Raw genomic sequence first — 288358 nt, forward strand, 5'->3', positions numbered from 1 at the left:
CTTACTTGTCTGAGAGCACCTGAAAGGAGGCAGTCTTAAAAAAAGAAAAAAAATCATAGCATTAACTTGTCTAATATGAAAATGTCCCTAGCTCCTTTTAAGCAGAGAAATGCTAGAGTTTGATTAATGCTAAAGTAGTCTGGGTTTTTTTTAAAAGAAATCTGAGCATTAGCTAGCTAGAGTATAAAATATTCTAAATGAAAGCTAAAATTTGAATTATGTAAGTCAAAGTGTTTTGGGGTCATAACTATTCTGAATGGAGGTACTTACCTGTATGTATTTCTCCATTTCAAGACTTCAGCCCACCCTGGAAAATTTTCCTTAATTCTTTGTATTTATTTCTCAGTGAACAGTGTTCCTAAAATGCTAGGTAAAAAAATTGAAATATAACAACCAAAATGTTATAATTTCTGGCAGGCTGGAACTTTTGGCAGTAATGATTGATGTAATTTACTGACACCACTGGAGTTGTAATGCATTTCAACATCCTTCCTCTGTGTATTATTGTCCATATTTTCAAAGATGTACCTCACATGTACTTAATTACTAAAAGCTAGAAAAGGTTTTCTCCTAGAAGAACAAGTTTTCCTCAGGGAAACGTTAACTGAAACCTACCTTTGTCATCAGAGACACTTAACCATCAGAAGTCCTCGCTGTATCTTTTAACAGAAAAATTTCATTTTACAAATCATTTGTTAAAAATAAAGTGATGAAGATTTTCTTACTGTTTAGTTATGGAAAGCCATCATCTTTATTTCCTCTTCCTCTAAATGTGACAAAGAAATGATACCGCCTGTCTGTGTAACATTAGGACCATTTAGATAAGCCAGGAGAGTTATTTTGTAAACTCCCGTGGCTACGCTAGTATAGTCTCCTCTGTAGACACCAGCGTAACTGCCATATCCCAACAACGTACAGATGTAAAATTTGAAGTGTTGGTCAGCTACAGCAGTGTAAATCCCACATTACACTGACATAGCTTGCTTATGTTGAAGATAATTATAGGTGTAATAAAACTAGATCAGAAACTGTTTATACAACTAAAGGTCAGTAACTTTCACATCACAAACAATTTCATATAATGCTACACTGCAGATCCCTTTATATTAACCATGTACACCAGGGCACACTTACCTCACTACAGCTTAAATGCAGGCATTAGGAAGTAAACATTTGTTTTGATGGTGTATCAGTACTGTCGTACAGAGCAATAAATGAAAAATATATTACTAAATAAAATGGCAGAAAATTTTTTCAGAGACAAGATGTAACAAATAGGACAGGAATTTGCCTGGGACACCTTGTTAATAGTCTCATCTAATCACCATATCCAGATGCTGGTTCAAAAAAGTTCAAAGGAGTGCAAGAAATTAAACACCGCTACTGTGCCTAGATCACCTGTTCCTTGGATTTTTCAGTTCCACTTAAAAATACATCTAGTTGTATTTTTATTTACAGACTAAGAGGATTGGATTTTAAAATTACAAGACATAATTTGCCTTTTTTTTTTTCTCTCCTTTTTTTAAATCTGTGACAGTTTTCTAGTAGACCTGCTAAAAATAAATTTAAAAAATACTATTAGGGATTCTGCAGGACTTCTGAGGAACAAAGAAACAGGAGAACGTGAGAACAGAGCTCATAGGCACATGTGCATTTTTATCACCTGTGTACAGATGTGAGAAAGCAGAAGCTCAGAAAAGATGATCACAATCTGAAGACAAAATTCAGACTGGAGTAAGAAGGATACCACTGAATCATTCAAGTGCAATGATAGGTCAAAACAAGAAGGCACCTGACAACCAGGAGACAACTCACATTCAGGAGAAATGCCCGTGCCCTGTATGAAATATATGAAAAACAGCAATAGTGAGTGCTGTGTACACGATTAAAAGATTTAGTAAATGTAGAAAGTAATGCAGAGTTTTGAAAAGAAAGATTCAAAAGGTACTCTGCTGCCAAGATGCTTACCCTGGAACATTAGATGCACCATTATTTCAAATTAAGTCAGACTGTATACTCCTTTCTAACCGTAACTACTGAAGGGGTGGAACAACAGCTTATTTTGTTTGTAAGACAGCAGAATTACAAGAAATTGATTCCCCAAAAAATTATACAACGGTAAAGCATGGTCTTGGGCAGGGGGGTGTGTGTGTGTGTTACATCCTTGGCTTGAATTTTCTTTTTTCTCTTTTAAGGTCTTAAGAATAATTTCAGCTTTAGAGCTTAACACTGAAACTTAACTTTTGCTGCTGAAAGATACATGTTTAATCCTTAGACAGACAGCTTTATTTTCACATACTGAGGCCGACATCATGGGTAGTCAAAGAATATGTTTAATAAAAAATAATTAAACTTCCATTTGCTCTATAGAACATCATAGAAAGTAATTCAATAAATTACAAATGACTTTTTAAGACGCTTGTTCAACTACAGAAAGCAAATTCAGACTACACAGAACACAACTGGCAAATATTGCAAATGTCCAAAAAAAACCTGGACTAAGACTTGGATCATGAAGCCTGAAACAAGGGATAGAAATACAAGGCAATAACAGCTAAGGTTCTTTTAGTAACTACCAACACACACTATCATCACCTTGGATATCCTTTTAATTTTAACTTCAGTATTAGTGTAATTCTACTGAGGTTTCCTTATAACCCTTAACTTTATACAACCGTATTTGCATATAGTTTAGCGGATAGTGGGACATTTTTTCCCCTTCTGGTTCAAACTGATTAAAAATAAACCCAATATACTATGTTCAAGTCTACACCAGCCTTCATTACTTGAAACTGTAATTGCCTTATTACATAGAAAGAATCACTAGAATGGTAACCAAACTCACTTGACCATAATTAGGAAAATACTTTATTTCATAAATCTGATATAAATTAGGTTTTAGCCACAAGATTTAGGATATTTTTGTGGGGGAAGGGTAGGAAGTGATGGTATTGTTGACATACTCCATCAGCAAACTAAGTTAATAACTGTTTGTAAAACTTTGGCTAGTTCATAGATGCATCCTAGTTAAATAAAAGTGCTATATATTACAAAGGGCAAAATATTAAATATGAAATACTTTTTTTTTTTTTCCCCACGATGAAGAATTGCTACCCCCTTCTCTTGGCAGTTTTTAATTTTCACTATTGCTAAGACACTGCATGAAGGGCCAAAAATCAGAATACTATTTGGGAAAATACATAACCAGCACAATCCAAATGGTACTTGTATAATTGTGTAATTACATTAATACTGCTTCTAATCATGGGGCTAGTTATTTTGCACATAGAAACTTATATTTCATTGGTAAAGTTCTTGATAAAAAACAACACAGTTGTTTTACTGTACAAGCAAGCAACAGAACTATATCAAAATATACAGTTTTTGTTTTTTATTTTTAAATTTATCCCTTTGTAAAGCTTTTTCAATGACTTCTACTAGTACCTGTATCTATTTTCTCTTAACACTTGCCTATTCTTGGACTGCAAACAATGTAACCAAGGTCAACTGAAGTCTCAGTCAGTTCAGAACTTCTGTAAATGTGAATCTGGGCCTCGACTGTGTCAGAGTAATAGCAGCTTAAGAAGAAGGAGGAATCATATCACACATCAAATATTAGACAGATTTTATATAGTAAAGGGTTCTAAGGATTTGGACTTAAACAGATGCCTTATGCCCTGTTATTGTGGTTTCTAGGAATAATTTGTCTTCCTTGCTATTCAAAGTGCTTTTTCTTTAGTGGGTAACTCAGCATAATATATGAAGTGATATCCCAATAATGATTTTGGGTCATATTTAATATTCAGTCAGATTTAAATCTGCAGAGAAGTTTAAACTCAAAAGGAGTTCAGAACTATCTATACTTTATTTACCATTATTAACTGGTAACTCCAGGAGGTTTTATGACATAAAACACAAATAGAAATCTACACAAACAAAGCAAACAAACAATTTTTACATGAAGTATGCAGTGTTGAAAGGTCTTTTCGGTGGCACTTTATGACAGTTTGCCTCTTCTGAGTCTTGGGGAAACTACTCCTCATTTTGGGACTTTTAATTCTGCAGAGGGAGCCCAAAACTTTGCAAGGTGTAAACTAAATAGATCTACATGGTGCCAAGTAGCATGAGATAAGACAGTTTTTGGTTTAATTTCCCCTTACTGCTGTCAAAGAACAGCAATTGTAATAAGGGGGGAAAAAAACCCCAACAGTCATATCTCAAAATAACTCAGATTTTAACATGATATACAGGATGTCTTTAGAAAACAAAACAAAACCTGAAAACAAGTAATAGAAACCAATGTAAACTTCCTAAACTAACTCAGCTGAGGTAACAGGTAGCCAGTTTAATTGGCTGATTGGGAAAAATTTATCTTCTTTTAAACACACTTGTACCTGAATTGGAAACAGCAGTGCATCACAACACTAGAGCATTTTCATGTAATTAAAGCAATGGATGGTGATGTAGATTCTACAGCTTTCATGACATTCATTAGCTGCCCAAATTATTGCTGAGTTTTGATCTGTAAATTATAAGTGTCAAGGAGGCTGTAAAACTATATTCAAATTAAATCAATAATATGCATAAAGTATTCTGTGTTCACTGCAAATATATTAAATATACAGCTCTTACTTGAGCATTATTTTCATAAAATTAACCCCCCAACAAAATTATAATGCCTTTTGTTGTAATTTTACACCATTGTGTATTTGATAGTACATACAAGTTCAGAAACTTATGAACTTCAAGAAATATTACATGCAAAACGTCTCTGAAAGCAGTTTGCACTTCTAAACAAATACTGAAATGTTCGGTCAGTAAATCATTGATGCACTCAACACTGGGTTATTTACAATGAAATAATTAAAGAATAAATTCAAAATCAGTTTATAATTTAAGTGCAGAGTCTGGGGTCAGTCTTCATCACTAGAATCTGAATCCTCAGATGAAGACGATGTACTATCAGATCCAGATGAAGCATCTGCTTTCTCTGAACCCTCATCTGTGCTGTTTTCATTGTGAGAGCTTGGCTCTGTTCCCCCTTTGTCTTCCTGATCTCTAACCCTAGAATTTTCCTCCTTTTCTTCTGTGGGCTTGGCTGAGCCTGTGTCATTGCTTTCACTGTTCTGTACATCAAAAATATTAGACTGAGACAAAGCTGGGATATGAAGATTAAGGCCTGGAGTGAGAAGCATCCCTGGGTAAAGTATGTTGGACAGAAGTAATGGGTTAAGAGAGAGAGGATTGGCAGCTGCAGCAGCAGAAGATGTTGAAGGAGAACTTGAAACAGAGTTTTCACCACCAGTATCTGTATTTTGGTCTTCTGTCCTTTCTTTCTTTATATCTGCCTCCTTTGAATCGCTTCCCTTTTTTTCCTCTGAAATAGATTCTGTAGACTTTGTTAGAAGTCCTCCCATGCCCAGCAAGTTTGGTAATCCAGCCATCCCTGACAGCAGCATGGGGAACATGGCGGCCATGTTCTTCGCTTCTCCTCCAGTAGTTAAGCCAGCTGGCATTCCCATTAATCCTGCTGTTACTTGCAGTGACTGCAGGTTTTGCAGGTTTTGTTGTAAGGCCTGAAGACTAGGCAGATCCACTCCTGGAAGCAATCCATTAGCTAGCAGGGGGTTAACCGATACGCTTGCAGCGGTGGCAGCTGCTGCAGCTGCTGTTGCCTTAGCAATCTCACTTTTGGGGCGCCTTCCTCTCCGGCTTACTTCTTCCCGCACAACAGGTCCAGTGAGAATACGGTCAAACATACCTTCTGGAAGAAATCCCTGCAAGGGACACATTGGGCATTTTTAGTATTTTGAGAGCTTAAAGATAGAAAAGTAAAAGCAAACAAAAGACCCAAGCACACAGTAACACTGACAAAGATCATTCTGGTATGTTAGCACAGCAGCGTGATCTCCAGACAGCTCACTGGAATTTGTGGTGACTTCGTGCTATCACATCTCAAACGTCTAAAGGCCCATTTCCACAGTCAGGTCTACACAGATATCTTCTCAGACCCTCTGCTAACTCATCCTTAGAGGTTTGTTTGCAGATCGAGCCAAATATAGCTAATGACAGGAGCAATCTCAATTTAAGATCTAAAACAGCATTGCTTTGCAATATTACCACATTGCAATCATTTGACAGTTTAATTAAAAAAATTACTCAATGTAAATATAAATGTGTAATTGCACACAGACCAACAATCTCCAAGCCCTTTTTTATTATTGCTAGTGTCTGTTTAATGTGCTCATATTTCACCTCATCCATAAACTTAAGAATAAACAGTAAAGACTCAAGTTCAATTAAAGTGAAATTCAGAGCGCTTCTTTTTAGGGCTTGCACAGTATTACTTCACCTCTGTAAGCCCTCCTACCTAATGATGAAGAAAGAATTGCAATGGATACTAATATTATTCACTTTGAAATGCATTGTTTTGAAAATTCCTCTTAAAAATGGCAACCGTAAAATCAACTATTACTCACCTCCATACTACAATAGCCATTTTTTCCCCAGCAAATATCTCTGATTTAAACTAGCCTAACACAACTAGAGGAATTCAGAACTCATGCTCTGTTCTTCTGTCCTGTGGATCACTACTAAGTTCTAGAAGTAATTCTGCTATTATTTATACCTTTATTCACCGCAGCGTAACCCTGTTCCTAGTTAACTGTTTTTCTACCAGAATGTCCCACAAGGGTACTGCAAAGACTGGCATTTAGAACTTCACAGAAAAATTACAAGTTCTGTTCACAGTGAACTAGAAAAAAAACCGAACTTGGTCATTTCTTTGCCAGAGGCTGAAGGTGTAGCATAAATATAATATAATTCTGAGAAGTAGGTGAGGAAATAGACTTCACAAGAATATTGACAAAACCGTCTTCACTTCTGTTGGACACATGGAATGGAACAGTAAGTGGGTTACTCAGAAACCATCCTTCAATATACAACACAACTTTCTGAAGTTCAAAATATGTCCTTATCTTCAAGGCAAACAGGAAATGAACTCAGAAACATACGCCATACTTGAACCAATGACACTTAAAAGGAAAGACAGACCAGCTATGTAATAATTCCCGTAATGCAAAGGCGTACCTGCTGTTTTGCTGGAACTGTGGACAAAGTCTATCAAAAAACTTTCTTCTTTTAAATTTAACCAAGTACAAACCTCAAACAAAACAAAACCTCAAACTCGCTGAATGCATCTTGCTACTAGTAAGAAGCTGGCTCAGGACTACCAGGGAATGTAGTACTCTTATCACTAACTGCGTGGGTAATCCATACATGGGCAACACTGTAGTTGTAGTGCAGACCTACTCCTAAAAGTATATATTAATATATTAACCTGGTTCCCTCCACTGGAATCTCAAAACTGGTTTTTAGCTAAAAATAAAACCTCTAAGAAATAGAAAACAGAAATTCTAAGTAGTGGAAAACAGCTCTATTAATACTTGATTTACATTTTGATTAAGGAAAATAATTTCTTGAAGGTGCACACTGAAAGTAAATTAATTAAAAAGTAAAATAAGTACTTAAAATTATATTTATCTTCCTAACTGCAACTTTAAGAATAACAAAGTATTCTGTGGGCTAATACCTTTCCTAAAAACCTTCAAGGCTACATTTATGAGATGGAAAAGTCACGGTATTATAGCACCTTTAATCAAATCTCTGATTTGGGGTTGCCAGCCACTGTCCCTCCCTTCCTCCTATTCACAGCTGTGCCAGCAAACCAGTTTAGGGAACTGAGCTGGCAGAAAAAAAAGCTAACATTGACTCACATTCCGCATTTAATATAATACCAGAAATGAAAAGCATGCCTTTTGGCATGCCTTTTTTTTCCTGTTTGCCTTGTTTGTTTTTAAGATACGTTTCATGTCACGGTTATCTTATTCTGCAAATACTCACAGATTGTTTTACAACTTCTCCCCATTCAGGAGCCACTCCATACTCTGGATTTTCTTTCAAGAACCTGCACAAATCCTTCAGAGGGGGAGCAAACGCACCCCCCACCTGAGAAGCAGAAGATAGAAGTCAGGAAATACTTCTCATTCAATAAGAAAAGGCAACATTCATACCTGACACTGTTTCATTTTTGCCTTTTATATAAAACAACACAAAAAGTTTCACTTTAAATTATCAATGAGTATGATATAGCTTTTGACTGATTCTTGGTGGTGTATGTGAGATACTCCTGATTTGTTCTAAATCTACTAAGCTCAATCTCGTCTATTAAACTCATATTTTGCAACTTCAGTATTTGACATTCCTACTAATGTCGTATATCAGAGTTTATTTAGAAATGCAATGAATGGAAGACCAACCACACGAATAGAGAACAGCAGTGGTCCAAGTATTACCAGGAAGGCTGTAACTACAATCTTGTTAAACTTTTCCTTTATCCACTGAATCAGTCCTATCACCTCAGTCAACCTCTAAAAATGCTTCCATTAAGAGGTTCTGCTTCTCTTGTGAAATTATTTCTTGGGGTTTTTTCATGCAAAAAAGGCCAAGTTAAGATTGCTAGACAGCATGTCTTAATAAAATCATATAAGCAGGAAAGTAAGCTTTCAAATTAATCAGAAGTATTATTCAGATCCAGAAAGATAACATGGTACAAAGAAGAAAGGAAAAAGAATTCCAGTTTCTGCTCAACTTTCTCTATAAACTACAAACTTAAAACTCACATTTTCTAGGCTACTTTTGGTCCCCTCACCCCCTGCTACTAAATGTGTAACTGAACTAAAAAAGAAAATGAGACAAAAGGAGTTTGGTGATGCAGAGAAGTTGGGGACAGGTTATAAATGGGAAAACTAAGGTTAACAAAGTAACAGAACAGAGTCTCAACTATGGTGTGGAAATTTATTAGAGAAAAAAAAGCCATCATAAAAACACAGGCTTCTACAGCAAGCACAGATCAAACCTCTCACTCCTTGATCATCAACTTTTAAGATTCCTCAGGGCATGGCTTACTGTAGAGCAGCCAAGGGTCTGTTTTTCAAGAGACTATCAACCACACAGGTTTCTCTTTAGAACTCCTGTCTCAATGCACTGAAGAGATTAAAGACTCTCAAATTCTGCCTCACTCTCCTCTACAGATGCAAAAAGCTTCTGACCTTAATACAGCAGCATAAAAAAAAAAAAATTCCTGCTTTTCTTGCTACTGCTCTCTAACAAAAAGAAAAGCTAGCAGTATCACAAGAGAAAACTCTCCATACATTGACGCAATACCTCAAAGACTCCCACTGGACTGCTGCTCTGGTACTACATTGACATTTAAAGACACCATCCCACACATCTGTCCAAATTTGTTCAATAAGCAACAGTAATGTTCTGCATGGTTTTCTCAAATATTGCCTTTTAGCCTTCCCAAAACCTGTTCAAGTGCATTATGCCTTTCCCAAACTTTGATCACCTGTCCAAAAACTAGAAATCAACACCTGGTCTCCCATCTTCCACTGTTAGGGTTTTATACAAGAATCTCCCTTCTACTTTTGTTCCCCTGTTACACTACTGTTTAACCTAGCAATGAGATTTGCAACGGATATATACCAGTGAACCATAAAGGTCAAATGCCAGAGATAACCGAAAAAAGAAAAAAATCAAAATAATCAAATACACAGGATTTAAGCAATTCCAATGGACAAGTTTCTAAGCAGGATGCACTACCAATATAATTTTAATCGTGTCAAAAGTAATAATGAAAAGATGTACACAGAGTTTAGAACTTGTGAGAATGCTGCTACCTTGATCAGAACAACATCTATTTCAGTGGCTATGCCTCTGTATTAGTCAATGGCACAAACACTGCGATACAGAGTGTTCAATTCTAGCTGAACATAAACCACAGGGTAAGTTTCTAGCCATATCTTACATATCTTCATAGTTACTACAAAACGCTTACTAGAAGACTGTCATTAACTTTCTTGGTCTGTGCCAAAGCCTTAAAACAAAAACTTTTCATTTGTACACCGTACTTTAGCAAGTGTAATATTACAATTCTTCATTTCAGGTGACTTTTCATTTGGGGAACATCAGAATAGGAACAGTAATATGAATACCTTTCTTGCGTTTCTTCTATTTATGAGCTGAACACGTTCTTCACCAGTCAAACTATTAACGTCCAGTTTATTAGGATTTCGACAACGATGCCTTTTTTGCTTGGGCCTCCCATCGTGCAGCTGCATCCGCTGTTATAAAGGAATTAAAAAGCCAATTATCTTTCTGATATACCTGTCTTAAAAATGGTAAGATACCTGTGCATTCTCTTGAGTCAGGCATTCATTTGAAGTCATCTTCGATTTCAGAAATATTTTAGTAACAACACTAATTTACTGATCACAATCATATAATAAGCAGCCCAGCAGACAGCACTAAATCCTCTCTCTGATGCCTCTACCCATTGCTTTATTTTAATAATTCTTCAGTTTTCAATTGTGCTTTAACTGTCAGGAATGTTGCTATTATTTAGCATTATAAGATCTTTATGAAGAAATAAGGTTGTTATTCCAGACATCATAAATATGATTTTCTTACATTCTGTTCAACATTAACAAATCTCAAATTCGGAGGTAAAATGAGAACATCATACCCACACAAACATCACTACCATAGCACTGTAATGTAGTTATGAGATACATCCCACAATAGTCTTTAATCCTCTTGTGTATCACTAAATATGCTGTTACACATTTTCAGCTCCTATCATCCGTATGATGGTAATATGAGTTTTCTTATCTTAGATAATTTTTTTAATCCTAGGTGAAACTAGACAAAGATCAAATGTCTTTGTTTAGTATTGCTTTTCTTGGCAATTGCATTTGTGAGGGAAAAGGAAGGCTTGCGGAGCTCAGATTACGTAAAAAGAAACAGACGTTTTCCTTTTCCTGAACAAAATAGAAGAACAAGGAAAAAATAATTCCATGTAACGTAGAATACAGATTCAAATACATTTTATGAGGAATGTTTTGCTATTTAGCTAAAACAGAGCTGAAAGGAATACTCACAGGAATACAAGCTCCTGAATCTTCAACATATCCAGGATGTTCTTTAAGCCACCTTTCTAAATCTTTCCTTTTGGGGGCATCATCACCTGCAAGCCTTGTTCCATCTTTTAGGTTAATAACAGGAACTGGACTCTCTGCATCAAGCATGCCTTGGGACTGCGTGTAAGTGAGTGCTGGGTTTATTCCTGCAGCAACTTGACAGGAGTTAATACCTGGATTAACCTAGAGAAATTCAAAACATTTGACTAAGTTCTCCATAGAAAACAAACCATCACAATTATTTCATGTATGATACAATGAAGGCCATAGTCCTGCAGATCATTGTGCACACACTCAAGGACTCAGTGAGATTACTCATGCCATAAATATAGCTCCATTTAAGTCATGGTACAATCGGGTCCTGTAACAGATGTTACAGGAAAGGATGTCAGAAAGTGTTGCTAGGTCAAATATAAAGGTTTTAATAACACATTGTTAATTACAGTTCATCAAAACTAGAATTAAACTTACTTTTTAAAAATAGTTAGCAATATTGAATATATCCAATATTTACTAAAACTCTACCAGTTCTCATTTGTGTAGTCAAACTGTCAGTGAACAATTTCAGGAAAAAAAACAACCCAACAGTTTTGAGTAATAAAGTTTCTGTTGTATGTTGACAGCTGGTTATGCTCAGTTAAGGGATTAACAGTAATCTGGACCTTATTTTTAGATATAAAATCGAGGTTACTTACATGATTAGGCTGTTTATTTCTATTCATAAAGAGGACATCAACTCCCTCCACATTCTTCCTTCTTCCTCTTCTCTTTTTGACTACAGGCTGACTGTCAACTACAACTCCATTGGCACTGGCTGTTAAGTGACTGGAAGTACCTAATTAATGATGCAATAAAATTAGTATCAGATGCTTGAGCTGTTTATAAGAAGCGACATGTCTGAATAAAAAAAGGAAATAAAATTACCTGAAATTGTGCCAGTGCATATAATTTCTACATGTAATATCTAACAAAAATTGCCTACTTAATATCAGGCTCTGAAAAGCCACTCTACTATGAAAGTTTCCTATTACTGCCCCCCACCCCCTCCAAATAAATCTATAGAGGGAGAAGAGCTGTTAAAAACTGCTGCCATCACACACACTCAGAGGCAGACATCCCTAAATAAATGTTTATAACAAGACCTTAATGGTATGTTGCAAAAGAACAAGAAACTACAAAATGCAAGTGAAGGGTGGTATTTTTTTAAAGGAAATGTTCTCATCTGCGTACGTATGCGATCTCAATGAGTTACAGTCATTTAATCAGAAGCTGGCCTAAATCAAGCACCCAATTCTAATAATTTCAAATATTTTAATCCAAATTTTAACTGCTTACTTTAGGCTCATTTTTATTTGTCAGTGTACACCTACTGTTAATTTTTTATGAAAATAAACTGCAAGTTTTTGGCTGTAAGCCAAAAAAAATTGGTTCTCGACTATTGCCCCCCACTGTTTCTTTACATGAGACACAGGAAAGAATATCAAGAGTGCAAATTAATGCAGGCATAAATCTGGAACTCTTCATCTTTACTTACAAACTAGCCACAGTAAGTTCCGATTTAAACTGACTACTGTCAGCGTAGAGCGATGCACTTCATAATTATTACAATCTTCTTGTAGGGGTGTGTATAATGTATAATGGCATCCTACTAATAAATGGATGTTACAGTAAATGACCCTGTGAGAGAGTATTCATGTGGTTCAACCTCATGCCTCAACTTAGGTGCCCAGTTTCCCTAGCACACTGGAGAGAATTCCTCCAGACTGCAGGTTAGAACAAATAACATTGCAAACATCTCTCTCCACTGCCTATACATGGAGATCAACAGAAGAACCCAGAAGATAAGATTCGTTACTAACTCTTATGCCCTCTAACATTTTAGGTACCTGATTCGGGAAGTGATTTTGGGAAGTTGACAAGGCTGATTTCTGAAGCATTCTGGAGTTCACGTAGCCGAGCCAGGTATTGCTGCTGTCCCAATGCACCTTCCTCGCTTTCAAATGGCCTTTTCTGAGACAGTCCCTGCTTCTGAAAAGTCAATTTCAAACCACCTTCCTGTTAAATAAATCCCAGGGTTAGAAGAGTCTCTTCTGAAGCAGAAATGACTACTTCATAATCAGGATTCTCACAGACAAACAGTTACTCCAGAAGAGTTGAGGAAGAATGACCTTAAAAGAAGTCTTGCTTCTCTTCCATGTAAAAAAATCTAAACAGAAATTTCATGGAATTGCTTCTATGAATATAGATTTTAAATTATCTACTATCTTAACTGAAAAATCCAGACACTGAACAGTTGTCTAGCTCCCTAATCTAGTCCTAAAGAAATGCCAAGGCCAATTACAAGAGGAAATTTTCATACATTTTCATGTGCTACCAACAGGTCTCAAACTACAGATAAGAAAAATGTTTGAAGCTTCTAGCCTGCATTTAAACTGGGAAATTTACCTGTAACCCTCCAAAAGGCCATGGAATAATAAAGCGCTTGCTGGATAGGATATGCTGAAATGTTCAAAAAAAGCCAAACAGAAACACCTTCTTTTACTAACCAGATTTCTTAGAAACAGCATCAAACAGGCTGTCTGAGGAAGCACCAGAATGGCAAAATGTCAATTCAGAGAGAGAAATAACAGTGATTCCTTCCAGTGGCTTATGTAAATTAAAAAAAGAAAAAAACCAAACAAACAAAACAACAAAAAACCAAACAATCCTGCCACCCCCCCAAAAAACAAACCCCAAAACCAAACACTCAATGCCCAGAAGCAGCAGACCCAAATACCCACAAACAAGTGTGTGAAGGAAGTGAGAGTGAGAGCAGGCAGCCACTTGCAGGTAAAGCATGCCGCACACCGCAATCGCAATCAGGTCCTAGGGCAATAAAAATAAACATACGTCATTGATTTTCACTGTAAACTCCTTTTCTCGTACATGCTTCTTCACCTTTGACATCTGTGGTGATTGATCATACTCTTCTTTAACACCTGCAAGAGGGGGTGTTGGTGCACTGGGTTCACTGTAATCTGCAGCTGCACCTGGGCTATCCAGAAGTTTGGTTGTGTAGAAAGATGCCACCATATTGCTGTCATAGCTCCTTCTTGCTGAAGGCCATTTACCTTTCAACACTGTCTGACAAATGCTATCAAGTCGATTAATCATAACTCGATCCTAAAAACCAGAGAAAATATTTTTATAAGAGTAATGCTTACCAACACTGTACACATTACATTTATATATTATCTTCTAATTCTAAAAAGAAGAGAAATGACAAAATTGTTAATCACGGGAGTTGGACCAAAAAGATTTCTAAGTTCCTGGATTTGTACAGATTCCCTGTAAAACTTTGTGAAAGCTACCTCTGTACTTAATTTCACCACCTGTAAACAAATATGCAATCTCATCTATACAGGGGCTGGGGCCTGCAAATGCTTGAAACACATTATCTCATTGATTTTTAAAGGAAAGATATAGTAACTACTAAAGTAGGAATTGTGGGTCTGTCTTTGACTCATTGGTAGCAGGGTCTGAACCTGTGGGCAGCACCATAACGTATCTGGCAAACAGCATTTATAAAACTAAACCTACAGACTTTTATTCATGTCTCATTTTACCTTTTAAAATCATATTATTTTTCATTCACATTCTCAGACACCAAACACAGATTTGACTTCACACACCTGCAAAATACATAGATCTCAAGTCCCAATAAACTCAGCTAAGTAAACTCCAGAAACTACCAAACTTCCTGATACTTTCAGTTATTTGTGAATAAAAAATGTGAACACTAAAATTTCCTGTTCTGTAAGCAAACATTTTTCGCCAAGTTCAAGACCCTCTCCTGTATTTAAAGTCTGATTTTGTACACTCTGAATGTCACTTTTCACAATCTGCCAAGCACCTGTGACATGAAAGTTATGCTCCCCTTCTCAAAATGAACATTCAAAAATTATGAAAAGTAGTATTTAGATTGAAATGCATCTTCCAGGAGCAAACATAACAATAACTAAAAGCTCCTGAAAGTTCAGATCCTACATCTATTTTCCCTGTTTCATCACCCTTTTTGTCTCCTGTGGTGCCCTCCTTTTCCGACTTTCCTCAACTGCCTGACCTTGAAACTCTTCCTTCATTACAAGCTTGTGATCTGGCTCTGAATTTCCAAGCTGATTTGCAACTCATGCGTGTTCCACAGAAGGAGATTTTGAAGTTATGTTTTTTATTAAAATGCCACTGTATTTTTTTTTATATAGCATATGCCTAGCCACACACTAAACATGCTAAAATTTCTTTAGAGCTATTGAAAAACATAAGCATCAAAAAATGTCACAAAAGTTAACGTCACATGGGCTTTCCTACACTTAGGAGAAAAAAAAGGTGACACACTAAAACCTGTAAGTGTAATACTGACAAGCATACAAAAGTAAGTAGATTTTTCAGACTCAGAATATGTCCAAGTCAGTCTCATTTTCCTAATATATCAGGAAAGTAACCTATCCAAAAATATATCACAGTTGAAGTTTACATAGTGAACAGGCATTCCAGCAATTCACAATTTTTGCTTCATCATCTTAGTAAGCTAGTAATTGAAAGTGTAAGAAACTGCTCTGCGGTCTGCCAAGCTATGTCAGCCATAGAAATTCATATATGACTAAAGAGCTTAAAAATATTCAGTATTTATTTCAAACAAGATGACTTTCCAGCCACTTAGTGTTATTATCTTTTCAAAGTATACTTTAGAATTTCACCAATTCCCATACGGAATCATATAGTCAAATTTTAACGTAAAAATTGTATTACACCAGTGCTTCAGCCAGTCTATACTTTAACATGACTTAGGATTTTGCAATGTCGCTGAAGAAGTCCTACTACTATGAAGGAAGTTTTTCTAATATTTAGCTTAACTGATTTCTTGCTCTGTTTCATTTTTTACATTCTTTTGGACTACTCTAAACAATTCCTCTCACTGACTTAAGATCATCCAAATACCTGATAAACTATCTCATTTCATCTTAAATATGCTTTCTTTAAAGTTTTGTTTCCTATGTGAACACTGTCTTTTACAGATATAACTATACAACTGATGTATAAAATGCTTCATCATAATTTTACTATCATCTACCATAAACAAAATTCTGGGTTTTTTTTCCGAAGACCTCCCCACAACTCAGTGGTATGGTTATAACGTATTTAATTGAATATTAGTGTCACAGCCCACTTTCCCCTACAACTTTGGTTTTCAAAGTAGTATTATAAACTTGCCTTTGGCCAGTAGGAAGCAGCCAACATGTATCCACCTTGTAGGAGATAACTGGAATTTGGTGTCCCGTTGTTCATCTGGAAACTGTCTTGCGTCTCATCTTGTGTTGTACTCAGAGAGGCTACGCTCTCTTCATCATATGCTTTTATATGCGGGGTTCCTTCTGCTAAATAAAACCACTATTATCATTTGATGTTGTAAAGAAGTTAAACACTCATTGTAAGAGGTTCAGGTGAACAACACACACAGAACAATGTTCAGAGAAAGTCCAAACACAAAGTTAAACTGAAGAATTAATCTGTTAGGTTTTTCAGGATGAGTGTTGATCTTCTAGGCATGTAAATTCCACACATATTCCTGTTAATATTTCAAGAGCTTAACATGTCAAACATTTAGCTATTTGAAAACAGACATGCTTCAGAATAATCTGATAGACAGTCCTTGCTTATGTTAACATATTTCCTTTGTAAACCAACATGCACTGAAATATAGAATTAAATTGAAATGAAAGGTGTCTATCATCAGAACATGGCAAATCTAATGGGATATTATTTAAAAAAAACACTCCGTTTCATTTACTGGATGGAATGCTGGATGTTCCACATCTTAAACATGTGTCTGCATCATTTAATTTTTAGAATTTTAATCATAGAGGGTTTTTTCCTAGTATCTTTCCAGTGTGTCCTCTGACTTTATCTCCTCAGTATTATTTTACTTTTACTTGCCTCCATCCAGACAACAAACTAAGTTTCACTGTGACATGGGGGGGGAAGGTGCTGCCTGAAAAGGTAAATACTACATCAGCACAACAAGTTAAGAGCATTGAGGGACAATTCTACAGAACTCAAATTTGTCCTTAACAATAGCTATGTATCGAGTCATCTGATACAAGGTAGCCCTCCCTTAAAAAATGTTTCAAATGTGAAAAGTATGCCAAAGGTCCATGATCACTGTACAACACATGAAATAAAACCTGGGCTTAAAATTAAAATGCAGATGAAGTTAATAGAATTTTTGAGTATTTACCCATCTCCAACACCAACTTACAACAGATTAGCCACAAAAAGAAAGGTTGACTGGTATACAAGATTTTGCAATCTAAGGATGGCACAATTACTTGCCTATGGAGACTGAGCTGGCAGAAAGCAAGCGTAGTATTTGGACTTGTAGTACATGTTACAGTATCTGCCATCTAGATCTAAATACTTACGTCATATAAGCATTCCTTTTCTGTCACTGTTTTAATGTTTGCATACAATTGTTTACTCTGAAAATGTCCTTCCACTGCTACAGGCAGCAGCCTCTTAATCATTTCCTTTAAGTGGCATTTTACTCGATCACTAATAATTTTCCCAGTAAATTAACCCTATGGTTTCCGTTTGTCATTTCCACCGACAAGAGGATCCATCTGATTAACACAATACCTTTTTCCCTGAGGTACTGGGAAAAAAAACCAAACAAACCAACAACTCATTTACTTATGCTATAATTCCACTGCCTAACTTCACCCTCCTCCTTTTTCTATTACCATTTGTTATCACGCAGTAGAGAAATCTTTTCACATTCTGAGTTTCAGTGGGGCAAGAGTAGAGGACACTTCATAGTATCAAAATAAGGAATGTATTAAATAACGATTGGTTGGTTTATTAAAAATTTTAAATCACTTCACTGATCAGAGGTTTTTGCTTCTACTTTGAAGCTTTCAAAAGTGTCTCTGTGTTATTTGGTCCCATGCTCTATAATCATCTCAGTCCTTTCGAAGCACGTACATATTTTTAAGCGTTTGAAAATTTTCACTGCAAGTACACTGCTTGGCCACCTCCAATTTACAAGAAAAAGCAGCTTGCATTACTCTACAGCTTGGACAGAAGGAAGCTTGCAGATTTCACGAAAGCACAATGAGGAAGCTACAAAGACAGGTGAGCAAGAGTGGAAAAACAAACAGGGAAACCAAAAGAATCTCTGTATTTAGGAAGAAAAAGAAACAGTTGTAGGGAATACACACACACACACAATATATCTCCAGAAAACTTCAGCCATTCAACTCTCCTCCCACATGTGAACCACATGCATGGTAAGCTTGCTTAAGGAATCAGTCAACAAATCCTAACTACCTCACCCAAGGCACTGATATGAAGCGAAAATGCTGTACTCCTGAAATTCTTACAACTCATTTGAAGAATCAAGCAAATATGTTTATTTGAGTTTACTTTTGTGGAATTTAACATCCTTTTTTAGACACTCTTCCATTAAGAATAAACTTGTTCAGTTTAAGAGTTATACTGCAGAAATAAGACTACACACATACCACGTTTTTGTGCCTCCTCTTCATCACTATCACTCTCTTCAGACGATGATGATGATGACGATGACGATGATGAGGATGATGAGGAGGAGGATGAAGATGCTGAAGAACAAGATGAAGATGATGAAGAGCTAGAGCCTGATCGAGAGTGTGAACAAGATGAGGAAGACGAAGAGGATGAAGAAGATGACCTGGAAGAACAGGATGATCTATCTGAGTCAGAGTCAGAGTCAGAGCTAGAGTCAGATCCCCTTTTGCTGACTCTCTGTTTTTTGGAAGCTGGGTTTGGAGTTAGAGGCTCTGTCCTTGCTGCCACCATGCGCCTGTCTGTTTCAGTCTTCACGCTAGGTTTGTGGTCTGTATTTTGCATCGGTGTGCCATTTTTTGGACTCAAAGGTTCAGATTTCATTATTGTCTGGGTCTCCTCTGTAGACATAGATTCCTCTTCAGAAGACTGAGGGTCCTCTTTCAGATTTTCATTTTTAGCTTTTGTGTCCTCAAAAGCATTCACTTTAGCATCTGACAATCTTGACTGAGGTGTAAGAGGAGAAGCAGATAATGCCATCTGGTACTGATGCAACAGTGGAGTAGAAGTCCTTGAGAGTGCCACTTTATTTTGATTATAGTTCCTCTGGGCGGACATAAATGAGAGTTCAGGATCACGAAGAATATGATAATCTGTCCTGCTAACTCCATGTTTAGCAGCTCCAATAAGTAAATCCCTGTCATGAGTCCCACACTCCCACCAGACAGGTAAGTCTGGGTTTGGCTGGCATAGTTTTAGTCGTTCAAACAACTGTGGGTGTCTAAGAGCCTGTTCTCTCACTTTCCTTAGGAGTTCAATGCGATACAAAGTCCGAGAAGCACGCTCCTCTGTAATTGGTTGGATAAAAACGTTTGGGTCTACGAGTTCTGTATTAAAAAAAAACAAAGATGAGAATCTGGCAAAAAAACCCTGCAAATCAATACTAGAAGTAGATGGCTTTAATCAGTTTATATATGTCTCCCCATTATAAGCTTTCAAGTTTACACTTAACATGTTTCCTTATTTCCTCCTCCCCCATTTTTATTTTGGAACACATGAAAGAAAAACCTTTTCAAGATAAGCGCTGGCAACAGAAATTAAAGATAAAACTAAAAGTAAAAATACACCCACCTTCTTTTGAGGGGAGACGACAGACTCTCCGGCACATTGACATAAACGCATACAAGTACTTCTCTAAGCTCTCATCAGTTTTCTTATGTAGTCTAGCCATCGCTCTAAATTTGGTCCAATCAAATCGTCCCCTTTCAGGATCAAACACCACTCCAAATGTGGACACAACTCTGTAAAAGTCAGCTTCTTCTCTTCTCGTCCATCTTTATCAGCAACAAAAAAAAAAAAAAATAAAAAAAAAAATCGGAAATTCTGTCATTTTCTTCACTATTGCACACAGCTAGCAACTATTATTTCTTCAGTATTTTCTATATAAGGATGTATTAAAAATGTGTACTTGGATGCTGCACATACCTTTGCTGTCTTTCAATCTTAGCAGCCATCTTTGGATTTAGAGCAGCTTCTTCATATGGAGGCTGCATCATACTAGTTTGTATTGGGAATGCTGGCTGGATCTGCTGGGCCTGCCTATTTTTACTTGTTCGTTGATAAGCTGTTATTAGGCGGCGAAGACGTGTTGTTAAGGCAGACTGAGTGGGCCAATAGATTTTGTCTCCTTCCATCATTTGTCCATCTATATTAAAACAAAGTCACAGGAAAAATAAAGAAGTTAATCATCGCTGGTGCCTATGGTTCTACACTAGGCAATCTAAATACATTTTAGCTAAGAGTCATGAGAATTAAACAACTCAAAATAGACTGAATTGTTTCAGATTTGAAGTTTTATGTATTTACCTCCGTCTGCTATTACTAGATCACCTGGGGATGAAACATCATCCTGTAGAGAAACAAAAGTGAAGCAAAATTAAAAATGCAGCCCTCTACAGAGATTTAGGTTAAACTTACATCGTGCAGACAATTTATGAATATGACAAAGAAGAAGAGTAACATATATTTTGGGCAAATGGCTAACAAGGCATACAACACAATTATACAACAACTCCCTCCCATTCCCCCCCGCCCACACAACTGCAGAAACACATGGAATAAGTTCTACCAATTTAGAGCAATACAGAAAAATGTAAAGATTTTCTCAACAAAAAGGTGGAAGTACTACATTTGAAGTGTGTTAAAAGAGCTATTAATAGGTGCCTACTATACCTCTATGTCATCTTTAAACATTGCTGGTGCTGGTTTATATTCTGGATCTTCTACATCCCTGTTGAAATTTCAACACATAAGAACCCATCTTAGTAATATTTTAGAAGTCCTTATACTCTTTTCAATTAAGCAAAACTCATTTAAATTTAGTTAGATATACTCTATTTAATTTTCTATTTGAAACAAGGAAAATATTTCATGGCTTGAATCCTGCCCCCTCCAATTCACTAATCTAATTCAAAGATGTTCTTTATGACAACAGCTGCTAACCTCACTGATGAAGCAATGAATAAAAGCAGTTCTCCCTTTCAGAGGTTATCAGTGATACTCAAATTGATCTACCGGGGTCACTGGTTAGCTACACAAGACTAATACACCAAGCTGACTGACCTGAAATCAAGTTAAATAGGTCTGTGGTACTCCGCCTCTGAAGGCTTTTGCATGTCAGTGTCTAAGTAATATTTCTGATACAGCAACACAAGGTAGAGTCCTTGTTAACAACAAGTTGCTGCATTTTTCCTTTAACTGTGAAATCCCAAACTCCAATGGTTCTGTTACACTGTTCCTAACTCTCTTCCACTCTGTGGGAGTAAAATCAAAGTAGTATTCTTCACAACACTGACATCAAACTAGTATAAAATCAGTTAAGAAGAGAATAAAGTACAACATATAAATTCAGTCTTGTTTACTTTAAGACCCTGAAACATTCACCCCCACTTTTCAGTGCTCATACCCATCAATATAATCATTTGCTCTCTGTTCAGCCGCAACTGCTTTTTCATCCGGCTTGCCAACCCTTTCCAAGAAGCACAGCGCTGGGTCTGCTCTGATAGTATTGTATTTCTCATAACCTACAAGGCAAAAAAAAAAAGCAGCACAAATTCAAATTTCAGAGCAAGCTATAAAAAAATTAGCGTAGGGTGTTTATGTTGAGGGGTGAGGAAGTACATACATAGTCATCCACATTACTCACCATGTTTAAAAACTCCAATTAGAAGGGATTTATCTGCATCTGCATCCCACCACTCGGCAGGAACTTCAGAGTGATCTGGCTCAGGGACCCAAACATCAATTTCACTAAGGAGAATCACCAACAGCACACCAACATCAGTAGTATTCAGAGGAAGAAATACATTTTTATTTTCTCTTTGTACGTTTGTACTTTATGTGGGATTTTTAAACTTCTCTCTTCAAGCACACATATACAACATTCCATGTGCAGCAAACTAATTCAAAGATTACTTTGAAGGTTGTAGAGTCCCAGGATTGAAATGTTTAATTTTTTAATGTACTTTGTTATTTAATAGCAAGTAACGGTTAAGAAGTGGATGGTTACGCTACTAAGTTACATAAGCCACACAATACAATATTAATTTATCATTAAGAATAATTTTGATAACATAAAGAAACTAAGGCATATGATTTTTCACCTCTGCATTCAATAAGACCCTAAAAACAGCAATACAAAACACCCAGAAAGCTTGGTATTTTGTATTTGACAGAAAACAGTAACAGGGAAAGAAGATGAAAGCAGAACCAGCATATAATATTCTTCGTCTCTCCTTTGCCAACTCCTAGCAGTTTGTGCTTGCAAAACTTAGCAAACCAAGGATTATCCGCTTTTATGTTTAATAGCACAAGATGGACTGTTCTTCCACAAATGTTTATAACAGCTTTCAAAATCAAATTAAAAGTTTCTATCCACCACAAGCTCCTGTAACAGTGAGTTCAAGAATTTCCAAACAGCAATATTTCCATTAAAAAAAAAAAAAAAAGGAATATACAGCACAGAACCAAAAAGTGTGCATAAAGAAGCATGAAAAATCCACCAGTTAGAATGTCAAATATATAGTTCTATCTTTCACTCACTTTTTCAGTCTATTTGACTTAAATAATTTTGCTTTATATAGGTAGACTTAGGAATCAGGACTTCCTCATGTCAAGTCAATACGAAGTATTTAGTAAACAAAGAGTAAACAAAAACATTTTTCTCACAGCCTAAGGATATAAGTATTTCATTTTAATATTTCTTATTTAGGTCTAGGAAGATTTCTGAATTTTCATTTGATAGTTTACACTTAAAATAAACAAGCAAAAAACCTCTCTATAGTTCACCTGGCATCAATTCCATCAAACACCTTTTGCAATTCATTACCAATGACTTCTTGTTTTAAGTAATACAGCATTCTTACTCGAAGCAAGACCCTAAACAAAGAAAAAAAGAAATACAAATATTAGCACTCTAAAAGCTTTCAATAGTTGTGGGTGGTTTTTTGTTTTGTTTTGTCCTTTGTAGTGTCACAACGCTTTCAAGTAATTTTCCTAAAACATAATTCCCTCAGTTATAAGAGGAGATAACCTCCAATTCAGGTCACCTAACACTGTTTATTGCGATCACTGTTACAAATTGTTTCATTGGGCCAGCAGAACACTCCTCACTTGCTTCATAAAATACTGCCAAGAACAAATTGCTCTTTCCCTTTTCCTACTTAGAACATTCCCTTAGAAAGAATCAAGCGGGCTGACAATGAGCATCTTTCACATCACCTTTTCATTTCTTCTCACTTTGAATTTGGTGCATGACCCCAATGGCTTCTCCATGCTTTATCTCAATTCTTGACTACAGCTGTATGAAGTTTTCAAGCAGAGTATGACAAGTTTTGCCACAGAAAAATTATTTATCTAAAACAAGCTCTTTCATGGCTATGAATGAGCTTTCCACAAGCTAGTAGCCGAGATTCTCAGAAGCCCAGAAAACATGCCAGGTAAACAGCACATAAGATTGAGGGGCAACAACTTCAGTGCTTTCAGTTTCTTTGCTAAACACTCCCAAACTCTTTAGTCCTTTGGCTGCTACAAGGCTCCCCAAACACACTATCAAGATCTCTCTCTTTCTCTGTACAGATACAAACATACAGTTTCTTTAAAAATGATAACAGAATTATTTTAAATGTGAAATCCTTGGTTCACCTCCTAATACACTGCAACCTATTTATTCTAATTAAGCTAACACCATTAAAACTTGTTTCTTCATAGTGCCGCAAGTATTTTAAAAAGTCTCCTAAGACAATGAGGAATTAGAAGAAAAAAGAATCTCTACATAAACATTGAAAGACATTTACACTTTAGCTACTGCTTACTTGTTGCAATGGTGTTTTATGTGCTTTTTGTATCCTTCATCTTGCAACAGATGTTCTGGATTGTATTTCCGAAGCCATTCTGCTTTGTGTATATCGAAAGTGCTAGCCTGGGTCTTCACTTTTTTTCCTTTTCTTCCTCTAGGCACAGGAGCTGATAAGCCTGTATAATTTAAAATATAACACAGTAACAGGTAGGTATAGATCCCCATGACACTTACAGTTCCTATATCCTGTACCAGTATTGTGACCTGCAGTGCAGAAAAAAACAATAGCATCGCAGCCTCTGGATATGAGTTTTTTTTTCATTTGTCTCAGAGCATCTCTGGAGTACATTTCACCAGCTAAGGACAAAGTAAGAGAGGGAAAGAAAAGAGTGTGTTGTCACCTACTGTGAAACAGAATAGGTTTTTCTGAACTGAAATGAAAAGAAAGCTTACACAGGGTATACCAATCCATTTGGGTAAGCATTCAAATACAAAGCAAAGCAGAAATGACACTTCTTTTCCCATCAACTGAATGGCCTATCTGGAATAAATTCCCTTTACTTCAAGTAGGACACACTCAGAGAGAATTTTTAGCTGTTTTTTATCCCAGTACCATAGGCACACGTATATGAAGGTATTCAACTGCAGAAACACCTAAGTCCTTACCAAGGTGATTCTGTAACTCTCTTGTTTGCCCATCCTCTGTCGGGGTAATGAGATCCCATATAAAACTTTTTATTTTCTCATCCCCTCTGTAGTGAACAAGACAATAGGCTAATAGAGCTCGGCAAATTATCTCCACATCCTGTTCGTTCAGCTGTCTCTTGAAGCGACCATGTGACAAAATTTCTCTCCATCGACCCCACCTAGTCCGAAGTAAAACACAAATCAGCACTTAGAAGTGAAACACTTGGGTTGCCTGCAGATTTCTGTTACAAAAGGGAATTTCTCTAAAATATTTAGCTTTCCACTTTATTTCCTTCAAGCTGAAGTTACTGAGCGGAAATATGAAAGTAACATTTGCAACAAAACCCCATCTGTTTAAAACAGTTTTAAACAAAACTTGCCTGTTTACAAAAAAAATACGGATAATTGTTTTAGGCTTCTAAGACACAAAACTGATAGGAACTCATACTGACAAGCACAGTCATTAATCTTATACGGTGGGTGAGAGAAGACCTAAGATTTTATTTGCAAATCAACGTATGATTTAAGTATGCTTAAAATAACTAGTTAGATTTTCAGTTCCTATTTGCACTTCATGGAAGCACAAGATGTTCTGCAATTAGGAACATCAAGTCACCTACCAAGCCTTTATTTCAGATATTTACTTATTTACAGACTTTTGAGCCTGCCTGCAGCGCTTACTGCACTGATTTTCAGAGAAGACTACTGTAGTGCCCATGTCAAATGTCATAATCTCCTTTGAAGAAAGGTTCTCACCTCTCTTCTTTAATGCTTCTTCAATCGCAAATTGTCAGAAACATTTATACAGGGTGCATGATAAAGTTCACATAAATTCTTATTGTAAATAAATTCTATATGTACACGTCACGTTATTGCCAATACAGCTTAAAGTTATTCCATATATAAAACTTAGTACATGGAAAAATATTTTTTTTTAGAACTTTCTAGAATGAAGAAGGATGTATACAATACCCATAGACCAGCAAGTTTTTTTCCACCCGAAAGCACTCTGTTCTTCCGTATCCATTGGAACGGTCACAAGGCCTGCGGAGTTTTGGTTTATCATCACCCTCGCTCTCCACTTCAGACAACTCGGCCAGCTCATCTTTTGTAGCACTAAAGGGCCGTGTTTGTTTTCTAATTCTTGGGGTATCAATAACCAGGCTGTTCTGCAAAATTTCAAACAAACCTTATCAGAGAAACAGTTGATAAGTTTTTACAAGCAGATGGCTTCAATTCAGAAACAACAATTTCTATCTAATGTCATTAATAGGTGTTTTGTAAAGACATCACAGAAACACCCATAAAGCAAGTAGAACATTTTGCGGTATTTAAGGCAACAAAAAACGGGTTTCATACCATGATGCCAGTACATTAGTTATAAACAATACTGAATACCTCATCTGAGCTGAATACTTATACAGACTACGCTGCAGTCTCTGTGAGTAAAAAGGGGCATGGAAACCCTTTTAGAGCTTACTAAATGGGAATGTCTTCAAGTATAGGACACAACTTCCAATATTACAAAACTGATATAATTCTTGGTCCGCTATTTTGCGGATTCCAGCCCAGGATTTACAGACAGAGAAACAGGGCAATCAGAACAATTACACATTTTCAACCATTACCAGGTCTTTGACAAAAATAAAAGACTCCCAAACTCTTTTGGGACAGCAGGGAGCTAGGAAATACTAAAGCTATCAGCAGGCTCATTACCCATGCACAAACTAACCAGCACAAAAAGTCTGATTTGTTGAAATATTAATCAAAAAGCACCAGAAATCCTACATGTGCTATTTCAGAATTCAACAGCAAGCACATACATGAAAAAAAGGTGCATTATAAAAGAGAAATACTTACTCTACCACTGATAGCATCTATATCTATTTCTGCTTTTTTGGCCCATTTCTGCCAGAAGTTGGGATCATCTAGTGAAATATCAGTCCTGTTTCCAGATGCAACAAAACTAGCCTGTAATAAATAAAACTCAATCTCACCAACATGATACATCAAAAGTTTGTAGAGTTTGAATGCCTCAGTGCTGTGAAAACTGCATAACATTATTTCATCAAAAAATCTCCCAAGCAGCTGTTAAGACTTTAGAAGTTACTTACAGTGTAAAGCAACTCAAAAGTTCTCCTCCCCCTTAATTTTTTAAAATCAGATCCATATATCAGAAAAATCTAATGAACTTCTATGCACCACCAGGAGAGAAGAATATTAAGAAGCAAGATTCTTCTTCTTCTAAGTGTGAATCTAAATTACTTCAGTGGAAGAAAATAGAATCTTTTGAAGAGGCTTATCAGCATTTGGGGATTTCATCTCATGCAGAAGTACTCGCTTGAGGGAAATTTCAAAGGAGTGTTTAAACTACCAACAATCAAAGCTTAAGAGCATGGAACAAGCTTAATTTCAGAAGGCATTCAAGAAACCCTGATACACTGCTTTTGGGAAAAGAGTAAATACATATAAAAATTTCTAACTCTTCTGATAAAAAGACCGTGGTGATGATGTTCCCTAATTAGTTTCCTATCTCTTCTTTAGAGGTCTATTTCTTATTTAACCCACAATCAGCAAGCTATAAAGAGAGCCTAAGTAAATGTATATTTATTATTTATAAATATACATTTATATTCTTAAAAGTTTTCCTTTTGCTTTGCTTTTTTTTTTTTTTTTTTTTTTTTTAGAATTGTCACAACTGCATTTGTACCCATGTTCCAAGCTCAGTTATACTGCTTGATCTGTTTTTTAAAAAGATTATTTATGCATTTTTTAATTTACCTGGATTTGTATTTGTTCAGATTCATATTTGCACATGTTTTGGAAATGAAGGAGTCCAAATTTACTTTTTGTTCTGTTCATCCAATTTTCCAGCATAGGTTTTTGGATGCTATGATATTACTGTTTTTCTTTTACCCACCAAAAATTAGAAAGTGTTGGTCCAAATTTATTCTAGACTATTACTGCTAAGACCTTACATTCTCAGCTCCCCCCACCCCATATACATATATATACTCTCCACCCCATGCTACTTTAGGAGCTTTCTTATTTTGGTTTTCAAACTCTGACCAAAAAAGCTAAAGGTTCAAACTATATCATATGCGTAGGCATTTTTAGAATAAGCCTGACAATTTTTAATCTTATTAATTGTTGTCTTACATACATTTTACCCCTGCTCTTAATATATCTGAATATAAACAGATCTATAAACAACACTGTTTCAATATTCTTGGTTAATGCAGTCCATTATATCTCACACAAATCCTAGCCTTTCCAAAAACAGCACGCACCTATTACTCATCTTTGCTCAGGCATGCTCTTTGCACCTGGCATTTACTCAATCTCTATGTGCAAATCTGATTTTGCTATGTGCATGTGTTAATATAAACATAGATATAAGAACCCCAAAATGTACCTAACACACACATTAAATAAAAGTAAGCATAACTTTAAAAAAAAAAAAAGCCTAAGCTTTACAACATTCAATTACATTTGCAGCTCTATACTGTCACAGAACAACTTGCTGCTTCTGCACCTTGGCAAACGTGGAGCCCCTTCCTTCTGATTCAATTGTGATAGTTTTAGTACGACGCTGCAAAATCTGGTCAATGTCTTCTTCACAGAATTTAGAGCCTTCATCTTCTTCATCCATAATGGCACCATATGCACCTCTTCGAAGCAAATCTTCTATTTCTTTTTTGGAGAGTTGTTGGATCTGAGCAAATAACATAGGTTTTAGTCGGTAAAGAAAAAAGTCCCCCAAAGTCTTTTCTATTTCTCTTTCCCCTTCCAATGTTTCTGCAACCCAGCTGTGCCTTATAAGATTAAAATCTAGATTATTAAAAGCTAAGAGAAAAGTCTAGTTGACAGTTGAAATAGTTTGTTACGTGGTTACAGCACACATTTTTACAAGTATGTGTCTTTTTTGTTTTGGCTATTCTCAACATCGTGATGAACATTAAGTTTAAAAACATTACCTGTTAATACTAGATATAAGTCTCATCTTGAAGTAACACGTTACATTAATACGAGAAGATACAAGGAAACAAAAGGAAACTTTTCTCCTTGTTTTAACTTCGACATTATCTACCTTAGACCTTAAGAGGCAAGAAATAGTGAAAGATTTTTCAGAGTAACTGACTACATTCAAGAGTACGTCAACTATATTGTTAGTCCACATCACAAAACTTAACACAGAGGCAAACAACAGAAAAATGGTAGCTTCTGTAATTTTAAATAGTTCCCATGTGATTACAAAAGCAAAATGAAAGTTATTCAAGAACTAAGTCTACATACACCACCGACACTGTTTTCTCTTCCACTCATACTCTGTAAGACAGCCTTATCCAGTCCCAGTTTCAGACTTGCTCTGTCAAACATCTCTCTCTCATAGGAGTTGCGCGTTATCAGTCTGTAGACCTTCACCGCTTTGTTCTGACCAATCCTGTGACAACGGGCTTGAGCCTTTTGAAGGAAGGGAGAATGGCAATAAGCATTGAGACTTATCTAGGAACAAGATACGATTCTTTCGGAAATTGTTTCTGCTGTAGCGCATTCTGAAAAACAATAGTATTAACTCCAAAGGAAGTCAATCCACATTCAAGTAAATAGAAGCTATCAGACATTTTCCACACTGTGAACAGTTTCCCAAAAGCAGTATAGTAAGTACAATGCAGACGAATTATCTGTGGTGAATGCTACTGAATGGTATTTCTCTTGCAGTAACACTAGATAAAAGGGCATGGTAGCTCCTAAGTTATCTGATCTCCAGATACAAATAGTAAAGGAGTTGCGACTTAAGAATGGATTCAATTTCAGCATCCAATTCCTAGACTTGGTTAATTCGCTGTTTCTTAATACATATTAATCCTTTTCTATATATTATGTTTTAGCTAAACAGTTCTATTTCCATAAACTGTGTTAGTCAGTGTATGCAAAATCTAACCCCCAGTTTCATAATGTCATCAAAATCTTAAGGTTTTTATCAACTCTCTTAGTTTACCTGTGTTTTAAAGAGTAATCAAATTGAAAGAAAAAGTTAGAACCCAGCCAAACCCAGATGACCTCTCCTATCTAAGTAGAAAGTATTCATCAAAAAACATTAAACATATGCCTTAAAAAAAATCTCAACATTTTTAAATGATGCATGTTCAAAACAGAGACAATATTCAAAGCAACCAAATTTGTATCAACCAGGTTTGACTTCCTATGCCTCACTATTATGCTCTAAGGAGTTTACCTGCAGATCATTTTGAGGATTCCAGTCAGAATCAAAAATTATACACGTATCTGCTGCAGTCAAATTAATGCCCAAACCACCAGCTCTGGTGCACAGAAGGAAGACAAAGCGATCGGAGTCTGGTTTGCTGAACCGGTCAATTGCAGCTTGTCTGAGATTCCCTCGCACTCGCCCATCAATTCGTTCATATAAGTATCTAGAAATTGCCACAGATACACACACACGAATCATTACAAGATTTTTTTCATAATTTAAAGGGAGATTAGAACAGATCTCCTGCTTGCCTATTTATTGTTTACAGTGAATAAGTGATATAAATTAACTTTGATTATCAGTGGGTAACACAACAAGGAATCACAACAGAACTCGTGTATCTATAGTACTAATACACATCAGCAAGTCCAAACACCAAGAGTTTTAAGACAAGTTCTTTTGAACTTTGTCCATTAAAGCAAGCACCTGGTTATACATACCAGGAAACATGTATTACCATGGCACTTAGTGGCATTAAAACACACCATAACCTGAAGTCCCATGTGGACACTTAGAAGTTTTTCACATGCTATTAAGCTTGGATCCCTGCCTAGGGTCACAGCAGCAGGACGGTGTACTTTTGTACTATATATCAAATTGTCTGAACATGTTAGGGGTAACCAAGTAATAAGCAGAAAGCAGTACTTGGTGAGCTGTCACTGGACAAACTGCATATTGATTCTGTCAAGATTAAGAGAAAAATGACATGACAGCACCTCTAACAGTCTTTATTCAAAGCATCAAAGAAGCCAGGGCTTCCTAAACTAAAACCAGCAAATTTAAAAGCCTGAAGTAAAACTGACATTTCTGTTACGTTTGATAATTATAAAGACTCCTATGAAACTTCTGAAATCAAGTGAAATGCTTAAAAAGGGAGCAAATACTTCTGTACATTGTAAATGGGAGTAAGATGCTGAATGTGTATCTACTAGTCAAAAAGCTTCACAACCATTTTTCTTCTAATCAGCTATAGAATGGCACAGCAGATAATCCACAGGACCACAGGCATTTTGGCAGGCAGCCATCTCCTACAGTCATGAATTCTGTTAAGTATTAAGTCTAAATCATGTGTGCACTCTAACATTTCTAATCAAACAGTAGCATAGAGCAAGTTTCGGCTTCTATGAATTTCAGAAGATTTTACCTGTAGATATGATGCACTAGTCTAGATGTTACATTGTTAACAGAAAAAGGAATATTTTCCATACTGGACTGTAAGTAGTACTATGAAGTTAAAATTAGTCTACTAAAATAAAACATACAAACTGTTGAGCTCTCTGTTCAGATAGATAGCTTTATGAAACAAAAAACACAGAAGCATAGAAGTTATATAAAATTATCACAAAAAGAGGTATTAATATAATGTATTATTCAATATACATTCCAGTATCCACTGCAGAAAGGCTTGACGTTTTTACTTTTTTTTTTTATGTTAACTCTGTATTACTATGTAGTTCACTGACAGATATACTCTTCAAAGCAGTATGTACATTCCAACAAATGGACTATTAAAACAACCAGAACTATACTTTTTATACTTTCAGCAACTACTGATTGTAACCAAGTTTAAGGTTAGATTTTAAGTGCTAAGGCTTTATGCATAGTATTTAGTCACGTGCTTAAATAAGCTCTTAGTTTCTGTGAAGTCAACAGTATAATCAAAGGGTGCTATTATACATGACAACAAAAGCCGATCTAAGGAGCTGCTTTATGGCTGGCAGTTCAGTTCTGCTGCAGAATTCAAAGCAGTAATAATTTAGGAAAGCTAGAAAGCACATTTTTATTTTTACATTAAATTTATTCTACATTAATAAAAAACCTCCAGTTGTTTGCCATTTTGTACTTATATTCTGTTGAGAGTAAGGAGCTGCATTACCCCTGTCTGGTCCAAGTTCAACATGATGTAAATAAAACACACGTTCTATACTTCTAGGGTTTGGATGAGCAACATTGAGCTTCAACTTACTTGGTTTCTGACAGGCAATGTATAAACTGTACATACATACAAGAATGTTTTGCAGAAAAAGCAACAAACTGAAGGGCACATCGTTTACTCAACAGCCCCTCTCTAGTTGTTCTCATTTGTTGGTGAATAAATGATAAGCCATCACAGAATACAGCAAGTTACACAGTGATTAGAAAAAAAAATGGTATGCTGTAATCATTAATCCTCCACTAAGATTCAAATATATACCCACTGAGATCAATATACTACAGGAAACAGAGTATGCAGTATCTTACCTTTTATGTATAAGGTAATCCTCCAAAATATCAAGGCAGCGCACCATTTGAGAGAAGATAAGGACCTTGTGTCCTCCTGCTTTCATTTTTGGAAGAAGTTTATCAATAAGAACCAATTTACCAGCAGACTGGATCATTGCTTGCAGATGGAAGTCAGGAGCACTTGGGCTATATGTTTCTTTAAACTCCCCAAGAATTTTCTCTTCAGCACCTATCAAAGAATATATTTCTACAGGTGTATCTACACAAATATATCTGTATACATACAAGACTAATTTACCAAAAATCAGCGCTTGCACTCTAAATAGCCCCTATTAGCCACTGCTGGAAACAGAACAAAGTTCCAGATGGATCTGAAGTCTAGCAAGAACATCTATTTCTATGCTCTTTGAAAACAAGTCTTAAGTTTTTAAGCAGAATACCACAGAAAACACACCTAGAATGAGGTGAACTCCCCCAAACTGCAAAAACAAAAATACAACTTGTTCAAAAGTATTGTGTAAAAAAACAACTAAAACCCACAAATTCTTTTATCTCTGTGATATTTTAAATGGGACATGAGTCTTAAAAAACAATATTTTGAAGACCTTTTCTCAAGTCCCACTATGACTGAAATCGTAGCAAAAACTTTAAGAGCTTAAAGTGTATTTTCTTGCAAGCAGGAAAAACATCCAAGTTAGTTACAAGTGAGAAAAGCAATGAAGACTGACACAGACCATATCACCTGCAAGAAGGATTAATTTTAAAAGTTAGCTCTAGAAGTTCTTTTTCATACTGCTTTTAAAGAGATGTAACATTTCCATGAGATAATCCTGCGAAACAACAAGTTTACATTTCAGGCCTCAAATATGGGACTGCCTCACAACTTTGCCTTACACCTATCAAAAAAATGCTTCCACCTAATCCAATGCTTGCCAAGTCTGATGAAGACATTAAAGAATTACAACAAAAGTTCTTACATATTTTATTTAAAAGTACAAAAGTGGTTAAAAAAAAAGAATCAGTCTTTATCATGTATTTACCTTTGATGAGATAAGGGTGATTACAACACTTTCTCAGTTCCATCATAGTGTTAACCAGATTGGGTACATTTGCTTGCCCTGCTCCTTTGGATAAGAAAGCAAAATTTTTCTCCAAAATCGCTCGATAATATTTCTTCTGAATATTAGTCAGTTCTACTTCAATTATGGTTTCCTCCTTAGGAGCCAGCTTTTTTTCTACATCTTCCTTTAGCCGTCTGAGCATCATGGGTTTCAGGATAGCTTGTAGTTTCTGAACCTAAATGAAACAACAGTTTGTTGGAACACGAAAACATAATAGTGTAGTTTAATTAAACATTTTTGAACTCCATATCACTAATGTTTTTTCCTAGACTTATATAAAATATTTCCCAGATGGGATATAGCCTTATTTTTAATCCCAAATTACTAAAGAGGTTTTTATATACTCCAAACCCCCCAAAAAATATCTATTTAGCATTTGTCAGCAAAGACTCTGCCTACAAAGCCAGAAAACTTCAACTTTTATTATTCTCACTATTTACTTGCCAAATCTACAAAATCAACCCAAAAAAGTAAAACTAATTCTTTAACATAAATTATCATACTTAACTGATTTCTACTGCCTGCACAATTCAGAGAACTTGCATGACAAAAGAACTCACAGGTGATATGCGGGGACTGAAGGGGAGGGTGGGGAGCAATAACAGTTGCTATATAAACCAAGAGTTTTTCCTTCAAGGAAGTCACTGAAATACTGAAGCTCAAAACAAACTTATTCAACATGCAGTACCTGTTCCTCTGTTTTAAGGTCTCCAAATTCTTGCATGAATGTAGATTCGGCAGGAAAACGCAATGGTTCAAGAAAATGAAGAAGGCTAAATAATTCTTCTACTGTGTTCTGCAGTGGGGTACCCGTTAACAGCACTTTATGCTCCTATAAAAGGAAACAAAACTCACGTGACCTTATGTACACACATTTGCAAAAATCTGTGTTGAGTCTGACTGTCATAACCTGAAAATACCAATTCTGCCTGTCACTAAGTACACAGGTAATAAACAGATTTATAAAAACAGTAATAAGTATTTTTCTACTAGTTTTCCTTTAAATTCTATCTTCCTGCATCTGTAATGAAGAAATGACTGAACACTTCAACTTTTGCCTGTAATATTCACACATGTATAATCCTCTCTCTCTCTAGTGTGCAAAATACACACTAAGCATGTATCAGAAAGCAAGTAAGATGACTTCTGAGAACATGTAGCAACAAGTGTATCAAAGTAATAATGAAGTAAAAAAAAAACAATGCAAAAATAGTCATGGTGCCTCTTCTAGTAATGAACCAAAAGCCTCAAGATTCACGGTAATATCTGCTTTTTAAAATCTTGCACTATATCAAATAAAACCTTAAATATGGGACTAGACAATAATTCTGTTTCAAATTCTACTACTTCCTTAGTAATGTTATTACTGGCTTCCTTTTATTGTTAAATAACTTGTTTAAAATACTTGCTAGGTTTTTAAATGCTTAGTGCACAAAAAGTATTTCATTATTAAAAAGCGCATTTTGAATGAAATCTTAATCATAATCAAACTATAGAATAGTATCATCAGAAATAGATTCTGCTTACAGTTCGAACTTGCCACATTTTATTTCATCAAAAACATATCAGCATCAGCTATCAAAAATACACACATTTGAAGAGAGTATCAGGAACTGGTATCTCCTGAGAAAGACTGCTTTAGAGGTTTTTTTGGCAGGTAAAACAAATCTGTGATTTATTATCGTACTGTACTTAACTAGAATCAAACCCAAAAAGTGAAATATAGTTACTCACAAGGTTCATTAATTTCAGTCCTTCCAAGAGTTTGCAATTTTTGTTCTTCAGTCTGTGAGCTTCATCAATAATAACGCACCGCCATTCAATTGCATTTAGCTCTGGACACCCACCAAGAATCATTTCAAAAGTTGTGATAATGGCTTGGAATCTGTAGGTACCTCGAACAATACGTCCCTAGATATTCATCAACACACAAAATTTGTTACATTAACTTGAATCTACTCAATTTAAAGATTTTGTTGCTGAAATTTTATCAAGAAGCAGACATCAGATTTTACATTATAAATTGTTTTGTCATCCCATACACATTTATTACATCTCTATAACTCTGTAATTAATACTAATGAGTAGTTATCCACAGCCACAAATCCAATATTGTCTAAGCAACAATAAAATTTTAACTACTTTAAATTACAGATATAACCATCTAAGAAAACTCTTTCAAAAGGTGCATGTAAATAATATCACATTTTTTCCCTGGGAAAATCTGAAAGACTGACAGGAAAAACCCTACAGTCAATCAATCAAAATATATGACCGTAATACATTTAGCAGTCACACAGTAAGTAATAAAAATATCACCTCAGAACTAACACTTTTTATCCAGCTTACTCTACTCCATTGGTCTGACAAAGAGAATATGTAAGGCCTTCAGTAAGGCAGCACACAATAACTCACTAGAGAAACAAGATGTAATTTTAATACTTAGCACTTCTTAAAAAAAACAAAACAAAACCAAACCAACTTTTCAGCCTTATCAATTTTGTAGAAGTGCCACGATAGTTCAAAAAAAATTGTTTATTTATGCAGAATATATAGAAAAGGCAAAAAAAGCCCTTATAAAATACTCAGATTTCAAGGTTTTTTCATGTCATTTAATGTGAAGTATTTCAGACAGAAAAGCAAACTGTACAAAGACAAAGCTAGCTTACACTAGGAAAAGGAAATCGACAGCAACTTTTAGCAACACAGAGCTTAATCGGCTGTATTTTTGTTCTCACTGCTCTTCAAATTCAGGACCCAACTGCAACCATCTGTGTACACTTTAATCTCCATACGAGTATCAGTGTCACTGCTATTCAATTGCAAAATGACTCAGCGTACTGGAACAACATACATCTTGCTGCAACCACTTTCACAAAATTTACTCAGTAAGTGTATGTTAAAGATTCTGGTATGTAAAAAGCTTAAAAAACACATCGTGGGATATAAAACAACTTTCACTAAGACATATGTACAGATAATGTAAAGTATACTTTTCATTACTACTACCTGGAACAAGTTTGGGGTAAGTTATTGCATACAAGTGACATTACAATACCTGGGAGTCCCTGAAGTACATTTCATACTGCTGAATCATCTGCCTGCTGATCATACTGCCATGATACACGACAACATTAAGGTCAGTCCACGTGCGAAATTCTCTTTCCCAATTTGTTATAGTGGAAAGCGGAGCTATGATGAGAAAAGGCCCTCTTATACCAGCCAGGAGGATTTCATAGAGGAATGTAATTGACTGAATGGTTTTGCCAAGACCCATTTCATCCGCTAAAATGCAATTTCGCCTGGAAGTAAAATATATTTATTTGTTATTAGCATCAAAGAAAGTACAGACACTAAAGCTGTTACAAATGGGCAATTTATCAAAACAAAGCTCAAATACACCAGTTTAAAACAATAGTAAAAATTGAGGCACAATAAAAGATGCCTGCAAACAATCCCTGGTTATGGTGAAAGAATGAACTCCATACACAAAACCATAAGCTTTCAATCATGTTTAGCACTGGCAAAACCCAAGAATGGAATCTTCCATGAGGTTCTTCTAGAAAAATATTCCAAAAGTATTCTCTTGGGACTACATCTGCCCTAATTAAAGGAATTTAAATTAATCAGATTTCCTACATGTACACTCACCTTGACAAAACTGCTAGAAATTAATGAAGATTCCCTAAAAGTCACAGATGGAAAGTATCCCAGCTACACTCACTTAAAAGGAGCGCATTATAGCATCACTGACAAATTTCCCCTTGTTTCCAAAACCGAGACAGATGCATATAACCGAATTACTACATGAAGTACCACTAGGTGCTCACCCTTAGCCATACATTCCAGCCCTTCACTCTGTTTGCACAGATGCTCACACAGCTATGTAGCGCTTGACTGCGAATTAAAACAAAATTTTCTCTTGCAGATCATGAAACTGTATGGTAAAATGGTATGCTCGTTGACATAATCTCTATAAAGGACAGGTAACTGATATTTTGGAAATAAAGCAGGCAGGAAGATTTATGAATAGAAATCCAACTTAGATACAGAGAAAATACATCATTCTGGAAAAAATCCTGAACGTTATTATATTCCCATTAATACATCGTAGCCTTAATGAACAGAAGTTAACTTTAGCTTACAACATAGAAAACACAATTATTTACTAGCCTTATTTCTGAAGAGAGGTAACTTTATTTGAAATACATACTAATTCCAGAAATCATTTTGAAAGGTGCAAGTGTTTCCCAGTTGTTCCAAAAATTCTGAAAGCTTATACTTTGACACAAGTTGCTTTTTGTTTTAATTTCCTCATATCCATTGAAAATTTATTTTCAGTTAGGTTAGTTTTATTCTTTTAAGATTTGTTTTTTGTTATTCTTGTTGATAAAAAAAATATACTTGTATACCGAAAGGAAATTTGTTTTTTTCCAGTTACACCCTTTTAGCTATAAGCAGAGCAGTTAAAATAGATCTAGTTAAAACAGTATTCATCCCCAGTAACAGTGATTCACTCCATATGGTTTAAAATTTACATTAAAAAACATTCTATGCATATACCTATTGTACCAGTTGAATAGGAGCCAGTTAAGTCCTTCCAGTTGATATTCCCTGAGCTGATTGCCATTTTTATATTCCCTGGACTGTTCTATCTTCTTCCAGGAGTTTGGAGGTGGTCGGTCCTTTAAGGGAAAGATTAATACACGTGGAAGTTATTACATGCTTTATTTTTCCAAAACATTTTAACCCACTAGTTCCTGAGTGTAACAATTTACATTCAGAATGCAATTGTTCAACCCTAAAACTGGGAAGGTGTCATTGTTAACATTACTTACTAATTACTAGCCTGCAGAAACCTGAAGTTTCTATTTATTTGTCTTCTATTTGTCTGTCTATATAAATAAATACTTTTAAAATTAATTTAAGACTATATTATAATAATATCAAGCAACTAGTTTCTAAAACTAAGCATACAAATAGCTTGGCACTGGTAATTTGAAATACTAGTTCATTTATAGAAGAAACTTCAAGAATATATGAAGTTTCACTTTGGAAGCTCTAAGAACAGCTCTCTCACAACCAGAGCCAACCGAGTACTTGGGACTCCCAAAATCCCCAAAGTCTAAGTAACTCTGCATGCTGATGCTACCCTCCTGAAGCAGTTTGGGCCATCTATGCTGAGCTACTGTGATCTTGCCCCTTCCTTTCAGCATTTGCCCTGGTTACTGCTGATCACTGGATCTCACAGTTAGCCATTTCACAAAGCCAACACCAGGAATACAAAAAAGCAGACTTGTGAGTGGTTTAATTCCCTGAATTGATTTCACCAAGGGATCAGATGAAAGACAGTATCAGCATTGCAGGATCATGATACAAAGGACATGACAAAACAGACTGTAACAGTATCAAGGTACATCATCTTAATGTCCCTAGCAAGCTAAAGGAAACCTGAGATGCTACATATAAATATATATATACACACAAACATACACACACACACTAGCTCCCAAGCCTGGAGACTCAACAGGCTGGCATTAGCTTAGCAGACAACTTAGTAGAGAAATCATTAAGTTTTTGACTGATACTAGGTAGGATTCCAGCAGAAAACACTCTTTGGATACCGTCTGCATCCCAACGCGAACAAACTGACACAATCAAGCAAAATATTTTTAGTAACAGCTTTTCTGATCAGCTGTACTTCCCCCCCTGTATTTATAAATGCTCGCATTCACTATAGACTCATGTGGCTTTACCTGGCAGCTCTCAATTTTAGATTTTAGTTTTGTATCTCTTTATTGCCAACGGCAGCATCACCTGATGCCAGGGCTCAGCGCAGCAGCAGCCGTCCCTCCCCAGCAGCTGTGCCTTCCTCCCCTCACCCCCAAGCAACCATCTGTCCACTCCCTCACACCAGGAGCAGCCACGCTCCTGCTCGCAGGGCTGCGCTCAGCAAATACTGTCTTGTACTTGCTGGAGCCTGGAACAAAAAATACTTGTTGCCGATGCTAAGATGACTGTCAGTTGTGCAGTTGCGCTTTAATCATCTTTTTCTCTCAAAGCCAAATACAGTAAACAGAGAGGTATAAAAGCCCTCTTCCCACATGCCAAAACGGCAGGATTTTAAATAAATACTAGAAAAATGAACTAAATATAATATGAAGACGTTAATCGTGACTACTGTCATCATCTGTAGATGGAAAAACCATTAAAATAAAATCCCAAGCCTACAAATTAAAACACTGTGCATATTCAGTTATGTAAAATAAATAAGCTAGAACAAGTGTTGTGCTACACCATGCAGGACACATGTCTTACTCTGACAATGATATACAGGACTTCAAAATAGTTCTGTTTATTTTCTCCTGCTATGTGAGACCCAAGATTGATAATTTAAAGATAAAACACATTTCCTTACTACACGTATTTTTCTTCCTTTCAACTAGCCCTTTATGACAAGAAGAAAAATAAAAGCAGGAAGTAATTATGGAATCTGTTTGACAGATCTCATTTGCCAATTTCCTTCAGTGTTGAAGCACAAGACTTCACTCTGTTCTCTATAAAAGGATGTTTATTATTCTGTTTTCTCCTCATCTTAATGGTGTTTAGATTCTGTGATAGCCAGTTTCAATGTGTTGCTCATCACTCAGAAGTTCAGAAAGTTATAGCACTTTGTATTTTTACCTAAACAAAAATTTCAATTTTTTTTAGCAGAGTAATAAATTAGATGAGAATATTTACCTATGCCTACCTGAAAAATATTACTATTCCTAGGTAACAAGGCACACAGATCCTTTACACACAGTGTCAATAAGCCTTATGTTTTAACACAAAAGTTTAAAGTTGGGAAAATCAAATCCAATTTGCCAAGACAGACAAGTAAATTAGGTATAATTTTACCAATCTCCTTGAGTCAGGCCTGGAAGCTTGCAATTGTTCAAATTCTTCTATTTTTGCTTGATCTACATCTTCTTTCAGCTCCCACGTACTGTCTTCATATGGCAACGAACACCATTTTACTAAATAGTAAATAACAGGCTGCAGAAGAAAATTCTGAATGTTATCAGCTTTTAATTTAGTATACAGACTGTTAATATGCCTTACTATTTGAGTAGCTAGCTTACATGAGCTGGAAACAAAAGCACATTTCTGTTACTCTTTGAAATGTTCGGTGTAGAATCTTGTTGTCTACCTACTTATCCTTGGTTTCTCACACTCTGTCGCTTGTAGACCCCTGGAGTACTTTTCAGTCCCACTTACCCACAAGTAAATCTTAGTCTTAGGAAAGATAAATTACTACATTTGCCCTGTTTGTGGAAACGGGGTGGGGGAGGCGGAATTAACTAGAGAGGTTAACTACAGAGATACTACCCAGAACATTTCCTCTACCCTCCAAATCAGGCTACCTAAGCCTAAAACAAAGAGCTTGAGAAAGTTCCTAAAACAGAGGCCTTCTCAACAAAACAGAAAGCTTTACAGGTCTGCTGGGCAACATATATAAAAATTTAGGAAAAGTCTCAAAAGATGGAACTAGAGCAGATTGTTTTATTTAGATTCAGTAAATAAATATTTAAAAACCAAATAAAAAGTCATCTTTCAAGAAGCTGGATGAAAGTCTTATGACAGCAACACATTTTTTCTAGAAGTGTAATAATGACAAATCTGCTGCATACAATGAAAAGTAATGTTAATCCTCAACCCTGCTTTAGGAACATTACTGCAGAAATCACTGGGTAAAAGTCTGCTCATTTTGCCATCTAGGAGAATAGAATAAGTGTCATAGCTATTCCAATAGCCTTAATCAACAACTTCATCAGTCTTGCCTCAGACTCTTCCTGAATTTTGGCAATTTACTTGCTTGATTTGCTTTTCTTTTTTTTTTTATGTTCTAATCTCATGTTTTGGTTCTATAGTAGCTTTCCAGAAAACATACTTTAAGTTAAAAAAAAGTTTTGATAAATGCAGAGGGAAAGGTCCACTGGTGACTATCAACACACCTCTCGATCACTGGTTGCCTAAAGCCTAGGGACAGAGGTAGAGGGAAAGAGGCAACCACCACTGCCCTGCCTTCTTGTGCTTTTTTCAGCAGCGACCCCTTATCACTATCAGTAGAGACAGGACAGTACATGGGATCAGCTTTTTGTCGAACTCACAAGGCAATTATCAAACCTCACATTTATCTCAGTAACTACCTAAGCTTTGTCTACTATGACCTATTAATACTAATAAAATATAAGCCATTGAACTCTGATTTCTATTGCAAAATACATGGCTAGCGTACAAAATGACAAGATTGTCACATCTCGTTAAAAATATTATTACAGCTTAAAATCATTAGGGTGTTACTCTGAAATCGACTAAAACTACGATTATCAAACACTACTTGGAGGTGTATCTTCTTGACGTGCTTTAAGATATATTTACCTCACCAGTGTCCTTATCCTCACAAAGAGATACTTCTAATACCCGGTCTACTTCAACATAGTCAGGATTAAAAGGTTCTTCTTCCATCTGCAATGCAAGATTAATAAAATCAGTAGAGAGACAAAGGCAGCTGGTATATGCTAAGACTTGGTCTCATTGTACACAAAAGGAATTTGGCAGTTGGAAACTATTGAGGCTTTTGCACACACCTTAAAATCGCCGCTCCCCCCCCCCCCCTTTTTTTTTTTTTTTTGCAACTGGCACTGAAGAGGGATCTGACATTAGAACAGAAAATGCAGTCATTTAGGGATGAAGTGCTGTCTTGGCAAAGTCATTGAATAGAGAAACTAGCCATACTAACATAATCTTTCCCTCCTTACCACTTTTAAGTAGTTACCCAAACAATTCCAATTTTAAATCATGCAAGTCAGGTCAGTTCAGTGACTCCAGAATACTTGCTCTTAAAATTACGTTAAACAAACAACTCCTGCTGCAACCAAAAACCCAACCCTGATGGCTAATTTTCACTTCTCAACATACAGCTGTTCTACTTAAAAGCACACTATTAATCACAATTTTACAAGGGGAAAAAAAAAAAGCTTGTTTAATTGCATATTTCATACTCACATCTGCAAAAAAGTGAGCTCTTTGTGCTTGCCTTAGTTTGAATCGTTTTATTTTCTGCTGGATTCTTTTATCCTTTAAAAGCTGTTGTTCTGTGGCCCACTCACAGTGGAGATAAGAACTAAAATTACAGAGGTTAACATTAACTTATCAGTGAAAGCAAAAGCTTACTATCTATTTTTAATATACAGTTAAAGTATTTTATACAGCAGAATTTCACTCAAAAAAGAACATTTTATCATTTAAGACAGAATTCACTGTAAAGAGCAAACATTTATTCCTCCAAATAATCCTCTTGCAACATCTAGTTAAGGCAGTGTTTTTAGGCTAGGATCCATAGAACTCTATGCATTCACAAATTTCCTTCATGTGTCCCAAGAGGAGAAACAAGCATATTTGACGTGAGCTTAAATAAATCAAGTTTAAAATCTGGCACCTCTATCAGAAAGTACCCAGAGATACATAGTACTTAATATATTGGATCTAACTTTTTCACGTACTTCATGTGAACATGTCTTCACAGGTACTGATGAACTATATAGCTGAGCCCATTAAAAGATCAGTGAGGAGCATCAGAGCCCATGACAAAAAGGAGCACACCATCAGATTGGGTTGGGAGAGAAGCACGAAGTAATAGAGTCAAAGCAGGGAGCAAGCAGGAGCACCAGTACCTAACACCATCTAACTGCACCCCAAGCAAGCCTTTCTGAAGTTAGACTGGTTTCACAGAAGTACATATATTTCTTCCTCACACTCTCTTTTTTAATATATTTTCATCACTTCTTAAGCTTTCTAAAGATATGCTAGAAATAACGAAGAGCTATTGCTGGGTATTACTCATTCTTGGATGAAAAGGCAGACTTTACCTTTTAAGAAAACAAGAGCTAAATGGTCTCCAGAAACATGTGAATTCAGAGTCTCAAAAAAATGACATTTATTAGCAAGAATCTAGTGAAATTACTCACATATATAAAATTAAAAATGTGCTTGCATTTTCCACATCAAGAACTGAGTAGTGACAGGAAGATAGGTATGAAATTTAAAACAGGAAAATATGGAAAAAGTTCTTTTTCTTGTTCATTCTTATTTCCTGCTTCTCATGTAAAATCATTTTTATTGCTAGAAGTTTTTTGCTTTTTAAAACAATAAGACTGACTCTTACATCAACCTCTCTTAAAAGTATGACACTGTAAATCTAATCTAGGTTCACAAAATAGCTCTGATTTAAATTCATGGAATTAAAATTAGCCTCAGGCATGTAGCCCCCGCTGAATTTAATAAATATCTCTTCTCTAGAAATTCTGTTCTTTTGGCACTAATGGCTGTCAGCTTATTGGTCACTGCTGGTTTCACAATACTGATAATTTTAAAATTATTACTAACAATATAATGCAGATTCTTTTCAAATTTAATCTTAAAATTGCCAAGAAAAATCTCAAAAGATGACAAAATCTGGTTATAAGTAATCCTCAAACTATACAAAACTTTAGTACATGAATATGGTACTTATTTCAGTCAACACCTCCAATTAAACAACTTTTTAATACTTACTAGTTCTTGTATTTTACAAAAAACTCTTCTGTTTCTACTGTCATCCCAGCAGATATCTAGGAAAGGAAATTCAGGGGAAATGTAAAATGATAGATACAAAACCCTTTTTCAAATAAGCAACTTTATCCCATGGCAATCACTTACTTCTTTCTTTATTACCCTGGAGGATAAGATTTTGTCTACAATTGCTGCATCTTCTTCACTTGGATTTTCCTATAAATGCAGGAAAACAATGATATAAATTGCAGTAAATGCCCTCTCTTCAAACTCATCGGACTTAAAACAGGAAAACAATGACATTACAAATCGCAGTAAATGCCCTCTCTTCAAACTGATCAGGCTTAAAACCTTCAAACACAAGTGGCTGGTTAAAAGATTAACAATAAAGGCAAATTTGACCTCTACCAGTAGCATTCTCTTTAACAGTCTGGGAGGAAAATTTAAAATCCGGGTCTATATCCAGAGAGAAGTACATGCAGAAGTACAGTAAGTCTGGCACTTCCAAAGAGCATCAGATGCAATGCTCACCTGCCAAACACACTTACAGGGCAAGCAATGGTGATTCTGATGCTTTCCAGACACAGACTCACTGTGAATGCCCTGTTGAATTGATCTGATGCAGCGGACATATGCAGAATTTCGTTATACAGATACGGAGAAATAAAAACTCTGGCAGACAGGTTTAAAAAAAATTAATAAAACAAAACCAGCATGTGTCAAACTCAATTTAATAGATTTACTCTGAACACAGATAACAAACATGCTGTGGAATCAGGCAGACAAGGTCACGCCTGGGAATTCCAGCAGGGCTTAGGTATGACACAGATATGGGATTACTTAGCTCTGCCAAGACTGAAGCTGTGGTTCCAGAGATAAAGAGCCAATCTTTAAAGGTTGCTTCCAATAAAAAGTCACTTTCCCTCTTGTCTGATTTGTTTCCAATCATACTATCTTCTTCCTTCCCTTACAACTTTGGCACTCCTTCAAACATTTTACAAATACTTTTTTTCCTGTTTCTTTCCTGCCACTTTATTTACCTAGAATGGCTCAACAGTAAGTGTTAGTACCAGAGCTGGCACAAGTTAAACAATGAATTGTAAACCTGGGGGAGGGGGGGGGCGAGGAGCATCCTTTTTGAAAACAAAAAAAAACCAAAAAAAAACCTTGGTAAGCAGAGATCCCCACAGATTCAATTTTATATTTCTGAAAGTCATGATGATATTAGCATACAGTTTTTTCATATGCCTATGCAGCATAACACATTGAGATATACCTATCCTTAGTCTTATCCTTAACTTCAGTTAAGTCAACAAATGTTTATAACAGAAAATAAAAAATAGTAATAAGCCCTTTCTTCCAGTTTTCAAGATCTTAGCAAGACGTCACATTAAATAAACCATGGCTTAGTAATAATAATGTATTCCTTCCAAGTTATGAGCTTTATTCACTGAACCACCTGAGACAAATGGGAAGCTCCCACTACAGACCAAGCCAGTTTTTACTTACCACAAATAATTGTAAAGGCTGTTCAGCAGGTAGAGGGGCAGAATTCTTTTTGATTTTCACAGAAACTTTAGCTGCTTCTTCTTCTGATTGTTTTCCTTCTCCTTCTTCAGCATATTTTTTCCTTTTAACTTGACGATTTGATCTTCTCTTCTGCATGCAGGAGAAAAATAATAGAGGTTTTACCAAAAACTTCCTCTAACATGAATTGCAAGTTTTAGGACACTCTAAGCAATGCTTTAGCTGTATCTAAAACCAAAGGCCAACCTTTGATAGAAAACATGAAGCATGTGAATCACAGAGGGACAGAAGTAGCCATATACTATTTTAGATCAATTATATTATGTGTTTTTTCTGTTTCATATAAACATTTGATACTTTTAAAGTTCAAAAGCAATATTTTCAGGGTATGGGAACAAAGCTGATATATAACAGATCTGCCATAAGCATCAGTATTTCAACAGCAATTTCATAATGCAGTGTAACAGCAGCGTGTTACTGTCCAGTTCAAGAATCTGAGTGAAAGACAGAAAATATGCTTAAGTGTCTCTACTAAATAATAGGGCTATACAAAAAATTACAAAGATTTCCATTACAAAATATTGGTCAGATTGCTGATGAAGTCCGATTTGACGGCTGAGAAAGTTTATGCTTTGTTTATGTATTGGTTTTCTCCTCCACGTTAATCAAGCTTGTTTAACAGCAGCATTTGGCTTTCTTCGTGGTTTCTCTCTCTAATTTTTCACTCTTGTTCCTGTAAGAATCTGAGGACAACAAGTTCCAGAGGGAACTTGTTGAAATCCAGAGATTCCAGGAGAAATAATGTTCAGTCTAAGAAAATAATTCCTTCTCACTCACTGTTTAAGTTTCAAATGCTTACATTATTAGGATATTGCATATCCTTTCCACCCCTCAGTACCAATATATGAGACACTGCATATTTAGCCATAAGATTAATTTGTAAATCCAGTGGATAAATAACGATAGCAGAATCAAACTAGTCGGCTAACATTTGAAAACACTGCAATCTGCTTTAGAGAACTGATCATCATAAAAATAAAAATCAGGAAAGTAAAACAGTCTCTATAAAATAAATTAATTATATTGAGCTACACAGCAAAGCTTATTTTTGTTTTCAATACAAAATTTATCAGTTGCAAGACACTGTAGTAACCAGTTGGGAGAAGAACAAGTTGAGAATAGAGTAAAAACCAAAATCCTGTGGTCATACTGGCTTCTGCAGAGCAGATATTAAGTAACAGTAAGATTGCAGCACAGGAACTTTCTTCCTGACTGTTAAATTCAGCCCTTGGTCTAGCTGGTATCTGGTAAAAGACCTAGGTATCCTTTAACTATTACATTGTAAGTATTTTAGTAAGGTAGAGTAGTAACACTACATATACAGTAGAAATCAAAGAATGGGCATCGCCATTCTGCTGGAGAAGCTGGGACAGTGCATATATGAAGCTACTCTATCAGCCTTCCACAATAATGCAGACAGGCTATTCTTCAATAAAAATCGAGTGTGTGTGGGGTGGGGTGTTAGCACAAAAAGAAACTTCAGATTTAAGCAGACATATTAATGTGACACAAAATGTCACATTATAGTTAAATCAGCAATAATTTGCTGACAGAAGTAGAATTTTTTTTAAAAAGATGCCAGCTAATAGAAGCAATGCAAAATGACATGAACTAGGAAAAGAAGGATTAAGAACCAGGTTCACATTTTACTCATTAAGTATTTGTTGAGTTTTTCAAAACCCAACGAGGCATTAACTGGCATTTACAATCCTTCTCACTATGTCTTTTCTTAAAGTATGCAGTGATTAACAAAACATCAACAGACATATGTTCTCCAACATATTAATATATAACCTGAGCTGTTTGAAAAAAAAAAACTTTGTGTTTCCCTGAGCTGAGAAGCATGGTCATAAATAAATGCTCTAAGGCACAAAATAAAGTAGTAGCACACATTTTTTTCCAAGAAATAAATCATTGTATTTAAGGAAGACACTTACTGTGAAACTAAGCATACAAAATGAATTAGGGAAAGAAAACAAAACAAAACACCAAGATTGCCCCCCAGAGCTTAGAAATAGACAGCTATTTGGAATAGGAAGAGAGAATCATGAAAATGTTTGAAAACTAAAGGGAGAATGAATTAATGAAGTAAAGCAACTTAAGTCTTTCCTGTTATGCTTCTCCCAAACCTCTTCGAAGATAGACAGGGCAGTGCTGTGACATTCTGCAGTACCTTCTATACCAAGACAAATTCCCTGAGAAATAAATAATTTCACGTTCCCTTCCAGTTAACCTTTACCTAAGACAAGCTATCACTTAAGCTAATAAAAAGCCATTCTGGGAAATGGCTTCTGATCCTTTTTCCCCCTCAGCTTTATTATCTGTGAAATACCAAAGGTCAACTCAGTACCTCATAATTGTTTTCTGACATTGTCATCAAATAACGCAACTAATTTTTACTCAACACCATCTTATTTTGAATATTGATTTAATCTCTCTGGACGAAATTGCCACAGGATAAAAACCTGCCCATTACCAGCATATAACCTCACTTTTAATGGAGTTTGCCCTAAAGCAAGGAAGTTAGAATTCTGTTACTAACATACGCATAAATAGGACATAATCTCTTACAAACAGTTCATACTTCTTTGTGCATAAGTTTTGTAAATAATCAGCTATACTACTATTATACCAGGGCAATCTATGAAAAAAATGCAGAAAGAAAGTTACAAGGGAGATATTCCTCAAGGGAACGACTCCTCCACTTTACTTCTTCATCTGGCACTTCCTTCTGAAGTATTCCCCAAGCAGCTAGAGCCTATCAGCATATTGATCATTGCTCCCTTCAGATCCAACGCTGCAAGAAACCAATTCTTTCAGTTTCTACAGAAGCAGAGCTCAGAAAAAAACAGTAAAGTTTGAAACAAGCCTTTTATATGTTCTCAAAGAGCCAGTTTCGCTGACAAATGTCCCTTCTATTAGGCAATCTCTGCATCTTCCCCACAAAGGCAGCCCAAGTAAGGCTCAGGTCTAACTGCCAGCTCAACAGATGAGTACCTACAGTCTCAAATCTATGGACTTCTGCACTGGAATGAAACTGATACAAGCAGGGCACTGATGTCCTGTTACGGAAAGGGGACTCTAACCTGTAGGATTTTCTGATTTTCAACTGGGAAAAGTAGCTGATAATGTTAGGTTCTACCTCTGAGAGAGAGACAGCAGTGAGAGAGTAACTGTCACTCTGTCAAAAGGAGTATAACTTTTTGGAGAGAGAGGAAAAAAGACCTGTAGAAATAACACATACAAATTTAAAAGGGAAAAATTCTGACTACTTACCTGTGAGTCTTCATCTTTCAATGGCCGCTGTGGAGTCTGCTTAGCATCAGATAATTCATCTGAAGATTCATTTTTTCTTTTCTGCTTCTTACCCAGTGTGATGATTAGCTTTCTGTTAGGAAAAAAACCCAACATCTAAGTGAATGCCATATACTAATCTACTTAACTTCAAGATTAAAAATGACACCACATCAATTAGCAATTCCTGTATTGTTCTTAATATAAAACTCAGGAAGCACCTGTCTGGAAAATTAAAAATATGCCTCAAAACAAAAAGCTACAATTTTACAGTAGACAGTATTTGCTACTACTGTTACTGAGTTTCTACTGTTACTGAGTTTCTCTACAGTCAAGCAGTTACCTTACTAGCACAAACTCCTCTATCATACATATTTTAAATCTACAAATGAGTAGGAGAGATGCAAAATCCAGCATTTAAACTAATTGACAACGGTAAACTATACAAAGTTAGCACCGATACCATCTGCAGATGATGACAGTAGATGATTTATCATAAACAATTTATCATTTCAAAATATAGCTTCTCTTATTTTCATTAAAAAAAAATTAGCTTTTGACAACAATCTAAAATCATTCAAAGCTGTCTGATATCCAAAACTTGTATGTTTAAATAAGTCATTCAATGGTAAAAATGAGGGAATTGCATTAATCCTTTTTGCCCTTTTGGGGAAGAAAAAAAAAAAAGAAAAAGAAAAAAAAAAGAAGCTGTATTTAAAACCCAGTAGTTTTATCTGTAAGAAATCTTAAAATCTCTCAGAACACGTTAAGAACCAACACTGTGCTGAATAAATTAGTTAAATTCTAATGAAAAAGCACCAATTATTTCTTTGTTCAGATTTAAAGGTTATGGTGTAAATCATGATACCAATTCATCTGATTAGTTTTTAATAAAGGGTGTCAAAATATTTATTTTTTCATATTTGAAATGTGCCAAATACTCCTCTTTAAATACGTTTTCAGTGGCATAATTGCAGAATGATGACAAGCTATCCAATAAAATCGCAGATAAAGAGCTGTCCTAAAATATATGTTTTATACAGTATCTAATCATCAGATCTGTGTAACAGAAAATGTGGTAACTTTTCCAGCATACAAGCCTCTTCTGCCATTTATGGAACAAATGAAACACAAGACTTTATAGTCTTTATACAGACAATACAAGTTATTTTACACCAAAGTAGCATCAAATATATTGGCCACCTGAAAAAACACTGATTAGAAAGTAAACGTTAACACACTTGCATCTCATTTGCTTCTCTTTGCAAGTGTCCAAATAAGAGAACTATCACATATTTACTACGTCCAAACTAACAGCCCACATAGAAAATGAAAAACCTACATTACCAAAACACTATGGATAGTTTAAGCAACAGGGCTTACAAAAGATTATAACCATATTTTAAGAAGAAATTAACATTTTCATTGGTTTTCAATAGTTAACCACTAGGTATGTTCAGTGGAAAGGTTAAAAAAAAATAAAGACATTTTCAAGTCCCATATTTTCTACTTCTAGTATGAAGCAAATGGCGCTGGCGAATGCATGTTGAAATTAAGCTGCGGTAAGCATCATCACAGATCTGCTTCTTCACAGAGCTGCTTGTTCAAAAGTAATTTCCGGTCCTCAAGTCCTTGCTTTTCATCAGGTGTCCTCTGTTTAATTATTACTTAGAAAACATGTTTCATAATTGCAGGAAATAATTTCAACAATGAACACACTGGTTTTCCTACTGTCTTCAAGAGTAGTTTCATAGCTTCATATCCCCCCCCTTTTCAATCTCTGATTAGGATATTTTTTTCTTTTCTTTGGTGTTTTTTGGTTTTTGTTGCTTTTTTAGACTGTTGGATTCTCAGGTACTTTGTCTATTTGTCCAATATGACTCTTTCTAGTGATGGACCTGGATAAACCACTTTTTCCATTTTTATCTCACTTATTTGCATAGAATTTAAGTGTGGCATTAGGATTCATCAGCTAATATCTCAAATTAGCCAATATATTCCAAAGTGATGCAGACAAGGCATACTGTGATTGAACTTCTGAGCTTGTTGTTAAATGGAATTGTGGATGCTAAAATTTAACATGGATTTGAAGGGAAACCTGACAAATTTATAAGTGAGAATTTCTTGGAAGACCAGTAAATTCCTGAAATGGTACCTATCCCACGAAGTTCCTGGTTTGCATCTTTGGAGTTTGGGAAAATATTAAGGAGTATCATGCATGTTTTCCTTGCTCTTAAATTCTTTCTATTGCATCTGCTTCTGGCCATTGCTGGAGAGAAAATAATAGGCTAGAAGAAACACTGGTTTCAACTGGGTATGTACTCTTCTAAACTTTGCCCATATGTTAAGTACAACAAGCTATGCTAATCTGTACCTGTCCTTTGTTGATCTTTTCACTGAAATAACTGGACATAGAACATATTCAATCCAGTAAACTCACATGATATAACTTGTAAATTATTATTTTTGACCAATAAATAAGATCCCAAGTCTTCCCTTTGTTTTGGAGCAAAGGCATTAAAGGCCTGATGCATGTATGGCATGTAGAGATGATTGTGAATGGGATACACATTTTGATTTTTAAACGAACAACAAGACTATTAACAACTAAGAAAAAGGATAGCTAAATGTTCTTTCATCAAATAAGTGTTGAGATATGTCAAGCTGGAAGAGGTCTCTGGGGGACATCTGGTCCCTACTCAAAGCCAGCTTCAGAGTTCTTTTATGTTGCTCAGTCCAGTCAAGTTCTGCTTATCTCCAAGGCTGACACTTCCCTGGGCAACCTATTCCAAATTTTGATCCTCTTTTGTGATATGGTAAATTAAAACGCTTCATAAATGCACGTTGCTATGTTAAGCATTTGTATCTGTGGAACCATAGTTCATCCTCATTTCATGCACTACTGCCCAATATTTTAGGCTCAGGTGCCTTTTGGATTCAAGAAGCACAATATTAAGAAAGGCCATGACTATTTTACTACAGGTTGTAGTGGTATCCATTGAATTGCAAAGGATTTTAAGAACCTTCTGTTTTAGAATATGGGTTTATTTTGTGATTAGACTGCTCTAGCTACATCTTTCCTTGCACTCTTTTTCCTCTCCTTCTCTGTAGTTGTAGTCCCACCTTGTGTTCACCTCTTGTGCCGCCCCTGCAGTCTTACACATAATATTCCGTTTCTCTGTCAGCTTGTGTGTCTTATCTTGATCTTGTGTTTCCCACCCCCACTACTTCTCTTCACAAGCATCTCCTTGAAATTTTCTTAACATCTTCTCTACATGTTGCAGATCAGAATGTTTCCTCCTCTATAACGATATGGTGCCAATGAGAGGAATAAATGCATGGTTTCACATCTTTCTGATCCAGTGCCCAGAACCACAATGCTCCTTGCTATCAAAAATTGCTGAACGACAGTATGGTGCTAAAGTCACGCATTTCTATTAGTAAAAATGCAATCTGCTCATATTTTGGCCAAAAACTTCTAAAAAATCTGCTATGTGAAAACAATGATTTTCAGAAGCTTGTAAACTGGATGAATTCTGTGAAAATTTTTCATTGAGAGAGCAAGTTCTCTTGCCAATTTATAAATTCCTGCATGAAAGCATAAAGATCCTTGGCTAAAATCCCTTTTTCCACCCTGAAACAAAAACTGTTCTGAACAGAAACTATCTATTCTGTTTCTATGAAAAGGCAACAGCAAACTGTAGACACAGAATAAATAACATCACTAGACTCCACTCTGATTTCACTTTCTCTTGCCTTTTTAAATTTAAAACGTACCTTATTACATAACATCTAGCAATACTTTAACAATTAGACGGTGTAGATTTCTTCAACATGTATTTCCTTCTTCTGTAACTACAAACTAAAGACGTTGAGAAACTTCAAAGTTTAAAAAGAAGCCATCTCGTGAGCCATTATTACTTGTGATCCTTAGCACAAGACTCCTAATGTGGTTTAGATCCACAAAACTAAAAGACTCAAGGTATCAGCAAGACCACCAGGACCCACTATTTGAGGAGCATCGCAACTTCTTCCTTATAAATTAAGAACCAGTAAGAAGCTGCTCCATTCCCCTTCTGTCTGATAGCAGAAAATGTGACAGAAGAGTTGTCAGCACTTTCAACAGCTTTAAAATTATGAAGAACAGTTTTCAAAGCCTTCCAAATAGTGAACACGAGGAAGCATTAAAAGAGGAAAGAAAAGAAAAACATCAAATATGTTTTAGGCACGTAAGAAATAAGAAGTATTGCTGGCCTTCAATGCATGCCTTTAATACATCATTTTACTCCGATTTTCCCAAAACACAGAAACACCAAGGAACTCATTATTAGTGTCCAAAGCCACCTCCCAAACATTTTAATTTGTAGTCAAAGCACTTCGTTGTATTACTAGCAATAAAACTCTGGCGTTACCAACAGTATTAGTATTTCTTTATCACTTAGCTAAAAATCTTATCTATTAGGCAAAATACAAAGCAGATACTTCCGTGACAAGATAGCGTATCCTTGTGGAATGAAAGTTAAATTGGTGGCATAAAAACAGTTGCTCTTATTCTTTTAGCATATGTTTAGTAAATAATACTAACACACTAATATTAGCCACTGTCTCCTTCTCCAGTTATATTTCAATTTAATAACTTTTGGATTGTGCACAGATTTTTAAAACACTCCTATAGTCTTATTGGAACCAACAGCCATTTCAGGCTCATACAACATTGGAATAATAATAATGCAAGAGAACAAACAAGTGTTTTGTTATTTATTCAATAAGACCACATTATTTTGCATTCATATATCTTGCAGTAGAAATTTAGGATTATGTCACTTAGACCCAATTTATGCATCAAAACTAGTATCTGGGAGCAGAAAAAACTTCACCAAGGAGTCACAGCTCAGTGCATGCAAAGACATCCCAGAAGGATGATCAAATTTGGAAAGTGTGTGTCATTTCTCATCATGACAGAAGATCTAACAGATCTAGCAGAACAAAAAGATTCAGTGAGATCTCTTCCCTTTGAGCATAGATCTATTAGCCAACATTTGCAACATTTACACGAAACACAAAAGAACTCACAATGTCTGCCTTCTAGGAAATTCACTTCAAGTTCTACGCGTTTAAATTTAAATGATACGGGATCAGTTCTACGCGTTTAAATTTAAATGATATGGGATCAGCGTAAGAGGCAAATCACTTCCTTTCCACCCCCCTCCCCATGTCCCCTGTTGCTGACTGGGTTTACAGAGGTTTCAAACCATCTTAACAGTACCATATCAACAAGCGATCATGTAAAAATTTTCTGTCAGGGTCTTGGATCCTAAAAATGCTCTGTCTTGTAAACAGTACATGTGCGACCTACTTCAAGGAAACAAGGACATTTACTCATTTGAGTACTGAACAGGATCACACAGGACTTGCTGGATTCATTACTACATAATTTAAGGGTTAATAAAAAAAAAAATCCACCATTTTTCTTTTAGCACATGAAACAATACAGCCATTTCTGATAGCAGGACACAGTTTTGAACTTAAAGACTACCACCCTGAATTGAACTTCTGCAAATCAAATTCTTAGGATTTGGGGGATTTATTTATTTATTTGAACTATGCAGTGATAAAAAAAATTCCTAAATTTAGTCTACTGATATTGTCCTTTACATCACCAATGCAGAGCTGCTGCTTTTCATCAGGGCCATGATATTTAATTTTGTGTTTGAGTAGGTGGGAATACATTGAGAGCTATAAAACCTAAATGCCAATCTACTTTTTTGAACAACAGAATGTTCACAAATTCATAATTCTTCTACCCTTCATATCATGTGGTAAGAAGTAGATTTTTTAGTTTAAATATGCATTACCTTAAATGGAAGAACTAGAATTATAATCAGTTAGGAAAAGCTTATAAATGGAAAGAAGTTCTATGCAAAAATATTAAGGGTTTAAATAGATTCCTAAACATCAATGCACCTTGGTAAATAGCCAGGATATGAAAAGTGGTTCTGCAGTCCTCAGAAAAATTGTTAAGTAAGTTAATTTTAAAGAATTAACTTTATCACAGTAATCAACACATAAAGCAAACTGGTTACTTAATTTGATAACACTAAATACATTACAGATGCATTCTTCTACTTCTAATAATTTCTGTCATTTCTTGGTAATGAAAGAATTTAGTCATTTATCTTCACCAATGCTTATGGCACAGAAACTTTACTGAATCCAGTTCTAAACCGTTTGACTGAAATTAACAGGCATTATTTCTATGTCTTCAACAGGTCAGAGGATTAACTACCTTAATCTCCACCTTTAGAAAGAAACCACAGCCTGCCTAGAAAGTAACTGCTAGTAATGAATAACTGGCAATGATAAATTGAAAAGAATCACGCTATAATTCTTTTCTGTTCATGTAGATCTCACAGGAATCACTGAGAAAAATGTAAACACTTAACATGAAGCCCCCAAAGACATACCAATTATGCTTAATTAGCGGGGGGGGGGGGGGGGGGGGAGGGGAGAGACTGTTTAAAAATCATCCTGCCCCCTAAATTAAGACACAGTAGTTAAAACTTATCTTGATCCCAGATGAGGGCTACTCTATTTCAGTAAAAGCTGTATCGTGCTACATTCAAAAGCATACTTTTTTTTTTTTTAGTGATGGCTACCTGGCAATTTTATCAAAGTCTGTTCAGCAACTCCTGTTCCAGCTCTGCCAGATCAGCGAGACAGAGTATCTCATTTTCACAGTTGGACATCTGCGTACCTCCGCAAATCCTCCTCAAGAGCAAGACAGGACGTGCTACGTGGGACACGCTACGCAGACAGGACCCTCGTAAGATCCCAGCAAAGCTTATCATCACAATTTAAATAACAGTTTGCTGTTTGAGTGCTGGACTAGACAAGGCACAGTCGTGCTCATATTGCATAGGCTATGTTTGATGCTAGCAGAAATGTGAAAGATCAGAGTAAAACCATTCTCCAAACACTTCTCAAAAAAACCCAATCAAACCCCGATATATTTGTAAGTAGTTTAGTAGTTTCTGCTCCTTCAGCTCTATACTAGCCTGCAAATCAAACAGGAGTCACCTGAAACACGAGTCTGACTTCCGATCTTCTCAAACACACATAACTCCACACCACCTCCTCTCTCAGAATCCAGACTCTCAGAAGAATCCAAACTGAATCAGCATGTTTAACAGTTACTGCAAGTCAAATATGTTTGCTATCGAAAACACTGAATGAAAAGAGAGATATTCATCCGGGATGGACACATAGAGGAACTCTTTCTATAAAGGAAAGCCAGATGCACTCCAACAAATTCTCCACTACTGTTAAAACCTATACTTAGCTTATCCTTTTTTTTACTGTAGACTTTAATTGGTTTTAAGGTTTCACTCATTATTTTATTACTTGTAGAAGAACTACAGTTGATAAATAAACAGTTTCCAACTGTTATAAACTGTTATATTTTTAATCATGAGGGGACTTTTTACTATCTTCAGGTTTTCGTTCCTCCTTAAATGGCAAGCAATGTCATGTACGCAACTTTACTATTTTTAATCGGTTTTTCTCCTTATTGAGTAAAAAAGAAAAAATAGTAATTTTTCTCTTACAATTTTAAACAGATCTCAAGAATCCTTATTTCCAAGAGAAAGCCAAAAGTTTTCAGAGAATTGAGGTCCTCCCTTCCTCTTCTTGCCCAATAATGCGCTTGTCTTATAAAGGCGTTATTTTAACATGTTAAAATTTTCTCCCAAGATTCAGTCAGAGTTTGTTTTATTTTAAGATAAACGAGAAAACCAGCGTAGCAACCCACACATTTAAAACCCTGATCCTATTTTGACGTAACAATAATTTCCAACACGTGCTTAAGATTCATTAAGAAATATTTTCCTAAGAATGTAAAATAGGAAGAAACTTTATAAGAGTTGTTTTGCCTTCTAAAACCCTTACTAGCTATGGGATTTAATTTTGTTCTCTAAATGAAACAAATTTTATTAATCACACAATTTTTTTTAACTACCTTTGAAAACACAAGTATAGCCATTCTATAGTAAATATTCTTCTTATATAAAACCAATAGTTACATTTGCATAGAAAAAAGTCTGGTAAGATTATTCTTTAAAAAAAAAACCAAAAAACCAAGGCCTTCTTGCAATTACTGCTGTTCAAAACCACTGTAGTATATTCTTTGCTAAACAGTTAACATTTTATGTATTTATATAAATAATAAGAAGTAATGCTAACACAACACATGAAGCTGTTTGGATACAAAAATGAAGTATGTGGATGCCTCAAAGCATTTGATTTACTGCTCTCCATCAAATTACATAGAAATTCTGTAAAATCTGTAATATGTGGCTCTATAAGATGCTCTTCGCTGCTTTTTAACAGGATCTGACTGCTAAATCTTTAGGTATGTGTCCCACATAGTTAAAGCAATACCTGGCAGCACAATTAAATTAATACAGTGCTACTGGGGCATTAGCTGATTAGAGTGGTAAACAATGGGGAGGCAAACCTTCACAGCTCAATGTAAAAATTATGAAAAGTTAACCATACTTAATTAAATTTGAGTCACTCTACCAGTTTCAGTGTACTTTGGATCAAGCACAGATACCATGGTTAAAAACAGTTTGAGAAACGTCTGTTTCTCAGTTGATGCTGTCTCATGAAATCTTGAAAACTGATCCTAACTGATGTGCCCAGCTAAGCATTTCACGAAGACTGAAAACTGAATGCAGAAGCATAAACCAAAGGTACCAGTTTATTTCACTTTTCTGATTAAAAACAATAAAAATCTGGGAACTACATATTATAACATACAGATGATATTTTGGCAGGTTTTGTTAATTATCCAAAAGAATGAATAAAAAGCATACTAAGGTCAATTCGCATAAAGCTTCAGAAAACTGACACTGACCTAGCTAAACAACACTGTATAAGTTTTCCGATTAGACAGACAGGCAAAGCGTCTGTTACAGAACATAAGCGAATTCAGAAACACGAAAGTGAAATCGACTCTGGAAGTACACATCCAAAATCCCACTTTTAACAAGATGGAGAAGAAAAGAAAAGGAAGCACTATACAGGGTGCTAAGGAGTATTATGAGCAGCATTCATACGCCAACCCATAACCAGAAAAGAAAGAAATTAGCCCATGAAGGTTCAGGTTAAGAATCAAGTTGAGTTTAGAGCCGTAACCTTTATACTATAGGATAACTTCTCAAGGAAGTTGTTTACTTTGAACACGTAAGAAAAGCACCGATATCTAAAAAAAGAAAATTAAAGTGCAGAGAAATGGGCTTATTAAAAGAACATTCATTTTTGCTTCATGTACATGAAAATATACATATGTATACGAGACATTTAACTTTGGAGAGATATGCCAGCTAATATTTTTGTTACCGCAAAAAGAGCACGGATTTAAAAAATAAAAATCAGACTGTAGCTAAGATTTCCATTTCAAGTCCCGACTGACATACTTAACATTGGAAATTACACAGTTTCCTTTAAAAGTATTCAGGAGAACTAGATTAGCACTAGAGTCAGAAGACATGCCACCTACTGAATCCCTTGGAGCCTTCTAACATGTAACATCTTTTGAAAGCTCCTTACCCCAAGGCATCCACCCAGCTTGACCCAGCTGAGTCCGCAGAATTTTTAAGAGGGCAGATTGAATTGATATGACTGAAGACTACAAAGTGCTTAGAATACAAATTTTCCAATATGCACTTTACTTTTGATACATGTGATATCTACAAGAATATTCACTTGCTAACAAGCTCATTAAGCTTCCAGTTTCTTCCTATGCAGTTTATCAAGCACTCTGTATTGAAGATACATGCCAAATTGATAAAGACAGCATTTATAATATCAGATAAACTTAATTTGGAGTCAGAACTGATTACAACACTAGATGAAAGATACCTTGGTCTTGTCTATGCTTCAGAGAAAGTACAAAATAGTTTAGGATATGAATTTATAATAATTCCTTTCAAAAGGACAGTCCTACCATGGTTTTATCTAAAGAGAAAACACAGCATTCTTGTTCCTGAATGAGAGAGTCCACACATGGACTTAATCAGGAAGAATTTTGTGTAGGCAGTGGAGGAGAACGTTTTATTATCAGTAAGCAATTTTCATTTTAATCAAGGATTTACAGTCCAAAGAGAAGTAAGACGACATTTTAATCTACTTACCCAATTTTTGTTTTCTCTTTAATTTTGGATGAGGAACCAGTTTTCGGTTTTTTGCTCTCCTTGTCCTTTGGTTTGGATTTAACTTTTCTACCCTTCTTTTCCTCTTTTCCTTCAGCTGAAACACTGGGGAAGTTTTCAGGACTCATTACTCGTGGAATGTTTCTCTCCCCTCTCTCTTTTGCTTTTGCAATTGCTTCAGATATTATACGATTTGCCTTCTCTTGTTTACTTTCCGAGTCTGCTTTTTTCTTCTGCTTCTTTTCAGACATTGCCCTCACCTGGGTATTCTGCAACTTAGTATATGATCCTGAACCATCAGTCTTCTTGGAGGAAGGAGGCTGTAGCACAAGACAAAAAATAAATAATATCACCTTATTTTAAGAACATAAATATTTCTTGAAAGAAAAAGTGCAAATGTTTTTGATCTGGATATGCATTTTAAAAAAACTAAACTGGCAGGGACTCACGCAGACACAAAAAAGAAGGAATTCTGTTTATACCACAGAATGGCGTGGGTTTTAGAATAACTACATCAACTGTGGGTTTCAAACAACCAATCCACATACTGAAAAATCAGTAAAAAAATATCTTTCTAAAAATCCTCTCAGCCTTATTTCCACCTCTGTAGTTAGACACACCGATCCTGAATCTTTCAAGCATTCCCATACATTCGGCGCACAGCTGCAACATCTCCAATAAACATTCTTCTCATAAAATCTGAAAGAGCAAAGAACTGCCGAAGGTAACAGCATCAGTATTTCGCCTTTGGTAAGATACCAGGACCACAGATACCTTAAAGCAGACAAAAGATCTACAAGACTAACTCAGTGCTAAACAGAACAGATGCTCGAACAAAATCAAGATTAAAAAGCAGAGAAAAGATAAAACGAAAACTAAAATTACACAGCTCTATATTCATAAGAAGATCAGAAAGCAGTACTACTTCTATTTAGATCAACATAAGGTCAGTGCCCGAGATAGAAAATGTAACTTGTTTTTATTGTCAGGTTTTTAATCACCATTTCGCAGACGCAGAATTGTTGACACTAAGAATGCAATATTCAGCTTATCAGCCTCTCTTTAAACAGGCTAGAAGACATGGTTTTGCTTTCCTCCCCTCCCCCCTTCCCCTTTGAGGAATGGAAAGAATTTCCTATTCAAACAGACAAAAACCCCAGCAGATAACAGTTATGTTACATTCTCACCCGTAAATGCGCCTCTGCCTACAGCATGAAGAAAAGCCACCAGGAATTTCCGAACACATTTTCTGGGCAAATCCAGTGCACCTCACTGGATACATTTTCTATACGTGCCTCGTCAAAGGCTTAACGGCAGCGCTGCAGCTCCGGGAAGGAGGCAGGGTTCGGGATCACTCTCCAAAATGCCACCTTAAGGCCTACAGGCTATAACAAATAACCAGGACTCGAGAAAACAGCAACAAGCTCAAGATGGCGATGCAGCACGGCTCCCGCAGCAGCAGCCAGTAATAAGGAAGGTTATTCAATCCCATTAGCCTTTTAGCCCAAAGAACCCCTCCTCCTCCCACTCATTCAGGCTTTCACTTACCCTTCCTCTTGGCCTCTTCACTGAAGACATTTTTGGCGTCAGACAAAGGCTTGCCCTCTGCTTTTTTCAGCACCCCAGGCAGTGCTCAAGAGAAAAGCATTGAAAGAAGATTGCTAAATGGCCTATTTAGCGAGCTGCAGCCACGATATGCACAACCCTCCACAAACACACACTGGGATTTATCAACATATTCCTCCCTTGGCAAGTACACATCCACGGCTCCTCCAGCTCAGGTACGGCAAGGGCTGCCCGCCTCCCCTCCAGAGCGGGGTTTCAACAACAGCTGTAAGCAGATAGCCAGATTCCAACAAAGCACAGAAAGAAATGAATGCACAAAGCATCAAAATGCATCAGCATGAATATTAGAGATGTCGTTAAAAATACTGACTCCTTCTGCGGAAGTAGGCCAGCAGATGGTGCTACCCGTTATTATTCCATTAGACTCTGCAGTTTAACCCCCAACGGACTGCTCTTCCCTACATGTGGTACGGGCATTAACCCTTACTCTTCCCCCTCCTGCAGTACTGCCGCCCACGGTTCTTCTCCTGGATGGAAAATCGTGGGAACTACGCGTTTTTCCGGCGTAGACTTCCATTCGGGGCACCGCTGCGGTTCCAGTTCTCGAATCGAAACGGGGATGGCACGGGGGGGACGCAGACTAAAATTGGAGTCTGGGGCCTCAAACATATTTTCCTCTCAATATACTTTAAATTATTTTTTTTTTTTTTTTACATTGAATTCATTACTATAAGCTAGCAACAGTGATTGTATAACCATTTGCTTACAGGCTTCCCTGCTTCCCACAGAAAATGGAAGAACTCCTTAACTTGATTTTATCCCTCTTCTCCCTGCCCAGACCTACGGGACGCTTTGCGGTGCAGATCTCCTCAATTACATGGGACACGGCTACATGGTAAACTCCTTTTCATTCCAAGGTTGTTTTAAAGCGCTATTTTAAAAGATCAGACAAGTTTTTAAATACGTATTGTCAACACATCAAATAAAACCGAAAAGAAGATATCATCGGGTGTTTTTGAAAGGTTATTAAAAAAACGAGAAGCTTTTGACAGCATAGGTCCATCGTAGCAATACCCTTTATTCTCAGAAGCCCATTAAAGAAGAATGAAGAAAGATCAGGATTTGACTTCTGTTTTGCTAAATATATGTTTATACTTTTATTTTGTGATACATGTGGTTTTCCATAGAAAATTTAAAATACTCCAAGGACTCCAAGACCATTAAGATTAGGCCTTCCACTTAATCAGAATTTCGCTTCTGTTTTTAAGATTCATTTCAAAATGAAGCTCATTGTCCATTGAAAATACTAGTGGTACCAATACATTAAACAGATTCTTTTCTTAACAATACCACTTAAATTCAAAGATATTTCTGTAAATATGCAGCTTAATCACAAGGACAACTATTAAATTTTAATTTTACTTTTTGCAAACTCTAGCCAAGATGCTTCTATGTTATAGTTACAGTATCTACAACAAATTGCAGTGATTTATCTTTTAGGGTTATTATTTCATAACTTAGTAAAAATGCTAAATAATGTACTATTTTGCATTTTGAGATAAGCTGAACAAACAAAAAAAATATTACTAATGTACTCTTGGTATAACTTCAGCTCTAAACCAAATGCTACTAAAGCCAGTATGGTTAGAAGATTTTTAAAAGAAATTGGTACATTTTTGAACATTCCTGGGCCAGAAAAAAACAAAACAAAACAAAAAATGCCTGATAATTAAGTGGGCAATATAGGAACGGTGGCTTTTTCATAATTCTTTTGCAATAATCTTCCTAGATATTGTATTACTTTTAAAAGAAAGTTTCTTATGCTACATTTCCTCAGAGCTCAAAGCTGCTTCCCAAGTTATTCCTCAATAACTTTTACTACTTTCTTACTGTAGAATTGTGAATATGCTGGATGAGGCTACCGTATGTTTTAATTCCTCAGGCTGACCCTCTGCTTCTTGCTCTATACTATTGCTTCTGTTTATAAGTAGTCTTGCACTGCACCAACAGTAAGCTATTTGTTAGAAAACCGAGAACGTATTTTTTTAATTTTACTATGACATTTTTAACCATATGGAAATGACATTCATGAAGAGGCAGGAAGGCACCAGCCAGCCATTCTAAGCTAAATAAAGCTGTAACGAAACCTTCATCAAGGAATCCACCATTGTCACCAAAACTGGAAAGCAACACAAGTGTTTTGAGATTAGAAGAAGAACCAGAACGGTGCTTGCACTACGGAGTGCAATATCTGCGTGCACTTAGCAACTAAAGCAACAAAAATCATGTAATTCAGCAGAGGTCTTTTATTCCGACAAATCATTTCATGCTTCCAAAAAATGTGTGGCTATAAACAGTTAAAGTTATAAATCATCATGCACACCGAAAACAATTTCAAAAGCTACATAGCATCTACAACAAAATGGACAAAGCGTTTTGCCAAGCCAAAAATACCCCTCCCCCTTACTGAGGGGGAACACAGAACAAACATCCTGAAGGAACATATCCTTTTGCCAATGGCTTACAAACCTATTCCGTCTATCAGCATTAAGAAAGAAATTCTTAACTGACAAACATACAGGAGAAGGTGGAAAGGAAGACCCTGAGGCAGCCACGTATTTAAAAACTGAAGATTTTATTTGGAAAAATATATTTTTACTTTTCATGGTTGCGAAGATAATCATCCAAATATAACTGAACGTAAACCCATGCAATGTTGTCTTGAGCCTGCACAGAGAGAGCTCCAGGGTATCTGCTGCTGCTAATAGCTTTGCCAAGCAGCAGCCGAGTGCAATGAACAAGCCTCCTGTCAGCTCCCCGCTGCTCCCTGCAATCCTGTGGGCAGCAGGGGAACTGGCAGGAATCATGTCAACTCCGTGCTACTGCTGCTGCCTGCAAGAGCCATAAACAGCAGCAGGTATAGCCCATACTGCTGTTCACATGGAAGAGCTAGCCCTAAAAAATACTAAGGGTGGAACAAATAAGACAACAGCTGTAGACTTCCTCACATATGCCCTGATTCACAACAGCCAGGGGAGCATCTTCTCTTCGGCAATATTCAAAAGAATTTGACATGCTGTCTTGCAGTAGTAGAAGGTACACTACACATGTCTGAATGATATCTTAATTAAAACTGATGTAAAAGCAATCAAGTTACCAGACAGTATCGAGAGACAGAATCATGACAGCAGCCTTCCCAATAGCTAGCAGTACTCTGCCGAGTAGGCTTTTCATAGAAAGGCATTTCTCCAACATTTTGTTGTGGGTTGCGTAGGACATGCATTTGAAGATCTTCACTGGCATAACAGTACTTCCCACAACAAGGACAAATCACTGTCCTCAATGCTTACAGACATTGGATTTTTCCCCCTGAAGGCCTAAACTCATTTTCATTTGCTCCACAACAACCGATAGCTTCTTCACATCCTCTGCATATCACTACAAAGGAAGCTGCAAGAAGAAATTAAGTTTAACATAGAAAAAAACTTCTATCTCCTAGAAAACCCTCCCAAATCCTGCCTTATCTGTTCCATAATTAAAACATTGCTTCTACTGTAAGAACACCTTTCTTATAGTAGGTGTGGCCATTCGTGGTAGGGGAATATTACTTTTGATTCTGTGTGTGCACAGAATCTTTAAGACTAAATATTTCTCCTGAGTGGCATCCATTCTTGATATGCTCTACGGACTGGTAATGCCTTTCCCTGGAATTTTAATGAATCACACATTCCTGATTTAATTATATAAAGCACTTTTTTAAATAATGATTTTCACGTATGGATCTACTTACCCAAACACTAGCTACCACTAAATTATGACCCCAGCTAGACTAACAGTAGAAAGCTAAGGTTCACATTTGCAATGCCTTGAATGCTGCTTCTGCTTCCACTGGCAGTAGTACACACCTGCAGGAAGATGCACATACTAAGTACCATCTGCCTCAAGAGCATAATGAGTTCTTGCTAGTCTACCAGGTCCTTAGGAAAATCGAGATGACCTTGACATCAACTGCACTGAAAGCAGCTAAAATTAGCCACCTGGAAACCTGATCTTCATGCATTACCACATCATCTTTGTCCATGTTTATTACTAAACAAGGAATCCCTTTGTGCATGTAAAGTCACCAAAATAGTATCAATATCACAACCGTAATACAAATAAATGAATCCCATAACTCATGATAATCAATAGTTTGGGGGTTTTTGTCCAAATTAGCTTCTCATTTTTTCACATTATAATCACGTCAAAATTTGAAAACTGCAGTTGCTTTTAAGCTGGTACAGTGAAAAATCTTAAAAGAATATCCATTCATCATTTTAATTATAAAATCATATTTAGGAATGCAACTTTGAAAAAAATGCATCAACTCAACTCAGTGACTTCTGAATTCCATTCTAGTACTCTGAACTTTTTTCCTCTAGAATAGTCTTAATAAGTAACTCTTCTAGTGATTTTTAATGGTGGTTTTATAATCAAAAAGGGTATGTATTAAAAAAAAAGAAAGATATGAACTCACACCCTTGACAGAGCCAATCTGTAGAAGATTCCTTACAATATGAATGTGTCACCCCCCCTGCATGCAGAAAAGAGTCTCTTTTCCTGAATGCCAATCCCAGCAAAAGAAGTGGTTTTCTTTAAATCATACAGTGCAATAAGATTTCCATGGTTAATCGAGCTACTTCTGCACAACTGATGGGAAGATCACCTAAACATGCAACAGGGTTTCTTTTCGCCAGAAAAATGCCCTTTTTCCCCCTTCAGAGTTCCTTCTGAATTGCTTTTTATTTTCTTGTTCAACAGTTGCCCCACACCATCTGTTAGGATTGCTTTACAAAGCCAAGAGCACTGGCAAATGAAGATCCATGGGGTTCTATCATTTTTCCATTCTCTTGGGTACGTATATGGAACTATTAAGAGAGCCAATGAAGCATTCCAAATTGTGGTTCTTTCAATACGCTGATAATATTGCCCTTTTTTCTTGCTTATTATCATCGCTAATGAATGTCTCAGTGTTTAAGGGATACAGAATCTCAAGACATACATCTGTGAACCCTAATCCAAATTAAAATAGACCTGTTACAGACAGATTAAAAAAAGGAAAAAGATACAGGGGAAAAAAATCCCTACCTTTTCCATCTTCCGTATTTGTTACCCGTAATGTTGATAATGGAATAGCTAACAACTACAGCAACGTGGCCGGGCAACAGTTTTTATCTGTATAATAGTCACTTCAGAATGTAAATTTGGTTACTGTGATTTGTACCTCACAAGGCATTTAACACCAAGCTTACGACCAAATTTTAAATTTATGTGGAAATGAAAACATTAATGTAAAGGTCAGTAACCTTAAACTACTCATGTTTCCAAGATTAAAAAAGCTCCTGCTTTGCATGTCACACACTCTCTACGTAGGGTGTTGTTTCTCATCTAAATGCTACAGAACCTAGTAATACATATCACTAATCGCGTCTCACCACTTTTACAGCTAAGATACCATAGCTGTGATTAGTAGCAGCTTCTTAACCAGTAAGCCTCTGATTTACCCTATGATTCATTGGGAGAAAAATCAAGCCACTGTCCAATGTAACCAGATGCTGCTAACCTGGGCATGATGCAAAAGCAGCATCGGATATTAGAGGAAGAGTCTACAACATGCATAAGCTTCCATTTGGAAGGTTTTCTTTGAAGACAGTTTTTAGGGCCTCAGTGCCAAATATAGTTAAATTGTTTTTCTGAATATTTAGTAGTGGTATAAAAACTGTGTGCAACTTTCACTGTAATTCTTCAAGTAGGTACTGTGTAATGGAGCATATTAAATTGCCAGGAAATGAAAGAAATCGAGAACTTCATCCTGCTTGCTCTGCCAGCCTACAGCATTGGATGTGTGTCAGTTTTCAGTGGCTTGGTGTTCAGTGCCCATCATGTACCCGCTTCTCTTTGGTTCTAGTCTGTAATGGCGAACGCAGCTATTTGAAAAATGGCATACAATACCAATAAAATGTACTGCCTCAGCGAAATTTCTCAGGTGCTGTTTTTCACATGGAGAACTAGTAACACTGAGTACTTGTATTAATCTGAGCCTGATGCAGTGCATATCTTTTGTTCCACCCATGGGGTGTGGTCCCCACTAGAAGTACCACTACACTTAACATGAGAAAACTGTGGGCTCTGATATATGGAAAAAAAATGTAATGATCATATTCAAGTCAACTGGCACTGTGGATGCACAATAGATTTGAATTACTAGGCTCAGGGGACATGCCATATCTCTACAGATTTTCTGAACCCTTTAATACCTATCCTAAGGGTCAAAATGTTTCAGGAAAAAAGCTCTACTACTGTTTCTTTCTTGCAGTCTTGACCGATCTTACCTGACAATTTTCACAATTATTTGACTCCTTAAAAAAAAGAGTTGACTTAACTCAATAATCTATAAAAGGAAAGTCAGGTTTCAGTTCACTGTTTGAAACAAGTCCTGTGCAAGCATCTGGAAATAAATCTGTAAGATACTTTGCCAAATACTTATGGGCAAAAAAATAACACAGATCTTTTTAAGAAGACTAGTCATTAGAGTTCAAAACCCCCAGATAAAGCCCTACAAATATACTGATACACTGAAATCTCACATCATCAAAGATATTCTTAGAAGGTACAGGTACGAGTTGGCTTTTCCGGAACACACCCCTGTTTTTACAATAGGAAAACTTTTATTTAACAGCTAAAGCCAGATAGCTGCTATAACCATGGGGAGTGGAATGCTGCAAAGCAGCAAAAGAGAACAGCTCTCCCCAATGTTTTTTTAATGACCTTTTATACTCCAGAAAAATACAACATTAACTGAAACTGTACTAATTTCTAGCCTTTCATCACTGAACAAATGTTGCTTAAAGTAATCTCTCACACCAGTAAGTGGTGATTCAAGAACCTGCTGAGTAACAATATTGGAGAAAAATCAGAATAAGCTGTTAACTTTGTTCTTTTGTGTAGGTAACCTCGCATTCCCTCACAAGATTAAATTCAGTTTATTTTTGCATTATATTTTAAATCCAAAGTAAGAGGACTCCCTGAACAGATACTAAATGTAAATATAAAGTGCAGTGAGGGATGCTAAAAATAATTTTTACTGTACTTAAAGATCTAAGCTTTTCTTTAGACCAAACTACTGAGACAGGTCTTTTTTTTTGAATGCCTCTCTGATTTCAAAAAGGAAGAAAAAACTCATGTTTCTCCCTTCAAAAAAAAAAAAAAACCAATAAGAAGATACTCTATTTCCTAACTTCAAGATTGATAAAGAGAAAACAAAATCACCTCACAAAATGGAAGCAAACAACAGGAAATCCCTAAATGACTTTTGGCTGGACCAAGTTTGGGTTCTGTTCTCCTCCCCAAGGAGAGGGGAGTCCTTGTTTCAGACATTTTCCTGGGGTTATTTAAGGCTTTGGAAAAAAAAAAAAGAGAAATAGTACACAAATATTTACTATAAAACTGAAAAAACAAACACCACCAAAAAAAATTTCATACACACCTAAAAAATTAATTATTCCGTAACAGAATAATTCAGTATTCCGTCTTTCCAGTTTGCAAACATTAGATATCTTGAAAATATAACACATAGCAACAAAATGTACCAAGTATAAGCTTACTGTAGGCAAGATTTTCTAGTCCTCCTGCTACTATATGCTTAATTTTTAAAAAGCAGATGTAGCAGTGATATGAATAAAGAGGACAGACAAATGCCAATACCCGTACTGTGAACCACGTCATTGCTCTTCAGCTCTCTACAGAGCTCTGAATGGTAAAGTAGCAAAAAGAGTTCCGCAGACACCAGTGGACTTTTTCCTAATGTTCCTCAAGCTAAACCATCCCCACGCCAACTAAAAACCCATGCCAGCCTAGCAAACGCCACACATTTTGAAATTTAAAATAGCAGTGCAAAGTAGCAGCCCATTTCCCTCCCGAATTGGATGCTTCGTCACTGGATATAAGACATCTTCATGCGGTTATTACATTCAAGATTAACTTACCCAAGGATAACATGACATGGAGCTAAGTTTGTTGACTACGACTTCATCAAACCTCACTGGCTGTCCCAAGGAAACACATTATTAATACGTTCACCTGACTGGCCTCTTTCCCAAGTTGCTTGATATAAGACAAAACAGTAAGATACACTAAATGCTCCCCCAGCCCCCTAAGTGACAGAACAGTTGTCCCTCATAGAGCAAGGAACACTTCTGTCCCTTATTGTGAAGCCAGGCTTTAGTCAAAGAATGTATGATCATCAAAGACTTACAAGAAAGATTTAGCTTCAAAATATTCAGCTAGGTTGTTTTTCAGCTCTCAGGTTACCGTTATATATGCACATTAAACTACAGGGGACAGCTGTTTAATTTTTATGCAGCTTGCTTTTAAAAAAAACCCAAGGCTATACAACCATGCCATACAAGTCTGTGTGTTTATGCTTCCAAGCTCCTAGTAATTTCTAACCCATTGATCAAATTTAGTCAAATTAGGAGAACAGAAATCTCAGATGTCCCTACCACTTAACACGAAGCAGACGGACAGGTAGAGAAGAGAGATCTTCCTGAGTGAAATGAAACATGAGCTCAATCCTTCTTGGACCTCTGAGAATCCACATAAGATATTACCATTATGGTAACCACAAGCTGCTAAATCCAACCTTTTGACACTGCATAATCTACTCATTCTTTCTTTTCTCCCTACTTCCATATAGAGTCTCATCTGACAAAAGAAAACCTGAACAAAAGTTCTGCTAAAGCAATGCTAAACGGGCCTTCCTGTTACCTACCTCCTCCCCCCCTTCCCTCAAGGCATTCAAATGCATCAAAACCAAAGAACTGTGGAAATGCTATAGGGACCCCTATTTCTTCAAAAGATATTTTGACCACTTAGTCAAAATATCTTTTGAAGAAATATTAGTCATTAGACCACTTAGTCAAAATATCAGTCTTTTACACCTCCTGTTTTGTTATTCTTGTTTTAAATTCATGCTTAGTAGTGTCTACCATTGCCTTCTAACTTCCATATTTTTCCTTCATACCTGTGCATCTGAGCCTCTTAAATGTGCACCTACTGACAGGACTTCCATGGCAAATTACTACTTTATACAGGTTAAGAAATGGCTGAATAAATACTTTTAAAAAGGCAAATGCTGTGGAGTGCACTTGTCCATTTATGACAATATTTAAACTGTTGTTCCTCTATTGAAGTATTGTCTACACATATTCCCTAGCGTTAAATTATGATTGAAAAAGGAACTTTTCAATGTATAAATTAAAATGTATTAAGTTTGAAGTTTTGAGGAAATTGTGTATTCCCAGAAATGCAGGGTTTATCGCTCTTCCTCCTTCCAAAAAGTTTAATATAGGAAATTTAAAATTTAGCATAATATATCCTGAGAAGATTCCACTTACTGTACTTCCATTCTGATTACTTAAGCCTGTTTCAATTCTCTATGCATAATAAAAACAAAGAGAAGACTGCTCTAATAGTTTATATTTCTAACCATCGATTTCAGAAACTACTGCTTACTTTCTACACTTTTTTTTTCTTTTGATATTCTAAAGCTCCTCTCCTGGAAGAAAGACAAATTTGCAACTTTGGTTGTCTGAAGTCAGTAAGACAATTCACAGGCTCAGGTTTAAATGCAGAAACAAGTCTTTCAATATGACTGTCGAAGTAAAGCTTCTGAAACTTAATCTTTTTTACTGACACAAAGGAAATTAGTCTCTAATGGGAAAGATTCTTTCAGAAACTGCCCGTCTGCAAAGGCACAAGACCTATAATAACACAGCAGCTCACTTTAAGGCCTTATGAGTCACAAAAGGAAGTTAAGCATTAGCACTTTTCCAAAACTGCAAGCACGATCAAGAAGCAAAACACGCGGCCAAATAAAATCCAAGCCTGTATTTGCTTGGAAATACAGAACATTGGAATTCTGTAATCAGAATGCTACAAATAATAAATTCAAACCTGTAACAAGAAAAGATGAAAAAATACCTGAAATTAAATATACTCCATCCACAAAATAAGGCAAAAGAAAGAAGTGTTGCACACAGAATATATTGACCTTTTCAAGTTTCCCTTTTCACCACGACTTTTATTGCTGTTTTCTTAAAATATATGGGTTTTTAATAACAGCTCAAATAAACTCACACTAATCCACCGGAACTCTGTTGCTAACTTCAGCTTAGTACACAAATATTATTGAGTGAAACCACGAAGCAGATGCAGACTAGGAATTCAATAATCTAACTTTAAGGCAAACCAGCAACAAAAGCAACATACCATACCTGTATATACAACAGAATGCCAATAGTGACCCGAAGCATCGGAGTGCTATTGTCATCCAGACAGCAAAGTAATAACATCTATGTCAATGACCTGATACCAAAATAAATACAAACTGCAATGCACACCATGAAACAAATACTGTGAAAACTAAAGACATAATCGTGTTCGAACATTACAGCTATATGCAGTTGAAAACATACCATATCTATCATTTGCATGTATAAAATTACCTCACATTAAAAGTTGGAAAGGGGGAAGGGGGTAGAAAGAGGTGCACAAGCTCAATCTAAATAAATTAAAATCTATGTTTTTTCTACATTACTAGAAAGTATTTCACACTGAAGAAAGCCTAAAAACTGGCAGAACCAAGCGTGCAGCTTTTTCACCTGCCACTGTAGACTCAAGTTTGAGCTCACTGGGAAATACCAAGATACAGGACAATCTTTTCAACATGGTAGACACAGACAGAAGATTCTAAATAAAGGTTTTATTTTAGAAGCTGCATAAAGCTTTAAATTGTAAATAGCAGCTGAAATTTTGACTTTATTTTTAATGAAAAAAGAACATTTGAGTAACCTATACATGCCATACAAACTAGAGGGCATGAAGTGAAGTGTGTTGAGATAGCTTTTATCCAACCTCTTCACTGCACAACCAGCAATTTAAATAACATAAGCACTATTCAGATTTACAGTCTTCAGTAAACTTCCATATTATTTTAAAAGTATTCAGGTTGTAGCTACTGTTTTCTTTTCAAGTAGTTGTAATCAAGTAATTTTGTTTACCTTTAGACAGAAATTATCATTTACACAAGATGACAAAATCTCTAGAAATTGAGATTTTAATGTAAAACAACAAAGAATTGGCTGCAAAAAGTATGCAGAACAGAAAACAAAATTACAAAAAACTCCAAATTAAACTGAAAAAAGAGCTTTCCTCTTTGCGTTTTCTCATGTTGCTACCTGCTCACTCATGTTCTAAATGGCCACCACTTTTGTGTACCATCAAGAGAGTAATTTTCTCATGTGTTTCATTACCAGCTACAGAGGAACACCAGGAGACAAAAACCCACCTAAACTACCTCCAAAAAGAACAACACACAAGGAGCTTTTTATTCACCTTAATCCAAACACCGAAGATCAGCTTCAGGATGCCTATCCCATGCACCCTAAGAAACCAGCACAGCGTACATCTCTTACTTAGCAAGAAAAAGCAATGGGACCTTAATGGCAGCTGTTTCTTGTCAAAACAATTTCAGTTAAAGTGTTCTTTCTACACCTCTCATGGGAGTGGCCTTGTAAGAAAATATTTTTATAATTGAAAACAAAAACCCTTTCATCCTCATGAAGTTGCTACTGCCACTATTTCCTTACACTCTCCCCCTCGAGAACCTCTCCACTTGTTTTTTTGTCCCAGAGTCAGAAATCATTACAGTTGTGAAGGGCTGTAAACTGCAGAACCGTCCGTGGTCTACTTTCTGTACTCTTCTGCTACTTAAAGGAGTCACTTAACCTACTGAAGTGATGAAAGCGAAGGGCAAGCAGGCAAGAACTATGCAGAACTAGCATGAACCTGCCCATCTTTTGTCTCAACGCCTCCCTTATGCAATTACCTACAAAAAGGAAAGCTGGGCTAGGTCAGAGAAACAACCACAGATTAAACAAAACACAGAGATTCTCTTCCAGAACATATTTTAACAGCATGATCTCCCAAATGCTACTCCAATTTTGTAGTACATTGAGTGCAATGGTAAAACAAAATTCACTTAGAAGTGAAGCGAAGCAGCTTACTCAAAGTATGACAGCTCCTGGAACAATGTGCTGCAACTGGTCATTGTCTTGGTCAGCACCAGGAAATGATTCTATCATAATATTGGCAACCTCCTTTTAATTTTTTTTTTTTTTTAGTTTTTAAAAAACCTATGCATTTTCACTACTTGCTCATGGCAGAACAATGAAGTACTGTGAACGATGACAGACGTGAAAAAAAGATGATTTGAATCCATATTAATAGGGCAATACTGATCATGAACCACCTTTAAATCAAAACAGATTGCATATTCAGAAAGGCTAGCATGTAAGATCTCTATTTTTTCACTAGAAGCAGTTAAGTTTAAAAGTTTACTCAATCTCTGAATATGGCTTTTTTGTAGTATTCCTTGATACCCAACAGAGTAGCCAAAATGTTTTCAATGCTTGCAATTTTAATGAGACAAAAAAAATCAGTTCTTAACATACATTAAAATATACTGACAGACATTGGGAAAAGTAATTTATTTTTAACATCAACAGCTAGGGAGTCACTAATATCATTAATATCAGTACCGACTGTACAGCATATTTCCATTTAAATTAAAGGGGGGGCGTACCTCTTCCACTTCAATTCAACCCAACTTAAATATTTTTAAGTCAGCTTCAGTGAACTACTTTAACAGATTTATATGCCAGAATCTCCAATATAAAAGACTACTTTAGCATATATGCAAGCTTAATGAAACCACACCTGTTTAATCTAGTTTTCTCAATTAAATATTTCTGAATAAAATCCTCCCCCCTAATTGAGGAGGAAAACTAGATGCCTACAGAAAAGGAATTTATCAAAAAGAGGCAGTAGTTTGAAAATAGAGGTCACAGGTCAGAGGATACTACTGGGGACCAACAGGATTCAGTTTCAGGCAAAGGAAAAAACCAAAAGCAAGAAAACCCAAACCGTTTTTCCCCAAAAGTCTCTTAAAAATTTCTAGAGAAAGAACATACCATCCAGGAGCTTCACAGGGATAACCATTAGAAAAACAAAACAAAACAGCAGGAAGCATGAACTTTTGGTAGGGATCAAACTGAAAAAGTTGCAAGACAGGTCTCTAGAAACATAAACATAGCAATAATTTTTTATCTCAACTGAGTCTGACTATTAGCAGAAAAGGCAGGACTAGACCCAGTGTGAAGCTCAAGACAAGAGAAATCCTTATCAATTTCAATGGAGTTAAAGTCAACAGAAACTGCTATCAACATACAGCAGAACCACAGCCTGGTTAGAGACGGCAGTGGGCTGCCAAGGACATCCTCAAGCACAGCCAGGAGCAGGAGCACCTTCATACCTCTGTCCCCAAAAAGCAAGGTTGGGTCACCATTTCTGAAAATCTCCTGAAATCAGTCAAAGCCTGTACACATTTGCAATTAACTATATTAAGCCAAAAAGCACACTGGGCTGGCACCATAAAATATGCCTCCTGTGTACTATGTGGAGTTGATCAGATTTCATAATACCACATGATTGCAGGTCAAAGAATCCTCCATAGGATGATATAAATAGGAGCTACAACACAGACATATAAAAATAAATTTGCCTAATCTTTTTTAAAAAATTGTTCTTGCTAAACTCAAAGATAGTAAGACACATGTCTGATTTTGTCACTCATGTGTTCCTTAATTTACCTGCCTTCCCTGTGACAACTTGTGTTCTGTAACAGCTGGTTCCTGCTTTAAGACCTGCAGGAACCAAAGTTCCTGCTACGACAAAACGTACACATTGAGCTGAGCCATACCTGGGCCTCATGAGCAGCAGCTGAAAACCAACCCAAATGTACTGCATCTTCTAGTACTATTTCTTATCCTTCTGAAGTATAAAACCAGGTACTGTCAGCCATAGCATGTTGCAAGTCGCAAAAAGCACAATAGCTATGTTTTTCTAGTAAGTTTGCTTAAAGTACTATTAAAGAACTCTCCTCCTATATGTGTGGTACTCACTAAAAAAGATGGTACAGTGAAACAATTGTTTTTAAGATTACTGTTAAGATTATTTTAAAAACCTGTGCGTCAGAAGTCTCTTTGTGAAACAATGTTTCAAACCATAAGAAAAGAAACAAAATGCTCAGAACCAAAATATTTGCGGTATCTTCTTTAACACTAAGGCCAACTTCTCTTTTCTTTCTAACATATAAACTAAAACTAAATTGTGAAATCATGAGTATGTCTTAAAAGAGGCCTTCCTATCAATCTATGAAACTCGTTCTGGTTTGCAATTCAATATGCTATTGAATAGGCATTATGTGCATATAGATGATATGCTACTAACATTGAAATTATTTTCAAATACAGACTAATTTCTGAAAAGGCAGTATGTAAAAGATGAGAACATTTTCCTAAGATATAAATTAAAATGCTAGCCTTCACAGTAAGACATCAAGGGAGCAAAAAACCCAAGTAAGTGCAAACACAAGCCAAACAACCCACACAAAAGAAAACCTGCCACATTTATGAAAGAAAAATCAATCTTTACTACAAATTACACAGCTTTCAGAAACATAAGACTTGTCAACTGCTTCTAGCCTAAAGCTACATTCCTAGATTCATTTATCAAACTTATTCAAATCAATGTAAGAATTCTCAGTCTCATCATTTTAGAAATCTACTCACTTGTATTTATTAGCCTTAAGAGTTCCCAAATTCAAATCCACGTAGCCAGGAACTTGTGCAAATTTTTTAACCTGATAATTAACAAAGAAAACAACACCTCTCCACATGTAGGAGGCTGTTAGGTAGACAAAGTGCTGGAAATTATTTTGATCTCTCTATATATTTAGAAGTAACATAACAGCTAAAAGAAATTGTAAAACCTGAGTGCATAAAGCACACAGACATCTGGACAAAAGCCACATGAATTCCAAATGTACTTCAGATTCTTTGGCTTCAAACCATACTACTGGTTAACTTCTTTACAAGTTCTGCTTCTTCTTCAGTAATAACACTTCACTAACACTGCGTAAAGCATTCATTTTCTACAAAATGTCTCAAGATGAAGTGCTGTTCTGGAAGTTTTAGAGGCAACATTTGAAGCCACTCAAAATCTCAGACTTTAGAGAACAGCGTTAGACAAAACAGATTAGTGGTTACCGGTACCAATGGATAGTCCCACAACAAGCCCACTTGCATGCTCTTTGCATGTACAATTATTTTGCCTCTACTGCAGAAAATGATGCTTCCCACTCCTTCCTCTCTCCCCACCACTGCTTCTATGGTACACAATGCTGTACAACTAAGAGGAGAACTACATCAGGAACTGGTATTCCTGAAAAACACGCCCAACAAAAAAAGTAAAAAGTTGCTCTGCACCTGAATGAGTTTCCCAGTTCAGTTCATAGCACAAATGGTTGCATTAACACAATACAAAGCGGAAGAACAGGAGCTTTTTTCCATAAACTTTTTTCCTCTTAAACTAATTCTACTTTAGGCATATACTGAACTACAGCTTTAACAGTCTATAGTATGGGTCACTGTCTTTAGAAGACAATTTAAGATGGGTTTTGTTTTCTGTTCTCTCTGTAATTAGGTACCACTTCTTCCAGACACTAAGCTTGCACAATTGTATCTGTACTTGCACATTACTGAACTGCTTTATAGTTCTTCAGTGGTAACAATGTAGCTGCTTGCAAATAATTATTTAGATTATTCAATCACACTTATTCTGCAATATCATTAAAAAAACAATACCTATTTTACTTATTTTTGTCAACTAGTCTCACCTTGATATCTATAGGATTGCTCCTGTAAGTTGGCCTACCCAGAAGCTGCCTTCCTATGCTTGCCATCTGTTAACTAATTTTTACAAAAATGCTTCTCTTTTGGCACATTTTAAAGACAATTATTGCAGTCATTTAATGAGTGTGCAATTATCTCAGGAAAAAATGATATTCTTAAATTATAAAAATCATTACAACAGCAAGTACTTCATTTTAAAGAGGAAACATACACAAAGAATTGGACAGCCTAATGATTTCACAAGTGACGAAGGCTGAGAGACTTAGGAAAAACAGTAGTGATAGCAAACAAGATTCAAAAAAAGAATGATGAAACAATTAAACTCTACCCAACAGAGATGGCAATTACTAACAAACGTATAAAGCCTTTTTAAAACAGTAAAGCAGCTACTCTGGCACATTTTCCCTGTTCTTAAAAGTCCAGAAATTTGTCTTTCCCTTACTATACAGCTGCATTTTGAAAGGAAAAACAAGGTGAATGAAAAATGGAGAAATTAAAAATTAGAATACTCATCAGTAAATGTGTTACAAACTGCTCTCACAAACATGTGCTTCCTTTCCCCAACCTATGCAATTTGTCATTTTAAAAAGAATTAAAATGTATAAAATGCTTATATAAAACTTGGATAAAATATATACAAAAAGAAATGCTTCATACACATTCAACTAGAAAGCTATCAAAATATTGCTGTCTTCAGTGATGAATACATCATTGGCAAAAAGCCATAGATTAGTAATGAAAACCTATTATATACAGCTATAGTTTAAAAAGACAGTTCCTTGCAGGAGCTGCACTACTCGAGCTCAGAGACACTGCCCTACTCCTCTCATTAACTCTGTGCATTTGACACAGCTTCGCCACTTTCACTCCCCCCCTATTTGTGCAGGCCTGTCTGAAAATAACAGAAAAAGAAAAAAAGCCAGAAAGTACGGTACAAAGAAGGTCAGTGGAGGGATTACTTTCATTACTTGTACACATATGATAAACCTACTAGGTGCTGGGAGATGACAACTGAATTCTGCTGCCTCGCTGTGGTACAGACAATTTATTAATTTCCTACAAGGAAGGTGAAACTTGTTCTTTTAGCACAAAGAACTAAATCCAGAGCATACAACTCCTAGAAATGTTTAAAAGGAAAAGTTCAGACAAAGATTTACATTTCTTGTTATGATGATGCCACCCATAAAATTAACCATAATTAAAGGAACAAGAACAACATAAATACAGTAGATATGCTTAATGGGAGCTATACCAGCACTGTTAAGTATTTTAGGAAAAAGAACAAGGGGTTAGGGCTCTTTCGGTTTGGGGGTTGTTTTTTTGGCAGGTGTGGGGTGTGGTTTTTTTTACACTTCAAGATTACAACATATCATTTTTAATGCCCCCCACAAACACAAATGCTTAGTGGAACAGATGTCTAGTTTTCAGTTTTCAGATGATGCAAAGTAGGGCAAATTTTGAGATGTGTCTTTATTAGGCTCAGTTCCCCTGAAAACTGTCATCCACTGCTTCACAAGCAATATATATAACAGCATCATAATTTTACAATCTTGTATTGTAACAACACTTAGGAGCCGTAACCTATAAACTTAGTATGCAAAATAGCCAGTCTCTTCTACAAAGAATGTATATATAGTGTGATCACTTCATTATTTTAAAATATTTCACATTACAGGCTCACTTAAAATTAAACCATACAGAATGTACGAAATACATTCTGACAAATACTATATTCTTGACTTGCATACATCTATATTCTTGACTTGCATACATCTTCCATAACTGCATCTATCAAGTAACTGACTTCTTGTACCTACCATAACTAGCTGAGAAATCACTGCTTACTATGTATTTCTCTCATAAAAACTTTACAGTGCAAGATTTCATATACAAGTAGAAGAGCAACCAATGGCAGAGTAAGAGGTTTACGAGTGGAATTGTCCAAGGGATACTTGTCTACAACCACTTTAGAGTTGATATCAAAGGGAGGCATCTGCGAACACAGTCAGAGGTGAAACGCCTGTGACTATTCAGGACATGCATCTCAGCAGCACCTAAGCCTGGACTTTGATCAGGTCAAACTTAGTTCCACCTCTGATGATACACTCATATATATGAGGTTATGCCATTCTGATATATACAGATGTCCCAGGGTATGACACCAACCAAGCAACCATCTACAACCTTCAGACTTTCTTTGCTAAACTTTCAACAAGGGCAAGATAAATTCTCTCCAAAAATAGTGTCATCTGTTGCTGTAAAACAAGTGGTAGGAAAGCTCATGCTTGCAAGCACAAAAGCACTTGCATGTTCCAAGTCAGTAAAAAAAAGGCAGTCAGATGTGAGATACTGGAATTCATGAATACACTGAATTATCAGGTTAGGTGCCAAACTTTTAGTCACAAAAGGGGAAAAAAGATTCACCTGAGTTAAGAACTAAGACTACCACCTTGTCCTACATCACTTAAGATTATTAATGGAATATTATTTTCCAGTTTGGTCTCAATTATTCTGCTTTCATATATGTAGCCAGAAGAGATTAAAATGCTTATTACAAAATAACATACACAGTGACATGGTTGTAAACGTCTCTTAGGACAGTTAATACTTCAGATTATCTTTCCAACTTCCTTTTTCTTCTAAACATGCAGAACTGAATGTTGAAGCCTGTATTTTTGTCATCTTTTTTCAACTTTATGAAAAGCAAATAGATTATTTAGCTTTAGCAAACTCAAAACAGTTTTAAGTGGAGTTAAAAAGATCAGAAGTGTTAATATTACTCAAAGCTGAAGCTACACAAATCTTCAGTGCATTTCTCTACTTTCTGTTCTCAAACTAACTCTGATGAAAAATGCATGATGTAAAATTGAGAGGCACAATTTATTTACAATTATAATCTAATTACAGCAGGCATAGAAAGTATAATAGCAGCATTAGACATTCTAGATTGTTTTTATTTCTGCAGTATTATTACACTGAACAGATTGTATTAATTTTTAAATTAATTTCTATCAGAAGAATAGCTGTACAAAAATGTAATGAGTATGCTTGCTGTCAAATAATGAAACAACAAATATTTAATGTTCTTTCTTAATTTTGAATAACCTCAGCATAACTGTAGTTAAAGATCGTTGGTTGTCTAATGTTGAGTCCATTCCGATAGCTACAGTTCATTAACTATTTCATAAAATAAAGTTTTCCTTTCTGAAAAAATCTCAATGTTTATCAAACTAAAACTGATGAAAATAATTAAATCCACTAGTAATTGTTTCCTCAACATGTACAAAAGCCAGTATGAGACATTGCCTTGTTAAACAATAAAGGTTTCACCTTAACTATTACATACAAAAGTTATCAAAATCCCTTCCCACCTAGCTCCTAGCCTAAAAACAACCAGTTTCAGTAAGACAAATATTCCCCTTCCCCCCGTCCCTTACCCCACCTTTTTTCTCTCTGGTTAAACTACACACATTTGTAAAATGCTCAAACAGAACAAACTCATCTTGAACTTTAAATTCTACAAAGTGATCAGAGAATAAAAGTGAGAATTAGATCTAAAACCCCTCTTAGGACTGTAATCAGACAAAAGACATCTGAAACACTTCTTAACTTCAGTAATTGCCATACTTTTCTATTACTATTCATATCACATACACTGCTGATTTAAAGAGGTTTCTACATTGTTTGCTTCTGTCACTCCACCATCAACATATTCCTCACAAAAGCCTCACAAAAGTTTGACAGCTACCGCTTCACAACCGGTTTCTGAAGGAAACATTAAACATCTGTCCGATTAGATAAACTCAAGGTCAGACAATTTATTGCATACCCCCAAATAATAAAAACCAAACCAAGTAGTTTTATAACTATCTGTTTTCTGTCCATTTCATTTCAAAGTTCCAGGGGAAAAATGTAGAAAAAGTTTCAATACTGTAAAGTTGCTTTTTTTTCACACCACAATAAAAACCAAAAGCAAACCCCCAAAAACTTAAAACACTCTCCACAGGCCTTAGAACTTTCCCTCTATTCCTAGTTACAAAACAAAGCGCTAAAACTGACGTCAGCAAGATCGAAGTAAGTCTTGAAAGGTTCTGATGTATACAACAGAAAAGTCACAGCACCAGAAAGTTTTATCAGACCTACTTTTCGCCGCCTGGCTTGTATCCCACATGCTGCTCACAACCGATGCTAACCCATGGATTTCTCGCCACCCCCACTTTTCCTGGAATCTGCTTCCTCTTCACCCTTCACCCCAAGAATGCTCATGGGAGATCAGGAGCCTCAACGCCACCGTTCGCAACTCTGGGTTCTGCTACTCCCCTTCCTGGCAGGGAACTCGGGCGCTGCTCCCTCTGCAGTACTGTACACACAGTAATAAACAGGATCACGTCTCACTGGTAGCTACTACACCACGTATCTTTAGTTTACCGAGATAACTGACAAGAGTAGCTAATTGGGCCATGCCCTCTTCTTCCCCCTCCCTGACCTAAAAAATACGAAAAGTTTATCGAAACCAACAGAATGCATCTACTGCATCATTCAGTTAATCAAGCTAATCTCAAACACACAGCCGTAGACACGTTCTATTAACATCACACCACAATTTTACAGAAAAAGTTTCACTAGTAGGAATTGAAAATTACATGCTCCATAAACATAAGCAGAAGTTGTAATAGAGAAGTAATCTACTGAACCAAGACCAAAGATTAAATGTGTTAAACCCTTATCTCTACACTAATGACATAAAAAAAGGGGGAAAAAAAAAAGTGTTACATTGCTTCCTTCGCAGGCCTGTGTCCTGCAAACTAAGTAGAAGCAAGAGCCAGTAATTAAGTTCCTTTCCTTCCCAATAATTTTTTTTTTCCCCCAATAAGACACCACTCTATATTCTCAGGTAGACAGAATATTGGTAGCAAGAATATAGAGAAGTAATACAGTTATTACAACCTTTTTAAAGCTGTCTGCATGTATATATTTGATGTTAGAGTTGCCTCTATTTTGAAATGCACAGATTGAAGATTAGAAAACATTTATATTCCCTCTGCTTTCCCAAATACAAGCTCAATTCCTACCAGAATTTAAAACAGGAGTTTAAAATAAAAAGTCATACTTTCACTGCTCACATGTACGTTGATTTCAACAGACAGTCTCACAATTTTGGAAACCCTAGATAACCAGCAATGGCAGCTGAATACGTGCATTTATCACACAGAAGCTACAGCTCCTTCTGCCAAACCATCTAATTGAAGAAGTTTCAGTCATTCCTGTCAAATCAAATTTGGGCTGCTAGCTACCAAGCAGTGCCACACTGTGATAATACTAAGGTATTAACTTCCAGGTAATGCAGTCACTGATACCACTCTTCAAGCATTAACAAGGAAAGCCGCTAAACCAGTCTCCAAAACCATAGCAATAGCTTCAAAGATTGACAAATTTTAAAAGCTGAAAGAATAATTATTTGTGCCTTTGGTAATTAAGTCTCTCCTATATTCAAGATGTGTTTTCTTTTGATTTAGGAATTGTTTGAGCTGAAAAATCTGCAAGAATCTCACACATGCTGAGGTTTCTAGTAACTGTAATAAAAACATGATTTTGCTGGTTACAGTGTTGTGAAAAAATAACTTTACTAGCCCTATTTTGTTTGTTTTTTAAAAGCTTAGCTACTCTCCTAAAAGACTAAAGCAATCCAGAAGCACCACTCTATATTTCAATTTATTGACACTTACACACTTCCTATAAAGGAGAAGAGGATACAGATGAAGAGAAAGGTCAGCGTTAAAAAAAAAAAAGTGGACTTAATATCTCAAAACTATTTGAAAATTCACTACTTTACATACGTTATGCAAAAGCACTCATAAGAAACAGGCTGCAGGATTGAAGGATTGTCTTTCTGAACTCTTCAGTGCTCACACAATTTTAATTTCTCTCAGATAACCTAAAAAGCACTGCCTGCAAAGTTCATTTCTCTTGTATACCATTAAAGTACAATATCATTTTTATGCTATCTTGTCCTCCATGTGGAAGGCTTTAACACTTGCAGTAGATGCGCACGTTACACCAAAACAACTGCCGAGGTTTTTTTGGTTTATCCAAAAGTAACAAAATCAAACAGTGGCATAGGCTTTCGTAAGTTTTCTATGTGATCAGTAGATCACATCAAGAACAACAACAAAGTTTGTATTTTTAGCCAATGAGCACGAGCACAAAGATACCAAGCAAAGAACCGAGTAACAACAAACCCAGTACAATTCTTGCAGGAAATCAGCCACACAAGCCTTATTAAAGCTCTTAAAAATATGTTGCTATAAGTACTTTAAAAGACAATAAGCCATTATATTTGCACCAAAACACCAAAATCATAGAACAACCAATTTTCTCCGCTATACTTGGGAAATATAAGCAGCAGAAGGACCGGCACCGTTTTCTCTGATTAAATATTTCAGGTCATAAAAATCTCGTTCTCTACAATGGTAAGAAAACAACAAGAGAAAGAAAGGTCTGCACCAACAGGTTTTTTTTTTTTCTCTAAACTAGCAGTTACATAGACTTCTTCAGGGTCAAATAACAACAGCTCAGAGACCTCAGTTACTGTGCTTTGGCACAAGCACCAGTCACTATTGTTCATTTCACCAGATCAACCAAATCAAACAGCTCAAACCCCCGCCCCTCAAATCCCTACATACCTGTCCTTGTAAGGTTACACGACTTCTGTCTTGCAGATGCTGATTAGAAACTGAAGAATGCCAAGGATGGATCTGACTTTGAGACTGTGCCCGAACAAGATCAGATGACTGTGTTACTTGCTGTGGGGTTATATGGTGTTCTAGGTCATGCTCTAAAACATGGCTTGTGCTATCCTGAACAAATGCAGAATCATCAAATTGTGGCAGAAGGTCTTCCTGAAGGAGGTCATCTGGGTCAAGTCCTGTAAATGGTTCATTATGAGTCTCGACCTGATGAAGTAAGTTATCATCTAAAGATGCAAAACCGTTGCTTTCAATAGGGTCAGTGAAATGGCTTATCTGAGACGCAGAACCAGCAGAAGCTGGAAAACTAATATTCACAGGAGAGAGTTTTGAACTACTAAAGTTGCCCTGAGGATGCGCAGAATGCAACATTTGAAAACTATTTGAATTCAAAGGTGTATTAGGATTCAACATGTGCTCAGTTGTTTCTTGCTTGGTCCCTGTTTGAGATGTAAAGGCATCGCTTCCAGTGAAGTCAGAGATAGAGTGTGTCTGCTGGCTAGTAGAAAGAGCTGTTGTAGGCTGAAGAAGGCTGGTAGGAGAAATGTGGTTATTAGAGTAAGAATAAGGAGATGAAAATTGTTGGCTATTATTGACAGAACATGGAGTAATAGTTGGGGACTGTCCATCAAAATTTCCTTCTTGATTCCCACAAAAATGTATTGAAGCACTTGCAGTTTGAGAAAACGGTTGAACAGACAGAGGCTGCTGTGAAGTTGATGGATTAGAAACTGGAGGTGGGTGGTTAACACTGACTCTGTGAGAAGTAGAAACGTTAACTTCCATGAAGTCTTTTGGCTGACTCAGAGCATCTTGCCCCGCGTTGTTTCTGCTTTGTTGCGACCGTAGCGAGGCACACTGATGCTGCGGTTCATTAGCCTGAAATAAGGCAAAGTCATGGTGTGCTACAAAGCTTTTGTTTTGCTGCATAGACTGAGAATGTCCTTGGTGAAAGGGTGACCCATTTTGATTCGAAACAGTTGTGGCAGTTTGATGACCCCACATAGGACTACCATCAGCCACATCTGGAAACATCCCATTAGACTGGTTTTGCGGATGAATTGGTGAACAGTTGAATTGAGAGTGTGGTGATAAGACGTTGTCGGCTGAGCTATTAAAAGACTGATTTACTGAGTGAAGTTTCAGTGAATCATACTGATTCAGCTGATCAAACTCACTCATCTTTTGTTGATTTTGAGCATCTTGCACATGGTTCAATGAGTCTATGTGCAAAGGTTCAAATTCTGCACCCAAATTCAATTCATCAACAAGTGAAACAGGTCCAGGTTGAACAAAGGCATCATCTGACAAACCTTCTAAGGTCTCACTAAAAAGATTGGCATCATCAAAAAAATCCATCATAGGATCAGTCATCTTGATAGGTCTGTACTGCTTTTTCTCTCAACTCCAATTGGAGTCAATTTTGGCTCTCTGCAGTGAACAGAAACAAATGACATCCAGCGGTCACCACCTTATCCAAGGCATGCCAACATCCATTAGTGCTTCTGATGAAACATTCGTCTTAAGGTGTTAAAGCATCCTATGGGAGGGAGAGGGGAAAAAAAAAAAAAAAAGAGAAAGAAAAATTACTTTCCTGACTCTTCTCATGGCTCCTTCCCTTCCCCAACACTTTTACAGATTTTTGATATTTTGTTCATAAATTTACAGTTTAGTTAAACCACAAATCAATTATTTTTGCTTATACTCGATGCCCTGTGCAGCATTTATTGGTTTTGTGCTGTACATAATTAAAGTAATATTTGATGTTTTCAATGTAATGGTTTTTCCGTTCAGTTTGCTCTATTACCTAAGCAGACTTTTAGATTCTCCTTTGCCATTTTCATTAAAACTACCAAATTGTAAGAGGATTGTGTTTTTTAGTAGTCCAGAATTAAAATTTGTTTGCAGAAAGAAATCATATAATACATAAAATGTACACAATAATTCTGTATGTTTGAACAAGAAACTTGAGAGTTTATAAACTACATCTAAAACCAAAGCTACCTTGACTTCAGTAGGAAAAGCTGAGATACTATGTTTCTTCTATTTAAGTTGCATTAAGTAAGATTCTGAAAAAACTATATTTTATCTCACTTCAAGACATAATAGAACTCTTATTTAAAGGAAAGACAAGAGGATTAATATAGTGCCACAGTCAAAGATAAACACAGGAAAAGAACTACCTTTGGTTCAACAGAGTTTACACACTTACCTAGTTTTGAAACACAAGTTGTTTTTTATTTATTCATAGTATCACTGAGTGATCACCAATGAATTAGTTTGCAATCAGGGATTTCAGGCAAGAGGAGCTGAGAAGGATGGTTAGTTTAACTTTAGCCTAAAAACTTGCACATTTGCAGTGTAATCAAACAGAATGGGAAATGAATGAAAATGTGTCTCTGTGATAATTTACCTCCCCAGATAACTAGTAGACCTCTAGAACAGAGGAGCAATCACTTTAAATGACCATCTTCATGGAATAATCATTCCTTTATCCTGTCAATACAGGTATCTAATTACCATAAAGAAAAAAAGGAAAGAAAACAGTCACAGCTTCTAATTCCTGACCCTACTACTAAAGCTCACCTTCATGCTCTCCTCCTCCATTTCAATTGCAATTCTTCATTAATGAATTCTCCTAAGAATAAAATGAGTATAGGATCCTTCCAGAAATGGACCCTCTGGAAATCCAAAATATTCTCTGATGGACAAGGTTCATATTGAACCTATTAAGTACAAAGTAGTATTTCACAAGCTGATGAAAACCTGTTCTGCTTATACTCCACTGAAAGTGTTGTGACCATAGCCAGTATAAAGCCTAATCTAAATTAAACAACCTTGTTGAGGGTTTGGGTATATAAAACTTCTGGTCTACACAGAAAAAGGGCAGAGGGATTCTGTATCACACTGAAAGACACCAATTGGTGACATCTATCAAGTATGGATTGGTATGAGTGTTAATTACTATCAGTAGAGAGAACAAGGGTGCCATAAAAAGGCACAGAAGGTTAGGAAGGTGACAGCTTAGCATAGCAAAGTAGCTGTGGATTCCAGATGATACACGTACAACTTACTGCTTAAAGTCAGGACTTTGTGAAGTCCCAAGTTAAAGGAAGCAGTAATATAAATTAGAGCCCATTATCTTCTAACACTGATTAAGTTGTCTGCTTATGATTAGAAGCAACAGAATGATGACTTTCCCAGTACCAAACACCTTCCAACAGATGATAAATCAACGTCAGCATCCAGGTAGGTGATGTGGCATGGTTTGAGGTTTTTGTAGCATTTTTATTATAATCATCTCTCATCTTAGGACATTTCAACTTAAAAGATAAGTCAGAGGAGAGCTATTTTAGCTAAGAGAAGACAAGCAAGTCAGATTAAGTACAAGGAAAGAATATTGTAGACACAGAACAAATTATCTAATTAAAGAACCCCCCCATCCGGGAAAAGATAGACGGAAATTGTGGTAGCCACATGTAAAATGTCATGTTCCAGGCTATTAAGGACTCTACTGTTAAAAACTCAAATTTGAAGCCTGCATCAATAAAAGTTTACATATTGAGACTGAGTATAAGTAGCTCAGCAAAGTGCATACAGCTCCTTGGTTATGCCCAGAGATAAACTATATTTCACTGTGATTTGTAAGGAAGGCTATTAAATTTGTGCTAACTTGGAAAAATACAAAAAAGAGAGATTTCTTCTATCTTTAGCTACACAGACACAATAGGATGTACAATTATTTTTTTTTCTTTTTTACATAGTGTAAGTGACATATGGACCAGCTACTCTATAGTAATTAACCACTATACGCGCTCCTGAGTTTAACCGCATAGTAGCCAAGAACCATTGAACAGGACTGAAACAACCCTATATTGAGAAAACACATACCAGACAATCTCTTCATGTTTCACTGACTATTGTGTACCTTTATAGAAAGAAATGGGAAAAAAGCAAGCATAACAGCTGGCATCACTGCACTTGTGACACTGTAACTGAGCTTGCCTCACAGAAGTTTGCTTCTTTGCTCAAAACCCAAGAAACACATCTTAGTTTTTCCTACTTTCTTTCAGCATAAGGAAAGAAAGGGAGGAAATAAGAGACAAATAATACAAACTCTCTTTTTAAAATGCAAAGGCTTTGTAAAACAAATAAACCTTAGTAGGTATGAAAAGGAAACATAACCTGAAGATGTCAGCTTCACTTCAAGGATCCAAGCAAGATGGATAGCACAGATGAACTTCCAAACTGAGAAATCTGAAGGCTAGAGACATGAGAAACCTCTCCAGGCTAATTAGACCAGCGTAAATTTATTATGAAGAAAGCTTCTCTGTAAAGAGGCGATCACGAAGTGAAAAGAGAAAAAAAAAAAAAAAAAACAACCAACCCAAACCTCTTTTGGAAAGGATACCGCTGTAGATAGCCTGAACACAATTCCATTGCAAAGACACCTTATTTTTTGACCTTAGAAGTACTTTTACCTCTAGCCTTTTTCTTCAGTGTCTACAGAATCCACCACGTATTTTCAGCCCAAAGCAAAGCATAACTTGGAAATTCAAGGATATTGATTTGGAGAAACTAGCCTTTCACACAAAATCATCTTCCAAATTTATTGAGCAATTGTCCTTTTTGTTTCTCTCTGCTATACTTGAATATGAAAACATCAGATGCTCAGCTTCCAAATTGTGAAGGCATATGAAGGCAAATTGTGATGCATTTCTGAACCTAATTAGCACACAAGTACTATTGTTCTGTCCCTTCCTTAAAAAAAGCCCCAAACCTCCTCACATCCAACTTAATGAAACAAAAAAGTTCTGACATGAAAACTCTTTACATGCTTTCTGTAAGTGATTCTCTTCTCCATGTCCTTACTCCCTCTTATATAGGAAATGAAGGCAGCTACAATTATGTTTTAACACACTTCTATCCAGCCTTCTCCTTCCCCAAACAGACCTGTGGTACCAATTTGAACTTTGGTCACGCTTTTACCTTCAGCTGGCAGAAAAGCATTCAAGGAAATAAACATTTTGAAGACTTTCATCTATTGGACTTGACAACTACAAGTTTAACAATGCAACAGCAGCCAGTGTTTTATAGTACCAGTTCCAAAATACTTCTAATGGAAGATAAGCTCCTATTGGAACTGCAATTTAGTCAGAATGGGGAAAGTAGTTTTGAATCCCTACTCAATAAAGCAAACTACAGCAAAAGAAGCAGAATGTGTTAAAAGGAAAAAAAAAAAAAAAAAAAAAGGAGAGGAAAAAGAGCTCTTCCTTCTTCCTTAAAGAGGAAAATCTTTGTTTTGTCAAAACCAAGTATTTTACCACAAGCAATCACTGTTATGGTAAATAATTCTATTTTACAGCAATCTAAAGTTTGATTTCTCTTAGCAAATACATTTGACATCCTTGTGCCATCTTACATCGAGAATGTGTGATGCAGTTACACTTCTTGTAAAAACTAAATTAATACCAATACTTTGTATGTGTAAATTCTCTACCTGTCTTGTATACTGATTTAATATTAATCTTTGCCCAGCTTAAAGTTAGCAAGATCCTTCTACAACATCAATGTCTAAGAACTGCTTGGACCAATTCTAGACAATATAACAAGCACCACAATAGAGGTACAACCTGACAAAGCAATTGGAAGACTACGGTTGTTGTACTTGAATTTAAGAAGTCACTGCCCTCTATCAGCTGGAATTGCTTCAACAATATTTACCAACTGCAGGACATTTGGTAAATTTTGAATTTTTTGCAGTGGGTTCTGTTTTGGTTTTTGAAAAGAATGAAACCCAGAGGCATTCAGCAATATTTCTTACCAGTATTTAATTTCTCCCTTTGTATTTTAAACTCTCAGCTTTGTACCAATCAAGCTGATTTTATGCAGAAAACTAATCAACAGGAACTACTACTACTACAGGGCAACTACTATCTAACAGCTATATAACAAAATCATACGTTAGACTCACTATTGTGAAAAAAGTGTTGGGTGGTTTTTTTTTGTTTTTGTTTTTTTTAAATAACATGAAGTCTTCTAAAATTAATTACCAGGAAACATCAAGAGTATCCCCCAAGTTAAGGTGAAACACATTTCAAGGTTTGCCATCTTCAGATATGCTAAAGCATCTAGAATTTAAACTGCAAATTCTTTCAGATTGCCAACTGTATCATTTGATGTCTCACACAAAACATAGTATTTTCTCCAAGGAGTATTCAGTTATTCTGCAAACATACTTGAATCAGAACAGAAACATCTCCCAGCTCTTGGGCTTTTTTTGTCTGGTTGCTATTCATTAAACTGAACACCTATGCTTTCTTTAACCTACTAGCTGTTAACATTAAGAGATCAATTTTAAATTAAAGATTTAAACCAAAGTATTAGAACTGGAGAAACGGTATTAAAATAGATCTTACTAGTTGAAGTGAATGAAAAAACACTAAATTCTGCATAACCCATGCTTTTCATTTAAAATCGTTGTACTCTCTACGGTCTAAAACTCTCTTTTCTATTACAAACAGCATATAAAGCAATGCACTATTGTTGTTCCTCTTAATCTGCAAAAGCAGCTCTCATGTGCTACTACCATAATGCTAACTTCTTTTAAACTTTAAGATCTTTTTCAGTTTTTACTTATTACATTCAAAACCGCTTAGAAATGGAACTGGCTACACTCAGCCTAGTTTGATTCCTTTCCTTAAGTGTGTATGCAAGAAGAATGAATCAGTACCAGAGCAAGGTGAGGAAACTGAGGTTTCAAGTTAACACGGTTAAGGCCACTCCTTGCATTGGCAGGGTGGGGAGGGAAGACTTTCTCCACTTTGGTTGCCAATCAGAGTTTAATAACAACCCTTTATTCGTGTCAGAAAGAAAGACCAAGAAGAAACAAATAGCCTGGAAGTCTCAAAGAGATGATCCCCTTTTATATTATGTTAGCATGTGGTAGATCTGAGTTGTAAAAAGACGAGCTGTAGTTACAGACACAAGCAAGAACAGAAACGAAGGGAACGGTACAAGATTTAAAGACCAGAAGAAAAGGCAAGAAAGATTTATTTTATGGAATACATCAAAAAGAATGAACACATGAGAAAACAGAATGGAACAAAGATACCAAATTTTGCTTTAAAAAAAAAAAAAATGAAGTGGGAGTAGCAGTACAGCAAAAGATAATAAAAACTACTGAAGTGTTATTTCATTAATTGCATTGTTGATTACTTTTGATGAAGTGACAACAGAAAACAAACTACTCTAGTTATAAGCAAGTAAATCAGGTAAAGATTCAGCACATTATCATGACATCCACACTTTGAGACAGAGTATCCCTGCTTCACATGACTGTGTGAGAGTACCATAGATAAGAGGAAGTCAGTGACTTTGATGGCCATTTTTCACAAAAGAAGGTGAAACAATGGCTATTTAGACAAATAACAGAAGCTATCTCAGAAAGAAGCTAGGGACAAGTCAGTAGACAGAAGGAATTAAAACTGAAGTTATAAAAGCATGACATCAGCATGTCATAACAGAAATCCAGACTACAGGTAAAGGAAACAGAAGGGGTAAACACGGATAGAAATAACTAGGGAAGAGTTTCACATTAACTACATGCAAAGTGGTGTTTTTTGGTTTGTTTGTTTGTTTTTTGTGTGGGTTTTTTTTTTTTTTGGAAAGCAATGCAACCAGGCATAACAGACTTGCTTCCAAACAAGAGATCTGCCAGAGAGACTGAAAAACTTGTTACATTTGCTAAGTTCTATGTAGCACACAACAGCATGACAGGTTTGTGGCTTTGTATGATTTGCCCATCTATCAGCAGACGAAACACTGTGTCAAGAGGTAGACAATACAGTGTGTTAAAAAACAGATACTCAAAAAAACTGATCACTTCTGCATAATATTTGGAAATGATAGAGACATTCCCACTCCATTATTAAAAATAAAAGACAATTACGCTATCATTATTTGTCCGATCTCATTATAACTAAAGCTTTGGCAGAGTTCAAAAAGCTGCAGTAAATTAAATAATACAGAAGTTACTTCCCACTGATGCGCCAATATAAATGATATTCTATCATAGATTTAAAGATCAATGTACATGGTAAATTTAAAATGCACAAAGAGACAGCACAATTTCCTCAAAATCCCAGAAATGTAGAAGATTAAAAAAAGAACATTTAGACATTTAGTACAGATGAACCCTTTTGTTCCCTAACAGAAGGGAATAACTAAGTCTTTGTACAAGAGTAGCACAGTATTTGTAGCTAGATAGAAAAGGTGCATTTTCTCTTATTGTTATCACTAAAATTAGGAAAAAACTTGTTTGGGTAGCCTAATGGTTTCATTAAATAAAAAATACATAATAAATAAAAATACACATACAATTATTTATATAAATATGAACTATTTTATTTTAAAATTGCTTTTCATTGGTATGCATTTATAGTTATTTTTGAGTAATGAGCCATCCCTTTTGTAAAATCACCCCCTGAACATACTGGTTTTGTTTAGAACTCTATTTTGCTACTGAGTTCACAGGCATCATGCTAAATACTCAAAAGATAACTCAAGTACCTTGCATTTTTATTTGAAGATTAGGAAGAGAAAGATTTGAAACCAACGGTCCTAAATTAAATTCTCAGGACTAGGTTCCAGTCCATGGCTATAGTTCCAACTCCGAGTAAGAGCATAAAACTGGAGCAAACTGGCTTGTGTGTGCTTGTCATAGTAATTCAGAGTAGTCTGTTCTCATACCTACACTTGTTTTGCTTGCACCGAACACTTCATGTAACTGTTTCCCCCTCTACTCCTCAGACATGCACAAACTCCCTTCTACCACCTCTCCTCCTTTCTCCTGAAACGGGTAGCCTCTGGGAAATAAATATTAAAGATTTATAGAAAAAAAAATATTCAGTAACTCTCAATTGTTATGGTCATTCATGAAAGTTCAAGTCAACCAACACGACAAATGGCATTTCACTTGGAAAGAAAATTCATCTTCCAATGCAACTAAAGACAAATTTCTACCATCCTCAAAGATGTTTGCCTTCACTGTGAATGGGACAGCTTCTTTATAGAGAGGAGCTTTGCTTAAGCTGAACAGAGCAAAACCATACCAAAGAGAAAGTGTATCACAGAACTCTCTGTATAAAAACAGCATGATATCAAAGAGTCCCACAGCACATGTTTGGGCCACTTACTGTACTTCATTAAGGGGTCCATTTTAACATCAATTTTTAACTCAAGGTAAATTTATAAAGTCTCAAAATAATATTTCAGCAAGCAGTGCTTAATATCTGGAGAGAACACATAACAAATTCTGTAATGGATGAGGTAATCTTAGCTATTTTATTGAGAGCGCTACAAAACCTAAAAATACTAGTAGGATTTAGAAAAATGCATATTTTCTAGTGAGATTTTTGTGGTTGTTTTGTTTCTACTGTTTTGAAGTGGAGGCGTGTAATACCACAAAGTTTCTTCAGCTGAAATACGGTTTATATTATTGAAAAAAAGTGTTTTGTTTTTTAATTGCACAAAATTCACATCCTTTCCTTTTGTTGCTTTCCAGGACGGAGTTTCTCTCTTCCCAAAACTCCAAATTCAAAAGATGTACAGTGAGATACCGAATTAAAGCCTGTAGAACTGTTGTATATATCAGAAAAGGAGCCTCAAATCACAGACCAGTTTTTAAATTATTTACCTATATACCAGCATGCTATTTCTCTATCTGTAATACTAAGAGTTAGAGTGATTTAGTCAGAGCACTGATACTGAGATATACAAATTCCAAAGTTTAATAATTAGCTTGGGTCAGAATTAAGAGCTAGCACAGGCACCTAAAGAACCCTATATTATAATAAGTATCTGATTAACCTATAAGACATAAAAATAAGTTGCTGAGATCTTATAAGTGAAAAATATATCACAAGATATTTAAGAAAAGGGCCCAAGTCAAGATAAAAAATATCCTCACCCATGAATGTAGAACACATCTCTTTAATGAAGAATTAAGAGCCTCAGAGATGTGCTTTAAATCCAGATGGATACCTCATCATTAGAGACCTGAAAATGAAACATGGTAAACAAGTCACAAAATAACCAACTTCAGGAGTATATATTCAAATGCAATACTTTAAACTCAAAAATTTCATAGATACCATAAAAACAAGAACACCAGAATTAATACACAATGACTAGTAGCCATGATTTTATAAATGTCTGATAAATAGGCAAGTAAAGTGCCCATTTTGTAGGGCCACTGAAAAAAAACCCAACCCTACAAACCTCTAAGGTTGAAGGGTAGTACGTGCCAGAATACTAGAAGTTTTAGGGCAACTTTAAGACACAATACAAGGACCAAGAAAAAAGGTTTTGAGGTTAGGTTTTAAACCTGTCAGTGCAAAAAGCCCTGTACATATTATCTTTTAAGGGCAGTATGCTATTACATACTGACAGATGTGCTTGCCAATAGGAATTGACACTGCCTTTCTAGGAGAGCATACTTGCATGACAGTTTTATCCTGCTCCTTGCCTTGACAGTAGGTAGAGGAGCTCAACTTCGAGAGGTCCTCTCTTAATCTGAAAGAGGCTTGAAAACATTACACAGTTTACAGTAAAATGTGCATGGGGTGAAAGTAAGGGCTTCTAGGGCCTGGGTGTAGAAGCCTCAAAGCAAACAAAAACACCCTCTAACATTAACAGACAGACAAGGAGTATATGAACTTACATTCTATACCAGTTTGTTTTTCTATAAACAATGCTACCCTTTCAAAAACATCATCCTGCTCTCCAAGGCACAAAGCATTCCCCAATTCCAGTAAATACAGATTTCCCTCTCCCTAAATATTGTTTCTTGATGACAAACTCTTAAACACCTTTGCAAGAATATTAATACAGTTCAACCTTTAATCTTTATTAAAAGATAAGATAGCATATATCACTGCATTTAAGAAGCAGATTTTAACACAAAGATTACTTCTCCCCACATCTTTGAGACAATGTTGTAACATGTCAAAGATATAAATTGCTTGTAACAGCTATCAAAAGCCTGCAATGTTCCAGTAAAAACATTTATTCAGTACTAATTTGGTACATAAATTATTACATTTATCCTCCTTTTATTATTCAGTAACTTCAAGACTTATTCCAAGGTTGCTGAACTAAAATGTCTCTGCTGTATATTAATAGGGACACTTAAATACAGATTTTTTTTCTACAATTCATAAACAATAAGCATGAGCCCAAACACATACTTAGGTGAAGGTTGCTAAAATACTTCCATCTTTGTTTGCTGTCTATGTGATGTGATATGCATTTTGTATCAGAACAGCCAGAAAACTTCCTCTTTTTCTATACTGGAACTCCTATCATGCAAAAGTCCTCTTCATGTCCAGTAGAATCAAGTTTGAAATTATTTAACTGCCAGGTTTTATGCAGCATTTCAATATATTTTTTAATTCCTAAACTTCTGTTTATTTAAAAGTTTTTGTTGACTAAACAAAGTTATAGTATAAAGGTTTTACAATATATAAATTAACTGAATAGAAGTACTCAAAAATTTGTTTTTAGTTAAAAAAAAAAAGTTGAAAACTTGCAATCAAGTACTTTCTCCTAGCTGTAAGAGTTCAACAGCAAAAAAAGAAACCTAATTCACCTGTAACTACCATATAATACAGACATTATCTTAAGTTCTTGACCATCCAAAACATAGGCTGTTTTGGATCCTTCCTTAACTGGATTCTTCGTGAATCCTCAAAATAAAGAGAAAAAAAAAAAAAAGATGTTTCTTACTCTTTAGGACAGTGTCCACTTGCTTGAACAGCTTCCAATATGGAGACAATTGTGGAGTACTTAAAAGTTTGAAAAATCCTATGTTGAAAAGAAAAAAAAAAAACATATGTAACTAAATATACATTCACCACATCTATGATACATTATTCTAAACGTAAAACCCAAGAAATACTTCAGACAGCAGAAGAATCACTGATGATTATACTAAGTGCCGAACAGGAATAGACACAAAAGGAACTTCAAGCTTTCTTAAGAAGCAAAATGGGATCTATCTCCACAGATTCTCAAATAAGCTACATTGCATGTGAACTTTTAATTACATATATATAAAAATATGTATGTATGTATATCTGTTAAATGACATATGGTAAAAAAGTGTTCTGTAAGTCTCCTTCTTTGGAAGAGTGTCTTAATGCTTGCTTTTAAACCTTAAATTGGGAAAATTCACTGATACACAACAAAGCTTATACTTCATTAAACAGAATCAGAACTGAATGTGTTATAAGCATGCCTAGATACATATGAAGCTATCTTAGAAAGTTTTTGAAAAATTATCTTCCACAGCCCAACTAACATAGTTTCTTCATAAAATACTTAAAGAAAAATACACATTTCTCTAAGTACACATGGATTTCCTTATGTTCTTGATGGAATCCTAAAGCGTTACCGTTACTAACAAAAAATTTTGAACAACAGTAATCTTTCTCATTTTGGACACTAAAACACAGACTTTTATACACATTAGTGTAACAGAAAATAAACTGTTCATTTCAATTAGTTTAGAATAACCACTTTATCCCAATTTCTATTTTTTAGAACATCATGTACATTTAATAAAACTATTTAGTTTTCTACAAAATCCTCCTGTGCTTTTATGACTTCAGTCTTTGCAAATACCCTTTAGAAAATCTAACAGCAGCAGTTTAAGAAGTTATTATTTTCAACTACCTTCTTCACCTCTCTGCCAAAGGTTACTGCCCTCAAAGCACAGCCTAGAGAACAAAACACGTACATGTGGATCAGCTGCTTCAGTGTAGTCTCCCAATTTAGTTTTAACCCTTCCTCTTGTTAGTTTAAACAAACCCATTAAACTTTGCATTAAAACGGCAGAGGTGTATACATACATTCTATTTTGTCATTTATATTTTGTGGGCATTAATTGCAATAAAGGGACAATAATAATACAGAGAATGACAGCATCTTAATTTGCTACAATTGAGTGAGAGCTCAAAAGATACCAAAAGTTTGCAGAATCTTCTTGGGAAGAACAAAGTTTATCCTCAGTCAGTTTATTTTAGTGAAAATAACTGTTAAGAAGTTCAGGGGTTTGGCCACAAGACTACTGAAGGAAGCTATAGTAGTCACTAGTTGTGTGCTTTATACATTATTGCCATTTTGCTTCTCCAAAGTGTACTTGTGAAGACTTTCATAAATTTCAGTACTTCAGTGCGTTCTTGCTTATTTTTCTAATACAGATAACAAAATTTACCAATATTCTTTTCTTCAGGTTTGAGTATTGCTAAAACCAACTTTTTCCTTTAAAAGATCTACCCACAAATCTTAGTGTATCTGTACAGAATATTAATGTCTCCTTTTACCCTCTTTAGTTGCCAAAAGACTTAGAAACATATTCAGTGTAACATGTTTGTAATTTACAGATTACTTCTGGTCACTAGAAAGACAGTTACACAAGCTTCCCTATAAGTTTAGAAAGAAAATCCTCTTGATGCTGTTTAGATTTCTGAAGCAAGCATTAAGGGGTTTCTATAGTTTTGTCATAAATTTCAGCATTACACCTTAAATTAGACCTACAAAATATGTTTCTGAATTTGGGTATCTTTCCTGAGGAACTACGTTGCCATTTTCACATGTAGAGAAACATCTGCGTTGAAAACCAGAAAAAAGCCTTCTCATTTTCACATGTGGCCTAAACCAAGATTTCATTACAAACCATCAGAGACAGACTTCACAGCGTAGCCCTCTCTCAATTCACTATCTGATAATACACTAACTTCCAACAATTTTCATGTTCTAGCCTGACAGGCATCTTTGTGAACTCCTGTAAGTTTATAAACTGGAAGTACCAACCAGAACAACGCAAAGGATCACCTCTGTTGATCTAGGAGTACAGACCAACAGTTGTGAAGACTTGACACTGACAGAGAGAAGTCTTCTCTGTAAAGATTTGGAAAAAAAGAGCACAATTTCAAGTCTTGACACAACCAGATTAGGATACCATGATAATACCCCACTGAAGAGAACAGGTTCAGACTTCCCACTTCATACTACATTAACAATTTCTCTATTTTTAAAGAAACAATTTCTAAGGTGATTTGATATGAAAGTTTTTCAAAAAAGTGCCTCCCAAGCACATGCTAAGCAACACACTCCGAGTTTGTGACTTGTTCAACATAATCTTCTTCATTTAAGAAATGAATTAAAACTGATAACTCAAGCAAAACAACATTTTTCATCTCGTTTCATGGCTTCCAGCACATTCAGGACATGTTCCTGAATTCACTTGCAATAGACAGAGACTCCAGACTTCTACTGTAACATCAATACTCTGCCACACGAGTCTGGAATTTTAAAAAAACTTCCCCCAGTGAAATGGGACAATACTCAGCTGTCCCTCAAGGGTATCTATGATTAATTCTTAAAAACTTACCTAAAAATCTGGCTCTGACGCTAAATTTTAGTTTAGCTTCTGAAAACCAGCAAAAAATACTTTCAAAAACTACACACTGAAACCAGCAACACCATATTATACGGAATCAGGCCCATTGTCTTACCTAACGCTGTTTTTAATGTTGGTGGAAGCCACTAACTACAATGGCTTTACTACAGGGGTAACTGGAAACAAAAATATATGCTATTCAATTCTCAGATTTCTTCTAACATATAGAATATCAGATGGGTAGATTTTCATGCCATTATACAGACGTAATCTTTCTGAAGCTTAAAGCTTTCTTCATTAGGGTGTTGAGTATCGAATGTAATAAAATCATTTACTCTTCAAAAGCCATCTGCAGAATAAATTTTGGAGGAATTCCTGAATTTTAGTGACCAGCAGAAAAGTGAACCAACCTTTTATTACTGCTCATGCAACACAAGGAAAAGCGCCCAAGAATGCATTGCAAAAGGAAATAATTTGGTAACCAGAGTTACTACATTTTCTAATGTGACTCAGATAAAGAACAAAGTCAAAATTACTATTTGTCTTCAGAAAACGGATGGGAACATTTTTCCATCTTCCTGCAAATTTTAACTGTTGATTTAAGATTAAAACAAAAACATGTATCTTAAAAAAAGAAAGATGCATGTACACTTGCGGCCTAAAGACATTAATATTTGATACGTCTTTGGTAATCTGGATGCAGTTTAAGATCTCAACACATTTGCCATATCATACCAATATATTTCTGCTGAATTCTGAGTTAAAAAAAAAAAAAGCTTCCTCCCTTGTAACTTGTTTCTTGCAGCTTACTAAGTGAACATAATGTAAAGGCAACACCGAAAGGGGAACTGAGTTCCAAGGTGCTGCCAAAAGTAGCCTTTTACTTGATCACTAAAGCTCATTCTAAGAGGTAGCTGTGCATCCATCTGAATACTACTACATATATGTTTTGAAAGTACTACTAAGACACTAATGTTTCTGAAGTCAAGCTACAGCTTCACTGATCTTCCGCAAGTTTTCAACACTGCAGTTACTCAAAAACATGGTCATTGTAAACCATATTATACTTTTTTTCCAAGTGATACTTTAGAAAAAAAAAACGCTGCTTAAAAAAGGATCGCTCCTCCCTGCACTATTGTAAATAAGAATGCCACATGTTCAGCCTGTTTGACTTTTGGCCAGCTTTCTCTCACATTTATGAATTGGCCAGACAGATAAAATATGAGAACTCTGGTATTCCTTCAACCAAAGCAAGAGCTCCAAACTCTTTCTGGTGGTTGTTGTACCAGTAAAAGACTTACTTCTTAACATCATAGTTTCTTTTGCTGAAGGGGAAAGAGAATACTTCAATAATACCCTAAAATATTTCCAGTAATGCTAACTATCAATTCTTCAGTGTTTGACTAAATAAACAGATGGTTTCTCCATCACCCATTTATGTGTACCCAGCATTCCTGAAGCACCATTTCTAACTACAGGAAGAGCACTAGAAAATAGAATGAGAGTACACTACATGAGCCCAAATGAATGTGAGATTTCTAAGTGTTCATTAAGCTCACAGCTCCATAGTTTGATAGCACTAAGACCATTAAAAGGACAAATAAAGATAGGTCAGTGGAAGACTAGAAAGTATCCACAAAACTAGTTTTGTTAAGAAAAGATACTGAGTGCTAAGGGCTACCGGGTTTCAGTTAAACACAGAAAAATATTTCAACTGGATGATTTACAAACATAAGTACCAAATGCTGCTGAGAATTTAGTTCATATATAGTGGTGGAAAGAAGTAGAATACTGCAATCTGGTGATGAATAGGATCATGCCATTAAACTCCATCAGATCCAACTTCTCCTCATCCTAAATTGCATTTAAAGTATCAAAGAAAGACAACGATGCAGTGTTTGGACACTTATTTCTACAAGACTGATATAAAAGAAAAAAATGCACTGTAAGGAATCCTGACCCATAAAATATGTAACTGTCCAGCTTACCTGTACTTTTGAAGTGTTTGAAGGATACATATACTTTAATTATAGGGAAAATTTGTATTGTAAACTTGTAACATACACCAAAAAAAAAAAAATTTTTACAATTAGCTATATAAAGCAAGTAAGAACAAAAGTGCATCTATTTACTTTATGGGTTGCACAAACAAGGCAATTTTAAAGCAGCATGTCAATCTTTTTGTTTTAATCTGCCTGCATCACTAACTTGTCTCTCATAAAAGGAAACAAATGAACAATGCCTGTTTTAGGGCCTCTATAGTCTCTTAGTAGTGGTTCATGTCATACATCTTTTAGATAACATCACTAAAAATACTTTTTAAAAACCACACTGTGCTTTCATCGACATTTCTCCATGACTGAATTCTTGGACTAATCTTCAGGAGCATTTAGCACCAGCAGCTCATGTGAAATGAATAGGTGCTGAGATTCCTCAAAATTCTTGAAAAATTGTGAGACTTAAAATTCCAGTTCTTTATACAGTAAAAAAAGACAGCTTTACTCAAGAGTGAGATAAGTTAATACATCTTCATCATGAAGAGCAGCATAAATTCTTACAAATTGAACTACTTGATTAAACACATACAAGTTAGCACAAACTAAACCAGCGCAGATGCATTGTAACTACCTATGTGCCTGCCCTCATTGTCTTACAAATGCAAAGTAAATTGACGTGGCTTACGCGCCAATGGGGGAAAAAAAACAGAAAGCAACTTCACATTTACTTTAAGGTTAGAGAGTTCACAATGGGCAGTAACCACAGAGTTGTTGATATCTTAAGTTCACATCCTACCTGACTTGCCACCAACTTCTCTGTGTGCCCTTGATTTACACATAGGGCCTGGCACATGTGTCCCTGAATTGGTTAACTTTCAAGAACATGTATATTAATTTTTGCTCTTTGGTTTACCAAAACTGGGCATTGAAGTCCCCGGTGTTTTGGAAGCCTCACCTACCAGATGCAGGAACAATGAAAGTCATTCTTAGCTGGGGGTGTGCGGGGCTGGGGGCGTGTAGAAACTTTGTGAGTAGGTAAAACCAAACGATGCTAACTGCTACTCATTCTTTAACAAAGTATAAGATAGAAATACTTATTAATTTTAAAATATTTGCCTTGTGAAAGAAACTAGCAAGAAGTTGATCTATGCACCAATAAATTAAAACTCAGAGCTAGGCTAAAAATCCAGATATTGCTCAAAGGTGACTGAATATTAATATTCTGCCTTGAATGCTAAACATATTTATATTTGCATACAAATGATTACATGTAAAACAAGGTGAAATAATTACATTACCTCATACCTGCCAAATGGGAACTTGACGGTGTCAAATGACACAGGTTTAAAAACAGATGCAGAGTTCTTAAAACTGATGGGCCTAGTTTTCCTCAGAGGGGAGGACTACTTTTTACAGCTACTTTTTAACAAAGTCTCAAAGAAGACACAAGAGGAGAACTAGAAATCTTATCTCTTTCGCAGTTTGTTATTTTGCCCCCCATGAGTACGCATTATTAACACTAAAGGGTTCAGATCTCTTCTACGTAAGGGAGGGAGACTGAGCTGTATCTTCTCACACTGACGAAGTTAAACAGCTTTCATGAACTGAAGGAAGTTTTTAGTTGCTAGATTCAAGGCACTTACGATACAAAGACAGCGAGGAGTGCAAACCATTTCTTACGAACAGAAAAGTGTATGCGTCAACCTCAATGTCAAAGCTATACAGTCAAATGAGAGAATTCTGGACTCTCTTCACCTGTTTTTTATCCCTGTTCACAAAAATTTGTGTGTGAAGAGGGAATGAAGAGGTTTTAACATCTCAGTGCTTTAAGCCTCAGTATGAAGTGGCATAATTTCTCCACTTCACTAGAATAAAGATGCATGCCACCTATCCACCCAGTGCTATATACATACAGTACCAAGCTAGCCTCAAAATCCTCTCCTTGTCATCCCCAAAGAAAGTCAGCTTGCAGCCCCTACCTGGAAAGCGCCAGTCCAGAAATTCCAACCTTGCACTTTCACAGCCGAGTCCCTTTTTAAGCCTCCACCCATGCAGCGGGAACCTGCGGCCACGTGCCACCGGGTCTCCTCACCCCAGAAATCCTCCAGCCCAGGAGGACAGCAGACTGCCTGCCTAGCTCCATCTCCCCCAGCCACACCTCACCCAGTGCCAACCCTCCCCCCTTCCATATTCCTTTCCCCAGCTCCCACGTTTTCTGCTGTCATGGATCCAAGCCAGTGGGCTGCCAAACTCAGCTCCTCTTCTTCCTACCGCTTCGCTTGCCCTGGGAAATTATTTTAATTCCTCCCCCTGCCCACCTCTATTATCTTGCGTGGCGAGAAACCAGGTCTAACATTCCCTCTTTTCTGCCTGGGAGGGTGCCACATCCCTTCCCTGCCACGCAGCCCCCTTCCTAACCGACATCAGGTGGCCGGGGATATTCTTGCCCTACCCTCCGCCACCCAGCCCTCTCCTCCCACTGCCACCGCCTCGCCGGGGGAGAGAGGGGCATCCGACCTCTTCCTCCGACTCCCCTGAGGAGGAGACCAGCCCTCTCCCCTTCGCCCTGCCATCTTCCTACCTGAGAGAGGCCAGGGGCAGGACATCCAGCCTCTCCCCCACCCCGCTACCTCGGGAAGGCCCGAATCCTCCTCTCCAAACTTTGCCCCCGCCCGCCGGCCGCCCCTCCGCCCGCGGGCCCCGCGCCGCCGCCTCAGCCCCGCTGCGGGGCAGGGAGGACGGGGGCGGCGGGGACCGCATCCCTCGGCGCCCCCGCCCGCCCCGCCGCCTCCCTCCTGCCCCGCTCCACCCCCGCCGCCCCCGGGAAAAGCTCGCCCCGCCGCCGCCCCCCCTCCTCCTCCCACCTCCGCCGGCGAGGTGCGAGGGACCGGCGAGGAGCCCCGCGCCCGCCGGCTCCGCCGCCGGTGTCGGCGAGGGGCGGAAGCAGGTCGAGCCGCGGCGGCGAGGAGAGCCCGGGCGGCGAGCAGGCCGCGCCGCGCCGTCCTCCGGCGGGAGGAGGGGCGGAGGGGGGGCCGACGGGGCGCCGGGGCCAGCCGGTGTCTCCGGCACCTGGAGCGCGGCCTGCTCCGGAGGTGGCGAGGAGCAGCCCGTCCCTTCGCACGTACTCACCGCCGGGTTCGCCATTACGCGGCGGCGGCAGCGCCTGGAGCCGCCGCCGCTGCCCGGCAGGAGGCACACGCGCGGGGAGGAGGAGGAGGCGGCGGCGGCGGCGATGCCCCGCGCCTGACAGCTCCCCGCCGGGGCGGCCTCGGGCAGACGCGGCGGCTCAGAGGCGGCGGCAGGAGCGGCGGCGGCGGCGGCTTCCCCTCCCCCCTCGGGGATTCCCCCCGCCCCCCCGGGCGCCCAGGGAGCCGCTGGCCGAGGGCGGCACTTACCGGGTGGCGGGGCGGCTGGCGCAGGCCGGCAGAGGCGGGCGGCGGAGCGGGCGAGGGCGGCGCGGCGTGACTGGCTCTCCTCCCCCCGCCGCCCACCGCGCGGGCAGGGCCGGGCCGGGCCGGGCCGGGGCGGGCAGAGCCGGACAGGGCGGGAGGGGCTGCGGGCGAAGTTTCACTCGCTCCGCGCCGCGACCCCACCGGCCCCAGCGAACCCGCGGGGACGGGCTGGGGGGCGCATTTGCATATTTGTCACCCCCGCGCTGATTGGCCGCCCGCGCGGGGGCCGCCGCCGCGCGCTGACACGGCGCCTCGGGAGGGAGGGAGGGAAGAGGGAAGCGGGAAGCGGGGTGTGAGCGGCGGCGGCGGGGGCCGGAGGGGGCCCGGCGGCGGGGGGAAGGAAGAGGAGGGCGGAGTGAGGACGCGGGCAGGGGAAGGGGTGTGCGCAGGGGAGGAGTGTGCGCGGGAGGCGGGGAGGGGAAACGGGAGCGTGCGAATTTCCTTCCCGAGACACCTTCACCTCTCGCCGCAGCCCCCGCGGGAGGGGGCAGCCCTGAGCGGGGAGCGGGGGCGGGGGGAGCCGCCGCGGAGCCGATAAAATGGTGTGCGAGCGGCGGGGCGAGCTGATCCAATATGGCCCCCTTCGCTGGCAGAAGCCAATCCCGGGCGCGTTTACTCTGGAGGCTCCGGCAGAGGCCAGGCCCCGCTGCCGGCGGCGCCCCCGCCGAGGAGAGGCCGCCGCGGCGCCGGCTGGAGCGGCGCCCGCCCGGAGCGCCAGCCCGCGGGCGGCGGGGGGAGCGGGGATTTTCCCTGGGAAAGGGAAACTGGGGGCTCCGGCGCGTTTCCGCGAGGCGCTTACGCAGTCGCTGTCGGCGGTTTCCTCATGACGAGGGCGGCCTAACGCCTCGGGGCAGAGCCGAGCTCGCCTCGCCTCGCCGCCGGGGCCGGGATTCCTGCCGCGGCCTTACCTCACGGGAGGAGGGCTCCCGCCTCGGCCGACGTTTGTTCACTTTATTAAAATAGTTGGGGTGCGTTTCACACTTCCGCTCGCGATCCAGCCTGTTAGTTAGCTATGACTCCCTCCCTCTCTCTAGGGAGAGCCTGTGCGACCAGGATGTCAGTTAGTTTGGCCTATTGATGGCATCGCCAGATTTTGCATTGAAGCCCAAGTCAGGGAGAGAGCAAGGACAGTTCCCGCCTTTCAAAGGTAAATAAAGGTGGCCACCAGACATAACCTCAGGCACGCCACGTCAAGCCATTTTCAAATGGATCGCTGGAATATGCTAACAGGGCACATGCATTCTTACAAAGTTAACTTTCCCTTTGCTTTTTCATAATATTTTTTCGATTATATAAAGCAAAGTGCATTAAATGCCAGGTATCGATGTCAACATCAAAATTTAGAAGTAGCAGTTAACAAAGAAAACACAGTACGTTCATGTTATCTGAAGTAATTTTTAAAGAGTCTTGAGCAACAAAGTTGTTGCAGGGCCCATTTGCCTGTAGCAGGGGACCAGAGCAAAAAGCTGGAGGAGTGCGTTTCTAGTGTGGCTGAAAGGAGAATCACTGAAGGGGCTCGCTTGCACTTTTATCTGTAGTGGCATATAAATAGAAAAAGCTCTTTAGGTGAGCAGTTACATAACTCTTGCAGAGTTGACCTAAGGACTAAATTAAGAATTACAGGAATACAAGAGAATTCCCAGTCAGTTATCTACACTTGGATATTGTGCCTGAGAGGACTATATGCACAGAGGTAATGAGAAATCTCATCCTAAGGCTTCTGTAGCTTGCTGGCAGGGAACTAGGGACATACTTCCAGTTTTTTTCCAACCTGTTGCCTCTATATTTAGGATATCATTTAAGATAAGATTTTGTCATTATACCCAATATCAGTCTTCCTATGTGTCTTAAATGCTTAATTATATATTGTAATACATGAATTGATTTCAGAGTTTCTAAATGGCTCGACTGAGCTTCTATAAATGCAAACGTAAGGTAGGTTATTACTCAGTATTGTTCCAGAAGGCAAACGTTTAAGCAAGCTACTTGAATGTTTTAGCTTTACAGCACCTTTGTCTTTTTCCCTATCTTTCAATTCCTTCATGGCTAAAACTTGAATCTTGCTCTCAGACTATTCAGAAGGACTACTGTTAGCAGTTATGCCAAAGGTTCTGTATGAAATTTCTTCTTTTAGCCAGCCCTGTAGATTTTCCTTCTTACTAATTTTTATTTCTCTCACTAACAATTGAGAATAACTTTAAAAAAATGAACATACCTGATTTTTTTTCATCCTGGTGGTTTCTAAAAGAAAACAGGTATGTCTCTGCTTCTCTAACCTCCATAGAGAAAGAAGCAAATATTTCTATGGAAAAAAGGCGGCCTTTACCCTTTTCTTAAAATTAGCCAGCCAATTGTAGTACTTCCTTAATAAAGCTATCAACACTATTGTAACATTGTGAAGGGCTTTCAGCTGTAGATAATGTGAACGGTAATGTCATAAGTTGAGAGCACAGGCTTAGAATGATAAATCACATGAATGACTGAAAATAGGATCATGCGACTGATTATTCTGTTGCTCAAAAGGACGTTGAATCTCATGAACACTTAATGTCTGAATGGATCCTCTTAGAATCTAGAAAAAAAACCAGGTTGCTTAAATGTGCAGAATTAAATGTTGATTTTCATTTTGGGCTTCATTTTCTTAAACATGTCAATATCATGAGATTGCTTTTGCACAGTGTTAAATTTTCTTTCTGTCAAAACTTATGCCCCTTTATATCACCACTCCAAAATCCTACTATTGTTTCAAACAATTATGATTTTAGCAGGTTTTATACATTTTATGGGATCTTTGTTTTCTCAGCACCACTGCTTCACAATATAATTATATTGCCTTGATCTGTCATAGCATACAGATGACCCTTCTGAAATGTTGGGTTTGGTAAGAGTGGAATAATACTATGTCCCTTCCCTCCTTTATTTTCCATAAATATTTTTCTTCAGATGTCCCATGTACAACAGAGTTAGAACACACGCATTTTTTATGCTCTTGACTCCCATAGAACTATAGCAATTTATTCTGCCTTAGGATTTACCATGTGCGTGCCTTGTAACACATTGTAGTCTATAGGGGGAGAAGTCCTGTGTGCTCAAAACAACGGCACTCATCCTTTATCCTTCTGTGAGTGTGGGATAAAATTTTCCAAGAAAAAACAGCAGAGGAAATCGGTTGCTGCACTTGCCTGGTTTCCTGTACTTTGATTATCTATGGAAGTTGCTGCAGGGGTATTGAGGTCAGGGCTGGAATGAAGTTCACATGCACTGAATCAGCTGCTGAGATTCCACTGTTGCCACAGTGATTGCTTTGATCCTTCTCAGTAGCCACTCTGTGTGACTTGGGAAAGCAAAGAGCAGCTGTCTGCACAGATTGCTGCTATTAGAGCAACTCTTCATTTGTCTTTGTAGGCACGCTCTGAAAGCCTGGTAGGAACCTGTGATGCAGGTGAAGACTTGTAGTGCCATGCAAACCCGGCCCTTGCTGAGGTGTTTTGGCTGCTTGGTGCATTGCCTCTGCAACCTGCAGCATGAATAGGGAACAAAACCCTTTCTCTGGATGGCTTTTGGAGCCATTAACAAGTCTACAAGGTGAGGGTAAACTCACGACATTTTACCTCTGAATATATTCAAAGTCATAGGTTCCCACACAGTTCAAACTGGGGAGCTCTGCTTGGTTTTGTTGTGCTGTTGGCTGGCAGTTTGCAGGTTGGTTTGGTCTGGAATATACACTGCAGCTCCTGCAAGGAGCAGCTACGCTGTACACCTGCAGATGTGAAACACTGCAGATGCAAGTAAGTACATGGAAGCAGGTGGTTTCTCTCACGGCCCTGCAGAGGCAGATATAAACCAGGGTATGGTTATAAATCTTCTTAGCTTAGGACAACATTTAATCCTTTTGACTCTGTGTGTGGGAACAATTACGTCCAAGGGTATGGATCAGAAAGAGAAGCTGGAATTCTGCATATAAACCTTTCCTATTATGATAAACAACTACAAATAAAAATCTGATTGCTAATTAAATTTGCAAGTAATCTACTTGTAAGATGGAAATCTCTTGGCAGCTAGAATGTTTTACTCTCAGGATGATATGTCCTAAAAGTTTACCTGGCAGCTGGAAACTACTGATGTAAATTGAGTATGCCTGCAGTTAGGGTATCAAAATGCTCATTTCTAAAACTGCTTCCATTGCTGTTTTCTCAAACACCTACATCCATAGCTGGATTGTCTGCCACAATGACAGGCAGAAGTCCACTGTTAATTGATAAAACCATAATGACAGTACTAAAATGAAATGTTATGAAGTAGGCAGTGTGAAAGGAGAACATTTTAAATGTGAACTTACTGAAAAAGTATTTTTTTACTAAATTATGTTTTCATTAAGAAATTTTAAAAGCATATTTTTTAGGGGATTGCTGGGGGTAACCAATTTTAGGTTTTGGCAAAGGTTTGCTGCATTGTCTTTTGAGAGAATGGAAGTTCCTATCTTGATAGGCTGAGGCCAGTTTGTGAATCTGGGTGCTGAGACTTAGGAGATTTGTGAATTGGGGTTTAAAGTGTAGTTTGTAAAGATCATGTTCAAAGAAGAAAGGTGATACAGGACCTCTTCTAGGCACTTGTGCTAGGAAGAAAGTAGCCCTTTAAGAGCAGAGCTGGAGGTTTTGATGACCAGGTGGAGCACAGGACTGAAGGTCACCTGACTGTCTTTGGGCTACATAAGACAACACTGAAGCTTTGCCGTGATTGTGTATAGAGTGGTTGAATATGGAGGAGTTTTCAAGTGAGATGGAAGATAGTGTAGCACTAGCAGCTAAGAGGTTTTATTAAAGTAGAAATACGTTGGAGTTTTTATGCTGTTTCTGAAGTCTAGAGGAAGCCTGGAAGTAGTTTAAGTGATCTGATAACAGGGTGAGTATTTTGAGTTGTGCTAGCAAGGAAGATGCTGAAAGTGAATGCAGTAGTCAGAACCTTTTAAAAGTGTATCTTTCTTGTTTTTATCTCTAAGTCTCTTCTGTTTGTTTCTATCTATAGAGACTGAATGGATATACCATTACTTGATTTTTGAATGTAGAGCTTAGAGTGAGTGTAGTATTCCCTTTGAAGTTTTGTGCTGTTAAATACTTCTTACTAGGATTTATTTACTGTAGGACTGTGTTTATTATTCTGGGCTGGCTTTGAAGGTTGCTGGAGCTGGGAACTGCTTCTTGATTTAGGGAAAACTTCTAGGATATTCTTAAGTAAGGACTAAGTACCTCTTATGAGGAGGAGAAAGGAGAGCAGTACCATATGAGGGATTTGAAGTAGAGGTGTGGTTTTTGTTTTTTAATAAAAAAAAAAAACTTTCCTGGAGGTGTTTGGCTCCTGACTGTGAGATGGTAATGGGCCTCCTGCTAGAACTGAATTCTGTTCTTTGCTGCTGTTTTCCTTTTGTTTTGTTTTTTTGTTGTTGTTGTTGTTTGATGGTAGGACATGCAAAGAGCTATTTTTAGGTGTTGTGAGAGAAGACTGTCTACTGGAAGGAATATTTGAGTAGTTATAGCCACAGGGTTTTTCTTTTTAAAGATGGATAGAGGATTAGTGGTAACTTCTACTCCCTGTTGAAGGTTTTTGGTGTTCTTACTCATGTGAAAGTGGTAAGCACATACTATGGGAAAATCAGATATATGTTAGAGATTCAAAGCCTCTCGTAAAAGTTTGGTAAGGAGTGGGAAGAAAGGGCAGTATCAGTGTAGAGCTTTATCTAGTTTCTAATACTAGATAGGGAAACACTTCAGACTAGCTAAAAAGGAGATTTAGAACCTCTTCAGGTAGTTTGAATGTATAAAATAAAATGGAAGAGTATGTTACTAGTTTGTCAGCCACTGTATTCCGAGACTGTAGTAGGGAAGGAACCCTCCTGAAGGAAAAATGAAATTATAGTTGAGAACAGCTGTCCTATAAATAGGGTTACTAATCATAATCAATAGGTGTGTGGGACTTGCCCATGTAGCTCTACTAAACTTGTTAGGGTTCTAGATTCAGGACTGTTTTGCAGTCTAAAACTAGCTGTAAAATCAGATAGTAGTGTTGTGGCCCCTTAAACTTGTCAGAAAACATAGTAACACAGGAGTACTGGTATGATCTATGTACTGGGTCCTCTTTGGCACCTCTGAAAATTCAGCTGGAAATACTGTTTTATGTAATGTGGACATCCATACTAGTATGTATAGTGTCATCAGTTGTGAGCAGCATATGAAGTAAATCCCTAAGATGTTAAGTTTTAATGTAGTACTTTGGTGTAAAATGCTGTTTGTTTGCTGACTTTATATGATGTGTACTGCCACAAAACAGGCATCAAACTTTTAATATTAATTATTTTATGCTTTACTCTCAGTTCCCTTTTACTCTTCATGTAATACTAAGCCAATGAAATAAACCCTGGAAATTGACTTATTTCCTATAGTGCAGCATGCATGTATTGCCTCATGAGAGCCCTGTCATCACAGATAGGTGTTTGAAGGCTTGATATCTTAGTTTTGTGTAAGGCAATGACTTGATAAAGCAGAGCGTGACTGAGCAGTATGAATGGGTACTCTAAATCAGACATACAAGACTAAACTTTTTGTTACCAAGTGTAAAAAGCTTTTGCTGCCCTCTTGTGGTCTTCGTATACAGAACACTTTTGCTCTGAAGCTGTTAAAACATTAATTTTCCTTTGAAGCCGATGTTTTAGCGGCTAGTAAAGTTAAAGATGTCCTTATTGTGGTAGTCAAGAGCTAATGTTACAGGATGTGGAGTATTTTTCTATGATAAAATTACTAGCTTTGTGGATGACAGGAAGGCAGTGGATGTTACTTATCTCAACTTTTTCAAGGCTTTTCACACCATCTCCTTCAATATTCATATGTCCAAGTTAGGACTTTGTACTCTGAATAGGCAGATAACCAGATGACTGGAAAACTGGTTGGATGATTGAGCGTGGAGAGTGTTTAATACTCTGTACAAATGCTGGTAACAGAATACCACAGGGATCCATATTGAGACTAGTTTGGTTTAACGTGTTTATCAATTGCTCAGAGGAGTTTGCAATCAATTGCTTAGAGGAGTTTGCAAGTGACATGAAAACGGGGGAGGACCAGCTGATGTGCTCAATGACAAGACTGCCATTCAGAGATCTAGACGGGCTGGAGGACTGGCAGGAACTTGCTTTCCTGAAGCTTGTTTTTTTTAATACCAGATCCCTAGAATGTCTTCAGAAATCTCCTGTGGTATCTTGAACATGTTCAGAAATTTGTTTTGCGAATCTAAATAATGTAACATGCCAAACCAGCTAGCCAACTTTTTGTCTGATGAGAAATGTGGATTATCCTTGGTTGCTTTACAAAACTTGTAATGAAGCTATGAAGTAGTGATTCAATCTCTTGTCAGTGTTGGCTTCAGTAAGTAAACCTTAAATTTGCACTGAGTTAATAGCCAAGTAATCGTGAATCTGAAAATAAGGGTGTGTTCTTTATAATTCTGCATTGTTAACTTAGACTAAAACTCCTCTGCTCCTAGCCGAATTTTTAAAAATAATTTTTTTTGGTGTCAGTCATGCATTGCATGTTTGAAGCGAACCATCCTCCCTTTGCTTTTAGCTTGATATATGTAGAAGCCAGATCTGCAGTTCAAGACCTGTGTAAAACAAATTTGGTACTATGTAAACTTCATCAGTACCATATAGCTTGTGCAAATTCTTGTCTTGTGAGTTCCTAAGGTATCATGGAGTAACTGGTAATATTACTGAATTCTATAAACTGTGTAGTTGAGCACTTAAAATGCATGCAGTGCAGTAATCAACTTGGATCATCTGCTCTAGACCAGAGATCTTGTTGGTCTCTATAGTACACTTTGAGAGTGGCTCGATGTGACTGCTGTGCCTGCCATACAACTTTCATAGGGTACTGATTGTAAAACTTCTAAACCAAGGAAGTTCTACGTCTGTGTGCCCCACAGTATCTTCTCTTGAGGACTGATTCAAGGTGAACTGTGTGGAATTCAGCAGTCATCTGGCTAAAGTGATTTAGGCAATCCCTAGTAAAGCCTGAGTACTGTAAGAGCCACACAAGCAGGCTGCAGCTGTTCTGCTCGTCTGCAGTACTGAAACCCTCCAAGAGGGAGCTGAAGGCAGAACAGAGATGTGGCTGTCTGCCAGTGGTTTTAGAAAGTCACAGGAGAGAGGTTTTGTTTCGTTGGCGTCTTGCAGCAATTTGGACCTGTGTGCCTAAATTCAGTTGAAATAATTCTTTGGATCTGGGCCTAAACAAATGAAGTTCCTTTGGACCTTGACTGTCTGGGCTGAAGTCAAATATTTAACATCTGCTTACAAGTGATTAGTTAATGTGGTAAGATGAACTCTTAAAGACTTGCAAATGTTCTGGCTTGCATTTCTTGTGTTAAGTTTCGTTTCTGTGAAACATCTTTACCAGTCATGAAGTGCAAGAATATGGTGAAACTAAACTTAAACGCCTTTTCAGATGTTACCTGTGGAAACCTTACTGAAACAGTAATGTGCAGCTTAGCATACTGGTAATTGTCTTTGTTCAATGGTTGGCTATTACTGCACACAATAAACCAGATCTGTGCAAGGGAAATGAGAAATTTGAGTCTTTTAGCAAAATATTTATTGGCAGATAACATGCTGTCACTTTTCAGAAAGTTAATTCTAACATGTACTTCCTAGGCAACAGGATCAAGTGTATGGTACTGTTTCTGGTCCTTCTGTGTCACTTAAGTTTTCTATTGGTGCCATAAAACTTTAGTAAATTTTAAGGTATTTGTAAGGTATTTGATCTTGTATTTTGTAATGCTGTAGAATACAAAAATTGACCTTGGAATGACTTAAACTGCTGACTTTTAGCTAACTTCTAACTGTAGGTCACTAAAAATGAAATCTTAAGTATTTGTTCTATCCAACTAGCCATACATTGCCTGTACAGACTTTTATCACCATCTTCTCGTTGTTCCCCCTGGACATCTAGGAATTAGGATTGCATTTTGGCTATACTGGGTTTGATTGTTCAACTGCTTTCTTGCTTTTATTCTCCTTACTACAAGCTGTTTTCCTTTTTTTTTTTCTTTTTAAAAGTTCTACCACTAGTTACCTTTCCCTTCAGTCTTCGTCAGTCTAGTTATTTAATGCTTAAATTGTAGGAAGGTTTCTTGAGTTTGTGTGTACGCGTGTGGTTTTGTGGTTTGTTTTTTTTTCTAGTAGCATGTAATAAAAGAAGATTGTGATCTGTGATAACGGTTCCAAGAAACTGATTTTTGGTTTCTCTTGTTTGGAAGTTAGGAATAAAGAAAGGAGTCTATTCCCCTTTTTACTGAGTTCAGTGGAATTCAAATATTCTTTCATTTTTTTATATGAGCATCTTTATCAGTTTTGGAATGGTTAGGTGGAAGGAAGTGTGTAGATATAAAGTGCCATGCTTCTACTTAAGAAAAGGCAGTTTGTAGCACAAATGCTGCCCAACCCTCACAATATCAATGCCAAAACTACTTCTGCAAAAATGAGATTTGACTGCTCACAAGAGGGCACTGCAACTTTACTTTTGTGCACATTATTGTGAGACACAAGCTTTGCTGTGAGATAGATCTAGGAACAGAAAGGCAAATAATATTGTTACTCGTCAGCATAATTAATTTAATAACCAAGCTCTTAACTGTAAAGATTGCCAGCTCTTTGTTTTAAAAAAGAAATTAAATTATTGAAAGTAATGCAGAAATTTGAGTCGAGAGCTTTGAAACGGGATGTCCTTTTGTCAGCTTCAGGGTCAAAGTATTGTAGCTGGTGATGACTGAGTAAGGCAAGCTACATAAAGAAATCTGTGATCTCATTTAAAAAAGAAGACTGTCTGACCATAATGAACTAATTTATTTACTTATCAAAGCCTTAAGTGTCATTAGACAGCTCAGTAGGCAAGTCATCATAAGAGGAGTGTTCACTTAGTAAAGATTAATTATAGCCTCCAGCATATCAAGTTTATTATGTCCAATAAGTATGGCAAACAGCTGGAGGAACATGTTTGCTTTAACACTTGATAGCGTTTTCTTGCCTCAAGGTCTGACTCCTGAAAGAATTAGTTGTTATGGGTGAATTGTTCCTAATTCTGCAAACTGTTTTTGGTGTGTATTTAAATCTGTGCTATAAGTTAAACAAATGAAGATATTGGGTCTGATACTGAAGTTGTAAATACGTAACTTTTTAAATACTGTCTGAACTCTAAAGTGGAGTCCTTTTTTGTATTGGCTACCTTTAATCTACTCATTCATTGGATTTAAACTTTTGGTCTAGAATGGTTTTTCTCAGTGGAAATACAAGAGACTGGCAACCTACAAATGGTTGGATTTTTAGGGTCTACCTGCTGAAGAAATTCACTGTAACAAGCTGGTTTTACAATTTTCCGTAATGGCTCTTTCAATTCTGAAATTACTTCCCATTGAATGATATAGAAACTCATGAACTCTAAGTTACAAAAACGCATATATCACTGAATAGAGAAGGCAGGCTTGGAAGCAAATTATATGAATAGCTAAAGGGGTCATAAAAATCTACTGAGGAGAAACTGTACTTTATTATAATGTTTTATTATGCTTTTGAAAAGCATATATGCTACAGGATTATGACTCAAGCTGGAAAGGGGGGGGCTAGTAAAAGCTAGTAGACACATCCAAATGTACAGTGAGAAAAAGATTGCTGTAGAAGTGAGTAACAAATAGTGTAAGGTGCTTCAGTAGAGTAAGGAAAGCTTCTGATAGCAAAATGAATGTAGGATCTCGAGAGCAGGATTTAGCTGAAGAATTTAAACTTGCTTTTTATGCAGTGCTCTGAAGGTAATGTCAAAAAGGAAGATGATTTTTGTTTAAACAATAAGAACTTCATATTGGTGAGAGGCAGGGACAACTATTTTGAGTTTTGGATGTTAAGACAACTGAGCTGTCAGGGTGGACTTGTTACAGTGCAGTTTTGAAATAGGGCAAGAACAATTTTTCTTAAATAAGAATGTCTAGGTAAATAATGCATCAAGAACAAATAACAGTCACTGGGTGCCTAATGGAGTCTTTTTTTTAAATGTTGTATAACTGCTGTCTATGGCACAAGAGTGTGACTTACTAAACTTGATGTGAACCTATGTGGGAAGGAATAAATCACAGCAGTGTATTGCAGTACATTTGCAAATCTACATGGTGACACTGCTATGATCTAACTTTAAAATATTAACCAGCTGGAATACTTTACTCCTTAACTTACCCCTTATGAAGAGCTACTAAGTCATGATTAACAGTCAATTGTGTGAGGACTGGAATTTTAATTCCAGTTAATGAGCCTAGTTTGCAAACAGAGGCTCATGCTCTAGATGTGGAAGTTCTGCTTCAGCAGCTTGTCCAATGGTAGTGTTAAGCTTGGACTCTGTCGCTGTTGTGACCTGTGTTGAACTGGAGGGTTTCAAGGTAGAGCTAGAAAGAACTTTAATTAAAATAACAAATTAATTCAGAAGTCCTTTACTTTGGTTTTTTTTTTTGGCTGTTAAACACTTCCACTGGGAGCAAGAATCTCTGAACCCTATTAGCAAATGCATTTATTTTTTAACTGGAGCTGATGGGCAGCCTTTTTCAGCACTTTTATGAAAAGTGGTCTTTAAAGCTGAAATAGCAAAACTTTTCAGTATTTTTATGTACCCAACATTCTTGTTAACGATAATATTAGGAAGATATTATTGGAACACAAGAAAGAAGATACTTCCCCTATGAGACAATCTGCCCCAAAGGAGAACTCAACTACAGGAAGTGTTTAATAAGATACTCGAATGTCTTACTTTGACTGCATTGATACAAGAGTCTCAGAAATAAATAAATAAAAAAACACAGACTATTGTCAGTATGTTTTTCTTTAATTCAGTTTGTCTTTAGGACTAAACCTTCTATCCAAAGCTCTGTGTTGACAATATATTGCTGAGGCTTGTAGGTTTGTTTCAAGCCATAAATGGCCCTACAGAGCTCAGGAACTGCTGTATTTGACAAGCTTGGGAGGAAAATGGTCCACTTGTCTGAACTTGTTCACATATGTTTAAATATTGCTGTATTCATTTGATGAATTTAACCCCAAGTTGAAGGGCTAATATACATTTCATGCCCCCATATGCTTGACATGCCTCCCCTTGGCAGTCACTAGTCCAGTTCTCTCATTCTGTGTCTACAGATAATCCTGTGTGGGCTTTTTCTGCTGAGAAATGATCACTCAAGGTGCATCTCTGTTACTGTATGGAACAGCTTGGTGTTTAAGGGAGAGGCCTTAAAGGATGGAGGAGGCTCTGCTTATTTGGGATACAGACAGACTCATTTTGTAATCCTGAGGCATGGGTTGTATTGTGTTTCAGTGCAAATTAATTCTCGGGAATGCTTGGTCTTCTGGTGTCTGATTACTTTCTCTGATACCTGTTCCCCTGAAACTTGCCCTTTACCTGGCTCAGCAGCTGCTCTTACCAGCTTACCTGTTTCCTCCATCTTGAGTAGCTTTGCCTGTTTTCCATTTTGAGTTGTTTATTCACCTGTGTTCTGGGAGCACCTCCCCCACCTCTTAAAAATTATTCCAAATGAATTGTGAAGTGCATTCTGCTTGGCTCAAAGAGCAAATAGCCTTGAACAGACTGTCTGTCAAAATCAGGTTCCACTGTCTTTTGGGAAGAGCATTTTGGTTATGGTGTATTTTCTTAGCATGTGTAGCACAGCTTCTACAGAAGTATCAGGGTACCTTTCCTCATGTGTTAGGTGGCTTATTTGGTCTATAGTAGCTGCTAACTAAACTTTAGAGAAAAAGATCAAGGACTCTCCCAGAAGGTGTTTCATTAAGTGAGAGCTGTATACTGGGACTTAAATCTTCTGGTTTCTGTTGACAGAATTGAGTAACTGGACTCTTCAAGAAATGGGTAAATTTGACTGCAACTGATGGAGTTTATTTTGAATCTAGGTTTTTCTGCAAAGTGATGGTCTCGTTCTGTGCAGCTGAAAGGATTGATTCACTGCATCAAGAGTCTACTATAAAGTCTATTGGTCACATTATGTAAAAACTTGCTATGAGATGCAAAATAATAAAGCTAATTCTCAATTGCCTATGTCCTCTCTGGTTAAAGGAAAACTCCCTGTAACTTTCTGGTAGCACTGTGAAATCATTACTTCTGAAGTTTATAGGTTAACTGGAGCTTTCTTCCCCCACATTGTTTCTGATTAAAGTACTATAATCTCTGAAGTAATTATCACTGTGGTGATAGAGATTTCACGTATTGTTGCAAAGTCAAAAAAGTTACTGTGGCCATATCGGTTTTGAACTGGTGGTTGAAATGCCTAGTTTGATTTATTTTTAAGGATTACTGATGCTTCATAGGAACTGAAGACCCTTCCATCCTGGAATACACTGTTTATCACAGTCATGACCTGTCACACTGATGGAGGCCTTGGCAGGGGCGGCACACTATTTTTCTGTGTATTTATCTGACACCCGGAACATGTTGCTGAAGCACTGATTTCTCTCCTAACTTGTCATAGTCTTAGACTGAAAGCGTTTCTGATGTGACCTTTGCCATCCAAATTGCAGACCTCTTTCAGTATAGTTATTTGCAAAATTGTTGCACATTGTCTATGGTTAGAAAATGTCCATGTCATAAATCCCCCGGTAGAAAAAAAAAACCAGAATGACAGGACAGTGTTTCTTTGAAACTTAGTGATAAGATATGCTTAAGATACTGTTATAAAAATAAAACTTCAGAATGCAGTAAACCTGTACTAGCTTGTGGTCTGGCTTTCTACTTTTTTTGCTAAGCTGTTTTTGACTCCAGAGGTACTGGGTCAGGCTGTCATTGCTGTCTGTCGTATCTTGCAGGCAGATGCTTGCGGGAATGTGTAGAACTCTTATTCTCTGATGTCAGAATGGGATTCTTGCAAGATTTAGAACTGATATATTAAGCAGAGTTTTATTGTTTGACCTTCAAGAGAATGATTTAATAAGTACAAACTGACCAAGTGTGTGCATATATGCAGCAACCAATAACACCAATTAGGTAATATCAAACTCTTTGATTATTTTAGTTGCACAAAGTTGAACAGACTAACTGTCAAATATGAAAAAAGACACAGAAGTGCTCTGTGCTCCCTTTTATTCTTGTTCTTTTAAGTTACCTTCTATTTTGTTCAATTTTGCGGTAGTTTAAGTACATAATCTTGTTTTCTAGCTACTCTAAATCTTCACAGCTTCAACTCTTGTAGAATCTCATTTGTTTGACAGCACTATATATCCAATTGTCTTGTAAGGATTCGTGATCAATAGGTATAGCTCTCATGGGCGGTTGAAGCTTTTGAGCATGAAAGAACGAGAGGTAGAACATGGTTCTTATGAAAATAGCTACACTGGACAAAGCACAGTGGAATGTTCTGTGAGAAAAAGTAGTGGGCAGAAGATATGATTAGATAAACTAAATGGATGTTCAACCTCTCCTTTCTGTTATTTATGAAGGGATAAAAAAATAATCCTCTATTCAGAAGGGTACTGTTGACTATATTCAATTTATTTTTTTAACCTACAGCACTTTCATGAGTGTGCTGAACTAACAGCACTTTTCTAAAAGCCTGATGTATATCTAACCTACATGTGTTTTTTTACCAGTCTCATTGTCCAGTTTGAACCTGCTTGTTTATTTCTAGCTACATGAGTTGACTTCTTTTAAGTTATAAGTTGCTCCTCTTAGAATAAATTGAATACCTCTGTTCTAGTTTTCCCATGCAAACAAAAACTTGAAAAAACGAATGTTAAGGTATTGGTCTTGGAATTCATTTGTGAATATTTATTGTCTTGATATTCACTTTTAATGTGCCTTATCTTGAAATGAGGGTAAGGGTACTAGTGATTCTTCTGTGTGCTTCCAGCTCCTTAAACGTGCCAAAATTTGACTTTGCCATTTTGTTTTTGACATTTAGTTAAATCATGGCCCCAGTGAGTTCATGGCAAGTCTTCTGATCTCAGCAAAATTAGTTAGAATTTCAACGACTGTAGAAACCTTAGCTAAGTGAATGAACACATGATTCTGGATCTCGGCTAAGACTCATAATACAGATGATGCCCTTGATATGAAGAGTTCATGGATGGCACTAGGATTTGGATAACGGATTGCAGTGGCTTAAAATAACAAACTCCAAAAGAGCTGATGAAAATATTGAGAGTCCAGATAGCTGATGAGATATAATGTTAGGAGTGGCTGTTGTAGAATAGCTTAAGTTGATCGGGAAGAATTATTTAACTTAAATATCCTTGGTAATTTGAAGATGCGGAACAGCAAAGCTTTCAAAATAATATTTAAAACTTTGGTTCACAGTTTTGCAGTAGGTGTAACACCTTGGCTGGTATAAAATTTGGTGGCCTCAAGTTGTCATAGAATAGTGTTGTTACCTTTTTTATTAGTACTTAGTTTTTTGTCTGGTGGTGGGCATCTGGCTGTTTAGGAATGCTGCTTCCAAACTATAAATAGTATGTTTGATATAGCTGCTTATATTAATGACTAAAGCTCAATAATCTCTGTAATAACTTGAAATAATGGAGCAACTGGAGCCACAGATAAGCTTAGCTAGATAAGGTACTATGAAAAATATTGAGACCAGATTTTAAAAGGTCTGAATAGGTGAAACTTGTGGAATTGATCAGTTGTTTGTCCTAATACTTTTCAAGTTATTACACTAGTTCTGCAAATTAACCATATAGACCTACCAGATATTGCTACTGTAGCACTTCAACACTGTGTTTTTGTGGACAGTAAGACAATAATTCTTGATACATCTAAGGTAACTAAAGCGAAACTTGCATATAAAGAAAAACTGGTAAGTCACTTGAGAGAATTGTCTGCCTTTATTGGAATGCAGAATGGGAATCCCTAAGTTATGAATCTGTGCTCTAAGATTCTGCAATGAGCTATTTGGGACCTAAAATATTTGGGTTTATATGTTGGTGCTCCCCACCCTGAGTTGGTAGATTTCCCAACTCTTTCACAAGCCATAGAAAAAAAGATGCACTTGCCCCTCATCAGCCCATGCGTTAGTTTGAGTTTTCCACTCTGAGCTCTGCCTACTTTCTCTTTGCTTTTTCATTGTTCATTCTGTCCCAAACATGATAGAACCTGTTTCTAAGCAGGTTCTGTTGCTGGTGAAACTGCAATTTTTACATTGAGAACTTGGAACGAAGACCATGATTTCAGTTTGTAAATCTAAGATGTTTGCTTTCTGCTTAGAGGAAGGTATATTATTTAACTATTAAAACAGTCTGAAGTGGAAGTGATCTTAACTTAAAAGTGTATGTCTTGCTAACATCTCTAACAGGTACAACTATTCACTTCAAAAATGTTTGTATGTCCCTTAACATGCACTGATTTTAAGTTTATCTTTTGACGCATTATTGTAGGCATTGAGTATTAAGGCAGTACTTGAACATTCAGTTTTTTAGACTGTTTTGCAACACTGAACTGTGTAATAGACTATTGATGCTCTGCTGTAATGCAGATTTTGGCATTAGGACACGTGTGTTCTAGATTTCAGGAGTTTTGAAAAATTCTAGTTGCAAAGCAAGGCATCTAGGATACAGAAGGGGAAACTGGAAAAATAAGTCACCTTTTCAAATTAGTTTTGTAGGTTTTTTTGTGTGTGTGATAATGAAATATTGTAAGTGGATACTTCTGTAATTGGGCATGAGGGGTGGGGAAGAGCAGCAGGTAAAGTAGCTTGACATGTCTTCTTATAATAACAAGAATAGTGTTGGTTTGTCTTTTGTGGGCTTTCGCCCCCACCGCTGTCTACAGGTCCTTGTTAGGTGATAAGCTTTCCAGTAGTTGCTAAGAGGATACTGTGATCTATTTTCTCGTGACAAACCATGTAACTTAAAGTCTAGTGCTGTCTCTGATATTCAAGGACATGGAAGAATCCTTCTACTAGTAAATCTGGAAGGAAGCTGTATGTAATCTGGCTAATATAGAATAGTTGTTAGATCATCAGTGGAAATTATTTTTGGTTTGCAGTTCAGGCTAGGTAACAAGACTTCCAATGAAAGAGAAAACAATTTATGATAAATAATAATTTAATGTGGGGAATTTGTAGTGTGTGTTTTCTTTGCAGAGGTAACCTTGCCTTCTGGCAAAATAGACAAAAGCTTAGGGTCCTTAACTCTAGCATGTCATATTGTAGGCTTGCTGTTTCTCTGTCTTTCTCCCTCACCTGGCAGAAGGCAGAAATCTGGCATTTAACAATTTGGTGAGATCCATTCTTAATGATGTTAAAAAGCATGCACACAAAGTTTAGTGTGATGTAGCTCACTTAAGAATTCTAAAAGCTCAGTTCTTAAACTTAGTTCAGTGAAATTGTCAAGTCCTATAACATATTTACTAGTTTGACAGACTTTTTTTTTTCAGCCAGCCAAACACAGCTTGTGTTTCTAAAGAGAGAACAGATTGTCATGGTTCCTTCTCCTTAGTGTACAGAAACATGGGGCATATTTGACAGCAACAGAACAGCATGTTAGGATTGAGACACAAAGATAGGCATATATGGATGAGTTTTCTGTTGAGCTATTTACTGTCTTACTCTTTTAGGTTAATAAATAGCAAGTAGGCATTCCTTTGAGAGTATACTGCTAAATTAATCTTGGATGTCTGCTCATTAAAAATAATTAGGAAATAGTCTCTTTTCATATTGTTATTTGGCACCTAAACAAGAGTGACTTGACATGAATTTCATAGCAAAATCCACTAAGGTTACTTATCTGAGGTAGGCAGACCACTTCTCAAAGAACCATAATTAATAAAGTACAGAATGTCAGCAGTCTAGTTTAGGCATTCAAATTAAAAAAAAATCTCTGGTAAATAGATAGAGGGATGACAGTATGTACTTTATGTGCCACTGAAAGTTTTAACACTTCCTTTGTATTTTAACTGGAAATGCAGAACACAGTAGTGGGGAAGGAAGTCATGTATTATAGTACCCACAAAATTTAAGTATCTTGCTTGTGTACCTGCAAAGTAATTGCAGTTCATTCTTCTTGCTTGGAAGTGGTTGACCAGGTGGATCTGGCTGCTGGTGGTCAAAAACTGCTAGTCAGTAGGAGGAAAATCATAAATGTACTAGCTAAATGCATGACAGAAGGCAATTCTTCTGAACGTGCCAATGGGCCTTGTCATCAGTGGGCAGTGCTGAGTGAACATTATCACTGGAGCAGTGTACAGCTGTATTTCATACTATGAAAACACTTTTCAGGGATCCTGAGGAAACGGTGTGCTGAGCCTGCTTGCTGTGGGAAGATGCAGCTGTTTCCGATACAGAATTTGTCCATGCAGGGATTCAAATTGTTTGAAGACTGCTGTCTTTCCTTTAAGAAGTTGAGTCTTCCTGCCCAAAACCAGTTGTAGGCCTAATATCTTATTGTGTTCTGTAGTTGTGGTATGAAATAAAGCCATAATGTATTCCTGCACAATCCATTTAACTAGCCTGAAGTATTTTAATACCAGATTTTGCTTTCCAGTAGACTTACACTTTTAGGGGTCACATCTGCAAAAACTTCTAATACATTACCTGTAGTAATGAGCAAGAACTCTGGCAGTTTAGCTGTTTGATTAGATGGTGTAGAGTCTTTGCTCGTATATTAGATAATCCAGTTTTGAACAAGTATTGTTTGTCTTTTCAGTTACTGTAATTGCCAAAGCAACTCAATGTTTGAGCTAGGTACAACACTAAATACTAGACTGAGGACCCTGTATTATATGTGAGCAAATTCTTCAGTTTTTAATAAAGACTTTGGGGGATGTTCCTATGCTACTGAAATGTGTACTTATTAAATGAAGAAACATGAAGCAATCTTTAGAAGTCTAAGTTTTGTGTTTCTTTTTTCGTTAGAGACTTGTTCTAATCAATCATTTGTTTTTACAAGCTCGATTGAGAAAAGTTGGGATGAAGATGAAAGCAATCCTTATTCTCCAGAGGAAGCATGCCCAGGGTCATATCGGTCACTATAGGGTCTTTAAGAAATGGAATCTAGCTAAAGCTGTTAAGAGTTGCAGAAGAGATGTGCCAGGCAAATGGGGATGCTCATGTTCATGTGTTATGTGACTTCTGAGGCTGGTCTCCCTTGCTTCCTCTAACTTTCTCAGTCTAGCCTAGGTAAACTGGGACCCAAATATCTGTTTCTTCATTCTCTTTTGTCTTAATAAAACTGTTCAGCTAGATTCAAGGCATTGATTGTATGATTATCACTTTATCATTTAAACTATAATTTATTCAAATGTTGGATGCTTTTCAAAGATTGTGCTGGAAAGTGTTCTCAATTTGCCCTTTAAGAGCTTGGAATGTTTCTTCTGTTACTGGATTGTATATCTGTAATTCATGTAGCTGACTCTCTTCACAGTGAACTGGCTTACTAGTCCCCATCCCTAGACTCCTTAAAATATTAGAATTTTAACACAGGAGTTTATAAGATAAGAAGTCAGAAACTGAAATGTAGCTTGAGTGGTTTAAAGCATTCAGTTCGCAGAAGTCAGTTAGCTGCTTCCTAGTTTTTCATCAGCCAGATTCATCTGCCGTGCTTATGGCCCACGTTGCTTATGATTGCATGTTGGCTGTCATCTTTAGATTTGGTATGTCACTTCCTACAAAAGCTTTGAGAGGAGGTTTTCTTCTGTTTTTTAGGGGAGATAGATGGAAGCTGCTCAACTCAGATCTTAGGAGAAGCACAATGAAACTGAGACTGCTTTGTAAATGAGGTCTTCTAGGCAGCCTTTAAACCTTGGAGATGATGGGCTAATCATGAGATTAATCAAGTGATCTCCCTTATTGTCATGGGAAATAAAGGGTACAAATACACTCAATTAAGACTGCACAACATGCTCAGTAATATGTTTCAATGTGGAGTTTTCTCTGCTGCTTTCAGGGTGCTTCTATAAAAGCAGTTGGCAAGTAATAGTCTGTTTAATAAGTAGACAAAGGAAAGAAGTTGTCTTTTTAGTTCATTTGTAGAAACTGTCTTTTAGTTCATTTATTCAAACATAGTGAGGTAGTATTCTAAACTTAACCGTGCTGTAGACCTCATTTGTCTTGGCTATTATGCACTTCCAGTTTTGAAAAGGAACCAAGGGATGGAAAAACTACTAGCTGCTATGGGAGCAATAATTTGCTGCACTTGAATGGAAGCTAGTTGTTGCTGTTTAAGTTTGTAGCACATCAGTACACTTACTGCTGCCCAGATGCTAAAACAATGTGCAGCCAGACTGTAGTAGAGGGAGGTCAGAAACTTTGAGAATGGGATGTAAGTATAATCAATAACACCTTAAGCCTTTTTTCAAATACTTATATAAAGTGCTTCTGCTTTTATTGTCGAGTTCTAATATATGACGCTTGTCTGAATTGCACTGAACCTTAGGCTACTAATACAAGCAGGGCATTAGTACTTTAGCTGAATGATTTCTCACTTTGAAGAAACCAGTTTTAGAATTTTTCAGTTTTTTTAGGGATGCAATCAAGAGCCTTACAGAAAAAGACCCTCTCTTTCAACAGAGGAAGGAAGTAAATGTGTTAAATTAAGAGGTGTTCCAAAGAAATACCTGACTGTAAAAGCTGACAAACATGTGTTTGCCCACTATCGCAAACAAAACTGAACTAACAAAGTGGAATGCAATGAGATCAAAGTAGTCTTAAGTAGCAGGATAGTGTAATTATCTAGTTACTGCTTATCTTTAAGACTGTCATCTCTGAGCATGTCTTATTTTTATTAAAAGATAATGATTAATCCTGTAAAATTGTAATCATCAGGTGCAGCTCTTGTGGCTACCCATGGACTGTATAATATTGCACGATGAACATAGTATTCAGCTACCATCTAGTGGGGAATTTGAGATAGTGTTCTGAAAATGCAGACCAGTAAACACTCCAGAATCATTAATACCTATACAGGTATAGTACTTTGGGGAACCGCTGAGATTTTGTCTGATTGTAGTCCTTAGGAGGAATACCATTCTGCCTCTTAAGGGCTACCTGAATTAAAAGGAGGAAGTATACTAAAGTGGATGAAACATACAAATTGTGAAATGCAGAAGCATAGAATTGTGTTCCTGGGTTTTCCTTACAAAATCAAAAACTACCCATGTCCATTTAAAGTCTGAATGCCTCCATCTTCTCTTATATTTTTAAAACAGGCATGCTGGGCTAAGGCGGTCTGACAGATACAAATTCCAAAGTTCAGTAACTACATTACAGTTGCTTTGGCATCTAGACTGTACATGCAATTAAATGCAAGAGTAAAGCAGTATGAATTAAATTTCCAAAACTGATATGATACATGAACCTGTATGTTCCTCAGGTATTTCTTAATGAAGTATGTTTTTGCTGCTCTGTTTACTTACCAATGATCGTAAAGGCAAGTGGTTGACTGGGTGTTCCTAATGTTAGTTGAACAAAATGGAGGGTAGTAATGATGTGAACAAAAATAACTCTTGCTTAATGGCAGTTACTAAAACAAAGAGAATGTGAGCCTCAAAGCAGAAAGTGATGTTGCCTCTGGTGATAACTGGGCAGAGGCAATAATCTGAGAAGCGTTTGGAGTCATGGTGTCGAACTCAGTGGTGCTGTTCTGACTTGCTTCAGATGCACAAATTGGTGATCCTCCCTAATTTGGGGCAAAAAAGAGTGCTTCCTTCAGAACCTTAAATATCATGAAGCAAATTCAATAGCTTCTACCTCAAAAGAACTGAAAATGAGTTTCCCAATTTATTTCCGTTGAACATCTTTGAGGCAACTGTTTACTTGTTCTTCCATGTTAATATCAGTCTTTATTTCCCGTGAAGACAGTTCACCTTAGTGTACCTTTATTAAAGTTTTAAAGTGTACACAGGAAAAATGTGCAGTTTAGCACCTAGTGATGAAGCTTACTCATGCAGCTTTCAATAGATCTAGAAGATAAGGGCCTGCTTAGTCCCATACAGCCATCTTGTGCTTGTCACATAGATTGAGTAGCTAATCATTGAAGAAGTAGTGCATGTGTATGGCTCTGTTTGTGATTGTGTGGACCTCAGTCTGACAAACTACCATGTAACTTTAAGCCAAGGTAACTTCTGAAAGCCACTTATGTTGGATGTTCCAGTATTGCCAGTAATAGCTAAGATCACTAAATTGAAGTGAAACTCAGCCTGCTTTAGAGGGTTTGGCTGAAATGCTCTGATTTTATACTGGAAAGAGAAAATGTGGTCCTGGACTGCTTTTAAAAACAGTAAGGAAATAATTACAAAAATGTTCCAGCACAGCTATAATTCTCCTCTGCTTCTCCCCATGCTTCCATTCAGCTCCTTTCTGTTTTTTCTGGAGCTGCTGGATGCTGCATGCGCTGTGATCAGCTGGGGTTAAACTAGCCTTAGCCTTGGAATAGAAATGATTCTGGAACTTGCCTCCTAAATTCTTTCTGTTCTGACTTGGTGGATGGGTCCCCTACAACTATCAGAGTTCTTCAGAGGTTGTCCTCTCTTGATCCCTGAGTATATTATGGAGAATTGCTGCTCAATATCAATGCATTGCTGAGTGCTGTGCAGGAGGAAGGATCTTTCTATAGTTGAATATGTATTTGTGGAAGCCCATAGGATACGTTTGGCTGTAAGATCTAGTACTGTTGAGCACTTTTCCACTATATAGTCCTGTGAAATACCGGCATATTTTGTTTAGCTAAATACACCTCTGCAGTTAACTGTTTTTAAAAAATTGAGAAGGTTTTTTTTTCATGGTGGAACAAATAATTGAGGTCTATCTGTATATGAGGGTACTGCTGACTTGTAGGTAGTTTGTAGTAGGTAGATGGTAGTATGAGCCAGTCACTGTGAACTCATCATCTACCACTTATTAGAAAATTTTGTCTGCTGGGTTAGAATGCGAGTTGGTTTGTTGGTTTAGAATCTGGTAGAGATGTGCTGTCAGACATGCTTGAGTTTTGAGTGTATGCATTCAGTCTTGCTTTTCAACTGAAAACTTCAAGCTACTCCAGTGTTGAGAGATTTTGGGGGTATTGTTTTGTATTTAAGTCTAAGACTCGAGCTGGTATTTTAAGAGGGTTTGGGCACAGGGACTTCTGTCACTTCTGGGAGACTAGTGTCTTGGACAAGGTGTCTCCCTCCTCTTTGGGCTTATTCTTGTGGCTGTTGGTGACAAACATTTTATGAGTAAGCTTGAAAAAAATCAGAAGTTGTTGCATGGTGCTAAAACATAAGCTCTATAAAATCACCTACTTAGTGGTGGGTTTAGTAATCACTCTGCTACTGTTACTTCACAGCGGTGTTGAAACAGAAGCCTAATTTGTTAACAGGAAAGACCTTAGGGCATACCAATAGCCCAATTTTTTGTTACAGAAGTTGTCATGTTTAACATGAAATGATAATTTCATGACTTAAATGAGGGAACTGGATTATATAAATGAATTGAGCAAACTATTTATCCCTTGAGGATGGATCAAGGAGCTCTAAAACTAGCATTGGAACTTGAAAGTTGTGGACTCAAAGCTATTAGAGCAACAGGAACAAAAACTATGGAGATGTTACTGTTTGTTTAAAATACCTGGTAGATACATAGTAGTATAGATTATGATCCTGAAGGTGTTTTACAAGATTGTACAGACTTGCTACTTTGACAACATAGGTTTTCCCTGTAGTCAGCCACTGTTTCCTAGTACTCAGCTTTAGGATGTTTAAAAGTTAAAATAAAGCAGACTTCCTTGGACAAGGCAAATGTGAGTTACTCTGTTAGGAAAAAATACTAATTAAGAACAGTTTCCTAGTCTGAAAACTTGCCTTCTGCTGGCTGCAGTAAGCCATAGCTCTTTATTAGCCAGTGCTTGATTGGCAGGATCAGGGGGTTGTCACAGAAACCAAATGTACTTGCTCTTAACAATACAATAGGGAAGGCTATTTAGCTTGGAGTTCCTTTCCTTGTTCTTCATTCCTGCAATGCAGGGAGCCTTCTATAGACATCTACCAAAAAAAGAGAAAAATCCTTTCATTGACTGTTTAAGACCAAAATGGGCTGCAATACCACTAAGAGCCCAACAGTTCTGGAATCTGTCCAGAAGTGTGGAGGACAGCCTGAAGAAGAAAATAATGAAGACCCTGGCATAGAAACAATTGCCAGTGCTGTCCAGAATTTAGCTATAAGGGACAGAGCATGTGACAGAACAAGCTGAAACTGGATATTGATGTGCTCCAAATACAGTCCGTAACTATGAACTAAGCAAGTTGTTTATTGGCGTTTTGTGCTTGAAGGGATTGATCTTTGTTACTGACAGGCTGTGGAGTTAAAAGGAAGTTGCATATCAGATCTTAGGGAAATCTGTGTTTACAGACACTGGTGCGAGACTGCCATCTAAGCTGATGAACTCCCTGCATGAATACTCAAGCAAAAGTATGGATGTTGCATGAGAAGTCCAACATTGCCTCCTGGAAGCTTGTGCTGAATCTAAAGTAGTCTTGCAGAAATCAATGAAGCCCTAGATCTTGGGCGTTAACTGATTTTTTTTTAAAACAGAACCCAAAATGTGTATGTATCTGTTTAAATTCTCTGGCTCTGAAACAGTTTCTGTTGCAATGACTTTTAAGTATAAATAGCGATTCTATTTGTTGAATAATCTGAAAGTGTTACCTAAGAAACACATCAGAAATCTAGTTTAGTATTTAAAAACTGAAGTACATATTAAGTTCTGTCTATTCTTGAGTGTAAAAGTTGATTCATTGACCTATCTTCATAGTTACTATGTAACTCCAATGTATCTGATTGGAATGAACTCTATTGTAGCAGTTTAAAAATCCTAATTATAACCCGTCTGGATTCCTCATGATGCAAAGACTTGCAACAATTTCTCTACAGTTCTGTGCTTAAAGACATAACTAAGTAAATTACTGTTCTAACAAGGCCTATACCACTTGTATTTTAGGTTGATGGGAATCTGGCTAAAATTTACCTGTTAGATATTTGGTTCCTTCTGTTATTAACATTTGCACTAGAAGATGTACATGTGCCAAGACACACTGCTAGGTGTAGATTTCTTTGTGGACTAGCCTATATTTCTGTTTCTTCTATTAAAAAGAAGTCCTGACGGCTCTTAACTTGTTCATTAATTAAGTGCTTGTGAATAATGCTTTATATGTGTTCCTTTTAAGAAGGTGAAATTTGAATTGTCCTTTTAAAATGTTGAATGGTGTGTATTTCTTTAATGGAGGTATAAAACTCAAATGCATATAAATAGAGCTTGTAACTCTAGATAACTGATATATTTACAGAGCTGAACGATTGCTCTATAATACCACTGAACTTCCTTTTTTTTTTTTGATAGCTATATATAACAACTCAAGAACAAGAAAATATATTTGGGAACCCTGTTTTTGTAAATGTTGCAGCTTGTCAAGTTATTTGGTTAGCCTATTAATAATCTGAACCTGGTGTCTGGTAGATACGCCAGAATGAGGTAAAACTGTCTTACTTGCTTTGAACTAATGTAGTGAACATGCAGAGGTATTGATTCAAAAAAAGTATAGTGAGCTGGAAAGGAACAGCCAGCTGTTTCTGAATTCGGAACAAGCTCTAGTTTAGTCATGGGACTGTACATGGCTTTGACTCCAAAATCGGCATATACACAATATGCTTGGCTATCTGCTTAAATATCTGAGGATGAGCTATTTCTGAGGGATGGTGGTATCTTGCCTCAAACTGAGTAGAGGACAAAGCTTGTTTATTAAAAGACAGCTTAATTTGGCTGGGGAGGGCGGAGGTTACTAAGGACTAGAATCTTTTTGTTTATCAACTGTTGGGGTTGGGGGGGTCCCCCTCTCTTGTTCTATCAATCTGGAGGCAAAAAATGATTCATTAGGTTAAGTCAACTGACAAGCAAAATCCTGTAGATGAAAACACTGTTAAATCAAATACTTTGAAATACTTGAGCCATGTGTCACTCATTTGCGTTTAGACAGAGTAGTATTTGTCTGTTATTCATGTATCCAAACCTCAGACAATTAACTGTCGTGTTATGTTATACCTGTAAAGGACAAAATTAACCTTTGGGTAGAGAAGGAAGAAGAGAAGATACATTTCTCCAAACGGCCTGTTTCTTGCTATGTTGGATATCTCATAATGTGGAGTCCAGTAACCAGTCCAAGTTCAGTAAATAGCACTTTCTTTAGTACACCTATTGGACCTACCTCAGTTTGCATTGAGGGAGGGATGAGTAGGAAAGAGATCAGGTCTGTTACTACTTGCTGTGATTTTTTTCATTATACCCTCAAGAGCCAGTGAAGAAAGCAGAAGTTAAAGGTGGCTGGCACTTCCAAATAAATGTTCAACACCTGTCAAAATCAAGCCATAGTTCAGCAGATTTAGAGCCTCTCTTTAGGCAAAGACATGTTGGTTGTTGATTTTGTATGTCTGCATCAGCATCTCTTGGTTTAAATGCTGGTGGCATTCACTTGGGAGTGTAAAACACAGCTGCTATCTCTGCATAAACTGAGAATTTAACTGGAGCAACCTAGGCATAATTTTACTGCCAGTGAACAGGCGAACAGATAGCGTAGCCATGTTTGTACTTCTGTGTACTTAGCAACCTGAAGCTCATGGGAGTTGAATACAGAAATTTATAACAGGAATTACTCTGTCACTAAATAGCTGTCTAACTGTTAGATTTGGTGGTGTGGCGGGTATCTTTGGATTAATATTGGACAATTAGTTTGAGATGCTAAACAAGTAATGCAGGTGTTCCTCATCCAAGGACTGGTGTCACCCAGACTGTTTCAAAGTTGTGTGCAGCCTGGCTGAGAACTGGAAGTGGCCACTGCTAACAGCTGCCAGTTGCTATTGATGGCATACATGGTATGTGTACATTCTTTCTCTTGTGAACTGGATCCAAAGTTCTTAGTGGTAGTTTGGGACCTGAGGTATCCATATTTGGTCATATAAAAAAAACTTGGTGTGCTTCTCTTTCTCTGGAGACCCAGTGTGGGATTTCCTAGATTTTACAGCTCTACTCCCTTGTGGAAGGAGAAAGTTGCAGTTCCAGGAAAAATTGTACTACTTGCAGTTTTGACTACCAGTTTAGTTCCTGCACTTCACAGTTGGCAGTTTTAACATGAATTTTTAAAATGGCACTTGATCCTCAAGTACTTAGCTTAAGGCATTGCCTGGATAGTTACTTAGCACTTCTTGATAGAGACTTGAAGTCACAGAACTTACTAGTAGTTTATAGTGTATTTATAGTAAGAAAATAACTTACTGTTCTAAGCAAATTATTTTTTCTGATACTTCGATGTTCTCATCTTGAAGTTAAGTAGATAATGGTTTAAGATTTTAAGCTATTGGTACTGAATGTCCTGTAGTTTTGTTTAGACATTACACACAAGTCCCTCGTTCCTTCTGTTTTCACTAAGAGGTAATCCTGTGAGCTGCTTCTTGGCTTCCTTTAACTCAGACTTCTGTCATCTTCAACAGTCTCTTCCTTTCCCCACAAAAAAAGCTTATCTAGTATTCTGTCCTACTGCATTCTTCATGACATCTTCCTCTGTGGCACGGTTAATCTGTGCACACATCGGAGGTACTGCTCTTCAGAGCTAGGGTGTTTGGGTCTAGGCTGTTGTAACACATTAATAAGATACTGCTACAGAGGGAGATGGAGACACAGATCAGTTTGTTTGTACCTAAAACAATTTTTAACATATGGCTTTGCTGGATTCCCATGCAGCAGTAATGTTGTGGAGCCCTGGACAGGGCTAGTGAGCTGTGTCTTGCTAGCTAGTAACATGTACAGCTAGCTCAGAGGGTTGTGGACTGTACCATGATGCATCACAAATGCGGCAGGAATGTAAAACTATGTGGTAGGCACATGCTATCTTGGGTTTTAGTCTGGTATGAGAGTATTCCACCTCCAAACATCAGGTATTTTATTAGGGTTTTTTTGCTTGTGCTCTTCCCTTCCCCATCCCGGCTCTGTAATCTTACCTTTGTATGCTGGCAGCTGTTATATGCCCTTGTCTTCAGCTTGCTTCTTTTCTTGTTACCTCTGTGCCTCTCTTTGGAAGGAAAACCAGTTTGGCGTGTTAGGTTTTATTCAAAGGAGGAGGAAAACTCTTGCCTGTGCAAGAGTTGCTACGTAACTATTGACTAAGTAACTTAAATATTGCTGAGTCCTGGTAGTGCCTAGTTTGTTATTTAAAAAGAGAAAAAAACCCAACCAAACAAAAAAAAACCCCACCAAATAAGCAACACTTCTTGAAACGTATTTGTGTTTTCCTCATCTACATCCAGGCATCCTTAATGGAATGCCCCTAGCGGTGTGGAAAGCATTATGCTGATGACTGAAATACTTGAGGGCACTGCTTTTGTGACTCTGTCAAATGTAGTGAGACTCATGTTTGTGGTTTCCCTCCCCCCAACAGCTTTTGGTAACCACTAACATTTCTCAAGAAATTACCTCTATCTTGAATGCTTAAGAGTGTGTCTGTCTGTATAAAATTATACATAGATAAATTTCAAAGTTACTTCTTTAATCAAAAGTGCTCTATTCCACAGCAAAATGAAATGCAACTTATCTGAAAAGATGCCAACTAAATTTCACGTATGTACTATGTGTTTTATTCTCCACTTCAGCAAAAATATGGAGTGACAGAGGTAAATCACTAGTCTGAACTAGAATTTGTGATGACATCTGTGCACTAGGCTTTTTTGGAATTAACAGCCCTTCCCATCTGCAATTAAAAATACTTTTTATAATTAACCAAAATGCCAAGAAGGTTGGGTTAGATGAAGTGAGACCTTGTCTGCATATCCTTCTCCTCCTTTCCCAGCTGTAGAACACTTACTGCATATAAAAATACTTGCTGAGACCTATTAAATTTTCTTCAGAAGTACTAAATCACTGAAGCAAAGGAATTGAGCTACTGTTTAATGAAATATGTGCAGGCAAACCCACTAGAGGGCAATGTTGTAAAAGGGATTACGAGACTAAAAGCGGTATTAAGGAATGTGGGTACACAATCTTTGCTGATGACCAGTAGGGAAGAATGCAAGACACTAATCTTGCATAGCTCTCTTGAATCTACCAATTGGAAAGGTTATGTGTTTTTAACTGTAAAGGCTTTGATCTACACTTTTGTTGTTGGTAAGAATGGAATGCTTAGAATCTCTTTTTCCCTAGTGCTTATGTTCTGAAGTATTTTCTGTTGCCATTATTGCTGTTGTGTAACCAGTGCCTATTGGCCACATCTGGGCATCTGTGACACTAAGTTATGCAGGCTGTTTTTAGAAGCAGACAGTTTTTTTGTGTGCCTTCACTCTGTTGAGCTCTTGGGTAAAACTTTAAAACTGTTTTTGCTGTTGTGTCAAATATGATTCCAAAAGGGTACAAATTACTTCTAAAATTAAAGTTAAGCAGTAGTCCAAGATAAGGTCAGTGGCTTGATGGAGGATCTTGTTGGGAAACCTTACAGGAAATACATGCTGCCTCTAAACTATGGTTACTTTGAAACTTACAATTTTTTTTGTTGTTCAGTGGCTGAAAAACATACTTTTGCTTTGCTTTACAGAAATGTGATGGTAGTACTCTGGGGAGAGTTCAGGATAATGCTGGAGACGCAAGATTTTTATTATAGTGAATGTCTTGAACTGCTGTGTGCCCCTCTTCAAATGTGAGAAGAAAATAGTCTTGAAGTACAGTCAAAAATCATCATGAGTTTAGGCTTGCTGTCTTTAGATGATGAGTCTTAACAAATCGGAAACAAATAATTTTAGGTCTACCACTGAAAACAGTAGATTAAAATCTAATTTAAATGTATCTTACTGTCTTACAATGCAGTAAGAAAAATAATTGCTTTTCATTGTATGGAGGTATGGTATGGCTAGATGATACCATTAAGAAGCTAAATTCTTCAAATGCAATACTTGTATCAGAGGAACATTAATCGTGTTTTATTCATGAGTCTAGGCATGTAGCTCTAGAAAACTCCAAAAGTAATGAATCCTTGAAAGCAGACTTTGTGACTGAAAGCTGTTTCTTGTATTTGTCATGCAGTTCTGCAGTAAGTAGAAGTGACCTCAAATTAAAAAGAATATTTTGGTCATCTAGAAAGTACATGAAAGAGCCTACTTTAAAGGCTGTCATAGTAAATGCTCCTTTCTTACATCCTTGATTCTTTGATCCATTTAAGTTCTGTAGCTTCTGTCAAGCCAAAGTTGCTGCTTTCTGATGAATTTATTCTAATTATCTACCAAAAATGTCTTGGATAAATACTACAAATACTTGCTGTTTATCTGGTTAAATTCCTAGGTCCTGCTGTGATGGGAAATTATTATTGTAAACACATCCTTCAAGAGAAGCCTGTATAAGACTGACTACTCTGTGTCAGCTGCACATTTGCTCCTCACTAAGATTGTGCTTTAGGATCTTAACTCCTGAGTCCTGGCATCATTTTTGTCTCTGTAGCTGTGTATTCTTGGTTCCTCATCTGTCCTGGAGTCAGCTTCCTAGCCCTGGTCCATTTTATGTGAACTTTCTAGAGCTTGTGTTGACTCTCCCTCCTTATCTGTCAGACTCATCTTACTGTATGTATGTCGGAACAATGCAGTCTATTGGCTTGTGTGTTTGTGACTTTGGTTTGTACTGGAATGGTTGCTGTCTGCAGTTCTGGCATCAGATCCCATTTGGATAGGCTTAAGTCCTCTGGTAAATTAAATATTTTAACTGAGCATTGTTTGACTGTTTATTTTTAATGCTTCTACCCAAGCTGGTCATGTGTTAAATATGTGTTTTGATAAGAAATTCCTTTTGGGATGACAGTCACTTGCAGATCCATAGTTTATATCTAGGACTCTTCTGGTATCTAAAATGTAAGGATACTTGAAGTGATTGTTTAAGTGCAGTCTTTACTGCTCTGAAAAAATTGGTAAGATCGAAGTGGGGTTTATGGTCACTTCCAGTTTTCATAGTAGTTATGTGGTGATTAGTCACTGAGAATGTTGATGTCCTCAGTTTTGGCTTCTCATTCAGCTAAGAAGGCATAGCTGCTCTTCAGCCGATTTCAAATCACTCTATCGTCAACAACACTATGTTCTACAAATACTAAAATATTAAACATTTGATTTTAAATTTTTTTAATTGAGTACCAGATTTTTTTGCATGTATCATGGGTGCCAACTTGTTTAAGCATTTGTGCTTAGTAAGCTGCCAGACCTCCAGAGCTCATAGGAGTTGGAGCCAAGCTTCTGTCCTCAGGTTCTCCAAGTATATAGCAATACTTATATGTATTTTACCCCATATCCCATGGTTTCATTCTTCTTGTGGTCTCTTGTACTGAAGCAAACAATCTGTACCTAATTTTCTTGGTCCCTACACTGAGTCTGGTATTTGGACACATATTCAGAATACAGCATTCTTTTCATTGTTCCTTAATTATTATCACTTGAAAGACAATAATTTTGAAGTGAAATCTAATCGCTCTGTTAGTTCAAACATCTGCTAGAAGATTTCAATAGATAATAGTACTTTGAATTGCTGCAAGCTGGATTTTGTTACTGATGGCTAGCAAAAGTCTTTAATATATTAAACCTTGGAGCTAAATTGATTAACAGTAATTGTAAACAGTTTGTACAAATGGAGAAGTCCAAGAGAAATACTTGCTTGAAAAATGTTCTGATACTTTTTTGTGTCTTTGAAAAGGTTCATTCTGTTGACTGGAAATTTTTAAGTTTATTTTAAGTTAGAAATTCTTTGGAGAGTTTAATTCTGCAAAGCTATATTAAAGCTAATCATCAATCGGAGCCAAAATAATATTGGAAAATCATTCCTATACAAATGGAAACTATTGCAATTTAAAAAGGTGCAAATGAAACCATACTTTTTCAGAAGGAGATCAATGAAAAGCACTTTATTAGAAAATATAAATCACTTTTTAATTTTAGATGCAGTAAGGAAAAATACTTCCTCAGTTTCACTGAAATTGATTGGTACACCTGCAGAGAAAAGCAGCTTTATCATCTCATTATCAGTCAATTAATATTCCAGTCTAAATGTGAATACTGTTGCAGTTAGCTGTAAATGAATGATTTTATTGAAGTCTTAATAGACGAGGAAAAGCAGGCTTCTGCTGTGCTAAATGAGGTCAGGTGGGGAAAAAAAAACCTAAGTAATTCTGTCAGGGATTTAAAAATCTTAGTGTTTCCAGAGTTTTAAATGGACACTTTTTTTGAAGCAAACTTCCATTTTGATCATATTGAAGTTTCCTTATAAGGGGTGCTACTGCTTGTATTGGTAAGCCTCCGCATTTAGGCTTTCTGATATTTCAAAGTGTAGAAAGACTTCTTAAAGTCAGAAGAATAGATTTGCATACAAAAGAGAGCACTATCTAAATGTTTATCAGACTCCAATACTTGATATTCATCTTGGACAGTTCTGCTTTCCCCTTCAACACATGCCTTGTTAGTGTTTTTCTGGAATAGTTGGGAGGGACTTCTGAAAGGGAAGGAGTGGGAATGATAAACTTTTCTCTTACAGCTTTTCTCTTACAACTTTTCTCTTTACTTTCTGCTAAACTATAAGCAGAGAAGGCCATGACTTGCTTCAGTTACTCCTTGAAAGTTGTTAGGGTATAAAAAGACAGAAGTCAGCTGATCACAGCTAAGGTTTGTGTATTTCCCTGTAATGTAATTATCTTCTTGGGCTTGGACATGAATCAGGCTTTAAGTTGGTGCTTTGAATTGGGTCGAAGTGTGAGAAGATCCCTTTTTTGCACAAAAAGGAGTAAAGAGCAGATATCAGGCTTTAAAATGGAATTGCTTACACAGAAAAAAAGCTGTTAGAAATCGCTTGCGGTTGAACTTTATGGTAGATCCAATTCTTGGATTGAATTTTCTTTTATGAACTGGTGTGGTGCTTCTAGGATACTAAATACTGTGTATATGTAGGACAAAAAGTATTACCCTATAGGTGTAATGCAGTTGCTTTGAATTTCAGTAACATTTGCTGTACTTGGAAGTTAACTATAATAAATATGTAGCCAAGGAAGAAAAAAGTCTGCTTAGGATGGAAAATTGCAGTAACATGCAGCTTTCTTAAGTTGCAGTGTTCTCTATTCACTTAAATGTCTCAAAAAAAAAAAAAAAAGAAATTGGCAATAAGTGTTTGATTCAAAACAGCTGCTCTGGAAGTTCAGAAAACACACTTGTGCTCATCATTCAATACTGCATGATGATGACATTATTGTTTGGCTAACTTTGCTCAACAAAATCTTCTGTAACCAAAAAGGAACTTATTAAAGTGTGAGTAGTAAGCTCCTTCATGCGCTGGCAAGCTCTTCCATTAAGTGTTAAGGGGGAGAAAATAGTGGTACCACATTTGGTGCCAGAAAGAAATCCTCAGACACAAATGACTGGAATTGGTATGAAATTTTTTAGGGATCTGCCTCATCTGGATAACTTCAGGGGGTGAGTGAGTACCTGCTTTTGAATTGTGCTTTGGGTTTTTTGTTGTTGGTTTGTTTGGTTTTTTTTAAATAATAACAATGAACAAATAAAATGGCTTCCAAACCAAACTCAGAATGAAGAGTAAAGTTTCTAAGATTTGATAATAATCAGAGGAAGAGCACTGGAGTGAACAGATGGCTCACATAATTGTAAGTTAACTTGCAATGTTTTTAAACAAATAGCTGTTCTGAAGCACCAAATATGTTATCTTCATTTAGAAACTGTAGAACCATTTTAAAACTTTTTTGTTTCAAAAGTAATCTTTTATAAATTTTTTTTCTGAACAAAAAGGTTCCATTGGAGAATTGCCCATTATCTCCATGTTTTTGTAGAGTTGTTTTTTCCTCCTCACTTCCCCTCTGATTTAAAGCTTCTATGATCAACCTATACTGTTCCCCCTGTCCCCCCCCAAAACCCAAAATAACCCCCCCAACCTAAGCTGCTGTCAGGATTATTTCAGCTGTAAGCTTTTCTGTGGTCACTGTTTCAATGTATAGTCAGGAGGAAACAAATTTGAAGATATGTGAACATTAACTTCCCAAACCTTTTCTAGCTCATTACTTTCAAGTGGCTAATGAGCTGGAAAGCCTGCACAGATACCGTTATTATGAAGTTGTCACCCAACTTCATACATTCTGCTTAGAGAACAAAACATCCTGACCTTATGCTCAAAACCCATGGTCTTATATTTTATGTACAGAAGAAACTCATCCACTGTTTCAGTTAACAAAAAGAATTTACAAGAAAAGACTTTTGTGACCCTATAAGCAACTTACTGTCTTAAGGGGAATATGTTTTAGTGCATGGTGCTCTTGAGCCATTACAATTTATAAGTGTGTGTGTCAGTAAGACTACCTGTTTGTTTCTCTAGGGTGCTCTTGTTTTGGAGAAATATATATGCTTCTGTTGAAACATCAGTTTTTGTCCTTTATTTGAGCAGATACCTGATATCTGCCAAGCAGTGTATGCTGGCATTAGTTATATTTCTCATATATAAAAAACATGAAGTGAAGAGAAGGTAAATTGCTCATTGATATATGATGATTCACAAACATGCAACTACAGATGTAAATCAGGTAGAACTGAAATGTATGGAAGGGGAATAAATAGAAAGCTGATTCAATGGCTGTTTTAATCATTAGCAAGCTTTTCCCTATGATCCCTAATTATCTCATTTATCTAATCTAGTGAGGCATAAGACACTAACTGCTGCAAAAGGACCAAACAATCATTAGTAGCCTGCCCCTATGGATAGGATAGGTGGAGTAAGAGTGTAAACTCATTACAGTCCTTTTTACTAGAGACAACTTCTGCAGGCAGCTGCTTAAGGAGACTATTACTGCTGATACTTTCCCCAGCTTCTTTATTTTTAAATTGCTATAGCAAATCCAGTTATTGATCTTAAGTTCCCCACACTCTGTAGCTCTATTGAACGTTCATCAGAGGAACTAAATCTTCTGCAAAAGATTTCTCATCCTCTCTTTTTCATTAGAAGCTAAGGCTTCATTATCATTGTACTGCATTCGATCTGACATTTGATACCTGAATTTTTTTTGCACAAGACTAAAAAAAAGCATCCTGTAGCTAATTCTGACCCTTGCATAGAATGTTTATGCCTCTGTCTTCTAATTTCCTTTTCCTGCCACGTGACTTAATGTTACATGACTAGATCAAGTGACTATGTCTCAGTCTTGTAATAGCTGAATACTGAAAACTGCAGTTAAATATTCCAAATTATTCCACAATTGTGAAAGTAAGCTGAGTAGGGTGTTCTGTACAAGGATATTTTTCTCTTAGATAAGAATGCGAAATGTTTGAGACATTAGTATTAAATGTGAGTATCTGATCGTATTTAGTTTTGAACATTTGAGTGTATAGATCAGTTACTCCATTCTATGCTATCCTTCCTTTCTGTCAAAAAGTCAGTTCTAAATTCCTTTACCTTAAGTACATTGATATGAGTTTATCAGTGTAATTCTGTGGAATCTGACACAACAAAAACAAGAGGAGGAAGGGAGACAAAATTATTATTATTAATTATTGTGTGCTAATTAAAAGTGCTTTCGTTAATGAGGTGGCAGTGAATGAGGTCTTTGTACTTGTCTGATTCCAGAGTTCTTGAATTTGTTTATATTTTCACTTACATGCAAACAATGTCATTATCATTATATTACTGAGCATATATTTGTTATTCATATATAGTCATGTTCCAATAATTTCACAACTGTTACCTGTGAAACTAAGTAGTTGAGAGTTTCTCTTCACAGCAGGGGACCTAACAGCATATTTTGCCCTGCCCACAGCCAATTAAATGCTTTGGCCAAGTAATTTAGCCAAAGCCAGCTTTTCCCCTTTTGAGCATTTCCAGTATCTTTCAATTGTAAGGGGCAGAGGAAACCCCACAACACAAACACACTTTGAAGATAAACCTAATACTGCAGAAACTGCAGCAGTTTCTCTGGTTTCCTTCTCTTAAGTGTTCTAGACTTATTCTAGGTGCTTGGGGAGGCAGAGTTACTTCCATTATTACCCATTTTCAGATGTTGAATCCCTTTCCTATATGCACACTCTGAAAACACAATACAGGCAGCCAAACGAACAGGTCACTGGATTGTTGAACAGATCAGTACAGCATCCATCTAGTTCAGTATTTACTTGTGCCTTCTATAATAAGCTAAAAGCTAGGCAGCTGCCTGGTACTGTTGTTTAATCAGTATTGTCAGAAAACACTTTGATCTAATGAGTCATATATAGATTAAAGCTGTGAAGGTGAAACTTTATTAGCCCTTCTTAAAGTATTCTGAAATACCTTACTCCCTTCTGTCCTGTTCCACAGTGCCCCTGCCCTTTTCAGTTCTTGCTGTTGTCTTGAGCCAGAGTCTTTCAGGCCATTTCTACAAAAGTACCTTTTTAGATGTACTGCTTGACAGTTTGTATTGTGACACATTGTACCAGGTGTTGTGTAATGTTAGGTTTGTCAAAATCAATGTGGCATGTTAAGGAAAGATTTTAAAAGGTGCAACATTATGAAAGTTAGTCAGAGAAGAGATTTCTATGGCACAGAATATCTACTTCCCTGTTTCTAACCAGTTTTGTAAGCAGATCCTAGAGAAAGCCAATATGCATATTCTCCTTTTTAGCTTTGTATTAAATGCTATACATGTACAGTGCTTCAGAATCAGATTGGGTATAAAAACTACTGCAGAATCAAGCTGTAATGAATATTGCAGCTAACCACTGACCCATTGCAACTCATAGATTTTTCTAGCTTTGACAAATTAGCTAATGTGTCCATGGATTTTTAACTGATACCAAAAATCTCTTGCAGTTGACACTGACAGTTAAATCTACAAATACAATGTTTGTCACCATTCCTGGTCATGTACAAGTATAAAACTAGTGGCAGGGATGAATTGAAGTATGAATTTTGTGAACCAGTGCCTGAAACTATCTTGAGCTTATTTAAAAAAAAAAAAGCAGAAAGGTTCAGTTTTAAGATCCTGCTTTTATGTATAAAATGTTTTATGTATAATATGGAACATGTACATATTTGTAAGTGTGTACAATATATATATGTAAGATCTCTCCTCTATTGATTCTTTAAAATAAGAAGGGGGGAGGGGAGGAGGGATATGAAAAATAGTACCAGAAGCGGTGTCTCTCCTCTTGTTCAAGTTTCTACCAGCTCACTCTTTCCTCAGAGTGTCATGGGCAGGAATTTCTTTTCTTTTTTTTTTTTTTTTTTTCCAATTCACCTCCATTCAAATAAGCAGTTGATATAGGGTAGATAGTAGGTATGGAATAGTGATGACAAATGTGCCTAGGTTAGGTAGGTCTTGATTTGTATTTAATTGTGCTAGTACATGCTAACAGATCTCTGGGACCGGTGGGTGATCTTCATAAAGGGAAACAAGATATAAATTCAATTCTGCCCCACCCAGTACTTGAGCATTGTGTACTGTGCTGATGCTTCAGGTGGGCTGTAACATTCAGGAGAGGAAAGACAACAACTACTACTCATTTAATACATGAAAGTTGAAAGACAATTTTTGGGAAAAGCTGGAAAAGATGATCACCTTAAGTTGTGATAATCAACTTTGACTTACCATAATCTCAGGATCTAAGTTATATTTACCTATTTGCTCTAGATATTTCTGTTGTATGGCTAATGTGCTGCTTTACTCTCTTCCTCCTTTTCTCCCATCTCCTCAGCTTTCACTCTTTGTTTCTCTTACAGAAAAATATCTTCTGATCATCCACATCATTATATTGGGCTCTTAAGCTACTGTAGATGCAATAAAGTAATTGCTGCTTGCATTATGGAAGAACTAAAGCGTTGGGGAGCTACTTTGGAATGTGGAAGGAAGTGTCACAACTCTGATCTTCTAACCCTCAGTTTCCCAATATTTATTATCCATAAAGGTATTCTGGTTTTTCCCCTTCTGCCTGCAAAATACCTTTTTTTTTTTTTTTTGCTTTAATGGGTAACCTAAACTCTAGTTTTATTTTTTTAAGTTGGTCCCTATCTTTTTTCCCCTCTTTCCTAATGAAATAAATGAAGTGTGTTCCTCTGAGTTGTAATAGGATGCAGAAAATTTATTTTTCAATGACAGCTAGGATTCTCTATTCCATTGCTTTTTCCTTTTCAATGATTTTTGATATTGCAGATGATGTATGCCTATCCTATACATAAGACTAGAGTATTAAGGAAATAGCTATGGTGATAAATTTGCCATTTTTGTGGTAGTTGTTGGCTAAGGGTCTGCTTTTAAACAGCTGAAAACTTGCAGATTACTCTCCAAGTAGTTCCATATAGGTGTCTGACAAGATCAGGCCCCAGAATTCAAGTTTTTAATGTGAACAGATCAGAAACTGGTTAAGCTAAAAAAAAAAAAAAAATGAAGGTGATGCTGTCTTAGTTGATGACAATGTGTTAGAGGTTTTTCCCTTGAAAATGCCTTTTTTTTTTCTTGCTTTTAAGAGTGTATCTGTGTGGGAGCTAAATAAGCAGTGCTCAATGAATGTGAGGAATGAGTATGAAGTATAATATAGCAAGTCTTCATTGTTACTTTCTCATTTCATGTGAACTGTAGTGGAAAAATGTGAAGGTTACCTGGTTTATCCTTTATTTATAGTTTAACTGAATGTTTTTATTCAACAATATTGCTGTTTGTTGTATTACTACAGAATATAGACAAATGCAACAAACCCAAGTGTTCTTCTGGTATGTGTGCATACATTTTTGTGTGTGTATTTCTGCTGAAATATAAACCAAATACTGTATTTATTTCTGGCTTGAAAAGAACAGCTGGTAAATCTTGGCAACTGCTAAAGAATAAACTGACAAAATAGGTAGTAACTTTCATCTTCTAATTACATGGCAATATCTTTGTCTACAGCAACAAAGCAACTGATCAGCTGTCTGTATTTACATCTGACACTAGGATATGACAGAGATCCTAAACAAAGTTTCTTATATTGATTTTGCTGTTCTGAATTAGATTAGCAACATATTTGAACATAAGTGTCCTGGTTTCAGCTGGGATAGAGTTAGCTTTCTTTTTAGTAGCTGGTAGAGCACTGTGTTTTTGGATTTAGGATGAGAATAATGTTGATAATGCACTGATGTTTTGGTTTTTGCTGAACAGAGTTTACACCAGTCAAGGACTTTTCAGCTTCCTGTGCTCTGCCAGGTGCACAAGAAGCTGGGAGGGAGCATAGCTAGGACAGCTGACCCAGACTGGCTAAAGGGCTATTCCATACCATATGATGTCATGCTCAGTATATAAGCTGGGGGAAGGAGGAGGAAGGGGGGGGACACTGGGCGTGATGGCGTTTGTCTTCCCAAGTAACCATTACGCGTGATGGAGCCCTGCTTTCCTGAGGATGGCTGAACATCTGCCTGCTAACGGGAAGTAGCGAATGAATTCCTTGCTTTGCTTTGCTTGTGCACGCGGCTTTTGCTTTACCCATTAAACTGTCTTTATCTCAACCCGTGAGTTTTCTCACTTTTACTCTTCCGATTCTCTCCCCCATCCCACCGGGGGGGAGTGAGCGAGGGGCTGTGTGGGTGCTTAGTTGCTGGCTGGGGTTAAACCACGACAGTCCTTTTTGGCGCCCAACGTGGGGCTCGAAGGGTTCGAGAGAAGGACAGATTTAATTGGAATGTGCTAGATCTAAGTTATAGCAGGTATTGCTGTTTAGGTATTAATCGGCAGGCTTCTGTACTTGCCATGGGGCTTGCTTGCCTTACTGTATATTAGAGTCTAGTGCTCGTTAGTGGCTGCTTTTTGCTTTTGCTGCTTGCTGAACTGCTTATCATCTTACTCTGCTGTGCCTGGGAACATTTTGATAACAACAACAGCCATGTGCCTGGGCTGGCAGATGGCCAGGGCATCGCTGCTGTTTCTGTGCTGTTGTACTGGACAGGCTGGAACTCCAGTGTGAACTCGAGTCGAAGGGACTGTGACCTGTGGATGAGTCCATGTGGGAGCAGGACACCCCAAAGCGTCTGTGGACGTGGATAAGCCCATGCCAGAGCAGGTATGTCTCGAACCATCTGTGGCCATGGTTATGTCTGTGCCGCAGCAGATATACCTCTTGAAGGGATTGTGGCCCAAGGATAAGTCCACGCTGGAGAAGGTACACCTCGAAGCATCTGTGGCTGTGGATAAGTCCATGCTGCAGCAGGTACACCTTGAGGCATCAGTGGCTGTGCATGAGGTCATGCTGGAGCACCTCAAAGCGTGTGGCCGTGGGTAAGGCCATGGTGGAGCAAGTTTACTTCTGAAGAGACTGTGGCTGCGGGCAAGGCCACGCTGGAGCAGGTATATCTCTGAAAGCATTGTGGCCCATGGAGAAGGCCATGCGGGAACAGGTGCACCTCTAAGTGACTGTGGCTGTGGATAAATCCATGCCGCAGCAGGTATACCCCTGGAGAGACTGTGGCTCATAGCCAAGGCTCCACTTGGACCAGGTAAACCCCTAAGGGACTGCAGTCTGTGGATAAGTCCAAGCCGGAGCAGGGGCAAGGGGAGGAGTCCATTGCAGTGTTAAGCCCAATGGTCTGGTCCAAAGGGGCCAGGGGTGGAGATTGTAATGAAATACCTTTAAATTGTTGTAACCCATGATCTGAGTTGCATGTTATAGGAATTACCATACGAGGAACCACCTGAACCAATGGAGAAGCAGCCTTACAAGAAGCAGTGCAAGTGCAGCAGTGACCCAACCTGAGCTGGCTTTGGTGCCCAATAACTCCACACAACACACCACCTCTCCTGTCCTGAGCGACCACCATCACAGATGGAGCCCAAAGTCACAGACTAAATGAACTCAATGGACATTATGTGGACATTTGTGGATGTTTATGGACATTTTACAGACATTTTACAGGGGTGGTCCATAAAATAAGTGGGGTGGTGGTTAATGAGGATGTATTGGATAATGTGGGACCTGAGCATGAAGAAAATGGTATGGAATAAGGGGTGGATACTGTCCTGGTTTCAGCTGGGATAGAGTTAGCTTTCTTCTTAGTAGCTGGTAGAGCACTGTGTTTTGGATTTAGGATGAGAATAATGTTGATAATGCACTGATGTTTTGGTTTTTGCTCAGCAGAGTTTACACTAGTCAAGGACTCTTCAGCTTCCTGTGCTCTGCCAGGTGCATAAGAAGCTGGGAGGGAGCATAGTTAGGACCGCTGACCCAGACTGGCCAAAGGGCTATTCCATACCATATGATGTCATGCTCAGTATATAAGCTGGGGGAAGGAGGAGGAAGGGGGGGACACTGGGCGTGATGGCGTTTGTCTTCCCAAGTAACCATTACGCGTGATGGAGCCCTGCTTTCCTGAGGATGGCTGAACACCTGCCTGCTAACGGGAAGTAGCAAATGAATTCCTTGCTTTGCTTTGCTTGTGCACGCGGCTTTTGCTTTACCCATTAAACTGTCTTTATCTCAACCCGTGAGTTTTCTCACTTTTACTCTTCCGATTCTCTCCCCCATCCCACCGGGGGGGAGTGAGCGAGGGGCTGTGTGGTGCTTAGTTGCTGGCTGGGGTTAAACCACGACAATAAGGAATCTGATAGTACTCCTTTTTATCCAGTGAAATCTAGTAGGACTCATTTTTCAAGGAATAGGCATATGTTATCAAATAGTATAGAAGCCCAGATGGTAATGTAGGAGCAGCAATTATGTAAAAGCAGTTACTGGGATAACTTTGCCACTGCTGTTTCTGCAGACCTCTTTTTTTAAAGTGAAATTATTATGTTTCTTCATATTTTTTCTGCCTTTTCAGCAGAAATTTAGGGTGAAACAAAAAGATGGATATAGCTGATGTGAAAATGATCACTTGGTCATAAGAAAGGATGGTTTGTCAAACATCTAAGAAGGAAGCAAAACATTTAACAGTACAGAATGTTCCCAAGCATGAGCACAATAGTATTAGCAGGGCATGCAAAATACATTTTCGGACAAGTTGAGGAGTACCCTGATAATAAGAAGAGGAGTTTGGCAGTCACATCAATGTTAAGAGACAGCTAGCCATCTAAGTGTGGTTGTGTGTGTGTGGGGGTGTTGGTTTTCTGGTTGGGGTTTCCCCCCCAAACTTGTGATGAGAGAACCACCTATGTTTTGTTTGGCTTACAGTTTATGAGGATAGCCACTGCAGGTTTTCCTGGTGCTTTGTGGGTAAGGTGGTCTTGCTGAGGAACTTGATTTAGGAAGAAGATGAGTAGAATAAATGTTTGGTGCAAGGTGCTGCAACAGAGCACGTAACTGTAAAGAATAATATTCTGGTCAGACATGTTCTGTAGTTCTGATAGCGAAGTTGTTAGTCTTTTGGGTTTTGTTTTTTTTTTTTTTTTTTTTGCGAAAGAAAAATTTCTTTTTGTCACCAGATTAGTTTGTGCAAAATTGTTGTCTGTTGTAGGTACTGTAAATCAGTTCTACTTGAACTGTATCTATACTGAACTCTGACCAAGGGAAATATGGGTTAGGTACCTATTTGGAATTGAATCTAGCAACAGTGAAGAAAAATAAAAGGTAAAATGGGGGTTATGACCTTCTTATATCTGGGCTTCTCTCTAAGATGAACCATCTTTAGGGAGATTATCTCCAATGGCGATGTTAATCTGGCAATGTAAGCATGACTCTAGCATTTCAAGAGTCTTGGTCATGTTGCCTGAATGTAGATCATAGCACCATTAAACTGTGCTGTCCTTCTAGGTTATGTTTGTTCAATTAAGCAGCAGGAACAAATAAATAAAAAAAAAACAAAACAAAACAAAAACCCCAAAACCCACAAAAAAAACCCAAAACAATACTAAAAACCAAACAAAGAGAAAGCCCAAAACAAAACCAGAACTCAACACCCCCCCCCCCCCAAACAAACAAAAGACACCCTCAACACAGAACAACCCTTAAAGTAAACAAACAGACCAATAGGCTGTTGTAGAGCAAAATCTTTATTGACAGTTTTCAGCTTGAGTTTTGTGAGTCTGTACATGGTTTGTTTTGGTCCACATTGAGGCTTTAGAGGAGAAAGATCTTACTTTTCTGGTGGTGGTATACTACTGTTCACTGGTGACTCAGAAGTCAGGGATAACTTGTTTTAGTAGATAAGAGATAAATGCAAGTGTGTAACAGGCAGGCTCTCCGCAGCAGTAACATTTATCTGAAATATACGTATGGGAAATGTCTTCTACATCTTGTTTTCTGCTGAAGTTGATTATTTACTTTAGAGAACTTGACCTGTTAATAGATCTAATATGTATTTCACAGCAGACTATAGGTTACATCTCTTCAAATTTATAAGTAGAGTTTAGGTGACAAAATCATTCTGCTTTTGTCTTATTTTTGTTGGTTTCAGAAAATCTTTTTGTTCCCCCTCTTTCTCATACAACAGATAATGTGGTGGTAGAAATGGAATTTTTCTGTGCTAGGTGTTGATTAACATAATGCTTCTAGAAGGTCATAATTGCAACAGTTACTTTTTTCCCAGGAGCAAGACATCTCACTCTTTTCCGAAAATGCTGCCTTAGTTTGCATGTCCTTGGTAAATCTGACTTTAGTATCAAGCAAAACAATAGGATAGGGGTGAGACTTGGGAGAACGTGGTAGAGTTCATGACAGATTAATGCTAGTGAAAAATATAGCATGAATGTTTACAGATTTATTAACTATGCAAGGCATCCATCTATTTTCATGCCTGGAAGTAAGATATTAAAATGATGTGACTGAAGTACACTTAAACTGTAAGACAATTCTAGCTAAATGGCACAATACTAGACTCCATTTAAACAATGTGAAAACAATGCTATTTTATAGTACTTGGGTTGTTGTTGTATGGACTTAGTGAATCTGTATTCATGCTGCAGAAGAAATCCTGAGTTTCGATGCTGTATGGTTTTATGTGAACATAAGTAGTGTGAATCTTGGCTCTGATCTTTACTTTTGCTAGTAATATAAAATTAATCTTAACAGCTGAGTTAATCGGAAAGAAAAATGACATCAAACCCAGAAATAAGCCTAATGAAATCCATTAAGTAACTTAATGATTACATAATTATATTCATTTAAATTCAGGAATTGATCACTCCAAAATTAATTTTTGCTATCTTTGTACACTTCAAACACATTTATTTGTTGTTGAAGTGAGGGATCATTTTCATTTGGCATTTTGCCTTTTATTGTTATAACAAGAAAGTAATGTTTTGGAGTAAACTTATATGACCGTTATTAACCTTTTAAGGGAAAGTCTATTCAGTGGGGAGATGACTGCAGTTTAATAGACTTAACAGTAGTGACCTAACCCAAACCAAGAACTGAATGAACCAAAATGCATGGACAAAAGGCCTTAAAGTGCTTACATTTGAATAACTGAGGCCAGACTTTTGGCTGACCTCCAGCTATTCTCTTAAGTGTATGGATTTTTTTCTTTATATGCAATATCAGGCACAATCCTGTGATTCACACTTTGATTATCGTTCTCTGTTTGCATTCTGTAGTTTGTCATAGTACCATTTTTCTACTCCTTTACTAAATTGAGATGGAAGAGTGTCTTTAAAGTTAAATTGTAGAGATTTTGTAATAATCTAGAATTAGATGTAAGATCAGATTAGTTTGCAGTGTAATAATGAAGTAACAAAAGAAATCTTAAAATGGCTACAACCCACATTCTCCTATATTCAGCATGTGGGCCCTGGACACCCCCACCCCTTGCATAGGTTTAGCTGCAAGTGCTTGAGACAGGCTCTGATGTGGTGCAGCTTTCTGGCCTCAAATCAGGCGGCTGTGTTAGCAAGAGTTGTGTGAAGCTTCATTGGGGTCTGCTTCCTCGAGCTCAGAAGCAGCACTTAAATTCAGGCCGTTGCCCTTGTTCTTTGCCCCAGCTACTATGCCTGCACCTCACTAGCAGACCTGACCCTGACTCACTGGCTTAACCTCCGACTGGCTCACCACTATGACTTTTCTGACACCCATTGGATTTCTGCTGACCCTGATTACTGTTGCCAGAGCTGCTCTGCTCTTCTTTTTTGGCTACTGTGGACTGTACCCTTTGCTGGTGAGGACGCTGCCCTGTGCCTGCCTTGCTGGCACGCTTGCCTCCTGGCTTTATCTTCTCAAATAGAACAGCTTGTTCCTGCTGCTTGCTGACTCGTGGTTTCTGAAGTTTGCAGTGGGGACACTGCAGTAGAAAGAAATAATGACAGCTCAAAAATTGAGTGTTAGATAAGTAATGTCAAGGGAAAAAACAAACAAACAAAAAAACCACAAAAAACCAAAACCTTTGGGAGATTTCTTTATTGGCCTTAAAAGGAGCTAGGCTGAGTGGAAACCGCCAGAATACAGGCAGGCAATAGAAACTATGTCACTTTCCCTGTTGCCCAGGGCTTTTAAATATTCTATCAAACCTCACCTTACCAGATGAATGAATTTTACAGAACTAGAGAAAAGTGGAGAGAATATGCCCGAGTCAACTAGCAAGTTCAGTCGGGGAGGTTTTAGTAGATCCTGGACTAGTTTAAATGGCAGGTATTAATCAGCAGAGGCTTCTGACACTGTCCAAGCAGCACTGAAGCATTAACGTAATCTAAAGTGGACTCAAATTGGGCATTCTTTCACCATCTCTTCATACAGCTGCTTTTGTACATTTACCTAGAGCACTATAGACCACAGTTTTAGACAAAACAAATGTAGAGTATTTTAAAATTGGTTTAGACTTGCAGTCTGTCGGTTCCTGTCATTGATTAGGTGGCTTTATGGAAGAAGATAATTTCCTAGCAGAGGTATAATTTAGTGCTAGCGTGTTTTACCTCCTTGGAGATCCAAGCCAGTGTTGTTGGAAACTTTGCTTTTTTTTTTTTTTAACATGCTAACATACTGTACTTTCTCAGTATCCTGTTTAGTACAGTGCATATATTCTTAACTTGTGGTATGGAAAAATTGTTTCATCCCATTTTAAGGGGGACTGCTGCAACTGTGTCGTAATGCTATTATGATGCAAAATTGTCATGGCAGAAGGATTTAAAGATTGTTCTATCTTTAGGCTCTAATGTGATTCTATTACCACATGTTAGTTCATATTACAATGCCAAAACAATTTCAGCTCACCTGTATGAAGTGTGGAACTTGTTGCATTGCCATTTTGATTCATTATAATGTGCATTAACAGTTCTACAATGACTTCAGTATAAACTTATGATCAACTAATTATAATATCTTTCCAATTATTAGATGTGGTTAGTGACAAGTAGACTTAATTCAAGTGTTAATGCCATTTCAATGCAAGTATGTGGAAAGCATGTTGTGGTAACACCACAATTTCTGATATGGATGATGGCATAATAATTGTAATGGAAAAGTCAAGATAATTTCTAATTTATTAGTGGCCCTAAGGAGTTAGTTTAATACAAGAAATCAGAGTGCCAAATAAGGGTAACTGTTGGTGACGTTTTTTTTAATATTAAAGTTGGTTTAGGTATCTGTGCAACTTAATGGATTCCAATTTGGCTGTAGGAACTGTCAGTATTTTTATTTTTTTTATGTAGTAGATAACTTGCATTAAAAAAAAAAACAACAGAAAAGCACTTACTCTAGTGGGAGAAGCAGCTAACTAGTTATCGGGGATTTTTTTTTCGCCAGGTAGACAGCTAATGTGGAGACCTAACATGGAACTTCAAGTCATTGAGTTTGTCACTTGACAAAAGGTCAGATAACTTCCTCAGAAAGAGTTCTCTGCACTAAAGTAGAGGGGAGCAGACCAAGATGAGAAAGGGACATTTTCACAGAGGATTTTAGTGATCAAAGAGGAAGCCCAGCAAAATGTGGAGATATAAACCTAAACTAAGCAGTGAAGGCTCTGGGCTTCTGTGCATTGCACTTTAAATCACTTTGCAGGAAAAATTGCTATTAATAGATAGAATTGAGAAAAAATTAAAATAATTCTGTGCATTCTATGCACAGGTTTAAGATTTTTCTCTGGTCAAGAACTTAGTAGTTCTTGTGTTTGTTAATTAAAATATGGACTCTTTAATGGGAGGCTCTTAAAATCCTAAGACGTACCATCTTTGAAAAGCAATACCAGAACATAAGGTATTTCTCTGTGTACGTGCATAAATATTTTTTGAGTATGTGTATAAAATTGTGGTCTTGAAAATGTGGTCTTGAAGTGATTTCTTTAGGTGTTGGTTTCCTGCTTTCAAAACCAGAATGAGTTCTTTCTCCAACACTACCTTCTGTCTCTTAATCTATCCCTATAAACTTCTGTTCCTGTGTTGTGAGGGTATCCCTCTGCTGTCAAAATGTCTCTCAGGACTGATGCTTGCTTTCTTCCCTGTGATTTCCATTACCAGCACTCCCTTTTTCCTTAAGCAATTTTTTTCTGCTGCTCCAAACCCTTCTTATCCTCATTGTCATCTTTATGTAACATCATTACCTGTTGCTGTTTCTGCTCTTCTACAGTATTGCTTGTCTGACTGCTCTGTTCAAAGTCTAGGGTGGTTGAGTTGAAATTTGGTCATGACAAATTTGGTATTTAATGATACAGCACGAGTTCATTGTTGTGTACTATGATATTAGCTGATTGCTAGCTAAACATTTGTAGTAGCAGATGTTTCACTCTGGAATTGATTCCCTATGGATCTTCTGTATCACAAATATCAAAGTATTTGTTTCTTATCCAAGCTGTCAGTTGTCCTTTTTTCACAAATTCTGCTTCAGATGTTTTGCTTGGAATATTGTCAGAAGATTGAGCTCAATTTAAGATAAAAATCTTAAGATTTTGATCTACAAAGAACTGGTTGAGGGGAAGAACTCAAGGCAAGATACTACTTGATTATTTTTTTAAACATTTCTTCCCTTCATTCCTTCTCTCCTCAAATATAAGGGTAAACATTGAAAAAAATGAGACTATCCTTACCTTTTTAGCTCTGTAAATATTTCTATTTAAGTGAAGGAAAGTAGCAGTGAAAGCTGTTTCTCTACTGCTTAAATGATATAAAATACAATGAAGCTGAAATTAACAAAAGCAAGTAGTCACTACTCTGAAAGTTGCTGTAGATGAAAAGAAAAAAATCAGACTCTGCGTACATTCCTAGAACAGCACTAGTAATGAGATTGTTCAGTATTGTGAAGAGTTCTAAAAATGCTATATGGCACTCGGCATTTCTCCAGCAACAGCGGTTAAGCATATGCATAGGTAAAACTACGTTGTTTCACACCTGTATAAAAAAAGGACAATTTCTTTGTAAAGAAGTGTTCAGAGACTTGATCACTACCTAAAACATCATTATAATGATCATTTTTATAGAATTAAAAATGGAACAAACTGAATGTAACTCATAAAAGAATAGTAGGTCTGTGTTGAGGGAGGTAAAACTTGCACATGAGTTTGCTATTTTAGAAAATTGGTCAGCTGCAAAACAACAGACTTAAGTAAACAGCCTTGCCTTACAAAAAAGAAACAAATGTGGAATGTCAGCAAATGTCCTTTTGTGTAGTTTGGAACATTGCTGAAATTGGCCTAATGCCAGGATAAAAAGTGGCTAGAAGTTTGAGAGTGCCTGAGCTACTAAGTTGGATCTACTCTGGATATTAACAGAACCTAGAAGATGTAAGTAATGAATTAAATATTGATTGAAATACAACTGTCTCGCAATCTTGCCTTGGGTAACCAGTGCCTTTGAAACTAGTCTGATTTTTGTCAAATTATACATTTGAATGTTTCCTTCAAATGTTCTTTCAAATCAGTATAAATTATTGTATGTAGTTTGTATGCCTTGGTCTTTAGCTTCCATGACAACAGGATACAGATAAATATATTTCCATAATAATTGTAGACAATGTTTAGTATCACTGCTACTTTCTGTTAGTGCTGCTTGCTGCAAGAAGAAAATAGCATCACTTTATATGACTTGAAAGGAGTTTTTGTGGTAATAATTGAAGAAAAATGTGCACAAAGATGATCATTTGAGGAAAATTGAATGACAGTAAAAATGATACAGAGTAGGAGGAGAATGCTATTTTGTAGCGACTGGAAGTTGTTTCTGGCCAGCGTCATTGGTGATACTGTTTGATAGACTTGAAGGAAACTTTATTTAACTGACATAATACTGGGTTCAGATTGGTGTATATTAAACATCTAAAATGGACGCAAGACAACCTCCTAATAATAAACATCAGCAATTTAGATTTTTACTTTTTAGAGCTTCAGTCATTTTCAAACAAGAGCCACAGCTTTGATTCCTAAATGTTACAGAAGCTGATATCTATACAATAATGAACTGTTCCATCTCCCATTCAAACTGAAAAAAATACAATGACGCATTAAAATTACTGTTTAGGAATACTTATAAAATTGGCACTTGGTAAATATAATGCTGGTATAGTATTCTGAAATTGGGCATGTTTTAACGATATATAATATGCTGAAACTGGATTGTACCTTTGGATGACTGCATGCTAATTCAATGTGTATGAAGAATTAAAGGCCAAGCACTGAGCATTCACTGTTTACACAGAAGGAAGTTGTAAATCGATACTTCTATATTGTTACACAAACATATTCATAAACAAAGGATCAGATCTAGAATATTGTTGTTTCTCTGTTATCTTTTAAGTTGAGACAGTCCTCATTTTAGAGGTACTAGAAGCAAAGGAGAAGAGAAGGCTGGGGATCCTGCATTCCATCCAGTCTTGACTGGCAGATAAAGTAAACTCAGTTTTTTAAATGAAAGTATTCACCAAAGCATTTTGATTTATAGATAAAATCCATTATTCTTGCTATTTCTTATAAGCAACCTACACTATTTATTTTCTTGAAGAGTCTCAGTAAAATTGTCTAGAAAAGTAGATATTCCATAAACCACTAGGCAGTTTTCCTCAGAAAAATAAGTGCCTACTCAAATTGTTTTATTAACAAGTTTTAACAGGGCTCTAAAATTCAAAGTGTATGTTACTTAGCTTATGCTAAATCTTTCACTGCTATTCTGCTTTTGTTTTCTGTTTTGAGGAGTAGATCTTGATGGCAGCTTTGTGCCCAAATAGTCAGGAACTTAATTATATGTAATTATTGCTCTTGGGTTTTCTGAAATTTAGCGGGTTATTGCTGCTTTGTATAAGAATTCTTCTCCAATATTTAATTTATTTTCAAATTCCAGAATTTTATATGATTTTGTAAATAATTTGGCTATTTGAGTGAATAATCTGGCCATCTGAGTTTTTCCAATGTTTTCTTGGGGGAGAAATTTTTTCTAATCTGAAATAAATTAAATGTAACTAAAACTTCTGGATATCTTAAAAAAAAAAAAAAATCAGAATGCTTATGTAATGTTATACAATTTTCTCTTTTGGTCAATATATCTAGGTCTCAGTGGTCTGAAAATGAGCCTTCATATGTGTTATGGACTTCACTAGCTTTGTTACATCCTAAGGTTTCTTCTTGTTGAAAGAAAAATAACATGAACAACATTTTTTGGCTTTAGAAAACTGGTTTAACTGTCACTGTCTTGGATTTAAGTTGTTGTGTGCTCATGCTAATGGAAAAAAATGCTTTCCTTTTTTTCCTATGTATTTTTATATTGAGAGCAAAGGAATCATTACTATGTATGGGCAGTGTTTATAAAAAGAGTAGCATCTGAGTTTTAAGTATTTAATATCTAAGTAGTAGTTGTTACTTCCTAAAATGCAATATATTTTTGTTTGATTTTTTTGACAGTTAAAGTACTAACAACCATATCTCTCAGAATCTTGTGTAACATTGGTGCTTTATGTGCAGAATGTTATTTCAAAGAGTAATATTAAATAGTGCATCTCTGCTTGCCCTTTTTGCAGGTTTCCCTTTCTAGGCTCTTCTATAATAACCTTGACCCTTTCTGATGAGAGTCAGATGTAGACTGGCAAGTAACTTGAAGGTCCATACAATTCGCTGTATATTCATATGTAGCTTAAAAATCTTGAAAGCTTTAGATTTTTTTTTTTTCCAGGTTTCTCCCGCATGCGTTTTTTTCTCAACGTTAAAAGATGAATAGAAGTAGTATTATAGACTTGAAATAACTTCCACTCTTCCTGCTAGACTGTTTTGAGACAATGTTTCAGTCTTTATAAATATAGAAATAAATATATATTCTTGGCAATAGTTAGTAGAGTTATTCAGTAGTTCCTGTCAGGTTATATTACTGATTAGCCAAAGAGATACATTAGACCACAGCTGGAAAATTCCAACGATGGAAGCAAACGTCAGGATGTGAAGAGCTGACTGAAGAACATTTGTGTTTATCTTTTCAGGATGGAATGTATTTAATAGTTGAGTAAAAAAAAAAAAAGTAACTTTGGGAGTTTTAGTGATGTAAGTGTGTTTGTATTTTAAATTATTTTCATTTGTGATGTAGTAGTACTTTGTGCTCTGCCCGTATATGGTTTTGGTGCTTCAGGGGCTTAATGGAGAACGGTATCTACAAACGTGCTTATAAATACATGATAAATATGGCTTGCAGTATACAAAAACCACATCTGTTTTAAGTGTTACACTAAGTATTCCTTGTAAATATTTGAACAGTTGCTTAAAATGGGTTTTACGTGATCTTGTAACAGAATGAATAGATTAAGTATTAGGGCATATTTGTTCACTCTTACATATGTTTCTGTACTTCATGAAATCATCTATATTGCTTCCTATGTGGTTTGTGCTTTACACTTTTCACGCTTTTCTTCCAGATAAGTGAGCAGTTCTTTACAAAATGGAATTAACTGCTTTTTTTAGACAAGTGAGTACAGTGTACAAATATCAGATGCGTAAAATAGGGTTAAATTGCTTGCTCCCTGTTGTATCAGGATTCTGTGGCAGAAGTGGAGGGAAAACGGAGGAGTCTTGTCATTCAATTCCATCCATATCATGTGAGCATAAAATACTGAACATGTGTAATATTATATACTAAAAAACTGAATTATCAACAAAAATAATTTAAAAATATTTAAATCCCCTAGCAGCCAAGAATGAAGCAAGTATGTAATATTTATTTTATGTAAAAATAGTAATGTTACAGCATTGAGAGAATCATATTTTTATGGAAAAATACTTACTCTTAATTATATGAAGCTATAACACAGAAGCACAAGTGGTTTAGAAATGCAATAGTTGGACAAGAATGAAAAGCAATGTGGAAGTGTAAAGTATTAGTACAGCTTGAGGAGCAGTGCATTTGCTTAATTCAGCAATAGAAGTATTTGTGCCAGCACTTCATTGCCAGGATTGGAGCCAGAGGTAATCTTATTTTCTGTGCAGCGTCAGATTTCCATATGGATGATTTTTGTCTGTAATCCTTGTGCATTGCTTATTAAGAAACTATGGTGGAAAAATCTGCTCTGTAAAGAATCCAGGCTTTCCTTGATGGAGCAGGATGGTAGACTAGACTTTATATAAGGGTCCCAAAGTCGGTTAACAACTCTACTTCCCCCATCTTTATTTTACTTTGTTTCAGGCATGACAATGAAAAATATTTTGTGCTATTTGTTTCAGTGGTTCCATATATACTTACACTTTTTCATATATATGGAATGTGTATGTGTACATACTTACATGTATGTGTGATATATGAAAAATACATATGGAATAATTACGTACTCCTCTTCTGTATACATTATTTGAAATCTTGAGTAATCTTCCTTGTATTAGAGTGGATAAGATGACATTTTAAGTCGGGCATATATGATCAAACATGATGCTGCTATTTACAGTACGTTTCCTTTTTTTGACTTCTTTTAGTAAGTTAGGATTGGGTTTCTCAATGTTTTAAAAATTTTTTGTTGGCTGCTGTGACTGTATAATTCAGGCTTTGAATGCCAATTGTGTATACCCTTTCTGTACAAATACATAACCAATTTTAAAAAGGCAGTACTTATCACCTCAATTTAAATTTTTTTCTGCTTCTAATATGAACATCAATAGAACATTTTCTGCAAACTATCCGTAGTACTTTGTACAGAATAACAGTGGCTTTAACCTAGATTAACTGTATTAATTCAATGAAACAGACCCTCTTGTTGGTAACTTAACCAGCAAGAGCCTTATGATTTAGCATGTAGATATTCAGAATTGTTTCTCAAAGCTATAAGCGTCTTCGAAAATTCAGGTTCTTATTAAAATTATTTTTGAGAATTTGTTTTTTAGTAGAATTCTAACCATACCTTGAAGGTACAATTACCACCCTCCAGCGTAATCTCTGTCCTTAGTTCACTAATTGAGACAGGATGTTAAATTCTGTTTGTCTATTTCTCCAAAATACTTATTCCAAGCATATCGTTTCCCTTAAGCACTTATATACTAATCATAATGTAAGGGAAGCATGCTAATTACGTATTTTAAAAACCACTTAATACTTGGATGTTCTATGCATAAGACCTGAAAAATTTGGCTTTGTTTTACTTTTTTAAAAATGTATTTTACAGCAATTTCAGAATAGCCTTGCATACTGACAGATTACTGTATTTTGCCTCAGTTGTACTTAGAATATATAAAAAAAAAGTATCTGTACCAAAAATGTATCCATTCTAGTTGGCAGGAAAAGCTATGTGTTGGTGCTAACCATGGCTTGTTTTTTTGGTCTTTCTCTGATTACAGTATAGTAAGTGGAAGAGAAATACTATTAAATTGCAGGGAACAAAGATGAATGAGGTAATGATACTTTTATTTAGATTATTTATAAATGTACTTTGAGGCATATGTTTATCATAGGCTGTGATTACTTATCCAAGAAGAAAAAAGAGTGGAGAAGGCATTCCCTTTCACTGACAAGTATTAATGTAACTGTAGTACAGAAAGTCTCTTAAAATAGACTATATTGTTTTATCAATGTAACTTTGTTTCTAATGTTTTCTACAACAGTATGTGTAATATAATTAAAAAAAAAAAGTGGCCAGATCTATGTTCTGCTAAACAGGAAGGAGGAAGTAAAAGCCTTTCCTCCTTGAACAAAATGGCAAGCCTGCTTCCTTATAGAAGGTGGTAACAAGTGACCTTAAATCAGGAATAGGTTGTGGAGTAGTCCTTCAGGGAGCAAGGTCCCAAACCTGTCTTCCACTGTTGGTGTTGCTGCTAAAAAACACTCCTTTGTAAAGTTGGTTTTTTGGTTGTTTTTTTCCACCTCATATACTCTTAGCTTATAGACTACATAATTAGAATTTTGGTGTATGTTTCCTGTAAGATATCTTGCTCTGCAAAACATGAAATTTGATTGTGTGCAAATACTATTCACCCAATTGCTCCTGTGAAATAATAACTTACCGACTACTACTGTTATAATTTCTCTTTTTACTCAAATATTCACTTTCATACCAAGTTTGCTGCTGCAACTGTTCTTTACTTTGCAGGGGGAGGAGAGGGCAATGCCAAAACAAGTAATATCTATATTTCTAGGGCATATCCTACACAATAAGTGTCTTTGAAAAATATTACATTAGCTATATTCAAGATGTTCCTTAATATATTGTCCAGTCTGGAGGAAGCTATTCATTATCATGCTTTCTGAACTTGAAAGTACAGGTGCAGTACTATCCGTTTATGATGACTAGATTGCCCCAGAGGTCAGTTAGCACTTTGCCTCCACTGCTACACAAATTACTTTAGGCTGGTTTTGATCCACTTCCATTAACAGTTAAAAATATCAGAGATATTTGTTTTTCTTAAGGAGAATTTGTCTAGTTTATAAGCTTTCTAGAATGAACCCTTAGAAGTTAATGTGAACTTGAGTTTTGGCGAATGCTTTTAAAGAGTTGCAAAATGGCAGGCAAAAGCAACATTTAAAAATATTTTGCATTCCTCATATGATGGCTTTCATGTCCGTTGTCAAACAGTTTATGTACTGTACCAGGTGAGTTTTTAATTAGCTTCAGTCGTTGCTTTTTCCCACCACTTACAGCTCTTCATGTTCTTAAAAGCAGTTTAATGATACCCTGGCATTGAAAGGGCACAGTGATACTAAAAGGAGGAAGTGATAAACATGCATACCATGGGATTAGTTCTAGATTCTTGCAGTTAACAAAGTTCTAATACTTGTAATGTGTTTTTTCCTCTTTCTTAAAACTTACACATGTTTGGAGATGACTCAAGTATCCTAGCAGGAGTGGGTCTTGTACTCTTACTGGTCAAGTTTAGGGTTAAGTATTTACGTAGTATCTGGTGCATGGCATTTGAGTGCTTTTGGCCATAGAGTGGCTCTTCTAAGAGTGAAGATCAGCGCAGTCCAGGTTTCTTCACCTTTTGAAGGTGTCCTTATGGTATCATGGTAAGATTGTCTTTTGGTTTTCAAACTTTTTCCGTTGTTTTACCTATGACAAAAGAAATAAAAGATAACGTAGGAAATGGTTAGCTCATTTTCCCCTTCAGCCATATGCTTAAATAAGCAGGACTGTTGTACTTGCTTTAATGTATAAGTTTATTCTAAACAAACATCTGGTTCATACTAATGGAACCTAGTGGACAGATTCCAATTTCTTTTTAATTCAGTTATTTTTCAGTCTACTTTTAGTTTTTGTAGCTGGTCACAATGTAAAGATGGTAAAAGATGGTAAAATTTGTAAGAAAAGCAGTTTAATGGGAGTTGCACCAGATTACAGCACTGTATGTGAGTTCTCTTTCACAATTTACACCATGCAAAATGTAGCTGTTTATTTTTGATACAAAATTATTAAACACTTAAGAGTCTGTATGTTTCATGTAATTACTTTTTTCCTACAGAAACAGACCATGATTCTCAGGAGTACTTAAGTCTCCTATTTTACAAATATGTGCTGTGGAGCTGTTTCTGAATTCATAATATGTGCTGTATTACAAGGAATTTTAGAGAATCTTGCACTTCAGGAAGTTTTCCTTGTTTCTTGTCAATAAATGTTTTCATATCACTGCAGTAAGACAATATAGAAATTGCAGGTTACAGCATGGTCCCTTTGTTTAACAACCTACATTGATCATTAAGCTAAACTTTCTGTATATTTGGAAACAAACAATTCTGCAAAATCAAATTAAGAGAATTTACTGAGAAATAAAGGCATTTCTGTTGTACTGTCTCACTGCCTTTCAGTTCAGCTTCAGGTAGTATATATATTTAGCTTAGTATTATGAGTTCAGATGCTGCTTGGATGCAAGAAATTGGTGTCTTTGGATTTCTATTAGACTTTCATTCTGGAGCCCATACTGTTTCTATGGTGCAAATTTTGACTAATAGATTTGAGATATTTCATTGATTTGTACCAGTCAGAAACAGTCGTAACATTATTTCAGGGTTTAAGTCCGATTTGTTCTCTGTGTTAATCCTACATGTGTTCAATGTGTTGGATTTCACCTATGTGACTTTTAATATGCAGGCCCCTACCTAAATTTTACATGAACTGCTTAGCTTTATGTAGATGAAGAAATGATGAGGCATGTCTTAAGTGTGTGATTTCATATGGACTTCATATTAAAAAAAGTTTTAAATCGTCTTCATGCTCTGTATTTGATCAGAGTAATTCCTTCTTATGTTTTGAAGGAACTGTGCATATGTAAGTCAGAAGGGAACATGAGCAAAAAAAAATACAAGAATAGTATGAATGCGAGTTCAGGAAGAACGTGTATTTAGCATCTGTCCTCTTTCTAGCTCTTCCAACTAATTTCTGTGTGTGTTCACTAATGAGAAACTTGTGGTCTCCATGGCAACTCTTCCATTTTGCCCCTTTACTTCCTAATATGGAAAATGAATTTCCATGTGAAAAACTGGAAAAAGAAAAAACAAAATATCCTCCTACCTTTCATTTCCTCTTTCTGTTCTCCCTGCCTATGCCCTTACCTCCAAAATCCATGTAGAATGGTTTGGCTGGGAAGAGATGTCTTGAAATACCTTCTCTCAGTGGGCCTATGCTCAAGTTACTTACGCCTGAGGTGAAGTAGATTTTTTTTTTTTTTTTTTTTGCATGCCCTCAGTTTTAGGTGTGTCTTACCTCTTACAGATGATCTTCACTCTGGTATCCTCTGAGCCTTGAAGGATGGAGCCCTGAGAACGTTTTGCTTGACTGGCTTATCTGAAGTAGGAGGTAACAGGATGCCTGCTTCCTGCTCCCTGATACCTGAAACTTTCTGGATTTGCACAAAACCAGTTTCAGCTAGGGTTAATGCATTTGTAGGTAAGAAAGGATATAGTCTAGTTAAATAACTCAAACTGTATCTAGTAGCTACTGCTGTTTAAAAGATAAATGTTTTTTCAGGGCAAGTCTGTCTTTGGTCACTGAAGGGAAGAAATGTTAGGAAAAGTTATGAGGAGTTACCTTCTTGTGAAATGTTAATAAAAGTTAATTGAGGTACAACAAATGGCATGTTGTTTTAGTTCATCTGTTAGTACAGCAATGAGATGATGTGAATATGTATGTTGCAGTATATCTGGACACAGTGTATGGTATCACTTTTCTAGCACCTTTTATCAATGGTGACCAAATGCTCTTCCTATGTGCATAGTTTTTTAGAAAAAAACTTCAAACACCAACAATTATAATAGCAATAAAAATGGCACCTCCGAATTTTGCATGTTATCTTAGCACTTACTCTGCTGTGAAGAGTGATGGCACTTTGTGGACTACTTTAAATATTTAAGCATTCTTGGATCCAAATGAGACCCAGAAAGATAGAATAATCACTTTCAAGTAAAGTTATGCAACTGTCCTGGAATGCAAATACACAATGTAGAAAGAATATTAGGATCATACTGTCTTCGTTATTTTCTTTAGTCTTAGTGTAGTATTGGCTGATTGTTTGGGAGCTGAAATACAAAGAAAACTTTTACCAATTTTCCGATGATGGTATCATTAGAAAATAGTTTCATATATTTTCTTCCAAGTCATGTATTTTTACCATTTACTTAGACAAAAGCTTATTGCTCACCCACATACTATAAACAGTTTATGCTTAACAGTGTATGGAATACACAAAATGTGATTGTTAGAACACTTTGAAGATGCTTTGCATTAAAATATCCCGAATAAAGTATTCTTAGCCAAATCATGAAAATCTTGTTTGGGTTTTGCATAGGCTGGAAGACTTGTACTATACGAAGTGATATTGCTTATTTTGTATATGAAGATATGATGTATAGTGTATAAGTATACTTGAAGAGTTTGTGTTTAGGTACTTATAATTTACTTCACATAGGGTATGTATGTAGTAATCCTAAAATTTCATAGGGTCATTGATGGGCAGGGGCATTAAAAAGTAAGTGAAAAAAGCCCCAAACACCCTAATCGACTAAGCCCCTCTGCTCCAAACCTAAAGGCTACACTTTGTGTAAGTCAAGGTTTCAGATAAGAAGCAAATGGCCAAAGTATATATAAAGAAGTAGTATCAATGTAGACTTTTTCTGTTATATACTCCTGCCAAGGACTCTAAATGTTTTAAAAGAATCAAAGAAATTAGCCACAGAACACATCATCTGCTTCAACTATTTCTGTACTGGGGCTGATCTGAAACTCCAGACGAAAATACCCTCAGTCTTTGGAAAAAGCTCAGTTTCTGGCTGTGTAGTGTGCTTTCAGTTGAGGTTTTGAAAGGAGTCGGTATTTGCTGCCTATATACCTGCAGGAAACTCTTAGAAGTCCTGCTCAGTGCTTTGCTGGGCCTTCAAAATCAAATAGGGTATCTACCATGCATCTCATCGAGGTGAGTTTAAGTCTTGAGAGTGAGAAATTATGGTCAATAAGCGAACCCTAATCCTCCACTTCATACCATAATGCAGGTATGACGTGATCCTATTTTTCCAGCAGACTGGTGGTGGGTGTTTTTGACTACTTCCAGCACTACTTTCCCTGACAGCACAGAAAATCCTCCCTTAATTTTGACCCAGGTACTTTGTAAACCTCATTTCTACAAAGCCAGAACACCACTTAATATCTTGCCTTTGAAATATGGTGCATGTATGCATGGCGGACTTCTTGTGCACTGATTTTCTTGAGTTAGCATTTTTAGTTGCAATTTGTGCATTTTCCCCTGCTGCAGTTCCCAAAGAGCTTAATGGGCCCTTACTGACTAAAATGGCTGCAGGTTTTGCAAGCATCTGTCATAAGATGATAATCTTGTAATTCTTAAGAAATGCCAGAGTCTGCAGTTTCAGATAGTGTACAAAGTGTCATATAGGACTAGCAATCCAACACTAGACCTTGTAAACTGTACCCACTGATAGCAGGGGTCGGCGGGAGATACAAAGCTAGGGAGAATCTCTCTGAATGTAGCCCACTCATTTATTTGAATTTTGTAGAATATCTGGATTTAAAATACAAATACTATAGAATTAAATGTAAAATGACAATAATGTGTCTCTGTATAGTACTTCCTACCCATCAGGATTCCAAGCATTTCATGGTGATTTACACAACATTTACAGGCTGTTTCATTCTTATTGAAAAACAGCAATTATGCATAGCTGACTTGGTTCTGAATAGGATTAGAGTATAGTATAACCTGATCTTATGTTCTGAATTCTGCTAAATTACTTTGGTTCAATTTACACTTGATTTCTATATTGTAGTAATAGGAAGATTGTTCTTAACTCAGACTATGGAGATGACTTTTTTTATGTAGTAGACTTCTATCAGTCCGAGTTCTTGTGAAGCAAGTTTCATCAGTATGAAAGTGTGATAAGCTAATATGTATTTCTTCATGTATTTTTTTTCTTCCTATACAGGAAAGCTAAACACACAACTTGTTTATTTTTGTTTAAATAACAGTGAACTCTAGCTTCATTTAGCCTTATACCTAATACGGTCCAAATGCAGTTAAAGCCAAGATAAGGAAGGACAGCATCCTTCTATCCTTAGAGCATGGGCTATCTGCTTGAGCCCAGGTTTTCTTCAGCCTTCCTCTAGCATACCTAAATCCTGCCTGTGCTCAAAAAGGAAATGATGACACTCAACTGAATTCGTGTTCATTTCTCTTCTTCTCTGCAACTTCCCTTTTCATGTGGAAGATCAGCTGTGTGAAAAACCTCAGAAGCTTGAGGTCCCACCCCTGCAGTCCCAGTCTGTGTATATGCAAGTAATAGTCATTTCTTTCTGCAAGTGTTCTTGTGAGGTAATTTGCAGCTGTTTTACTAATAACCCCCACAAACCCTAAAAGGAACCATACAGTAGATTGAAACAAGGGTTTTCTAAGAATGTGCTGTAAATAAATTTGCAAACAATTGTTTTTCAGTATTGTCCCAGCACAAGGACTTCATCTTGGCAGATGCCCTGCCTTTTAAAGATTAGAGTCCCTGCCTTTGAAAGATCCCATCAAATATCATGGCTAGCTGTATTTCTTTTCCATGAAGCTTTTTTGCACACTTAAGTGCATATGAACCTTTTTAACATCAGATTTATCAGCTAGATAAAGCCACAACAGATCCAATTGAGTGGTCCTGCTTTGTGTGGGAGGTTGCACTGTGTGAGCTGTGGTGGTGTCTTCCAACCGGAGCTTCTAAACTGAATCCCTGAGCAGCTCTTCTGTTTATATGTGCTGTTATCTTCCCATGCCCTAGAGGCAATTGTTTCTTTTAGTAAGAACTGTGGTACCTTGAGTTTTGCCCCTGGCCTAGAAGTAAGTCTTCAGAAAAGTGAGTTAGGGTATTTAAAATGTAATCAGGGACTTGGGGAAAGAAACAGCTGGTGACATACTGGGTTTGCAAAACAGATAAGCTTGAGTGCCCAGAACGAAGATGCTTTGGTGAACTTGTAAGACACCTCTCAATGAACACCTCTGTAACAGCTTCTCAGATCAGCCTAATTCCCAATTGACAGCTCTGTGCTTGCATTTCATAGTTTTACTTTGCCCTCTCCTTAGAGGGGGGTGTCAGAAGATGAATACAGTAGATAGTTCTTCTGTACAATGTGCTTAGTTTGTTTTTTGGAAGCCTCAAGATTTTAGTTTTGCTTCTGCTTTCAGGGCCTAACCTAATTGGAAATCTCACTTTTAAAAGTTTAGCATACCACCATTAGTTCTTACCATGCTAATTTTCTGGGAGTGCTCTGTTTGAACTCGATTGTACCACAGTTATTAAACTTGTTTAGTACACTATCAGAGTAGCCTTGCTTCTTGATGGCTATAACCTCAGATGGTTCCAAGGAGAAATATTTCTTTAATGTCCTGAAAAATGAGTTCTTGGAAATTTACCCCTCTGTTATAAATGGCTTTTTTAATGGAGGTAGTTTAAGTAATTTGTTACTACTCCTTTATTAGTCTCTTTATTTGTCTTGTCACTTTTTTCTTTGCTGAACACACGGTCAGCACCTCTACTGAATTCTGTGGTTATAGGACATGGTTGCTTCAGGCAACGCGGATTTTGTTGTGTGGCCTCTTCCCTTCGGGGGCTGCTTGGGTGAAGCTAACTGAGCTGTGCCCGGAAAGCTGAATCTGGGCGTTTGTGTGTGCAGGATGAATTAGGTTATGCAGGGTCACAGGCTGTCTATAGCAAGGCCTACCTCTAACGCTGCTACTGCTGACAGCGTTTCTGCTGGAACAAGGGCAATTCGTTACTGCTGACCAAACGTCAAAAAACATGATGAAAATAGATTTTTTTTCATAGTTCTTGTTAAAATATTTTCAGACACAGAGGTAACTGTGTGTGTGCTTAACCAACCCCCTTAAATCCCAGGAATACCCAGCAGATGGCAGTTTGATCAAATATGTGTTTATTGGAGTTACATGGGACTCTAAAAAGCTTTAACTATTTATCCAAAGTCAATAAAAGTCTGCTTATCAAATCATATGCTTACAGTTCTTTCAGAACATTGAAATAGCATTAAACTGGTAGTCTAGCTTCCTGTAGCATTTGATTATATAAAAGCTGATATTTTGAGTCTTAACTTAAACCCATAAAACTAGGCTGAAACTTTACTGGTCCTTGCAGTAAACTTAGGGAGTCTAAAATCACTTTAAAAAACTCTAAAGATTAAACAGCACAGTTTTATCATGTTGTCTTGTACTCAGTATTTGTGAATGGTGTCTCTTTGTAGAAAAGCCCATCTGTATCTGGGATAGCTAAGAAACTGTATGTGGAAGTGAGAGGTTAGTGATAGCTGCATGTTTGTACATGTGAGGAAGTATAAATGATAGTATTAAAGCAGTAAATTGGCCCATGCCTATACCTCTAATGGAAACTGTGAAGAGAACTCTTTTTATATCATTCTGCTATAGTTGAATAGATGTGAGTGTGGTATGCGCACTTAAACTTTAAAATACAAAAAAATTCAACTGCAACATAGTTGCATATTGTACTAGAACTCTGCATGTACGGATTCTTATGGCTCTGTTCATTCTTATTCGTAATTAGTGTTTCTTCTGTCCATTTTCTACTTATTAAAAAAAGAAACAAATACTGCTTGATCTTGTGCTTCTTGTCAGCCTGTATGTATGTGTCTGAGTGTGTACATGTAAACCTCACATAATGGTTCTTTGTCTACTAGGTGACCATAGACTGAGTTCTGCAGTACTGTGTGTGATCCTAATAGCAGTTACTGAGGACGTGTAGAGGAAAACTATGTAAAAACTTAACAAGCCAGGGAAGTCATGTAACTTCACTGAAATGTAATGCATAGCAATTACTGCAAAAGCAGTACCAGGTAATCAGTATAGTAGGCAAAGACCATGAAAAGAAGCTGTTTTTTCTGAATGCTTCCTTACTTAACTATCGTTTTAGAATAAATCAAAGTAGCTAATGTACTCACCTAAATAATTGGATTTTATTTTGGTCAAATTGTTTATCATTCTTAGCAACATCTGTTTTCATGTGGGAACATTTCAAATTCTGAAAGCTTCTTGTTCCTCTGTAAATGTCTATCAAGTTTAATTTACTAAGGCCTTTAAGATGTGGCTTCATTTGGCCTGTTTTCTTGGGTTCTGTAAGTGTTTGTTTCCAATAAACACTTTATTTAAATATTTTACTTACAATTATTTAAATATTTATTTAAAATACTTTAGTTACTTAAATGAAAGAGGCATGGGGGCCTCTGAAACAGAAACACAGGTTGCACCTCTTCTTCATCTAAAGAGGAAATGTCACACCTTGTAATGGCTGTGGTCTTTACCCACAGTCCTACTTGTGCCTAGACTGGAAACATTCAAATACTGGTTTGACAAACAAGTATTTTAATAGTTATCACCAAAGAGAACAGTAATATAGATTGATTGGATGGGGTTTTTATTCTCTGTTTTTGTTTACATGTTATTACCTAAGTACAATTACTGTCCAGGCCAGAAATTACTTTTTGCATTTCTGCTGGCTTTTCTAGGCCTTGACCAGGAAAACCCAGCCACACCTCCGAGCCCTCAGTTCCTGCTCGATGCTAGGCCGGTAAAATAAAATGTACTTGGAGAAAACCATACAGATTTTTTTATTACCTAACTTAATAGTTCCTGGTTAAATGCAAAGACGACTTGAAGGGGATAGCTAATGCTTTTTTTTCTAGTTGGATTTCCCCTATCATAGGAACACTTCCAAATGCTGTTATTTTGATGGTAGCTCTTCAGTTTGTATGGAGAGAGACTCAAAATCGTCTTAAAGTGAAAAGGAATACCTTACTTGTATTAACAAATTCCTAGAGTGAGTCAATATTGTCTGCTCTATTACAGTTAAGTTCTTTCATCTGGCACAAGAGATGTTAATACCTATTATGCAAGTCTTAAATTCTTGCACAGTCTGTGCCTCATGTTTTCTGTTAGTCCTGCGTAGTTTCAGGGGGTGGAAGAGAAGGGTTTCATCACTGGAATACACACAGCGAAGTAATATGATCAGACTCAAGCTTGACACACTGAGTAATCTGTAATATGCTAATGTTTCAGTATCATGTTAGTATTGCATTAGACTAATATGACACTAATACAAAATGACAGGAAAAATGACTAATACAATAAGACTTTCATATATTACTTTAGGGCTGCCATATCTGTCCTTTTTAATTCACCTGAAACCCTGCTTAAATGCAAAATGAGAGCTGCATCTAGAGCATAGCTGGGGAAAAAGCCCGTTTTAGGAAGAAGGCCATTTCAAGTATTGTGTAACAACTAAGATAAAAATAGTCTTGCAACACTTGTGCTTTGTGTACTAAGAATGATGGCAATTTTCCCAAAAGGATACAATGCAGCGGTGAACTGTAATAATTTATTTGAACTGTTGGTGTCTGCAATGATGATTGAACAGAATTCTCTCTCCACTTTAAATTGATGACAAAATATAATTTCAATAGAGGGTACCAGGATGCTATCCTGTGTCTGGAAACTCAGTCATGAAGGATTAGTTCTAATAACGAACGTGTTTGTGGATTTTTTTTTTTTTGATCGATCCTTTCAACTTCCTAAATTCCAAAATGGAAAGGACAAAGATGTAGCGCTGTACTTTAAAGCATACACAACTTCTGATTTTTGATAGTGCATACAGTTGTTATGGTGAACAAGATAATACTTTTTCCAAATATCCATGCTGTCTGTTAACTAACCTGCAGAACTGCAGTTCTGTGTGGTTTTACGTTTACAATGGATTACCTTAAGAAGCATTTGCTGATGCATGTTACTGACTTTACTGCTCTTGCCTATGTTCTTATTAGATGTAACAGTGAGATTATTTTAGAAGCTTAAATTCTAGGCTATTAAGTAATAGTCATGTTCAGCTAGTTGTGCATGTATGTATATGTCCGAGTGAGTAAATAATGAGCTGATGTGGAATTAGACCTTTTAAAAAGGGATGTGTCCAAGTTAAGCCTAGAGATCTGTAGGGACTTCAGATATGGTCTCAGGGTAACACAACAAGAACTTCAGTGAAGGTTGTAAAAAGAGGCATACAGGTGTAAAACAGAAATGCTTTGTTCTCTTTCTTTGGACGTTGCTTTTGCAGTCAGTAGAAAGGTGAATGGAATGTTTCCTAAAAGATTGTCAGCTTTCTTAATGAACTCCACTCCAGTCCCTTACTGCTTGCTCAGGACCAAGCATGTAATGCTAAAAGATGTCCCTGGGCATCTTTTCAAATTAAACCAACCCTGAGCAAAACTGAGTGGCCAAATGGAACCACAGGACATCCCCGTGTTAATAAGTCTCATGAAGTCTATTTGAACAGCCTTGGATATCCATCTTCCTCGCTTCCTGTGACTGACTTCCTATATTGTTTACTAGCTGAGACAGCTTTTTGAATTATCAGGTTGCCATGACCCTTTGCTCAGAAAGTTCAGGTAAAAGCAGTATGGTGGTAGAATTTGACTGTAATGGTAATGCAAAACCAAGTAAAAACTTTTTTTTCCTCTCAAAGACCAAGTAATAAGATAAAAAATATTTTAAAATATTTAGTGTTATGTACTTGTGTTAAAATAAGCAAGTTCAAGTAATACTTTTATTTTTTCGTATTTAAATGCTGTAGAAGACTGATATTATTGGCAATGGAATAAGCCAGTATCCTGTTGTGAAAGGTGCACTGTGAGGACTAACAAACCATGCGAAAGCTGCACTTGTGCCTAAAATGTTCTGTTATTCTCTGGTTGTGCCTTTCCTAGCTTCCCAGGAAAAAAAGTTTTCAGTCAGATTACGTTACGGATGTCAAAAAAGCCACTGCTGGTGTGAGTAGAAAGGGAGGGGAAAAAGTAGTTAAAAGTGAGTGAGTAGTGAGGGGGGCAGCAGTGAAGTCTTAGGTGGTCTTTAAACAATGAGTAAAACAGCACATTAAGGATGTGAATGAGATTCTTGAATGTGTAAGCAGAGGTACTGAGAACAAGTACCTAGCTAATATTACCATTCTAGATGGTTTTACTGAAACCAAAATAGGGATGCCAGTATCCAGTTCTGCTGTTAAAACTTTAAAAAGGATGTTGATGGATTGAACAAGGTTCAAAAAGTGCTAAGAATAGCTGGAAAACATATCTTGTAAGAGACAGAAGTTCATTTAAATGTTTCTTACGCAAAGGAAATTCCTGCATTACTTGAAAGAGTAAGAATATAAGACAAAATGCCACTCAAAACTTATTGTCTACTCTCCCAAATCCCTTGTGCTCTGTGTGTGAGTCTAAACAATTGCTGTGGTCAGCTACAGAGCATAAAGTAGAGAACAGGTGGTCAGAAGCATATGTAAATATGAAGCTTATATATTTTTACAGCTTCCCCACATTAAGTTAAAGATTAGTGACTTCACCTTGTTTCTTTCTATTACCCAATATGTATGTTTGTTGAATATTCAATATAATGGTCAGATCATAACAATTACGATACTGTTGTAGGTTGAACTCAGGTTTTGTAACCGAGATGAGAATATTCCTTGGTGTATGGAGTTCATAGGCACAGTTTATAGGTACTGAATTTGTAGGTACAATTTTGGAAACTAAAGAAAGTAGTGATGGATTGCTTTCTCCTGCCTGGGTTTAATAAAACCCACAGTTAACGTATTTCTCACCTCATAGGGATGAGAGTGAAATAAAATGTGGATTTTGATAGCGTACCTGCTGCTAAGTAGCTCTTAACATAGCTCAAATAGCATTGCGCATGTAATTTGTTGGAGCGCTCATCAGCTTGGAGAGCTTATTTGGAACCTTGCCATGCTTAACGTACTGGACAGTTCAAAGCTCACCAAGCTCAAGATTTAGGACAGATGTTTGTCTAAGCTACTGTTCAAGATTTGAAATGATACAGACTCTGCAGTCTCCCCAGGCAATCTCTTCCAGTCTTTACTAATAGAAGGGTTTTTGTTTGTGTTTGAGCTGAAGCTTTCTCATTGTAATTTAAACCCATTACTAGTCCTGTTCACGATGGGCATGGAGAACAGATTATTTTCTTCTTCTTTGTATAGCAGTAGGGGGTTATAAATGTGTCCTTCTTAGTACAGAAACTTCAGGTGAGAGTGTGGGAACCCTGCAGTCCTATTCTTGTGTACTGCCTATGTGAAACTACAGGGAAGTATCTTTATGCTGTTCTCATCAATATGTAAACTATGATTCCCTTCACAGTGTGAAGATACTCATGAGACAGTGGTGAAAATTAATGTGCATTATCACTGCTAGCATTTTAACAGAGGGCTCCCCATAGTTTTTTCTTAGCCTGACAACCCTTCTCAAGGATGGGAAACCTGGAGAATGGAGATGAAGTGTTTTTCTGATCCTCCCAGTTAAGTAATTTGTCAGCAATGAGTAACATCACCAAAAAGTATTTTGAGCCAGATATTAGAATACCTTTGAGACTTGATTTAAAACCAGCAGAAGTAGAAAACCTTTTTTTCACAAAGAATACATTGGATGGTGCGAAAGCATAGGCTTTGTAGCTGCTTTGTATAGTATGCAGTAGGATAGAGAAAGTTGTAAACCTTGCAAAGGAAGCTGTTTGTTTCCAAAGCAGCAATTGTTTTTACAAGTTGTGAGGGTGTTCTTGAAGTTCTCTAGCAGTCACTCAGTCATTCTGCAATTATTGCCAAGCTAGAGTGTCATCAGATATACTGTTATTTTGCATATCTACAAAATAGAAAAGGCACATATTGCTTGTCTATGTGTTCTCGCGAGTTTCCATATCGCAGGCATATTCTGTATCCTGCGTTATTTGTAAGAACAGACTGGGGTAATTTCCAGGAAAGCCAGCAATAGAGTCGGGGTCAGAAATGAATCTGATCAAATAGGGAGTAACAGTACAGAGATAGTAATCATTAAGCAAGCAGTTGGCGTGTGAGTTATGACTGGGGAAAGGGGAAAAGATCTGGTGCATTACTAAAGAACAACATGCAAGTTTTCATGTTTTAATGTCAATTGTGCGGGATGTGGCCTAAATCATATTAATTCGCTGTTAGACCTGTGTCATGGGGGGCAATGGCTCTGCACAGGCTTCCCATTGTTAAGCTGCTTTTGCTAAAGTCAGAGGAACAAGGTTCGTTAAAGTAGTATGCAGAAGAAAGAGGGATCTGTCTCTGATGCCCAGAGGTGGATCTTTCCCAAAGAAAGACTTACTTGCAGAGAATATAGCCGCATCAAAATTGTAATCAAATTCTCCATGTTATACAACTCCAGTGATTTTTTTTTTTTTTAATAGCTTTTATATATCATTTTCCAGGTGATGCCTCTTTCTTCTTGCATACTTCTTGTCTTTCTCAGCTTTCAATTTCGCAAATAGCAAAAAATAGAACATGAATAAACTCTGGAGGTCACAAGTTCTAAAAATTAAGCAGTATTTGAAGGAACAAAGCTTTTTGTCTATATATTCAGTTAAAGTGTGTATCATGTAGCAGATAGCTGTTGACTAGAGAGGTATGGTTTAAAAGTTCCTCCACTGTAAGTGTAAATATTAGCTTATCTGTAATTAAAATGCAAAGTGGATTCTGTTACAAAATGTGAGAACCAAAAGCTAATAAAGGGGAACAGATCAGGGTTCGGACTGGATTTTTAATATCTGTCTGTATCCTCAAGTAACTAGACTTGGACTGCTTATTGGAAAAAAAGCATGGTATCTGATTCTATTGTAGTATGTTCACCATTTAAAAAAAAATCAGAAACATGCAACCAAAATGAAGTTAGTATCACTGAAATGAAATTAATAAAGTATTCAATGTTTTATTGATTTAAACAATCAAATTGATCAAATCACCAGGATAACAAAGAAACAGTTGTGGAGCTTATTAAGTAAGAGAATGGACCTACAGAGTTGTGTGTGTTCTTTTAGTAAGTTACAAAATAATTGTGCAGAAAATAGCAAAATTATTTAGTCTATTAATTTGCCTCATGTTTTAATAAAAAAAACCCAAAATATTTCATGTCAGAACAATGAACTCTTTTAGAAGGAATACTTAAAACCTCCTCCTCAGATCTAGTCTTCTGAATAGTGATGAATCGTCTCCTGTCAGTATTCTATTTCCAACTTTAATTGTAGTAAACAAAAATATAACAAAGACTGGGTACTGGAATTGTATATGATAATTTAAAATATTTGAATTTTGATGGGGAGTTTAAAATGTGTGGGATTATGGGACCTTTTCTTTCATGTGCTTTTGTTGTACAGACTTTAATATATGCGCAATTGAACTTTTTCTCACCTGTTAAACTGCCTACATATGCTGAGTCCTCTCCCAGCCAAGTGCTTTTTAGAAGTATATAAGACAACAAGAGAATAAAAAACTTTCCATCTTCTACAGTCTTTTCAGCCTTCTAGACTGGGAGTTGCAAATGCTGCATTGTGTCAGAAACAAACTCTAAAGTGGTTGATTGTTTCCCAGCAGTCCCAGTTGCTCATCTTCTGTCCATCAATGTGAAAAAATTATGAAAAAAAAATTGATGTTATGCTATCTTTATAGCTCTGAATCAAAGCAGAAAGCGAACATTTGTTTTCTGGGACATTCATCTTGATGGCATTATCAAGATGAAGCTAATTTAAAAGGAATTTTAAAAAATTATGTATTCTGTACACTTACAGTTTTGCCTTCCCAGTTTTTGTATTTATTCTCTAGTTTAGTGCTGGAATGGAGTTTTATTTGGCTTCAGAATAGAGAGCTTTTGAAGACTATTACAGAGGAGAAAAGGAGGATCTTAGAACTGGTTTCTATTACATGCTATTAAAAATACTTGTTGTGTCAAAGAAGTTTTCTACTACCTGTCACTTCTTTTTGCTTGTGTATTTATATTTTTTTTTAAATTGTCTTGCCACTTTTCATCCAACACTTCTAGCCTTTGATATCTTTGAAAAATCAATTTGCATTTGATGAAAAGATGTTGCGACTTAAGATATTTAAAAGTTGTTATGGTCATCTTCTATTCTGTGCTCAGAAGAAAGGAGTTAGGGACTACTGGGTTACTGGGTGGCTGTTGGTTGCTGGTACAAAACAGAAGATGTGCTCCATTGACAGTAGGTTTCAGTAACTGCTTCCCCCTACGTACCCTGCCAATTGAATATTATTAAAACAAAGTCAGTGTTGGCTGGTGACCATAATTAGTGCTTGTTGCTTGTTGATCTGCATATTTCGATTTGCTATTTATGTAAAAAGTAGTATTTTATTTGCAAGAAAAAAAGGCTAAAATTTTTAAAGTCTTATTTATACCTCTGTGAAGTTGTTTTTTGATATGTACGTTTACTTATACTTGATTAGTGTGCCATTTATGTTGACAGTTAATGAATGATGATGTCTCGAACTTACTCATTTCTTTGCTTTTAAGTAGACAATTGTTAAAGGATGTGCTAGGTTGGTGTGTTGTAACTCAGCAACCTCAAATAATTTCTGAAATGTGTTTGCTTATAGAACTTTATGGCTGCATGGCACATACAAAAAAAAATTAGGGGAGAGAAAGATTTGTGATCTCACATTTTTCATAAGTAAATAGTTTCTTTTCCTGTAAGCCAAACTGATTTTCTTGCCAGTACAGTTGGAATTGTCTTCTGATTTGTCAATGTTTATCTGAAAAGGTGGCATACTATCATGCTCAATTATGTGAATTAACTCTTGTAATTCCAACGGAAGCCTCATGCTGTCTCCAATTCCAGTGTGCAGGTCCTAACCAGGAACTTTCTGCTTTCTTTTTACCCGTTTGTCTCTTCAGGTACTGTGTTTCACAGAGCAGGTCATAGGCTGTATTTTTCAGATGGTTCTGTATAATTGTGTGATTGAACAGAAGAAAAATTTTTAATATATACAGTGAGTCTTGCTGTGGTGAGTTGGTGTCTTATTTTTCTAGATGTCAGTAGACTTGGAAGTACTTGAAAACCTATATTCTGCACTTTGCAAGCCTTTTAATATTGACTTCAGAGCTTTGTATGTGTAATAATTATTTTCAAATAACTATTATCTGCTTGCATTTTAGAAAGGTTGTTATGCTGGGGTTGCGCAGTCTGCTTGTCATTTTTCTAGTTAGCATCATTAGAGAATTAATCTGGTTGATTATGTTGTAGAACAGTAATGTTTGCCTTGTTTCAGCTGCAATGGTCTATGCATAAAAATGAGGAAAGTCTTGAAAAGAGAAATCTTTATTATTAATTAGGCTGTCTGGTATAGGTAGAAAAAGCAAAACTGCTCTCGAATACAGAGCTTTTGCTGGGGCACAGGGAATCATAGAATCACAGGATGTCCTGAGTTGGAAGGGACCCACAAAGATCATCGAGTCCAGCTCCTGTCCCTGCATAGGACAGCCCCAAAAATCACACCATATGCCTGAGGGCGTTGTCCAAATGCTTCTTGAATATTGTCAGGCTTGGCACTGTGACTGCCTCCCGGGGGAGCCTGTTCCAGTGCTCCACCACCCTCTGGGTGAAGAACCTTTTCCTGATCTCCAACTTAAGCCTCCCCTGGCGTATCTTCCTGCTGTTCCCTCAGGAAGAGGGTTATATCCAAAAACTTGTCTGCTTTTTCTAGCTGTACTAGTTTATGTAGTAATAACTATCACTTCTCATTATGAATGAGAGGAAAAAAGAGCCTAATTAGTCTTTAGAGAAAACTGAAGCTACTTTCATGTTTAAAGTTAAGGAGGTGGCTGTATTTTTTTCAGTATTAAGACCTAAGGCTTCATCGTGCTGATGAATAACAAGGAATTTTGACATCTAAATCATTAATAGATTTATTCTGGTTTATGATTAATAAACAGGCCAGGAAAAATATTGTATTTTGTCTGAAAAATAATAAAAACCCATAAATTAAAAAATGTTTGCTTTGCTGAGGTACTTAGTGTTTTGTAGCCCAGAAGAATAATGTAGCTGGAAGAATGAATAGCAAGTGATAAGTGCTTAAATGGTACCATAAATCATGTTTTAGAAGACTGCCAATATGTTTTACAAAATGGGTTTCTATGGACAAATGCAGAAAAATGTAAAATAAAGGAACACACTGTGAAAATGGCAGTAATAGAACAGCATCTTTACAGCAGTACGTGGTGTAATTTAAATTTGAGAGAACTATAAAATGAAGTTCTGGTAACAGTAGCTCTGTTGTAGTACTGCATGTTTGCATTTGTAGTTTTGGGGTTATTTTTTCTTTTAATTCTAGTAAAAATAAATCTCCTTTAGAGACTTATATTTTAGTGTAAATGGGCATCTGCCTCAGCAAAACAAAACTCAAATCATCATTGTGACTCGTTTGTTGTAAATACATAGTTGTGTTCATAAAATAGACTATTGCTGGAGCAAAGGCCTAGTTTTGAAGCATCATTGGAGGCACGTGCTATCTTTAATTTCACTCTTATAAGCTCGAGAGATAGAAAGTAGTGTTTAATCAGGAGGTAGTTAGGACTCCTATGCTCTGCTCCCAGTGTAGTCATCAGTGTGTCGTATGACCTTTGACATATCATTGAGTTTTTGTCATTGGGCTTCCTCATAAGCCACTGGAAAAGGTAATGCCTAATATATAGACTTCTGGAGAGCATTATCTTTGTAATGAGTTTCCTCAGGAGAGGTATTTAAACACTGAAGTGTGGAATAATGAAATAGTAACTTCAGACTCCTTTGGAAGCTGCACTCTTGCAGACACAATAACCAATAATTATCATTACTGGATGTCCAGAACTTTACCCAGTGCGTAATGTCCTTGCAAGTACTTAACTGACGAGAGATGTGTAACTCTCTTTTTTGGATTTTCTTTTCTGGCATTTCATTTATCTGACTTAAACACAATTGTTATGTAAACATCATCAATCTTGATGTTATCAGAGAATGTTTTTGGCAATAGCACTTCAGCTTCATATAAATATCTCTGGTTTAAGTCTTTAAAATTTTTTTCTGTCTTCATAAATTGAAGCTTGGGTGGAAAATTTCTGAAAGAGTGGTAGCAAGTATCTTCATATTTACATCTGTTGCTGATGTGATTTCTTTAAAAAAAAAAATCAAATATGTGTTATCTGACTGAGTGGATGTTAATTGACACACTTGAAGAATTTGATATAACCTTCTGTTTTGAAATCTAATCTTTTAAGAAAAGTTTCTGCATTCCTTGCCAAGTACCAGGCTGGGTATTTGCTTGTGGGTTGATTTTTGTTGTTGTTGTTTGTTTGTTTGTTTTAAATCTGCAGACACGTCTGTCCTCCTGTGAGTCTAATTGAAACCTAGTTTATGTGTTGAAGCTTGCTGTTGATCAGTTGCACAGAATAGCATGAGTAACAAACTGGGAGAAATTAAGAGTTTTGCCAGAGCAAACAGTGTCTGGATTTGAGGATTTGGTCTATCTAGTTGTTGAGTTGACTGTTGCTTCAGCATCAAAACCAAGTTCACTATTTCGTCCTAAGATTCTGGTTTTTGAGTAACATTAGTATAGAGTTGACTTCATAAAGATGTCAGATTCTTTTTTCAAATAAGGTTAAACATTTCTCTAAATCCTGTCATATCTGGTGATGGGAATGGAAATAAAAAGCCACTGTGCCATCAGGACAGTCAGTTCTAGAAGTATGAATTAACAAAAACCGTGTTTGGTAGAGACACAAGCAACCCAATGTTTCTTTTAAGAGAGAATTAGTCTCTCTCTATTCTGCACAACAGTTTTAAAGTTCATATGGTGAGAATCACTTAACCATGTACAGAACTACTTGGGAATGTCCTTAATTACATCTGTTGTTTCTGAACTTTAATTGCCTATTCATTCCAGTTTAACTTCAGAAGAGCCATTGAAAGTAAACAAACACTTTGTTTAAATGTTTCTTGTGAAAGCTAATGTATGTACCTCTATACCAGATCAAAGGACATGTTTATACAGTGATACATAACCCATGTTCTATGTAGTCATTTCCTCTATAACTGTAATGAATGCCAGGGGGAGGAAATAATGGAGACTTGCTCCTTCTCTTATTTGCTAGCTAAGAAGTCCCCCTCTGATCAATTAAATGCTATTAAAGGTGCTTGGAAGCCATCATTTAATTTTCTCCAGTATACTAGGTTTCCAAACTGTACAGATCGTTGGAATCTTGTACAGAAGGGCTATAAAAATGGCCATATTTATTAGGAAAGGACATGGCATCCAGTACAGGGTGAAGTTCACATGAAGGGAGCCCTGCAGTGCTGGCCTTGTTGAGGCTGGCAGTGCAGCCCTCCTTATTGGCTCACTTATGTCTCTTAGCTTTGACAGATGGTGTGGCACCCTCATCCATGCCCTATGAAGACCTGTTAGAATGGGGAGCTGAGTGCAGATGGAGTCTGTAGGAGATGCACGTGTGCTAACAGCAGCAGATAAGGTCTACAAATGGTTCACAGAATTGGATGGTTGTCCACAGGATTGACCAGACTTCTGAATTCTTTGGGGAGGACTTTGGTATATAGCTCCACTATTGCATTTGATGATACCAGCTCTTCATGCTGTGTGCATATTCTGCTGTCCTAGGACCTTGAGAATTAGCCCTTAGTGTTTGACCTCATGGTCAGTGAGGTTTTCAGAAGCTGAGGAGCAGGAGTTGCACAAGGCATATTGCAGGTTGTTACAATCATACAGCAGCTCTGGTCAAAAGTAGATATTTTTAAAAGAAGTAAAAACAGATAATTAGAGTTAACGCTACTGGGGATTTCCGAAACTGCAATACAAAAGAATAGTGAAACTGGCTTTCTCTATAAATAAAAATGTAAGTTTTTCAAACACTAAGTAATATGAATACTAATATAATAAATGCAAACAAATTCTATATTAAAAAATCTAGCACTCCAAATATTAGAAATCATTAATATTGAAGTTACCTGGTCAATCAAAACCTAGGTTTATATTTAATTCTAGGAGTTTGTTACATATTTTATAATTAATTGTGTAAGATGCATATATTTTAACAGATAAATTATTAATAAATTAGATTTGTATTTAACCCTTATGAATAATGCATTATCACGTCATGTTTGTTTATATAATTACGTATTTCATGATGGTTTGTGCTCTAATGCGTATAGGATATTCTTGTTTATACAAAAGCATGCAAAACAAATCCTCATCTTCATATGGGCCTTTCCTTAAAAGAAGGAAAAAAAAAAAAAAAAACAACCAACCAAAAAACCCCACAACTTCGGAGTGATGATAATAATATTGTGAGCCCAGGAACTTGATTTCTTAGTCACTTAGGATATAGTTTTCTTGTTATCTTGAATCAGGAGCTTCACTCACCTCTCAGTTTTGCCACTTGGGAAATGAAAATAATATTTAAAGTGCTATTGTGGTGGAGCCTAATTATGTGGTTTCTGCATAGTACTTTAAAGTACATCATGAACACTATGTGGATTATTTTGAATGAATTTAGGTTTTTAGCTAACATGCTTTACAAATTCTATATACCAAGGGGAACAGGGCAGTTTAGAGCTGATGAATCTTAAGCTCGGTGGGCTTTGGTTTTATACAGAAAATCTATTACAATGAAAGCCTGTGAACTCTGAATATTGCAGCTGGCTGGGTGAATTTTATGGTATGTTACTACTACAAGTAGTAATTTATGGTTCTATATTGTTATAGATAAGGCTTTTAAATCTATTTAATTGCTTTTATTTTTCAGTTTAGTGTTGCTACACTAACAAACATACGCTACATTTTCACTGAAGTCTTTCATGCGACGACAGGAATCCTATAATTATCCTGAAATTCTGCTTGTTTTAATTTTTTTAGACTTTTGTAGGACCTTGTGTTACTGTAAGTGTTTAACATAGGTTTGTGTTGGTGGCTTTTAAATGTACGAAAATAGTGAACATCAGCAGAATATGAGTGAATGCAAGTAAGTCCACCTGTATTGGTTTAAAGTGGAACAAAATTCCTACAGAAACATGAACACATGGGAAACATGGTGTTCCAGTGAACAGATAATACAAGTTAGAAGTCACAGAAACATTCAAAATCTGCTTGTGTCATCAAAGTATTAATTATGATAGGTAGATGCCATCCTGTATGGAAATACAGAATGTTTTTGCCAAAAACACATTCTGAGACTATTTGCTGGGTCTTCAAGTTTTTCTCTCTTGTCCATTATAATATTTTCAAGTTGGTTAGAAAAAATTGAGTGCAATTCGTTGTTTGTTCTGTGTTTATCGTGGGGTTTTTCTGCAGTCCTTTGAAATGATCTCAGGTTAAGAACCCTCATTACTTCATATCCTAGATTTTTTTTTTATAGGAGAGTGATAATATGTCAATTTTCATGCTGACACTATATGCCTTAGTGCAAACTTAAAGAGGCTGCATTGAATATAAAGAGGCTGTGCAGACTCCGTTATTAATCCCACATTTTCACTACTTCAGAGTTGACTTCTTTGGTGCGTATTCTAATGTGGGAAAAAATGGGCAAGGACTCAGGGGCCCTGACCATGATGCCCAACTAATGAATTCAGGAATATGTGAGATGCCTATATTGCCTGGTAACTAAAATCTGTGACCCCAAAAATGCACAAAAAGGTGCAGATATGATTGGTACAGAACATAAGCATATGCAGTAATAAATTAAGAAATGTCTTGTTCATCCTTTTCCTGTATGAGTATTTAAGTCAACAAGTCAACTTAAAGGAACGACGGCGCTGGTCAATTACTCCGTAGGTACAAACAGACCAAAGGTTATTGTGAGAAATGAACAAAGTTCCAGAGCTTTCACAGTGGGTGAGAATTTTGGGATCCAATTCGTTTTGATGTACATTTGCTACTCTTTATATCTTGTGGGACTTAGACTTGCCCCAAGGTTTAAGTGTTTTGCTGATGTTGGTTATAGCTAGAGCAATTTTAGTGAGTAACTTTCCTAATTTCTAAACATTATCAAACAAGAACAGTTCCTGACTTTGATCATATCGCTAAGAGAATTATTGTTGATGGGTAAGAGTAATAATTAATGTCTCTTGCTATCATGATCAAACTGGCAAAGACAGGTTCTTACTCGTAGCGTTTTCTGATTGTGCAATTTGTAGAGTACTACTACTTTCATTTAAGGAAACTATTTCGTTTCAGCCACCCTACAAAAAAAGAAGAAAAGCCCCTATCTTGCTACTTATTACTTGGCATTTGAATGTGCTTGCTACAGAATACTCAACAAAGTTTGCCTGTGGCTTATTTAAATGTGAAAGAACACATGTGGGTAGCTGGGAAACACATTTTTGCAAGCTATTATCTTTCTCTCCCCAATTCAGTAATTCCAAATACAAGTATGCTTGCCTGCCCCAAGGTAGCATTGATATGTAATTGCCTTTGACGGTTAGTTGTATTTGGCATTGTCATGAAAAACAAATCTATGAATTCTGTATATTAATTATAATATTCTTAGAATAATTTTTCAAGATCAATATAAAGAAGTCTTTGCATGCATGTAATCATCTACATCAGAATCCTTGAGGAATCACAATAACAGTGATTCATTCATAATTCACAATTTCCATTATCTTCTTTCTACATTTAGTATGTGGTAAAATTTATAGCTTCATTTACATTGTGTTCTATGAATAATAGAAGAAATACAGTGAAGACCATGGGAAATGATCTTGTTGCTGCAGATGCACTCTTAAGCAAATCTGCATTACAATACAGCATATTGCCTCCTGCACAACAGTTTCTACAGAGCCTGCAGCTGCAATAGGGACACTTCAGATGGTCTTCATTAAATGTAAACTCTTTCATTTTCAGCTTCAAAGCAGCATGATGATGAAACCTTGAATAAATTGCTGTAGGTAAATGATATAGTCGCAGCCTTTAGTTATCCAACTGCAGTATAATATCTTCATTTGAGCACACTCATAGACAACAAGTAGAAACAGGAGTACTTAACTAAGCAACTACAGTTTGTAAGAATGTTCTTATATTCTTAACCAGTTAGCACTCTGAATCTATAAAAGCGCTTTTATGTACTAAGGTAGAAATCTTTTCTATGGTAAATTTAGCTACTGTAGCAACACTGGCTTGGAGCATAATCTCTCATCGAAAGGAACAGTCCTAATTGAAGTGATAGAAATAGTTATAAAAGCTTGGTAATATGGCATAATGAAATCATTTTCCCTTTTATAACACATCATGTATAAATAATTTTTATGTTCTACTAAATTGTTGCCAGCATTCAGTAACCTTGCACTGCATTTCTCTTTCTTAGTGAATGCATTGCAGTCATCAATAGAAATTACCTTAACTGCAACTTGCTGAATCTGATAGTACATTTGTGATGGATTGTCTAAGATATGTTATTTACATTTATGACGTGTTAAGGTATGCTTGTTAGCTCAGTTAAAAGTTAAATTTTAATTTTGTCTCTAGTTGTTAAATGCCCAGCTTGTTTCCACTGAGATCACAGATAACTGCACAATCAGTTGAGGCAATTAATAATCTTTTGGTTCCTGCACAAAACCCACAATAATGTATATGCATAAGTTATTTTTTTCAAATAGTGAAGAGATCATGATACTGTTTTCAGGATGATAAAGATGACTAATCTATTTAAAAAAAACAAAAAACAAAAAAACGCACAAAACAAAAAAACATCCCACCCTCCAAAAAAACCCAAAACAAACCAGTCAAAACAAAACAACCAAGTTATCAAAATATGAAAGCAACTTATACTTTCTTTTTTTTGCAGGGGACCAGTCTGAGAAAGCTGTACAGTGCATTGTTTTGAATAAATTGCAAACTTGAATTCGGTTGATTTAATTCTTAGCCCCTCTTTGTGCCAGCACTCAGCTAGGCATACTTTAACGAGAAACACTCTGAGAAGAGTATATACTTTGCTATAAATAACTGACACGTTGTCATTCAAACAAAAAATAGTGACAGTTAAAAGGAGTGGGATATATTTCAGTTTATGAGAACTCAATGTTTTCTATGCTAAACAGCATAGCATGGGTTAGTTCTCTGAAATATTACCCAGAGCAGTATTCAGATGTCTAAGATGTCAGTACTTTTTTTTTTTTAATAGGTGGTTTCCTACCTAAACTGATCTTATCTGTGTGGAGTAAAAGCCACTTTTTCCCTTTTTTAGAACTCTGACATAAGGATTCACAAAGCTGTTTCTTAGGCACTTGAGTATTTTTAATTGCTCCTTCCCCAATAGTGTTGATACTCAAATTATGCTCTTATCTCTGTGATAGTACTGCTCAATTCTGCTGGTTTTGGTTCCTACAATACTAGGCTTTATCTAGCTTTGCAGACATGTCAGATACATCCACACTTCATCATTAACGTGTCTGTAGCAAGGCTACTTTTAATTGTTTTTGATAATCCTTTCAGTCAAGTTCTTAAAGACAAATGGGACCTAATGCACTGTTGGACTCATTGGGTAAAATCCATGCTTTGCATAGGTCAATAGGAGCTTTTCCACTGATGTCAGTGAAGCTAGGATATTGACCATTTATTTCAACATAAAGGAGTAGCAGATTCAATCCCAGAGCTGTTCTTCTCTACTTTGGCCTTTTGGAGATCACAGTTACTATTCAATGAGTTTTAAGTGGTAGATAGAAATGTATGTGAGACTTTATTGTACATTTTATTTCTTATATTTTTTTAAATTATGATTCTACCTGTTCAACATGATTCCATTTTTGTTAGCCAGACAGAACATACAACTTTTTTCAGAACAGCCTCTCTTTTCTGAAGCTTTACAGGGAGGATGTGACTGGATGTACAAATATGAATATTGTGTATGATCAAACAGATGCGCTTGAGTCATCCTGGGAGGACTTTCCTAAGCAGCATGGAGAAATTGCAGTTGCACCTCATGATACTTGTTTTTTCTCCATCTGCATCCAGCCTTAAGGTGGTTTGGTCAAACAAATCAGTATCAATAATATGCATGTGAAACATATGTTGTCTTTTATCATGTGTGGGTCACAGGACTTTGACTACAAAGCTCCCAGAAGAAGTTCCACGTCAAGCTCATGATCTTTCACACCACAGCAAAACATGTTAATTGACTGATGACAGTAAGCTCCACTGCAAAGTTTCTCCCTCCTGTGCACAGTCCCCTAACAGCAATATGAACCTAAAAAATACATTTCTTCCCTTGGCCAGAAAATAGCAGTATAGCACATGACCAAAGCAGGACGCTTAGGTGATAAAATTATAATTGCTATTCCAAACCCAGTTTATAGCAGTCTGGATGGCTCATTGATCAGAGGCTACTCTCCAGCTTAGTCTTCATTAATCCCCCCCCTCCCTTATTGTAAATGCCTTCACATTCAGATGTATATATTTTGCAGATATATGGAATACATGTTGTTTTCTTTAGCTGGAGTATTTCATACTCTTAGCTCTGCAAAGAACTGTTTTATTAACAATGCTTTTTGTTATTGTGTAAAGCTTGGCCATAACAATTCTAGGCAAATCATTAAAAGCAATATACAGTGGAGCTGTATATTATCATTCTTTCCTTCTTTATAATGATAAATAATCAGCAAAAAATTACTTGCTCCATATTTAGTAGAACATTTCCATAAACCTACCTCTGTCTACCTATCTATTTACCAAAGGATAACAGTCACTGTGTTGGGAACACATAAATGTTGAATAGCAAGAGGTTTCCTGTGGTGTACAAGAAAATACTGGGGGAAAAAAATGGATATAGCAGTAAATTTGGCTACTCTCTAGAAATCTGTATGTAATGCTAAATGAGTTGCATATCAAGCAGAGAGGCACGTGAAGCACATGGGGTAAAACATTGTGCCATTTGATAGAGAATATGTTATGATACCACTATTGGAGAATTCATGAGGTGTGAAAATAGGCTTTTTTTGAACAAAATCATTCTAACAGCATTATTAATAATTGGATTGGAAATGTAGTTGATCATTCTATTTTTATAGCTAGATGTTTGAAAAGTTCCTCTGCTGGCTAGACTGTTTCCTGGTCTGTCAGAGATGAGTTTCCATGTTTTGGAGCTGCAAATGAAACTAGGATCCTCGCGTCAGTCTTCCATCTCTACCTGATGTCTTGTATAGGTCATTTTTTCATTTGTATGGTGATTGAGCGGAAGAAAAATCGTTATTTGATATGTCTGGATATTGTGGATTTACCATCTGTGTAAGAATTCTAAAAGAAGATTGGCTGAGTCTCTGGTCAGAGAAGTGTTAAATGATCTGTTGCAACACTAATTTAGTAGGGCATGATCTAACTATTACTAATATTTTTAAAAAGTGCCTCTCTTGCAAAGAGTGCTTATGTTGTACCTAATTCTGGCATCTATTTGCATGCTCTTTTATTAGCACCAACTTTTTGAACTATAAAGAGCTTAGGTCTGCCCTTAGATCCATATATGTAATGTTCATTGACTTCAATAGAAAAATTACACGTATCTAAGTGTAAAGTTCTAGTAATATTTTCGTTTTCCTTAAAAGTTGCTGAGAGAACTTTAACATCACTGGAGTCTAATTAAAATTCAAGGGGTATCTGAAAGGGGAAGCTCCTATTTTTTTTTTCTCTCATTTTTACTTTAACTGTTTCACTTAACTCTTTCAACTCTTTTTGTAACTGTATTTTTTTTTTTCTTATTTCAGTCCCCATCTAGAGCTGTGTAATGTTTGGCCCTGCCTCTGTACTTCAGTTATTTGCAGGACTCCAATAGGAGGGAAGAGTTTGAGGCAGTCTCTGTTCCATCAGCATGGCTCTTTATCTGTTGAAAAGGAAAGTGAAACTGTTAAAACACACTGTAATGCTGTAGCAGTCTCATTGTTTCCACAGTGATTTCTGAAATGAATTCACTAGTATATGAGAATATAATTTTTTCTCATTGAGACCTGTGCCTCATTCACAGTACATCTCCTTTGGTGATGAATCAGGGCTGGGTAGTTAGAAAGGCTTTTGCCTTTTGAAACCTCACCTGAAAAGTTGTAATGAATGGGATGAGAAGTCAAATAATAGTCTCATCTTAAATACCAAGCCCTCACCTCATGGGACAATTACGAGAATTCAGTACTAATCCATGCTTGTGAAATTGTGGGACAGAATACTGATGAATGCTAAAGAAAATTCAAGTGAAAAAATTAACTACCGCCAGAATATCGTTTTAAATATTGTGCAATAAATAAAGTAGGAGTCATCTTGGTTCAATGTCAATGAACCAAAATAGTGAAGAGCTGCTCATTAAGCAAACTGCTGTTCTCTGCACCGAATGAGGCAGGATGTTAACTCAGTTGTTCCCTAATTTAAGGGCTTGAGTTTGCAACCTATCACTTCTTGCATTTTTGTGTATATTGTCTACATTTCAGCTATTCTAAATGTTAGAACGTTCTGCCTCAAACTGCTCTTAGTGTAACATACCAGCATGTTGCTATTTGGATGATATTGTTCAGAGTTGCAAGTCTGAAGGAAGCATGGGAGAATGATGACTTTTGGTACTTATTAATTTGAAAAAAAATAAACATGATAAATAGATGGAAATGGTTTTCCTTCATGACAGGGGGTGTAAAGACTATTTTAAATTGCATATTTCCAGCATAGGCTGAGTAGCTTTGCTGGGATCATGCAGCTAGGACTGCAAGAGCATATCTGAGGTATAATCTTATTCTTGCACTTAATATTTTACAGTATTTACAATAATCTCTTCTCTTGACGCTGTTTGCTACTGTATTTTAGCGATGTCTTCTGAATACGCTGAGTGATCTGGAAATCTGTGGGATTAATTCAGTTTAAAAACACAAACAAAACACAACAAAACAAAAACAAACAAAAGCTGCATGTAATTCCATGATGTTGATGGCATTTTGTTTGCTCAATTTAAGGCTATATTTACTTATGTATTTTTGATAGAATGGCATTGTAACCCAGCCATATACTCCGGGCTGCAATACTGTTATCCACACAAGCATTTAGATGTGACATCTACTTAGGTGCAATACCTTAAAGTAAATTCTCCTCACCGTTGGTAGTGATATTGTCATGAGGTGCCTTGCTCTTTTCTTCAAATTGGCCATCAATTTGTGCCTTGTCATAGTGCTAGAAGGCACTGTATGAACAACCTTGTGGATAATACTTAGAGTCATTAGAGAGAACGTAATTTTTTGTAAGATGAAAGGTATTAGCACCTTTCATACCTGGAGTATTTCCAGCTCTGCAATTAAGTTCTGTAATTATCTACAGCAATTTGAAATGAATAACAGTAATTTTTAATGTCCTGTCATAAAAACTGATGTGTGCTGCTGAATTGCTGCTGTATTCCAATCCAGAAGTGGCTTAATTTTACTGATGTGTAGAATTATATCGTATCTACCTCTTTTGAGGTTCCGAGAATGTATTTTGAATTTGTGATGTATAAAATGCTGAGATGTCATGAAGCATGGATTTCATGCTGGTTTTTTTTCTGATGATACCTTTGCTTATTTCTACTAAATCATATATAGATGTGATAAAACCACATACATTTTATTTACCAGTTTATCATCCTTCCCCTCCTTTTTTTCCTCAAGATATTAAATTACTTAAGCAAGGAATGTTTACTGTCACTTATAATTTTGACCAGCTTAACCCTTTTGACCTGCCATTTAAGGCTGTATCCCTATGTCACTGGAAGGAAACGAAGATGAAAAGATGTAATCTTTAAAAAAAAAAAAGTTGAGTATAAGAGTACTAAAATTACTTGATGGATCAAGACTACAACATAATCTTACCTAATTCAGGTGGTTGGTATGTTCTAGAACCCGAGCAGACATTTAGAAGTAGTCATCTGTTTTCGTTCTGCGTTATACAGCCTTTTTGCTCTTGGAATGAGGCTGTTACTCCCCTCTGAACTCTTCTGCTTCAGCTTTTCAGATCTATTTTCTCCAAGTGCAGTTAGTTGCTTTATGGTTTGAAGAAATGTATTGGTTTATTCACCTGTTAGAACTATAATAATATTGCCTTTGGAGTCCACCTTGGTAATAAATCTGACCACTGTGTTCCCCAGAATAAAATAATTAAAATAAAAATTGAATGTGCCAGAAAGTCTGTACTACAAACAGAATGAAATTGTGGACTATAATTCTGAACATTTGAGTTGGTACAATGTTCTGTATCTTGAGAACAAGAAGGATTTCATAATAAGGCTGTATTTCACAAGGAACTTTAAATACAATTTTTAAGAACTTTTTTTTTCTCCCTAAATAAAGTTGCACCTAGTCCTACTGATAAGACTTACAGTATAATTTAATTATTTTATTGTTCTAATTTGAAGAGGTGTCTGTGGAACAGAGAACATACATTTGAATGAGGTACGGGAAAAGTACAGGTTTGGGAAAACTACATCTCCTGCCGTCATTCAGCCAGTGTACTTGCATTTTGTGTTATCACAGTAGCAGTTGTGAGTATTTTTGAACAAAGATGCTGTATTTAAACTTTTTATCTTGGTTATTCCATTATTGGATCTTAAAAGAGCAAACATACTCCCCCCTCAACTAAATACGACAAAATACTAGCATGTTCTTATGTTCTGTTTTTTACTTTATACTCCTTTTTTAATGGTAATCTGATGCATGTGTGGTACCCCTCTGATGAAGGATGGGTGTAAAAATCTGTAAAAGCTGTTAAGAGAAAAACTATGTTTTAACTTTTGTGTGATGAAATGTTTTTATACTGTTTTCTGTTAGTTGGCATTATTGCTAAATGCTAAGTTACATGATAAAGTGTTATTGAAAACAGTTTTGTCTTCAGAGAATACTATGGAAAACATAAGATTCTTAGCAAATTCAGTAGGATATTCCCTCTGACTCCCTTGGGATGCTGTGTTTAGTTTGTAGTGAGCTGAAGTTGCAGAGGTTGTTCTTACCTAACATAATTTACTAGTTTATTGTGTGTTGATGAACCAGTAGCACCTTTGGCAGATGCTTCCTTTATTCCTAGACTTATTCTCTTTTCTGTCACCTTTTTGAGCTATAGTTTACTTTCAGGTAATAAAATACGAATCCATATATTCATAAATAAAGATAGAGCTTATAAAAGGCAATTCAGTTCATCATATTTTTTGTAATATGTTATAGAATTGTTGTGTCGAAATCTCCTCTTTGTGAGGGGATAGACAATGCATGCTTATGTTTCCAGACTTGTGAATTACATGGGAATTGATTGAATCTGTCCTTCATCTTTTCATTCTTGAAAGAGTAAAAAAGATGCACATAATACGTGATGCAATGTGTTCAGCTTTTAACAGTTATAGGGAGGGGAAAGTTTGTCAACTAAACTTTGCATAAATGGATGTTTGTGTCATGGGTTTCCACTGGTCTTGAAAGACCCTCATAAATCTTTACAGAGGTTGTATCACAACTATTGTTTAAGCTGTAGAAGGAGCTAAATCTACTCCAGTATTCATGACACTTGGTAAATTCTGTTTCTTCTGTGAAGAGAATGAATGTTTGGTTTTGTTAAATCTGTACCTATTTTCAATAACCTGGCAGCACTGGAAACAAAGTCTGGTTTTCATAAGCCATCCACAGGCTATACAGGTGTCTTCAGTGGACTATGTGGTCTGTCTGCTGGAAGAAAATGTCATATCACATAATCATGATCATACAGGCATGTAATTAATGTTATATTAAAAAGGACACAGCCTGGAGAATAGAGACAAAAACAAATTCTGGAGTGACACAATTACAGGCTTTTCTAATAACTCTTTCTCTACCTTTCCCTCAGCACCATTGGTTATTCCCAATGGAGGGGGGGGGAACCTATCGAACACTGCAATTTAGTCTTTGTCAAGACCTACACTTGTAATAATAATGATAAAAAAAGCTTCTGTAAAGGAATAGTGTTTAAATTTACAAACGGTTCCCGAGTTCAAGTAATTCCTTTATTAAATAGACAACAATAAGCTGGCTTAATGTGAACTGTGACTAGAATTTCAATAGAGCTGATCCTTGTGGGATGTTTTTTTTATAGTATGTGTGTCTAGTAGTACTAAATATATATCTAAAATCTCAGTCTTTTGTAACTGCTTTTCTTCCTCACATTCTTCCAACAGTCAGAATGTGCACGAAATACCATTGCTTGAAACTCTGGGACAGTATAGCAACATACTGAATGCATTGTGTCTACTTTGCACAAATTCAGGCCGAGTTAAAAACTTATATTGGTACCTAGGCAGATAATCCACAGAGTAAAGCTGCTTCTCCAAGTGAGGGTTAAATGGCTTTATGAAGGCCACATGATAATACTGGCAGAGCTAAGATTACAATTGTGGTGTTCTGTATTTTTGTTCCAGGCTCTGTCTCATCTTTAAATCTCTTATCTTTTAATCCCTGTTTAATATGCTTTTTCTGATCAGCTTCTGAGAACCTCTTTCCACCTTAGGTCACACATTGTAAAACTTTTTCTATAGCTCCTGCAATTTTTATTTATTTACCAAAAACAAGGCAAAAAAAATTAAGGTCTTCAACTGAGAAACTTGTGTATTTCAATGTCTTCCCTGGTTTAGGTTTCAGTACCCTTCCAAACTCTCTTCAGGTTGTGTTAGCAGTATTTCCCATCACAGAATTATGGAGCAAGAAAATCCATTGCTTCCAAATGTAGGCCTGTATCTGCTTGCCAGCCTGACAGGAGCAGTGTGGCATTTGCATAGTCACTGACGCTCCATCCCCTGAATTTAATGTGATTTTGAAAGTGTAACACCTGGAAGATAGGACAGTGTGATGGTTAAGCACTGGGAAAGTTAATTATCAGACACTGTAAAATCATTCCAGGAAAAATTGGTTTTCAGAGGGGATATGTCAGAATAGTTCAGAGTACATGGTGCATATTCGTCTCAGAGAGACTGTAGGTGAGTATACTGAAGAGCTGTGAGTAGAGCAAAGTGCTTTTTTTTTTTTTTTTTTTTTTTCCCCCTGCCTTCCTATATTTAATGTCAGCATAGTTCTGCTAGGGAGTGAGACTTATGTCTTTCAAGGCCTTATAACTGATCAAACGAGAGATTCATTGAACTAAACAGTTCATTCAGTCAGTGAAGAGTCGCAACTGCTAGCCTACAGAAGCATGTACAATAAAATCAGAGCAGTAAATGCAGGATGAGCATCACAGCCACAAATCATATTTCTTACAGGCTTTGAATGCATTTTGCAAAAGTTATGTAGCATTACATTTCATTCTACTATACTGGGAATGGGAATAATGTCTAATTTAAATATGACACAAATATAGACTGTTTAAATAGCCCATATAGTAAATCAGTTTTCAATAGGGTAAAGCCAAAAGACATTTGCTATTGATCTATTTTCTTTTATGCCTTGAAATCATACTGGATTGGCTTCTGCTAAAAAGCAGACAGAACTTTAACAAACTGCATAGGTCTAGGCATTCATTTCTAAACCTCAGAGAGGAGCAAGTGTTCCAAAGATATTGATTCAGCAAATGAACTGTATTAGATCTCTGTGACAAGTTAAAATGGATTAGCAGTGTCGGAGGCAGAAAACCCTATTTTGCAGCAGTTGTCAATGTCGCATCTGCATCAGGTTTTCTGGCTGTGGGGTGACTACAGAGAGTTAGGGATGCTACCTTTATCAGCCAGCTACAACATGTGAAATCTACAAATCAGTGTAGGGATGATAGATAAGGGAGAAATCAATCAATTCAGCACAGGATTATTTTCTGAAATATTACTGTATTTTACTTCTTAGTTGACCCGTTTTGGTGTTTCAGGGAATTTGCATGATGAGCTGTTTATGTAAAAGAAGGAATCTTGTTTATGGACTTACATTAGACAGTGCTTCTTTTACACAAGTTAAAGTATTATTTTTCTTGCTTGCTACCACTCATAATTTATTTTTTTTTTTAAACAGGAGAGTGTTACCATGAACAATGCTGGATATCACTACTGGAAAGTGCTGCTTGCTTTACTGGTAAAGTTTTCAACTCTGATATTAAGTATCTCCAAGATCCTGAGGTCTGAGGAGTTTTCTTTAAGATGTCATAATTTACAGTAGGGACACAATTGCAAAGAATTCAGATCTTTTAAAACTTACTGATAAATAATGCCATGAGAGCTGGTTTTGGATGCTTAGTATTTGAGAATCTAGTTTTTTACTGGTAGGTTTATTGTTATATCTGTAAAATTATGTCCCATCCGCTCTTAAATCTTGCTCGTGGAGCATTGAGATAAGTAGGTTAAAATGAAATCTCTTCACTTCTGTGAATTGAACTAACACATTTCGTTCCAGCTCAATTTGCTATTGAAATATCTCTGAGATGCCCTTTGCCTTAGAAGAATTGTAAATTACGCACTTCATTCCTGTGCTGTGCTCTAATGAAGGCAAGGCACATTTCAAATGAAATACCTGTCGAAAAATATGGGCACATACAATATTTAAACTACAATTTTTATGAAACGAATCAGTGGCACAACATTTGAAGTTGAATTGATAAATAGGTACATATTCTTTCACTGTAATTTGAAATTGCAGTCATCTCTTGTATAATTGCTATGAGTAATTGTGGCACTTTCTTATGACATTAAATGAGTTTAAAGCAAATACTGTGCATGTATTTCTAGTGAGATGTATATACTTTAGCTATTAGATCAATAGCACTTTTTTGCACAGGTTTTGTATGAAAGATACAGATGAAATTACAGCTATTTCAACAGTGATATTATATGTGAAAGCCATTTTCAACCTTTGTAGCCAAGAGTTCTGTTAAATGCTTTTCCCTAAACCCCCTCAAATGTTCCTGATTTTCAAGTACTCCCCCGATTGTTCATTCAAAATTATTTCTGTCCCCTTTTCATCTGTGGTGTCTCATTAAAAACTGGGACTTGAGCAGGATTTAAAAGTTTCAAACACATTTAAAAGTACTTAAATATACCACTTTCTGAGTCTTTATTCTTTCAATTCAAAAGGTATCCCTAATTGTGGCCTTTTTTCTGTGATTTTTTTTTTCACCTTTTTCATTACAGTTGTTCTCTCTACACACTAAACCCCTGAACAGTGCCCTCATTGCTATTACAGGTTCTCTCATGCTGGTATTATGTATGATCCCATGCTGCAATATGATATGTATAATGATCAATCATGAAATGATTTTTTTGTTATTAAAATAACCTTTTGCAAGGTACCTGTGTCCTTCTTTTACACATGAGATTAGTATTAAAGGCAAGCTGGACCTAAAATAATTGCTGCCAATTCTTCTATGGGAATAGAAAAGGTGCACTTTTAAATATTGTTTTTAATATGAGTTCAAATAAGTGTAAAATCGTAATAAATATGCTTTGGAGATGCATTAGTCAAGTTCCAACCTGAATGCAGGCACTTATGAGCAAGCATTGGGAACCCCTTAAAAAAAGCGAAGCTGAAAAGATGACAGTCATAAATATGGGGATGACAGGATGGGTTGCAGGTCTGGGTAGTGAAGATATAGCTAGTGTTCTTTCTGAGGTTAAATGTATTCAGATGTAATCCGAATTGAGTTTTTACTATTTCAAGAACATTTCTGTCAAGCAATCAGTAGGTCTACATACTTGCAAAATCTTGGACAAGCTTGTAGGGAGATGCCATTTGGTTCTGTAAAGAAAGCAAAGCTTTCCAAAGAAGGGATGGCAGGGTATAGTTTTAACTTCTTCTAGCTGTATGAGCTTTCTGAGAATCTGTGCCTCTGGAGGTTCAGTTGGGATAAAGAGAGAGATCCTGCATTATCACCACCACAGGGCAATGCCATCTTAAAGGTAGAATTCAACTTAGGTAAATAAACATAAGCTATTCATTGTTACTATGCTTGTTACTCATCCCCTTAGGAAGTTACCCTCAAAAACGTTTTAGTTGTGTATGTTTCCAATTAATTTAACTTTCTGATTAATGCTAACTTTCTCTATATTGAAGTTCAGTGACATAGCACATATTTGGTGTATAATATCTGATGTCAACTTCCAAATCTATTGAGCAATAGCACAAGATAATACTGAGCATATGTAAAACTAATCATATTTATTTGCTCAGCTTCTCTCCTGTGCTTTCCTTCAGTCTAGAGAACGACTTCTTTGTCCTAACTGGGCTTACTGCAATGTATCACTGCATTGTGGGTTCTAAAATGTTGCCTGTGGGATGATTGAACACAGTACCCGTTCTGTGTTTAGATGTAAGCGATAGGGAACAGGTAATACCAACTGCCTACTATCAATTGTATTCCAGTTCTGTTGATATACCTAGTAGGCAGAGGTTTTATCCTCATTTTGCTAACTTTCAGTGTAACTTACGTTACTACAGATAGTATAGTAAAAAGAGAAAAACCTTTCAAAAATACAAATGTTGCGGGCTACTCATATGTGGATTTGAACCTGTATGAACCGATGCATGGTAATAGAAACAAAAAATACATGTTAGAGTGGAATTGTAGAAACAGTGCATGTCTCCATGTAGGGTAATAGAAAAATACCCTTCCCTCCCCCCAATTATACAGAAGCTAGCTTAGGATGGCTACTTGTGCTATTTTACATAACTATTAAAGAATATAAGAAGGGCACATGTTCAGAAATTTAACTGTTACAAATGCGTATCTGTGATTAGGTTTGCTTAGGAAGTAATGGTGAACAAGAAATTATTGTATTACACACAGATTGTCTTTAAACAGAAGAACTTAAGGAGGGGGTGGGGAGAAAACCAAACAATGAGCAAACTGTTTCCTGAATGAAAAATAAATCTATATGCCTGTGGTGTTTTTATAGGGCTCCTGAGGGGTGCTTTTTGGAAGACCTAATTATGTTTTTGAAATGCTATTCATTTTGGTATCGTTGTGTTACAAAAGCAAAATGTCCATGTTTGTTTGTGTCTTTAATGTATGTCTCCGTGTGTGTAAGACAATACTTGAATAAAACCCTTCATGTGCCCGAAGGCATTTTTATTTTAAGTTTGGATCCTACCAATGCAGTCTTGATAAAATTTTCAGTTAAGCTACTTTTTTGTTCACCTACTTCTAATGAAGTCTTAATGATACCTAAACACAACCGCAGATCTCTGCCCTCCTCAAATTGCCTTCGGTTTCCAGTGTATCACCAACCACAGTTGTCACACAGAATGGAAACTTCAGCCTTATAGTTCTGTCTAGAGAAAAGTTTAGCTGCTGGTTGTGCAGAGGGTTAAGTGGCACTCCGTGTAGCCTCGTTATTAGTGTAGTGGGACTGGGTGGTAGCAAGTGGTAGCACCAACGTTGTGTGCAAAAGACTGGGGGCTTCTGAGGGTAAGCTGCTCCTTCCCCAGTTCCCAAAGAGAGTGGGGATTCTGAAGATTTGAAACTTTGAAGAGATACTTCCAATTTAAGAGGAAACACAGAGGAAAAAGCTGCCCTCATAAGGTGAACAGGTTGTAGGGGATGGGAAAAAGGTGGTTGTGATAGAAGTGTAGTGTGTGGATGTGTGTTGTTTGTGTGTGTATATATATATATATACAAAAAAATATATACATACTCTGTGTGCATATATATATACACATAAAAAACACAAAACAGGAAAGTGGAAAGAGACTGAGGCAGGCCTGGTGGTGGGATGTGAGTGTCTGACGAGGCAGAAGCTGACAGATCCTAATACGTTGTTTGTGGGGTGAGTGGGCTTGCAAGTATGTGGTACCTGGCTGGAAGCACTGCTATTTTGACAGCGGCTGACACTTGCTGTTGTCACACCTACCTCTGTCTTTCAGTTATGCTGGGACTCCATTGAAAGTTGCATATTTGCAAATGAGGTGGGTTTATATGTTGGCTGAGTAAAACTATTTGTAGAACTGAGGGGTTGCAGATGTTTGTTTTTTCACTGTCTCCATGGTCCTACATTTTCATGCCTTATTTTCTAACTTGCTGGATCCTTAATTAGGAAAGCATGCTATTGAATGATGTCTGTGTGTAAGATCTGTAAGATCTGTCTGTAAGATCCCTGTTAAGAAGGGTGAGATGACTTTTCAATGTCTGCAAACAAGAAAAACTTTACACTTCGCTGTTTCTGAATGCAACTGGATTCATACCTGCCTAACTTGTATCTACCTTTGTACTTGTTCCTAGGAGAGCTCTGAGCTTGTTGTGTGTATGTGACATTAGATACTCGGAGCAGCTGAATGCCCTGTGTTTCTGCTCTGGGCACTGCTCTGAGTCGGGACTAAGTCAGTCTCTCAGTGACCATATGACTTATCCAGGAGGGGAGGACCTGCAGTGTTTTCTTTATTGATAAGCCCTTAAACGTTGGATACACGGAGGTCTCTGTGAGGCCCTCGTTTTCAAAATTAATTGAGTGGCAATAAGGGCCTTTAATCTGTAAACTCTCTAGTCCTGTATTAGAAATTAGAATTTAGAAATTGCCTGAATCCAGCTAGTTTAAAACTTGTCAATGCTTAGAAATCGGCGATTCTGAAGCAAACACTGTTCATGGGCCTTTCTTATTGTCCTATGGTGTAAAGTGCAGAAGACCTATAGTCGCTGTCTTAAATCTTTATTTCTACTGCCTACAATTGGTAGTGACTTTCCTAGCAATTTCTCATCTCACCTCTATCTCAGTGTTGTGCAGAAGGCTTAGTTGTTGATATTTTCCTTGAGGGGAGGAATAAGGAGAATGTCTTGATGCTGTTAAACATCAGAAAGACAGAGAAAAATAACAACCTCAGACTGTCACCAAGTTCAAAAATAATAGTCATCTAACAAAAACAATTGAGCAGGAGAAAAAATACATTCCAGGAGTACTTTACATAAATGCTTGGTGTGTTGTTACAGGAAAACTAGAGATGTATACATCTCCTGGGGAAATCCATAATAAGCAGTTAAACTGAATCCATAGACAATTAATGTAAACAAAAGCAAGAGAAAATCTCAGGAGCTACCTTAGGTAAATGAGGGCCCAGTAGGCCTCCAAAGGCAAAAGAAAATAGTCAACAGGTGACAATGATAACTCACTCTCCAAGAACGTTATCGTGGCATCATCAATAAAAGACTAATTTCAGAGTGAAGAAATGCAGTTCCTACCTCATGGGACTTGAGGAAAGGAATTTATGCCCAGCAACCTAAGATGGACTTCAGCAGGGAGACTGCTCGCCTCCCCATTGGTGGCAGCTGCTTTTCAGTATCCTTTTGAAGAAGCTCCATCCTCGTGAAGGCTAGTGTTTGCTACTGAGTCTAATAAAGTGCAATTTATGGTAACAGACTTGTTCCAACTTTTGAGTAGCAGAAGGTTCAAATTCTTTGGAATGTTCCTTCCTGCCCACTTGTCTTTAGTTAAAAAAAAAAAAAAAAGTATACACCTGTTGGGATTTTCCCGTTTCAGGCTTGGATGTATGTAGGATTTTTCACATTTAAGTCTTGGCCTCTGGAGAATGAATGTTGCAGAGAAATGTGTGCAAGGACTGGCTCCCAGTCAGGACTTCTAAAAAACATGTGGAAGCCGCTTGTCTGTTTATTGAAGTTCCTGTCTCTTTGTACTTGTAATGAGAACATGTTTCTCAATACTGTATTTTACACTGGTTGCTCACCTTTACTTATGATACCTACAAGGCCTAATACTTGCAGCAGTTTTACAATTTGTATAAAGTGAAACTTCAACAGGAAGAGTCTCCAGTGTAAGTACTGTAACCACCATGTATAGGCACTGATTTCCTGACCCATTGAACATCTCGGATGTTTGGGGGCATAAGCTTTCTGCTTGATGAATTGCATTTTTTCATTGTTACCATTGCATTTAAGTTCTGGATAGCGTCAGATTTCTTTATGTCTAGGAAATGGAACAATTGCTGATCATGTAATAATTAAAAATGGAGGTTTTAATCATCAATTTAAAGGCAAACATTGCCTGTTTCTTGAGAATAAGTAATGTGGCCAAGTATCTTGCCACTTATTTCTGTAGTGTGTTTGTAGAGTTGTGAAGTTTATATTTTGGTTTTCTCTTTGTTTCTTTTCCTTGTGATGTTTGCAGAGGTGATGTCTGCTTGGCATTGTCATTTTTGTGGCTTGTGAGCTATTTACATGTTCATTAAAGGATTCCTCTTTCACAGGAAGCTTCATAACAAAGGTCAGCTCCTGTAACATCATTGCTGTTAGCCCGAATTAATGAAAGAGATTGATTTGGAGTTTTTATTAGTGGGGAAGGAGCATTGAGTATGCTAAAAATTTTAATCAACTTAGCAACATGGTGTAAGCTTGCCTCTGTGTTCTGTTACACGCACAGTAACCATGGCAGTATGTATGCTTCACTCTTGAGATGGATAAACTCTTGTATACATTGTACTTATTAGGTAGTACTGCTACATTAATGCATAACTAGAATCTTTTAATTGTGCCTGGCAGTTTTGTTCTTTAGTTTAGTAAGTAATACTTAAGATCTGAGGATAAGAAGCAAAGAGGAGTTAAATTCAGACCAGAAATATATGTATTTTGGGCAGTAAAGGCTATGACTACCTTGTCAAAGGATTCTTCTATCTTTTAAAACGTTGACTTACGTTAGGTTGCTCGGTCATGTCTGTTATGAAGATTTATAGACAGCTTTAATCACTCTGCCTTCCAGAGTGTCAAGTGTTTGTGCGTGATCCTTTTTGTACAGAACCAGTCTGAAAAATCTTTCTTCACTTGGTTACAAGGGAATGAGATGACGGGTAGCTGCACAGGGGTAACTCTGCTGTGCGGGCACTTCAGGGCATTCAGTCATGTTTGCAGCAAATGTCGTGAAAGCATGCACTTCATCAACTTCTCGTGCACACTGCACAAAAAATCTTCTGCACTGAATGCTTTTCCCACTAGTCACAGCTAAGCAATGGAGGATGTGAATAGGTATGTAGCGCTGTCCTGCTCTTGGGTTCTCCTGAAGCTTCTGCTCAAACAGTGTATATGCTGAGATGGGTTTTATGGAGGTAGAGGGATGGCTTCAGTATGTATAAATGTGTTATAAAAGTATGTTGATGCAGGTATAACCCTTGTTTAAGCTGTCTGTTTTGTAAAAGGGTAAATAGAAATGCAGTGAGTTTCTGTATGGTCTTACAGTAAAGCAAGTTTTGTAAAAGGACCAAATAGAAAATGAGTGTTTGCAGAATAACATGTGTCAAGGAGAAAAGAAACTTGGTCAACTTTCATGTACTATTTATTCAACTATTGTGACCTGTGCTAGATGAACATGTTTTAAATGTAAGCATTTCTTTTCTTTGCTAGGGTTAACTCTTTAGGGAAGTAATCTTCTTCCCCCATCCCATTTTCTGGACTCTGGTCACTCTGCACAAGGAATAAATTGAAGCTGTGATGAACAAAAGTCATGAAGTGATGAGGGACTGACAGGAGGTAGTAAACTGAGCAGCCGCAATTGTGCCTATCAGAAAGTCCTAGCTCTGTAATTTAGAGATGAAATTGAAGACATGGTGATAAATATAAGATGAAAGCTAACAATAGTACAACAAAAACCTTACCATTTTTTCCACATAAGAGTATTCCAGTGCCCAGACTGAATAAAAGGAGTTTGTTCTGGACATTTATTAATCTGAAAACACTTCTAGATTACCTCGATGTAGGATGAGAAAATCCTTATAAGCAAAAAGCTGTGTGTATTTCGAGTGATATGATCAACTTTGGACAGTGAGCAACTATGTAGAAAATTATAGTCTCCAGAGGCTCATGGAGAAATTCTGTATAAGGAAAAATAGGCAACAAATCTGTTGAAAGCAATTTCTCCAGCTTCTCTGGCTTTCAGCTGCGGTATGTAGGCTCCTGGGCATCTGGACTGCTTCTAAAGAGTGTGCAAAGGGTAAAGGGGACCGAGCTAATTCACTATACAGGGATATGTACATTGCGTCTGGAATACTGTTTTAATCTTTTTGAGAAAATGCCCCTTATTTTTGTAGCCTGGATAAATGTTATGGCTGTCCTCATCAAATCCTAAAGTACAAGAATCTGGGGTCATTACTTTGCTCCATATTACATTTGTGAATCTGTTTCAAATGAATGGATTTCCAAAGGCAAAGTTAAAGTTGAATTCTACACCAGCACTCTGTTAATAAGGAACAGCAACCTTTCCAGGAAGCTGTGTGTTTTCAGTGCTTCTTATTACACCATATAGCAAGTATCAAGCATGTAATATGCTGTAGTAATTACTTAAAATCAGTTATCATGCTAATGATAGTTTAAACGAATTGAGTCCTTTCTTGTTTCATTGCTGTATCTTTCTGTAAAATGTTATACTTAACCTATACTTAACCTGTTTCTTTCTAATTACATGCTACTACTTGGGTCTACGTTGGTCAGATAAGTATATAGTTGTTGGTAGAATTCAACCTATTTATTTTTTATTGCCTTTGAAAGTGATCTAGGCTTCTGATAGGACTGAGAACAGCATTCTATCGGGAATAAGCTCTCAGATGAGCTAGCTACAGGATGCAATGAGGGAAGCATATGTCTATTTTGTCTTTATTCAAGTTGTGAACTGGACTGGTATATGCAAATTCAGGACCCGTATACCATGCCCCTTACATGAATAGGATGTATATGATACAAAGCTTCACACTTTTAAAATTAACTTCACTAGAGCTCTGGCTTGCATCTATACCATGTAAGCAGAATGAAATACCCTGGTGAAATGTAGGTACTTAATGAATTTTTTAAACTTGTCAGTCAGCTTTTTGAGACTGAGGGGAAATATCTATGCTAGATAGTACAATCATAGAAGAGTTGCACAGGACTGGGAACCAGCTTGATAATAAATTTGAGTAATTTCTTTGCGTAGTTGCATTCCAGAAATGAAAAGCAATTCTTAATTTCTCAGTCTAAGCTCAAAGATCATAAAACATGTTTGTTTACCATCTGCACAATCCTTTCAGTCCCCAGAGGCATATGAAAAGACGGGCTATAACAATGGAGTACTGGCTTGCTGAAAGCAGCATCAGCAGTGCTCTAAAGACAAAGCAGCAACTTTCTGAACAACAGATGAAGTGGGAGAAGCAGCTTGTCTTTCTCCCATAGATTTGAACAATTGACACATGTTTACATGATTGAAAATGGATGGAAACATTTCTCATGAGGACATATTCGTGGCTATATTACAGCAACAAAGATGGTGATTTCTCTGTCCTGAGGAGTTTCTTAATCCTTTCAAATCATTTATAGTCCAGATCAGAAATAAAGTGAGCCTAAATTCTAGCATCTTGACAGAATTTAAGATGTGACATTCATGGCTTTTCTTGGTGTATGCTAAAACTGAATTCTAATCCACATCATCAGTCCTTGAGTTAGCAGAAAACACTTTTAAATAGATTCATTAGAAGCTTGAAGAGCAAGTGTCCTGTTTTCCAGTGTTTTCTTTTGTATTCATTGAGTCTGTGTTTAATCATCCACTGAAACAGAATACTCAAGAATGCAAATTTATTTTCTATGTGACACTTGAATTCCTGTATTTACTTAAAAAGATTTCCCTAGTATTTGAAGAAATTCTTGAATATGCTCTTCTTTATTGTCTAATTCCCGTTATATCTGTGTAATTATAAAATGATAGCATTTTCCATGAATATTCTAATAGTGAACTCAGTTCATGATAATTGTAATGTCAGTCATCTAGAGAGTCATTAGACTGCTTATTAAGGATATAAGCTGAGTCAGGAAAATCAGATTTCTTTTTAAATACCTGCTTGGTCCTGTATTTTTGGCTCTACAAAGATTATTACATTAACTTTTTTTGTGAAGAGTTTTATCCTCCAAAGAGAAGATACAAAATCGTGCATCGGAACCAATATCCATATACACTGTAGGGTTTCCTTGGTCAAGTGAAAGAAGAATCTTAGCAGTGCTGGGTTGGTCATTGCCTTGATTTTGGAGTAGAATGAAGAGTAACTGAAGATCTAGCATATTAATTTTAGTAAAAAGCATACCATAAAAAACAGAAAAAAAAAGTCTTAAGTGTAATTTGTACTCTGAAAGGTCATGCTCAGTTTCCAAGTGAGCACCTTATTCCTTGCGTTATTTTGGTTCCACATCTGTCTGTCAGCCAGATAAAGTAGGTTAGAAATGCTCTTTTTTTTCATCCTGCTTGCTGGTTAAATCACGACCCTTTCCCAACTATAAAATACTTAAACTGCATTTTCTGTTCTGTAAGAGTAACTTAAATGACAGGCATTGTGCCACTTACTCTCAGTGCCAATAGTCAATGATTTATGTGGCTGGAAATTCTAAAGTTCAGAAAAAACACTGGAGACTGTGATTTGCCTGTATGAAAGTGAGGTGACTCAGAACCATTCCTTTCTAGTCCTTCTAGTCTGCGGCAATCATACTGGAATGTTTCAGGATGTAGAAACTAGACTTCAACATCAGTAGGACAATACGAGAATTTATTTAGTTGTAGCAAGATGCTGTTCAAGTTAATGGTGCTGAATATTCTCTTTTCTACTGAATAATGTCTGGGAATGTGTGGAGCTGAAGTGACAAAAATGTCTCTCCTTTTACTAATCTTTTTACCTAATGGAAAAGTAACTTCTGTAATTATTGGCTAGGCAAAGTCACACAATAAAATTGAAACAAGGTTTTCTAAAAGGTTCAGCAAGTGCAGTAGCACTTCCAAACTTAAAAAAAAAAAAAAAAAAAGGAGGGGTTGGGGAGGGAAGGATGATTCTACAATAATACCACACAAAGTTGTTCACTTCTAGAGGGGAAAAAAAATGCTTTAGTAAGGCAGGAAACACTAATATCACTGATATTTAAAAAACAAATAAAAGCCAAACAAAAAACCCCCAGGGATTCCATTACCCTGATTATTGATGGTAGATGGAATCATCAGCTAGTAGCAACCTCTGTGTGTGTTTAGGTTTTTGAATGCTGGAGTGTAAGGCATAATTGAAAATACCTTGAGAGAGACTCATGTATTGTCATGGTTTAACCCCAGCTGGCAATGAACTCCTCCCCTTGCCCCTGTGCTGGCCTGGACTTATGCACAGACTGCAGTCCCTTAGGGGTGCACCTGCTCCATGTGGAGCCTTATCTATGAGCCACAGTCTCTCCAGGGATATACCTGCTGTGGCATAGCCTTATCCACAGCCACAGTCGCTTTGAGGTGCACCTGTTCCGGTGTGGCCTTGTCCTTGGGCCACAATGCCTTCAGAGATATACCTGCTCCAGCGTGGCCTTACCACAGCCACGGTCCCTTCAGGAGTGAACTTGCTCCAACATGGCCTCATATGCTGCTACTGATGCTTCAAGGTGTACCTGCTGCAGCATGGACTTATCCACAGCCAGAGGTGCTTTGAAGTGTACCTTCTCTGGCATAGACTTATCCTTGGACCACAATCCTTTCAGAAGTATACCTGCTGCAGCACAGACATAACCACGGCCACAGATGCTTTGAGATGTACCTGCTCTGGTGTGGGCTTATCCATGGCCACAGATGCATCAGGGTGTCCTGCTCCCACGTGGACTCATCCACAGGTCATGGTCCCTTTGGCTTGAGCTAACACTAGACTTCCAGCCTATCCAGTGCAGCAGCACAGAAACAGCAGCAATGCCCTGGCCATCTGTCAGCCCAGGCAGAAATGGTTAAACTTATTATCATGTTTAGTTTTAAGCATATGAAATGCTACCATTGTCTTGAGGGTGACGTTCATGAATGTAATGTGTGTATATATGTATAAAATACGTATGTATTGCTGGGTTGGGGTCTTGATTACTAGAAAATTCTTGAAAATGTTTGGTTTTTTTCAGTGTTTATCCAGTTGTGACTGCTATGTTCTTTTCAGGAAACATGTAAGGTAATAGGCATCTCCTGCAGTTTCCAATGAATAATCAAGGTATCAAGTTAAATTAAAGTGAACAGCATCTACCCATAACAGCAGGTGCAAAATTGTCACTAATTATGAATTTGCTGGGTTCAGTAGTGACTATGCATGAATTGTGTTGCATTCATTAAAAGAAACATTCAGAACCCAATCCATGACAAGAAGAAAAAAATATCATTAGACTGTTTCTCCAAAATGAATTAATATTACTGAGATTTGCAAGTGAAGACAACTGTAGAAGGATGAAGTATTACTCTACCGATGTGCCTGCCAAATGCTTCTGCTAGAAAAAGTTGTTTTTCTACTAGTTTAGAAAACTTTAACAAATTCCAGCACAAATATTCCATCTTTCTTTCTAGAGAAAGAGGATTTGTATGTAGGTGTTGTCTTTAAATACGTGAGAAATTTCTATGCATATGCTCCCAGTAAAAGTGGAAAAATCCTGTTTTCAATACTCTTTTACTTTTTTCCTGGTTACCCCCATAACAAAAGGAGAGGAGGGAATACATTTACTATGTATGTTTTAAATTATTTTTAATTTACTTTTATTCATCAAACGAGAATATAAAAAGTAGAGCTAGGATACAAAGTAACCGTTACGTATTAACTGCATTTTGGGTTACTAGGACTTAAAACTGAACACTGTGAGCTCTGTATTACCAAAATGATCATTTTCTGAACTTGAATAATTATCTCGGATGGTCTGGGAGGAAGTCCAGTGAAGGATTATAGTCATTCTGGAATCTAACTATAACGGAGTAACTGTTGAAAATCTTGGACTTTATTCCCCTCCCCCTCCCCTTAAATAATGCTTTTTCCTTATCACAGACATGTTGATGTCCTAAACATCAAGAGAACTAATGTGTCCATGAAGAACCTGTTAATCTCTTATTCATCTTCCCTGCTGCTGTGCAGTCTTCTCCCTTCTGCCCTCTTCGGCTCCTTCCCCTTAGAGGTCAGCAATTTGTCCAGGCCCGTGTGCACCTTAAAGCTGGTCAGCTGCATCCTCTCTAGATGTTTCTGATGTGCTGGGAGTGATTGCTGTGGGTTGGGAATCACGTTCTGGTGCATGTCACCACCATCACTCTGACTCAAGTGGCAGCTCTAGGCCTGAAGTTTTCCCTTCCGTGCAGTCACTTTGAAGCAGGTGCTTAACTTTAAAGCTCATGAATGTTTCCATAGTCTTCTGTACAACTATTCACGTGCTTAATGTTAAACATATGTGAAATGTTTTGGATGTTTGAGGGTGGGGGATGTGGTGATCAGCGTTCTAGAGAACTGAATGCTTAAAAAGCAGAGAAAAATCAAATAGAATAAGCACTAATAGCGCTCCTAATATTTTCCATTTGGTGTCCACATTCAGCATGAAGCAAAAATATAATTGTTTTGATTTATTAGTGATTACTTTTCAGTGATCCATAATTTGAAATTAAATTCGGATTTCAAGACAGCAGAGGGCTTATGCTTCTGCTGGTGAGAACTGAACCAGTGACCAGTAACTTTTTCATATGTTGTAACAGTAATTCCTTACTGTTTGTCAAAGTAGCTCTCTTCCATCTAAGATCACTAGGGTAAGTTTTTTGGTGTGTTTAGCCACCTGCTAAACAGTCTTAAAACCTTCTGAAATATTAGTTCACTTTTCAAATATAAGAGCTATTTTGTAGGTGGTGTTAAATCTACTAGAATAAGTTTACTGTCGTTCTACAGGGCAGATGAAACAGTAAAATGGGCCTATTTTCTCTCCCTGGTCTATTCCCTCATGTTCGGTAAGTGTCTTGAATGAATTTATGTTCTCAACTAATTGCTTTCTTTTGCTTCAGATAAGAGCTGGTAAAATAGCTGCATGTAATTATGATATCTTCTTAATAAGCCTTCCATTTGTTTAAACTTTAAAAAGGCAGCTGAAAATATACTGTACATTATCATATGAAAGAACTACAGAAAGTGCTTCTCTCCAAAATGCAGAGTGGACTTGTGTCAAAGTGATTTCAAGTGAAGTGGAGGTTAAAAAAAAAAAAGCCTTTTTGACCATGGGCACATTCAAAGATGATTTTCATTAATACAAACACATTTCATCATTTGTACTTGAAAACATTTTAAATTACCTTGCAACCACAACCAATGTACTGTATTAGTTTTGTATTCACTTTCATTAACTCAGTGCTTACAACAGCATGGATTCATTTAGTTTAAATTGTTTGGCTTTTTGTTTTTAGCTGGTGGCACAGAGAGGACTTTTCACAGGAAGCTTACAGGCACTTACTACAGCCCTAATTCAGTGTTTCTACTTTCCAAGCTCTCCATCTGCCTCTAATTATACATCATGGGTATAAATCAGCCTTCCTTGTACTTCAAAATTAAATAATGAAAGGTGACAATGCTAACTGGGGGGAATGATAAGAAATGCTGTCAAAACTGAAAGTGTGTGCCTCAGTTTCATCCTTGAAAAATGGCCTGCTTCACAATACAAAAAGCTTGGACAAAAGACTGTACATTCTGTTCATTTCACATGAAAAATAATGGCCAGAAATTTTTCTAAGATATGGAAAATGCAGGCAGAATTGAAAAATATGTGTAGAAAACATCCCATGAATTTTAATTGAAATGCAAGAAAGAACAAAGTACTTGTGAATGTAACAGCACTGAAAACAAGATATTTGCTACAGAGCACTATAAATGGAATACTTTAACAGTTCTCAGCCTGCAATCTCATTAGTTCTCATACTTGCACATTTTCCATGCTTATGGAAAACGCTTCAAACTTCTCATTTAGAAACATTAATTTAGAAACCTTTTCCACCATGAATTGGTGCTACTTCTAGGAGAACTGAGCTCTGGTGCCACTTGGTGTTGGTTCTCAGTGGAAGTGAAAAGATTCACGTTCCAGAATTTACTTAGCCGACTGGGTAAATGGATATGTGTTTTAATTTTAAATGCAGCACAGATATACCTAGTTTGCCTTCTATTTATTCACAGAATAGCTGTTAAGATGGTTCAAGTATAAATACTTATGAATATTTCTGTTTAGAACTCACCTGAAAACACTGATAGGAAAACAAATGCTAATCTCTACAAAACTAGAAAATAAATGTGTGTAAAGCTACACAGTCCAGGAAAGGTATACACACAGCTGGGTTTTAAATCAAGGGCATGCAAGTGCCCTTCATATGTATTCATATGTTACTTCACATGTGAAGTTCTCAAAAGCTTAACGCAAGCATAAGCAAATCAATGGAGATTCTTCTGCAGGTTTCAACAGATTGGTGGCTCCAAAATGGTTCAAAACTGGGGAGGAGGGACACTTTTTAGAAATGTCTAAGTGCCAACAGACCCAAGTAGACATATTTTTTTAGTATCTTTAGCATAGTTAAGAAAGTAAATATTTTTGGAAATTATAATTTAAGGTGCAATAAAATAGGTTGGGGAAACAGGGAGGGGAAGACATAATTTTTAGTATTTTCCTCCCCCCCCCTGCCCCGCCCCATGCTGTGTAGTACCTATCCAGTTTGTTTGTTTCTGAAGCACCATGGGCTTAATCTAAGAGTTGTGAATCTGACTGGGATTTTCTGAAGCACCTGAGGGCATCTTTTCCCCTGTGTTTTAGACATCAAGGAAGCTGCCGATGTCCTTAAGGACCTGAGGAACTCTGACAATCTGAACCCAGGTAGAGGAGCGCATTGACTTTCAACTGAAGCGTTTGGAAGTTAGAGTGCTTTTAAAAATGTTGGTTTAGAGGTGTAACAGGAGCTGTTGGCTTTGGGTTTAGTCTGAAATCTGTTTTCATGAGTTTGTATGACAGTCATATAGGCCTCGCTTGTAATAATAATTAAAACACAAATACATTGCTCTACCAGCAAGTTTTTCTTTCTCTGTCACTTTTTCATTTATACAAACACAATGATTCGTTGCTTTGATGTGTGCATGGAACCAAATCCCATATTACTGGGAATTAGTTTAAATTGTATCAAAATGATGCTTCTGTAAGCAATGCTCACAAAGAGAAGCTAATACACATGTTTACATTAAAACATGTATTTTGTGCCAGAGAAACACACAGCTATTAAATACTGAATCCTACAATTCAGGGCGGGAGGGGGGGAATTAAGTAGGCAGTGGAATGCTACTCTGAAGTGCAGTGTTGCAAGTTTACATTATAGTGGCAGTATCCAATCAGTATTTTTAATTCTTTTAAATACTGAAGTCTCTAGAGTACATAATGGTGTGGAATATACACATGTATCTGTAATAAACAACATGTATCTTGAAGAAATGGATTTAGTTTTGGCAACAATGTGATAGGGAGATCAAAGAGCTAGCTGGCATTAAAATGATTTAGATACATTTGTCATTGGCAGCTGTTATGCTAATCTCATTTATGCAGTTGTCAGCTGATAGGTTCTGATGAGCCAGCTTAGTGGGAAAATCATTAGTAGATCCCTATTGTGATAAATGTTATTTATTACTGTCAAATGGTATTAATGTTTGATTCAAAGATGGGAAATGGGCATCATCTACATGAAGTTCATCCATTCATGGTCAACGATGACAAAGGGAGCTGTTGAATTCCAGCCAAAGGAACTTCATTTCTGTAAGAAAAAAGAATAATGGATTTAATTTGCATATGTTTTAAAAGGGTAATGAAGTAATATGATGTTTATCTTGGTTGAAGAGTGGTAATTTTTGCTGGCATGGCTCCAGCAACATTTGAGTCATTGTGCAGCATTTGCTGTTCAGTTGTTGGTTGTGGAAGGGCCTTTTCAAAGCAGCAGGTGCATAAGGGGGGAGGAAACTAAAATGATTTATTCATTAGGCCAAAAAATGAGCAATCTCGGTGTCTTTCCCCTTACCCTCCAGAAATATATCTGCAACCATCTTCCTTCATTTTTCTTCTGCTACATCAATATCTCTTTTTCTCTTCCTGTCTGTGGCATTGCCTCTTGAATTACACATAGATCCACACAGATTTCCACTCCATCTTTGTTGTGATTTGACTTTTTTCCACTTCATCTAAATAAATAAATGCACAGAGACAGTAGCATCCCATTCCAAACTATCAGGCAGATAGAAGTTGGGAGATGGTCACATATGGCTGTAAAATGGAGTATTTCTTATTTATTTTTTTTTCTTTTTTAAAAGAAAATAACCCAATGTTTTGGCAAATTAGCTGTGCAGCTGGGTTTTAAGTTGTTGAAAAGTGTTCCCTCTGCTTGTGAATTTGCATGGAGACATCCCTCTTTCTCCTCTCTATTCCAAAACAGCTGCAGTGGTGTAATCTATTTCTAATTTTAAGTTAAATAAAAATAAAAAAACCAACCCAACCAAAAAACCCTCAAACAAAACCAAACACCAACCAAAACCTAATTTTGGTGCAACGAATCATACAGTGACTGATCTTAATTATCTTTTTCCAAGCAGGTGTCAGAACATTTAAACAATATTGCAGTCTATATTCTGCCACTGGTATATTTATTATTTATACACATACAAATGAATTAATTCAGAGTACTCTGGAAGTTTTAAATAATTTTGTAGAGTAAATAAATAATAAAGTGACAATGGTAATCTAAGGAAGAACTGACCAAAAAAGTACTGTAGTTGACACTAAGAAAAACAAAATCTCACAACTCCTTCTGCTGGTTCTGTCCTGAGCCACTCATTAATAGCCTTGATATTTCAGTGATAAGAAATTCCTGATAATCAAGACAACCCTAGCCTTTTCAAAGGCAGGTAGATGCTAAATTCTCATCAATTTTTAGCAAGGAATGAGTTCACGATGCTTTCATCGAGACATGCTGAAATTCCTATGGAAAACAATCAGAATATTTTCAGTTGTCAGTAGTGGTATTGGAGCATGGATGGAGATAGGTACTATATACAGTTCTGTAAAATAAACCTAGTAATTTATATCTTGCAAATGAAGTGGTAGCCATTAATGCTGCATAAAACATGTAGACAAACTACTGCAGGGAGTTATGCGTGTCTTGACTGTAAAGAATTTGGATCATGTTTTAGTGATGTATGTGCTCTATATAAGCAAAGTTTCTGGGCAGTTGTGAAAGTTAGCTCTAAAAAGGCATATATAATATTAATTTTTGAGGTTATTAAAAAACGTGTTGCCATTCAGAGATCTGCAAAGAAAGCTCGCAACGTAGTGCTGCAAGTAAACAAAAAGTCATCCTGTAATTGCTGCTGCTTAAAGCTTTTCTGACCAGTCTCAGCCCCATATTTAAAACACCTCTTATGAGGCTGCCCTCAATATCATGCCTATCTCTCTGAGGCAGAAGTCTTTCATGACGGTAACTGGAGTCTGCTGTCCAGAATGAGATTGTGCGTCCCCAACGGGCTACCGCGCCACCAGACAGCATTGAACAGGCTGGTTTTCGGCATTCTCTAGGTGGATATAGAAGCAGATGTTTGCTCCATTTACAATCTCTCCAAAAAGCTGATCTTTCAGAGTAGCTGCTGGCTATTTGAGACTATTTGCCTAAGTGTTGCTAAGTCTTTCAGACCTTGTAAACAAGACTTACGGAAGATCCACAAGTTACCAAAACATGAATCTTAACTTGCTATGAATTACCACAACACCACTGTCTCATGATCCATATTGACTGCTATCCTATTCTTAGTACTGTATGAGAATCTGCTCCATCTTCACTGTGATTTTTAGACCAAAAAATTCTTTCAATAAATATGTAGAAGCTATTTCTCCAAACAGCTGCATCTTTTGGAGGCTTGTTGCAGCTAGCTCTCCAAGTTTTCTGAGTTTGGATTTGAGTCCATTTCCTTTGCTGCCTCCCCCCATGTATGCACTTAGATGAGTGGTTTCCTTGGTTACTTCTGGCAGAAACTACAGTTGACCATAACCAGCTATTAAGGTGCTATTTAGTACAATACAGGGAATGTAAGACCTCAGATCTTATCTGTTTCCTAACTAGTTCCTGGCACTTCTCAGGCTTTTTTTTTCTTTTCTTTCCTTTTTTTTTTTTTTTTTTTTTTTTTACCCCTAGCTGTGAACATACTAGTTTGAGTGAAGATAGATTTAAAACTCTTGCTGTGGGAGAGCACATATATCTTTAGCTTACTTTGATAGTCCTCTAAGGCTGTTCCTTAAAGTAGATAGATTTGTCTCAATCTGTCTTTATGTTGAGATGTGCTGGGCTTGCTCCATTTGTTGTGATAAGAGTTGCTTTGTAGGTCATAGGAGATAAACGTAGATCTTGTTGAGAGATTTGCTTGTCAAACTGTGTGATATATTCCATGACTACTAACTTCTGGAGAGTGTGGGATTGTTATGACATGTGTAATATACTGTAGGACTCATTCTGAAACCACTGAAATTCATCACTCACACTGGCCTATTGAATCACTAGTTTATCAAGGATACTGAAAGTAGCTAAAATTGCTTCCAGCTTACTAATAGCTAGTTGACTAGTTAACTCTGACATCAGTATTATCTCTGGAAATGGTGCAAAATAGTCGGTAAATGAACATGTTTCAGTGGAATTTTTTCTTTTCTCCTCTTTTTCATCTCTCAGATGCTGCTTGCTTTTCTGTGGTGTCGCTTTTAGCATTGGGGTCAGTACTGTCTTTTTGGGGGGTAAGTTTATTAGTCTTGCAGCACTGTGACCCATATTTGTAAGGCAAGTCACTTTCCAGTTGGCAGATTATTCTTGTAATATTTAGTGAATTCCAGGTAAAACTTGAATTTCTGTTAAGAGGTGACAATCTTCTTGTAACTGTAACATGGAACAGATTTGTGCTAGTTCTCTCTACTGTAGAGGATTAAATGGTATCTTGTAAAGTCATCCTTAAGCTGACAAAATGTATTTTTGCTCCCTAAAAAGAAGAAAAAAAATCACTTGCTTTAGCTAAGAATTTTCATATGTGAGGTGATGAAACTTTTTCTTGGTTGTGTGCAGTTTGTTGCAAGGATATGTGACATAAGAGTAATCTGTAGAAGAACTTGTGGATGATTTAAGGAGGGAAAGGAAACAGCTGTGCCATCAGGGGTTTGCTGGTTTGACATTGAAAGAAGTCTCAAAGAAATTGGAGGAAAACAAGCTGTAGGTTCAGCCAGCAACAATATGAGGACATGGAAAAAGGAGGTGTTAGTGTGATTTCTGTAGAAAGCAATGAGGCAGTGGAGCAATGAACTTTTCTCTTCTTCAGTCCAGATGCAGTCTTGTGGGTCAAGGCTGGTGAAGTGGGTTAAAGGAAAATGTATCTCTCAGCAGCCTGATGTTGCACTGAAACAGGGCAGCTCCTTTTCCAGTCTTCCACTGAGCTCCCACCCCCCGCCATCTGGCATGGTACAGGGAAAAGGTGAGCGAGTTACTGAGAAGCTGTTATCACTTATGGGGAGAGGAAAAAAAAAGAGTGGGAGCAGCAGATGATAGGGTAGGGTTTTTTTAAAAGACTTAAGACAAATATGAAGGTATCTTTGTCCATTTAGAAATTAATCAGATAAGGAATACTTTGAATTTGATATCAACGATGATAGGCATTTAAAATATGTGATGACATATACAGGCAGAGAGCCGGGGAAATGGCTTATTCACTTAAGGATCTGCTGCAATAGAATAAAAAGGTTTTTGCTGTCTTGCAGGAACTGTAAGTAAACTCTAAGGAAGACTGAAAAGATGAAAATAACATCTGTGTTAAAACTGCAAAGGTTTTCAGGACATGTACTGTGTTTTTTTGAAACGTTCCTTTTGTACTTTATTTGGCATCTCATGGTGCATTTCAGAACAGCTTGCATAAAGTCATCAGTTGTCATCTACTTTCTGATCAAAAACTAGTGAATTAGTTTTTGACAAGTCTCTTCTGTGTCACTATGCTCTGCTCTAGTCTCTTAGGCTTGCTTGCCTGTAAGCAAACATCTGTGTAAAAATATTTGCAATCAATAGTGGTGTTTTCTCCCTGCAGGCACAGTAGGCAGCATTTTTATAAGTTTACATGTGGAAAAATCCCGGTATACTTAAATGCTGAATCTCCAAATGTTTGCACCTTATGAAGTCACTTCTGTCAATACAAAGCAAGTGGAAAGCACTCTAGACTGTAAGGAAACCTTCTTTTAATTTCTGTTTTAGGTGCATGTGTAATACAGTAATGGCCATGCTAAAGAGCATAAATGCACAGGAAATGCATTCTTTAGAAGGACCTCGCCCATTCCACTAACTAGAGCCCTGATACTCTACCAATTTGAATTATTTTCTTACAAAGCCAGCGGTAGTGATACAAGGTGTTATCACATGATTCTGTTTATCAGATACACAATATTTATAACTCTTACTGGGAAATCCAAACTTGATACAGAAAAGAAGGTATTGCAGTAAGTAACCTGTTAAATAACACTAATTGTGCAAGATACATAACAGAACTGCAATATAAATGAGAATCAATGGTAGCAAAATATCCTTGTTCCTTCTGAGTACAACTAAATAGCTTATTTAGGGAATGTAATTGTTCTCTGAAGCGGGCAATACCATTTAGCAAGTTCAGCTTACCACTGCTGTACAGTTTTTACATAGCAAGTGTTTCTAGGCCTTATATAAGGCCATTGGCTTGGTTTTCTTCTATTTTGTTTGGGTTTTGGAAGTTACTAAAGTTGGTGCTATCCTGTTCCAGTAAGAATTCTTCCCTCTCTCTAAGCAGGTCCCATGCGTAGGTAGTCTGATTACCTTTTCAGTTTCCCAGTAACTGTGATTGGTCAATTGATTCTGTTTCGAAAAAGTTTGTGTCTCTTCCAACGTACCGATAATCGCACATGCGTGCGTGTCCACGCACCCCCCCAAAAAATCCAAATGGATATGCTTCTCTCATCTCATGCCTTGATTTCAGAGGATGTAAAATACGGGTTTATATCCTAAACTTTGCATGATATGACTAGAAAATACAACAAATGATAGAAGTTAACAAAAGGAGACCATATTAGAGCTAATGGGAGCCAGTCATGTTTGGATAATTAATGCAGATGACAGGAACACAACCTGTATATTTGCAGGTCGTTATCAAATCGAGTGAACTCATCTCTCCCAGTTCACTTTATCTGGCTGATTGGTAGCTAGTGTGGTATTTAAATTATTTCACTACATTTTTTTTTTGTTGAGATTCTGATCTGTAGCTGTTAATAGTCACTTTAAGGAGACTGAAATTACATTACGTTACAACTGACACTTCTAGGATTAATTTTACAATTTGTGATTTTAATTTTGGTGAAAACTTATTTAAAATTATCTCTTGTCAGCTTCTCAAATTAAACATAATGAAAGTTGATAATATTCTAATAATATTAAGCTGGTTTTGGTAGTTACTAAGGCTGATATGAAAAGACTATTCAGGCTATGAAAATAGTAGATTTAAAAAAATTAGCAGCATTGCAACAGAAATCGTGTGTTTTATAAATCTGGTCACTTCACACAGTCATGCCATGTAGTAATTCTGAAGATACTGCATATATTGAGAGTATGCATGAACAACTGAGGGTCAATCTATTTTCCTCTGAAGTTGGTAAGAATCTTTGCTGATTTCCAAGAAGAGTTTGATCAGACCTGGATAAAAGAACCAAGGATATCTTGGAAAGAAAGCCAGCAAGCTGAGGGAATGAGCGGTGACCTGGCATATTGTGCAGTTCTTGTGAAATAATGTATGATTTCAAAGGATGTGCTGTGACAAGGTATGTTATGCGAGTCATAATTCCTTGCAATTTCAAAAACTCAACAGGGCCTTGTTCACGGGGTATCTATGCCATTACTATGGGCTTGGACAAGCATGCAGTAGGAGTAGATAAGTTAGTAATTCTGATCTCTCAGTTTGTTTCTTTCTTCCTCTGGGTAACTCTGATGCTGACCATCATCTGCCAGGTCACCCATATAGCATGATGTGAAATTACTTTTGATACAGCAGTACGGCTGCATGACAGCCAACACTTCTGACCATCGCTTGATATAGCCATTCTGATACTTAAGTTTTTCTCTCTCCACTTTGTGTAGTCAGTAAATAGATTTATTGAGGCAAATAGCTTTCCTAAATTCCCTTCAACTCGCTATACTTCCTTCACTCTAGGTGGATGTATTCTTTCCCTTATATTCTCCTCAATATTCTGTATATTTCAACAAGATTGTCATCTCCTAGGATCTTTTTTCAAAGAATACTAGCTGCCCGCTGCTTTGTGAACTAAATGTTTATAGAGTTTCTGTAACATTCTGATTGGCCTCTTAATATCTTCACTTTTATAATATTCTTCTTATACTAAAGGAACAAGGACTATGGCTCCATTCCAAATGTGGCTTCAAGTCCCCCATGTAGTATTAGAATGATTTATTCCAAGTCTCACTTTTGTTTACTATCTCTATCCTAGAATCTCTCTCGCCTTATTAATTTAAATACTGTTAATCCTTGTGCAGATGGTTTTAAAGTTCTTTCCAGTACCAGGACCATATTCAACTCCTGTTAAATGTTTTGTGGCATATGGCCATTGAGAGAGCACTACCTTTTATTATTTTTTTTGTCATCTCATAACCTTATCTTTCTTTACAATGAATTGCAGATGCCAGTGAAACCACTAACAGTATCAGCTTGTGATCCTAGTCTATTTGTCATTCAGAATTTTATTGCCATTCTCTTTTTGTCTTTACAGGCTCTATTCTCTGGTTTTGTTTCGTCAGCAAATTTCTTCACCTTCATACATATTTCATGTCCTAGGTCAGTGATATATAAAATGAACAAAAATGGGCCTAATACTGATTCTTATGGCATTCCACTAATCCCTCTCTCCCAAACTGCTCTGTCTCATAAACAGCTTCTGTCTGTGACATTTAAGCCAGTTCCCTATCCACATATGTGGCTCACCCCAATACCATACTTAATGACTTTGGACCAAATGCTCTTTTCAATTGTGTGGTGCAGAGGGAAATAAAAGACTGAAAGAAGGGCAGAAAGCAAATGGAGGAGGAAGCAGAGCCATAGTGACCTTTCTAAAATCCATGCAACTTAAATTCCTTCTGCTGTCTCTCCTCAATTAAAATTTAGTTTTTTCAGGTGGTTCTTCCACTTTTTTTTTACTCTTGAAGGTAAACTCTTAGATTGTTGGCTCAAGATTACAATTTAGTTATTTGTTTAGACATATTATTTTGATTTCATGATTTTGGTTGCTATTTCACTTGTACTTTTTAAACCATCTATCCTGTAAGCATGTAAGTTAGCCCTGGTTAGTACAGCAAGAAAAGAAGGAAGTCAGATTTTTTGGAATTTAAGTTGAAAGGAGGATAGTGTACAATAAAAGTGTTTCTCATGTTACAATCAGCTCTAATCTAACCAATGAAAAGTTTTATACCAAATAGTTATAAGAATTCTTTCTGTCCTTCTAGGTTAATTTGTTGTGTATGTTTTATGTGACTTTTTTCTCTTTTCAAAGTTCTTCCACTCTTTTCTGGTTGTCTCAAGACCTCTGGTCTACCTTCTTCTCTGGAAGTCATATGTGTCTGCTGGTTCTCTGAGAACTTTTTTCTCTATATTGTCCACTTTGTTCAGTACTATATTTGATTATATTTCACCCAGCCTTGTTTGCATTCTTTCAGACTTTGTTCTCCTGAAATTTTCTTCATTAGATTTTATTTTTATTGCATTTAAGCATGGTTCATTTCATACTGCTTAGGTCTTCACTATATACAGCTAATTCCACCTATTAAATACAGTCAAGTCAAGTAACTCATGGCCAAAATCTGGTCATAATTACTCTCTAATGCCCATCAATAGAATCCAAATATTCCCATTACCTCTGAGATCCTCATGTTTAGCGTTGTTTCTGGGATTTACAAATGTAGCTTCACTCTCTCCTGACACAGCACAAAAATTAACTGAGGTCATCTGGGTCTGGTCTCCCTTAATTTAAAGGTGCACAAAGGAAAATATGAACTCTTTATTTAGCCTGTTTACTGGTTTTAGAATGGGCTGTGAATGTATGATTCACTGTAAGTATTAGTGGCATTATCCTCATCATTCTTAATGCTGCCAATTGCTTTTGTGGAAGTTTAGAGTTCCATATTTGTTTTAATGGAGGCTAAATTTGCGCATATCGGATATTGCAGATTCTTCAAATTCAGGCAGGTATATCACTTGAGAAAGCTATATCTTGGCTAGTGGAATGGTAAGTACTTAGAAGTAAATATGAAGTATGTAGAATCTGTTAATTCCTTGTCCTTTAGGACAGAGGTGATGCAGTCTAGATCAGTTAGTATTGGATTTGGGAGTAAGATGGTCTCAAGGTGTAATCTTGAGTCCACCACTGATTTGCTGCTGTGTGCCTTAAGGCAAGTTGCTTTTCTTTGTCTTGCTTTTCTTGTACGTAAAATGGGAGTTTGAAAAACAGTTGCTTTGGAGCTTTTGAGGTATTCTGGTACTTGGTTTATGAATTATATAGGAAAGAAAACTACAAAATGAATACTTCTGTAATAAGTGCAGGGTTTATATGGTGTGAAGTAAATAGTATATGGGCTTCTGCAATGAATGAGGAGGAGAAGAAAATAGTGAAACAAGTTCTTTCTTCTCTGATTGCTGAACACACTTTACACTAAGTGGGTCATTGGGATCCTGCAGGAAACTAATGTGGTGGAAACCGTTCCATTTTTACCTCCTTTCATCTCATACCATGGATTACTGCGTATGTCCTGTTCTCATGAGCATGGTGAGTCAGTCTTTAGAGGAACTTGGGATGAACCTGGTCTGAGTGTTAAGTTTGAACTGAGCAGGTGAGTTCTGCATATTTCAAGTTGTCACTGTGAGTGTTTTCGCATGTCTAGTGAATAACACGATACCTCATCTCTTAACAGCAGAGTTATAGCGAATTACATGGCTTCCTTAGACAGGTGTGTAATTAAGTTCATTATTCTTGGGTGTTGAAGTATTACAATGAACAGTTTAAGGGAAACTAAATTTTGAACAGTGGTGTTGCTGGGGATCATTCATTTCTGTGCCGCTGCCAAAGCTGGTATAGAGATTAGGAAAGGAGTTAATGATCCTAGAGCAGGAAGATCTTTTTTTATCATCTGAGGCAAGTTTGGTCTTAAGGGTGACCTGGATCCTGTGTCAAACAAAAGGTAATGTATGGCTACCAGTGCCAGCTATGAACTTACTAGGTGACATACATAGCACAGGGATTAATCCATCTTTCTACCCTGTGTTACTTCAAAAACAAGTGTAATGAATATAAACTGATTAAAGAACAGGAAGAGATCCCAGCCAGTGTGAGTCACACTCAGTTTGCAGAGATTCAGCTCCCTGGTTCATTGCAAAGCTTCTGAAAAAATCATTTCTTTTTATGTCTTTATAACCTACTTCACATAAGTTATAGGCATTTTGTCTTTTGTAGACATTTAAATTCATTTTTACGTCCATTGTGAGTGTATGATATTCTAGTTTGGTTTTGTTCTAACAAATATTAGGAAAGGATTTCTAATAGGCCTCAAAGTCCAGAAGAAATTCCCTTCTCTTTTGCTTCTGTCATCGGTTCAGGTTGTTTCTGGGGCTGTCATCCCGCTCTTTGAGAAACTAAGAAAATCTCAGACATCTCAAAATCGTAACATTAAATTATTCGTCCCCTTAGAAGCCACCCTCAAATTCTATAAAGTGGAATAGTGTTGTCAGCACAATTTGTTTAAAATCCTCTTTGAAAGACAAACCCCTCCCTTTCCTAGGCTGTGTAGCACAGTTTAACACTAGAGAAGAGGAAAAGTGTCTTTCCTTGACAGAATATTTCAATTTTTCTTGTACCTATACCAAAATGTTCTAATTCTCTCCCCCTTCCCTTCCCCATGCACCCCCCCCCCCCCCCCCCCCGCAAATTGTAAAGCGCTTGTGCCTAGGCCTCAGAAATGTCTTTACTTGCCTACTTTTTCTCCTTTATTTCTCAGAGTATGAAATAAAACGGAACACTTACCTGGAATTAAAAATCCCCTCTGTAGCTGGATGAAGGTTGATTTCTTCTTTCAAGGTAACAGATAATGAAGTCTCCCCTTCTCTTTTGGAGCATTTCTTTCATCACCTATTGGCTAGTTTGTAATTTTAGTTCTTTTTATCTCATTCTTCAAACTCTGAAGCTCTGTACAGCAAATCATTCTTCTTGTCACAGAGATGATAATAAAATTTTACCTGCTCACAGTTTTGTAGCCATATTCAGGTTTTATTGCAAATGTGGTAGATATTCAATACACTTATTGGCCTACAATGATCTTGAAGTGTGCAGATTTAAACTGGACACTCGTTATGTAATCCCATTAAGCTTATTAGAATGATGATTTGGAAATTGTAGCATATTTATTAGGGTTTTTTTAATGGATTCTTTACAAAAAACCCAAGCAAACCTCCCCCGCTGCCCCCGGCAGTTCTTAAGAAAAAGGGTCTTGCAATATGTATAGGTGTGTTTGAGCTAGATTGCTGTGTATGAGGTGCAGTGCAGGTGTAGTTTCAGGCTTCAGCATGGGCTGAAACGCAGCAACCTTCCCAGAACCCTTTCTGCTCGCTTGGGAGTTAGCTGCTACTGACTGAAACATGCATGTCTACTCTTGCTTTCATGTGCACAGAGCTGCAATCAGCTTTTCCTAATTTCAGGGTAAATGCACTTTTCTTGAATTGTTTAGGATAGAAGACACTCAAGTGGGGCTCCTGCGGAGCCTTCACACAGCGGGCACAAGCAGAAGTCCCTCCTCTGGGAAAAGCTTGCTTGCAGCTTGCTGATTTTGGTTCTCACAGTATGTTAGGCCTGATGGTAGCTGCTGTCAGGAGGGTGTTGGCTGTTAAAAAGGGCCTTCAGAAGCTGAACTCTGCATATCCCAAGCATCATGTCACCAACTCAAATGAGCTTTAAGGACATAAAATATTCGTGCCAGTTTTTCCTTCACTGAGCAGCAACATGGCTCATGTAGAGGTTTCTTACTGGCTAAATATTCAGCAGAGACTCAAGTTGCTTTCATTTGTCAAAAATCTCCAGTAAATTTCAGATTTTGGATTATGAAACAACCAATCAGAATATTAGCCCATAATTAACAGTATGAAATAAGTTATGTGGACGTAGTCACAAAACATACTTTTGCTGAAATGCTCTAAAATGCAACCTCTCCACCAAGGAAAAAGTCTTTATTGCATTCATAAAAGTCACCTGATTTGACATGGTGGTCAACTCCTTATCTGAGGTCTGGGGAGCTGAGAGCCCTACATCTGCTGCAGGCTGAGAGGGCTGTTCTGACAGCAAACCTGTAATGGGTACTAAGTATTTGTTTTAAGATATATTTTAAGAATGTAAGTGTGCAGTCTGTGGTTTTTCAGAGGTTGATCTTCTCCAGCTGGGGACATTCAGAGAGGGAAAGCAGTTACGGCTTCACAGAAGAAAGAATTACCCACAAATTGATAGCGTCTTCTCGCAACATCCTGCTGTCAACCTGTCCCTTCTGTGTTCGTAGTCCCCAAACAGTACTGTGCTTGGAGACATAAGGAGAACAGAGCACCAATGTCAACTCCTCAGTTGTTCAAAGTTTGTAATTTCATCCCCAAAAGATGTTTTCTTATGAGAAAGGGAGCACACTTTTTTTCTGCAAAAAGGGTCCTTTCTGCCAGGGACAGACTGAAGCTGAACACTATAGCTAAAAAGGCATTCCTTGCTGGAATAATCAACTTTGTTTGTTTTAATTAAAACTGACTTAGTGCTTGTGAAAGCTGCTGGGATTATGATACTAGAAGAAAATGAATAGTTTTGTTGAGTAATAAACTTATGTGAGAAGGTAATTGTGGTTGCTAGTCTTTAACTTAGTTCCAAACAAAGAACCAAATTAAATGTACAGTACATGTTACTGGTAATTGAGAGAAGATAGTTTATCATGAGTTTATCAACTTATAAAAATAACCAGTTTGCTTTCCATCAAATGCCCTCTGAGGGGAATTAATAGCCACCTTTCAAGAAGCTGATTGGAAAAATGTAAGCTGTGCTTCAGGAGTTATTATTTCAGTTTTCTGTGATGGCAGCTGAACTCTAAATCAGTGTGCAAAAGTGCATGCAGGCATCTGAAGACATGGCTTATTTTGTTGTATATGGGAAAGATATTGACTTTGTGTTCTGCAGCTTGGATATATCTATCTTTCTATATGTACAGCATAAATATTACAGCTAGAGTGGTTGAAAATTTTTGAATATAAAGTGTAGGCAAGGAATTTTTCCTTGGCTTTTCACCAATTTTCTGTAAGATAGAAATATTCTGTGTCTGCCAGTTCATTTTAATGAGGTTTTGCTGCAATTGCAAGTGAAATCTCCCTGCATCGCAAAAATGTGATTTATGTGTGACAGTGGAGTGTGTGAGCTGCAGGTCAAACAGTAAATATTCTACATGCAGCTAGGACGGTTTTGTGTTTGTGGCATTATCTTTGTATTTGTCTGTGTTCTGGTATGATCACCATACTATGTTTTCTGAGCATTGGGTTTAATTTCTGATGTTAATGTAGATTTTCAGGATGACTTTTAGTTAAAAATCTTTCAGCTTCGGTTTCCCAGTTATTAAATTAGATAATATTTCCCTATGTCAGAGAGTGTCAGGAGTGCAAAGTTCATGTTTGTCAGTGTTACAGGAGAAATAAGTGATGGAGAGCAAATATAAAAGTTACTGACAGTGAGCTTTGGAAACACTAACAGGATAAAAAGCAATGACAGCAGTTGCTCTTGTCATTTTAATTTTATTTTTAACAATGAAGTTTGAAATTAAAAAGAAACTGGAATGCAAAAAGAAAAAGCATAATTTGTATACATCATATGGTGGCTGGTTGATGTTTCTATGAGTGCTTATAGAATTTGAATTGTCTTCTGCTACCACTGGGAAGTTCTAAATAGGAAACAGTTCACAATGGCAGTAGTCATAAATAAGTTTTACTTCTGTTTGTATTGTAATCAGAAAATAACAACATATTAAAATGCCAAGTCTGAATAGCGGAGTGGCAAAATTTCCTTTAAGCTTTAAAGGAAATGTTCTAATACCATGGGATACATTTTAGTTTGTACTTTGCAGATCATATCATGTTTCATAATTTGGTTTGCTATTGGAAGGATGTTATGCTTTAGACAGCAGCTGTACCTAAGCACATTGCTGTGCCTCCAGGTTCAAAGGAAACTTGAGGGTTTCTGGGGGAAAAAAGCCCAACAACAAACTACACCTCATCATAGTTACCACGGAGACTTTCTTCCCCCTAAGTTAGAATGCTGTGTATGATTTCTCTTAAGTGATTTGTGAGTCTTAGTATTTTATCAGAAGCGGTCATTCTGCTGATGAAGATATTCAGAGCTCCAGTGAAGGCAACTCTGAAATTTTTCAAGTTTGCTCAGTGACTGGAAACCAGCACTCAGTGCTAACAATCTCCCCAGCCACAGCCAGATATATTACTTGTTCTTAAATGCTCTTATTCTCTCTTTCTCTTGATCCCAGAATACTGACCTGGTTAAAGTCTTGATCCTAAAGGCTTCAGGTATTCTGTGTGTCTTGTCTAGATTTTCCTGTATTGATACCAGCTGGCAAGTATGCTTATCAGGAGCAACCTGAGTTCACAATGCCAGTGATAGGATATTGGTGCTGCTCAGCCAAGCTTTATCAGTGCTGGGACATACCTCTGAAAAGCTCACCCTCTTGACATCAGTTTGACTCCACAGTTTAGTGAATGTTGCAGTGTCCATCTTTTTGCAAAAACTTATCCTCAGTAACAATTCAAAAAATAACATGGTATATTTTGCCCACATCAGGCAAGAATTTCTGTCTATGTAAGCAGGTAGAAGATGTAGAGAAGGCAGGCATGGAAGAGAGATTACAGGGAGTAGGGAAGGAATCAGTTTATAAACGCTATGATTAATCCCACTTTGACTAGAGAATACAGTGCGTTTGCTTTCTCATTAAGTTTTGCTGAGTGTTTCTACTGTAAGGTGGCTTTGTGCTTATATATTCTGAATCTGTCTTCAAAAGACAAAATATGGTCACAGTATTCTGTATATCTCCTTTTGCCTCAAGGCTGCTTATTTGAGAAACCTCATGTGCAAGAATGACAATGGTAGTATTCCTGTCTTCTAGGCCGTCAAATCTTCTCCGTCATGCACAAGCCATCTTTGATTCTCTTTAATTTACAGTACTTGGAAATGATCCAAGTCTCTGTTGATGACTCCGTCTCATCCTTGAATATCCTGAAATTCCCAATAGCTGCAATGGGTACTGTGGGAAAACTCAAGGGTTTCTCTCTCTGTAGCATTCATGTCTGTGGTAGAGACAACTTCAGCAGAATTTGTAAGACTCTAGTGTCTCTATGAGTGTAAGACTCTAGTGCGTCTTCTATTAGTGCTAAACTTCTAAAATTAAACACACGAAGCCTTCCAGGGACAATTCATACTGCATAAAGTTACTAAATTAAGCTTTGATTTGCCCGATAGTTTTGATTTTTTTCAAACAGTTTCCAAAAGCTAGACTTGCGAATAAGCAGACATTTTAAAAGTAGAGTTACAACATTATACTTTTCAACAGTATTTTCTGTACTCTCAAACCCATAGAGCTATTGCCTATGTCTTACTCTATAAAAGCATGCACTCAAGCACTGTATCTTTCATAAATAAATAAAAATAGTAATTTCCTTCATTTGAATCAACCAAAAGTAGAAATCATTTTGATGCAACTCCAACCGCACAATAAACTTGTCCATCGTGATATTAAGCATTTTAAGGGAGTTTTTAGAAATGAAGATAGTCACTGTTAAATAGTCATAGACTTAAAATTAGGGTCTTAAGCGAAGTTTTTAGAGTGCATTTAGCACCCTTGAGCATTCCAGCAAAAGCAATCATAATGAGAAAAGAATCCTCGAGTAAGATACTTAAGCACCATTAGCAAGGCGGACCTTACACTGTAGCAGTTCTTACTGTTGGGTCATTCTTTCACTCTTGTGGGCCAAACTATTTTTCTATTCACTACATGGAAGAAAAATATTTTTTATGCTTTATGGGGGTGGGTGGGTAATTTTTTGAGACTTCAGAAGAAATAAGTGGAGGTAGTGCTACTTTCCTTTAAGATTTTATCTAGTGATTTCATAGAAACTGCATTGCCAAGAAATGGTATTGAACTCTGGGAATAGGGCACAAGGGTCCCACACCTACAAATATATTTGTAGGGATTGCTTACATAGATTGATCTTAATTCTTGACAGGATGATATATGGACAGTCTCTCTAATGGAATAACCATGAACGTTTTCTCATTAAGGACTTAAAAAAAAAAAAACTTACGTGCAAATGCCTAGTATGACTGTATAACTGAGACTGAGTAAAACTGATTCCAGCTTTTGGTATGAAGTTTTATTAAGCTTCTGTTTCTCAGAACAAAACAGAAATCTGACAATCGAAAGGCACTTCATATATTTGCCTTGACTTGTATCAGTTTTTTTCAGTGTTGTAGCAGAGACAGGAGCAGCTGCTGGTTTAAAACCCTTTAAAGTTTTTCCTTCTCACTGTGATGATAAAACAGTAGAAATACTGACTGCCTGTCACATATCAAGCAATTAAGATACCAAATTGCCCATGAGATATTTGTAACAGGAGATTTTAGTACCTCGGCTGTTGTAATACATAGATACTATAATCTGTGCCCTCTTACCTGCTATAAAGTGAAAGGTAGGGCCCAGCATTTGAATACGTTCCAGCTAAAAAAAGCCCAAGTTTTAAAGTTCAAATTTGCATATTGTTTTGCATGTGTTTTTGAGATAGATGATCAGGAGGGGCAGACACTAGAATTCAGAGAAGAGTGTCAGAAGCTTTTCTCCGTGTAATTTTGTACCTCTTACTTTGATAATTGTCAATAAATCAGTGTTGGGTTGTTCACTGAATATGTCATAGTTTTTGTTCTTGTGTGTTTCACTGTCTGAAGGAAAAAAGAAAAAAGGCTGTAAGAGTGAGCTATCTTATTAGAAAAGTAAGATTTTTAAATGGAAAATGGAAGCAGGCAGGTGCAGCAGAGCTGGTAAGGAAGGCCAGGTAAGCAGGTTTGGGAAGAATTGCACACCTTGGTTCAAAGAATAGGAACCCATAGTTAACCAGAGAAGAGCAAGGAGAAGGACAAAGGGGCTATTCCTTGGCTAGTTCTGATTGTCAGAAGCCAAAGGATAAAGCGATATTGGATATTGTTACAGAATGTATACACCAGATAGAAATTGGTCATATCTTTAAGTTTCCAGTTTTTACTGTTTACCCCCTGTTCCCAAAAGAGATTTCATTATGGATACAAATAAATTTTCCACTTCCTAAAACACACTAGCATGCTCTCTTAATAAAACTGGGGTGTAATATTTGACTGCAGTTTCGGATAAGCACCTCAATTTGCTTGCAAAGAGTTTGCAGTGATATAGGGTGATGTATCCTATACATTGTCATCCTATTCTATTATATCATGAAAAATTATGACTCTTTTGTGACTCCAGAGGTCTGGAGTAGCTGGAAAGAGAAGTGCATCTGAGTGATCTTTCTGTAGCCCATCAGCTAGACTGGCAGCAGAATATTCTGGGAGTTAACTGATAGTTGTATAAATGGTTGAGTTTCAGACTGAGAAACTGACTGTTTTGCAAGAAGATAAGGACCTCCCTAACTGAAATGTTATCAGGTGACAGCCTACCTGGGTTGGTCAGAACAGCCTGTAGTGGCAAATAGAGAGGGAGGGAAAGTAAAATGACCACTAGTTTAGCATGTATATTGGGGGGCTGGGAAAGGAAGACTTGAGAACATGGGATGAAAATAAAAAAAACCCCACCCCCCCCAAAACAACCACAAAATAACACAAAAAAACCCCACCAAACCAACCAACCAACCAAAAACACCAAACCAAACCAAACCAAAACAAAACAAAACAAACAAACAAAAAAAACCAGGAAAAACACCCAAACCCTGACAGTGCTAGGAGCCAGTATGATATTTGAGGCAAAGTTGTTCATATGGACATATGTTCAACCTAGCTGGGAAGATCCAGGTGACGGGAGTGTTAAATCAATTGCTATAATTTATTAAGGAAGAGCCAGTGGCCAAAAGGCAAGTAGTGGCTGATGTTCTGTTAAAAATAGTGTTTCCTTTTTGTCCAAGTGATTGCTAATTCAGAGTCAAATGATTTATTAAAAAAAAAAAAATTGTGGATGACTGTTTTAATAAGTAAAGTGCAAATTGGGATTTTGGTCCGTGTCTTCTAGAGAGATGTGCCACGTTTGGGGAGCAGGATGTTCCTCAAATGTCCAGCTACTATGCATAGGAAGACTGCATTTCCTTCATTCCCTCCTTCCATCTTCTTGTTTCTAGAACTGATGGGTATCAAATGCAATGGGTGTGGGTTCAAAACAAACAAGAGGGTTTTCCTATGACAGTTGAGCTGTGGAATCCTTTGCAAAAGGGTTCTGTGAATTCCGAAAGTTTGTGGGTTGTAGGGGAGATTTACAAGGCTGTGAAAGAAACTAATGTGCTTTTTTTAAGTGAATAATAATAGTAAGTAAATAAAGTGGGAATGTGCTGCATAGAAAATGCAAAATCCTGTAAGTCATAGCAAGTCTGAAGCAACTCAGTGTTCATTCAAAAAAAGAAGCAAATCTATATTTAGCTTCATGTTGATTAAAACAAATAAATACCTAGCTGGTTGGACAACTAAAAATATATAGTCACTTAGGCAAAATGTGTCATACTATAAATAACAGGTAAACAACATAAATTTGAGCAGATACCACAGATCCGTGGTTCAAAATGATTGAGTTCCCAAAACGATTGTAAGCTAAATTACTGGGAATGATTCTAAATACTAGATATGATATCTATATCACATATATCTAAATAAACATCTAAATATGATACTTTAAATAAAACTAGGAATTGTAATTGGGAGTTCCTCAAAACATTTTTCTAGAATGTCTGAAAATGGCATTCAAGAGAAATAGCAGTACTAGCTACAATATTAACCTGTCTTTAAGATGAGAAAGCATGTATAAAGGTCATATAAATAATAGAACAAATAGGAAGATAAGTGCTGCAAAACGATAAGGAAAGCAAATTGACAGATGATTCTAAGACAGCAGAGCTATAGACCATAAGAAAGGATGAATTGGGAATAATCAAGATTTTAACAAAAGGCATTGAGTCACTAGGAGATGGAAGTGATAGAACTACTGTTGATAAGAGTTTTTCTACTTAGGGAAGAAAAAGATAATGTATTCATCATATGGTGATAATAAAATACTGTTTGATCTGGTTTAGGGAAGAACTACAAAGGATAATGAACAGCTACTAAAGCTAGATATCTTAAAATCAGCTCAGAGTTTTAAAACAGGCTGGGAAGCTTTCTGGATGATCAATTTTGATTTTCAGTAAGTCTTGTAACCGAGAGGAAATTTCATATAATTGCAAGAAAGACAATGCTCTTCCAATATTTTAAAAAAGAGTAAATGGGATGATCTAGATAATCATGATCTGATATTATTAGGTTATAATTAGGAAATGGATCCATTTTGGGTAGCTGCCAGCTCATAGTGGTTGGGTTTTTTTGTTTTCTTTCAAGAATTGGAGTAAAACAAGGTGATTGAATTCTGGTTACCTTTCAGTGGAAATATCATGCAAATACTTTACAGGATTTTATTTTCTCCACTTGGATACAAAAGCACACTGTAGTATATTGTGGAAGTTTCAACCATGTATCTGCTAAGTGGAAATAAGATTCTTTCCTGAACTGGGACAAAATGGTAGAAATAGGTTTGGATTACATGATTCATATCTAAACTTTTCCTGAAATTTGTAGAGGAGACTTGTGCTTCCCATTTAGTCTCATCTTTATCTTAAACAGATAAGTATATTCAAAGTGCTGGATATGATCTCCTGAGCTTTCAGCGTTGCTGTTCACCTGAGTTGCTCTGCAGTGACAGGAATTCCTGTGTGTTTCTGTCTGACTTTATGGAAAGGAATGAAGTAAGAAACAATCTCTGTGCAAATACATGTGTATTCTCTGTTTCAAAAAACCCAACAAACCAACTAACCAAAAAAAACCCCCAAAAACCAACCAAACCCAAACACACACCAAACTAACAAACAAACACCATCCCCCCACCCCCCCCCCAAAAAAAAAACCAACAAAAAAAACCCCAAACAAACAGAACAAAAAAACCTCATTCCTTAGAGGATTTATTACTGGTCCAATATTTATGGCTCCTTTAGCTATAACATTACAGTTAATCTGTAAACAGTATTAATGCATGTCATTTGTTTAGGCTGGTCTTTTTCCAGTCATCTTCCTTTTCTTCCATTAGTTAAAAAACAGTTTAGCTTCATTAGTTACCTGGCAAATTACTTGGACACTCCATTTGAGAGTTTGGGAAAATCACCATATGGTTCATACCCGCATCCTTAGATACCTAAGTTTAAAGATGTGGCATCATGTATGTTAAGCTGTAAGCCCCAAAGCCTGCATGCTTTGTGACGCTTTGCTCAAGACTCCAATTTATTGAGTCTTTTTTCTACATTGCACAGAAATTTAGCCCTTTTAAGCCCCTGTTGCAGAACTTTCACTTGGCTTTTAGATCTTGGTAACTAGACATGAATGATACTTAGTTTAGCAATATAGATACCTACTTTACATCCTCAGTAGGTAATGGGGAGAAAGGAGAAATTGCCATTTCTTTGGGAAGCATGGAAGAAGGACAGGAACTACTAGAGAGAAGAGGATTTCATTGATGAATAATAGTTATGCCCATACCACAGTGACTTGAATATCTGTTATTGCACTTTGAATATTTGTGCAACTTGTACTACAACTGATCAACTACGATTTTCACACCTCTCTAATTGTGATTAAAGTTGGAATGCTGAAATAGCTGTATGTCTTTCTACATGTGATCCAAGCAATGTAGAAATCCAATACTAGTACAAGGAGCTGGTGAAAAGCACATCTTATCATCATCTTCGATGAATATTAAATATGCAGTTTTGAAAACTATTGAAAACTATGGGCAGATCACAACAGTTCCTTAAACTAAAAGGAACATAGTAATTTGCCTTATCAGTCTTTAATTTCAACAGAAATGTTTGCTACCATTTTTTGACCTTTGATTAGCATCTTTTATTATGTAAATGAAGAGAAGGCCAAGCAAAAAGCTGGCTCTGCTGTGCATTTACATAACGATTTGCTCTCCTAAGATGGGCAGTTAAAACTAAATAGTTTTTAAAATTTATTTTGTGTAATGGCTGTCCCTTTATTTAATGTTTAAAGGTAAGAAGAGTCGAGTGTTTCATTCTTACAAAAATTCTCTCTAAACGCTACCTCTGTAATTTTTAGGGAAATAAAACCTGCAGACTTTAAACATCTCTTCTGAAAACAAAGCTAGCAGGATTCTTAGTATATACAACAGAAGAGAAAGGATAGAAGGCACACAGCATCCACATTAATAGTTCCTGTGGTATGGGCCAAGATTAATCCTTTTTTGAGTTGGTAGAAACAAATTCTCGGTGAATGAATGCCTGCAGCAGACATGCCAATAAAGGAAAATGCTATATGAGCTTTCTTTTTTGAGGAAAAAATGTGAAACGTAATCTCTCCGAAATTTCTCAGGGAATTCTTTATAAAAGATGTTTTGTATGCCGAGAGATTACATGCCAGAAATGCAAAATGAAGTACAAAATAAGCCAAATAATGGTGAATATCCTAAATGTAGAAAATAATATATAATGCATGATACTTTAAATCTCATTAAAAACACAAGCATATGTAACTTCCTAGCAACCAAACCTCCAGAGTCTCCCTGGAAAGATGTTCCTTCTCTAAGGGCTCCCTTGTATAAGTGCTTTAATAAATGAAGCACATACGGAAAGTATATCAGTGTTCCCTGTGTGCAGAATATTTCAGTATTCTCAAAAGCCTCATATGATTGTATAATTTCCTAATCTGATATAATCAACACAAAAACTCTACATTAAATTAATGTTCAAGATCTAATTTTAGCCAGCAAGAACCATGACAGCTATGCATAAAGCTGGTACTCCACCCTTAATTTCCCTTTTGCTCTACACTAAAACCAGTGTCCCAATATGGTCTTAGAGAGCTCTATGCCGATTGAGATGCCATCTCCTGGCTAAGCTATAAAACCAAGTTGCAGACTTATTGTGGTTATTCAAGATGCTATAGTGACTGTTTCCTGGCTCAAATCCAACCCTGGTAATTATAGTTAGATTTTGCAATTTCTCTTTCCACTTTCATCTCAATAGGGTATTCTTGCTTGCCGCCTGTCCTAGACTGCTGTGTAGTGTTAATGTGGGCTGTTAAACAGCTGCTGTGTTTCTCACTGCAAGTGGCTGCATTTCAGTGGTAGGTAAATGACTATATCGTACAGTGCCTTGAGAATTTGCAGGATAAAGGACGCTTACTGTTTTTATCTTGCCACTTGGTGCCTAAGTCTTATTGGGGTCTTGCCTGGTAGGTATTTCTGTATGACATACATGTGTGTTTCAAGGCCTGAGAACAACAGGGGAAGCCAAAGAAGAAATAACTGCCTTCATTCTTAATGTCCTAAATGTTGAGAATTTTATTTAAGACTATATATATTGGTCTGTCATTTTTTTTTTTTTTTTAAAATTGCATCTGCAATCCTAATCAATGGAACATAAAATATAACCCTGCATATAGATCCAATTTTTACTGTAAAAATCGTGGATATCTGTGCATGGCCTGCACCCATTTTACATACTGGCTCCAAAAATGACATATTCAGGACAGGGGACAGTGATTTTTTTTTTTTCTTTTTTTTTAAGGCAAACACTATTTTTAAATGTTTTTTTAAAAAAATGCCTTGAAGAGGCAAAATCTGAAACTGAACAGATAATAAATTCTGTGATATATTTAGGTTTTATATAATAATCTCTGAGTCCGATATCAGCAAATAATCATAAATGCGTTCATAGTACACGGCATTTCTGCTGAACTGCTAATGGTTGCTCAAGTCACGATACAATATCAATGGAATGGAGAAAATTCTCACATTGATAAACATGTGGGATTTTACTGGCATTCTTTTTGCTCCCTTAGACATCACACAATGTCAGTGCTACTGTATTGGACACTTCTGTTGACATCTTACCAGGCTCATGGGTCCTTTAAATATGATACGAGGGCGATGGGACTATTAAGATTTTGTCAGAACATGTTATTGTCTTTGCAGATACGGTAATAGCTCTTTGAAAACTACATATTCTGTGTGTGAAAGATCCCTTTCTGAAGATAAATGACTCAGGTTTTTGTTATAAGAGCAAAACAAACCTATATAACTAGAAGTAGGTATTTAAATTGTCAAATCCAGAGTCTTGTAATTATAAACCTGAAATCTTGTTTTATAAGCTGTTGCCAATTGAAAGGAACAGTTTAGCTGACAAATGCTTTTTTCTTTAAGGCAATTAATTCCTTCTAACAGCAAACATGTTGCATTGTTCTTCACTCCAATATGAATTAAAATGGCCAAACTAGAAGCTCCCAGAAGTCCAACTTGTATTGGGATGATGACTAACCTTTAGCATTGCAATCCATTCAGACCAGAGCACGGTGGTCATTTCGTCTTTGAACCTTCCAGCTTGCTACAAGTAGCTGTTCTTTAACAACATAGCCTTCAGCTGTTTTTGTATCAGAAACTACAGTTGTCTCATTAGTACAGACAATGAATTTTTGTTTCATCAGTTTCTATCCTTAGCCTACATTTTGGCAGGTCTTTGTTGTAAGTGTATGTGTCGAATATTTATCTCACTCTTTCACTAAATGCATTTAAAATTTTGACTTGGCTTATGGATATTTGCTCTTGGTGTTAGTGTAATGTCCATACATCTAATTGATAAGTTAGTGCATTTTTTGTAGCTTTAACCAGTCATTTAAAATAAATAAGATCATAATTATCAGTTTCCATTTACCCATTTATTAAATAACAATGTTCACACAGAGCAGTTTGATTTTGTGTTACAATAAGGCAGTCTCTACATGATGACAGATGGTGTTTCATTTTGCCGACGCTGTGCTAAAGTGCTGTGAGTTGTGATGTGTTTGATTTTATTAGAGATCAGATTTAACACATGCATGCTACATAACTGCAATAGCATTCCCATTTCTCATCTGTAGGAGAAAATGAAACTGTGATGAAATGTAATATACTCACCCTCAGGCAGAACTAGTGGGATTGGGAATTGCAACATAATAAATCTAATGGATATTGCACTACAGGACACTAGAAATTTACTGTTATTATGTTCAGGGAAGGAACTTGGTTTTGTAAAACTCACTTTTATTTCACTGGCATCAGTGCAATTTCACATTATTTAACCATTATATCCCAACAGTTTGCTGCATTGAAAAAGTAACCTAAGCTCAGAGGAACAGAGGGGTAAAAGAGCCCAAAAGGGAAAATACAAATTCCGAATAACAAAATGACTGAAATTATTAAATGCAAATTACTGCCTGACAAAACAGTTATAGTATAGTTAATAATGTCTTATCGTGATACGCATGCTTAAACTCCATTTATCATTTATAAGAATAGACCATTAAATATAAATATTACATAGTCATAAAAATTAAAATACCCAATTTATTTAATCAAAGACCTTTTGTACTTGAACTCTATTCAAGTTTAACAAGTATCAAGAGATATTTATTGTTATGTGATTCTGGAATATGTGCTTCTTTAAATGTTTACATTTCTACTGACAGTCAGAAGGCACTCTGCTTGATCTAATCTAGCACATCTGCCAAAAAGGTTTTCCTAGAGCACACAATTCTAGGTACACCTAAAGTACTTTAAGGAACCAGGGATCCTAATTAGAAGTGCATCATGGTAATTCCATCAAGAAAAAGGAAGAGGTATTATAGTTTAATCATAAGCTAAGAGGTTACTAGGTTTGGCATGTTGTAATAGTGTATTGAATAAGTTGGTTTCTCAGAGCCTTGAACGCATCTTCTGAGCATTCCTGGGTGTACCTCTTTGCTCACGCAAAACTCAACATATCTTTCTAAAACATGAGTACACAGAATATTCAATTTCCCTTTTATACGCTAGTTGAAGAGTATGTTTTCAGAGGCCTCTAAAAAATTTAAGTATTTTTTTTAAAGGCTGTATTTACTTAGAGTGTAACTCTAGCACTTTGTTTTTCTTTTCCAAGATTACATTAGTCCTGTTAACTAGAAATGGTCTAAGTGAACTGAATGAAGGACATCAATTTTTTTCCTGTGTATGCTAACTTTTAACCCTTAGTTTCTTATGAAATGCAGTACTTGCATTTTATTTCAGAAAAAAAAGTGCTTTTAAATCTCAATTTTAGAACCTGTCTCCTGATTGAAATACCAATCCTTGTTGTAAAAGAGCTTGCTTGGAGGACTGCATTTAGCTCCCTGTCCCTTGAGAAGCAGCAGAACACATCTACTGTGGAAAGTAAAGCCAAAGCTTTCAAGAGTAGCTGTCAATTTGGGATAGGTCTATTCTTATATTAAATAGTGTTTAGACCTTTTATTAAGTTCACCTGTTGTTTTGTCAGTGCTTAGCATTCTTGCTATAATCACATGAGTTGTGAACTGAAGCTGTCAGGGACAACTGAATTTTTTGGGCCTGATTGCTTAGACTTAGTAGTGGGGAACGTTGAACAGCCCTTTTGTGGAAAAGGTAATAAATCACATCAGGTTTAAAATAAATATCACACAGCAGAGTATAAGGAACTAACACACTGGGAACTAGAAACGCTATGGCAGTGCTTGAGCTAATTTGAAAGGTGCAGCACACCAAGGCAGCTGTGTTGCTGTTGGGTCACGAGATGATACTGCTTCATGTTATGCTGCTGCTCTGTATATACATGTGGATTTGCCAGGCCGTATCTAGTGGGAGACAGGTAGATGTGCTCTCTGATTCCAAATGTCTTAATACGACACAGAATGATCAACTTATACATTTTAGTAGAACAGCTTGTTTTGAGAAGTAGAGTTAATTTCTTCAAATGAAGAAACAAGCAGGATGTGGTACTTAACTGGTAAGTACAGCTGAAGGCGATGGTATTGCTGCCAGTCATTGTTCTCAAGTTGTGCGGGAGGCCAGAGAAAAGTCAGTGTGATCAACAATTCCAACTTGGCACCACAGGCTTAAAAATACATATATTCATGTGTTTTATTAGTTTTTCTCATAAGAATTACAAATGTGAGTAAATATACACCTTTAAAAGCCTGACGATGAGGTACAGAGATGGTATGTTCTTTCTTTCTTTCTTTTTTTTTTTTTTTAATACATCAGTGCTATCAGCTTGGGGACAGGGTGTTTTGTATACTTCTTGCACAGTGTTATCCCCATACTTGTTTATGGCTCCTAGATGCTATAGTATTGAAGATGCTTTAATTTCTATAGGATGATGATTATGTCCTTTATGACATGTTGGGCTTCTATTATTCTGTCACTTTCTGTTATTCCTTTTAAGGAAAAATACTTAACATAAGACAATTTTATAGTTTGACAACTAAAATTAGAAGCTATTTTCAGTTTGTTTAGTGCAATTTAGCACTGATATAAAATTGTCTGCCGATCTATTATTGGAAAGACATATATGTACGTATATATAAAAAATATTTTCCCAAATTTCATATCCCAAATGTTTCTACTATTTGCAAACAGTAAATGCAGGTAATCTGCTCCTAAAGGGTCAGTCTATAGGATTTTGTTAATTTGTTGCTTCTGCTCTAAAGAAAAGTAGTGAAAGCAGTTGTAAAAAAGCTAGGTGAGTAAACGGATTAATACTCTATGTGGAATATCCTCTTAACCACTACTTTACTTTTCAAGCATAGTATGGTAATCACTCTGTCAGTAGTGCTCCTTTGGTTGCATGAGTGGAAGCAGCGACAGTAAATCACATATATATCTATGAATTAATCAGTAGTCCTACAAAATATTCATTTTCTGTCAGGTGCACTGTAAACATAGTCTGTGATGGTCTCTGTTGAGAGGAGCTCAATTTTAATGTTAAATTTTTTGTTTGATCAGCAGTTCAATATGTTAAGTGCTGGCCCCAGAATGCTGGCAGTTAAAACACAGTATCGTATACTGCTACTGAAATGAAGATGATACAAGTTTGGGCGATGTCAAGAAAATGAAGCAAGACCAGACTTAAATTTTAAAATCAGTTTGGATTTCTATCCCCATTTATAACTGATAGTCTTGGTGTGTAAATTGATTTAAAGATGAGAGTTAAAATATACAGAAAATATACCATCTTCAGTCAATTTCAAAATCAAATTGCAGCTCAAGTGACATGTCTTTCTGAGCTTTCAGCTATTGCCAGGCAACTAGCAATGCAGCTCTCCCACTGTAAATCCCTAGGGCAGGCAGGCAAAGCTGGTGGAAGTTAGTTTGCTTCTGTGCCTCCTAGTCCTGGGTATCAAGTCTGACTCTTACCTATTCCTCTTCTAGACAATGTTAAGTGGAGGTCTCAGTCTCAGGAGTGCTGGCGTCTGAACACTGATGTCCGTTTTAATTTTTTTCTTTTTATTATGGCAAGTCCACAAGGCAGAGAGCATCCTACCAGCTCCTATTCTGTCACTTTGTGTGATTCTGCTTGCAGTTGATTTATGTATTGGAATTATCATGGCTAATGCAAGTCACGCTGTCATCACAAGATCACAAGTAGTTAAAGTTCTTTTCTTTCACACCATGCGGGCAACATCTATTGAAAAGGTGAAAGTGTCTGAAGCTTGACGAGTTTCACCATAGTGCCAGCCTCCCTCCAAACCAGTGGATGATGAGAGAATTTAAGGACAAAATCCTGTTGTGTCACTAGTATGGCAACGTGGATATTGGTTTTAAGGTTTAAGAAGGAGATTTGCAAAGGGTGAAGCATTAGGAACAATTCTGGGTAGGTACTGTAGGTGCCTTGGATGTAAGATCCAAAACTTTGTGATCATTTTCTTAATATACTTGCATTTCTAATGTGAAAAGCAACTACAACAAACAGTGCTTTCTTTCAGTTATGCTAGGTATTTAACTTCTTCCTTCCCACCCTCCCTTAGATCTGGAGGAACTAAAGTATTATCAGAATAATATGATCTCTGGCTGTAAACATGGGATATGGCTTGAAAAGGCTTCTGATGTCAGAAGGGTCTCTCTTATTTCAAATACTTGTTTCAGTGTCATGTGTTACTCATAAGGGTATTTCCTTATTTGTGGCATCAATTGGCTTCCATGACCTGACATAAGTAATATCTCTGAGGATGCTATTTTAGATCCTCCATGAATTGCACTCCTTTTGGTTTCCTCAACAATGTTACAGAAAGTGAATTGTTTAAAAAAAAAAAAAAAAGGGGGGGGGGCAAAAAAAAAAGGGGGGGGGAGGTATTCAGTAGAACATCAGCTTTTGAGTCAAAGATCAGTATATTACATCCAATGGTTACATTTTTATCTTCAATAACCTACATTAAACTTTTTCTGTTGGTTCTTAGGCCAAAAAAACATCCAGCATATACTTCACTGCTGGAGCTTGTTCTTTAATTTAATTAAACTTTATTGTTGCATTTCCTGCCCTCCATCCTCTTTCTCGTTCAATATACTTCCCATTATCCCTTTCACTGAAATTACTTCCTTCTTTTGTCAGACACTCTCCCAACACTTCTTCAAAGGTGTAAAAATAAAGGATTTTTATCAGCAATTTTTAAAATGTTTTCTGTGTTGTATTCATTGTATTGAGAGTCACAGCGGTGACTGAAAACCAAAAAGCCCAGTAATGGTTATTATTGCCTATACAGGACTGAAACTTGACAGGGAATCTGGGTAATGCCCTCACAATGCCAGGCACTGATACTTTATTCCTTTTGTGTTTTGTACAGATCTCATCCCTACCACTGCATACAAAAGCGAGTCTCTGAAAAGGTGTCCTATTTATGAAGAAATGGATAGCCTCTCCCGGAGAGGGTTTTTTCTTCCTTTTTTCAACTTTTAATTGCAGATGAAGTAAAAGCACTGTAAATTGAATCTGATTTGCATGAAATTGCGCAGGCATGCTGGTCATGCTAGCAACTCTATTAACATGAACATTTACAATGTTGATTCTTTATCGAGATATTCCTGGAAAAAATACAAGAGCCCTCCAGTGGCCAAAAATAATACCCTAAAACTTGGTGGTGGTTAACCAAAGCCTGCCTAAGCTCTTGATAAGCTTGTGGTTCTTAAGCAGGCTGTGTGCTGTGACCTAAGTTTATCATGCTGCTTCTCTTATCTTTCATTGCTATCCTTTGCTTCCTTATTGTGTTCACCTGCTCTTCTCATCTTTCACTTAGATTGATGTCTCTTCAAGAATAAATCTTATTTTCGTTAGATGTGTATTGTCCTTGCTCCAGCAGGGCTTCAGATCCAGCATAAGGGCTATCACTGATCCTTTAATACAAATGCCAAAGTTACGTTATACCTTATTTTAGTGATACTGGAACTGTGAGTTATATGGATCGTATTGTAACGTCAGCTTTTCTGTTCTTGAATTAGAACAATACTTCTCTGCTTTTTAAAAAGGAGGTACTGATTGTGGAGCAAAGACAACTCATCTGTATAAAGTTGTGAGGTTAAGTTATCTGAGTTTTGGTCTATGATTTCTTTAGGATCAGGAATATGCCGCTCAGGTTTTTTTTCTGGAGTTTGTGCATTTGAATACAACAGGCAGTTCTAGTATTCACAACCTCCCCAAGACTGTAGCAGAAATAGAAAACACACAAAGAAGTATGAGAAACATAATCAAAGGATCGAAACACATCTATACAAATAGCAAGCTTCTGTACAAAGGAGTGAGTTGAGGTCTTTGAGCTGGAGAAAGAAGAGCAAAATAGGTATAAAAGTTGTATTAAATTATGGGTGGCTTGGAGAAAGCAAATAATTACTGCCAACTAGGTGGTTGAAAAATTATTTGGAGCAGGAGTCACATCTTCATGCTTTGTTCCACACATTATACTAGAAGTTAGATTAATTTTTAAAGTGACTAGATGCATTCACGTGTTTACTAAACACCAAGAAGCAGGAGAGTTGCAAAATGCTGGAAGTTTTGAGAACATACAGGGGAATTATTACTATCTAATTGTCCTACTCTTTGCTTTAGGGCAATCACCAAGACTGATTGGGAGGCTTAGTAGACTTTTGGTGTGATTTGATGTGTCTGTTTTCACTAGTCAAATGACACAAGCCTTTTTTTTTTCCATCTTGTTTCTAATGCTCTTTGAAAGAAGAGATTTGTTAGTTGAGAGCCAGTTTCCACAAATCTTGCCATCTGCCACAGTAGCTACTTAAATTGCTGATGTTTTGGTTTAAGTTTAAAAAAAAAAAAAAAAAAAAAGCCAGTGCTTTTGCTGTTTTCTTCCTATTTTCACTTTGCCACTGTAGACTTTTGTATTAGTCAGCCCCTGCCTGTTTTTTTGATACCAACTGTTCACCCAAAAACTTGAATCTTTCTCCTGTCAGATATGACCTTGCTTCCCTAATCCTGTGTCCTATGTATATTAAGGGACATGTGATGGTGACTCCGTTACAGTAGTCACAGTATGTTAAAGTCCACATTAGTGTCAAAGTGGTATTCTTGTAAAACCTTTCTGATAGCATTTATATATAAAGACAATAAAAAATTATAATTTATGGCAATTATGCCAACTTTTACCTTCCAATTTGGGCAAAAATGATCTTGTAAAAACTTATACTAAAAAAAGTTTCTAGAATATTTATTTTAAATCTTCACTTATAGCAGATAAATGTACAGAAAGGGAGAAATCCAATGCTAGCTGTTAGCAACATTAATGTACTTCTAGAATGTACAAGAACAATTGCTAATGATCCAAACTGCTTTTTACTTAGGTGTAAGTGTGTATTATTTTCTACTAATTCAGAAGAGTCTGGATGGGTTATAGAAATGTGGACTTATAGGTTTGGAACAGATTGCAGATCCACCTTGTTTAGAATCTAATACCAGATGTTCCAGAGTAAGACATAAATCCTATAATGTATTTGATCTCTCCAAAATCCTAATAGTTCCTTCAGTAATGTTAAGGTAAAATTACTTTGCAAACTATAAATGTGATAATTTATTGACATAATAACATGTGACAATACTGTTAACATTTTACATTAGAATGCAAATTTGATCGAGCGAGGAATATAACTGCTTTGGAGTATCTCTTGGAAATGAAAGTCTTGGAGAATGTTAACAGCAGCATTGTAGTTGACATGAACGTGGAAAGGAATGCAAAAGTGTTGCCCTCTGTCTTAATTTCTATGTGGAGGCTTCTGAAACTTTCTGCCATGCCTGTAATTATCTCTCTGGCTGATTTTATTTCCTATTCTACAGTAATCAGCTAAAGTAATTATTTAAATTGTGACAATTATTGTAGAATACTGTAGCATTCTTTTTCGGCTATGTAATTCTGAAATCCTGGAAGCACCAAATGTTCCCTGTGATCAATGTGCCAGTCTTGTGTTCAGTGTTTTCCACAACCTATTGAAATCCAAGAGGAATTCCACTAGCAGAAAGTTGTACCATTTAATGTTTTGGGGTTTATTTCCCCAAAAACATTATTTGAATTTTAAAAATAATTTTAACCTTATTAAATTCAATATTTTTTTCCTTATTGTTCTATGAGACCTATGCGCTGAATAGCGATGCCTGGTTTAGGTTTCTTTGTGTTATTACCTATACTTGTTTGTAAGTGTTTCAAGATTTTGTCATCCCAAATGTGTTTAAAAATGGTACTATTGTATTGCATTTAACTTTTGTGTCTGTGCATAAAGTGAAAGTCAGGAGAAAAGCAGGGAATTCCCCTGGCTCTCTAACAGCATTTGAATTTAATTTGCCCCTTTCATCTCCTCTTTGTCTTCTCTATTTAAATTGCAAGCCTTTTGGAATGGATTCTCCTACCTACTTCGTTTGTAATGTGCCTAACAGCATTGTCAAATGACCCTTAGTCTTTTCAGTAATAAACAAGATTTATAATAACATGAGTTTAAAGATAATCTGGAGACACAAAAGCCCTAATTATGCAAGGGGGGGTGGGCAGTTGGAAACCTCTTTTCTGTTTGTTTTTTTCTTTTTAACATTTGATTTCTGTGCAAAACAAATGTAACATTAGTTTCAGATATTAATCTTCAATTGTATGTGAGTTTCTGGATTTGTTACTTTACAGTAAGAAAGATAAAGATGCAGAAATATTAATTGTGAAGTTGTAATTGTTGCTCTGGCATCTCTTGGCAATGTCATATCAGTTCAGCTGAAAACACATTTAAGACCCTGAATAAAGGTAAATGCATTTTGTGGGGTAGCTAAAGAAATTGAACTTTATATTCTTGGGACACAGATGTTGAGGAAGTCACCAAACAACCACTGGACTTTTGGTAACCTGTGAAAATGTAACCAACATTTGTGTCTTATGAAAAGCCTATCAACAAAAAACAGTGTTTTTGTTGTGTGGATGACAGCACTCTATGGAATTTTGATCAAATCCGCATCTCTTTTGTTGGCTTTCTACTGTATCTTATGTTGTATGTAATACAAACCAAAACAGCTTTAAGAAACAGATCTGCCCTGTCCATCTTTGCAGATAGATGCCTTTAGCAGTGTTTAAATTAATCACTCATGCATTTTGGTGGGGTTTGGTTTGGTTTTGTTTTTTAAGGTCACGTTTGGGTTTTACTGGTGTTAATTCTGAATTAATGAAACTAGTAATTTTCTACTGCTATTCCATAATACCCTACATTGCCTCTCTTTACTTGAAATTTCATATCTGATGTTCTTAATGTTAAGGTCAATTTTATTGATTCTTTGGATCTATTCTTCCAGTGCATTTTTAGTAGGCACATACAGAGAGGGTAACTAATCTTAATATCTTGTGTTCACGACTCTTTTTAGCATGAAATCGGTAACTGACATATTAATTATAATAATCTGTTAAATATACTTTACCTACATGTTAATTATAGCGGACCATTCTCATTTATTTCTCTGGGTAGGCTATTAAGTCAACCCAGATGGTACAGCTTTTTCAGACTGTAACACTCAGTGTTAACGGAATAAATCATGTTGCCAAGATACAGGAGCAAAAATGTTATCACATCTGAATAGGTTTTAAAATGATATAACCATGAAAGAAACTTACCTTTTAATCAGGGAAGAAGCTTAGTTAGAGCAGGGTCAGTAACCCAGGACTACTTTGTAAGAGAGGAGGCATTACTTGGAAGTATAGGAATTTCTATTGTGTTCCAGAATATCAAACGTTTTGGGAAAATACCTTTTTTCCCCTGCCTAAATTAAGCAACCTAAAAGATATGCTGTAAAATAATTGTCTCATTTTACTTGAGAAAATATTGAGTACTGTAAAAAAACTTCATGCTCCTCAGCAGAAGTAATTAGAATGCCATGTTGACTGTTTGCAATCCCTGTTTAAAGGAAAGGAATCGAACTACTGCACGAACTGTAAATAATATGCAAAAATTCTTCCCCTCTCACCTTTAATTAAAATAGATATTGATATCAGTTCCTTCCTCTTCCACCTTTCCCCCATTAGTGTGCTCAATATGCAGTCCTCTGCTGGCTATAAAGAGTAGGATTTTTACTTTGATGTGAAACACGTTTTAGGTGACACGTTACTTCTTGAATACCTCATTTTTTAAATCAGTCTTCCCTCCTACACACATTCACACATGCCTCCACCATGTTTACTTGCACAGTATCTTGTGATTTGGTTTTTTACTCTTATTGGATGCATTCTAGAGACATAAGCTGGATCATGTTTGGGTATTTCAAAGCCCGCTACTTATCTAGATGAATGAATCAAGATAATCCTTTGTAAAATAAGATTAGTGTCGCCTTTAGCTTCATTTTTACCATGTAGAAGAAACAGTTCTTGAATGATGGACATGGAATGATGTAATTTTCTATTACAAAAACCTAGGTAACCTAGTTAGACTGAACATGCACTCTTTCTAATTATAGAGAAACAGACTGTTCTCATTTTCTTACTCTAAGAACTAAATGGAATAATAATACCTTTAAGTGTATTATCTGCTCATATCCAGAAACAAAATTATGAACTTGAGAAAAACTGAAACTTATGCATCAAAATCTTCTTGGTATCTAGGTGTATTTTCTGAAACACACTACTAGCATGGTGGAATAAAATAGAATGCTTTTTCAGTCTTTCTGGAAATATTCGCTGTAAAAGGTTATACTTTGGGAGGAATTTTATGTAGGGCAATTAAGTGCTAGCAGTTATTGTTTGAACTTTTCTAGGCAGTAGCAGTTTCATGGTTCAGTAGCACCTTTGGGACACATGCTAGAAACTCTAATTCAACAGTCAATAAGTAAGGTAAAAAAAAATACCTAAAGTATTTATTTGATAATTTCAAATAATCTAATCTGTGTATTTCAGAAGCAAAAGAATAAACCTTGGCTATGACTTGAGACACAGCTCTGTATGAGTTATACCTCTTGGCTAGCATGAAAAAGGGATCAATGGTTGATGTTTTATGTTCCCCAGCATGAACCCTTAGTCCGGATTCCATAATCAGCTACCATATTGCTTTACTTCTATTTTTTTTTTCCTAGTATTAGAAAGTGTACTTTTTAAACGCTTAATCATAGTCACCAACCATATAAAATGGGACTGTTTGCTAATTGCTGTTAAGCACGCTGTTAATTGCTTTCCTCATTGGGAGTCTAGGCTCTGGCAGTTCATCTCTCGGAATTAATCTGTTTCATTAAGGGCAGGTAAAAGAAGATACTTGAGTCCCAGTCTTAGGCATTTAAAGGAATAGAAGAAATAGTCCCAGCTTCTTTTGTAGACTTGAGAGTAATTTTCACAATCTTTTTGCCTCTCTCGCTGTCTCGACAAAATGGGGTGAAATTATCAAAACATAATAGTCACTGAGTACAATTTAGTCCCCCAGCCCCCATATTTAAGCCATTGAGAGAAACAACTGAGAAGTTTCCTAAGTGCCAGATTTGTAGAGCTACCAAAGGCACACTATTAACCCACAGCAGGAATTAGCATAATATACAGTCCTCTTGATACCCCCATTAAGCTTATTGGGCCAAATTCTACTTCTTTTCTTCCTATACAACAGCTGTGGGAAAGACCTATGGGCTGAAATTGGCCCGCTGAGTACAGTGCTAGCCCTCGATTTGAAAGAAATGTGCCTGAACAGAGAATAACAAAAAAAAAAAACCACAAAACAAAAAACCAACCAAAAACCAAACCAAAAACAAAGCCAAAGTATAACCTAAAACAGATAAATTACAACTAGGAAATGTTTCTGAACTAACTGTCAATAAGAACTACAAAAACACTACATGGTTACGAGTAGCTTTTAGCTAGGGAATGTAAAATCTTAAATGGCACAGATAACGTCAATCTGAATTACCGTTTTCAGAATGACACAGATGTTAGGATAAGGAAGCATAAATGGAAATTAAAGAGAAACAAATTCAGAACAGATGTCAGGAAGCATTTTTTTCATGCCGAGAATCACAAACGTGTGGAATGGCCTACCAGGCAAGATTGTTAAGGCAAAAGCACAGGGGACATTCAAGAACTGATCAGATGGCTTCGTAGGGGAATTGAGTAGTAAAAAAGGAAATGAGCATGCATAAGGAAAATGGTTTTAATTTAATCCCAAACAATGTCCATGTTCTTACGTTATTAATGCTTGCATGTTTACCTTGGATAAGCACACAGAATTCCTACGTTAAAAAAAATGCATAAGATATAGCCTCTTCCTGATAACAAAATCAAGACAAGTTTGTCATCTTTCCTTAATGTCTTTAAAAATTGCGTATATAACAAACACATTTTTGGGGATACAATTTCTCTCTCTATTCCATATTGGTCGTCTGTAGACGTTAGGCATGCGGTCATAGGGGAACTTATGAATAACTTTAGAATATATTTCTCAGGAATGGCATCTTGTTGATGTTGTCGCTTATCTTTTTAGGACGCTTGCTCCCCTGAGCTCTATTTTCACACAATATACAGGTGGAAAAGATGATATACTTCATCTTATCTTTTGGGAAGCAGCAGATGTATAATGCTCAAAGTCCCAGTCCCACAACACTTATTTATGTAACTTTGTGGTTTGCCTGCTCTGTTAATTTCAGTGGGGCTCTTCATGTGCACAGTTGTTTGCAGGATAGGGTTCAAACTCTTTGTGACTCTTGCAGGAATCATGGTTTCTGCTGTAGACTTTATATTTCAGTGTAGAGAATTGTGAGCCTCAAATGTGAAAAGATACAGAAACTACAGATCCCAAAAGCCAGATCCAGCTTCTGAATGTGGGAATCAATATTTTGCATTGTCACTCTTTGCTGGGATTTTTGTCCAATGGCAAATAAAGGAAAGATGAAAATAGAAAGTGGCTCTGAGCCATGTTTATGGACCCCTTTGTTACCTTACTGAGCACTGAAGGTAGGTCTGGAAGTTCCTATAATAGCATTGTTTGCAGCTTACAGCGTAAGCAGAATGAGCAAAATGCTTGTTTTTATTATTACTCTGTCCGTTTCTCTTCTGCTTCCCTGATGCTCTCGCTGTCTTTCTCATCCCACTTACCATACATCTGCTGCACCAGGAGAGCTCTTGAGAAGAGGGCTATATAGGACACTAATAGGAGTACTGGGCATTTCTAGGAGCTTGGAACTAAATACCTATGAGGATTTGTTCCTTTCATGCTAAATGCAAACTTGGCTTAGAAGTTTGTTTCTTGGATATAGAAGTTTGGCTCATATGCATAATAATGTCATTAAAATTCCATGTAATGTGTTTTTTTCCTCTCAACAGTGTTACTACAACAGGCTAAAAGAACAAACCTGAACCTAGTAAACAATGATGAAAAAATAAAGGGAGATATTTTGTAGATTTCGGAGAACCACATCCTCACTGTGTGTAAATCCTCACAGCACTATTGAAAACAATGGCAATTGAAGTAAATAACATTCTGTTGCTTTCCTACTGGCTAGGTGGTGTTTTACCGTCTGTTGTAACATTATTGTTTGTGTTACCAGGATTTTAATTTTGCAGACATAGAAATGTAATGGAATCCACCTGGTGGATAATTTAGTTTATGCCTTCCACTTTATATTAGCTTTTAGTCTCATAAGTCCCTGACTTGTAAAGTAAATTAATCAATTAAACATCAATTTTATGTACTACTTCCCTTTAAACTGTTCTTGCATAATATTTGATCAGTATATATTTAAAACGCCTAGCGTTTAAACAAATCATCACCTCGTCATTTAGGTGCAGACACAGAAAGCTAAACAATACAGTGTTAACGTATCTGTGGTAGGCTGAAAATGCTGTCTAGGCTTATCTTTTTTTAATGTGCTTTTGACATAAAACCAGTTCACTAAGTCACATACTGAGAAATTCAATAGCAGAATGGGCTTAGTGATTTACTAAAATCATGTGTAAATCTCATAGTCGTATATTGTCTCTAGATTAGGAGCTCCATAGAAAAAGGAAGAGAGCTGTAAGAAAATAAAGCGATAGAGCCACGAGTTACTTTTGAAGGTTCTGGAGTTTTAATCATAACCTCATGTTGATATTCCTATTTCCATTGTGCTTGGCAGCAAGTTGGTGTTTTAAAATTCTATTTCTATTTCACTGTCAGTGTCTGAAACCGAATTACAATGATCCATAGCAACATTTTCTTAATTGTGTTACTATCAGTTAATTAACACTTATACAGTGCATACCAGGCATAGATTAGAAAGAGAATGAAGACATGTCCTGTGTCAAGGAGAATAAGCTGGTATTTTACAACTGAAGAGGTCTAATGGAGTTCAGCATCAGGTCCCTTTGACTTTCAATGAGAACTCGATACCTGCTTTCTTTAGCACGCTTTGAAAATCCTAGCTATAGAGCGAAGGGGCCAATCCTACAGCGCTTCTCAGAATACTGAATATGGCATGTAGTCTCAAAAGACTGCACTGGATCAGAAGGCTGCACTGCACAAATTCGGTAGTGATTTTACAAAACCGAACCATGAGACTAGATGCATCAGAAATGAGACAAACTTATTAACAGTATTGAATGCAAGTATCAACATACACCAAATTCTTTGATATGTTTTGTTGTATCATTAGGTGCAACAAACTTTTATGCAAGATCTTTATAAAGTCTTACCCAAGAATTTCTGTTAATTATAGTTGCACAAAAAAACCCCAAAACCTTCACCCCTTATTGATTCTTTATTTCCCTTCTACAGGTAAGACTCAAGGTGGCAACGTTAGAATCTGTAAGATAACACCCTGTTCAAGATGGAAGAAGTCTATTATTGTTGAGACAATAGGAACAATGGGCTAAACTTCTCTGAGCTACATCTTGCCAAAGACACATCCCAGGATAATTTCAAAGTACACTTGAGAAAAGGTATGTGTTATATACACCTATTCAATAATGTCTAGTTGGCATGTTAGAGGCAACCTCATTTTTATTTGTTTGAAAGTATCCTCAATTCTAAACCAGTTCTGTCTATTTCCATGATTTTGAACACAAAAGAATATGTTCATATATGAGTAGTAAGGTATTTTAAATAATGAAATATAATTCCATCAGCACTGTGTTCTCCTGTTATTTATTACTGTACTAAATTATCTACAACTGAAGACATCCAGTTTATAATGAGATATCTGATGATTTATTTTTGCAAAAAATATTAGCTTTATTATTTATTAATTCTAGCAGTATTCCTCTGTGTATACTCCATAAATATTAACATATCTGATGTCTTGTAAAGATATGATGAAAATAACGTTATGCCTGATGTATGGGGAAGATTTGACATCTCATTTTTATGTAGTTGATCTTCTGTAGCTTGTAGTATCAAGAAGCTCAATTAATTAAGAACTTGTGTCCAAAAAAAAAAAAAAAAAGTGCTAATGTAAGGATATTTGGAGACTTGCATTTGGACTAAAAACACTGCTTAGCCATGAACATTATCACAGGGGTTGTAAAGTGGAAGAGTGTGTTTTGTTCATTTGTGGAAGACTAAATAAATTACAAAATTGTTTTTAAATTATTGTATGGCTCAATAAATACCCATATAAAAATACTGAGAGCTATGTGAGGATATTGTGATATGTCCTCACTGGAGATCTCAAGTTGTTCTCTTAAAAATAATATTTACGCCGGATATTATTTTAAGTAATATCAAAACAGTACCACTATCTACATTTACTGTTAAAAATAAGCCAGGTACCTCATAATGATGCCATATGAATACAGCTGTTGTCTGAAACCCACAAAGACCATCTGGAACTGAAGGTTTATCAGAAGATTATTGTTCAAGGCTGGTTTATCTCAAAACCCCAAATCCTTTACATTTGTGCTGACATAGTCTTTTGTAGAGTCTGATGTAGTGAGATTTCCTTTAAGCTTGTTATACATTTGATCTTATTAAGAACACGACAATCACTTTTGTTTTGATATACACAATTAAATACAGTACTGTCTTTGTAAGTATTTTACGGATAAATTTACAGGTTATTTCACTGTCCTTGCCCACAGGCTTTCTCTTCAGATGGAAGAATTAATCTATCACATAAACATTTGTAAATACACCACATTAATGCTGAGATCATGAAGACTTAGAAGAACTTGATGTTTATCTATGTTTTCCCAATTAATAGGTAAGCTTGAAACACTCAAAGGGGCATTGTAGTGATTTGACAAATGCAAATTTAACATAGAACTAACGTGACACAAATAATTTATAATATAAGTTGATCTTTGCTTTGTATCTTTGAACAAACATTTTGTTTTTCCAAATAGCTTGATACAGGTAAGCCAGCTAAGTGTTCATATTCTGTGGGGAGGAGAAGGCAGAGTTCCTAGTTACAACTGGCTGACTATGTCCAGGTGAAAAGTCCTAGCTGATAACTTGATTAACAAGAGAACAATAGGCAAAAGGAGTAGCCTCATAGATCATCTTCAAGGATCTGGCTGTAACTAAAGCCCATTATGTCACATATTCTGTAAGGTGTTGCATTTCTTTATTTAGTTTATAGGAAATGTAAAGGGACCAGGAGTACTTTGGTGAGCTCTGCTTTTTTTTTCCATATGTAATATAGTAGTTCCAGATGTGTCTGAAGCCAGTGTGAAATTGGTGGATTCGAGAAGGCTTACTTGAAAAACTTAAAAGTAAACAGAATGAACAAGTCTAAGGCACTTGCATTGCATTTGTAAAGATTTATGCCAGTATGTTTGGTGTTGATTGTGGCTTCTCTTATCATCTCTCTTCTATTTTCATTAGAGAACAGGCTGTGACTTTGGCTTCCAGCCATTATCTTTTGGCAGGACTGGTATTGTAGAGATGGTACAGCCATCACGCGCATCTTCGTGTATAGAGCATAGGAAAGGACTCTTGACATTTATATGCCATATTGGAAAAATTGTGCTGAGTTTGCTTGCTACAACTGATATTAGCTCAACAAAGGTGAATGTGTTCTTTGCATTTCAACATGTTGTGATATCAGGATCCCCTGATTCTATATTAGTATTGTTACCTACAGGTAATTACATTAAAAAATTGTTACTGTTTATTCTGACATAATATGGACGAGGCATTTTGCAAGTCCTTAAAATTGTGGAATTACAAATAGTTTGGATTTGCTATGTATTTATGAGTACAAAAGGGAAAAAAAACGTAAGTAGCATACACACATACAGTGTACACAAACATATATTTATATATAGTCCATACAAGATACTAAATTAGGTAACTGCTGCATAGTTCAGATGATGTTTTAAAGCATGAAGCTCAAGTTGCAACACTAATCATTGAAGGAGTGCTATGCAACCTTGAGACGTGCTGGCTGGAATGGAATAGCTCATTACTAATATGAGGCAGAATCCATACGTAAAAATCAAGCAAAGAAACCCATGTGTTTCCTAGGCATTATTGAGATGCCAATCAGAGTTCTGCATGTATGTCTGGAATTCTAAATCATTTTCTGGATGCATTTATTCCATATACTTGGCATAAAATGCCTGCAAATAAATTCTAGGGCTCTCCAAAGGCTTGTATGCATTTGCTACTGCTCACGTATTTCTGAAATCTGTTGTCAGTCATTTGACAAAGACTCAATGTCAAATAACTGCTAGTTCCAGACTGTCACCTTCATTTTACTTCTTTCCTGGGAGGAAAAGCATTCTTGCAGATTTTTTTATTTTTTTTTCTGGAGGCAGCAGACTACAAAATCTTTTTCCTGCTGAACATGACTTTCTTGAAGGCTTGTGGGTAGGGTTAAGGCCACTGCTACAGAGACTTAAAGCTAACCCTAAGCAGGCAGTGTGGCACTACATTTTGTGAAGTAAAACTGAAGGTTAAACTTGATGTGTTATTTTAGGAGTGACAAACAGGAAATGTACCAACAGAATGATATTAATATATGAAATGCATGAGTTACTTTAGAACGCATTTTGCTTGCTCTTCAAATGGCGTTACAGCCCTGCAATGATAAGGGTGTGGGTTTTTTTTTTTTTCTTATATAGCATTTTTTTGAGGTGAGAAACAAGAGACCAGTGTGATTATCTGGGCCTCAGAGAGAATCGTGGCAGGAAATGTTAAGTATAATTTAAATATCCAGTAGATATTTGTTAACTGTGATACTGTTGAGCACAAAATAAGCTTGATTAATATGCATCTATCTAGCCTTTTTAAGAATTGTGTATCAAAGGATAAAGCATTCACATTTTGTACAAAGTATGAGGCTGTAGCCATATCAATATCACTATAATTATACTTCTAATCTTTCCTTTGAGTATCTCAACTTTCCTTGGTGGCTGGCATCAAACTTTTTTAAAAAGAGATTATTAATATCCACATTTGAGTTTGTAAGAACTTTCACCTGAACTTCTATGTGCATTATCTGATAGAAGAAATAGTCTGAAAAAAGACTGTTATCTCTTTTCATATTTGAAGTATAAGAGTAGAATAAGATACAAAAAATAGCAATATACTGGGTGTATTTTGTGATCACTTACAATACAAATTAGAACAGACTTACTGGGTTCTATTTGCCAGAAAATGGTAACATTACGCAAGAAGGCAGATATCATGTCTAAATATGGGCAGGGATAAATCTAGCCAAAAAACCAGTCATGGATGCAGATGTCCCTGCTGAAGTTTTTGCACCTGGGCCATTTGGTTTCCAAACTGACCTCATGACTGGCCACAATGGCTGCCTTCTCTTCAAGAGCCAAAAGAGGAAGAGGCTTAAGTGGGTCCATATGGCACACAACAATCGACAGCAAAGATGCATTGCCAACTTGGTATTGCAACTACAGTTTGTATTTCAATGTGCTGTGGAATTGGCTCACTATTCACAGAAGAGCAAGTACTGCCAGGAGCAGCTTAATCTATGAATTTATCTAATTATGTCCTAAAAGCACTGGAGAACTGCAGTATGATTTCAGATGTTGTGAGATGAAGCCAAAGTCAATTTAACCTGAACTGTGCAAATTCCAGTTTGCATCCAGAATCAAGAAGTTGAGCTTGCCTTATCTATAGTGGCAAAAAAAAAAAAAAAGTTGTACTGTACTGCATCCTTTGGGTAGGAAGCAGAATACACCATCAGTTGACTTCCAGGAGTTAAAGAAAGATGGCAAAAAATTGCAAATAAGCTATTGAACATGGTTACCTGTGACCTTGAACAACTTCTTGTTTTTTCCTTCCCACCTTGGACTTCATAATAGAATTTATTTTAAAGCAATGATACACATCTGAAGAGAGTAAAAGACCTTTGATATAATTGCTGTGAAGCTAGAAAATGAAACGATATTACTGTAAAATCCTTGTAATAGCCTAGGCAATAACTTGACTGTGTTTGAGTGCTACAGCTCTGTTTGTTCAGTAGTTGTTCATTATGTAGTTTTATTGGTTATTTTTCCCTTTTATCGTCTGTTGATAGAGGGTACTTAACTATTTATGAGTCTCTCCAAGGGTGAAATTTGCTATTTCCTGGCTGGAATTATAAGTGAGAGGAATGTAATGGTACCGGGTAGTGTGATACCTGCGTGTATTTGTTCTGTTGTGATATCTAGAAAAGAATTTATATATGTGGGTCATTCTTTCCACCTGAAGACAGCCACATAGTTTGGATAGGACATTGCCTTGTGACTGTGGTATTCTTGTTGACTAATGGTAAATATGAACCAAACACATATTTGCATTTGATAACCCAAGTAGACACCTGTCGCTAAGGTTATACTTAAACCAAATCTCTTCAGGGTTAAAAGAAAAAAAAAGTTGAGGCATTTGTTTAGTTGCTGTATCTCTGAACAGACTGGTTCTACTTAGGAATGCTGTGGTACGATCTGAAGTATTAGTGGAAAACACAACATTGTATGATATTGAAAGAGTCACTAAAAATACATAGCAGATGATCTGAAGATAGCCTTCCATCAGGTTTTATTGGGCTCAGAGTTGAGCCTAAAAAATGGCAGTAATTAAAAAATTTAAAAATTGTTTTAGCTGACTAAGTAGTATTCATTCAGTGATTTTTTTTTTTCCCTTCCCTAATGTAGGAAACTATTCCCACCCCATTTTTCTAGAAGATGTGTCACTACTACTTAGTTTGTGTAGCTCCTCTTGTTTTAGCTGCCTGCGACTGCCATAAGCTACATTCAAATTTGTCACGTTGTCTCAAAGATATCGCAGCATTCACCCTTTTCATCTTTACACAGAAAAATGTTACTTCTAAAGTTCTACGCTTCCACACTATAAGCGCACATAGCCTTGCATGGTCAACCTTTTACAGAGCTGCTGCAAAGAACAAATTTTTAAATAATCTTATCACAAAGCCCATGCAGTTATGCAGATGACATACTTATCGGGAATGGAAAACCTAGACTCGCAGGGTTTTTACAAGTTCAATGTAACGTTCATCCTGCCATCAAATTCTCTCTGAAATGCTTCTATACCTACAGTGCTCTCCTAAGCACTCTGTAAAATCTTTAAAAGTAAATAAAAAAATAAATCTAATAGTCTACAAGCTACAGTACATAGAAGCAATCTCTGTAAAAACAGCAGTCAATCCAAACACAGCAAACTGTTTTTAATATACAACCAAGTCATCAGACGTCACTGCATGTGCCAGAAGCAGAGTGCTTATACTTATCTTATTAATAGTAAGACTTTTATTCAACAAGGGTATTCTCCTAGGAAAACAAAATTTATTTTTGAAAGGCCAGCTAAGTTCCTATAAGGAATTGCTTCAATCCAGGAAGAAACTCTACTGATAATATACATCTCATTGTAACTTACAGTTTAGGAAGCCACATGGAAAAATCATTAAACAATTAATTATTTTTATCTTTATAACATTTATGTTATATTAAAATTTATATTAACAAAACTTCACCTTGAAAGAAACTTCCCACAATATCCTCACCTAGCCTTTAACCAGGCACATACTTGTTCAAATCATAATGAGAAATAAATTCCTTGCAATCTAAAATTTACCAACTGAATGGTTCTAAAACCAGAACTGAGCAAAATCATAAAGATGGTTGACATATTCCACTACGCCCACAGTAAGTAGCCTCTGCCAGCGCAAACCCATGAAAGTCCCTGAAACATTATATACTTTTTCCATTGTGTAAAACTCCTCAATGATATTAAACAATCACTACGCACCAGAATGATCTAGCACAGCTAATCAGATGTAGATAGAAGTGCAGAATATCCACTTACTTGCTGGAAAAATTCCTTACAAACTAGTCACTTCTCCTCTGATCTCTAAGTTTTCAGGTAGTCACCAAACAAAATACTTCCTAAAGTTAATACTGTAAAGGAAAGGTCTTAATTTGAGTTAATAACAAACCCCAAAACCTCAGAAATACTGGTTTAATAACTAATCTCATCATGTTTTCACAGATGGTAAGCATTGCTTTTCTTCCTCTTTATACTAGAGAAAGCCACTTTATAACATGTCCTTTCCTGCAACTCCCTGTCCAAATAGTACTCTCTATGCCACAAGTACCTTCCATGTTTTTCTGTCAGTGATTTTTTTTTTTAACCAGTAAGTATCTAATTAAACCCTAAACATTTAGTATTCTATAAAACTAAAATACTTTCTTCCCTATGGCCTCTAGCACTGTGGAAACCTGAAAGACTCTCCTTTTCTGTCCTCAGTGGCAGCACTGGAAAGAGATGATGTTGCCATACCTCATCCAGGGTCCTCTTATGTGACATGAGGATGCCATGTGGAAAAGTAGATTTAGACTGTAGAAAGGGAGGTAATGCCCCAAACTGAATACTTTGTACTCAGGGGTAAATGAAAGTGTATCCCTTGAAGACAGTCTGTTCAGCAGTGCACAACCAGCGCAGAAAGCCAAGAGAGCAGTAATGACTCAGCCCCTAAAAGAGACCAAAGGAGCAAAGTGTGGGCTACAGGAATTTGGCCTTGTGTTAGATTCCACTGAGGAGTATGTCATATTTCAGTCTCCTCTGAAGAACAAATTTAAGTCATTCAACCTTGACAGCAAACTTTCTTAGCATTTGCCCTCCAGCAGCCTACAGCAGAGGCCCCATCATCATGTAGGTGAAAAGACAAATTGTAATGAACAATATGGGATCCACAACTGAATTTCACAAAAATATCTTCAGAGAACTGCCCCTAATTTGAATAAGCATAGGAAGGTTGTATGGTGTTATCTTCATTGGTTTGTGAGTTTGCAGGGAAGGGTTTGTAGTTTCAGCACAATGTGACATGGGCAATGTTTCTTTTGTCTACTGTAGAGGAGGAGTGTGCGTTAGGTGGAGAGTGGGTTTAGGTGGAGAAGTGTGGGTTCATCCATTTGTAAGCAGTGTAGGGAGGGTCTAAGTGTTTTCTTATGAGTACTGGGTGAAGGTGGTTTATTCAGCTAGCAGTGCTACCACGTAATCTCAAGCAAGTACAGCATGGCTCTTTTATGATCAGTGCTAGAGTGAGTACAGTGGCCCTAGACAGTGTTTTCTTGAAATTCCATATTATAATACTTGCCACACCTACTGCAATACTTCCTTAATATAAAATAGGTCTTAAAAGTCACTTTCGGGTTTTATATATTATTGAAAACTGTTATATGCAAAATTTGAAGGTCACTTGGATATGAAGTTCATATAGCTATGCCTTTCCTTTATAAGATTTTAATTATTGCCGTCTTTCAGATGACCCTTGTATATTGCTTATGAATTCAACATCTGACTTAGGCTTTTTGTGATCCTTTAGGAAAGGACATTAACCTTATTGAAAACAAACCCAATTGTTTTATATTATGTGCTGCTGTTAGTTTAAAAGCCATTAAGCAAGCAAGAAAGGAGTGCCTCAACAACGCTGTTTTCTGCATTATTTTAAGACCTGTAAATATATGTAACAAAAATAGAGATACAGGGTTATATTACAAGCTGTTGGACAGGCAACTTTATCTTTGCTGTCCTGTAATTGTCATGATTCAGCTGTGAGGACTTAATAGCTTAGCAGAAAAATCATCTTTCCAATTGGCTTCACATAGTTTTGTACAGCTCCAGTAGCTAGTTTGGTTGTATATCTGAAGTTTGTCTATCATGTATTGCTGAAACAAGCCCAACACTCCTAAAACATCCAGACTACCTCTGTGTACATGTAGACTGTCCCTCTGTATACAACTTCAAGCATTAAAAAAAAAAAAAAAAATTCCAGTCTACCAGCTAATTGTCATGCATTCATTATATGAAGTAGAATTTGATGTGAAGAAAGGTAGTTGCAGAAGAAAGGGAAACTTAAGTGTTAAGAAAATATTTACTTACATTTGTTTATTAGAAGAAAGAGATGGTGTTTGGAAGTCAGGGATTACAGTTTTCCTGTGATAATTTTTCTCTCATCTTAAAATGTCAAATACAAGATTATTTTTTGACATTTTCTTTAGTAACTTCAAAATATCAGTTTGCCAGAACTTAACCTTGAAATATGTCTAGTGTAGTAAAGTATATAGACTACCATAACGTTATGAAAATTCTCATTGTGGTTTAAAGAAAGCCAATATGAAATGATCTCTGTTTTAAATTTGCTCAAATGACAGATCAGTATTTATCAGATACTTGGAAGCATGTAAGCTTAAAGGAAATGCAGAGACACTGTAGTAATAGTATTTTTACCACGGCTAAACACAGCAATTGTAGATGTGCACTTAAAAAAACTCACTAATGGCATGCCTGGGCTAAAGATTTCTGACCACTTATCAGTTACAACAGTGGCCTGCTGAGCGGTTAAAGGAGGCCTGAGGAGACTTTGTGTGGGGTTCTATGTATTTTGTACAGGTTTTCCATTCCCCTGCGTTACCCTACTGTTTGAATGAGCCTGCTGTAGCGTGCTGAACAGGGCAGAGGAGGAGGCAGAATTGGTGCTCTCTGAGCATGCTGAGCAAATTAAGATTCTCAAAGGGCTTGGGAGAGCTGTCCCAGAGGATCGTGACCAAAGCGTGAGATAAGGTTAAAACAAAGGGAGGCCTGTAAAAATTTTAGGTGGATTGGGAATGCTCTGTGGCACTTCCAATGCTGAAATGGCAGTTGTGGAAGGTTTTAGGACAGTTTTACACTCCAGCACCTTAGCAGGGTTCTTTATTTTGGAAGTATCTGTTGGTTGTCTATGTTTAGAGATAGGTTGTCTATTTATAAATTGGGAAAATGATAGTACACCTTTTGTTTCACAGCAGTGAGGGTTATGCAGGTGGTAATTAAAAAGAAACATCTGTTAGAGATTGTAAAGGCAAGTCTTTACCATAAAAGCAATAAGCCAGCACACACTGGAGGAAAGAACTGGAATGCATGAGGGGAGTTACGATCTGAGTCTTACAGGACCCAAGAACCTTTCAGATTGGGACTGGTTCAAATGCTAAGCAGCTATGCAAATACCATGGAAAACTGTACAGTCATAGAAGATACAATTAAATGTGCTAATTGTTCTTAATGTGCAGAAGTCCGTACCAAAGTCTATCCACACTTACTTATACTTCAGAAGTTTCAATAGCTTTATGTGCCTTTTATTCTTTTTGTTGACAGGAGTGGGGCGGTGAATGCTATAAAATATTTTGATAATACATTTCTTTAACATGATTAAAAACAAAATAAATTAAACAATCTCACAGCATGTTCTGTAAAGCTACTGTAGTCTCAGTTCAACTATTTCTGCCACCGGTTTATAAGCTTTGTCCATTGTTGCTGTGGTAGTACCATACTGACCTTTCCTTGGCCCATCTGGTACGCTTTTCAAATGAATGTTGCTGCTAACAATGCCCCAGTTCAAGCTGGTGCTGGAGTGCAATTTAGTCATTGTTCACCAATGATTAATCAAGAAGAGATTTCATAATGAAGTCAGCATTAAAATGTATGGGCATGTGCAAATCAGATCGAATGGCAATATCTCAGAATATATAGCATCATATTGTTAGGTTTCTTTTGTGGTTTTCACTCTCCTGGGGACCTGCGTATAGACTGTGATATGCCGAGACCCCTGTTTATTTTACATTTTAAATGATTAGTGGAAGATTAAACTTTCATGCTAACCGAAAAATATAATGAAAATGCTAAATTCTGGGCTCCCTATCTAAATATTATTAGCTTTTACATGATGTATTTGGTTCTTTTGTTCTTGCTGACTCACAGTCCATAACCTTTCTTTTGTTAATGCATTTTAATCCCCTGTTCAGCATCCCTAGACAAAAAGGCATTGTGATATAGTAGTGGAGGAAAGGAGAAGAAATAGCCTAAAAGGAGAAAATAATGGAGAATAACTATTTTTAAATGCTTTCGTTAAATATAAACACAATTAAGAATAGTCACTGGCCGATGAGGGATGAATTGTGTTAAAGATGGCTGTAATTTTTGAATCACAGAAGGGAAATTATAGCTAAAACTAGTTTACATTGGATAAAAGTGTGCCTGTACACATGTGCACTGTAGCTTGTACCTGATGCTGTCCTGCATTAAGGACCCAGGTCAAGCCCACTTACCATGAATTGCCAGATAAACTTGTAAATTCCAGGATGGAGGAAACAAACTAAACCTGTGGATGTGTGGATTTTATATGCATCCTTGCCTTCCTCCATTCCAAATGTTTAAAGGCGCTCTCAGGCTGGTCTCATGAAAAATTTTGTAACAGGACTATTGCTCAAGCAAATGGTGATGCAGAGTTTCCAAAGTAATAGGATCCCTGATAAAGAACAGCAGCTGGCATTTCTAAGAGACTACCCATTTTTAATCTCCAAAAAGCAAATGACTTGTGGTCATATATATCTGATAATTCAGGCAAAGGATTCATACAGATACCAGGGAAGGGGAAAGTGAAAAGAAGCACTGAAAGAAGTGAGAAAAGGAGATGACGCTATGCAGTGTAAAGAAGGGAAATACAGTACCAAATACATAGTTAAATGTTCCTTATACTTTGGGGAATATTTGTGGGGGGTTATGTATAATGCTTTACCATTTAACAAAAAGTCCTGAGATCTTGCCTCACCGTTGTCTTGAAGATGCAATTTATTTAATCATCATCAGAAGTCAGTTAAAGATAAAACCAGAAAATAAGTAGCATGTTTCTTGAGTTTGAAACAACAATTAGAATTCTGACTTGAACAAATTAAAAAAAACAAACAAACAAACAAAAAAAAACCCACAGAAAAACGAACCAACCAAACAAAAAAATCCCCACAAAATCCAAGAAGTTCACCACAAGAGCTATTGTTGTCATGATCATCTGACTGCCACTGGAAAATTATCCTGCAACAGAATGTGTCAAGGAAAGAGTAGAAGAGGGTTTGTATTTCACAGAATCCTTGTCTTTACAGCAAAACATTGCTATCTCTGTAGTTTCTTACAAGTAAATTAAACACTGCTGATTGCAAATGCAAACCCTGTTATAAGTAGATGGATCTGCATTTGGGGAAAAAAAAAAAAAAGGAAACGAAAGTTACTTCTTTCCCTTCTGTTGTAGACAAGATTGTTATTAATAGACTGATGGGGGCCACCTGATTCTTTTTTTAGGTGTCTAGCCAGATGCATATCTAGATTTTTGAAAAAAAAACAACAAAAAAACCCAAAAAAACATGAGCAATATCTTTTCATGGTATAATTTCAAGGAGTAAGTGGAGCTATTGGAAAGTATGGATCTTCCTTTAAAACAGCACGTATTTTGACATATTTTTACTCAAGGAGGGCCAAGAGATTTAACCATATCAGGGAAGGTCTGAGACACAACATATACTAAGCTTTTTGGTCTCCATTAGGTTTTTTTTCATATTATAGTCGTCTGCTGATTTTCACTAAAAATGTTTCTAAACTTACCACTGTAAGACATCTGAAAAACATTTTAATCATTAAAAAAAAAATCCCTATGATGTATAGATCTCAAATCCAATGCAATCTGAATTTAATCATATATCTTATTCAAAGAAATATTTTTCGTGAAATCCTTCATGAAAGACTTGGTTGTTGGGTATGAGATCCCCATCTTCTTTAATATGCAGCAAAAACCAGCATGTTTTATTCAACGAGTCAGATCAGTGAGTGTATTCAGACTATAAATTTGTACATTATGTACAGATAAAAAACATACAATGCCAAGAAACTGGCAAAGAAATTTCCAGTTGAATTTTTTTGTTTGGGTTTATAAAAATAACTGTGGTGCATCAATTACTCCCTATTGCCATGGATACAAGTGATACTTTATTATATAACTGTACAGCTGTGCTCAGTTCTAATATGAAAACCAGACTTTTTCATCTTTCTATTTCATAGTTACTGAACTGAGATAATAACATCTCCTTTTACCTATGAATGTATTCAATTTCTTTACCATTCTCTAAAGTATTATTGATTACAATTTCATTAAGGCATTTATAATAAAGTCTATAGTATAATGCTTCTGTTCTATTACAAGGACGCTATGGATGAAGGTCATTCTATTATATACTACACATGCCAGAAAGGTATATACCAGAAGAACACTATTAAGGTTAAAAAGTCAAGCATTCAAAAATTACAGATTCTCCGAATTCTGGCTATATTGTTCATATATGTTATGATGCAGTCTTCAATCCGATAAGTATGTTTCCTATACCTTATTTATTTCGGACTGTTCTAACAAACTGTGGTGGGTTGACCCTGGCTGGATGCCAGGTGCCCACCAAAGCTGCTCTATTACTCCCCTCCTCAGTTGGACCTGGGAGAGATCACTCACCAATTACTGTCACAGGCAAAACAGACTCGACTTGGGGAAATTAGTTTAATATATTACCAATCAAATCAGAGTAAGGTAACGAGAAAATAAAAGCTACATCTTAAACACCTTCTCCCCCACCCCTCCCTTCTTCCCAGGCTTAACTTTACTCCCAATTTCTCTACCTCCTCCCCGCCAGCAGTGCAGGGGGACGAGGAATGGGGGTTGTGGTCAGTTCATCACACATTGTCTCTGCTGCTCCTTCCTCCTGAGGTGGAGGACTCCTCACACTCTTCCCCTGCTCCAGCGTGGTGCCCCTCCCACGGGAGACAGTCCTCCACAAACTTCTCTAACGTGGGTCCTTCCCATGGGGTGCAGTCCTTCAGGAACAGACTCCTACAGTGCGGGTCCCCCGTGCGGTCACAAGTCCTGCCAGCAAACCTGCTCCAGCATGGGCTCCTCTGTCTCCACAGGTTCTCCCAGGAGCCTGCTCCAGTGCAGGCTTCCCATGGGGTCACAGCCTCCTTCGGGCATCCACCTGCTCTGGCGTGGGGTCCTCCATGGGCTGCAAGGTGGATATCTGCTCCACCGTTAACCTCCATGGGCTGCAGGGGGACAGCCTGTCTCACCATGGTCTTCATCACGAGCTGGAGGGGAATCTCTGCTCTGGTGCCTGAAGCACCTCCTCCCCCTCTTTCTTCACTGACCTTGGTGTCTGCAGGGTTGTTCCTCTCACGTATTCTCACTCCTCTCTCTGGCTGCAGTTACGCAGGGATTTTTTTTGTTTTGGTTGGTTGGTTTTTTTCCCCCCCCTTAAATACGTTATCCCAGAGGTGATACCACCGTTGCTGATGGGCTTGGTCTTGGCCAGTGGCAGGTCTGTCTTGGAGCCAGCTGGTGTTGGCTCTGTCTAGGGGAAGCTTCTAACAGCTTCTCACAGAAGCCACCCCTATAGCCCCCTTGCTACCAAAACCTTGCCACGCAAACCCAATACACAAACAATAATTCTGACAAAAAAATGTATAATTCTGACAAAATATAATTCTGATTGACTTTTCTGTAGAAAATATCACTGTAGTGTGGAAAGCTTTACGCACATGATTAAATGTTTCCTCACAACAGCCTTGGATAGTAATATTCTCATTTTACAGCTAGGGATCTAAAACCTTGAGAGATCATTGTTGCAAGATTGATACTTTTGTGGATTGTAAAATTGGAGCCCTCCATGACCTGATTTTTCCTAGTACTTGACCTTGTATGGTATTTGAACTGTTCAGAACATTGTTCTTGCAGACCTGGCTCAGAAAGTGAGCTTATGCTGGGAATTGAGCCTCTGACACCGAGGTGCACACGGTTAGCAATATCCTCTGGGAAATTTGGTTTAAGAGAACCTTGCTATTTAGGTAGCAACATACAGGCCTGTTTGGCAGAAGCAGGATGGCATAGTTCTTACTGAGTTACTTCCCTGTCCCTTCAACTCTTGCATCCTCACTACTGTTCCATCTTAGTCTCTATGGTTATCAAAATCCCTGTTGTTTCTAATATGTGGCTGTTAAAACTTCCATACCTGATCTATACCTCTCACCTGTGTGACAGATTTCAGCTGTGGTAGAGTGTGTACTGGCTATTATCTCTTGGCTATGTTAGCTATAAAGTTCTGACAGAATTAGACTACTAAAGTAAATGATATTTTATATTGTACAGACATTTTTGCATTACTTTTAGAAAAGTAGAAATAAGTAGAAATACTTTTAATACTTTTTGTGTTACAGGTAGAAAAGTATTTTTTCATTCGTATAGGACACTCAATAATAGTGCAAAGTAATAACACTGTTGAGAATGCAGAAATCCTCACATATGCAAGAGAGAACGTTTAGGCTTATGGTTGACATAGGAGGGGGGAGAAAAAGTTTGGGGAGTAGGGCCAAAATGGCAAACAGAACTTATGGAGCTATGCCTGACTACAGTCTGGGGAAAAGTACTGACACAAAAGGACTTGCACATATTTATTACCAACACCATTAGTGTCAGGTTTGACATGTTTTTCTGTATGTTGTCTTATTACATAATTAGCATAGAAGGTGGAAGGGGAAAAGATATTTTTCTAATTACATAGAAAGGTAATTTTCTAATAATAGAAAAGGAAAAAACTCAATCTTGATGGTCACATGCTGCTCAAATGCCAACAAAAAAATGCTCCAACATGTTACAAAGAATTTAAACATTCAGGCATCTTCTCTATTTTAGGAAAATCAGAGAAACATAATATCAGTACTAGTTAAGGTGGGTGATGCTCTGTAAGTCTATATTTCCTTAGTTTAGATTGCATAAGAACAGATCACAGAAAACCATACAAATATGTAAATATATGCAGCCATTAATACCTGTAGATAAATGTACTGTTAAATGGATTATCCCAGTATGGCTATAAGCCAGCTCTTTACAAATACAGAGGTATGTAATAAGTTTTGTCAGGTGAATGGTTTATTGCCTTATGGAGGCACCTCCTTTTCTTGGGTGGCACTGACACAAATGACATAGTGAAAGAAATTAAACTTGTGGAGACCTGGTTTAATAACTGTACTTATGCTTCCTCCCAAGCACTAGAGATTCTGAGTGATATCTGTATAGGCATACACATGTATATGTTCACACACAAACACACATATGTGTGTATACATACCTATGGCTGCAGCAGCCCCACTGGGACAATCAATTTAGGGCAGTAAAGGTACTGCTCTAAGTTGCACTGAGGTGTGAATCAGCTCCAGTCCAGAAAAGGAGAAATAGAACAGTGGCATAAAATGTCTCATACCTCTTCCTTTTAAGCACCAGTACAAAAAAATTGGGACCTTTCTGTCTTAAGAGGGTTTTTTTCCTGTAAAATTCTACTATCAGCTAGAGACAAGTTGGGCTATACAAGGCCTTATACAAAGTAGCGTTTAGAGCAGACTTTATCCAGAGGACATTACAGCCAAGAATTTGTTTTGAAGGAATAATGGACCTTTACAGGATGTTTTTATTTCTTTTTTTTGTTTTGTTTTGTTTTGTTATGACAAGTCACATGGCTGGTTAGGATCTTCTTGGATGTCAGTTTACGTGTTCATACATCATAAGAAATGATTACAAATACCCTATGGCTTCATGTTAATGTGTCTGTGTTGCAACAGAGGTCAGTTAGAGCCTTTACTTGCAGAATCTTGTTTTCAGTTATTAATCCTTTTCCCTGAACTTCCAGGCCTTGTAGGGAGAAGGTGCCTGGAGTGAGTATTCTGCCCCAGGTTGTGCTGATGAGCATCACTGCAGCCCCATTACTTTTTATGGTGAGCTGGGAGACCTCTTCTCTTGGTACCACTGTTAGTGAGGGGTTGTACTGCATTAGGAAAATCCTCATTTCCTTTTTTCTCATATAAATCTGTCTTGCCTATTGTGTAGCTAATTTAGGACCTGGTTTTCATTTCAAGTGCCCAGCTCCCTAAACTGTAACTTAACTAAAGGTAAACTCTAATGTTCCTGAGATCCTTTAGGTTCTCTAACTAATGACAGTTGAAGACTGATTACCCCAATGCACTTGAAGGGACAAAAGCCATGAATGTTCTTCAAATGTCCCATTATTAGAAAGAACCACAAACAAAAGCAAGGGTTAAGTTGAAGCCATGTTTTAAGGCACATGTACTGGATCTGGGAGTTGTTTTAAGCATATAATTTTGTTCAAAATAAGTTTGCTGCAATTAGAAACCAGCGTTATCACTTCAATTAGCCTTGGGCATCATCTTTCCTTTCCTATTTAGATCATATATCAGTACCAGTAGTTCATGTTGTACTTGTAAGTAATGTACATCAAATCTATTCCACTGTTTCATTTTTCCATCTTAATGCCTATTTGACACACTAAAATGCGTTTCATTTTACACAAAATAATTACTCATATATTAATTGTGCGCTCATCTTTTCTTCAGTGCTCTTTGTTATCTGATTATGTTGAATACAAGTCTATATTACTGACTTCCAATTCTGTTACATACTAAACAGAGCCCTTATGAATCCTGTTTATAATGGTGCCATTAAAAATGATGTGCTGTCAAGAATATCTTATAATGATGGTAGAGAATGTGTTTTCAAAGATATTTAATGACTATATGGTTTTAAAACTGCAATGGAATACTTTTAATGGCTTCCGATATAATAAATCAATCATATCTTGCCTGACTTAGTTACATTATATCTATGCTAATTGTGTTTTATGAAAAACTGCACAGTTGGCTCTGGAATATTTTTTTTTTCCCCCTCCCAGCCTTTAGGCATTGTTCAGGTTTATATTTTATATAAGTATTTATCTGAAAGATCGTTTTCTGGATGATGTTTTTTCCACCAGATTTGTTACATGGTTAAATAGGTATAATACAAAATGCTTATAATGTGCAATTTTAATTCTAAGTGATAAACAACATTAAAAAACCTACGAGCTCTCTTAAAAGGAGTACTTAACATGCCCCTAATGGGTGAAATGCTGCCAGCAGTTATTAGTACTTTAGATGATTCCCAATGTAAGAGAAGCGCTGCAATTGCATGGAACACAGAACAAGAGAGAATCTATACCTTTGCTGCAACCAGTAAAGAAACAGGGACTCTAGAAGATAATCTGTGGAGGGAGAAACCTAGGTGGGTCCATGATTGTGGAATTTAAAAGCGCTGGAGACAAGATATCCAAGATATCCAAGACTGGTCTTCCATCCCAGCCTTCTGAAGGCTTTCTGACCTAACTGATTACTTTTGACATTTGCATAAATAGACAGAGTACGACAGAAGATTTTTCTCTCCCCTACTTCTTCCAGCTATTGATAGCTGAAGGAGAGTGTGGCCATCAGGCAACAGGACATATGATAAAATATCATAATTTTTATTATTGGAGTGACTAGTGGAATACTTAGTTTTCCAAGTCTCACATTAGAATTATTTTTTTTTTATACTGTCAATAATGTCTGTTCTTTGATGGTCTGGCTGCAAACTTTCAACAGTGCTGGGATTCTGCTTCAATTTGGTGTAACATCATAGTTCCTATGGGCTTGTTTGGGTTGTTTTTTCCTGTTTTCTTGGTAGTCTGACACAGAGCCCATTCATTTGGGTTTTATTGTGTGCAGAGAACTTAGGAGTCTAATGAAAATTATCTCAAGATGCATTATCTCTCTGCTGGCTTTACTACTCCCTGAGAAAAAAATGCAAGTGATCTTAAGTGATTTTTTTTTTTTTTTTTTTAGCAAGTGAGTTGCAGTATAATGACTCATTTTCTTAATAGGCATTTATATGGAACTTTTTTACCAAAGTATCTCAGCACTTGACAGATACAAATGAATTTTCATAAGGCGGGAGCAGTATCAGTGCATTTCATTAGTGGTAAACTGAAGTATATTAAGTTAAACCAAGTTGTGAATACAGTAGACCTGAGACTAGGATGCTAATTTCTAATGTTTCAGTCACATTATATAATTTTCAATGTCAATGAAAATATAATATAAATAAAATTTAGCACTTTTTGTGATCTTTTGAAAAAAAAAAACAGGTGAATGAGAGGACACAAAGACTGTGTGTTTAGACACAAGATCTGATTCTTAGATATTTAGGTATGGTACAAATGACCTACAGGAAGAAAACTCACTGCCACTATATCTGCTGTAGTCAGGCCCAGTATTTTCATTGTCACTAGGGCTATTTTAGGGGAAGGGAGATGGAGTAATTAAATGTCCCATATCTATTCCACCAACACTAGCATGGGGAGAATTATTTGAGAAATGAATTGGAGAATGATACGGGCTTCTTATCAACAGCTGTCTGCTTCATGATGCATTGATAGAAAACCTTTCTCAAATATATCATCAGTTGGAAGTAGTATATGTTTATGATATTTCAGAGCTCAATTCTGTAACACAACACTCTGTACCATCAGGGTATTTTTCTGTTACTGAATGACAGCAACAGTATTGTTCTTTTCCCAGATACGTTCAGACTGCCAGCATAATGTTGTTTTACATTGTTCAGATAAGGCTAGTTTCTCCTTCAAGGGAAAAAGCATACAGAGCCCTAAGCAAGTAGTAAGAAAATAAAGAACCCTAAAATAGGTCTGAATATTCAGTACTTTAAAATGAAGAATACAAAATTGTTACTTCTGGTGTCTACTGTTGTCTAGATTTCTTATACATTTCATTCAAAAAACATTTAACCAGGCTTTTTTTTCTCAAAAGTTCTCTTCATGTTCTCCAGTGGAATCAGTGACTTAAGTATTAGAGTATGGTTAGGTCCCTGATGAAAAGAAAACAGCTTTTAGAGCCGCAAGCCTCTAACTTTAGAAATTTTCTTGTAGTCTTTTTTTTTTTTTTGAAGGAAAACATGCTTTTGGAGCTCCCCAAATGTGAAGCTTTTTTTATTTTCTGTACTATTAGCTCTAAAAATTTTCAAGGTGTATCAGATTAGGCTGTGCTTTATCTCAGGGAGCATAACTGAAATAATTCTTCAGTATTTTTGGTAGGACAAGCCACTGAAGAGGGAAAATTTGTTAAAATTTGCTGGCAAGAGCAAGATTTGGCCATATAGCCAAATAGGCAAGATAAAAAATAAGCAATGTGTACATATTCCGCATTTAATTAAATAAGACCAAACTAATGCTGCTTTAATTCATGTTTCTAAGTTTATTTTCACTTTTATCTAAGGATACCAAGTCTCCATCTGAATTGAAGATTTTTAGATCATAAACTTTTATTTCTACTTTATAATAATATATCATACTGACAACCAATTTAAAGCTTAAGAGAGTTTGGGAAAATAAAGAATATTATTCTAGATCACTGTTTTAAGATTAATGTAATTCTGTTGGGAATTTAGAAGGATGTTGAGGAAAGGAGATGCATTTATTATTATGGCCCTTTCTGTCTGTAACTTCTGAGGCATGCTGTGTTCACCTATCCTGTCCTGGATATACTTGTGCCCGTTTTCCTGGAGGTTACCGTATCGCTTCTCCCAGAACAATTAGTCATGTAATTGTTCTCAAACTCTCATTTGGAGTGAAGTGTGTTTATCAGAGACATATTAGTCTAATTCATTTTTGACTGATCCAGAGTTAGGGATGGATATGTGAATTAATATTCTGTACCAGCTAAGAGGGTAGGAACCTTTCAAATTGGAACAGTATGTGTGAACAGCTGCAGGTATTTATCACTTGATTGTCATCTATTTTTTTTCCATTTACAGGATGAGACACAGGTTGTTGACTGGAGTATAATCTACACTATTTCATTGCAGAACTTGTGTTATGATTATACATGTCCCAGAAATGCACTGTAGTTAATGACAGTCATGCACTCTGACCAGTATGGTTTTTTCTTGCTTTGTATATAAAAAAAAATCTAATTACAAAAACACATTAAATATCATGCAAAGTAATAGATTAGAATCCAAATTAACATTAGGCTGTTAGCCTAAAGCTACTAATGCAGTGGATGAACTTTGCAAAAGGATTTTAATAGAGCTTTGACTGCCTTTATCATGGATGTTTTACATTAAATTTACATTGAACACATTATTAAGCAAAGCAATAATCCTGTGACATAATTCTGATTAATAATGTGAAGTATTGCGCAATGAACTTGGAGAGAAAGTTCATTCTTATTGTTTTGATTATCATTTAAGGAGACAAATCAGGTTCACATATTTGTGGCATTCTCCATTTAGCTACAACTATGACCCTGACTAGGGATGCACAAATTGTTTTGGTTGGTGTATTAAAAAAAAACAAAAACAAAAACAACTATAAATTTCTTGCTATATTTAAAATGATATCTCATTAAGAATCTTAAATTTGTCAGTTCTTGCAAAAATATTATATTCAGAATACCACCTTGTATCATGTCTTGTTGATGCATCTTCAACAATAGGAGGAGCCACCCATATGAAAGGCCAGATTTTCAAAGAAGTCCAGCACCTGATAGCTTCCCTAAATGAGCCTCGGAAAGGATTTTAACACAGATAACGAATATGTGGGAGACCTTTATTCGTACAGCCTTTCATTCAAGATACACACAATATCCATTCGTAAGTGGAGCGTAGCTCATTAGTCTCATGATAGGAACAATGGACTAATGTTTTTCGGTGTGGTAGGTTAGGATTGGAGATTTATACTCTTTAATAGTAATAAATGAATATTGAAAATTAAACTAGTTTTATGCAATTGTAAGTAGAAGCCATCGTGGTACAAGAATTCTTTTTCAAAAAGTTGAGAGCTTAATGGATTTTTTAAAAGGTTGAGAAACACTGACCTGTAGAACAATGGTATGGTAGTTTGGTGCCTCCTAATGAGATACACAAACAGCCAGTAAACATTGCAGGAAACCGTCTGCTGAAAGGAGGGTTCATAAATTTCAGCCTTCTCAGATTAAGATGACTCCCTGCAACTCAGATACAATCACCTAGACAGATTTATGGCTTTAAACACTTGTTTGATAGTAGATACCTAAGTCTTTCAAAGATAAAGCATGGCTGAGGTTGTCAGTACTCCTGCAGATGTATGTTAGGAAGCTGAGAACCCACTGCTGTGCTTGGAGAATCCTGAAGCAGACAACAGGATGAATCTGCCAGATAGCTGAACCACTCTAAAGCCACCAAGATGGCAGTAATTCTGCCTGTGTACCAAGCAAGCTTCAGGCTGGGGAACTTAGTGGACAGAACTATAGCATCTTTGAGATGTTAGCAGCTGAAAGGGTTAAACAAAGCTTTTTAGAATCCCCGTCTTAGATTTAAATGCCTAAATTTCATTTCAATTCTTCTCCAGAACTGGGCCTGATACACGAGGATGAAATGGGTCACATACATATCCAAGATCTGTATCACCAGAGGGCAGTGCTAAACTGGGAACTAAAGTTTTGTTTTGATGTGTAATTCATGTGTATTGAAAAAGCTGCTTTTGTTCTGCTTCAAATATTACTATTTAAAGATATATTTATTTTATTGAAACTAGTGTACGTCTGGTTTTAGAAGCAATGAGAAACATGATGCTTTTAATTGGAGCAAGGAAAAGAACTGTAAAACATTACTTGTTGGAGTTCAGCAGAGAGATTTTGTTCTCAATTGCACAGACCCTGAAAGATATTTTGTTAGTGTCTCTCCTTAAGAACATGTCAGGTTTCAAAAATAAATTATTTGCCAAGTTATTTGACATATTCTGTGCTTATCCTCCTCAGAACCCCAGGTTCCCTCTTTTAGGTGACCAGAAAAGGCATGCTCTGTACACCGTCTATGCTGCTCATCCGGGGAAATAAGAGTGTTGCGTTAGAAGCTATGGCCCGTGTCATATATAGAAGCATGGCACACAAAGAGTTACTGTAATTTGCATAAAAATGCCACTAAAGTGCAAACGCTGCTTCATTAATATGAATGAAGTTCACAGGATATTTACAAATTACACAAAGCCCCCCATTTAAAAATATATATATTTGATGCAAGTCACACACAGTGTGTATGTGAAGCAGTTTCTGATACTGGCATAACATGGCGTGACAATAAGTAAATATAATGGTTGTCTTCATCTTCATTGACGCAGGAACTTAGATTGGGAACTGACAGTAACAGATGTAGCGGTGGATATTAGTTGAAATGAACTCCAGTATAGTATATCATGGTAATAGGCTTTGTCAATATGAAGCATGCTGTAAAAGCAGGGACTTAAATCTGCATGAAGAAGTGAAAAAAGGGTCAGATTGAAAAGGACGTGTCTGTAGTGGTGATAGGAGGCTTGTGCCTTTCCAGGAAGCGTGATGCACCGTACGCAGGAAATAATGAGAGTGCGAAGCATTAAAAGTATTTTATTAATAAGAGACTGTTCTCTCGTTAGTCTGTGATAATGAGAAAGGTGAGGTGTCTGTGGAAATAATAGGAATCAAAACTGTGGTCTAGTACACAGTAAAATCATGTAAAATTATGTCAGACATTAAGACTTACTCATAATACAGCATATACAAGTAAATCTATAGAGGTTTATGCACGAAAAATGATGCTTATCTTTCTTTCGCGCTTGTGAATCACCCGCGTGAGAGTGTATTTTGTCATGAGCTAAATGAAATATAAAAATCTTTCTCTGTATATCATGCATTAATCATTAATTTTTATGTTATGAAAAATACAGTATCTACAGCTAAGTTGGAAAATGAATTACATCAACTTCGCTCAAAGCTTAAAGGCATTTATTTTAAAATACTGCAATCTAATTCAAGAACACAGTGCTCTGGTATCATAGCTGTTTAGCTTCACAGCAATGAGCTCATCTTTTCATGAAGAATTAAATTCCTAACCAATCCCACAGATTAAAACAATATCATGAGGACTGGGCCATTTTTTACACTTTAATTACTATCATAAACCTAAATATCAAACTATAATTTTATAACTATTCAGATTGTTCAGTTATACTTTGTGAAGAATGAGAATTTGGAGAGTTGGGTGGTCTGTGTTTTATTTTAATAAGAGGCAAAGCTATATTTTTCCATGGATTAAGTCCAACACAGAGAGAACTGTCAGTGTGAAAACAATAGAATTTATCTCCACTGATGTAGCTTGACATATGAACAAGAGCCTGAATTGTTGCCATGGCAATAAATGTGTAGGACTTATGCATGCATTTTCTGCTATAGGATTTTGATTAATGGCATTGACTAAATAGTCTGAAGTAGAAGAAACACTGCAGCAGGCCTGAGAATAGAGATGGCCTGGAATGGGTATGCACACCCTACTGCACACTTTTACTGGTAAAATAAGCTGTGGTTGAAATCGGAGTTGTCAAGTCTCCAGTAAAGTATGAATTGAGGATTTAGCACTTACGCTTAGTGTGAGAATTTAAAATGAAAAGACAGTCTCTTGAACATGAACTGTATTGGAACACTTTTCTATTTTCATATAAGATATTTCTTCTTTTGGGATGAATGGTTTGAATGATACAAATAGTCCTTTTCCATCTTTAGTGGCTGTGGGCTCAATACAGGTCTTGATTCAGAAGACAATAAAATATCTAGCTTTGATTCATCCATTAAGGTATTGAAGCAGTGGGAGAGGAGAATGTCAGTATCCTACTGAGCCAAGGTCTTCACTGGGAATAGGGAAAAGTGGTTTTCTGGGACTCAGGCAAGATGCAGAGCACCTCGTGGGAGTTAGTTTTATTAAGGGAATGGTCAAAACTTACCAGAAAGGCCCCTAAATAACACATCCTTTGAATTCAAGTAGATCTGGTTGAAAACAATTAATGCATATGGTTTATCTGTGTGTGTATGTATATATATATTGGTAACAATAAATGCAAATGGTTTATCTGTGTGTATATATATATTATGTGTGTATACTTAGCTATAGTGCATTTGTAATACTAAATATATTTATTGTGAAAGAAATGAAAAGTCCGAACTAGTGTTTTACAAGCTATACCCACACTGATTTTTCAGTGAATTCTGGAGTACATATGATTACTAATTTACATATATATGTGGGATTTAAAAATAAATTAGGGAACTTTGCAAACAAATTCAAACAATTCTAAAAATCAATGAAATACAAAAAATATTTCTCATCTAGAGTATGAAAAGACTCATTCTTTACACAATTTTAAATATATTTTATTCCCATATTTGTTCATTATAAGAACTATTTGTGTTTAATCAAGGGTTCAGCTTTTCTCCAGCTCATCTGTTCCTAATCAACGCTGTCGAGGAATCAGACTGCTGAATTTATGATGTTGCTATCATTTCTATGGTAATAGGATAGTTGATGAGCATAGTGTTATTGCCTCATTGTAGGATCAGGGGAAAAGAAAGACTGGACTTGTGTGGGAGGCAGAGTTAACAGGGACATAAATGTCTTTAGTTGGAGAAAACAGGAGCATGGGAAATGATGGCCAATTAAAGGTATTTTTGTGAAAGGGTTCCGTTCCAATTGGCCTCAACGTAAAGTTTTCTATTATTTTATAAGGTCACCAGTACCTTAAGAATACTCTTAGAAATACTAATTAATAAGTATGTTTCAATACTTCTGCTATTGTACCTTATGTTACAGTTTCTCGATTTGCACTTCAGTAATTGCTCATTGCAAACCTTTAAGGCAAGAAGATGCTGATTACTTTAAGGTTTTAAAAATGTGTGTTTACCTGATCCTCATGCTCCCAGTCTCTTACTGGCATCATCTCCCTCTCATTGGCACATTCGTCTCCCCAGTGGAACATGGCAGTGGTGGTGGAACATGTTCCTTGTGGTCCAGCCAGTTTTTTGGCCTTCTGAAACAGCAGTGAAGGAGCCTCAGGTTTATTTTCATGCTTGAAAACCTGGAAGCAGAGGGAAAAGCTTTTTAAATTGAGACCACCATATTGGTCCCCGGATCCCTCAGCTGTATAATGCTGCTCCTTTTGGCTTCCATGCCGTCTTCTAGTGAGTAATATACTTTACAGATATAACTTTGCCTTTGTGCCACCTTTTCCACACCTCTTCCAAAGCAAGTAAGAAGGAAAGGCATGTGCAGACAACCCAGAGAGCTTATTTGAAGGGTAAGAATGTTTAATTTCATTGGCTTGTGCTTTGGGAGTGTTGTAGGGATGACTGGTCCATTACTGTGTAACTCGTGTGTTTCTGTCGCCTTTCATGACTTCCAAAGCTCTGCCTCATTTAAGAACTCTTAGGGTCCAGGTCTTCCCTTCATGCAGCATGATATGTATCTCCCCTTCCTCTGCCCAAGGAGCCCTTTGGCTGTGCTGTTCTTAGTATAGGGGGAGTATCCTTGGAAAAAAAAGATTCCATCTGAAGTAACTGTATCTGAGATATCAAATAGCTATGGGATGAACCAGCAGCAGGGAATACAAAGCCCCACAGCTGGTGCTGGTGTTCATACTGAAGACCTAACCAGGAAAGATCCTGGAGATACCGCTTTACTTTTATCTGATCATGAATTGGGTCTGTCTTAGGTGAGAAAAACTCATTCAAATCCATTTGAACTTATGTAAAAAGCAAAAGTCAAAATAGCTATTCTGTAGTCAGTCATAGCTTGATAGCAATGAAAAGATTCTTCATGGTGCTTACCAGTATCTGAATATGAATAATGGGTCATGTATAGAAAAGCCTCAAACTCATTTCCTCATTCATCTCCCTTTGACTTTCAAGAGGAAACTCTGATACAACCCCCACTGTAGGCCAAAGGGGACTGTCTGTCAAGGCTGAGGATATCATAGCACATTCATGTGTTTGACAGGTTATCACCTTAATAAGAAGACTATCAGAGACTTCCCAGCTCTCAGGCAAGAAAAGAGACTAGACCAATTATCCCAATTCAGCCTCAAAAAATAACGGACTTGAATGGAATTCCAAAGCCTCCTAAAGGACACTGAAAGTGAAAGAGAAGCTGAGGAGTTCGTGAACCATCGTCATTATACATTGGCCTTTGCATACACTAGCCAGCAATAAGTACTATGATCAACACACTGGTTCTCAAATGAATATCCTCTCCTCATTGCATAGATTCTGTCAATTTTTCTGACTTCTGTTGCCAGCTGTGAAGCAGGGGTAGGACTTCAAGTGACAATGAGAAAAAACAAATGTTATGAGAGTGAGTTTAAACAAAGAATACCTTCTCCAGAGGCTATATTGAAGTTGCATTACAAATTGACTACTACCCAGTTTTAAATCTATTTTTGAATAATCTTAGAGAGAAGCTAGTTAATCTGACATAACCGAAACAAGTATCCCAGGCCTGGCATGATGTTGTTTTAGGCTGGGCTGTGGAACTGAAACCATACATGAAGGATCCTGTCATGTAGGATATAGGGCTCCAAACTGTGGGGAACATACTTTCTTGCAAACTTTGATGCAGCTGGTCGCATCTGCCCTTAAGCTTCTTAACTGTGGAGTCCTCAAAAATCAATCCTGTGCTTTGTCCTTTTCAGTACCTACTTGATACCAAATTCTGTGTCTGTACTATCTTAAGTGGTCTAAAAGTGATCTGTAGCAGAAAAGAGCAGCTGGAACAGTTCACAGGTGTGCATGAGAGCAAACTAGCTCAGTCCATAGTTTGGTCTTAGATTCTTCACCAACAATAACTCCTGCAAGCACCAGCTCAAGAAACATTTTCTGTCGTCACTGATTAGCCGAATTCCACTCTATCCAGGAATATAAAAATCTTGCCTTCGTTTCTAATGCTTTTGTCACCTCTCAGCTGAATTGCAGGAATATAGGTGAAATCTTCAGTGCTTTAACAGATGAACTTCCACAATCAGGATTAAAGTAGACAGTTGGAGAAGCTTGCATTTTCTCAATAGCTGGTCTGGACTATGCTGTGAACTCTCTCAAAGCAAAAAAAACTAGCCCAAACCTCCTACCACCAACTCAGAGAGCAAGGTATATTTTTTTGACCTTAACTTCACTAGAGTAACACAGAGCACAAAAATAAAGACTCAACAAAAAATTATTTTCTGAAGTAAGTTTAATTGTGTTTTAATGTATCACTGGAGGGTCTTCTGATACAAGAATAGAAAAATCTACAGAGACACAAATGAATTTTCTTGATAAGCAGATTTCGGTACTTGCCTGTTATGTTGCAACTTGGTTCTTTTCCCTTTTAAATCATTTGGGCTGCAATTCAAGGTATTGCTAAGTGCTGTCAGATAAGAACCCAGAATCAAGGTCTTATGAGTCTGACACCTCCATGCAGTTTCAGACAAGAATTTTTATTTTATTATTTAGAAGTTAAATCTTTGTTCACGATCACAACTAACAATTTTTACTGTTATCATGTGTAAAGTCTCTTATGAAAGCCAGATATCCATTGCCTCTGCACCATCTAAAATTCATAGCTGTGAGCCCCATACACCTCAGAAACCTAAATAGAGAATAGGGAGTTAGGTCTCAGATCAAACAAATCACTCGCTGGAAAATCAATATCCTACATTTTTGGTGGAATTTGATTTAGATGATCCACCTGCATTTTTTCATGGAAGACCTGATTTTTAAAGGAATTTAAGGAATCAAAAGCTAGATACACATGTAAGTATCTCTAAAAATTCTAGTAGCCATCCCTTTACATGTAAAAATTATTTTAACAACTTTTAAAATCTTCAAGAATCTTCAATTAAAATTAGTTTTAATGTAAGTTCCTGAAAGTGGTGTAACACACCTAGGAGATGCATGCATATAAAGAATATGTGGAAAATTAGAATGGGAGCACAAAGATCACTGCTTGTTTCAAACAGAAACACACAATGTATTAGCCAAGGAGGTAGCCACAGGACTATACCATAGGGAAAAATTGCATTTAAAAGGGTTGTTGTATCCAGAATTCATTCATCCCTAGCTGTAGTTTTATGTTAGTTACATATACTCTATCTTTACATAGAGGTTTGTTAATGACTCACTCAAGCACACGTGGACAGAAGGACTTTAGAGCAATGCAAAACGTTTTATGCAAAGAGAGATCAACTTAAGCAAGGGCTTGCTTATTAAGTATATACATGCCTTTGAGCATTTCTGTGCTTTTTAGGGTTGTTGCCTACTGGCAGGCTTTGAATAAGGATATGTTCACAAAAGGTTGGATGGGGTGGGAAGGGCAGAAAAACATTTGAGACAGATAGTATTTTCCAGTGTGACACTGGATGTAGCAGAACCCAGATATGTCTGTAGTGTTCCTAAAAAGGCACTGACATATGAAACCCAAAGACAGGATTGAATCAAAGAAAGACTTTTTATCTCGAGTCTGTTTCCTGTAAAATCCAGCTTCATTTAAAGAAGAAACTTTTGGAACTCCATCACCCTTTAGAGCCAGTGTCTATTGGGTTTGATGCAGTTTTCTCTCAGCAGACATATTAATAGACAAATGCTTCTAGGATTCAACTGTTTGGCTGTGTTATATGGGTCTATATGAATACACAGTTTTGTGGATAGAAACAGAAGCATATGATTAAAAGACAAGAGTAAAAAGGAGCATATTTTTACAAATCTAGCAATTTATCCTTTGATACTAATTTTCCACGTGTATAATCAAGAAAACAGGGAAAGAAAATAGAAATGTGTGATGCTCACTAGTACATTTTTCCATTTTTTTCATCAATACAATAAATTGCTGGTAGTCTGTGAATTTTCCTGGGTGAGAGCTTCCTGTGAAAGTTATTTCCTTTTTGAAGCTGGGAAAATGTATGCTGGAAAATTACCCTGTTTATCTCTACTGATGATGTCTACCTAGTGAAAATGTTTTTAATTGCCCTTGCCTTCTAGATAGGCAGTTCTTATCATATCATATTATCATGTAATCTTCCAGGGCCTATAATATGGCATATGGGCTTATTAGTGGGTAACATCTGAAGTGACACAGTTTTAACTACACATAAAGCTAGTCAAGATGCTTGCAACCTTTAGGATCAACACAAATGATCAGTTTGAGAGCTAATGATTCCTATTTTTGAAAGGCGCACAGCTATCCTCAGCAATGTTCACACTTTGGTGTGGTCTTTTATACCTCTAAATCAAATTAAATGATAAATTACATATAGTAATCACATATAGTGTAAATTTTATACCACAACAGCTTTTAATAATAGATTTTTCTCTTTAAGGAAGTACCTTTGATGCAGTCTCACCAAACAAAAGAGTCTTCCTTAAAAAAAAGAAAAAAAAGCTGTTTCATTTTATATTGGAAAAATACAATGTGACATCTGGAGAATAAATTGTTCAGTCAGCCAGAAATACGCCTTGTAAAAATTGCTTAGGTTTCTGTAACAAGATTATTTACTGCAACTGTTCACCTATAATACAGCACACTTCTGAAATGGACCTTTTATGAAACACATCAAGCACTGTGGAAATGTATTCAGTGCATTAATCTACAACACTACACACTTTACAACACTTTTAGAACAGATTTTGAAACTCAGACCATCTAATGAGACAGAAAGTTTTTTCTTTATATTCATTCCAGTCACGTTTTATGCTAAGCCCTCGGGGTATTTAACATAATGCAATAGGTTTTTTTAGAAAATACAAACAAAATGTATTACTTTTGAGATGACTAGTGAGCTCGGACTGTTCTCTGCGCATATTTCCGTTGCCTATACGTAAGGCAAATACCATGTGTATTTCTTACTCTAGAGCTTTATAAATATTAAAGCACCTCAAGATGTGTTGGTTTCTAATCATAGCTTTGTGTAATTAATGGCAACAAACTGATTATGAACATAGTAAAGCCAAAGTAAGGGGCTCATTCAGAGAGGGTGGAACTGATTCGCTATGGCTCCAGGTGTCTCCAGTGAGGTAACATCAAAAAATGGAAGCAATAAAAAGCATGCATTTGTGCCTTATTTTAGGCACTAGGTCTGCAAGGAGCTGCATATTTGCTGTAACAAGGTGGCTTCTAATTCTGAATGCAATCATAAGTAGAGGCAGGATGAAAGCTGATTCAGGAAATATTCAAATGTAACAATGAAAAACTAAATTCTATTAGTGATATGTGTGAATAGCTAACGTGTAAATCCCAAGCAAGATGACAATGACAAAACAGATTTATTTTTGCCTGTAAGACAGGTTACAATGAAGTTGCAAGAATGTAGGAGGTGTTTCTTGATATGCGATTCGGAAATCATGGCATTCAAATAGTGAGACAGACATCAAGTTAGGTTTTTAGCGCAACAGAATAAATGATGGTCACAAAAGAGGGTATCCTTCTGTTTCTGAACACGCACGGCAGTCTTTAATTGCTGTCTTGCTTGAAAGTATGAAGGATATTCTCTTGACTGGTAATAACATTACATGAATCACATGTTGGGAATGCTTGATTCAGACATTGGGTCTGCCATACTTTGGCAAGTCAGATTGTCCCAAAACAACATTTTTTCTCAAGAAGTCCATTATAAAAATGAGGATCAAGATCATAAAATTCCTGAACTGTCAACTGTCATTAAGGATGTAGGTGGTAAGAGAAACCAGCTGGAGCATAAGAATGCAGTGTAAAAACGAAAGGTATATAAAAATGCACTTATTTTTCAGTTTAGCTTCTCCTCTGTTCCAGCAACATAGTTTATAGGAAGATCTCGGCACAGGTAAGCTACCGGTCTAGCTTCAAGCTTTGGGGTATGCATTCAAGCCTGTCCACATTTCCTGCCAGTTTAAGTTGCTCATTATGAATACCAGTACAAAATGCTCATCAGTTTTACAGCATAGGATATTAACTTGGAGATTGCAGCTATGGATCGCAATTACTTCCAATACTTTATAGGAAGATATTACACTTTCTTTGTTGCAAGATGATGATACCATATGGAGAAGGCTAAAATTCGGTGACTGGAGGTAATGAACTATCAGTTCTTGAATTTTTAGTTTCTGCTAGTGACTCAGTGATTGGTCTGAGATAACTTGCATATCATCTGGGTAGTCTAATATTAATTTATCTTGATTGTGGATTGTACAGTTTTGCATATATAAACTACTGTATTAGTGCTTTTGCTTTTATTTATATTAAAACAAACCTTTATTAGGAAATAGAAGTGAATTTTGGCAGCATGTGGTAATTGAGAGATGATATTATCAGCCAGAAATTGTCACCTGTCTTCTTGCTTTCAAAGATATTTCTTAATGTTTCTTCTGTGTCTTGCCACTTAAAATTAAATCATTCCAAGATTGTGAAGTATTTTTCTTTAGAAGCCTTCTGATGTTGTCATTTTTGTCATTCTTCAGATGTTCAGTTTTTGCAGTGCTCCTGATTTCCTGCAGATTTTAATCTTTTTTCACAGAATGATTCATGTCATTTTCTAGAAGCAGTGTCTACTGTGTGTTTACTTCTTCTGTCACCAGAATACCCATGCCATTAGAAGTCATACTGTTTCCTGTAATAACCTCTGGTTTCTTTGTACTTAAAAATGTCATAATTTATCTCAACTGCTGTTACAACATACTTTTTATTTTCCACCTTTATTTTGCTTGATTGCTTTTACACTCCATTTTGCAGTATTGACGCTTTATCTGTCTTCTATGTCTTTTTTGAGTTTTGATTACGTTTTTATTTCATATCCTTGATTTTCCAGATACACAATGACTTTGAGTTTATTGTTATCTGAGACATATACGGAAAACTTAAATGTATGCTAACACATACTGCATGTAATTGTGAATGGAAATGAATTATATATTACATGTTATATAATACATATTCTAACAGGCTAAATAATAAAGAATAAGTAAAAGATACAGAATAAAGCAACTGCTTTACTCAATACCTACTTTTATTGTCAAAGTAGCAAATAGAGAACTGAATCAAAACCAACTCGGGGAGAAAAACGCCACCTCTTCATGTGGAAATTCTGGTATACCCCTTAACCTTCCAGCTAAAGTTTCCCCAAGGACTACTGTGTTTCTCAACTTTTATGCCCCAGTGGTTGGTGCTGTTGCTTGGGGCAGCCCTGAGAATTGTGTCAATAAGCTAAGAAACACATTGGGTATAGGAGCTAAAAATAATGTAAAAAGTTATTCTCTTGCTATTTAAATTTCCCCTGATTTGGGATTTGATCTTTCCATCAATAACTGGAATTCCAACTCCATTACAAAACACCTCACAAGAGATGCACTCTGTCTTGTCCCTGATCCTCCACGTCTGTGATATGTTGAAAGAAAAGAGACCCCAACTATCAAGAAAATACCAGCTATTCCTGCACGGTGGGAGAGGGAGCTAGGCAGGCCCCTGGCCTATCACCAGTCCAGATTTTTTTCAACTGCTTTTCAGACTCAAGTAAATCAGGTGTTTAAACATATGATCAGCAAACTGAAAATGAAATACAATAGTACTAAGCAGAGAGAATACAGGGAGCTAAGAAGGGCATCAGATATTTACTGATGGTTCACTGTACAATTGAATTAAAACTAAACCAGCTTGCTGAATACGTGTATGTATCACAATAAGAAACAGGAATCCAAAGAAGTTACGCTAAGTCCTTGCACTACTAGAGCTGGCAAGGTTTTTTTATGAAAGAACCACTGAAAAAAACTGTTTCCCTGTACACATTCTACAGATGGAGTGCAGCAAGATGAATTTGCTTGTGGATTCATGATTATAGTGTTAGACAGCCTTTAAAACTTCCAGAGATTTTTCCTGTTCAGTTGCGATCCTGCACTGAACTGATAATATTCTTTTTTCTGTGCTCAGTAATCCTTGGTCAGCTACTTCAGCTGACAAGATCATTAATTTTTTTTAAACCAAATCCCAATATTAAAATAAAAATTCCCAGTAAAAGGACATGAAATAAACAAGCTTCTGCTCTGTAAAACTTCATATAAAACACATACAGTAAGCCTGCACTATCATAGTAACTATATTATAAAGTATACTGTAAATCAATCCCTACATAGCAAAATGAAAAGACTACAGAAATGGAAAAATTCAAGTATAATACTTGAAATAGGAAAAGACGTATATTCTGGTATTAAAATTAGTATCCATATGTAATAGCCATTCCTCAAGCCTGCACAACTGCTATCCATGGAACTTGCAGAAAACCAGCCCCTAGTTCTGGAAGAATTTGGTCTTTGGCTCCAGTAGCAGCATTAAATGTTTAAATGCTTCATAGCTGCTATGTCTTCCCCTCTCCCCCCTCTCCCCCTTCAGTAGCTTTCTTAAATAATTATGGTTGCAGATGTCAAGTTGTTGTGCTAATCTCATGTTCCTATGCTGTAACACCACTATTTAATACAGCCCTTTGACCCTTTTCTCTTTATAAAGCATGAGTCTGCTATTCCCAATACATACAATATTTGAAAGGGAAGAGGATACGCTCCTGTGAAATAACTACTTTGTGTGTTTTCTCTGTTACAGACTTCAGCTGACATCTTTCCTTCGCTGCATGGGTGGACGCAGGAGACTCATGTAACCCTTGTAGTATTATCTTCAGCCTTCCCTTAGCCTCATTCTCCCTTCCCACCTCATTATGTGAATTGGTGAGTGGGGTCTCCTGTTTTTGGGAAGGCAAGGGAGGGGTTGCGAACAGCAGAAAGGAGTCTCCTTACTTGATCCAAAAGATTGTTGTGGTCTGGCTTCATGAACTGTGTGGCAGATCCGTGAAGTATTTCATGGAGACTCTGTACCAACTCAGATGATGTGTTGGGGTAAATAACAGTGGGAAAGGCAGTAGACTTGGATTAATAGAAAATGAAGGCTTTGGCTTGGAATAATGAATCTCTTTGGGCTAGACTAGTTCTAGAGGACATGGGGTGGAAATCTATATTAGCAGGAAATGCACCCATCCAGCAAGTGGGGAAGTACCCAGCTGATTATTTTATTAAAGAATGTAGCTGGGGTTAGCATGCTTATGCTGGTGAAAGAAGGAAAAATGTGTAATTTTTTTTAAAAAGCTTTCTCCAAGTAGTAGTGTATCAGTTCACTTACGCAGTAGTTCAGCTAGGTCATTGTGAAAAAAGAAGTCTTTCCATCACATTCAGAAACCTAAAGGATTCGGAGAAAACCTATTGGCTGAAAAACTGTCAAATATATATATTTTTCTCTGGTAATATTTTTAGTTCCTTGAAAATTGGCAGTAAGCTCTCCGAAAAGGGTTTCCTTGTATAAAATGATCTTAAATATGTTTTTCAAAATTATCTTTTTAACTGCCTATTCAAATACATGTAAATACTCGGTTAGTGTGCGGAAAACCATTTTGGTTAAATAGAAGAAAACTTCAGCTTTCTCATTATATTTTCTCAGCTAATAAGGAAACTAAAAGCCTGGTTAGAAGTTATACATTTACCTGATACAAGTGCAACAATTTCTCTAGCTCTCACAGTTTGTAGCGTGAGTTTTGACTGCATAGGGCTTATTAGCCTCATCCATGTGAGTATTAGGTTACTTATTTCTGATAAATCCAATACAATCCAATATATTAAAGAAAAACAACCAACATCCAAGAATTAATACTACAGCTTGTTTTACAGTCATACAAAAAAAGTCAAGTTAGGAATTTTGCCTATGTCTACATGTAAAAAATGGACTAAATTTATAAATAATATATTTCACATAATAGTGAAACAAGTTAAATTGTTTCCCTACTTAGAGCAAGGTATGTTGGCAGGAATAAAAGTTGGAATTGAAGCTCGAAGTCTGCAAATACTTCCAATTATCAAAAATTTTCAAAGTATTTATAAAGATCTTAATCTTATTTCATAGTTTCACGAGATTTGTCCTCCTTCAGTATAGCCTTTGCACGTATGTATCTTCCACATATTTAACAGATTGATCTAAAGTCACACAATTCTTTTTTCTGCCATGCTTCCCCTCTCTTTGAGACAGTTATAATGAACTCGGTTGCTCTGCTCTAGACATTTTAGTACATATCATCTATAGAATAATTTGCAGCATTATGTTACAGTTTAAATAATGTTCCCTTGAAACAAAGAAACCACTAATCATTTATTGATTGACTAGTACTGAAATACTATAGATCTCTGGCACAATGTAAATTAGTATTTTATATCTGATGCCACATTGCAAAATATTAGCATTCAGATTAAAAACAAGTGCACTCTGCCAAGAAAAGCTAGATTTAGGGCCAAAGCAATTGGATTTTGAAATACATTTATGCTTATTTTTTAAAGCATTTCAATTTTGGGAAAATGAAATTGAGGGTAAGCTTTTTGCCTGGTACTGTGTACGTCAGGGGTTTACCCAAGGGAATAAAAAACGAGCCATGAAGTTAATTTAGCTTTAGTACTAGACAAAAATCTCTTGGCTCACATAGGCAGTGCTAAAGGTTGAGAACAGCTGCAGATCTCTTAAAATCATGCTTTTTCTGCAAAATCAGTTTTTGCATTTCTGTATGCACCGTCTATTTATAAATATTTCTATGGCTACGTAGCTTCCTTTTTATAAATGAGTTATTTTAGTAACCATTTGATCCACACAGAATTTATTCAGTTTATTTCAAGGTCAGGATTAAATTTAAAGAGAAAAATATCTAGAGAGTGAGATTTTTCTTAGACGTTATTTCAAAAGGTGATCTTTCATGGGAAAATCTAAGTGGTTTGAAATACTACCTGTACATAACTCAAAATATTGGAAATACTTTTTATTAGATATTTTGGACTTTGCTCTGAAAGAAAAGCTAACAGTGCAAGTTTCTTATTTGTTTTTTTGATAAAAAGGGTAAGAGCTGACGAAAGCCAAAACATTTCCTTCAGCGTGCACTTTTGCAAACGCTGCTGAGAAAAATCTACTTTTGTTTTATAGAATTAAAAAAGTATTTTTAAAAGCAGAAAAATAAGTATAGAGAACAAAAATATTGCAAGCTGCTTAGTCTGGTTTTTTTCTTTTACTAGAAATGAACAAAATAGATGTTGATTGTGTAGAAAAGAATTTTTATAAGAGATAATTGTTCTTTCTGAGTAGAAGTTTGAAACACCTATTGAAAGGTGCTGCCATTAATATTTGAAAATGCTATCATGTAAGGATTTTCCAGAAACTAAATTTTTGACTAAGGCGTATAATTTAAAACTACATGTGATATTTATTTATACATGCCATACTAATTGAATTATCAGTAGAAGTTTTTGTAGGCATTAAGAAATTACAATGTCTCAAAAATGTCATTTTATGTATATATAATTTCATGCATAAGCTCAGATTGGTTTTGCTTTTGAGTACAAATCTCCTGTATACATTCAGGCCTATACCTGAAATATATTTTGAGGAATTAAAATTTGTATATAAAATTCATTACATCACCTTGATGTCACATTGCAGGAGGAAATTTGTCTTCTGAAATGTTCCAAATGTTATTTATGCTGAATATTGTTAGCTTCACAGAAGCTGTAGTTACTGTGAAAAGAAACGGAGCAGTATGTTCTGATCTGCTGACCCTTATAGACTTTTTGTAGTCTTTTATTCTTATTTTTGCCATCCCAAATAGATTTAGTATTTCTTTTTTGTCAATTTAATTAGTTCAGACAGAGGCTGCCAGTCTGGGGGTTCAAGTTTGCAGATTACATTGCTGATTGATGCCAGTAGTTAGCCTGCAGTATTGCTAAGTGAATACGTAGTAGCAGTGCAGAATGAATGTTTACGAGTATTCAATCCTAATGGACAAATACTACTAATACAATAGTATTAATGGCTATGACCTCACTGATGTGGTTAGAGAAATGGTAAACAGCTTAATCTTTATAAAAAACATCATAGTTGGTCAGTTACTCATAGATTTAGTAGAACGGTTGTTACAACATATGCATTCTTCATGCCTATAGTACATTTTTACCCCTTCTTGTACTGAGCGTGTCTTTCATCACAGCGTTTTAGAGCACAGAATGTGAATAACACCAAGGCTTTTCTTTACCAATTTCTATTAGCATGCTATTTATATTAATAAATTAGTAAATCAGAAATTCTTTTCAGTGCCAACTGCAGTGGAGGCTTAAGTGTTCCAATTTTAAGACATCATTCATGTGAAGAACTATCATATAATGCCAGACATCACAGTATTACACGCTATAGCCTGTGTGATAGTAGAGCTTGACATTGTCACCTGCTTGGCTTCTCTTCTGTGTAGAGATATCCCAGCATCTGCCTTTTCACAGCTGCATGATTTGCTTCTCATCATGTCACGATAATGCATTTTTACTGCTCATGTATATAATTATCTTGCCTAGTATTTGAAGTTCTCTAGTGTAAAATATCAAGTAGAAATACTCATATTATCTTGTGTTATCAATGAGCTAGAAAAAATTGTTGGTTTCTTGAAATTCTTGCTTTATTTTCGAGATGTGTTTTGGTGATAATTTACAACCACCACCATGATACTGAGCTCCCTCCCCCTTACACAGACACACACATGCATACACCCACACGTTTTTGCCTGTTAGCTGATGGAGGGCATAATTTTGATTCAGTTTCTGAAAATTGCATTTAAATATAAACTACAGAGCACTGCTCTATTAAGAACCATGCTAGTAACACTGAGTGAATTAAAAATTCATGCAAATTTCAATTTATTTTAAGAGGGTGTTTAATAAACTGATCTTACATCATTAGTTATCAAAACAGGTAGAGTATAACATGAGTTATGCTCATGACTACAGAATTATTGTATTTTACCTTCTTTTTGGCAGTTAATTAATAATTTTGAGATAAAAGGTCAATTTAGGGATAAACGGTATTTTTGAAAGGGTCTTTCAGGAATGAAGTACAAACATTTTTTTCTGAAAACATTCATAGACCGTGTTTTGTTCTGAATGACAAATGTTTTTGTCCTCAGACGCTCTACTTTGCCACCCCAGCATCTTCAGTTGTCCAAGTTTAATTGTCTGGGCAATTCTCAAATGTGCTGTGTCACATTCAAAATCCACAGTGTCTTTGAGAGCCTGAGTTAGTGATTTTATTCCAATATTATTGTATGTATTTTAATTAAATGGTCTTTCAAGTGACAGAGCTTAATTCTAGAACTTCAAATTTGGCCGGAAATCCCACCCCCTGTCTTATACATCATAATGTCAAAGAAAAGCTGGCTTGCAGTGTTAATGTTGGTCTGGGCATGCCAGCCTGTAAACATGCATCTGTCATGACTTTCAACAACAGCTCAAGATTCCATTTTGCTTTATCAATTCTACCAGTTAGCCAGTGTTGGTTTTTGAAAACCCTCCCTGTTCACCGTGAAGAAAAGGGAGGACATGGACCAAAAAAATAGAGTCCCAGCAGCTCTGTGAATGCAGTAGGTATAGTTAACCAATATCACAGTAAGGGTATTGGGGAGACAAGTTCACTCCAGCACAGAGGGCACAGTTACATTGATGTGTTCCCTGAATCATTAGGGGGGTTAAGTGACTTGCTGACAATTACTTCAACATTGTATTGAAAAATACTATTCTTTTTAAGCTGAGTGATCCTATAATGAGCTACAGTGTTTTGAGGCCAGAGAAGCAGACAAAAATAATAGCAGTAAAAATAAATTAAGGGCTTTCTTTTGGGAAGTCGTAATTTTACTTCATAATTCCACTTTTACAATAGATACAGTGTGACAGATAATTTTGAAATGCTGCAGGAAGGGCTAGGTATTTAAAATATCCTAATAGTACTGTGAATGATCCCCAAGCAAAAAGTGTAGAAAAGATATTTTCCAGACTATGGCCCTTTCTCTTAAAAGCCACAAAAAGCATCACTGTTAGAATGGAAAATGAGTATTTACTTTGGAAAATTGCTTGCTTTTTGAATAAGTCATGTTGCACAGGGTAGAATGGAATAACACACATCATAAGTTAATGCTGTTAAAATGAATACTTGGTATGAATCCTGGGAAATGTTCTTTGCCATCAGTGTTTGAAAAAAGTAGGAGCTGTGCAGAAGCCAAACCAATTTGCATTGCTTGAAAACACGTAGGTTTCCCACTACTGATGAATTAGCAAACACTTTGGATCAGCTCCATCTTGTAGTGCTGTTAGTGTTTACCTAAAAAGCAATAGTGCAAGAAGGTACAGTATGTGATTTGGAAGTAAATCAATACTGAAGTTCAATAAAGAATTCTAAGTTAGAAGAGCAAAAAGAAATGAAATTCTGTGGACCTAAACACCTGACATATATCTTACCACAGTGCATAGGCCAACAAAGGTTGTCTAAAACACAGTTTCTGTACACTTGCGAGGAGGCATTTCTTTTATTTCGTAGAAGTTCTGTATTCCTGCTAGGCCAAACTGTCAATTACAGGATCTCCTCTTCAGTTTTGGATCTGTTCTTGCAATTGTCAGCCTTTTTCTTCTTCTCCTGATTCAGTTCCATTTATTTGCCATGCTGTTATCTTGCCATTGCCCCCATAAATGGCTGAATTCTTCTCAGTACCTGAAATACTCTGATTTAAACACTTTTATATTTTATGATAAATTGATCAAGCGGCTACTTTCTTCCTTTTCTGTATGAATTAGTGTTTTCTTTTTTGGACTCAGAAAAAAATACTGTTTAGGTTAAGCAATGGAAATTGTGCATATTATTTGATTAGAATGCCCAAACATCATTCTTGAGCACCACTGCCATTTAAAAAGAGAGACATCCAATGACATTCCTGGGCCCCGTGACTTCAACTTTTAGGAAAGAAATGTAGCAGACTTTTGCTCTTTATGCATAGGATCACATTTTCCCAGGTTTTTAACTAAGCAATTACTGTACTGTCTAGTATGACAGCTGCCGTATTGGAGTGTTTCCTGACTGGCATTTAAAAAAATGGTCTGATGACAGTAAAATTAGCTGGTGAAGATGGAGGAGACAAAAAATCTCTGCAAGCTTCTTCCATATGGAATCTCTCCTCAGCTGTGGTATATGTGGCTGTAAACCTCAATCAGGAGTAACTGGGAAGCCCCTTAGTTTGCTCCCTGAGTTATCTCCTTCCCTTCAACTCCCTGACCCCAAACTTGTCTTTATCCGCCTGGCAGTGTAAACTCATACCTTCAGCTTTATAGCCATGAAGAGTAATGTTTGAAACATAAGTACCTGAGAATTACTATACTGAAGGAGAGCTCTAGTATGGCTCAGTCCAGCATTCTGACTAATAGGGGTCATCTGTGGAGCGCTCATTAAGTTTGTCTTAATATCTGAAACATGGAGATTTAAATCACTTCAAGTAATTCTTTGTCAACATTAAGTAAAATTCCTAGTTTCAACCACTGTGTATCTCAAGAATTTATCTATGTGAAATCTAATCCCTCTGTGAATCTTGTTAAATTTATGGCCTTAGCAAAAGGCCGTGGCAAGGAGTTCCAAAATCTAATTATGTGTTGTGTGAGAAAAATTATTTTCCTTTTATCAGTTCCTAATTTGCCCCATTTCAATTTAATAACTACCTCATTTTATTGTATTATGGAAGAGAAGAAGAAAAGCTCCCAGTTGACCTTCTTTATAGCTTTCATTACTTCTTAATACACTTCTTGTCATGCCTGTTCCTATTTGTCTTCTTTTCAAGAAAATAAACAAAATAAGAGTTTAAAAAGCAATTTATCCTTATCTAAGAGTTCTTCTTTGTTTCCATCATATTTGTATGCTTCTGTGAACCCCATTTCTTCAATATACCTTATGAGATGCAGAAAATCTATAGGGTTTTTTTATCCACATTATTTCATTCTTTTCCTTATATAGTAAAACTTGTTTTTTTCTTTTTATGAGCTCTTGTTCCTGCTACAGGCCATCCTTCAGGTCTTCACAATATTGGTTAGGTGCCTTTCCCGTAATATATCAGCTCAGAACTTGCTAAGATGAATGACTAATTTCCATTATCTCCACAATATACATTAGTTTTCATTTATCAATATTGATTTTTTTCTGCAGCGGCTTTGACTGAGGTTATTAAGCCGTTTGAAAGATACTTGTAGTTATCTCAGGACTTGAGAAACCTAAATAACTTTATTCTCTGTAAATTTTAGTGCTTTGTTTATTTTTATTTCATTAAGTATACCAAACACCAGATTTTGTTATCCTTGGGCACCATTAGTGTTTTGTCAAAATCAGGAGTCCAAACAGAATTGAAGCTTGATAGAATTATGAAAAAATCTCCATTCTTTCATAACTGTTTAACTGAAGCACAGAATGAAATCTTTTGTGGTATTTGGACAGATGCATTTTGGGACTAAATGAAAGAACTCGCTCTGGCGTTATACTGACAAGATCCCAAGATGGACTTTCCAGTCTGGTTTGGCTAACTTAGAGTGGACTCAAGATTTGTAAGCAGTCATCCACTGCCATGATGACTTGTATCAGGATTTTATTGAAATGACCTTAGAGTGGACTTTACCTCTGAACTATATGTAATGTAAATGAGCCATCATAACTTAGTGATTTATTGTACATTCTGCCATATTTATTTATACCCCCCCCAAAAAAAAAAAAAAAAAAAAAAGAAAAAAAGGCTGTCAAATTTTATTCAAAAACCCTAGGAAACAGAACTGGAAATTTTGTGTTGAGCTTTGAGTGTGTCCTGATGAAGGGTCCTTTCTGTGTTCAAGATCCTTTGCAGTTGTTCCTATATTCTGCCTTTGAAATGCCAGGGAAAGGATGCCAGGGTGTCTTCATCATCGTGATGGTAGAAATTCACTATAGCTCAGCAAGAAGGCACTGAACGGCTTACAAGGAGTCCAAGAGAGCCATGTCCTTGTTCATATTTCATGTGACACATAGATTACTTTCTTGACTTCTTATATTTCCTAACTCTAAATGCTGTGCTATTTGTCTGATGTGCATGTTAGTCAGGATTCAGCATATTTCTTACGAATTGATTTAACAATCTTTGTCATCTGTTTATTGGACTTAAGGGGTCTAAATCTATCTGTCACTGAGCTGCACTGTTCCTTATCACTTAGCATTGCTTTTTCTTCACCTTCCTCGGCTCTCTAGTGTGACTGGTCCATTTTTGGCACTAAATCTGGCCCTGCTGCTCCCTCGACAGACTCATTAACTTTATCCTGAGGTGTGGATTTTTGTCAGTAGCCTTTTCTGAACCCATTCTCATCAGTAGATCAATTGTCATTGTGCTCCAAAATGGTCCTTGTTGCTATTATTAAAGCTAGAGTATTTATCCATTAGGTTTTAGGGACTTGGGTGCAAGTAGTACTTGTTCCTCCTGCTTTACAACCTCCTGACATAAGCAGTTATTTTTAGGTGTGTAACTGAGGTTGTGAGCATCTGATGTAGAAGAACTGCTTACAGAGCAGGAGTATGTCGTTACAGGGTGCGTACCTACAGTATACGAGTGTTCCCATGAATTCCTCATTTTATTCTTCACTCACGCTGTACCTGCTTAGTTTCAAGGGCGTTGTGGAGTGGTAGGGGGGGTGGGATGTAGAAGGCAGCTTGCTGCTGACAACTCTGGCATAAGCATTCTTTGTAACATACATAATTTGGATACCAGGCTGAATTTTCAACAGTAATTAACAGGTTGAGTAACCTCAGCAGTTGTTTATAAAGTACCTGCAGAAGTTGTTCTCTAGGGGGTAGGCATTTTAGTATTGAGCAATTTATACTCTGGCAGATACACTCTGTAGGCAGCACTTTACCTAGATCCAAATTCACATTAAATTAAAATTGAGTTAGGTACAAGCAGGTTCCCCATAAAAGCATTAGAAGTAGAATTATTACAAAAGAATGCTCTGTGATAAATTTGGAACAAAATGAGAATTCTAAAAATAACAGTTTTTAGATTTCACATATGCGTTTTTCTGGGGAAAAAATATTGGTAAAAATATTTTTAATTAATATTCCTATGTTCCAGCAAAAGTGAACCTATTGCAGAGGAGAAGCGCACAGAAAGCATGTTTTGAATACATATACTAGATCCGCCAAGCTTTAAAATACGCCAACATTTGGCATGTTTCTAAGAGCATTGTGAGAGCATTTGTATATATAAATCATGTAAAATCACTACTGCAATAATTTTTTGTCTTGTTTTTCAGAAACTCTTGAAGTTGGTTTGGTAGAATTAGTGGCAAAATAATGTGTCTGCACACAAAATGGTCAGAAAGTTGTT

The 288358-nt window shown here is 36.7% G+C and overlaps 1 protein-coding gene and 1 long non-coding RNA gene across 3 annotated transcripts; one reads left to right on the forward strand and one right to left on the reverse strand.

Moving 5' to 3' along the window:
• Positions 1 to 2310: 2310 nt before the first annotated feature.
• On the reverse strand, positions 2311 to 103606 carry CHD9 (chromodomain helicase DNA binding protein 9). The gene is made up of 41 exons (XM_087738668.1): positions 102984 to 103606; positions 94915 to 94992; positions 93098 to 93186; positions 83065 to 84667; positions 58947 to 59284; positions 48736 to 48847; positions 45382 to 45531; positions 44020 to 44088; positions 43876 to 43931; positions 42328 to 42445; positions 41701 to 41787; positions 40177 to 40314; positions 37840 to 37961; positions 36335 to 36578; positions 35011 to 35187; positions 33965 to 34108; positions 33196 to 33451; positions 32174 to 32384; positions 29900 to 30095; positions 28957 to 29124; positions 28196 to 28375; positions 26521 to 26631; positions 25633 to 25829; positions 24640 to 24839; positions 23990 to 24149; positions 22965 to 23054; positions 21823 to 21926; positions 21583 to 21700; positions 20850 to 20907; positions 20484 to 20526; positions 20103 to 20322; positions 19749 to 19951; positions 18596 to 19504; positions 16290 to 16450; positions 13929 to 14201; positions 12926 to 13094; positions 11735 to 11874; positions 11001 to 11222; positions 10056 to 10184; positions 7903 to 8007; positions 2311 to 5777 (listed from the first exon to the last, which is right to left on the reverse strand). Exons 4-41 carry the CDS (start codon positions 84499 to 84501, stop codon positions 4914 to 4916), a joined length of 8679 nt encoding a protein of 2892 aa, XP_087594794.1. The 5' UTR covers positions 84502 to 84667; positions 93098 to 93186; positions 94915 to 94992; positions 102984 to 103606; the 3' UTR covers positions 2311 to 4913.
• A 494-nt stretch (positions 103607 to 104100) lies between these two features.
• LOC148051008 (uncharacterized) lies at positions 104101 to 144500 on the forward strand. 2 transcript variants are annotated; one of them, XR_015700541.1, is made up of 3 exons: positions 104101 to 104187; positions 140824 to 141008; positions 143016 to 144500. It is a non-coding gene; the product is annotated as an uncharacterized LOC148051008 (long non-coding RNA). The 2 variants fall into 2 exon arrangements; XR_015700540.1 differs by lacking the exon at positions 104101 to 104187 and adding an exon at positions 107775 to 107942.
• The last annotated feature ends 143858 nt before the right edge of the window (positions 144501 to 288358 follow it).

The sequence above is a fragment of the Nipponia nippon genome, unplaced genomic scaffold (assembly GCF_047370975.1).
Source record: "Nipponia nippon isolate SJK-2023a ecotype South Korea unplaced genomic scaffold, ASM4737097v1 scaffold_7, whole genome shotgun sequence".
NCBI classification, from domain to species: Eukaryota; Metazoa; Chordata; class Aves; order Pelecaniformes; family Threskiornithidae; genus Nipponia; species Nipponia nippon.

Bases quoted from the DNA above. Each gene is read 5' to 3' on its own strand.
- CHD9 (XM_087738668.1), bottom strand. From the start codon at position 84,501: ATGACTGATCCTATGATGGATTTTTTTGATGATGCCAATCTTTTTAGT. The intron at 28,376-28,956 runs GTATGTAGACTT...TTATTTGCTCAG, and splicing joins GAGAAAACAGTGTCGGTGGT to ATCCAACAACTCTCCAAAAA. The intron at 5,778-7,902 runs GTGAGTATTTGC...TGTCCCTTGCAG, and splicing joins GAGAAGTTGTAAAACAATCT to GGATTTCTTCCAGAAGGTAT.